Source organism: Triturus cristatus, chromosome 1_1 (assembly GCF_964204655.1).
Source record: "Triturus cristatus chromosome 1_1, aTriCri1.1, whole genome shotgun sequence".
In the NCBI taxonomy this organism is placed as follows: Eukaryota; Metazoa; Chordata; class Amphibia; order Caudata; family Salamandridae; genus Triturus; species Triturus cristatus.
Window position 1 is genome coordinate 20,368,095 of NC_140579.1, and position 288,358 is coordinate 20,656,452.

General features: G+C 47.5%; 2 protein-coding genes across 3 annotated transcripts; both read left to right on the forward strand.

Annotated features, from left to right (window-relative positions):
* Nucleotides 1-22,269: 22,269 nt before the first annotated feature.
* LOC146869175 (dehydrogenase/reductase SDR family member 4-like) lies at nucleotides 22,270-159,271 on the forward strand. 2 transcript variants are annotated; one of them, XM_085641706.1, is made up of 9 exons: nucleotides 22,270-22,318; nucleotides 23,572-23,765; nucleotides 96,591-96,768; nucleotides 103,421-103,522; nucleotides 104,080-104,150; nucleotides 105,738-105,789; nucleotides 129,050-129,184; nucleotides 147,866-147,921; nucleotides 158,578-159,271. In XM_085641706.1, the coding sequence occupies exons 2-9, from the start codon at nucleotides 23,611-23,613 to the stop codon at nucleotides 158,690-158,692; spliced, it is 864 nt and encodes a 287-aa protein (XP_085497832.1). In that variant the 5' UTR covers nucleotides 22,270-22,318; nucleotides 23,572-23,610; the 3' UTR covers nucleotides 158,693-159,271. The 2 variants fall into 2 exon arrangements, with proteins under 2 accessions (XP_085497832.1, XP_085497912.1); XM_085641786.1 differs by lacking the exon at nucleotides 129,050-129,184.
* A 52,473-nt stretch (nucleotides 159,272-211,744) lies between these two features.
* On the forward strand, nucleotides 211,745-281,937 carry LOC146869176 (7-methylguanosine phosphate-specific 5'-nucleotidase A-like). The gene is made up of 9 exons (XM_085641907.1): nucleotides 211,745-211,923; nucleotides 248,373-248,471; nucleotides 250,043-250,112; nucleotides 250,216-250,262; nucleotides 251,321-251,406; nucleotides 255,179-255,268; nucleotides 264,662-264,824; nucleotides 280,445-280,645; nucleotides 281,304-281,937. The coding sequence occupies exons 1-9, from the start codon at nucleotides 211,921-211,923 to the stop codon at nucleotides 281,412-281,414; spliced, it is 870 nt and encodes a 289-aa protein (XP_085498033.1). The 5' UTR covers nucleotides 211,745-211,920; the 3' UTR covers nucleotides 281,415-281,937.
* Nucleotides 281,938-288,358: the final 6,421 nt, after the last annotated feature.

A 288,358-nucleotide genomic window follows, 5' to 3' on the forward strand; every position in this document is an offset into this window, starting at 1 on the left:
ATCATCACAATAGAATTAGAGAAGAACAAGAACATGAACAAAGACGTATGAAAGACACGAAAATGAAAATGCTTGTTGCGCAGTCAGTTCCAGCTGATGGTCATAAAAAGGGTACAACACAGTCCAATGATTCAGTAGGTCCTGTTAGAGGGACATGCAACTATTGTAAACAGCCAGGTCATTATATACACGATTGCGCAGTTCTAAAACATAATATCTCTACGGGTATAACGAAAGAGAGACCACGTCCGCCTAGACAGGATCAGATCCAACAACAAGTACCTCAGAATATACAGCCTATGCCAGTTCCACAACAGACCGCACCACAACCACAACAACAACCACAACAACAGCCACAGCCTATTGCTGCAACACAAAACACGACACAACAGATGTACCAGTATGCACAAAATGACTATCCAGAGTATCAGCGCTACACATGAAATAGCCTAGAGAGGGAAGTTGGCCCACCGCTTATTGAGGTTCCCGTAGATCAAGAAGGTCCTTACGTACAGAGTCAAGTATTAGGGAAAGACAGAAAGTTTCTACTCGATACAGGGGCAAGCAGAACCACTATCCGTCACAGCGAAGTCCCAGGGGTACCCCTCTCAGGCTCACAAAATATTTCCCTTGGTTTTTCAGGAAAGCCCACTATTAATGAAGTATCGCAACCGCTTGCATTATCGGTCGGTCCATTAACACGGACTACAGATCTATTGCTCACCAAATCATACCCAGAAAACTTGTTAGGTATAAAAACATTGAAAGCTCTAGGAGCTGTAATATGTTGTTCTCCGGAAGGAGTACGACTATTTTTGCGTGACTTTAAAGGTCACTATCTGTCTAGAGACATGGATCATCGGTTACAGAATCTACCTGCACATTTATGGGCACAAGGCCCCACTGATGTAGGTTGTATGCACATTACACCATATCGAGTTACACTCAAAACAGGAGTAGTATTACCACGAATACGACAATACAAGTTACCGCCAGATGCTGTTGTGGCTTTACTGCAAATCATTGACGAGCTCATTGCACAAGGAGTGGTTGTAGAAACGGACTCCAATATATGTAATTCCCCGATAATTCCGATTCTTAAACAAACTGATCCAAAAGCACCACCAGTATATCGATTAGTTATTGATCTGCGAGAATTAAATAAATGCATTGTACCACAATACCCCGTGGTCCCAGATATCTCTTCATTGCTAACAGCCATAGATTCAGAAGCAACGTTCTTTACTGTAATTGATCTCAAGAACGCTTTCTTTAGCGTCCCAATTGATCCGGAAAGCCAATATTTGTTCGGATTCAGTTTAAATGGACGAAGTTTTAAATTCGCACGCGCACCTCAAGGATTCACAGAAAGCCCCAGCATCTATAGCCAAGCACTGAAAAGAGAACTTGACAGTATCCACATGCCAGCTAACACTGCCTTGCTTCAATACGTCGATGATCTGCTGATCACCGCCCGAAGCGAACCTGAATGTGAAAAAGCATCACTGACGGTTTTACATTTCCTAGCCGACAAGGGGCACAAGGTGTCCCCTTCAAAGCTGCAATTCTGTGTCCAGCAAGTTGTGTACCTTGGGAACTTGCTGTCCAAGGGGGGGAAGACAGCTTACACCCGACCGTATCCAGTTAATTGTTAACATGCCGATACCCAAGACACAAAAGGAGGTACGGGCATTCATAGGCCTCACTTCGTACTGTAGGCAGTGGATCCCTCAATATGCATTTCTAGCAAAACCACTCATTCAGTTGACAACACAGGAGGCAGCGACATCAACTGTCCTCCCTTGGACTCAGGAACATACGCAAGCTTTTGAAAGCTTAAAGAAAACTTTATGCCAAGCACCTGTTTTAGCAACACCATGTTACAGCAAACGTTTTACACTTTTTGTTACAGAACGAGAAGGTACTGCCTTGTCAGTACTCACGCAGGAACAAGCAGGATCACACAAGCCATGTGCTTATTTTTCTAGTACATTAGATCCCGTAGCTCAGGCTCTTCCTGCGTGCCTGAAATCAGTCGCAGCAACAGCTTTAGCAATCAGACAAAGCGATGCCATAGTGTTAGGACATCAATTGACAGTACAAGTACCACACGCAGTAGAGGTTCTCTTGAACCGGACCCAAACACAACACTTGACCATAGCAAGACTGACGGGTTATGAATTACCATTGTTCCAGCCACACATAGAAATCAGACGTTGTAGTACATTAAATCCTGCCACACTTTTGCCAGTAAGTGGAACAGACCCATTGGCACATGATTGTATTGAAGTCATTACTATTACGACGAAACCCAGACAAGACTTGACAGATATTCCATTATCAGATCCAGACCTGACATTGTATGTAGATGGTTCATGCATGAGAACAAGTACAGGAGAGTTAGTGGCCGCTTATGCAGTCACAACAGACACTGAAGTTATTGAAACAAATTGCATAGATACCTTGTCAAGCAGCAGAGCTCATCGCTCTGACACAAGCCTGTATTCAAGCCAAAAATAAGAAAGTCAACATATACACAGATTCACGTTATGCATTCGGAGTCGTCCATGACTTCGGCGTGCTTTGGCGAGAGAGAGGTTATTTAACTTCTCACGGTGCCCACATCCAGCACGGTCCCCTTATTCAAGCTCTGTTAGATGCAATACATCTGCCGACTGCAATATCGATTATGAAGTGTAAAGCCCATACAAAAGTGACTGACATTATTTCTCAGGGTAACGACCTAGCTGACAGAACAGCTAAACAGACTGCTCAGAATCAGACTCATACAACTGACACGACAAAGACAATAGTTCCGACACCAACACGCTGCATGACAGTTAAGGATCCCGCCCTTGATGTAATTGACATACAGACACATGCTACACCAGAAGAAATAAAGAGATGGACTGAATTAGGAGGGATCCAGACGGATCAAGGATGGATGACAAAGGGAAAATCTATATGGTTTCTCCCCGACTCAATGGTTCAAGTCATCATTAATACAATACATAGTCCAGCGCACCTAGGAGAGAAAGCTATGCTAGACAGTATTCAACACATTTGGTTCAATAAACACTTGCGAGCAGCAGCTAAACAGAAAGTACGTACCTGCATGATTTGTTGTCAGTTCAATCCAGGAAAAGGCGTACCTGTAGACCAGGGTGGATTTCAACCCCCCGATCACCCTTTTGAAGTCCTCCAGATGGATTATATCCAGATGGAACGATGTCGAGGACTCAAATATGTCCTCGTAGTTGTATGCGCTCTTTCCCGGTGGACAGAGGCGTATCCCGTCTCAGATTACACTGCCCCGACTACTGCCAAACAGTTAGTTCGAGAATTCTTCCCACGGTATGGTTTGCCCCGTGTCGTGTACTCAGATAATGGCCAACCGTTCTCATCCGAGCTAATGAAACATGTTTCACTTTTGTTAGGCTATCAATGGAAATTCCACTGTGTCCGACATCCCGAGGCAGCAGGTCTCGTGGAGCGGCATAATCAAACTTTGAAAATTAGACTGTCCAAAGTATGTAGAGAAAAAGGTGTCGACTGGATAGTAGCTTTACCAGTTGCGCTCTTTTACATGAGAATGGTAGCACACTCTCGAACAGGGCTATCCCCGTATGAGGTGATCTTCGGTAGACCACCAAATATGTGGGGGACGCCTATACCCCGTAAAATAACTGATGTTGATTGTAATATGCTGACAGATTACCTGGCTTCCTTGATGTCTGCACTACAATCTTGTCGTTCACAGGTAGCTGCAGCTTTTCCCGATAACACTGAGGTGAAGCCCCATGACGTGGTTCCGGGAGATCTCGTACTGATAAGGAACTTCGACAGAAGGAACCCGCTGGAGCCTCGCTGGCAGTCGCCTAAACTCGTCTTATTGACCACAAGGACAGCTGTGAAGATTGAGGGACGTAAAGGGTGGTTGCACTCGAGCCATATCAAAAAATTTCATGGACTATCATCCGACTTGAATTATCAGCCCTGCATTCCCTCACAGACTGACTCAAAACTCCCCCTGGTTGACAAGACAGAAAAGGAAAACTATAAACTGAAACTAAGGTCTAGCAAGTCAGACAATTTGATTGTTTAAGTCCTCTCCAAGGTGAATCGGTTGAATTTGTCTCTGACATGTATCCTCTAGACCGAAATAGAGAGAGAAATAGACAGAAACAGCTAAAAAAATATGCGTACTGTAAATCACTTCGTAGTCACTGCATAGTGACATTGTTAATTATGTTTTTTCTAAGTCTTCTGATTATCATTACCAGTATATTATTACACATGTATTACCCTATTTCCAAGCGTGCTTTCAATGTTACTGCCGAACATTCTTTTAGCGAATTACCCCCGCATGAGTTGTCCTATAGATTTGCGCTGCGCAACAACACATTCATTAGTATGTTACATCATTCTCATCAGACCAGCAATGCTACAAATTGTTGGATATGTGGCCGACTCCCTCCCTATCAGAAATACAAGGGAGTTCTGCCTCTCTTTCCGTATCCATTCACCCACAATGGCTCCTGTGGAGCATGGTTTAGTTTGATTAATTCCCTAGATTCAAATTCAGTAGTTTATCAAGACAACTGGGTTTGGGGAAACCTGAACCTAGTTTTACTTAAAGTCTGCTACCCTAACAAGGAGGGACTTCCCAAAAGAACAGGAACTGATCTAGAAAATGAAGTATATGGATTAGGTAACTTTACACTTAATCTCATGATCCTGAATGTTGAATCTGAAGCTACACCAATCTTGCCCGCTATGTCAGTATTTCCAGTTAGAGGCGAATTATGTGTAAGAAAGAATGGTTCAATTCACATGGGCCATAGTAAATGTACCACTGTGATAGAATTCAGTGATAAAGGCAAATCTACGTTTAGAGCTTCTCGTCATTCCTACTTCATCTGTGGTCACACCGCATACATACGCCTACCCCTAGATTGGGATGGTACCTGTTACATTGCATTCCTTCTGCCACCTGTTTTCCTAGCCCCGCCTGATTACCATAGGAATACCCATTTAGTACACAATAGACAGCAGAGAGATCTCCCGATTGTCGACTACACCGAAACAGCATGGGAGCAATACACAGATTTCAATAAAGGTTTCTTTCCCTACATAGGTACAGTCACTAATAGTAAGTTGATACGTAGATTAACTAGAACCCTTGAAGCAGTAGTGAATGAAACTGCTTCCGCCTTAGGTAACTTAACAGAGGAGCAGTCTGCGATGCGAAGTGTTGTTCTTCAAAATCGTCTTGTCCTTGACGTCATCCTGGCCGATAGGGGTGGAGCTTGTAGGGTCATCGGATCAAGTTGCTGTGTTTTCATACCAGAAAACGCGCCGTCAGTATATAAAGCCATAACTCGACTTCATAAGATCGTAAGCCAGATACACCAGAATCCAGGCACCTGGACTTGGTCCGGTTGGTTCTGGAGCGTGTTGTCAGCCTGGGGATGGAGGATCCTATCCTTCCTAGGTATTGGCTTTCTCATTCTATTCAGTTGCTGCTTGTGTCTACAATGTGGGCCAGCGATTTGTGGTCTGTGTGCCACATCGTGTATCTCGCCTTCGACTTTTCATTCAAGATCCCGGAAGAAGAAAGAAGAACAAATGATGCTATATGAACAGATTGATGGATTGATGAAGATGGATATTTCATAAGGGTCCGTAGGGGACAAGGAGGGAATGAGGAAATATGAATTTTTATGGTCAATTGTGTCCCCTATCTTAGACCCCAACGGCTCCATGTACATGCTACAAGTACATGTATGTTCCCTCCAGTTCCAGCTAAGAAGACGCAAATACATGTGCGTCCAACATCAACATGTTTTCTTTCTGCTCCGCCATGAATGGGTCGAATATTCCATTCCTAAGTATGATTGGCCACCGACTTTATATGGTTTACTTTTCACGTTTTACAGTTCAGGCGAGCAGGCCCTGAATTCTGCCATCAAGCCTTTTCCTACTTCTGCCTCTAAAATGCTCCAGCTTGGACCTGCATTTGTATCCATGAACTTTGTCCTACTCCCTGCGCGGCTAACGGTGCCTGACGCGGCCTGTTGCCTGCCAAAAAAACTGTATTCAGCCTTCAAGTTATCTGCTCCGCTCCTCATCCAATGCATTCCTGTCTAGTAGTTTAGGTAAACATCCTTCCAGCTACCGAGCAAAGAGCTTGGCCTCGCTGTCTTTATGCAAGTAATTCATAGCCCCTGTTACCATGGAAGATTCCTGCCCCCTCGCATCTCATGTAGACACATAGACGCTTGTACATGCACTAACAGTCAGTATAGAATAGATTCTGTCCGAGAGACCTTTCCTTTTGGATAAAACAGTTCTTTAAACAAAGATATTAGATACGATTTGGGATTAGGTTGACCTGACCCCCCAGACTTTTGTCTCCACATGTAGAGCTAAATGTCAATTCCCCTTCACCCTCTAGTTGCACGTCAATCACACGTCATGCGGCTGCGCGCGCATCTCTGCCAAACATTTCTGCTGACACTGCAGGATTCTCTTATGGATCCACCCACTTGTGACATCATTTTAAATGACGTTTCTAGTATACGCCTGTTATTACGCCCATTTTCATTACGTATGTGTATTCTTATCTGTATTATCAGCTGTTACGCCTCCTGCATCTGTCTTAATGCAATGCTTTTCATATATATATTGTTACTTGTCAATAATGTATTGCCTATCCCTTCCTGAACCTTCGTGGTGATGGAATAAGATTGCCTAGTTCGAACTATGATTCCTTTGTAAGGAATAAAGCCCTTTTCAGAACCTCTAATACCACGGATTCTGCCTCTTATTTTGACTGAGTTATTCTTACTAGACTTTACCGCATAAAAATAGTACAGGTAATTTAAATATTTACCACAGGGTGGAGAGACCTACTCCTCGATATACTCAAATTATGGCACAGGTGTCTGGATACTACTTAGGAAAGGGCTACCATGGCACACCACTCACTCTCTAATTGACAAGGATGGAAGATATGTCATCCTGGTGGGTGCTCTGTACAAACAGCCCATGATCATGGTGGCTATATATGGCGAGCAAAGTAAACACAAGGAGTTGATGGAAGGAGTGCTGTAACTTTTCAGACACTCATCCCCCAGTCAGTCACAGATCTGGGTTGAATCCATCATTGTTCATTAGCACACTACACCACCGCAGTTCATACACAGGTATATACAAATCAGTCTTGACCCTGTGCCTCATGGGAACTGTCCAGCCCGAACTGCCAAGCCATGTCTTCCCTGGACTGGAAACAAGCATCCTTGGATCGGTTTCAGGGTGACACCCCTCATCAGCGAGGCTAGCTTGAATCCAGTGGCAAAGTGAGCAAGGGACCACATCTGGTTATAACCTTTCAGCTTAGGGCGAACAAAGCGCACACAAGGAGATGATGGACAGAGCACTAGGTCGAGATGTCCTGCCATTCCTATCGACATATTGATGTCACTTGTGCTGCATGCAAACGTATTTACTATATTCTGCGCTGCATTTTACTGTGTAGTGGGACACTGTGTCAATGCTCCATTAATTACTCTGTTGGGGGTTTTCTCTAGACTTGTATTTCTTCTTTGAAACCACAAAAAAAAAAGGATTAGGAGGTTGTCTACCATTGTGGATAAGTTATCGGTTAACACAGCTTAGTCACTGTTGTTCATAGATGGAGAAATGGTTTCAATAAGGGCGATGGAAATGCAAAACCGTCTTGTTTTAGATGTGCTACTAGCAAAAGAAGGCAGAGTCTGTCAGATGCTGGAGGTCCAACAGTGTTGTACTTACATCCCTGACAAAGGGAAAAATCTGAGGGGATATATAAGAAACATCACTGAGATACATCATGAGAGTATGGGACAAGATTGGCAAGGGGTTTGGAGCAGTTGGAAGTTGGTTTGCTAACCGAGGAAACATCTTGAAGCCAATCTTAATTGTTATGATCTGTGTGACCATTTTGTTAGGAATGAGAAGGGCATACAATTGGCACAAGGTGAGGCAAATGGAGAATTCCTTTAGGGAGAGAGAGAGAGAGAAGGGTGGAAAGACTTCAGGACAGTCATTCTGAGATTTTGAAGCGGTTAAAGGAGTTCAGACAGAGAAGACTAGCTATGACATCTGTGTAGATTGTTCTACTCTACAGGGATTTAAAAGTGTTGTGATGACTCAACATCATCAGAGGGGGGAAATGATGTAGCAGAAAATGCAGTTTATTCATCGGGGTGCATTATAACCACGTGTAGAGCGCAGAATTGTGAAATTTATTAACTTGAAACGTGATGTCCTTAGATCGTTGAAAAGATAAATGGAGAAATAACATAGAAAGTGAATGTAACTAGCAGAAAAAGTTAACGCGAGGAGCTTGTGTTGTGAAACTGACATCTATTCATTTAGTAAATTTGTTTATTAATTGTGTTGGTTTTCATTTAGGTACATGCATTAATTGGATGTGCCATATTTTCCTATGACAATTTGTAAAGCTCCTATACTGGTATCTTACGTTAGCTGAATCTTATCAGCCTGAAATGCATTTCCCTGGAAACTCTTGCTTTAGAATTAATAGCTGAATTTCATTTGTGCTGTGGAATATGTTCTTTTTTACGCTTTGTGTTGCAGGTGAAAGAAGTGCTTTTGTTAGCTAGAATAATGCCTTTGTTTTACTAGTCAGACAAGGAGAGAAGAAGCTACAATTGCAAAGCCTGGGTTGATAAATGAAGGTTGTTGTGCTACACACAGGAGAAGGCCTGGAAACCAAAGACAAACTGTTGCAAGAAGAGGAACACCATTATTCCTTGGAAAACTACCTTTAGGATTGTACTCAGATCAGATGGCGTGACCCACAAAGACTCTTGGGAAAGATACCTGAAACAATGTGATGGTGGGAGTAGGGAAAGTGCCCACTTCTTCGTCCGTTGCCTTCAGAGAGGGAGCATCTTAAAACAAGCTCTGTCTTGACAGCTTTACGCTATTGGCCAATCGATGGTGGAGAGACTTCTTAGAAAGATTCCACATGCTGCCACTTTTTATTCCTCCTTTCTGAAGATTTTCAAGTAGGGATGTTACTTTAGTGTTAGTGTAGGGATAGATTAATGCTTTTTACTCATCAACCCTCAATGCAGGGAAACTTGGACTCATGCTTTCTGATCCTCTGCATCCTGCTTCTTGAATTAATTGATTTACATATGCTACATCGTCTTAATTGGATATGCAGATTTGGCTTTATGCTGATTCCGATGTATTTTTACACACTCATCTTGAGGTGTCTTTTTTTTAAAAAAATTCTTTAATTAATGTTCCACAACAAACATTCAGTTACAATTGACCAACAAAATAAATATAATGCAATAAACAAGAAGAATAAAAAGAAAATAAAACCATAATAATTACTTATAGCTTGTCATGTATAACAGGGCTAAACATAGTTATTTACTCATCAAAATAATCTTTTAACGGACGCCAGATAGTGAGGCCAAATCGTCTCTTGCGTGGTTTTTTCAGCAGATACATACTACTTTCAAGATATACAGATTAAACAACTTAGTACGCCATATATCAAAGCTCGGCGCCTGTGGCTGCAACCACGCTGTTGCTATTGACAAACGTATCACAGCTGCTATAATAAAAAGAAAAAAACTAAACTCAAAGAGAGGATGCCCTTGGGTAGTTTCCTCCCCAATACCCAATAAAATTAAGTTTGATGACAATGAAACAGGTTTACCGAGAACATGATACAGAAAGCTTGAGATTTGATTAAAAAAAAATGTTAAAGAAGGACAGGTGTAAAACACATGTACTATATCAGCATTACAAGCTTTGCACCGAAAACATTCACCCGATCTAGAGTATTGAGAAGAGCTACCCCATTTCATCATCACCGCCGGAGTACGGTATAAATTAAAAATAGTTTTATAAAGTTGGGCTTTTAGTGACGCAGAATAAAGAACCATATGGGCCATCTTAATAGATTCTTGAATGCTAATGGAAGAAGATAAGAGCCGGCATGACCACTTCTCATTTGTTTTATCAATATCATCTATACGATGTGCTATAAGCTCCTTGTAAATAGTTCCAATACGTGATTGGGATCTAATAGCATCAATAATGCGAATTGATAACAGCGACGTAGTACGTTTGTGAAGAAAGTCACGGATCTGTAAAAAGTAAAAAAATTGGTTATTAGATAAATCAAATTTCTGTCTAAGTGCATCAAAAGGAAGAAAAACACCGTCGGCGGAAACAAAATCACCCAGACATGTGATACCTTTAGAGTGCCAACATTGTATAACTGAATCACCAAAAATAGAGGGTAAAAGATCTGGTGCCCTAAGCGGAGTGTATATTATGAATTTGGGTATATTGCAAATTTTCCTAACAGATTTCCAGACATTGAAAGCAGACATGATAATTTTAAACCGAGTGCGCTTGTAGTAGCTACCATCAATATTAGAAATCAGACATTTTTTTGCAATCGAGCCAAGCGTAATTTGATAGATCGAGGGTGTTTCTGCCGCATTAGACATTTCCTCACCAGTCAGGAGAATACGCATCCTTAAAAGTAAACAAGAAATCTGATAAAGAGCAAAATCCGGAACTCCCCATCCACCGCGAACAGGCGGAAACGTCATAAAACGTGAAGCTCTACGGATTTTTCCTGGAGCCCAAAGATATTTTTCACAGACCAATTGTAACTGGTGTATCTGGCATCTAGGAATCAGAAGGGGAACAGCACGAAAAAAGTCAAGTACTCTAGGTAGTATAATCATTTTTAATAAATTTGCTCTACCAACAAGAGTAAGGTGAAGACTCTGCCATGAATCCAGTGCATGTTTGGTTTTATCCAAGATGTCCATCCAATTAACACTAACCAAATCATCCAAATTAGGTCTGATCTTAATACCCAAGTAAACCACTTCTTCCACAATCCTACTGTCAGAAACTATCGTTTGATCCGTACACAGACATTGTGTCTTAGCTTTATTAAGCTTATACCCGGAGTATCTGCCAAAACATTCCGCTAGTTGTTCTATAGCGGGTAAAGCAATATTTAAATTAGACGTGATGACAGCTATATCATCCGCGTAAGCGAGAACGCTATACTGCGTACCTTGAGCTATAAAGGGAGGGATTTGTAAATTAAGATCAAGCATTTTAATGAAGGGATTAATGTAAAAAGCAAAAAGAATTGGGGAACAGGGGCAACCTTGACGGGCCCCGCTACTAATCTGAACCTCCTCCGATTTAAGGCCCATAGCACATATCCTTGCAGTAGGGGACCGATAAAAAATCCGAAGGGCCCGAAGAAAGCCTGGGTTGAACCCTAAACGTGCCATGACCTCCCATAAGAAACCCCAAGACACACGGTCAAAGGCCTTCTCGGCGTCGAGCAGGACAAGACCCAGAAATCTGGAATCAGCCTGCGCGACGTCGAGAAGTGCAATGACCCTATTAATGTGATCAACCGTCCCCCGCCCTGGCACAAAACCATGCTGCTGCGGCGATACCAAACCAGCAACAAGCGGAGCCATACGATTTGGTAACAATTTAGCGTATAGTTTGCCATCGCAATTAACCAGAGATATCGAGCGGTATGATCCTGGTTGATCAGGAGGTTTCCCCTTCTTTGGGAATATAACTACATGGGCTGCATCCCATGACTGGGGTGGGAATCCCAATCTAGCTGCCTGGAAAGTATTCAGCTGATCCTCTCGGAGTTCTGGAAAAAAGGTCTTATAAATCTCTGATGGAAGAGAGTCAGGTCCAGCCGCCTTACCCGAGGGCAATTTAAACAGTGCACGCTCGATCTCTTCGGCAGAAAATGGCAAATCCAATCTTTCTGCCTCAGCAGGGTCAAGCTTATCCCATTCTAGTGCTGGTAGCCCGAATTCAGGCGGGAGGTCGCCAACATACGGCTGGCTATACAAATCAGAATAAAATTGATGGAAAACTTTCATAATAGCCTGGGGTTCATGAACTAATACCTTTTGGTCATTATAGATAGAGTTAATTTTTGATATTTGATTTTTCGCACGAATTCTTTGAGCTAAGTATCTCCCTGAAGATTCCCCAAACTCATACAGTTGTTTCCTATAAAGATGATATTTAAGCGAAATCTCTTGGGCCCATACAAGATTGATCTTAGCCTTACAACAAGCTAGTCTATCAAGGCTATCCTTAGGATCATCAGCTACCTGTAGTTGAGCTATAAGATCTAACTCAGCATTCCGTAATTGAGTAAATAAGTGTATCATATTCTGTTTGCGCAATCTTTGAGCATGTAAGCCATAACTGAGAACCTCACCTCTAAAACATGCCTTAAAGGAATCCCAGACTACCGCGGGTTCAGCTGTACCACGGTTCAGTTGAAAAAAGTCTGGGATCCACTTTTTCATATGATTCACAAAAAGAGTATCAAGCAGCAATTTCCTATCAAAGGTGAAAGTCTTACTATATCTTATAATAGCCACATTTGAAAAGGAAATAGCCACAGGAGCATGATCGGATAAAAGTCTAGGATAGACTTGAATTTGACTACAGGAGGCCCAAACAGCAGGAATAATAAAATAATCCAACCGAAATAACTTAGTATGAGGTGAAGAAAAAAACGTATAGCCAGGTGCTTGTGGGTATAAGAAGTTCCACCCATCAACCAACCCATGGTCAGCCATCAGGTTCTTTAAAGCCTGGAAAACCTTAGGTTTACGACCCCTATATAACCGAGGAGAAAGGCTTGCCCAATCACTATCCAAATGAATATTAAGATCTCCGCAACACACTACTGGTGAAGGCCATAAAGCAAGCTCACCATTTAAGAAATCAAAAACATTTGCTTCATCAAGGTTAGATCCGTATACAGTGCAAAGGGTAAACCGTATATCTCCCACTAAACAATCAAGAATAGCCCATCGGCCATGTATATCTGCCAAGAAACGCTCAGTTCTAACTAAACCCCCGCGTTGTATCCGATTGTTTAGAAGCCACCAAAGTAACATACCCCAAATCATCTAACTTTTGCCTTAAGGACCACGAAATATGCGTTTCCTGAATACACACAATATCAGGATTAATAAGGTTCAGTTCAATTTGCATCTTCCTTCATTTCTCATAATTATTAAGACCACAAACATTATAAGTTACAATTTTTAAGTTCAAATTAGCCATTAAATTCAAAATTTGAAAGCCCTTTAGTAAACACAATCATAAGTGCATCAAACAAAAAACCACAAAAAAAATCAAACAGTTGTGGAACATAATTTTCCTTTTTTTCCCCCCATACCCCACCAGATCCCACCCTTCCCTCCACCCGAAAAGACCCCCCCACCCCACCATCTACCTTCCCCCCTCCCACCACACCCTCCCAATAATGAGGCAATAGGACCGCGGTCCTTAGTGATGGGGAGCTGGGAGCACTCACCCACGGTACCCCTTACAAGAAAAACATAGCTGTAACTATAGCACAATTTACCACCTTAAGCCACATTATTATCTTCAACTCAACTCACAGGGCCCAACTGTTGCAAATATTCCTTAGCCAACACTTCTGAGAAAAAAATCCTATTTTGGCACTGAACCACAACCTTTAGCTGTGCAGGGTTCATTAAGAACGCCTGGCCACCCTTCGCTTGAAACATAGGTATTAATTGGCGAAGGTGCCATCTACGAGACACTGTTTCATGAGAAAAATCCGGCCTAACAAAAAAATGAATCCCTTTGGCCAATCTCTTACGATTTGGCCTCGCCAGGTCATAAACAGCTTCTCTCGCTAAAAAATTATTGATTGAAATCAAGATGGCACGAGAATATACAGGTTCCTGTCCTAAGCGAGTAGCTTGTTGTTTTTTATGGAGAGGAAATCGATGGGCTTTCTGAATCTCTATCCCCCAATCCCGGGAAAGCCTCTGTAAACAATTGGATAATAAATTGCCTCGCATCATCCCGCTCTGCCCCCTCCGGGATACCCAACACTCGTAAGTTATTCCGCCGCATCTGACTTTCAAGTTCAGATAATTTCCAAGTGGCATCATCTTTTTACTTTTTTAGTGCAGTAACCACTCCTTTCTGAGCTGATAGTTCATCCTCCAAAACTGAGATGCGGTTTTCTGTCTCATTTACTCTAGTGCCAATCTCAGCACTTGTTTTATTTATGCGTCTTATGGCATTTTGTAGTTTACGGCAGGCCCCCTGTGTTCTAGCATTCTCAAGCCTAGTCTCCGCTCTGTGTGACAGCATCGTATCGTAAATCATCTCCAACGTAATGGATTTGGGAGGGTCAGACGAATTAAACGTGGCAGGATTCCCTAGGCCCACTTCATGGCCTGAGGCGGATGGCTTTGTGGTAGAGAATGAATAGTCCCAAGCCAAGTTCTCCCCTTGGGCATTAAGAAGGTTATCAGGTATGGTGGCCCCTAGATCATTCACTTCTCCACTCAAGATCTTGTTTTTCCGAACTGTACCACCCAGAGGGGCCGTATTCATATATCCTCCCGTTATACAGTCATCAATTTCTCCCTGCTCATACTCTGCCCAATCCCTACTGGTCGCATCATCATCAGATGTGGTAGACCCATCTGATAGAGAGAAAAAATTATCTAATGGGTCGTTATCTAGGTTAGACCCGGCCTGGTCAGTACCTAAACCATTTTGTGTTGCAACCACTTTGGGAAAGTCAGTAGGTTTAAGAGGGAGAACTACAGGTCCCAGCATGCATCTTGATAGACCAGCCAATGCAGTTGAGGCCTCGACATCCAGGTCTAAATTCGCCGAGGGATCTGAAGTGCTTCCTATCGCTGATTGATGATCACCATGAATCACCGGTGTTTCACCCGTCATGTCAGCCGATTTATATCCCTCCAGAGGAGAGCCCAGGACAGCGTCTAAAGGCTGCGGTATCCCGCTATCAGCCGATTTATTCACCAGTTGTGTCGGGACTTTGGCTGCCCGTTTAACGAACAGAGGCGCCGTATGTTTAACTGCGGGCGAAATAGCAGCAGAAGAAGATACAAAAGTCTTACCCAGAGGGGTCTTAGAGCGGGACAGCGAACTGGAAGCAGAGCCATCGTTAAACCCAGTATCAGCCGTCGTTGCCTTCACCTGACCCCCGGCTGCGGAGTCTGCATTCATTGATGGTTTACCGCTGCGGGGCTTTGGATTTTTTGTCAAGATCTTGAGAGCTGCTTTCGGCGGCATTCCGGTAGCGGCTCGGAAGGATCTGCCAACCGCTAGAGTAATGAGCAAACACCAATTGCCACACTGCGGAGGGTAAAGACGCCAGACACCTCTACGTGCCCAGATCACAGTGGATGCCGCGGTGAGTATACTCATCACCAATAACTTTTCAGCCGCGCACGCAACCACCACTTCTCTCTTCCCTCGAAGATCGCAGCGTCGTGCCTTGAAGCTTAACCCCTTGGCTGCGGCAGGAATTCCGCCGCAGCGCTGGGGGGGGTTTGGGGGCAGCGCGGTGGGGCTGTGCTCATGACGGAGCCACTCCATCATGAGTCACGGTTGAGCTGTGCTCATGACGGAGTGGTTCCGTCATGACTCCGCCCACGGCGCTAATCGCCCGCACAGGCGGGGAATTAGCGCCGCGTGGGAGGAGCGGCCGCCAACGGCCACGGCATGACGGAACCACTCCGTCATGAGCACACGGCACCTGTGGCTCATGACGGAGTGGTTCCGTCATGAGCGGGGAAGGGGTTAAACCTTTGAGCCCTTTAGAGCTAAATCATATTCGTGGCAATTTCAGAGAAAGGGAGTCGCCGCGGGGAGTGCATAGGTCCAGCTCACTCGGCCGAAGCACCGGCCGCCATCTTGCCTCCTATCCATCTTGAGGTGTCTTGATGTTCAGTTATTTTTGGCATTTTAATAAATTAACTAACCTTACGTAGTTGTTTGTGGTTTCTATGTGTCCGAAGTATTTCTTGTTGATATGATTGACAATAATAAAAAAATAATTCTCCCCTCTGCGCTTCCATGCTGCTAAAAAGAACCATCAGATGGTGATTCTAAAATAGGTCGAGAACTTATGGGCCTAGCCTTTTCAGTACCATGCAGCTGTACAATTGTCCAGGGTTCACGTTCAAATGGCAACCTGAACTTGCTCCTGGCGATCTATCTTTTACTAGCACCAGATCTCCTACTTTGAGATTGGGCCACTTGGCATTCTGGCACCAGATGGCAAGGCATTGGAGGCACGCCTCTTCTCTTGGACTCGCTTGTCATTGGGAGGGTCAGGAGTCCACTCCGGATGATGAGGGATAGAGTCTCGAATGACTCAACCCATGATAAGATGTCTAGGGGCTTGCCCAGTAGTAGAGTGTGGTGTTTAATGATATTCACGGAGAAACATGTAGATGGCTCACTCATGTGGTTGCTAATTGGCATTTGCAATCCTAATCACTTTGTTTAAAGTGCTCATGAAATACTCAATTTCCTCGTCGGCCTGTTGGCAATGAGGAGTGACCTTCTTGTGTGATGTTCGGGGACTTTAGGTATGCAGCCGTCTCTTGGCCTTCATCCGGTGGGCCTTTATCGGTCCTCAGTTCCTTGGGTAGACCATGGGTGGCCATTGTTTTTTCCAACTTGGGTGGCACTTTGTGCACCCCTTGAGTGGTAAGGACTCCCACTTCGGGGTACTTGGAAAAGTACTCTATAATCACCGTGGCATATTGTCTATTGGGGAGCCTCCTGAAATCTAAACTGGCACAATCCACAGCTGTTGCGGGCCTTGCTCAATTAACACTGATGCTTGTGGGGTAGGCCCTCCTGTGGCTTGACATCAAGGACATGACCATACCATTGTCTTGGACAACTCATCCATGAGGGAGAACCATACTGTTGTCTGAAGACGACTCTTGGTATTGACCATCCCTTGATGCCTGGCATGGGCAAGTGGCACCACTTGGCTGGTTAGACTTGTGGGTATGACTAGGTGATGACCTCGTAGGAGACAGCCATCAGAGTTGGTGGCCAATTCATGACAGACATGGTATAGACTTTCGAGAATGCGCTGGGCTTCAGGTGTGCATTGAGTCCAGTGGGCTTTGAACTAATGCCACTGACCACTTCTGACATCGTCTAGTGCTCTTTAGAGGCACTCATTCCGCACGATAGCTTGCGGGAATGGCCACAAACAGGTGTCCATATATGTATAAGTGGAAATTACGGCATCCCCAACTTATAGATATTGCCTCCTTTTCAATCTGTGAGTAACTTTGTTCCATCTGGGTGAGGGATCTACTGACAAATTCTACTGGTGTCTATTCCCCCTCTGCCTGTCGTTGCATCAGCACTGCCCGCAACCCTTTGGAACCAGCATCCACCGGATGGTGGTTTCGCTCCGTGGGTCAAAATACATGAGGGTCGTGTCTACTGATGAGCCTTCTTTTGTCACTTGAAAGGGACTTTCTGGCTCCGCACCCCGGGTCCAAGGGACTGCTAACTTGGTTACGTCACAGAGTGGTTGTGTGAGTGTCACTAAGTCCTTAATTAATCGGCCACAGTAATTTATCAACCATGCCTAAAAACTGGTGAACCTCAGAAGTGGGGATGTTTCTTTAATGTCTTGCACCTTTTTGGGGTCAAACGCCACCCCTTCAGCTGAAAACATGTAGCCGAAAAAGTTAAGTCTCTGCTAGAGGAATACACATTTGCTTCCATGTAGGGTGATCCTAGAGTCCCTGAGTCATTTATGACCTTCCTCAGCCTTACGTTGCGCTCTTGCACGGACTTAGCGTATTTAAGAATGTCTTCATTTTTGGGGGGGGCAGTTTGATATAGTACGAACTCGACCCGAAGGTATGAGAGCACTTTACATGAGCACCAGTTACATTACAGTCGGACACCTTCATTTTGTTAGGCACAAGGAGATTAAGTGATTGGCCCAGAATCACAGGATGTTAAGCGTCCCTGCTGGGACTTGAACCAGGTTCCCCAGCTTCGAGGTAGACCACTCTAGCCATTAGGCCACACCCTCTCCCCCAGTCATTGACATTGACTACTCCATGTAGGCCTGCTAAAAGTTTCTGTACGGTGTTCTACAACCCCTCTGCGAGCTCGAAATTCCAAAGTACAATCTCCTATAGTGCAGTGGGGAAAGTTGCAATATATCTGAACTGTGCCACCAGGGTGAGCTAGTGGTAGCCTGATCTTAGGTCTACCTTTGAGAACCAGCTTGCTGTACTAAGTTCTCCTATCTGGTCAACGACGGTCAGGGTCAGGTGACGATCCCTTTTTATAGCTACATTGGGGAGCCGCATATCAACCATATTCGCACTTCACCAGGTTGTTTTAGCTTCTGGGTCACCATGATGGGGAATACCCAAGGGTTAGGGCCTGATACCTTCTCTATAATCCAATGGCCTCCAGTTTTTCCAATTCCTTCCCTACTTGAGGCCTCAGGTGAAAGACGATTCACCAGTATCATAGGGCTACAGATTTCACTTACGCATCAATGTGCAGCTTTATTGCCTTCCCTTTCAGGCATCCAATGCCATCAAACACATCGGGAATTCCGCAAAGATGTGGGAAACTCCTTCCTGATGGACCACAAATGAAAAAGTGACCCAATGTGCGAAAACCAAGCAGCATGCCTTGGCCGCCCTCTGCGAAGTAAATCTGTGAGTCTGCCAATTGGGATCCCTTGTAATGAGCATTCGGAATTTCCCAAGCATTGGTAGTGGCATATCTTGTCCGTATGCAAAGACCCAGATTGTTGCCTTCTAGAGGTATGGGCTGGTTGTAGGGTTTTATATGCTTCTGCCGACATTATCTTAATGGATGCCCCTGTGTCTACGATTGGCACTTGCAGATGCACCCCACCTGTATTTGACACAAGGGTATGTGGCGTGGTGAGTTTGCTGCAGTTCCAACAGTGAAGACGGAGTGTATCATGTGCTCCGCAGCCTCATCATCGTCCGTGTCGCTGTTATTCTCCTGCCCTTCTTGTATGGTGTTAACTGTTGTGTGGGGTGTCCTCCCTTTGCTTGAGCGACAGACTTTTGCAAAATGGTTGAACTTCCCACACCTGCTTGCCCTTCACGGGATAGTCTGATGGACAATGGGTTGGACCGCCACAGGAACCACATGGATGAGCTCGGGTCGTGACTTTCATGGCTGTGCATGGGCTTTTCTGTGACCGACAGCATTAACTGGTACGGTCTTTACTGCCCTTTGTAAGGCGGCCTCCATGTGAGAAGTGCGGCTTTCAACAATTCTTTGGAGCAGCCAATAGTCAGATTATCTGCTAGCAACTTGCCCGATTTTTGCTGAATAAATCTCATGGAGCTTCGCTGTCGCACAGCCCTGAATTATCTGGCCTCGTATCTCTTCCCTCTCATCTGCGAACCCACATGTGCTCCTCAGTTCTTTCAACCAAGTGTAGGATTTGTCGATTGATTCACCCGAGTGCTGCCTGGCCTGCCAGAAGCTAAATATTTAATAGTTCCTGATCTGCAATGGGTTTGGATTATGCTTTGAAAGCTGCTATGAGTGTCACATGCGTCTTTGGGGCAGCTTCTGTGATTGTCTTTGAGATTTCGGGGATAGTTTTGCCCGCTTGTATGACAGAACCCCAAATGCATTTCCCTGCATGCCTTTCCAACGCAGCCGACTGCAACTTTACCGTGCAAGTCATCACAACAGCTTGCCTTAGGGTTCTCTGGACTTTGGAGTAGTATAAATTACTATTCAAACTCCAGTCTACGCAACAGAAGGGAAGGTGTTGGTCTTAAACATCCAAAACCTGTCCAAGAAGACGCCCCCTAAAGAAAGTGATTGTAACGACTTGCTAGTTAAAGGAACGCGTGGTAACATCACAGTCATGGTAGTGACTGCATTGTAAAGGCAGGTTGTGTTTGTGACTGTGGATTCAAGGATGTATTCCATTCTGGCTCCAAGATGTTGGATCATGGACCTTTTCCTCTCATCTGCAACTTCTGTGGCCTCAAAATAAAAGTCTACCCTTTCCACCCAATCTTTCCACCTGGACGCTTGAGCGGAGGGGGCTCCTTCTACCTCAAAAGGTCTGATGCCAGGAATGTTAGCCATAGCAGCAGTAGCTGACTGGCTGACGGGCTGCTCGGGAAAACCAGGGTATTACTGCACAGAGATGTCTGGGCTAGCTGTGGAGACCCCACTCACAGTAGCTGTGTTCTGGATGTAGGAGAACCAACAGCATGCAAAGTTCCCAATGTTGCCTGGACGTGGCACTAATATTGGTGTGCAACCTATATTCCCCCTTAGGGCCCAGCCTGGACAACTGTGCAGAGGTGGCTCACCTCTTGTGATGTCAGCAGGGGGCGCCCTCTGTGCTCCACATATGGCCAATGAGCAACAAGTATGGTGTGTAGGGCCTTAATGATGTAGCTGTGCTGCGGCGGTGACTACTTGTGGCATGTGTTGGCACGCCTGTGACAGCAGCAGGGGGCCAAACGGGGCCGCGATGGCACAGTGCCGCCAGTCACGGCATGCACAAGAGGGCATGAGCACCGCACTCTCCAGGAGGAAGCCCCCCGCCACACGCACGCTGTCACCACCAGGGTCATGTTGAGCACAGCGGGTGCAGAACATCCTCTGTTGCCAATGTTGTGCTGGCACCTCCGGGTAGTAAGGAGTGCCGGTAACGTGTCAGAAACTAATGCAAACCAAGATGGCGAGACACAGTGCTGGATCCTTCTTGGCTGTGGCCCAGGGGGTATCCCTGGACTCTGCCTGCCCACACCCTTATTTCTTATACCAGCTCACGTGACCGTGGGACCGCATCAAACACACCCGAAACACGGGTGGCAACATGAAGCACCCCTTGGAATACCTTGCCATGTTCCCATAACTCGTGTACCAGTTAATTCACTAGTACTACATTACAGGGAGCACCAAGTAAGTACCTTCTCTGTGGCCCGTCCAAATTGCAGAGCTATGTGATTACCCCCTAGCTAGCAGATGGCACTGCAAAAGGGAAACTATGACATAAAATGTGTTTCAGCTCTAATAAAGTGTGTTAAAGGGCCCTAGCTTGGTCACTAAGATTCGCTGGCACATAATGCTAAAATACATTATACGACAAGCATGGTGCACAAGAGGTTATTAAGGGAAAGTGCAAAAGGGAGATAAATATGGATTGGTAAGGGAGATACCAAGAGAGAGAAAGCACATTATTTTGTGAAATAGCCAACATTTATGAAGGCTTTCTAAACAGAGCGAGGGAGAGAGTGTGTGATAATTTTTAACCCTGGGCAGAGTCGCAAAAAAAACTCCGCCGCGCTACGCGGTGCACCACAAGTGATGGAGTGAGCTAGATAAATGCCGTCTGCTGTGATTTTCAGTGCCAGGTGCTTGTCGGCACTGTGCGATCATCGCGAACGGCAACATGCACAGTGCGAGCAGGCGCTGCTTCCTTTCTCCCGCTCGAGTAGATTTTTACTCGAGTGACAGCTTTCTCAACGCGAATGGGCAGTTTCTCAATGCAAGCATACGCGACCTCTCGCAAACAGAAATCTGCCCGCTGGCGTTGAGAAATCTCACCGGGAGGTTAATTTTCCACACTCGCGCTCGCCGACTTGATGCTGACGATCGCGAACGAGGAAAAATCTCGCAGAGAGGTGGATTTTCCTCACTTGCGCTCGCCAACTTGACGTTGACGAAAGCGAGGGAGACAAAAAACTCTGCTCCGTTACGCAGAGCGGAGTTTTTTGGAACTCTGCGAGCTCCGCATAACACGGAGTGCGGAAAACTCCACAAATTCTGTGAGCGGAGCGGAGTTCACTGCCCAGAATTAATCATTTTTGTCTGTGTGTGTATAATTCCTGGTGAAATCCGACACACACCTCACGATAGCCCACTGAAAGCACCTGTACCCAAATATTTATCACAAAATACATTTATTAGTGGGGTGTCACAACCCAAACAGCTCCCCCCAAGCTGCGCCTCTGGTCTGCTGGAGTTGCTTCTGTCCTGGCTCCTTTCAGACTGGGCACTGCCAGGAGGGGGACTACAAGCTGCCACTTTTCTTTCTCTCGTCAGGGCAGCTGCGTCAAGGCAAAGCTTACAAAGAGCTTGGATTTGTTAATTTCTCTGTCACGCACCAATACACGGAAACCACGAGCTGGCCATCAATGAGTCTGTCTCATCCTTCTGTACCTGGCGGAGTGGGAGGGTGCGGTCTGTGGAGATCAGCCTGTTGGGAGGGCCAAGGCCTGGCGCCGGCTGGGAAGGGGTGTATTTTAGGGCCGGGGAGGAGCCGTGCCTTCTCTCTGCAGCCCTGCACACTCGAGCACACCTGCCTAGTCAAAGGAAGAAGGTAAAGTCATGCATTTTATCCTTGTTTTCACACGGTGAAAGGTCTAAAGACCATTCACAAGTAATATTTAAACTATATTTACAATGTTGATCTCATTTTACTGTAATTCCCGCGCGCAAGTGCATAGTGGCATAGTAAAATATTTATAGTTAGTTCCTAACAGTTGTTTTCAGAACGCAGCCCTGGAACAGGGTTGTATCGTGGCTGTAAACCTCTCTCTGCTCCCATCGAGTGCCGGGGTGTACCAGGACGCTACTTTGTTTTCTCAAGTTACTTTCCTTTTCAGCGACTCCTACCGTTTTCCTAGTTGGGTTTAGTTTTTTTTTCCTGGATATTTATTTGCTGCTAAGGCAAGAACTGATTACAGCAGATCATTAAAGTGGGTTTTCCATGTGTGAGGGGTGCTCCCATTGGTTCTGTCTTCTCTCAAACAAATGTCAATTAAAAAGAGAATGAAACAGCTACAAAAACCTATTGCAATCATGTACAAAATATCTTTATTATCTAAAGAATTAAAACATTTTTCCTTGAAAGGATTTGCGATATATAAGATGTATGTATTTGCTCAGCCTGTTCGCTGGTCGAAAAGCAAAAATGCTAATTGCGTATTTTCTTTTAAATGACACTTTTTTGGGGGGACAGTCGCGTCGCTGCTTTCCCTCCTGTCCGAGGCTGATGCTGTGAGCGCCCTTGCGTTGCATACTCGACACTCAGTTCAGTTTGTGGAACGCACTATGTAGAAATGACCAATATTATCACTTCTGTCCCCGCCTGGGTTGGATCCTGCCCAAGGTTCTGGACCCTCTACCGCCCACAGGTGACCGCCACCGCCCTCTTCATGGAAACTACAAGCTTCCCTCACTTTACTATTCACTGCAGACTCCTATGTACACAGGACCAAGATAAAACTGTTTGTAAGAACTAATTATTTGGCCAGTTATAAAGGTTGAGACCATTCCACACACTGGACCCATCCTCACCATCGACTGCACATCACGCCAACGGAGAAGGGTGGATTGTCCATGGAGACTGAGTCCCTCTTTCACTCACCTGAGATGAGGTTGACACACAGTGGGGGGGGAGATGTGAAACCTCTGACTGATGATGGTGACATTCACCCAAGGCCACCACCTGGATCTAAATTTCCAAGGACACCAAACTCCGCGATGCCTTCTGTTGTACTAACCACATTCATGTACTTCTAAAAATGTTGCACCGCCTCTCACCTGCTACTTTTCTTGCCTCCACTGCAGGGACCAGCCTTACCATCCTCAAGGGAAAAGAAGAGAAAGATGATGCGCTCGTGGGCAAGAGCTAGACACTTCCTACGGGTGACAGTGTGCCATGCTCCAATGCGTGGCACCCTGCCAATGAGCAGCACAGCAACTACGCAGAGAGATGGACCCCACAAGAACAAAGTGGCGATCATCACCGGATCCACTCAAGGGTAGGAGAAATATCCATCAATACAAAATCCCTCTTGCAGGAGGCCAAATGCCATAAGCAGGATATACAGGACACTTATCACAGGATCTCTGTTCTCAAAGGGGAATTCATGTTTTTAGTTTTTACAGATACTTTGGATTTTCTGTGTTTTTGAGAATATGATTCGCATGCCGCCGTAATGACCAGACAGCGGTTAAAGATCTATAAGTATAATAGTGAGTAGAGCAGAAGACGTGCACCCCCGGTACGACAGCAGGGGGTGCTAGAGGTATGGAGGCTATGTACGTGAAGAGTGCAAATTCCCCTTCTCCTGAATGCTATGGTCTGTCTCCAAATTCAGCACTGGGATGGGCAAGGCCCGGAAAAGGGGAGCAGACCAGACTTTACAGAGAGGCTCTGTAGGACTGTGCAGACGGAATAACCTGTTGACAGATTTGAAAGACTGTCCCTTATGGGCATCCAGGAGGGATCCACCCGCCTGATTTGTCTAATTCCTCTTTGCCTCCAGCTTGGGACTTTCCGTGATGTGGGTGCTTGAGGACATCACAGTCTTCAATCTGTCCTTTCCTTAGGGGTGGTGAACCAGCTCTTATTTAAAATTAGCACGATGGAGAAGCATGAGCGACTTGAGCATTAGTGCATAAAGAGACCCTTTAAAGGGACTGGTCTGTGCTACAAAAATATACAGCCAGGCAGCACCACGCCTTACAGCCTTGAACTATGGCCTTACAAGTTGAGATAAGAAAACAGGTCCCCTCCCATCACTCTTAAAATACCTCTGCTTCTGAGTCAAACGGCGCAAACTCCTTTGCCCTATCTAAATACTATCCATTTGACTGTCCGTAAACCACCTACGTCTGACCCATCCTTCCCGCATGTTTTAAGTTTTACAAGTACATTTTATTGAATAGGAAAAGAACAAAACAACAGGTTCACAATATGATATAAGAACGTGATAATGAATACAATTGATAAATAACGAAATAGTACAGTAAAATACTTGTATCTATATGTAGAAAATCCGATAAGATGGAAGGAGAAAGAAGGTGAGAAGAGCGAACAACGGAACGCTTCTCATGTAATTGAAGCTGGCACAATCTCAAACTGTGATATAATTTCAGAGAGCGTAGAATACAGATTATGAAATAAACAAGTAAGTAAACATATTACAACTGGTACAGAAAGTCTACTAAGATAATGATATTCTCAAGGAGGGTTAGATACTTTTATTTAGATAAGGGTTGATGTAGGCAGTCTTTAAAACTGAGGAGTCTAGGAAAATAGTTTTTGGAGAACGAAGTGCACTTTGTTAGATAGCTAGAAACATTGGAACAGTTTAAGCCCCATTGAGTCTATGATTATAACAAACCCCATACCACCATGCTTGAAAGGAAATATGTAAAGCATTTTTCCAATTTTTAGTAATCTGTTGAAATGCGACAGCAATTAATAAACCTACAATTTGTATATTAAAAGTACAACAATGCCACTCTTCAGAGAAACGGCCTAAAGATACAATGGTGAAGTATATGAGGGTGAAAAATTGAGTTAATTTGTCTCCATACTTGTAACCAATATTAGTATGTGTTGGGACATTCAAATGAAATATGTTTAATATTAGAAAAAGATGCAGGGCAAGACCAACAAGACAGCAGAGTCGTACTGTCAAACTTATGCAAAGAGGCAGTAACAATTAGAAGGTGATTGTAAATGAAAAAGAGAGTTTGAGTTGTGTTGGCAGCATTTGAAGTAGTGTGAATTTAACGCCATAATTTGTTCAATAAGGGAACGGTAAAGGAGATGTGAAAATCGGCTTTCAATTGATATTCTAGAGTTGATTTCTGGCTGTCCACAAGGGGAGAAGTGAGGTGTGTATATATACGAGAGGCAGTAGGGCAGTTAGCAGTAGTGTTGGTATAAGAGAGGCGGAAGGAGGGAAAACAGGTAGTGAACGGAGCAAAAAGCATGTTGTACAAATAGAAGAGATCAACGACAGAAATGTGTTTTTGTTTGAATTAACGAAAGAGGGATTGAGCCTGTGAAAAGGAAATAGGTAGGGATTGTGTATCAATTGATGAGTTCATAATAAACCTTTATCTCTCCAGGATTTCCAAAAGGTAGTTTTATTATTTATTTTAATGAGTTTATTATACGAGATGGAATATTGGAGGAGTTGATCTAGGATTGAGAGATAAGAAATATAAAGTGGACTTCATATTATGCAAGTATTTTTAAGAATAGGAAGTGACAAGGAAGAAGGGCGTTGAGTAAATAACTCCAAATTAGTTCATAAGGGAGGTTTAATTGTGGTGGAGCTATCTTGAAAAAGTATGGATTGTTTAAAAAAGAAACCATTTTGGTAATACTGAAAATGAGGAAAATTAACTCCCTCCTTCTTCATTTGTAGTTTGGAAAAAGATATGCAATGTTTTTTATTGTTCCATAACAATGCAGCAAAAAAAAGAAGAAATGTTTTGAAAATTGAAGCAGGAATGTTTATAGGAATTGCCGGAAGATAGAAAAGAATAATGGGTACTAATATCATGTTAATAGAATCTAACCTTCCCCACCAACAGAGAAATAGCAGATTCCATAGTGAATTGTGAGTAGGTAAAGTAGAAAACAGAGTAATAGAATTAAGTGATAGTGTCTTTCATAGAAACCAAAGGCCCAAGTATTTGATTTTCGTTGGGTTCCAAAGTAACCCTGACGGGGAGAAATCATGTTTGATATACAATATGGTTTTTTTTATTGAACAGAAAAAAAGAGGGAAATTCATCAAGTCCCAATAAATGCAGAAATACTTTTTTTGTTTTGCTACATAAATGACAAAGGAATCAATTAATAATGAAGATCAAGTAGTTTCCGGTCTTCTTGAAGAAGTCATGAAGTGCAGTATGCCAGCAGTTGATTTTGAACAAGTTAAAACGTTAGCAAACAACAAGGTGACTACGCTGCTCCCAACATTTCAGGGAAGAAGGGTGCTGTAGTTCATTACATCATAAATAATGATCTAAACATGTTTAAATTCTAAAAGCAAAAAACTTCATAGTAAAATGATAACAGGAAAAAGCAACGAGGGTTGATCACAATACATTTAGGTGGAGGTTAAATTATGACCAAACCCCCAGCTGAAAAGAATTACAGGAGGCAGCTCTACCTGAACAATTCTAGATAACCGGTTCCTCCTCAAGCTGTTCCAATAATTTCCAGACGACTGTGCACCTTTTGATCGCAGCAGCCCTTTTAGCATAGGCCTGTTCCAATATACCTGGACAGATCATTTTCTTATTCTAAATTTGTGGGAACTTTGCTTGTCCTCCAGTTCTGAAGAATCAAGGATTGTGCCACCACAGAGGTTACTGAAATAAAGGCTTGGTTGGTTTTAATATTTGGAGCTATTAACTTCTGTTGTGAGAAACCAAAAAGTGCCACAGCAGGCTCCGGTTGAGTTGGCTCTGTAAATTTGTTCTAAGGGCGATAAATATTTTCCCCAAAATTGACCAAGCAATGGATAAACAAAAAAAGTATGAAGCCAATCTCCACCACCTAATTGCTGGTACCTATAATATCTATCTTACAATTCTGGGAACGTTCTACGGAGGGCTTGGAGAGTGTAATCCATCCATCTCGAGAGAAAAGACATACGCTTGTAATTTGCGGCCCTTAAGGCTTTGCTTGAGACACCATATGTTAAGTGCTAGGATTTCGCATTTGTCAGAATTAAGTTTATAACATGAGAGAGAGTCAAAAGTAGAGACTGCATTTAAAAAGGGGTTAAAGAAGAGTCAGGAGAAGCCGTATATAAAATAAAATCATCAGTGTAAACTGAACACTTCATTTGTTTATCTCCATATTTGAAACCTTGTATGGTATTATTCTGTCAAATTTTAGATAAGAAGGGTTTGAGAACCAGGATAAAAAGAAAAGGTGATGGGGGCACTGTTGTCGTACACCTCTGTGTATACGAAAAGAAGAAGAGATTAGTCCATTGACAAAAATAAAAGCTGTAGGGGAAGTGTATAAAAGAGAAACTAGATTAATGAACTTTTCCCCAAAACCAACCATGAAAGTGTAGAGAATAGAAATTTACATTTTATTCGATCAAATCCTTTCTCAGCATCCAAGGAGATGGCTGCTAAAGAGTGTTTATAAGCTTTAGATTTACTAAAAATGTCAAAGAAAAGTCTTGTTGTATCAGAAAGATGCCTACCTTTAACAAAACCAGACAGTTGGAAGCCAATCAAATTTGAGAGGAGAGGGCCAGGCTGTAATGCCAGAATCTTGGCAAAAAGTTTATAATCAGAATTAACCAGGGAATTGTGTCTATAATTTGTGCATAGCTTATGATCCTTATTATCTTTTGGAATATGACATATAAAGGCCTATTGAAAAGTCCCAGCAGCAGAAATAGAAGAAGGACAAGAAATTCAAAAGTTAATGTAATTTAGGAATTCATTGTTTAGAGAAGGGAAGGTAGACCTCAATAGGAAAGCATCAGGTCCAGGAGCTTTGCCATTTTTAAAGGAAATAATAGCAGTACAAATATTATGGGTTGTGATATCAGAATCAAGGGAAGAAATATGTGTGGTTGAATTGAATTCTTTATGTATAGAAGAGAGATATGAGTTAATATTAGATTGTACAAGATCTAATTCTGGTGTATAGAGAGTTTGATATAATTTAGTAAATTCGATAAGGATATCACTATCTTTAAAATGAGGAATGGAGTCATCTCTTTAAACATGGAAAGGATTAAATAAATAGATATAATGACAGAACAAAATAAGACAAAAAGACATAGCAAGACATACCAAATACCAGGACAAAATAATCAGGAGTGGTGCAACCACAAAAGGGAAGATGACAACAGCAGGGGTCAAGAGATGGCCAGGAGGGAAGACATCCTGACTATGGGATGGGGATAAAAATAGAGATGTCTCTGGTGCACAAAACACAAAAAATTAACTAAGCGATATACACAAAGAAAGAAAAAACACGTTATTATCTCACACAAAATAAAACATAAGACACAAGTAAGTTAACCAAAATATTGAAAATGTAAGAACAACTGCATGAGACATGGAGAGAATGTTATATAATGCTTTCGCTTGAAAGAGCATTCAGATGTGTCCATTGATTCAGTTTTTACAGTTTTTTTTATACATTTCTTCGTACATCATTGTTTTGTTGTTGTATGTTACTTTAAAGCAGCACAGGTGGAAAAGACCAAATCTGGATCCAAGGAAACGTAGTGTGGGACGCTTGTCGAGAAATCTCTTCCTCCTGTCTGCTGTGGCCTTGGCCAGATCTTGAACAAACTATAATGGGTTTTCTGACCAAGTAATACATCCTTTGGCTTTAGCTTTCTTGATCACTGTGAGGAGATCTTAATATTCTAGAAAGAGTATTATGACACCCAAGGCTTTTGTGATGAAGAAGCATGTTGGGATTGACGACCAAGTCTATGAGCACATTGTATGTTGAGCTTTGTGGATTCAGGCATGTCCAACATTTTTGGAAGGAAATTTGGGAAAAATGAAATAGGTTGAGAACCATCTGTCTCCTCTGCAAGGCCATAAATGCGAAGATTCTTACACCTATTGTGATTTTCTAAACCCTCAGTGACTTTCGTAAGATAGGAGACTTCTGCTTTAAGCTGTATAACGTCTTGAGCAGTGTCCTCAATTGAAAGCATCTGATGTTTCTTGTTCGTGACTCAATTTTCCCCCAAAATCAATTGCTATCCAGTCGCTGAAGCTTTGTATTAGTTTCCGCCATATAAGGCACGGATCTCATCCAAACAAGCTCCATAGTGATGGAAGAAATAAGGTTTGACAGGAGACGGAGGGTGTTTCTTAGGTCTTTTGTTTGTTGAGAACGGAACTGACATTGATATCTTGGAAGGTTGCTTGGATGTGACCGTAGAAACACAGGAGGAGGACGATGGACGAGAGCCCTGAGAGTTTTTGGTATCCACTGTATATTGAGAACTGATCATGCCAGGAGTGTGTCACTTTAAATTTCTAGTTTTCCCTATACATAAGAGTAATTATTGAAATAAATGATTTTGTATAGGGAATTATCTCCAAGTGAAGTGTATTTAATACATGAGCAAACAATCTCAGAAGGCAGTTTAATGTAGTGCGTCTGGAAGCACAAAAGCAAACTTGAATAAATAATGTGTTGAAAAAGATACTTCCCACAAAGAGCACTGAGTAGCAGAATGACTTATGAGGGAAGCAGGCTTGACAAGTTATGGCATTAATAACAGAGCGTGATGCATACAAAAGCTAAGAATGCCTCATGAGAGGAGTCAAGATGGCGGTTGCAACTCACGTGTTGGTGCAGTATGCAGTCATCACGGAGAAAGCAATGAATATGCCAGTAAACTGACAGCTGGGAATACGTTTGTGATTTACAGGCATTGCGGTTCATGCACGACTTGAAAATAGCAGTCTGGCACTGATAATAGAGGTATGTGAATGAAAATACCTCATGGCTGCGACGGAGCTACGTCAAGCTGCGGCCATCTTGTTATGTTATGTTATGTTATCTTTAATTTATACAGCGCGCAGCTACTCGCAAGTGTCCCGGCGCTAAACTCGGGAAAAAGAGGAAGAAGAAAGGCAAAACCCATCTAGACAGCGCCCCCCCCCCCCAGCCTTCCTTCCTATCATGCAGTACATACCCTTCAGAACACATCCGCTCCCCAACACTCCCCACACTCCTTCCTGAGCTGGATCATCCATCCAAGAACTAAATCCCTTTACTCTCTTGCAAAACAACCCTCCGCAGACTCATAAGCCCTGCAGTAAAGAAATATCCAACATAAAAAGCTGTGCGCCATCACCCCTTTGTTGCACCTGCTGTTCTCCAGATCAATGTTGCTGGGTTGTGAGAGCGCCTCGGTCCCCCTGCCCTCTATACCCATGTGTCCATGTCCCATCGCTTGTCCTGCCAAAGGTGCCTCTGAGGTCTTCTTTCCACATCAGAGTTATCTTTGCGGTCCTCTTTCGGCAAGGGCCCCATTCCCTGATTGCTTATCCCTCGTCATTGAGGTTCTATCTCCAAGGCTCTCTGGCGGAGATGGATGGATGTGGACAGACAGAAGGTACAGGGAGACGGATAATCATAAGGCATTGACCTCTCAGGGCCTAGCTCAGTGGAGCAAGGCAGCTCTCAGTTATCTCTAACAGAGGTGTATAATTATCCTGCCTACAACCTATAACAAGCATTGGCAAAGCCAATAGGTCTGGCGTGTAGAAATTCTTGTTTTGTCATGGTTTTTACAAACTTTTATTGTTCTGAAAGCTATTGGGTGTTTGTCAATCTAAAATAAAACATTGCCTAAGGTAAAAATACACATTACATTAGCACTCTCTGGTACTGAAGGGGACTACGTTATGTGTTGATGTGCTCATTAAGACGGAAATAAAGAAATAAGAAAGGAAAGAAACAAACAATACGAAAAAAGGAAGGAAAGAAGGAAGGAAAGAGACAAAAAGAAGGAAAGTACAAAGAAAGAGGAATTAAGAAATTAAAGAAGGAAGGAAAGAAGAAAATACATTTTTATGAAAGAACCATTGGTGAGTCCAGAATAACGTGTCCTGCGGATTTGTCCTACTATAAATTCTCATGTGTATTAAGAAAACTTTTGGTTTGCCTACTGCAAGCATAGTAAAACAAGCATTGGCATAGCCAATAGGTCCCGCCTTTGGGACCTTATAAGTGTTGCGCCAGAGCGATTGACTTTCCCAATGCCTGTTAAGCTATGTTGAAAAGTTATAATAAAGTGTTATAAGCATTTTTATTATCTTCTATAAAACCAAGAATACATTATGTACAACTGAACAATCCTTTTAAAAAAGAATTAACATAATAAATGCCTTCTAGTTTTTTTGCCCTTGCTTATGCTTGTTTGTTATAGTTTTTTCTTGTTAATAGGGGGAAATAAACAACGGGAGGGTGGAAGTTGGGAAAGGTGAAGGTGGAGAGAGAAGGCTGAAAGTGATGAGGGATGAGAGGGGCTAAGAAGACACGTGGACGTGAGGATTAAACATATAAGGTGGAGTCTGTAGACTACAGAGAAAGGGGTGAGTGTGAGGGAAAGTAAAATGAAGATAAAGGCGATGAGACAAGGAGAAAGGGGTGGACGATATAGGTGAAAAGAAGAGAAAGCAGAAAGTGAAAGACGTGAATTGAGAGAAGTAGAGAGGCAGGCGAAGTTATGGGAAGAGAAAGAACAGAATAATGAGATAGTCTGAGAGAGGAAGGGCATCGGAAGAGAAAGCGGAGAGACGGTGAGGCAGCAAAAGAGAAAAGAAGGGAACAGGGAGGAATGAAAAATGGTGAATTATATACCCAGATTATTAAAAGGGCGTAGAGGGAAAACAACCACAGAGTCGGCGGGAAAGCGAGAGAGAAAGGGTGTTCGGGCGAGGGAGACAGCGAACAACAAAGGGGCACCAAGGAGGGGGTGAAATGAAGGCGAGGAGAAACGGGGGATGGTTGGGACATTACGATTATTGTTTACTTTATAGTTTTCCATAGATTGAGAAGTTTGCTAGAGCTTTATAGCGCCTCTTACCGCGTGCCAGCACCAATGCATTCAGCGCTACTTTAACAAGCATTTACAATGCAACGGTCTCGGCATTGTTAAAGTTAGAGCTATTGGCATTGCTCATGACAATGCCGTTTCTTTAAATGTTTTAAAAACAAAAACATAAACAAAAATAATGTCATGAGCAATGCCAATAGCTCTAACTTTACCAATGCCGAGACCATTGCATTGTAAATGCTTGTTGCTAATAAGACTGTGTCTTAACAGGGTTGTTCACTTTCTTGTCGCTTGCGTGAGTCAGGGTACATTCTCTGTGAATCTTCCGGTTTGTCCCGGCGATGGACTGTCTGCACAAAGCACCTTGCACTTTATCCTCTTCTGCAAATTTTATTCAACACTGAGGTCTGCTTATATTTTACCACGTTTGAGGCAGGCAGATTTAAGGCAGTGCAGGGTTGTAATTGAGGTTTTGCACAAGTCATCTACTGAGAGGTTATGTTACTCGATTGCAATGTTTATACAACGAGTGATACGTCTACGTTCTACACATGCCCCATGAAAGTGGGCACTTTTGTTCATGACTCTTTTTGTTAATATTGTATGTTGATTTTATATACTGATCTTTTGGACAATGAATCTGAGAGACTTTTTTCAAGGCTAACAGGGAAAACAGCACTTTTTTTATTTTTGTACTCCAATACATTGTTTTATTACCTAAAAAGGGCGACTTCCTAATTCAGATAAGGTAACAGATACGTATCATAGATGTCAAAGGTTATGTGACAATTTTCTGCCATGTCATCAAATGTAATTATTTGTTTGCACTCCTTAGAATTCTCAAAACTTAAAGAGCTCAGGCTGCGGGGTCATTAGCATGAGAGTTAGTTGCCAAGGAGAAAGAAAAGCACTGGCGGGGTTACCTCATCACCCCTGTTTGAAGTGCGCGTGCCCAATAAGCGCGATACAGCGTGCGCGTGCTCTCGGGGAGGGTTGACGGCTGCGCTCGCTCGCGCCTGGCTCCTCCCTCCGGCCTACGACCCAAGGTAAGGGTGTGGCCTGGAGTCAGATTGCGGCTCTGAATCCCACGGGAGAGGCTGATACCCCTGGCTGCAGGTGCGCGAGACCAGGAAGAGACCGGAACCAGCGTCGCACCGAGAGCCAGGTACGGGCTAGGCTGGGAGCTGGGTAAGGAACGTGAGCTGGAGAGCAGCACTGGAATAAAGGAGAGAGCCAGTGACTCCAAAGCCGGAGAGAGTGAAGGGGCCCCTGGGGGGTGGGTGGGAGGGAGAGAGTCGAGAGTTAGAGAGAGCGGATACAGGTGCACAGGGTCAGGGCCGATAGTGAGGGCTACCGGGTCTAAGGCCAGGATATGAACGGAGGACAGAGAACGCACACTTATCGTAGCCAACGTGAGACTACCAGCAGGTGCTGAACGAAGGAACCACAGAGCCAGCGCGAGAGCTGACACAGATATCCTGCCTTAGGGAGGCCCAACCCAGGTGTGGAGGGCAAGGGTGGCTTTAGGTTTCCGGAACTGAGCAGAGAGCAGCTGCTTGTTCTAAGAATCCTGTTGGACCCGGCCTCGCGGCGTGGTCCTTAACCCCCTGGATTGTGGCCGTTCCCCGCCCCGGCCTTCACGGGCCACCCGTCTGAACTGCACCAAGGCCCTTCACCCGGAGCTGCACGTGGTCGCATACTCCTCGTGGCTCCGCCATCTTGTTGGCCTCCACGTCACACCGTGCACCAGCCGGCGCGACCCCGCTCAACCCGGCCTCGACCCCAGCGAAGCCCCGACATCGAGGCACCACGAACTAGCCAGGGGGTGCCGCAGGAACCATTCATCGCCCCCGGCGGAGGACAGTATCGATGGGACCCCCAACTGTCCTCCCCTCTCGAGGTGTGATCGCCCTGCAACTCCCATGGGCCTGGCGCCTCTCCTGCTGGGCGTCTGGCCACCTCCACCCGGCCACTCCGCCCCCTCGGGCGCATAGGTCCGGACATCAAAGGGCTCCAGACCTATATCTGGGGCGACCCCACCACAGCTCGGCAGTTGTATCCCGGAGTCGAGAGCCCTGCTGATTGAATCGCGGCCGACCCTACGGAGAAGAACTATTGCCGGAACCATCACGAGCCCTGCGGACTGCGTCGCGGCTCCTTCTTGTGAACACCTTAAAGCCACCTGGAACATCGGAGCCCTGCTGACGCTGTCGCGGCCCAACCTCGCTGAAACCTTCCTCGGAGCCCTGCTGACGACGTCGTGGCTCGAGCTGAGCAGAAACCATCTTGAGAGCCCTGCTGATTGAATCGCGGCTCTCCACGAACTGTACGCCAGAGCCCTGCTGACGCCGTCGCAGCTCGACCCCTCCGAGATCGGAGGTCCTCCAGCTTGAGGATAAGAACTGGGCCCCAGGTTCCCTCGTACCGCACTCCTGCCAAAGACTGTCCCGCTACCCCTACCCTTCCAAAGAGACATTGAGACTTTTGGTGGATCCCTCGATCCCTCCTTGTAAATATTGAACTCGTAACCTTTTATTGATGATAAAGAATTGCTTGTCTTGAGACAACCTCCCTGAGTCCGGTGTGGTGGTGTTACTGTGCTAGTACGTGATAGGAGAAGGATCTCTCAGGAGACTTCTCGGCAGTGCTCGGCTACTTCGTGCAGTGAGAGGGCCCCCCCCCTTGGTGGTCTCACCGACTCCTCGGGGTCCGCCTTCCAACATTTGGTGGCCAGCGACGGGATCCGAGCCGAACGCAGTACGTACCAGCCAGTACCCACTAGCTACCCATCCAAGCGAATAGCATCATGAGCAGCCAGGAAAACAACGCGACAATGGAGTTCCAGCCCGAACGGCTGGAAGAATATACGCACAAAGAACTAAAACAGTTCTGCAAAGACAAAGGCATTGCAACCACCAACCTAGGTACCAAAGAAGAGATGCAGAAAGCTCTGAGGGCATGGTTGGAGGCCGGGGCAGGCCCCTCCCAGGAAGAAGGGCCCTTGCCCCTGACGGAGACCGCAGCAACCGCACTGACTCCGGCAACCAGAGGAAGAAAGAGCCTAGAAACCGGCCTCTCCGAAGAAGAAATACGAGAGCGGGAAAAGGTCCGGAGCCACGAGCTAGAACTCGCCCGACTGCGGCTGGACGGCGAACTCCAGCTGGCAGAAAAGAAACTGGCCCTCGAGCAGCTACGCCTTCAAGAAGAGATAGAAGAGAAGAGACGACACCGGGAGTTGGAGGAAAAGAAACTAACTCTTGAGCACGAGCGCAGTCTCAAGGAACTCGAGATCAAGGCCAAGAACGGAGGGACCGACACCCCCAGTACTAGAGACACTCTACCGCCTTCCGAGGCCAAGGTACATATCCCGAAAGAGGTCGTCAAGGAGTATTACAAGAATGACGACATCCAACAATGGTTTAAGGCCTACGAGGTGGCCATGACCTCCCATCGGGTGCCCCGAAAAGACTGGGGCGCAGGCCTGTGGGGGCGATTCCTGAGTGAAGGACGGGACACGCTGCTCCAGCTACCGGAGGAGGTGATGACCTCCTACGATCACATGAAGGAGGCCCTGCTCACCCGCTACGGGCTAACAGCGGAAATGTACCGCCAGCGGTTCAGAGACTGCAAGAAAATCCCGGGTACCACATGGGTGGAATATGTGGACTTTTTCAGTCGGGCCCTAGAAGGGTGGATCAAAGGAAGCAAAGTAACCACCTACGGGCAGCTGGTCGACCTCATCGTGTGGGAACATCTTTCCAACAATTGCTTCGTGGAACTGAGACAGCACCTCCTCGACAGCAAAATGACCGACCCGCGAAAACTTGCTGTCGAGGCCGATCGATGGGTCAACTCCCGGGTCCCCCGGAGCTCAATGGGGGAGTACCAGAGGAACCCCAACGGACCCCCACGCCAGCGCGGTGGGGGGGGAGGGCCGAACAGGAACCGAGACCCTCCCGCCGGGGCCCCCAGGAGCCCCCCTCGAGGGCCACCGCAGCCACATCTCTCCCCGAGCCTAGCCCGAAGGGTGGGCCCGGCCCGACCCGGACCACGACCCCCAGTGACCTGCTATGGCTGCCAACAAACCGGACACTTTGCCAGCGATCCGGCCTGCCCTCTGAACCGAAGAAACGGGGCCGGCGGGCCCCCACCCTGGCAGCTGACAGCCGCCGCCTTGGGGGGAGGAGAAGAGGAAGAGGAGGCCCTCGACCGAGAGAACACTGAGTGGGAGCCGGCAGCCATGTCCCTGGTCTGCCTGGGTAGCCGAGATATGGTACCCTGCGCCCCCATCCCAACCAACACCCAGAAGTACCGGCAGCAGGTCACGGTCAACGGACAACGGGCCGAAGCCCTTCGCGACACGGGCGCCAGTATCACCGCTGTCCGCTGCCACCTGGTGACCCCTGAACAGATTCTACCGAATGTGCTGTGCCCCGTACGGACGGCCGACAACAGTGAAAGCCTATGCCAGATGGCCCTGGTCCCCTTCGAGTGGGGAGGGGTGACGGGCCTGCTGAAGGTGACAGTGCGCGACGACGCCCCGGTCGACTGTCTCCTGGGGAACGACTTGGAAAGTTCCCCCTGGGCTCAAGTAGAGCGACGAGAGCACCTCCGAATGTTGGGACTGGCTGATTGGGCCTGCGCCATCACCCGGTCCATGACCACCCAGGCCCCCCGCTCATCCTCGACCTCCGGGACCGCCCAACCCGAGGGGCTCACACCCCCTCCCACCAGCAGCGAGGAGGAGGCGGACACCGACCCTGGGCCCAGCGAATCCTCCCCCGAAGAGATGGCTTCTCCGAGCGTCCTACCAGAGCTGACGCACTGGCCACACGAAGGGGGCCCCACCCGAGAGCAGTTCCAGCAAGAGCAACAGTCCTGTCCCTCTCTCGAAGGGGTCCGACAACAGGCAACCGCGCAAGCCAACGGTGACCAGACCGGCACCCACTGGATCTACTGGGCCGAGGGCCTGTTGTACAGTGAACAGAAAGTAGCAGAACTCGGGGCCAGCCGCGTGTTGGTGGTCCCCCTCCGCTTCCGGGAGTTCCTTCTCAACCTGGCCCATGATGTGCCCCTCGCCGGACACTTGGGGCAAGACAAAACGTACAGTCGTCTGGTGACCCACTTCTACTGGCCCCGGATGCGGAGAGATGTGGACAACCACTGCCGGTCCTGCCAGACCTGCCAAGCCAGCGGAAAGACGGGGGGTCGGGTCAAGGCCCCCCTCCAGCCCTTTCCCGCCGTCAGCACCCCGTTCGAACGGGTCGGAATCGATATTGTGGGACCCCTGGACCCCCAAACCGCCCTGGGCCACCGCTTCATCCTGGTCCTCGTGGACCACGCCACCAGGTACCCGGAGGCGGTCCCGCTAAGAACTATAACGGCCCCTGTGGTAGGCCGGGCCTTGATGGGGATCTTCTCCCGAGTGGGATTCCCCAGCGAAGTGGTGAGCGACCGCGGAACGAACTTTATCTCCAGGTACATGCGGTCCCTGTGGCAACAGTGCGGGGTCACATACAAGTTCACGACCCCCTATCACCCTCAGGGGAACGGACTGGTTGAGCGGTTCAACCGAACATTAAAAGGGATGATCCAGGGCCTGGAAGAACCCCTCAGGCGGAAATGGGATGTCCTGCTGCCCTGCCTCCTGTTTGCCTATCGGGAGGTCCCGCAGAAGTCCTTGGGGTTCAGCCCGTTTGAACTATTGTATGGACACCCGGTCCGCGGACCGCTCAGCCTGGTCAAGGAGGGCTGGGAGATGCAACCCCGAGGCGCCCCTCCTGACGTCTACCGATACCTCCTGACCCTCCGAAACCAGACCCGCAAGTTCCGAGCCATGGCCGAAGCCAACCTCGAGGCCAGCCAGGAGGACATGAAGCGGTGGTACGATCGCAACACCTCTACTGTAGAATTCGAGCCAGGTCAGAAAGTGTGGGTCATGGCCCCGGTCGAACCCGGCGCCCTCCAGGACAAGTGGACCGGGCCCTTCAAGGTGGTGGAGAAGAAAAGTCCCGTCACCTATCTGGTCGATCTGGAGTCCCCCCGGAACCCCCTCCGGGTCCTACATGCTAACAGGCTAAAACCCCACTTCGCCCGGACCGAACTGAGCCTGCTGCTGGCGACCGACGAGGGGGGCGAGGACGACTCCGAGCCCTTGCCCGACCTCTTGCAATCCGACATTCACGATGGATCGATCGAAGGGGTCCAACTTGCCTCGTCCCTGACCCCGGCACAGCGCAACGACTGCCAGCAATTACTGCGGGACTACACAGCCCTCTTCTCTCTCACCCCGGGGGTGACCCACTGGTGCGTCCACGACGTCGACACCGGGGAGAGCCCCCCCATACGACACAGAGCCTACCGGGTGCCTGACCGAGTGCGGGCCTGCATCCAGGCCGAAGTAGCGAAGATGCTGGCCCTGGGGGTCATCGAGCCTTCCGACAGCCCGTGGGCCAGCCCTGTCGTCCTGGTGCCCAAGGCCGCAGCTCCCGGTCACCCCCCGGAGTTGCGATTCTGCGTGGACTACCGAGCCCTGAATACAGTAACCAAGACAGACGCACACCCGATACCCCGGGCCGACGAACTCATCGACCGCCTAGGGGCCGCTCGCTACCTGAGCACGCTGGACCTCACCGCCGGGTACTGGCAAATCCAGCTCACCCCCGGCGCACAAGAAAGATCCGCCTTTTCGACTCCGAATGGGCATTACCACTTTCGGGTGATGCCCTTCGGAATGAAGAACGCCCCGGCCACCTTCCAGAGACTGGTGAACAAGGTTTTGGCCGGGCTTGAGGCCTTCAGCGCGGCCTACTTAGATGATATTGCCGTGTACAGCAACCACTGGGCCGAGCACCTCCGTCACCTGAAGGCCGTCCTGGCCGCCCTCCAGCAGGCCGGGCTCACAATCAAGGCCAGCAAATGTCAAATCGGCCACGGATCCGTGACCTACCTGGGCCATCAAGTGGGGAGCGGGCAGGTGGCCCCCCTCCAAGCGAAGATAGAGGCCATCAAGACCTGGGGACCCCCCACTACCCAGACCGCTGTCCGGGCCTTCCTGGGCCTCACCGGATACTACCGGCGGTTTATCCGGGACTATGGGAGCATTGTTGGCCCCCTCACGGAGTTAACGTCCAAAAAGCAGCCCAAGAAGGTACACTGGACACCCCGTTGCCAAACAGCCTTCGACACCCTAAAAACAGCCATGTGTACTGCTCCGGTGCTGCAGGCCCCGGACTACCAGAAGGAGTTCGTGGTACAGACGGACGCCTCCGAGTATGGTATCGGGGCCGTCCTATCCCAAGCTGACGAAAAGGGGCTCGACCGACCAGTGGCCTTCATCAGCCGACGACTACTGCCCCGAGAGCAACGCTGGAGCACTATTGAGCGCGAGGCCTTCGCTGTGGTGTGGGCCCTCAAGAAGCTCCAGCCCTACCTCTTTGGCGCCCACTTCCGGGTCCAGACCGACCACCGGCCCTTGCAATGGTTAATGCGAATGCGGGGCGAGAACCCCAAGCTGCTGCGATGGTCCATCTCGCTACAAGGGATGGACTTTGACGTCGAACACCGGCCCGGCAATGACCACGCCAACGCCGACGGCCTGTCCCGCTTCTTCCGCCTTGACGAGGAGAATCCCCAAGGAGATGGGTGACTCTCCATGCCTTCGGCTGGGGGGGACGCCTGTTGGACCCCGGCCTCGCGGCGTGGTCCTTAACCCCCTGGATTGTGGCCGTTCCCCGCCCCGGCCTTCACGGGCCACCCGTCTGAACTGCACCAAGGCCCTTCACCCGGAGCTGCACGTGGTCGCATACTCCTCGTGGCTCCGCCATCTTGTTGGCCTCCACGTCACACCGTGCACCAGCCGGCGCGACCCCGCTCAACCCGGCCTCGACCCCAGCGAAGCCCCGACATCGAGGCACCACGAACTAGCCAGGGGGTGCCGCAGGAACCATTCATCGCCCCCGGCGGAGGACAGTATCGATGGGACCCCCAACTGTCCTCCCCTCTCGAGGTGTGATCGCCCTGCAACTCCCATGGGCCTGGCGCCTCTCCTGCTGGGCGTCTGGCCACCTCCACCCGGCCACTCCGCCCCCTCGGGCGCATAGGTCCGGACATCAAAGGGCTCCAGACCTATATCTGGGGCGACCCCACCACAGCTCGGCAGTTGTATCCCGGAGTCGAGAGCCCTGCTGATTGAATCGCGGCCGACCCTACGGAGAAGAACTCTTGCCGGAACCATCACGAGCCCTGCGGACTGCGTCGCGGCTCCTTCTTGTGAACACCTTAAAGCCACCTGGAACATCGGAGCCCTGCTGACGCTGTCGCGGCCCAACCTCGCTGAAACCTTCCTCGGAGCCCTGCTGACGACGTCGCGGCTCGAGCTGAGCAGAAACCATCTTGAGAGCCCTGCTGATTGAATCGCGGCTCTCCACGAACTGTACGCCAGAGCCCTGCTGACGCCGTCGCGGCTCGACCCCTCCGAGATCGGAGGTCCTCCAGCTTGAGGATAAGAACTGGGCCCCAGGTTCCCTCGTACCGCACTCCTGCCAAAGACTGTCCCGCTACCCCTACCCTTCCAAAGAGACATTGAGACTTTTGGTGGATCCCTCGATCCCTCGTAAATATTGAACTCGTAACCTTTTATTGATGATAAAGAATTGCTTGTCTTGAGACAACCTCCCTGAGTCCGGTGTGGTGGTGTTACTGTGCTAGTACGTGATAGGAGAAGGATCTCTCAGGAGACTTCTCGGCAGTGCTCGGCTACTTCGTGCAGTGAGAGGGCCCCCCCCCTTGGTGGTCTCACCGACTCCTCGGGGTCCGCCTTCCAACATCCTGTTTTCCAGAATTTGGTTGGGTTTGTCTGTCTAGAACCCTGGAACTCAGAATTGGGGTACTGGAAGTGTATCGTCGCGCAGAAGGGAGAACCAGAGGTGTGGCCATACGACCAAAATGAGAAATAGTCTTTGATGAGCCGGGAATCTTCTATTCCAAACCAAGGAGAGTGGTTTACATTAAGTTACAACACAATCTCCCACTCGGCGGATTTCATTAGACAAGCCGAGGGCACCAGAAGACACCACCGCCTTTCTCCGAGGCAGAGCAGAAATGCCTCGGAGAAACGCAGCGTCCTTTTCGGATTCGGGGGCGTGTTTTGCTGTTGTCTCCTCCTTGAGACTTCTTGCAAAAAACACGCCCCCCGATCCGAAAAGGACGGGGCCTGATTTGAATGACTGACCTCTTCTCCAATGGCTGTCCAGCATTCAAGAGGCCAGCCAATGGAGAACAGGGGAGAAGAGGGGCGGGTTCAAGCCCCTCTTCTCCAAGTCATTAAATCTCCGACTTCCGGTTCTGCCTTTCGGCAGACCGGACGTCCTCGACCGAAAAAGTACACAGGCGGACAATTATTTACAAAACCAATGGACACGTTCAGTTAGAAGGCAGCAGTGAGCCCATCGCCGCTGCGATTCGAAACATAAATAAACCGGGTAAGACTGGGGTCACCTGTTGTCCGAATACTTCTCACATTCACGTGCAATATTCGAAAGCAATTTGCCGCGGCCACATCTAATTCAATGTTTTTGATTCACCGGGAGGAGCGGGCACAGGAGGATTTGAGGTAACAACACATGCGTGCGGGAAGTTACTTTAGTTTCCGGGGAACTTTCGAGCAGCGCAGAGTTGCAATGTAATATTCCGCGAGCTTCTCAAACTCGTATTTCTTGCAGTTTGTCCGCACAATATCCACCAGGAAACACTCGGTGGCAAAGGGCGCCCGAGCTGGAGTCCTGCTAAACTCGAATGTGGATTTTCCAGTCCTTGGAGTGAGGACAAAGGTGGTGGAGAAACGTTTTCCAACTTGCTTCAAGGGCAAGGGACTGTAAGGGTGAGGGCCACGGGGCAGGTATGGCATCCGGGAGGTTTCAGACTCTCTAAACATACATGGCATAACATGACGACATAGCCACTAGCAGCAGTGGCGGAAAGCACAATCACAGAACATTGTTTGTTTGTGATGTTGACACTGTGGGATAGCGGATGTATGACGTTACAACGCATGCTTTTACACCGCATGCCATTACAACGCATTTTTTACACCGCAAGATCTGTTACAACGCAAGCCTTTACAACGCATGCTTTTACAACGACGTACACTAGATGGAGTGCTGACATTAGAAATGTATAATTTACTATTCTAACTCCAGTCCACGTTGCAGTAGGGAAGGTGTTTGGATAGTAAAACTACACTATTTCTAATGTTAGCACGCCATCTAGTGCATTTCGTTGTAATGGCATGCGTTGTAATGGCATGCGTTGTAACAGATTTCGCGTTGTTACAGTTTCGTTGTAATGGTAGTGCGGTGTAAAAGTTGCGTTGTAAACGTTGTATACCTGGGATAGCACTATAACAAGGCAACAGCATCAATAGACATCAATAATTAATTCAATGCGTCACCTATCATTACAATGTAGAGTAAATATATACTTACTGTTCTTAACGCCGCCTGAATGTACCTAGTCTTCCAATGCGCAGTAGTGATTCGCTCGCTGTGGTAGTTGTGACATTTTGTCTTGGAATACATTGCCTGCATCTAGTGACCCTGTACCCTTGGTACTCGATGCTGGCCATGTACGTTCACCTAACAAAGCAATAGGAAACCCCCTCTTCCAGGAGACGTTGTAGGAGTCACCTTGCAGGGCAATGATGACAGGGACACACAGGTAGGGGATAACAGTGCTCACTATATTTTGTGGATATGTCTAATTATATACGAGAGGGAGAGCGCCGGGGGCCGGTGCACAGACTCGGCGCTAATGCATCCTAAAATGGCCGCTGCACGCCTACGTCATAGCGTAGACGCAACGACTAGACCGCAACTCTACATATCTCTCTTTTTTCCTTATACATAACAAGTAGAAAATTAGTACTTGCGTGCATTCTCTCCCTTCTCTCTTTACACATTAATAACAGAAAATTATTACTTGCGTGTGTTCCCCATCAGTCCTCCATCTCAAAGTCTCTGAACCTCGTAGGTTTCACCACTGTCCTTCCACTCCGGGTACAACTGCTGGGGCCTAATTTTCTTGTTTCCATTAGTCTCCAAGAACCCACTCTGGCCGATTGAACCTTTTTACTTGCCCAATAGCGTGGAGGGAGCAAACACAATTATCAGAGAATACTTTCCGCAATTTGACAAAATTAAGGACTCAAAACTCAATCTCTATTGCTCTCGGGATTGTATTATCAACAGAAACATCTGCAGATAAAGGCACCTTAGCACAAGGCACAACAGGTAAATAGGCACTAACACAAATGCTACTCTACGAAGAATCCGCATTCGACTAAATATAAACAAAAGTACAGCTTCCAAAAGCATGAGGTAGATAACTACCAAGCCAATGTCGATATTATAAATCATTAAACAAAAGCATCTTTTTCCCTACTCTATGCTAGATGACATCCCTACTTAGCATTCCCTTAAGACCCAAGAAATCGTGAAAATGTGTCAGAAGTGAAACTCCCTAAGATGTCTTCACTTAGTGAGAGTTCGATCTAAAGTATTCCTTCTAGCTCCTCGCCCACCTCTTCTCTCTGCTCTGGTCTATTCTATTGTGCTCAAACCACGGGGCGCTGTCCCTAATACAAAACCCCAATTCATAAAACACGCTCTCCGGCACACCTTCTCGACCAGGTCTTCTTCCAGTACTTTTCCATCCTGAGCTGTCCAACCTCCATCGTCCATCAGCTTGGCCTTGAGTCCCAGACACCGTCTGCGCTAGGAGTTGTGATTGGCACATTCCAAAGTACTCCCATGTCTGGCTTCCCCCATAATTCAATTCTTAGACAAAGACCTTTTCTACTAACGAACCAACTGTCCTTGCACCTGCCGTGAGATCATGGGATGGAGAAATACTTCGCATCTTTTAACTTTACAATTTACTGCAGCCCAAAACCTCTAGCAGAATGAATCATTTGCGGCCTACCGCATTCAGCTAACATAAGAAAATAACAGGCCTTTCTTCTCAACGATATATGTGCATTCGGGCCTCTACTCGGTTAAACACGCTATTAAATCACATTCTAAGCATTAGTACTTTTACTTTCACCTACATGAATAAGCGACCTACATAGTAATTTTAATCATGTCACACGTTTAACCTAATACATTGCATTGAACGAAACTAATCATCATGCATTTTACTGAATACATTCACAATATGTTTTCACATCTCTAACACTTCTATGATGCGATATAACTGATACATTTCTTAATACATTTCACACAACACATCTAAAAGATACATTGATTATATGCGGGTGCTTACTAACGGTGAATATGAAGCATCCCTACAATTTTCAAACCTTTAGGCGCTACATCAGTTCCCCCCTTTGATGACAACTGTCATCACACCATCACTTCTCACTTTTCCTGGAATAAGAAGCTGATCTAAACGGCAGTTGTCACCATTCTACTCTGTCGGATCCCTTCCATCCTTTTAATATCCTAATATTGACGGTCCTGAAATCTCGCTATTCTCTGCTCATTCGCTCTGAGGGCTCTTTCGACCCTATTCCCTCTGTACCCTTTCCATGCTCTTACGAATCCCCACAGACAAATCACACAAACCACAGCAATTATTATTGGCTTCAACACAGATCCAAGAAATCCCATTCCCAAGTTCGCAAACCAAGTTCCCACGCGACCAAATCCTTGGCCAATCTTTTCCCACACATTCTCTTTTGTCAAATCTACTATTTCCTTATGGATTGTGGTAATGTTGTCTATGTATTTCTCCAGGTCCTTGCTATTGTCTGGAATATACGTGCAACATTCCTGGACCTTCAGCAATTTACAGACTCCGCCCTCTTTTGCCAATAATACGTCTAACGCAAGTCGATTCTGCAAAACCATATTACGTATCGATAACATTTCTCCATTCACCAACAACAATGACCTCGCCGAATTCATTGAAAATTCATCCACCACAGTCTCCAATCTTCTTATTTTCACATCACTCAGGACCACACCCAAACTAGGTATAGTCGCTCCAAATATATCACCAATCACTGCTCCTGCATTTGCAGCTCTACGCACTCTAGAATGACGTCCCGTCTCTAACAGATTCAAATCCTCAGCATGATAAATCTTTGGGAAAATGATAGCCAAATAACACAAACCATACCAATTCGCAGGCAATCTCACATATGCATTCTTCCACACATACATAATACACAGTCGGAATCACCTGTACCGGACCTTGCAAAAAGTTCTTAGCAGAGTCCTCCATGGTAAAAGTATGATCACACGTACTCTGTCCCACTGGAACTTTCTCCTTAGGAGTTTGAGGACGGGCAACACACAACTTCCCCTTCTGTACTTCATCTAATGCAATCGGTCCATAACTTCCCTTAGATTTGTGCAATCTCTCCTCATCCGTCCAATCCACTGGACTGTCTCCTGTATCTCGTGTCTGGGTCAGTTTTCTATACCTATCCTCTATCTGACCTATGAACTTCTTTTCCGTTTCGGACAACCAGCATGTCAAATTATGTCTATGAGCATAAGCTGTATCTAGCTTCACAGTCGGTATGACATACTTCCGAAGTCTATCTTCTGACTTGTAATAATCATACTTATTCAGATGGTTGTATGCCGGAACTTCAGGAAGTACTGTGACATAATTCGAAAATAGATACTCAAACTATCTCCTGTCATAAAACAAATTAAGCAATAGGCTACAAGAAATCCCATATGTCAATGGGAGATGATGGTATCTAATACCTCCGTCTACTGAAGCAGGCAACTGCATGCACACATAACAATCTTTCGCATCCATCGCATCAACATACTCATACAACAGCTTCGCATAAGCATTAAGTTTAAAATCAGCTCTAGACAAATCTATATGAAACATACGACTCTCCTCAAGCGTCTGAGCTCTCTGACCTCTAATAGTGACCCCTCCCTGTCCTAGAGTGGTAGGTGTGGGCGTTCCCTGAACCTCCCCCTCCTGTCTATGGGCCACCATGTATGAAGTTACTACTACTGCGAATATAACAACTATCACTACCCCTAACAGTGTGCCTATCACTATTTTGGCTCTACGGTGTGTATTTCCAGGTTTCGCCATCTTTGAGATGTTCTCAATGTTCAGTACAGTCTCTGTTGACACAAGTCTCTTTCTCATCCAGCAATTTCAGTTCAGCTGCTCTCTTAAACCGGGGGAACCTCTAACAAAGTTCAATTTCTTATCTTTTTAGATCAGGAAGGCTTCCCTAGCTCTTCTTCGCCCTCCAAAGGAAATCCCTAAATGTATTCTTCTTCCTCTCGGGCCTAGGTTATCTTCTTTTCAAACTTTATATACAGCAAATTTTCAATCAGTCCAGAATAACTGTGGGTCCCCCTGCAAAATTTCAAGTTTGAGGTTTGTCAGTTCTTGGGGAGCCGGTATAACTGCAAAAGTTGTGAAGTCTAGCGTTTCCAAAATCAGACCACGGATGATGCTCAGAAGTGGAGGATTCGGAATATTGATGGTCAATATTCCTTCGATCTCCAATCCTGGGATCTTCAACAACACTTCCACTCTTGGGAACAGAGAACTGCTGACCAGTGTGATCGATCTCAGCCGTCCCGTGGTCAGTAAACCTGTCATCAGTCACTGAGTATGCCCACTCGGGTGATGCGTACTTCTGGCACGGCACTCTTGTTCTTTTCGATCGTCTCAGAGCACCTTGGGTTTGATCTTCGTCACTTTGCTCTGCTTCTGATTCTTTGGAAACTGGGGCAAGATCTGTTCTTGGTGCCGATCTCAAGTTTACCCGTCTCTGACTCACGGGCCAAACCCTTTCTGCTTCTGTGGCACCACTGCTCTCCCTTCTGGTACCCTGTGCACTGCTTTCTTCTTCCGCAGGATTTGACTCGGTACTGCCCACTGCAGCTCTTTCTTCTTCTTCCAAGTCCATTTCGATGTTACTTTCACGTTCCCTTTCGGCTTGGTTTAGTGCACAACCAGCTGCGTCAGCAACCCCTACAGCTTGACTTGCCCTCTCAGATGGCTCTGCCACCTCAGCTGGGTTTTCGTTCTCGAGAGGGGCTGTTTCTTCCAAGGGTGCTGGAACTCTACGGGTATGAGAGGCGTGTATCCAGTTCGGAAGTCCTCCACACTTCACTGCTGTGTTAGTTATTAAAATGATCTGATATGGCCCACGCCAGCGAGCATCCAGGCAACTCTTCCTCACGTGTTTGCGCACCAATACCCAGTCCCCTGGGCACAAGTCATGGCACAGGTCGCTTGCGGCTGGAACCGTTGCTGCCTGCACCTGCTGAGACACAGAACGGACCACGTCAGCCAGGCCTTTACAATAGTCCAGTATCATATCATCAGTGATATTAATCAAAGCAGTGGCAGGTATTGCTGGCAAGCGCATCGCCCTCCCCATGAGGATCTCGTGGGGTGACAATCCAGTCCTCCTATCCGGGACGCTACGGAGACTCATGAGGACCAAAGGTAATGCATCTGGCCATTTCAAGGATGTCGAAGAACACCCTTTCGCCATTCGGGCTTTCAAAGTCCCATTAACTTGCTCCACAATCCCAGAAGCCTCTGGTCGGTAGCTGCAGTGCAACCTCTGGTCTACGTTTAGGGCAGCACAAAGCAGCTTCATGATTTCACTGTGGAAATGCGTTCCTCTATCTGATTCAAAAGAGGTCGGGAAACCGTACCTCGGGATTAGTTCTCTCAATAATAACTTAGCTACAGTGAGTGTGTCACACCTACGTGTCGGGTAAGCCTCCACCCACCTGGAAAAGACACATACTATGACTAATATGTACCTCAACCATTACACTTCGGCATTTCAATAAAATCCAGCTGCATTCTATTAAAAGGTCCACCTGACCTCCCTATGTGACTCAACGTCACAGCGGTCCTCTTTCCTACATTCATCTGTTGACATGTGACACACCTCTGGCACACAGCTTCAGCTACCGTTCGAAACTTCGGATTGTACCACGTTTGACGAAACACTCGCATCATTGCATCTCTGCCAAGATGTACAGCACCATGTATCAATCTCGCCATGGGGTTCAGCAAACATTTCAGTAACACAGCTCGTCCGTCATTCGAAACCCATACATCCACATCTCCCTTCTCACATCCAGCTCGTATCCAGCTGTCCCGCTCCTGATCAGAGACTCCATCCTGCAACTGTTTCAGTTCCTCCCATGAGTCTGCCATAGCTAACATCACATCGTAATCTGTTTTCTCTTCGCTTTCCACAACATGGTTCTCAGTAAAATTACATCCCTGTTCTGCACAAAATCGAGCAACTTCATCTGCGTAATTATTACCCAATGACACAAAATCGTTTCCCTTAGTGTGTGCAGAGCATTTAACAACGGCAATTTCATCAGGACCTTGCAATGCTTCAAGCAATTGTCGCACATGGTCCCCATTTCTGATGGGTGAACCAGAAGATGTCATAAACCCTCTCTGGGACCATAGCTGTCCAAAGTCATGAACCACACCAAACCCATATTGGCTATCTGTGTAAATCGTTACACGGATCTTATCAGCGGCCAAACAGGCACGGGTCAAAGCAATAAGCTCAGCCACCTGCGCGGAGTATACTCCTTCTAGACAAGCGGCTTCAACCACCCCTGTGATGGTGCACACAGCAAACGCTGCTCTCAGTCGACCGACACTGTCTCTTAAACATGAACCGCCCACAAAGAAAATATCATCTGAAACTGGAAGCGGTTCATCGGCAATGTCAGGTCTCAGTGTGGTGCATAGTTCCGTCACATCGAGACAATCATGGTCCTCACAATCTTCATCTACATCTACATCTACATTTGGAATAGGCAACAGTGTAGCAGGATTTAAAACAGAACACCTCTTCAGCGTCACATTATCTGCAGCAAGGATGACTTGCTCATAACGAGTCAACCTATTATTTGTGAGGTGCTGTGTTTTAGTCCTAGTCATCAACAACTCAACAGAAGGTGGCACATGAACAGTAAGCGGATGACCCATCACAATGCTCTCACATCTTTCGATGCTGACACCTGTTGCAGCAACGGATCTGAGACATCCGGGCAAAGCAGAAGCTACTGGATCTAAAGTAGCTGAAAAATAGGCAACTGGTCTACGGACACCTCCGTGACTCTGAGTCAACACTGCTAATGCGCAACCTTCCTTTTCGCAACAGAATAAGGCGAATGCCTTGTTATAGTCTGGCATTCCCAAAGCTGGCGCGCTGCATAAAGCTTCTCTGAGGCTCAAAAATGACCTTAAGCAGTCCTCATCCCACGGTACCGGATCATTCACATCCTTACGCGTCAGCCGCTGTAAAGGCTTCGCTTCAAAGGAAAAGCTTGGGATCCACTGGCGGCAATAGCCCCCCATTCCCAGAAACATTCTGACCTCCCTCTGAGTCGAGGGAACCTGCATTCTCAGAATCGCATCAATGCGATCTGGAGACACCTTCCTCTTGCCTTTCTCAATTCAGTGCCCCAAATACTGTACCTCGCTCAAACAGTATTGCAGCTTGTTTGGAGACACCTTGTGACCATTCTCTCCCAGGTAATTCAACAGAGCAACGGTATCGATTCTGCAGGCGTCTTCCGTCTCCGACGCAACAAGCAGATCATCAATGTATTGCACTAAAACAGAGTTTTGTGGCAACACAAGACCTTCAAGACTTTTCTTCAAGATCTGATTAAAGATAGATGGGCTCTCTGTATACCCCTGTGGGATACGACACCACGTTAACACACGATTTTCCAGCCGAAATGCAAAAATAAATCGGCTTTCTTCATGTAGAGGAATCGAGAAAAAAGCTTGACACAAGTCAATCACTGTGAACCATTCAGCTTCACATGGGATCTGAAATAGGATCACAGATGGATTCGGTACCACAGGACAACATGGAACAACTATTTTGTTTATTTTTCGCAAATCTTGCACAATCCTAAATTTCCCACTTGGTTTCTGTAGTCCCATGATAGGCGAATTACATGGGCTACCCATAATTTCCATTAGTATTCCCTGCTTGATCATAGACTCAATCACAGGTTTAATCCCTGCAATAGTTTCAGGAGATAACTTATACTGGGGTGTCCTCGGGAACTCTACGTTTGGTTTAATCTGGATTTTCACTGGGTCTACTCCCTTGAATAAACCAATCTCCTCACCACTAAGGTCCCATACGTCAAAAGACACTGAGTCCCTCAGATCAAGTGGAAGCTCCTCCACCATCAATGCTGGGTACATTTCCACACACACACGCTGATTCGCAACCTTAAAGGTTGCGTCATCGTCTCTCGTCTGTACCTCCACTCCTTTCGGGGTACAGTAGATCGTGCAGTTGAGCTTGCACAATAGATCTCTCTCTAACAGGCAAACCGGACTAGAATCGCACACCACGAACTGGTGTCGATCACTGGAATTTCCTATCCTGATTGGAATTGGCTCCGTCAGTGAACTAATCAGTTTCTTATTTGCTACACCAACAACCTGGATACTTTGTCCAGAAACAGCTAGACCTGGAACCACTGCCGATCTTATAGTCGATCTGGTAGGCCCCGTATCAACTAAAAAGGTTGTAGGGTGACCGTCAAGGTCTGCTTCCACAAAGGGTCCTTTCTGATCTACTTCTAGGATGGCTCTAAGCATGCAATCCTTATCTCTCTTTGAACATGATCGTGCCAACAGGCTTGTATCATTTTCCTCACTCACTTCAAACATTGGCATTTGCAAATAGGTTCGAGCTCCCTGCTGTACATTCTGTATTCTGGGTGGCTGGGGAACCTGCACCTGCGGAACACCAGTTACCCTTTTATCGTTTTAGGTCTAGTCACTGTTGGCACCGCCTCTGCCCCAGGGACCTGAACTACTTCTCCTTCCGGCTGTATCTGATTCCATGGGTTCAGGGGACACTCGCGTCTCCAGTGTCCAACCTGGTGACACTGATGACATGCTGTAGTCTTTTTCAATGTCGCCACACCCATACCTGTTCTAGGGTCTATTGGTCTTGGCCTTCCCTGCCCCTGAACATTCTGATTTCCCGCCTGATAATTTCCCTGTCTCCTTACCAACGCTCCCCCATTAGGCTGTCCCTGAGCGGTTTGCAGCTGAACAAGCATCAAGTTATCTTTCAACTTCCTGTGTTTTGATTCAATCTCATCTGTGCAATATCGGGCGTACCGCAAAATCTCATCAACAGGCTTGTTTTGCCAACAAATCAAATGCTGCTGTATCATGAGACTAACCTCTGGCCTCAATCCCATCACAAACTTTGAAACAAACTGTCCCATATCTTTCGTGTCCAACGCATCTAGGCCACTGTACTGCTTAAAAGCCTGCAAGAGTCTCTCATAGAATTCATGTACCGTCTCCTTAGGTTCCTGCACTGTCCTGTCTATCTTCACCCGATCAATGTCTTGTGGTGAGACCTTCGACTTCAACCACGCAATCACTTGCTCGTACTTCCTCATCACTATCATTGCCGGACCATTCGTGATCGCATTCCTATCAGGCTCGTAAGTCGGCCAATCAACGGCAATCTTGCATGCTGCCCACAAATCTCCCGGAACTACAATATCAAATAAGGTATTCAGATCAATCCACAATACCTTTGAGATCTTTACAAAACGGTCGACCTGCTTATACCACTCTGCGGGCGGGGAAAATCATTCGTAAATGCCGCCAAATCACCCCTGCTCCAGGTTACATGCACATATCCTCCATTCTGCACTTCCCATAAAGGGAAATTCCTTATCTCCAACATCCCTCCACCCGGAGGTGGTGTCTCCCCTATCGTTCTCCTAGAGCTTTTCTTCTTGGACAATTTTTCTTCCCATTTATCAAGCATCATCCATGCACGCATGGCTGTGATTAAATCTCTGCTGTGGGCCCTCAATCCAGCAACCCTTTTCTCCTCCAGTTCCTGGTCACTGTACTGCAACCTATGACTTCCTTGCAATGTTTTAGTCTTGGACAGATCCACCTCATATCGCCTATTCAATTCTGACAATTTCTCATGTGCAGCTCGTGGTTTCCGAGTCACATCCTTCGCTACGCAGAGTAATTCATCTGGTCCATATATTAATATTCTCTCAAGGGGTAAGTTTCCACCTATTATCTCATCCACTTCCGTCTTTAACCTTACTACATCTATCATCCCCCCTTTCAGGGCTCCTCTCAGCATGTCTCGGCAGACTGCCCCTTCCCTATCGCTATCCTCGCATTCTTTCTCCTGCGACCTACTCTCTTCTGGTATGCACATTGGAGCAGACCGATTCATGAAAATAACCCGCTCTCTTTCTGCTGTCATCACTGTTGGGTTTTGATTTCTCACAGGTGGTACCCATGATCGTAAATCTGATCTCGACTCCATCAGAGACCTCGGCCTCTCTGGTCTCTGTTCTCCTTGTCCCCTAGATGAGTCTGACATGGCTGGCAATGGTGTACTCCATTCTATAGGGTTCGGAGCCCAGGCCATTCCACCCACTAAGCCATTTCCTGCGACCTCTCTCCTTACCCCTTCGGCTGTCTGCTCTGGGTTCGCAACCTCCTCTGAATCTGGGTGATAAATCGAAACAATAGGTCCAATAGTGACCGGTACCTTTAGAGCATCCGGTAACCTCACATCTCTCTCGACCTTTACGCTAGCCACAGATTGGCTCCTTGTACTCTCTGTTCCTATCGAGATCCTTCCTTCTACTCTCGTCTCTGGTTGGACTGTTACTCCTCTAGTCTCTTCTATCCGAACCAACGTCTCTTCTGGGACCTCTGGGTTATACGGAGGTGGTCTCTGTGATAACAACCTCTCCAATAGGCTATCCTCAAAATCACTATCATCCTCATCATCTAACTTTATGTTATTTGTCCCCTCCGAAGTGATCAATAAAGGATACAGTCTATCTCCCTCTATTGCCTGTACCCTCCATCTTTTCTCCGCTGCATCCCATCTGGCATCCTGAAAAGCCCTGACCGACATTTTAATCCTTTCCTGATTTCTTCCTCTTTCTCCATCATGCGCTGCTCTAATCCACGCATGTAGTGCTTCGAATTGTGTTGGCCTTGGCAAAGGTCGTAAAGCCGCCATCACAGACTTCAGCTGGTACAACACTGCTAATCTGAATGAGCCATACCTCGGGAATGCTAATTCTCCTTCACTTTGAGTCATTTTATGCGAATTCTCAAGCCAAATTATCGTATGCAATCCCACATTCTTTGCCATGTAATGTGCTGGAGTATCCTCAGGAGGGGCTTCTTCTCCCTCCCGAGTAACCACATGTTTGTCACCTCTACACAGTTCTCGAAAAACCTTAAAACACTTCATGATTAACAAAATTCGATCTCACACACTGTTTACCTCTTGATGTCGAACCCTCCAATAACAGCGCGACTAACACCAACCAGCCTATCACAGCGCGACACTCTCTGACGTCACCTTCCTTCGTTCGCAGCAGTTCCCTTTCCTTACGCTTACGTCTCACACCTGCATTCGTCCCATTCATACACTGAAATAACCATTTGTCCCAAACAAGTTACTTCTTTGGCTGTCCGTCCACAGCCTCTGACTGTTCGTCCACAGTCTCTCGAAATTGTTGACCTCGGTTGGCAACTGTCTGTCCCCGTCCGGCCAGACAGTTCGCCTCTGATAGGTTACAAATACTCAAATCCACATACAGCAACCCACGACCAGCGTCGAGTTGTCATGCACTCACACATTCGCTCCCCCTATCTCGGTCCAGCTGATCGATGGTACCTCACGATCTCCTTTGGGTGGTCAACAAAATCTACCACGGGTGTCTTCTACACCACAACACTGCTACTCGCCGTCAATGTTCATCATCCGCCGTTGTCTGCTGCTCACCGTCTGATGATTCACCCTTACTTATCGTCTATGGGTCTCAAGGATCACTTATCTTAATCTAATCGTCCCTCGCTATCGGAAGTAACCATCCGTCTCTGCTACCAACTGCTGGGGCCCAATTTTCTTGTTTCCATTAGTCTCCAAGAACCCACTCTGGCCGATTTAACCTTTTTACTTGCCCAATAGAGTAGCGGGAGCAAACACAATTATCAGAGAATACTTTCCGCAATTTGACATAATTAAGGACTCGAAACTCAATCTCTATTGCTCTCGGGATTTTATTATCAACAGAAACATCTGCAGATAAAGGCACCTTAGCACAAGGCACAACAGGTAAATAGGCACTAACACAAATGCCACTCTACGAAGAATCCGCATTCGACTAAATATAAACAAAAGTACAAATTCTAAGAGCATGAGGTAGATAACTACCAAGCCAATGTCGATATTAGGAATCATTAAACAAAAGCATCTTTTTCCCTACTCTATGCTAGATGACATCCCTACTTAGCATTCCCTTAAGACCCAAGAAATCGTGAAAATGTGTCAGAATTGAAACTCCCTAAGAATTCTTCACTTAATGAGAGTTCGATCTAAAGTATTCCTTCTAGCTCCTCGCCCACCTCTTCTCTCTGCTCTGGTCTATTCTATTCTGCTCAACCCACGGGGCGCTGTACCTAATACAAAACCCCAAATCATAAAACACGCCCTCCGGCACACCTCCTCGACCAGGTCTTCTTCCAGCACTTTTCCATCCTGAGCTGTCCATCCTCCATCGTCCATCAGCTTGGCCTTGAGTCCCAGACACCGTCCGCGCTAGGAGTTGCACATTCCAAAGTACTCCCATGTCTGGCTTCCCCCATAATTAAATTCTTTGACAAAGACCTTTTCTACTAACGAACCAACTGTCCTTGCACCTGCGGTGAGATCATGGGATGGAGAAATACTTCGCATCTTTTAACTTTACAATTTACTGCAGCCCAAAACCTCTAGCAGAATAAATCATTTGCCGCCTACCGCATTCAGCTAACATAAGAAAATAACAGGCCTTTCTTCTCAACGATATATGTGCATTTGGGCCTCTGCTCGGTTAAACACGCTATTAAATCACATTCTAAGCATTAGTACTTTTACTTTCACCTACATGAATAAGCGACCCACATAAGTAATTTTAATCATGTCACACGTTTAACCTAATACATTGCATTGAACGAAACTAATCATCATGCATTTTACTGAATACATTCACAATATGTTTTCACATCTCTAACACTTCTATGTTGTGATATAACTGATACATTTCTTAATACATTTCACACGACACATCTAAAAGATACATTGATTATATGCGGGTGCTTACTAACGGTGAATATGATGCACCCCTACAATTTTCAAACCTTTAGGCGCTACATCACACCTCACCGGAGTGCCTGAGGAGGGGACAGCGTTCTCCCGGGAGGTTCTTTGATCTTCCTTCCCGATGTTCGGGATCACTCCTTCCCCTGGAGATCTGCTACCACTTCCCCAAGGTTCTGAGGTACCCCGACCCTCATCATCATTTCCGTCCGCTTCACCTCCGCTTTCTCTCGGGCTGCTTGATATGTGGTCTGTCAGCCTTGACTCAGTCCCTTGGGCCCGGGACGGTATCCCTTGTCCATTGTCCCGTCCGTCCCACTGCATGATCTTGTTGCACTTGGACATGCGGTCCTGTGACCACACCTTCCCGTTGCTGAGTAGGGCAGAACGGTTGTACACTTCTTCCACTTGCATCGGTGCGCTGAATTTGCTGTCCCCCTTCCTTCACAATTGGGCCAGCTTAACCCGCACCCACTCTCCCTTCTCGAGTTCCGTCTCTTTGACGCTTCTCCTTTTGTTGTAGTGTTCCGCATATATCCTTTGGGCTCTCTCTAGGTTGTGACGTACGACAGCAGGCGACCACTTGCTCGTGATGGTCCACTCCTTCCAAGCCACATTGTCCTTCGTAAAGGGGTCTCTACCCCTCAAGATCTGGAAGGGGCTGTACCCCGTGCTGGTAGGTGTGATCCTATACGCCCACACCATACTCTTTAGTTCCTTTTCCCAGTCTTTTCCGCTCGCAATCGCCGCTTGCACCGACCCCATGATGACACGGTCGAATCTTTCGGCTTGACCATTCCCCGCGGGTTGGTATATCGACGTGTGTTTTATCCTAATGCCGTTCCTCGCCATGTACGTGTTCCATTTGTCGGACACAAATTGAGGCCCATTGTCGCTTAGGATGGAGCGAGGGATGCCTTCCCTGAGAAATACTGCCGTCAGGAACCTCAGAATCTTGTCCGTGTCCGTATCCTCTTGTACGTCCACTTCCGGCCACTTGGAGTACTTGTCCACAAGAACCAACGCATATTTTTGGATGCCCTGCTTGTCCAGTATCGGCCCAAGTATGTCTATGGCTAGGTCTTCCCAAGGATTCACCGGGTTATCAAACTTCCCCAGGGGTGGGCGCAGTAGGCTCAGGGATTTGTCAGCCCCTTGGCACTGGCTACACACCCGCACATGCCTCTCTATCTGGTTGTCCATCGCCGGCCACCAATACACTTGTTTCGCTCTCAATTTTGTCTTGACGATACCCAGGTGGCCTTCGTGGATGAGAGTCAGCAGGTGTGGTATCAACTTGTTTGGGGGGACTACTTTTTCCCCTCTCCTCAGGAAAATCCCTTGGTCGCAGACAGACAACTCCTCTCTCACTTCGAAGAACTTCCTAAGCATTGCTCCCAAATGTTTTTTCTCTGGCCAACCCCTTTGGACGCATTGCTTGACTGCTTCCAAGTCTGCGTCTGTCTCGTACGCTTCCCTCCATTCGTGCTTGCTTATCACTTGCTCGTGATCGTCCATGAAGGCTACTTTACAGTCCTCCTCTTCAGATGTCTTGGGGGCTTCCTCCATGGCCGCCGCTCGACTATGGTAGTCGGCTACTTTGTTCTTTTGCCCTGGGATGTGCTCCACATCATATCTGTAGTCCAACAGCTTCAGCGTCATCTTCGCGATGCGGGGAGTCGCAGTGGCATGCCCTGACGATGTTAGTACTTTGATCAAGGGCTTGTGGTCTGTCCTCAATCGGAATCTCGTGCCCCATAAGAACTGGCGGAACTTGCCCATGGCCCAAACTACTGCCAGCATTTCCTTTTCTATGACACTGTACTTTTGTTCCGTGGGAGACAGCGATCGGGACGCGAAGCTGAGGGTGGCTACATCTCCGCCTTCCAATTCCTGCATAAGGACCACTCCCAGACCCCGGTCAATGGCATCCGTCGTCAGGATTGTCCCGGCTCGGGGATCATACCCACTCAGCGGGACGGCCGTGCTGGTGTCCGCTTTTATCCTGCCGAACTCCTCTTGTGTCTCCTCAGTCCACTCAAATTTGGTTTTGTTCCTTATTAGCTGTCTCAAGTGGTGCGTCTTGGTGGCGAAGTGGGGAACAAATTTGCTATAGAACTCCGCCATGCCTAGGAACGATCTTACGTCCTCCTTCGACTTGGGTGGTGGAGCATCATATATCGCCTTGGCATTGGACTGCTTGGGGGTGATCCCCTGGTCGCTGATCACATGCCCCAGGTACGTAACTGACGTCATCCTAAACCGGCACTTCTCCCACTCCGCCGTGAGTCCATTGCGTTCCAACACATGGAGGACGGTGGCCAACTTGTTGTCGTGGTCCGCCTTGTCCTTCCCCATGATCAGGATGTCGTCTTGGAAGTATTGCACCCCCTTGATCTTGCGAAATAGATTGTGCATTAGTTTCTGGAATACGGCTGCTGCCGACGCTAGCCCAAACGGCATACGGCGGAATTGGTAACACCCAAAGGGAGTTTATTTATTATTTATTTATTATGCAACTTATAACGCGCAGACTAAACCCGAAGGTATCAAGGCGCCTGTTATAAAGGACGTCAGCTTCTTACTGGAGTGGTGCAGCGCAATCTGGTGGTAGGCTGACGTGAGATCGATTGTCGAAAACCACTTTATTCCTTTGGTGTTGGCCAGCATCTCATCTATCCGTGGCAAGGGGAACCTTTCAACGATGATGTTTTTGTTCAGCTCCCTCAAGTCCACACACAACTTTATTTTCCAGTTCGGCTTCATGGCGACCACCAACAGGGCCAACCACTCTGCACTCGTGATCGGTTCTATGATGCCGTTTTCTTCCAGTCTGTGGAGCTCCTGTTGCACTTGGTCTTGGACTGCCAGGGGGATGTTCCTCACTTTATGACATACTGGTCGGGCGTCCCCTCTGAGCTCGATCCTGTGTGTGAATTTTGTCAATCTTCCTACTTTGCCGCCAAATACGTTGGGAAATTCTGCTTTGCGCCTCCCCACTTCAGGTCGTTGTTCGTCGCTGGTCATTAAGACTTGGGTGGTGCCGCTTGGGTTCAACTGTATTCCAAGGTCGCCTTGGTCTACCCAACCTAGGACCGATGGACCTTTCTCCGCGACGTACAGCTTGCAATTGGCGTGCCGTTCCTTAAATTTAAACTCCAGGAGCCGGTATCCCACCATTGGGATGGGTTCTCCAGTAAAGGTGACAGGGCGATTGTCTGGGGGTTCCAGGTGGTCTCCAATATGGTCCTTAAACTGTTCTTCCCAGACGCTGCGTTGTATGATGGTAAAGGGGGAACCGGAGTCAGCTACCATCTGAATTTGTACCCCTCCAATCACAGGTCATACTGCGGTTTCTTCGATCGGCTGCAGTTAAGCCCCATCACGTGTTCGTCTATGCATAGCACGCTGTCATCATCATCTTCATTCCCGTCGTCTTCCTCCACCTCTTGTGCGACGTATTTGACTGCTCTCGTCTTCAGCTTGCGGCGACACACTTTCTCGTAGTGTCCAATTAGTCCACAGAACAAGCATTTAGCCTTAAACGCCGGACAGCGCTTGTCGTGTGCTGGGTGCGACCTGCTGCCGCATCTGTAGCACATGCCCTTGCTTTCCGTGATTGGTTTCTTCCCCTGAGGCGGCCTGGGTGACCACTTGGCTTGTGTCCTCGTGTCTCCTGTTGCTCCTTTGCCTCTCTCTGGCGGTTCAGCCTCTGTGACTTTGTTCACCATGGGTTTCGGGGTGGCTTCCTTCTTTGCCGCTTCCGCGCATCTCTTCGATAGCTCCGCCTTCTTCACCATGGCTATCACTTCTTTTAACGTCGCATCGCCATTGACCCACAATTTATCTTGTATCGCCGAGTTGGTGGTGTGCATAACAATTTGGTCTTTTATAAATTCGTCGTGCAACGTGCCGAACTTGCAGGTGATGGCTAACTTCCTCAATGCCGCCGCTCATTCATCTATTGGCTCTCCTTCCGCTTGTTTCCTTTGCTGGAAGTTGTATCTATCAATAGAGGTGCATACCGCTGGTCTGTAGTGCTTGTTTAAGTCGTCAATCGCGTGTTGGAAGACATCATCGTCCGCTGCTTGCCGCGGTGTGTTGGCAATGTTCTGAAACACCCTGATTCCTTCCGGGCCCAGGTTGTGCAACAGGATCCTTCTTTTCCTTTTTCTGGGGAATGCTTCCCCCGCTTTGTCCTCCAGGGCTTCTATGTAATTCATGAAGTATTCCCTCCAATCCTCCCATTTCATCGATGGTTCTCCTGGTCTGGGCAGGAATGGAATTGGCGTCGTGAGTGAGGACGGTTGGGCACACATTGCCGCTCTTCTCTACGGCGACTCGTCTTCTTCTCTTGGGCTGCCTGGTGCACTCCGCCTCTGCTGGCGTGGTGGGCTTTGGTGTGCGGCTGCTCCAGCACCGCTGCCGCGCTCTGCCTGATCCGCCAGGGCCTCCCCCAGTGCTGCTCGTGTTGTCCCAGTACGTGCTTGGGGTCGTCGCGTGTCGGGCGCCTCCTGCACGTGATTTGTAAGGGTCTGTGCCTCCCGCGGCGGCTTGAGGGGTTCACGGTCCTCCCTTCCCCTGCTTGTCCCACGGGTGGCACTCCATGTGATTCCGGCACTCACGCCACCTTCCTCTTCTGCGCCTTCCCCTTGGACTTTGGGTTCTTGGTGGCTCTGGGGTTCCCCTGCGCAGTTCGACTTGTGTGCTGCCCCGAGCGGTGCTCGAACCCCCTTCGGTTTCCCCTCTGCCGCGCTCTCCCTCCGGCATACCTGTTTGTCTCCTGGTGCTGCCACGTGTGCTCCTTTGCAGGCTTATGGGCTCTCCTCGCGTCGTTCGTCAATCCCATCCCTCGTCGCCATTTGTAGGAGTTACCTTGCAGGTGCAATGATGGCAGGGACACACAGGTAGGTGATAACAGTGCTCACATTATTTCGTGGATATGTCTAATTATATACGTGAGGGAGAGCGGCGGGGGCCGTCTTGCCGGTGCACAGACTCAGTGCTACTGCATCCTAAAATGGCCGCTGCGCGCCTACGTCATAGCGTAGACGCAACGACTAGACCGCAACTCAACACACGTGAAGGAGGGCTTTTGTTTCCTGCAGTCTCCACAGGAAATAAGCAGCCCTACTCACTTCTGCCCCCCACGCCTTCTCTCCCGAGTGACGCCTACTACAATGTTTAGTCGCAGGTACAATAACTTACAGGCTCGCTTGAGTTCAATATATAAAACGTGCCGGCGGATATTACACTTTCTTAATCAATACAGAGACAGCCCTCTGAACAAAATGTACTTTCACTTCCGTATTGTTTATCCAATGAAAAGCATGGTGCAGCAAGCTGGGCGCGTGCTGTTAGAGGTACACACAACTACAATTCGACTATTAATTCAAATATTGTGCCACCTATCGCTAAATATTCTTTAGAAAAGTCATTGTTTCGTAATTCGCATACCCAGCTGTACCAAGGACAGAGCTAGTACATCCTCAGGAATAGTCCCCCTGACTCTGCAAAAGCTTTGCATCTCCCAAAATATGTTTTTAGGAGAAGATTGTGGTCTTCGCCACTTTCCCCTCGTGGCTTTTAACCATTTGTCAGCACATTTAATCAATTCACTGAACTGCCACAAGATGGCAGCAGTGGCCCTTTTTTCTTTACCTGCATATTTATTTTAGTGTTCCAGCAATCTAGGTTATGTGAGACCCGCTCTGTTCTAGTTATGGAATTTAGTTTTTCATGGAAATAAAACGTTATCATTTGGTTACTAGTTTAATTAAAATGCTGTATGTTGCTGAGTGGTTAAAGCACGCTTCCTTTTATGTTCCAGTGTTAAGGATGTTAAGCAAATTCTCGAAAGGTGAATAATTAAGTAGGGGGTGGGGGGAGTGCGGCCGAGAGCAGGGACACGCAGCATTTACCTTGCGGGAGCGAGCACGATATTTGCTACCATATGGCGCCGCTCGCTCCCGCAAGGGAATCGCCAAACGTGCACACGTTGTCATTGAAAGCAATGGAACGCGTGCACGTGTTTGGCCTCAAAAGCGAATCAATTGCAAAAGGTCTTTTTCCTAAGCAGCACATGCGCGCTGTGTAGGCGAGACCTAAAGAGGACAAGTGGATGCACTCTGTTATGCTGTGAAAAACTAGCAGTCAACAAAGGACACTTCAAAAAGAATTTACATATGCAGTGGCAGGAGATAGGAACTGATAAAACTGGAATATGGCTTGTGTTCGCATCTGGTAGAAAGAGCCTGCTTTCACCTCAGGCTCTAAACACAGAGGCAACATTAACCCCTTAGCTGCTAGGCCTTTTTACCCCCTGAGCTAAGCCTTTTTTTAACCATTTGGGGCAGTTCGCGCTTAGGGCCCTGTAACTGTTTGACCACTTAAGGTATCCACGCCAAATTTGCGTCCTTTTCTTCCAACATCCTGGGGATTTTTAAAGGTACCCAGATCGTGTTGATTCCCCTGGAGGGGACCCAAAAATTAGCTAAAATACAGCAATATTTTTTTTTAATGGGAAAAAATTGCTGCAGAAGAAAGCATCTGTTTTGTCCCCTGCAAATGGTATCAACAAAGGTGCTGAAATCAACATTTTCCCATATTTCAGGGACTGACAGACATTTGTCAGAAAACCAACATTTGTTACACAGTTTTGGCATTTTACTGGGACATAGCCTATTTTTGCTAGTTTTTGTGCTTTCAACCTCCTTCCAGTTAATGGTAGAAATAGGTATGAAAGCAATAATGGATTCTGGAAAGCTATACATTTCAATAAAGTAGACATAATTCTGAATTCAGCAAGGGGCCATATGTGTAGATCCTGCAAGGTTTTTTCATAGAAATTAACAGTTGAAAATAAGATTTTTTTTTAATGAGTTGAAAAAAGCAGCTATTTGTGCAGACGTTTTCACCTGTTACAACATTTAAGTATGACAGATTTTTTAAAGCAATATACAGTTACATCCGCTGTACCGTTCTGGTTGTGGGGATATTTAGGACATGTAGGTTCAATCAATCAATCAATCAGGGGGTTTATATAGTGCTCTACTCACCCGTGAGGGTTTCAAGGTGCTGAGGGGGGGAAGCGGCGCCGGATCAGTCGAAAAGCCAGGTCTTGAGGTCCTTCCTGAACGTGTGCAGGGTCGGGAAGCGTCTGATGTTCACAGGGAGCTCGTTCCAGGTCTTGGCAGCAATGCAGGAGAAGGTTCTCCCTCCAGTTTTGTTTCTGCGGATGCGAGGGACCTCTGCCAGGACCAGGTCGGCGGAGCAGAGGTTCCTCTTGGGTATGTGGATGGATACTCTCTCGTTGAGGTATTTGGGTCCGATGATGTTGAGGTCTTTGTAGGTGTGGGTGAGGAGTTTGAAGGTGACCCTCTTCTCGACGGGGAGCCAGTGGAGGTCGCGTACGTGTTGGGTCATGTGGGGAGCGGGCTAAATCGGGAGGACGGGGCCGCAGGGGCAGCAGCAGCGGGTAAAGAATGCCCAAAAGACGCGGGGGGAAAAAGAAACACAGTAAATACAGTAACAGAGGAAAACAATAAGCAACAGTCAGGAAAACAATTAAGGACAAAACAAGGGGAAATACCACAGAAATGTTACGGACTGCCGACTCGATCCCTGCTGGGACAGGGCTCTGTGCTGGAGCGCTTCGGCTGTAAGGCGAAGCTGCTGGGGAGAGTGCTAGGCTTGGACCAAGAGGTCAAGGAATCAAGCGCACTCCCCCGCAGCGGTCGCTATTTAGTAGGGGAGTGGGGGAGCAGAGATGGGGAGGCGGGAACAGGGCTGAATCAGGGGGCGGGGCCACAGGGGCAGCAGTGGCGGGAAACACAGTAAATACAGTAGCAAAGGAAAACAATACGCAACAGTCAGGAAAACAATTAAGGACAAAACATGGGGAAATACCACAGAAACGTTACGGACTGCAGGCAAAGGTGAACCTGTGGCGCAGGGACGGGCTGCCGGCTCGATCCCGGCTGGGAGAGGGCTCTGTGCTGGAGGGCTCTGGCTGTAAAGCGGAGCTGCTGGGGAGAGTGCTAGTCTTGGACCAAGCGGTCAAGGAATCACCAAGAACCTGAGGAACCCGGAGCCAATAACTGAGCAGCGTCTTGCAATGTTTTTTCATTGTGTACTGGGTATATAGCAATTCATTTGGTAAAATATAAAGAGTGAAAAATAGGTATGAAAGACACCTATGTATTTCCGAAATGGGAACAAAATATAGAACAAAATAAAGAATTTAGAACAGTAGCTTTTTGCTCCTCTCCGAAATTGTGGGTACCCATACTAGCATGTGAATTATTGGAAAATTTTTGAAGTGACTTCTTTTTTACGCATTGTCTTACATTTGGAAGACAGAAATGCATCGAAAGTCAATAAGTAATAACAGTTGCTCTACAATTCTGTGTTCCCTTAAGTCTCCCAATAAAAATGGTACCTCACTTGTGTGGGTAGACCTAGTGCCCGCGACAGGAAACGGCCCAAAACACAACATGGACACTCCACATTTTTACAGTCAAAACAGACCCTTTGTTTTGCAAAGTGCCTAGCTCAGCCGGCACCTAGGGGAACCTAGCAAACCTATACATTTATAAAAAAATAGACTCCCAGAGGAATCCAGGAAGGGGTGACTTGAGTGGCTTTCACCAGGTTCTGTTACCCAGAATCCCTTGCAAACCTCAAACTTTGTAAAAAAAAAAAAAAATCCTCAAATTTATGTGATGGAAAGTTCTGGAATCTGCGTGAATCCTCAATATTCCACCCACCCTGCATTCCCCAAAATCTTCAGATAAAAATGGTACCTCAGTTGTGTGGGTGGGTCAAGTACTAGTGACAGGGAACAGCCCAAAATGCAACGTGGACACACTACATTTTGGTATGAAATTTGTGTCAGCCCTGTGATCCCACAACTTTCCCACACGGAAAAGTGAGGAAAATGTGATTTCTTTCAGCTAAATTTGAGGTTTGTAGAGGATTCCGGTTAGGAAACTTTGGGGGATCCATGCAAGCCATACATCCCTACACTCCCCTGGGTATTTAGTTTTCAAAGATGCCTGGATTTGCTTGGTTTCCCTAGATGGCCTCCGAGCGCGGGCCAAAAACCCCGGTGAGCCCCATTGCAAAACCAGGTTGTTTTGTGATAGGTAATTTTGATGTCTCCACGATAGATTTTGGGCCCTTCGTGCCACAGGCACTTGGCCCACCCACACAAGTGAGGTACCATTTATAACGGAAGACCAGGGGGAACGCTGGGTGATAGGAAATTTGTGTCAGCCCAGTGATTCCACAGCTCTCCCACACAGAAATGTGAGAACATTTTGATTTCATCAGCTAAATTTGAGGTTTGTAGGGGGTTCCGGGTAGGAAAATGTTGGGGGATCAACGTTAGCCACACTTCCCTGGACTCTCCTGGGTGTCTAGTTTTTAGAAATCTCTGTGTTTTTTAGGTTCTCCTAGAAGTCTGCAGACCCAGGACCAAAAATACAGGTTATGTTATGTTATGTTAAAATGGTACTTGTAGAGCGCACGGCTACTCAAAAAGAGTGTCCCGGCGCTTTTATTTAAGGTGAACTACAAAATGGGGACACAGCATATTAAAAAAGAAAAAGAATAAGTAATACATTCAAAAGGAGGAGCAACCATCAAAGCAGGACCTACTGAGTAAACAGCCAGGATTTAAGATCCTTTCTAAAGGCAAGTAAGCTAGTGGCTCCCCGCAATGTGAGAGGCAAAGAGTTCCACAACTGTGGCGCCAATAGACCAAAGGAACGACCTCCCAAGCGCACTCTCCTAACTCGCGGGACGGAGGCTAAAAACAGATGTTCTGATCTCAGAGAACGCGCCGGTCGATAGAAAGCAATTCTCTTTTGGAGATACTTCGCTCCCGTCGCATGGAGAGCCTTAAATGTCAAAGTCAGAGCCTTAAAGGCAATCCGCTTGCGGATTGGAAGCCAGTGCAGGGTCTGGAGTAAGCCCGCAGCACTGACACGTCTGTTCAGGCCAAAAATCGCTCTCGCCGCAGCATTCTGCACAATTTGAAGCCGCTGTAGCAGGTAATCTGGCAGGCCCAGGTACAGAACGTTGGAATAATCTAACCTGGAACCTATCAGAGCCTGCACAGTCAGCCTCCTGTGCTCCTCCGATAAAAGGGGAAGAAACCTCCGTAGCATCTTCAGGAGGCCGAAGCAGATGCCCGACACCCCCAAGATCTGCGACTTCTTAGTCAGCCCATTGTCCATCTTAACCCCCAAGTTCTTAGCCAATTGGGATGAGCATATAGGGGGGAACATATTGGCAGGCCACCAAGCCTGCCAGTCTGGCTCCGTATCGCACCCAAAGAAAAGTACCTCGGACTTATCGGAATTGCACTTGAGGCTGTTCAGTTGGAACCATTGAAACACAGTCCCAAGGCAATCCCGGATACTCTTCCCATCAAAGTCTCCTCCTCTCTTACACGAGAAGAGGAGCTGGGTGTCGTCTGCATAGGATACGATCCGGGCCCCAAACGACTCCGCCAACGCCGCCAGAGGGGTCATGAAGATATTAAAAAGGGTCGGGCTCAAGATAGAGCCCTGAGGGACCCCGACTCCCAGAGGCGGCATCTCGGCGGAATCAGGCGAGGCCCAGACCGTTTGCCGGCGGCCCGTTAGGAAGGAAGAAAACCAACTAAGCACCGTCCCCCGCAGTCCAATCTCATAGAGTCTTAAGAGAAGACCATCATGGGGGACGGTGTCAAAGGCCGCCGACAGATCCAGCATCACCAGCATGACTTTGCCCCCAGTGTCCAGAACCCCTTTAATGGTTTCTGAGACCTCGAGGAGCGCAGTCTCCGTGCTAAGATTTGGACGAAAACCCGACTGAGTGGCGTGCAAGATCTCATTCGACTCTAGAAAGTTGGACAGCACCGTCTGCACGTGCTTTTCGACAACTTTCGTAAGAGCCGGCAGCAGGGAGATAGGCCTATAGTTGACTGGGGCATTTGGATCCAGACCAGGCTTTTTGAGCAGCGGGATGACCATTGCTTGCTTCCAAGCCTGCGGAACCACTCCCTGACTCAGCGAGAGATTCAGTAACGGGTTAGCCAATGGGTTGACCACCTCGGCCATTTTTGCCAGGATCTTAGCAGGGCATGGATCCAGGGGCGAGCCCGATTTCAGACTACCCAGAAGTGCTAAAGAGGCGGGCGCAGGTAAGGGTGGAAATATGTCCAGCGTCAAACCTGGCAGAGCAGAGGACGCTCGAATAGCCCCAGAATTAATTCGCTCCACGGGAACAGCTAATTGGAAAGAATCCTGTATGTGTTGGATCTTGCTAGTAAAGAAACCAGCGAGATCAGAGGCCCAAGAATCAGAGGGTCTCTCTTCAGAGATGTTAGTCCGTGGGGAAATAAATTCTTTAACTATGGAAAAGATCTCCTTACAGGAGTTTGAGGCAGCCTCTACCCTCTCTGCCAGGTAGGCTTTCTTGCTCAGGCGGATATCTCGATGGTACTCCTTAACCAAGCTCTTATAGGTCAGCTTAGCATCCGAGTCATATTTTACTCGGCAGGCTCTTTCTGCTACCTTGCATTGCTGCCGCCTAGCCGACAATGCTACGGAAAACCAAGGGGCGGAGACTCGTTTAGGAGTAAGACGAGGAGCCAGTTCCGGGGCCAAATCATTAAGCCTGTCAGAAAGCCAAGCCTGTAAGGACTCCAGATCCTTCGACAGGTCACCAGAGAGAGGGCAAGGGTGATCCAGGGCCGCCTGAGCCAGCATCTCGGGGGTCACTCGATGGTACGCCCTATGGGTACGACCATGCTGCTGTAGAGCGGCACCAGCCAATCTACCTGTGCCTTTGATCAAAAATTTAGCCAGCAGATGGTCAGACCACAGTACCGGGATAATTTCTAAGACTTCCAAAGAGGAAGTCGAGAAAACCTGGTCCAGAGTGTGCCCCTTAACGTGCGTCGGCCCCTGCAAATAAGGGAGTAAACCCAGCGGTGCCATAGCCTCAGAGAATGTAATAGCAACCGCATCAGAAGGGTCATCCATCCGGAAATTGAAATCTCCGGCCACGATGCAATGTTCTGCTTTCAAGGCCAGTCCCAAGAGGACGGAGTCAAGATCTTCAAAAAAAGTCGCAGGTGGGCCAGGTGGTCTGTAGACCAATAGTCCCTTGACTGATTGATGCGGAGCCAGAGCGATGGAAAAGGCAAGGGACTCCGAGCCTCGAATATCCTCCACTGGCAAGATAGTGCAAGCCAAGCCTTTCTTCACCACCAGTGCCACTCCACCACCCCTACCCATCGCTCTGTCCTTCCTGAAAACGTTATAATCAGGTGGAATTGCCATGACGACGTCTGGGTTCGAGAATTCTCCCCACCATGTCTCGGTCAACATAAGACACAGTGGTTTAGCCGTGTCAAGGAGCTCGTAAATATCTTGTGCGTGTCTGCAAGCCGATCTGGTGTTTAGTAGCATGCAGAGAAAATCCACATTGGCGATATTATTGCCAGGGAGACACGCCAGAGCGCGGGAGGGACGCCATCCGCAACCAGGGCAGATGGACTTACCCCGATGACGTCCAGGGAAAACAGTGCAGCAGCCGCTGGAGACATTGCGGAGAGCACGAAGCTCCCCCGCCGTATAACACAGCATACGAGGACCTGTATGATACATGCTGGAAGGCCGAGCCTGTCCCGCCGCCCCGAGCGTTTCCGAGACGCTGACGAGCGCAGACCTGCTCACCTATCTATCACAAAACAACCTGGTTTTTCAAGGGGGTCACCTGGGTTTTTGGCCCGTGCTTGGAGTCCATCTAGGGAAACCTACCAAACCCACACATTTCTGAAAACTAGAAACCCGGGGCGGGTGGGGGGTTCCAGGGAGGTATGGCTTACTTGGATCCCCCACCGTTTTCCTACCCAGAATCCTGTGCAAACCTCAAATGTTGATTAAAAAAAACATTTTCCTCACTTTTCTGTGTGGGAAAGTTGTGGGATCACTGGGCTGACTCAAATTTCCTACCACCCAGCGTTCCCCCAGGTCTCCCAATAAAATGGTACCTCACTTGTGTGGCTAGGCATAGTGGCCGCAACAGGAAATGGGCCAAATCATACTGTGGAGACTTCAAAATAACCTATCATAAAAGGACCTGGTTTTGCAAGGGGGGGGGGCACCTTTTTTTTAGGACATTGGTGCCTGTCTGCCCGCTCTTCTTCTGTGCCACCCTGCCCCCCGCTCGCCACCTGCTTCCATGCCCCCCTCTGATTCCGTACCCCTCGCCAGTGTGCCCTCTTTTATTCTGTACCACTAACTTCTGTGCCCCTCTGATTTTGTGCTTATTTCGTATTTCTGTGCCCCTCTGATTTTTTGCTTATTTCGTATTTCTGTGCCCCTCTGATTTTGTGCTTTTTCGTATTCTGTGCCCCCTCCTCGAGTCCGTGCCCTGCGCCGGTCTCCTTTCCCCCGCCGCTGCCTCCCCTGCAGCCCCGCCCCCTCTGTGCCCATTAGCTCGACCCGTCCCTCGCCTCCCGCCTCCAAGCTGCTCCTCCCTCCCCACAGCCCCATATATGGCGGCCGCTGTGCGGCCGCGCGCAATAGGCACGCCGCTGGCACGCCAAAGGCGTGCCTAAGGCAAGCCCATCTGCGCCCGTCCGTGCCTGGACCACGCTCAGCGCCAGAACCCCTGGCCCACGGAGCAGCCACGAGGACCGCTGCCGTTACGACGCCAACACCCTCGTCGCTCTCAACCCAGGAAGGACCCACACCTGCTGCAAGGCCACCCCGAGATGCACCCACGGCCCCTTCACCTGCCGGAACTGCAACTTCTCCTACTGCAAAAGCACCAAGACGCCTGACACGACGGAACCCAACCGGCTTAGATGCATCCTGATCAACACCTGCTCCGCACACAAACACGCTGTCGAACTCTGGGACCTACTCGACGCCACATCACTGGACGTCGCCTTCCTGACTGAGACCTGGATGAACGAAACCTCCTCGCCAGACATCGCCATAGCCATCCCAGACGGGAACAAAATCACCCGCAGAGACCGCACCAACAGGGCCGGAGGAGGAATCGCCATCGTCCACAAAAACACCATCAGGGTCTCAACAAACACCAACGACACCCTCAACACCGCCGAACACATGCACTTCCAGATCCACACGGACCCCAAGCCCACCCTAAGAGGTACCCTCGTCTACAGACTGCCAGGACCCCGGCCTCAATTCTGCGACTCCATCGCCGACCTCATCAGCACGCACGCGCTGACCTCCACCGACTACATCCTCTTTGGAGACCTGAACTAGCACCTGGAGAACAACAACGACAGCAACTCCTCCACCCTGATCGACAACCTCACCAACCTCGGACTGAAACAGCTCGTCACGACGCCGACCCACATCGCCGGACAAACGCTAGATGCCATCTTCTCCTCAAACCCCCACGCCAGTTTCAGCCACGCCTCCGAACTCACCTGGACAGACCACCACTGCATCCACTTCTCCTTCCAAAAACCCCTCACATACCACCGTACACTACAGACCCCCTGCCGCCGCTGGGGCAAAGTCAATGAAGAACAACTACAGACAAGCCTCGCACTCAACCCTCTGACGAAACCCACCAACCCCGATGAGGGTACACTCACCCTCGAATGCCGGATGAACGACTGCGCCAACACCGTAGCCCCGCTGAAAAATCCCACAAGCAGAGACACCAGCAGAAGAGTCACCCCGGAACTCCTTGTCTCCAAACGCACCTGCTGGAAACTGGAAAACATATGGCACAGCAACAAGACGCCAGACAGCCGCACTGCCCACAAAGACGCCATCCGCAACCACCACCACCTCATCAAGACCGCCAAAAGGACCTCCTTCACAGACCGCCTTGACAACAATGCACACAACAGCAAGGAGCTCTTCACCATCGTGAAGGAACTCTCCAACCCCAGGTCCAGTGCCAACGACATCCCACCATCGCAAGCCCTGTGCAACTCCCTCGCCACCTTCTTTCACCGGAAAATCACCGACATCCATGACAGTTTCAAACCCCAGACGACCCTTGCCGACCGCGCCACACCGAACCCACCGCACCCCACCGCCCACGACACCCTGACAACCTGGGCCAACGTGAGCATCGAGGGCACAATCAAGACCATGGGAACAATCCATTCCGGATCCCCGTCCGACCCTCTCCCGCACCACATCTTCAACAAAGCCAGCAATTCCATCGCACCCCACCTGCACAAAATCATCAAACTCTCCTTCAAGACCGCTACCTTCCCTGAGAACTGGAAGCACGCAGAGATAAACGCCCTATTGAAGAAACCCAAGGCGGATCCGAGCGACCTCAAGAACTTCCGACCCATCTCCCTGCTCCCGTTCCCAGCAAAGGTCATCGGGAAGATAGTTAACACCGAGCTCACCCGTCACCTCGAAGACAACAACATCTTGGACCCGTCCCAATCAGGATTCCACAGTAACCACAGCACCGAGACTGCCCTCATTGCCGCCACAGACAACATCAGGATCCTGCTAGACAAAGGCGAGACGGTGGCCCTCATCGTCCTGGACCTCTCCGCCGCCTTCGACACCGTCTGCCACCGCACACTACACACGCGCCTCCACGACGCAGGGATCCGAGACAAGGCCCTGGACTGGACCACCTCCTTCCTCTCCGGCAGAACTCAGAGAGTCTGCCTCCCTCCGTTCCGATCCGATGCCTCCGAGATCATCTGCGGCGTCCCTCAAGGATCTTCCCTCAGCCCGACGCTGTTCAACGTCTACATGGCACCACTAGCACGCATCGCCCGACAGCACGACCTCAACATAATCTCCTACACCGATGACACTCAGCTGATCCTCTCCCTCACCAAGGACCCCCTCACCGCCAAATCCAACCTCCACCAGGGAATGAAGGCCGTCGCAGACTGGATGGAGGATAGCCGCCTCAAACTGAACACAGACAAGCCGGAAATCCTCATTCTCTCGTCCAACCCCGCCGCATGGGACGACTCCTTGTGGCCCACGTCACTGGGGTCCCCCCCGGCCCCCACCGACCACGCACGCAACCTGGGAGTCATCCTCGACTCAAAACTCTCCATGACCAAACAAGTCAACGCAGTCTCCTCCACCTGTTTCAACACCCTCCGCATGCTCCGCAAGATCTACAGATGGATACTGACAAACACTAGGAAAACAGTCACCCAGGCCCTAGTCAGCAGACTCGACTACGGAAACGCCCTCTACGCCGGAGTCCCGCTCAAACTCATCAACAGACTACAGAGAATCCAGAACGCCTCTGCACGCTGGATCTTCGACGTCCCACGCCGCGACCACATCACCCCCCCACCTGAGGAACCTGCACTGGCTCCCCGTCGACAAAAGAATCTCCTTCAAGCTCCTGGGCCACGCACACAAGGCACTCCACAAAAACGGCCCAGCCTATCTAGACAGTCGACTCTCCTTCTACGTACCCAACAGGAAACTCTGCTCCGCTGACCATGCCCTGGCCACGGTCCCGCGCATCCGTAGAACAATTTCCGGAGGCAGATCCTTCTCCCACGCGCCGCCAGGACCTGGAACACCCTCCACCTCTACCTGCGACAAACCGAAGACCTGCTGACCTTCAGGAGACAACTCAAGACCTGACCTGGCTCTTCGACCAATAGCAGCAGTTTCCCCCCCAGCGCCTTGAAACCCTCACGGGTATGTAGTGCGCTTTACAAATTATTGATTGATTGATTGATTGATCCCACACAAAAATATGTGGAAAAATTATTTTTTTCAGCTAAATTTGAGGTTTGGAGGGGATTCTGGGTAGGCAACCGTTGGGAGATCCATGCAAACCATACCTCCCTGGACTCCCCACGGTGTCTAGTTTTCAGAAATGTGTCAGTTTGGTAGGCTTCCCTAGATGGCTGCAAGCCCGGGGCCAAAAACCCAGATACCCCTCACCCTGCAAAACCAGGTTGTTTTATGATAGGTAGGCTTTCCTGTTTTCAGTTTCTATTTTTGGTAAATTCTGGTGGTGTTTTTTCAGTGTTTTCCAGTGATTTCAATACTTCAAAAAAACAGTGCTTTTCAGTGGTTACTAATTTTCGCGCCATAAAAAACAACTGAAACAGTATTTTACCGGTGTTTATGGAACGCTTTGTTTTTATTATTGCTTTTTCCATTTTTCTTCAGAAATTGTATACTGCTCTACATTTCAGAAGTTTAATACAGTCATGAAATACTTTCCATTGTCCTTTGATTCTGCAGCTCAGGTTTAACAAGCATTTGCAATGCAAATGGTCTCACATTTATGCGAGTTTAAGCTATTGACATTGTAAATGACAAAGCCTTTTATTTATGTTTTAAAAACAAAAACAAAAATAAAAGGCATTTTTATTTGCAATGTCAATAGCTCAAACTCGCGTAAATGCGAGACCTATTGCATTGCAAATGCTTATTTTTAGAAGCAGGCACGTCTTGTTACTGCATGTTTTTTTGTCGCTGTGTTTCTTCGCCCCATAATTTTTTTTGTTTATGTGGACTTTTGTTGCAAGGATATGGTATAGAGATTCCAACTTTGAAAATGGGAAAGCATGTACTTCGGGTCTGTTGATTTCAAATGCAGTTTGTGCCGATTCGTTTGTGTGTGTGTTTATTTTGTAATTAACTGTTTCATATCTTACAGCGAGTTAATTATACCAGTATGTTTTTTTAATTCTTAAAATGCAGTCCGTGTGACTATTGTGGGGCACAGTTCCAGCTCAATAAATACAAAAGTCCAATGAATCAATAATTGCCATAACATTTTTTTAAAATTTTTGGTTGATTCTTACAACGGATCTATTCAATTTAGAATTTTTATTGTCTTCATGGTAACTTATATTCCGCTGTTGATTTTGATTCTCAACATCCTGGAGTGCCACAAATAATCATATTCTTGCTGCAATACCTTCAACTAAATTTGACTGTATATAAAATTAATAATCAACATTGGAGCGCTTACCATCTAAGTTTTATTCCTACACAAGCGGACCTCTGTGACAAAAGCAGTACCCACTGAGCATTGCAAATAAAATACTGCTCTGTGATCCGCCTAGTACATAGTCTTTGCAACAGACATAGTAACCCTCCGCGCTACCTTAGATGACTCCACACTGCCACCAGACAAAACTCCAATCTCTCTCCAGCAGGTATGTTAATTACCAGAGTTATCTTGGCACTTTTATTGTTGCCTGAAAACTGTTGAATACAAGGACCTCTGCAGTGCTTTTAAAACAGCTGCACTGCTACAAAACGGGCCCCCAACCCTTCTAGCCCACCTGGAAACGTCTGATGCACAGTACAGCCAGGAAACCGGCCCCCAACCCTTCTAGCCCCTCTGGAAATGTCTGATGCACAGTACAGCCAAGAAACCGGCCCTCAACCTTTCTAGCCCACATGGAAACTCCTGATGCCCAGTACAGCCAGGAAACCGGCCCCCAACCCTTTTAGCCCCCCTGGAAACTCCTGATGCCCAGTACAGCCAGGAAACCGGCCCCCAACCCTTCTAGCCCCCCTGGAAACTCCTGATGCACAGTACAGCCAGGAAACTGGCCCCCAACCCTTCTAGCCCCCCTGGAAACTCCTGATGCACAGTACAGCCAGGAAACCGGCCCCCAACCCTTTTAGCCCCCCTGGAAACTCCTGATGCACAGTACAGCCAGGAAACCGGCCCGACCCTTCTAGCCCCCCTGGAAACTCCTGATGCACAGTACAGCCAGGAAACCGGCCCCCAACCCTGTTAGCTCCCCTGGAAACTCCTGATGCACAGTACAGCCAGGAAACCGACCCCCAACCCTTCTAGCCCCCCTGGAAACTCCTGATGCACAGTACAGCCAGGAAACCGACCCCCAACCCTTCTAGCCCCCCTGGAAACTCCTGATGCACAGTACAGCCAGCCCGCTCTTGATGCAGTGGCTAATGCAGCGAGCATTATGATTCAAGTATAATTTAAAAATATGCTCAATCTCTTACGCTGGCCTAGCTCAATTCATGCAAAATGGAATGACCATTAACTGACAATGACCGATTTATTTATGCTTTTAAACAAAAGTGCCCTCTGCCGGTGCGCACCTCCTTTCTGCGCTGTCCTGTCTCATTACTTTCAATTAATGGCCTGACTCGGCGCACGCTCGTCTTGGGTTACAAATAACACCATTTTTTAATCATGTTTATTTCAAGTTGGAGTAGCTATCAATAAAAAATAATGTTGCAACCGAATCTGTTTTTGGTAACCAACGCCAGATGTGGAGAGGAAATACACCAGAGCACGAGTGAGTGACATCATTATCTATCGAAACATTGTCATGTAATACCGAGGGGAGGGAGTCACTGTTACTTGGCCTCTTTAATGTGGGCTTTATTCGCAGATGTCAGGAGCCCTTTGGTGCGTGAGGGGGTGTGAGCAGTAGGGGTCCGTGAGATTACCCTCCTCATGTGCCTGACAACACTCCCTGGCAGGAGTTCGTTAATTTTACTAGCAGGCTTTTTCATTCTTAAAATGCAGTGCGTGTAACTGCATTGTGGGGCACAGTTTCGATTCAATGGATACGAAACATCGAACAGTGTGTGGCATTACAGACAGAGCTGATACATTTGCAAATAGAGAAACACATTTGACACTCAGCGTCACCCTAACATTTTGTGATCTTCCGCAATTCGCAGTCTTAAAACCCATTCAGTGTGGCAACTCCAACAACATTACAGCACTTGATAAAATCTCTTCTCACTAAAGAACCAGCCAGCCACTGCTTACTTTCCGCATTTGGCCTTTGATGTGCAAACAGCAGGCGCGCAACATCCATTGGACTCAAAGGGCTTCAGCCCCAGACCCCTCATACCCCCCCCGTGTCGTGTGTGGCAGCCCGGAATGGGACAGCTTCCTGGGCACCCACACAGCCACACCCAAGCACTTCACAGGTCTTTAAAAGACCATTTGCATGCTGATGAGGCCTCGCTGTTGTTTCACCCCTTCTAAGAGCCCCTGCAGCTCCACTCTGCCTATTGCTTAAAGATTCAGCACCCCCCCCACCCCCGCTCTGGAAATTTGGCTCTAGTTGCGCCTCTTGCAAACAGCATGCTTCAAGCTTAAACCATATGTGCCATGTACTATCCTCGGTTCAGTTGTTTTTAAAGCTTGAGGTTAGCCACTAGGTCTATTACTTCGAAGCTTGCCTACAATGCGACTTTAAATTTGAAACATATTTAATTGCCGCATTTCTTTCTCAATGCCAACATTTTCCTATTAATCGTGTATTACATGCCTTTTTAAAGCAAGATTTACCCTAAAACAGCAGTTTTTTCCTCGTTAAGTAAATGGTCTTTTTAAAGACCTGTGAAGTACTGGGTGGGCCTCAGTAAGACAGCCGGCAGTCCACAACAGCTCCTCTCCCCTGGCCCCCACGTGAGCCAAGCAGGGGGCCTGGTGTTGCTCTGGCCCTTGAGCCATTCACACCTCCCCATGTGCAAAAGCAATGATTTCCACTGACACCTTCGCACCAGGCCACCACAGGCAGGCCGATGATTCGTAATGCTTTGGCTCCATCAAGTGGCCAAAATGCGCAATAACTACAACTATGAAATTCAGTGACACTCGGTTTAAACCAGGTCAGCTGATTTTCATCCGGTAGGGTACTGTCGGGCACAGTCGGTTTAAACCGAATTCTGGACAGCCTAATGATAGGTAATTTTGAAGTCTCCATAATACCTTTTGGGCCCTTGCCTGTCGCAGGTACTATTTATCAGGAGACCTGGGGAGCACTGGGTGGTAGGAAAGTTGTGCCTGTGCAGTAATCCTACAACTTACTCACACAGACATGTAAGGAAAATTTGACTCTGTGAGTAAATTTGAGGTTTGTGGGGGATTCTGGGTATGAAAACACTGGGGGATCCATGCAAGCCACACCGCCAGACAAGAGTCAGTACAGGCACACCACCATCCATGCACACGGTCAACCCAGCACCATCCATGCGCACAGCCAGCCAAGTGTCATCCATGCACACCGTCAGCCAAATGCTATCAATGCACACAGTCAGGTCAGCCAAGCTATATCCACACACACTGCCAGCCAAGCGCCACCCATGTGCTCCTCCATCCAAGCGCCATCCCCGCACACCGCCTGCCAAGCGGGGCCAGACTGGGAACAATAACCAGCCCTGGCAGATTGCTGCTCAACCGGCCCGGGGGGGGGGGGGGGGGGGGGGGGGAGGAGGGGCATGCTAGTAAAAAGCACTGTTCCCGCTTTTGTTACTGGAGCCCGATATTACTGCACTGCTGCAAAACCAGCCTCCAGTGCCCAAACTACCCCCTATGGCCAGAAAACCAGCCCACCGGGGAAATGCCTGGTGCCCGCTACGGCCAGTCCGGCCCTGCAGCCAAGCACCATCCATTCACACAGCCAGCCAAGCACCAGTCCACGTACACCACCAACCAAGAGCCACTCCACGCACACCACCAGGCAAGCGCCAATCTACACACACCATCATCAAGCGCGAGTCCACCCACACCGTTAGCCAAGTGCAGGTCAACACACACCACCAGCAAAATGCCAGCCAAATGTCAGTACACGCAGACTGTCACCCAATCTCCAGTTCACACACACATAAACCCTCCCTGGTTTCTAGTGGTTTTCTGCCCCCCCTTGGGTGCAGATGAGAATAAAAACATCACTGAAACAACCAAAATGTGTGCCTAAAAAAGGGAGCAACCCTTGCCTATGGGGCTTCCCACTGGCATGCCCATAAACATATCCCTGGTGCCTAGTTGGCTTTCTGCCCCCCCACGGGGACAGATAAGTGGCTATTGCTCCAATCTGCCTTCGGGGGAAGGCAAACAGCCTTTTTTGGTGGTGGGGGCATTAGCATGCCTATTCACGGCAGCCCCCACCCCTATGTATAAAAAAAAGAAATTCCTGGTGCCTAGTTGGCTTTCTGCCCCCGTGGGGTAGATTAGGGACTATTTTCCCCCATCTGCCTCCCAGGGGTGACAAAAAGGCTGTGGAATTTTTTTTTTTTGGGGGGGGGGGGGGCATTGGCATGCCCATTTTAGGCAGCCCTACCCCTAAAAACAATGAAAAAAATAATCCCTGGCATCTAGTGGGCTTTCTACCCCCCGGGGAGTCAGATCAGGGGCTACTGCCCCCATCTGCCTCCCAGGGGGGCAGAAAGACTGTGGAATGTTGCAGGGGTGGGGTCATTGGCATGCCCTTCTTGGGCAGCCCCCACTCCTAAATTCAATGGAAAAAAATCCCTGGCAGCTATTGGGCTTTCAGGCCCCACGGGGAGGCATATTGGGGCCTACTTTTGGGGGGGTGCATTGGCATGCCCATCTTGGGCAGCCCTCACCCCGAATTTCCATGAAAAAAGTTCCCTAGCATCTAGTGGGCTACTGCCCCCATCTGCCTCCCAGGGCAGGCAGAAAGACTGATTTTCCCAAATAATATGAGTGGGAGCAAAGGCCCTTGCCCAATGGGCCGCTCCCCCCCCCCCCCCCCAACTGGTAGCTAGTGGGTGGATCCCTGCTTGGGGATCGCCCTCCTGGGGCAATTCCTAAGCAGGGATCCACTAGGGAGGGTACCATTTGAAAGGGGAGATCCAACAATACCTCTCCTGACTTTCTACGTGCTTAGGGGCTGAGATAGCCCCCTGAGCACATAGAAAGTGAAACTGAAATGAACCTATTGGCTCATTTCAGTTTTGGTTTCAATGAAATGACATCAATGCAATGTGAGCACTGACCGCCGTTTGGGAAACCAACTCCACAGCCTCGGGAGCTGGGGAAGCTCTTCCCCAACTGCTCAGGCTGTTGGGGGGGGGGGAAAGAAATCCCTCTGGTGCCTGCACCAGAGGGATTTCAGGTGCCATGTGCAAGGACGGCAGGGAGCCATCCTGAGTCCAGCAGGGAGCCGTCCTGTGCACACGCCCACCGTGGCTCAGGACGGCTCCTGGCTGTCCTAAGCACGGAAAGGGTTAAAGTAATTATGAACTAAAAACAAAAACACTAGCACTGAAGGGCACTACCTTGCCTGTGGATGTGCTCACTGAGAAAGAGCAAAGTGCAGTCACAGTGAAGTTGACCAGTGGCTGAAGTAGGCTGACCCGTTGCCCCAGCTGTATGCTGCATTGGGTGGAAGCAAAATGTGAGTGGCACAAGAACACAGTATGGATGAAGACGGGTGGTTGACAGCCCCTTTAATTATGCATATTATTCACTTATACATATAATCTTAGCAAAATCAAATGGTCGTAGATACTGCCAGACCTAACAAAGTAGCTTTGCAGGTATAAGGAACTTTGCTTTCTGCACTGAGAGACATCAGCCAGTGGAGCGAAGGATTGATCTGCCAAAAATGAGGCATATTTGCTGTCTGGAGCGAGAGTGCGGGTACTTGTGCTTTCTGTGACAGTTGAATGATAGCTATTCTGTGTGCACTGAGCATGCTAACAGAGAGCAGAGCCAGGAATTCCAGAGGAGAGGGCTAGCTCTCCTGTCTGTGTTCAATGAGACATAGCTGTGCGGGCTCTGCAAAAAAGTGAGAGTTGTGCTTTCTGTGCAAAGTCATGAATAAATACACTAACACGGGATCACTCTAATGTGCCAGCCTATTGCAGCTGGCACCAGACTGGTAACAGTCTATTCCGTGTTCTGGTTCTGATATGTGAACTCTGCTCCAGGGGACTGCATGAACAGATGACCCCTGCCGCTCCCTTTCTCTACTTGATGCATTTACCTGGCATACAAGGAGGCCTCCCCTTTCCCTTTTTCCCAATAATTACATTTATCTGTACGGTCCGTACAGTCCAAAGTTGATAAGATCTGAAAATATGGGGAGAAGTCACTGAAGACCGTAAATAATTAAGAGGAAATCCAGACTAAAAAGGTAACTCAAATGTGGGCAGGCGAAGAGAGACCCAAATACAGAAGACACTGTACACACAGGGATATATTTAGATCACCCCTTTCAGAATAACCTTCCTTGTAGAAGGCAGAAACCTCAGGGGCACAGAGAAGTATGCTGCTTTCTGTTTTTGCAGGTTGGTGAGAACTCCAGAGGATAATATTTAATGGATGACAAGAATATATGAAAGCTGTAGAGCCCTAGTCCCTCCTTTTTTTAATGCCTCTAATGCTGATTGTTGTAGGAAAAGATTTACATATAAAGGGAGAGAATGAAAATGGATGTATTACATAGTATGTGACTTTAGAATATGATACTGATGAGAAAACCTTACCATATGCCAGGCCCCAACCTCCTGTCTAAATGTGAACAAGACGATGAACTAGCTCCTTGTGTAATAGACCCTCCCTAAGTCCTCAAAGAAATTACTGACCATAAGACAAGGTTGAGAACAAAGACATTGGTCAGCCAGAATACAGAACCTCATCTCCAGTGGAAAGGATCACCAAATAACCTCATGGAGCGCCAAGCATATTGATGCCTCTTTACCGCCGCGCCACCGCCGCCGCTCCTTGGCGAAGTCGGCGGTCCTAATGTGGCACAACCACTAGGGTTGTAATGTGGCGGTCGCAAGACTTCCACTGCCGAACCACCACAAGTCTGGTGGTACAAGAACCACCAGACTCATTATCGGCCCGTTACGCAGATCACTTTTGTCTCCCCCACTTCTTACTCGTCTTTTACCCACCCCATGAATTTTCTTCACTTCCACCCATCAGATAAAACAAGGCAACAGCTCAATATGGTTATGGGGCATTCTTTCTTCACACTCTACTGCGAGGAAATTCCCTAGCGCGGTACTGATATTCGAAGATCCAGCACTGCTTAATATATACAACAGCCCCCCTGTTTTACAAGGACCAAGGAGATTACTCACAAATGTGAACTTACACATATGTAAATCAACACATGTAACTTTACAACAGTTTGTAGTAAATTTACTACTTTAGGCAATTCACCATTTACAAGTGTAAATTGACTTCACATTGCAGGTGTACAATTCTCCACCCACCGAAACCAGCTGGTGGAGCCCAATTGATAAGTGTAAAGTTACTTTTCACATCTAGGCAGAGATCTCTGCCTCTGGGGCAGAGAACGTCCTGTAGTAAAGTATACAGAAAGTGTATTAAAGTTAAAAAAAATTGCAAAATTTTGTTAAGATAAATAATAATGTAAATTAATGTTATGTATTTAACTGAAATGTTGAACAAAGTACAAAAAAGGCTACATAACTATTAAATTAATTTTGAGTTTGTGAACAGGCTCCCAAGTCTAGTAAAACCCTCACAATCGAGTGACTGGTCTGAGGCATAATATTATCTGAACGTTAGTACTCTCATTCTTACGGTCCAGAGGGTCCTGACAGAACTCTGCTCCAAGGAAACCACCTAACTAAAACGCTGTGAGAAACTGAAGCAGGAAGGGGTCAAGAAAATAATATTTGCATGTAAATCAAACTTTATTATAGCGTATGTTGCACAGTTATCCTGTGTGCCCTGTTCACCCCCATTTTTTTTGCTGACTGGTACTGGTGGTAACTGACTGTGCTCTAGAACCAGGCCCAGGGCCAGAATTATGTTGAAAACACAAGTTAAAAACACATACATGAGCGTACACTATATATTAGGGTACACTTATATTTGGCAAAACCTACCCTTTAAATCCCTAGTTGATAATAGGGCAGGGGATTAAAACTACCTATAAGGCCCTATTATATAATAGGTCATGACAGTTTAGAGGTCAGCAGCCCTTTCTGCACTTGTATGTGTGCACTGCTGAGAGTCTGAGGTAATGTTAAAAGCAGCCCTGAGACGCAGAACTGCTTTTAAAATGTTAACTGTACCCAAACTCGACTTTGGTGGTAGGGGCACTTAAAAGGTGATAAACTACAATAGTTTGGCATTTTAGGTACCCCTAGAGTCCCCCCTAGGTGCCCCAGGAGTCAGAGTCATGTCATTATAAGGAGGGCCCTTATAAAGATGCTTTATATGCTCTGGGGATAGAGAAATTGCACATTTCACTTTTCCCACTGTAGTAAAGTGCCTCCCAAAATCGATGTTGGTGCTAGGAGCACTGTAGAGTGGGGTCTACACTATCTTTGCATATTCAGGACTCCTAAAGCCTCCCCCAGGTGTCTCAGGGGTAGGGGGCATGTAACTATAAGCAGGGCATTTATAAAATCTTTTATTTGCCCTGGTGATAGAGAAATTGCACATTTCATTTTCTCCATTGTAGATACCTAGCCCTATATGATAACATTGCAATAGTCTATGAACGCATAACTATCGCTAGGAATTGAATTAAGATATCATTCAAGGATTTAGGGGAATGGTTGTGATACATCTAGCAATAGGCTACTGCTGAATTTACCCTAAATTGTACAGAAAAGCGGTTTTAAGACTTTCTTGCCAGTAAGCCAAAATTCAGACTTCCTGTCCTCTTTCTTGATTGGTCGGAGTTCACGGGATTTGCCACGCTGCTGTGATGCAGTGATGAGCGGCTCACCCAGGGAGAGGCTATCTAGTGGAGAGAGCTTTGCTACACAGGAATGCCAGAGCAGGGGGGAGGGGTCATAAAGTATGAAGCTTCAAAGGGGGAGAGGACAGGCAGAGAATGCTAGTTCCTTCTACCCACCAGCCCCTCTGACCCAGCCAGATGGCAGGCTCAAGGCAGGAATTTGTAGATGATAAGCGGAGGAGAGCTATGGAAAGGAGCCATACTGGAGGTTCCTCTGCTGACATTTCAGCCATACTGAATCTTGGAGGAATAGTGCTTTCTGGGAGAAGATTATGCCACACTTTAGAGGATGTGATCACACTCTGGGGTGTTACCTTGCACCTCATTGGACAGGAGTGCCCTCCTGCTTGACCCTAGAGGACACTGAATTAATAAGTGAGAGGAACAGAGCCTCTCAGATCTGCTGCTGAAACTAAGAGAAGGCGGCTTGCCAAGCTGAGAACTTGACTTGCACCATCAGGCCCTGCATTCTGACTGACTGCACCTGTTGCATTATCTGGAACTACAGCCCTTTGGATGTACCTTGCTTCAAGAGGAATAAAGAGTTGACTCCCTGAAAGCTACAAGTTAGCAGAGCTCACCTGGACCATCACTACCAAGAATCGCCTGCCTGGAGTGCTTCCAGCTGATTTGTAAGGGTTTTGTCCAGGTGCATTGTGGGAATTGTGGTCCTAACCTTTCAAGGACTATCTTGGAGATTCCAGACCCTTGGATTTTGTTTAGGACACTTTCGACCCTCAAGAGGAACTTCAGGAAAAAGTTCCAGAAGTTTGGAGCAACTTTGGAAAAAAGCTCCATGAGGGGACCGACTCAACCGTGAGAGCCAAGTTGGCCACCTTCAACCGCAAGCCACCCTGACCTGCTGGTTTGTCCCACTAAAAAGCTCTGGAGACCCTACTTCCAGAGTTTGACTGGGAGCTCCCCGTGAAGCAAGCCGGCGAACCGTCACCAAATCCGGACTGGTGAAGAGCTTCGAGGGACCCGGCAGATCAAGCTCCAGAAAAGTTTCTAAGTACGAAGATAAGATCTCGATGAAGGCCTACCACGAGTGGTATCTAGTACAGTCGGCCTGAAACTTTGACTTTGTCCTCGTCAAGCGCGACCAGATGTCCCGTGATGGTGCTATAGGTTTCTAAGTTCTATATAGTGCTAAATCTTTAAAAGTTCATATGTATGATTCCGTACATTGGATGTTTGGCATTTTGGTGTAATTTTATTTTAAAGATAAAAATATTTCCTATTCTTATAAATTGCTGTTGGATTTTTATTGTGTGTTGTGTCTTAATTATTCACTGTATTGGTGTTTTTAACTGCTTTACATACCTGTCTCCTAAGTTAAGTCTGCCTGTTTGCAGCCACGCTACCCAGGGTTGAGCATGGGCATAATTTATTTTACTGAGCGCTAGACTGTGTTACTGGCTTTATTGCCGGTGGTAGATGCATATTTACCATTACTAATAACCCCCTTTCCAACATTTGGTGTTCAGCGTTGTGGATACGGCCTTCTGTTTAAAAGCACACATTTCAGCGAAGTCAATTAAGATTGTAAAAATGCTCTAAATTGTCTTAGGACAAAGCTTCTGAATTTTGAAATGTTAGAGTTTGGACTAAGCTGATTTTTAGTCCATTGTTTTGATTTTTCGAAAATTGTCCTAAGTCTGATTGCTAGGTGTTGTGACCCAAAACTAGGGGTACCGTGGAGCTGGACCTAGCTAACCCAGCTAAACTCTAGATGGTTGAGCTTGGGGTAAAGTGTAGAGTTGGGGGCCTGCCTGCCTCCAATAACGTTAGGAAGGCAGGTTTGCGTAAGTCCCTGAAGGCCTGGGCTGGGGCAGCTGATGAGATTCAAGGGTGGGGAGAAGCTGCCCCCCCCCCCCTGTCACCCACGAAGAGGGTGAGGATGATGCCTTCTTCGTTGTTTCCAGTATTAGCTATGTCATTCCAAATGGTGGGAGGAGGACAGGGTCCCCTTCTCAGGAACCACCACTGTCCCTTGCAGAGAGGCAGCTTGAGGCCCAATTGGCTTTAATAGCTTTGGAGCAAAGAAAACTGGAACTAACTAAGGAAATGGAAAGAGTGATAATGATAAAGAGATTGAGATGTCCAGGGGTGGTGGATTTGATCACAAGCTTTCCAAGGGTATAGCACTCAGGGACACAGAGAGGGATGGCATTGACAAATGGTTGACTGCATGTGATAGAGCCCTAGAGATGTGGGGGGTCACCCCAAGCACTGCGATTTACATTTGTGGGAACGGATTCCCGTAGCTGTGAGGGATAGGCTCCTGACCCTGAAGGGGATGAGGCAAAATCCTACTACTAATCAAGTTGTTTGGTCTGACTCCATAGCTGTACAGGGTGAAGGTCAGAGACAGCCAGAAAGTGGGCACATGGTCTGGGTGGATTTTGTGGACATTACAGTGAAAGCACGAGAAGGCTGGATTGTTGGTAACATTGTTGACATATATGAGGTGTTGTATAATTAGTTGTTGAAAGAACACATTTTGATTGTGCTCTAAGCTGACAGACCCCAGAGAGCTGGGCGGAGCAGCTGATGAGCAGGTAGAACCCAGGTTTCCAATCAGCACCAGGGCGGTTATCAGAAAAAAGGACAGGTCTTCCCCCCCAGGGGAAAGCCCAGGGGAAAAAAAGTCAAATACAGAAGGAGTTCGCAATAGACACACAAAAATCTGACCAGGGGGTGGGGGCAAGCTAAACCAAATTTCAGGGAGGGGGTAACTCAATGACCACCTGTGCAGTGGAGGCAACTGAAGCATCCCTTCATAAGTCCAAATGAATGATCAATGGTGTTTCGGGTCCTAAGGAATGCTTGATGCTATAGAGTCAATGGTTTTCGAATCGGTGTTATGAGCCAATGTTTGAGAAGACATAAAGACATGAGACGCACAGAGGTGGGATGTGAGCAGAAATGCTGCAGACACACATTGACACGCGCATGTACATTTCCTTTTCAAATATGGCCACATCTAATACTGGTGCTCATGCGCTCCTGATGTGCGATATATTTTTTGGGTTATCTCAGCCGTCACATGACAACATTATGGTGGACATTTTAAGGAGAGGGGCTTGATATGGACACATAGTAGCCATGGCCTGTGCAGGTGCTGTCTTTCAAGGTGTAAGGTGTATAGTTCAAAAGTAAGTTTATTAAAGGAATATAAGTGTCCCTAGTCAATGCATAATACAATAAGACAAAATAAATAGTTGCATAAAACAAAATAAATCTTAGGACCAAAATAGTTGGATATGAAAACCAAATAACATAGCTTAAAGGAAAGAGAAAAAAAGGTAATTAAATTAAGTTGGTGTATACAGAGAGAAAATGCATTTCATACAGAAAATACAGAAAATGTTTGAAAAAATCAGATTAATAGGTCAATAACGTTAGGAAAGTCTTGGAGGTTGAAGAACTTCTTGCTGGACAGAGCTTAGGGAAAAGGATCGTTTATCACTAGCATCAATAAACAATGTGATAGGTAACCATAGGTTTAAGCGTTTTGTAGCCATGTGAATGGGGTAGACAAGGCTTGTATCTAATCTGTGGTTATGACAAACGGCATACCACCATGCTTGATATGATAGTTTGGTAAAATCTTTCCAATTTTTGGTTATTTGTTGGAAGGCAACCACCAACAATAAATCAATGATCTTATTGGAGGTGCAATTCGTCCAACTGCGGGATAAACTTCCCAGGAACACATGATGAGTAGTAGAAAAAGGGAAACTGGAACCAAAGATTAAGTTAATTGGGGACCATACATTTTTCCAAAAATTGCGAACAGGCGAACACAAAAACAGCAAGTGATTTAAATCAGCAAGTGGGGATGAACATGTCCAACAAGTATCAGATGTAACAGTGTGTCTTTTGTTTCGAGTGACCGGACATAGCAAAAGTCTGTTGTATACGAAGAAGAGAGTCTGCATGGTATTTGCTGCTCTAGAGTACTTTCTGATTTTAGTCCAAATTTTATTCCATAAGGACGTCCACCAACGGAACTTTAAATCTTCTTCCCATGCAAGTTCCACTTTAGTTTTTTCTCTTATGGTACATGAAGAGCGTAAATAATTATAGATAACAGAAGCCTTAGTATTGGTACAAAGCAAAGTGTGTAGCCTATTAACTGGGGAAGAAGTGGAGGTAATAGGAGGCATGAATTGAGCACATGTGATTGAAGGGCTTGTTTCAAAAGGTTGTACTTGGATTGAAAGGACAAGGGCAAGTGAAAGAGTCTACTAACTTGGGAGAAGGACAAAATTTCATTATGTGAAAACAATTGATAAACCCAAATTAGGCCTTTCTGTCTCCAGGATTTCCAGTAAAAAGGCCTACCGCGTTTCAATAACAATTTATTATGCCATATTGTGGATTTGAAAAAAGAATCTAAGTCTGCAGGGATTGATGGTGAATTGGGTCAAAATTTTAGAAGTGTATTTAAGTATAGGAGTGAATAGGAATTGTGGCTTGCGAGAGAAGGAAACATACTCTTGAAATGAGAAAGGGGATAGAAAGAAACGTTCAAGAGTAACCCATAAAGGACAATCCGCCGAGGAGTCAGCGAGCCAGTTCGAGGATTGACGGAGTAGGAAAGACTTCTGATATGTAGACAAATCAGGGAAATTGACCCCCCCCTTCTGATTTAGGAAGCATTAGGTTCGACAGTGACATGCATAATTTTGTATTATTCCATAAGAAAGAGGAAATTATAGAATTTATCGTCTTAAACAATTTTAAGGGACTGGGAATTGGAATGTTGGAAATTGTGTAAAGTTTTATAGGAGTTATCATCATCTTTATGGTGTCTAGTTGATCCCACCAAGATAAGTATAAAGGGTGCCACTTGGCAATCATATGTAGAGACTCTTTGTATACACGTGTTCATACAGAGAGAGAGTGTATCAGAAATGGATGGAGTAAAGTATAAACCTAAGTATTTGATGTGACTAGGACTCCAAGCGAAGTTTGAAGTTACAGAATCATCTTTAAAAGTATATTTAGTTAAAGGTAATAGCTCACATTTATCCTTGTTCAGTTTGTAGCCAGATATAGAGGAAAAGGATTCGACTTCCTTTAAAAAAGGACTGAGGTTTCGAGATAAATAACAATGTCATCTGCATATGCTGCAAGTTTGATTTGGGAGTTTTTCAAATCAAATCCATGTATGTCTTGGTGTTGGCGTATTCTAGATAAAAAAGGTTTGAGGGCTAGGTTGAAGAGAAAGGGGAGTTGGGGGAAACCCTGGAGAACACTTCTACCTAGATCATAATATGGAGATGTAGCAACATTAGCACATATGGCTGCTCGCGGGTTTGAGTAAAAGAGAGATATTAAAGATATGACTCGGGGCCAAAACCAAACCATTTAAGAGTGTGAAAAAAGTAGGGCCATTCAACTCTATTGAACGCTTTTTCTGCGTCTAGTGCTATTGCTGCCAAGGGTTGAGATAGATGGGAGGATTTAGAAAAAATGTCGAAAAATAAATGGGTATTATCAGTAATAAGGCGGCCCTTATCAAATCCAGATTGTTCCATTCCCAAGAATTTGGGTAAATGAGATTCTAGATGTATGGCCAAAGACTTTGAAAATGTTTATAGTCAATATTAACTAATGAAATAGGTCAATAATTTTTGCAATATTTTAAGTCCTTGCCATCCTTGGGAATGAGGCAAATTATTGCTTCTGAGAAATGTAGAAAAGAGTCTAAGAGGTTGTGTAGTTTAGGGAGTAGCAGCTGTGCGAAATGTAGAAAAAACTCAATGGTGAAACCATCTGGACCTGGGGCTTTATCTTTTTTAAGAGCTTGTAAGGCAATAAAGAGTTCATTTTGTGATAGATTAGATTCCAGAAGTGTAAGATCCGGTTGGGTATCTGAAGAATGTTGGATGGTAGAAAAAAACTGAGAAATATGATGTTCTGAAGGGGGAATCTGAGGTGTAAAGTGATTTATAAAAAAGGAAAAATTTGTTTAAGATTTCTTGTGTCCTTAAATTTCAATATCGAATACTCATCCATGATAGATTCTATATTAAGTTTGTTATGTTTTACATTCAGATAATTTGCTAATATTTTCCCTGCTTTGTTTTGGCCACCATAACATTTTGCGCTGGACTTTAATAGATATAGTGAGGCATTGTCTGTCACTTAGCATTTATAAGTGCAGATAAACAGTCTTTTGATTTAGAATAATAATAAGAATGCTCCAATTTCTTTATCTTGTTCAAGAGGTTATTGGTTAGTTTACGTGCAATTTTACATTTTTTGAGACATAACCAATAATAAAATCTCTAGCTGGTGCTTTAAAAGCGTCCCAGACAACAGAAAAAGTCAGAGTGTCAGTTTGATTAAATAAAAAATATTTGTTAAAAATGGAAACAAAGGCGGATATAAACGACGGGTCTAAGAGAAGAGCATTATTAAAACGCCATCTTCTAGCAGTGTTAGGTTTTTGTAAAATATCGAGCTGAATGGATATAGGAGCATGATCGGATAGTAGAATAGAACCGATATCCGCAGCTATTAAGCATTGAGATATATTATGGGAAATAAAGAAGTAATCAATTCATGATTGAGTTTGATGGGCTGGAGCATAATAATTGCATTCTCTTGTGGTGGGATTACAAAGTCTCCAAGTATCAAAAAATGTGTACAGTTTGATGGTTTGAGCAAAAAGTTTGTGAACCTTATTTGGGACAAAAGAGACCGTTGAATTTCGATCTATAAAGGGATCTGCAACTTGATTACAGCCACCTGTCAAAATAAAATTATCATCAATACAATGTGTAATTTGTTGAGCTAAGGAGGTCCAAAAAGAGTAATCTCCAGCAGTGGGGTTATATACGTTAAGTAAAGAAACCGGAGCATTCCCAATCAACAATTTGGTGCATAACCAATGTCCATCCTTATCAGAACATTGAGAAAGTAGTTTAACAGAAAGTGATTTACGGCAAAGGGTCAAAACTCCCTTTCGTTTATCATCTCCTGGGAGAAGAAGATCTCCCCTACCCATCCCTACTTTAATTTTAAAGATTCCTCTGCCATTAGATGAGATTCTTGTATACAAGCTATATCAGCTTCCAATTTAGCCAAATGAGTCAAAACCCTTTGCCTTTTTATAGGAGAATTCAGACCTCTGACGTCCCATTAAATTAATTTGAAAGACTTAAGATAATTACAGAAAGAAGCAAAAGACACCAATCCAGACTATCCATCAAAGAACAAGAGACATACCAAAGAAAAATCCAACTAAGTGAAGAAACAACCATGTAGTACCGGAAAAGAGAGAAAAATAGATTTAATTCCACAAGTAAAAGATTAGTTAGATGAAAAAATGAGAAATTGAGTGGAAGAATAATAGAAGAACCTGAGAAAGATATAGAGAAAGGGGTAGAAAAGACAAGGGAAAAAAGAAGTAGAAATAAGGGAAAAAGACATACCTAAAAATATCAAACAGGAAGGGGGGGGGTGAAATCACATAGAACAAATGGCACACCCATTGTGATGAGACAAAGGCAGGATACAAACATCAATAAGTCTTCCTATAGATTAGGATTCTGGAGCCAAGGAAGTTATCGCTGGAGACATTATCTGGGTCAGGATATCCCCCGCAGCAAAAAGCGATGCGTTGGCTGTGTTCAGAGGGCAGGTTAGCGCGGACCAACCGCGCCGTTCCGAGGAGTCTAAGTCGGGCACCGCCATGTTCCTCGGGCATCAAGCCACACCCCCCAAGGTGTAAGGTATATAGCTGTTCCTTCATGGCACTATGGGTTGAACAATGCATTCTACACAACAGTGTATGGAGCAAAGGTCTATGTTTGGAAAATTTGGTCACTGGGTCTGAGAGCAGCCAGTAGTATGAGGCAGCAATTGATAGACCAATCTCATTTGGTAATCTATCAGTAGTGTACAACTTTGCCTTTACAGCAATGACTCCCTGTGTGTCTGCAGGGTAATCAATGTGCTGTTAACATGGGTGTTTATGACTGTGTATCTTGGTAAAGTTTAACTGTGCCCTCCCATGCACCTGGACAACTCTTTCTAAGTGGACACCATTGGTAATTACTCGGGCCGCATCCTAATCCATCGTTGTTTTGCATGTTGCTTGTGTTCCGGTTCAGTTTAGACTGGACTGCTCCGGTTGGAGCAAGGCCAGGACTGATTTGCATATAGCTGGATCCAAACCAAGGTGGCACGGAGGGCAAAAGAATGTTGGGTTGAAATCCTACCCCGAGTAATTGCAAGTGGTTGGATTTATTGCAACCATCCTCCCATCACCTTTTGTGTGTAAAATGTTTCAGGAGATATACAACAAGTACATTTGACAGGCAGAGTGTCAGTTCTTAGACAGCAGCCCCTACACATCAACACACACAAGGCACGATAGAGGGTCCCAGTGTGCAGATGTAATGGTGAAAAAGCCAGTCCTGTTCCAAATAAGTAAGGTGTGCTCGGACTATAATGACTGCTACGCAGTGATCACGGGTAATTGGGGTCTTAGAAATACACTCTTGAATTTGCATGTCACCTTCCCCAATTTCATAAGACTACAAGACTGCGTGCTAGGTTAGGTAGGCCCACTGTTATCTGAAACTCAGGACTCCATGAATGTTATTGGAGGAGAGTTTAATGAGGTTATCGACACATAGAGGGTAGAATCTCAAGGGAGGGAATGAGAGGACATAGACTAGATTCAGTAGCAATGTAGGCCTCATTGATGTCAACTGCCACAAACATAACAGAGTACTCAAACTTTTTAGGAGCACATAATACATTTTCGTGATTAGACTGTACATTTATCCCAGTTGTGGAATTACCTTGAATAGTGGGAATTGAATGTTTGTCTTGGGGATCTCCATTCACTCACTTCTCATAATCGCAGTAGGGAACGGGGAATGAGGGGCAAGGAACATGGGCATTAGATGTGTTGGACCACAGAGATGAGGAAACAATAGAAACTCTGAGACAACTCAGGAAGCTGCACTTTGAAGGCAATGTAGGATTAGTAAGCCTGGCAAGCACCATATGGGAGGCATAAAAGCTTTCATTAGGGGTCAGGCCTGTTTCCATAAACTCTACAAGTATAAGAAAAGAGGATGAAAACAGAAGAACCTAGAAGAGGTTTCAATGCGCAGTGGAGCGGCAAGGGTGTGTGTGTCCGAACCGGGCAGCATGAGTTTTGGGGGCGGCGGAATTTTTACACACGTCATCCTCTGTGTCTCCCCGGTACCCCCCACTCCCCACTTCTTCGCTCCTACCTGCGGCCGCCGAGGGGCAGCAAATGCAGGGACTGCCACAGGCGGCAAAAGGTCTAGCTACGCTACTGATGAAGCAAGAAAGCACATGGGGAAAAGTTCAAAGAAAAAGCCATCTGCTGGCTGGAGTGAGACCTGGTGGAGCACAAGCTGCTGCCAACAGAGAAGATAAAGTCCAATATTGAGCGATATAAAGGAAGCCCTATGAGTACAAAACAAGGAAAGAAGACTCCTAGCTTGGTTGTTCAGGAAAGAAGAGGGATTTAGATCAGTGGAGAAGGTGAAGGAAATTGAACTCTAGCCATGGGCAATGCAGGCAAAGCCCATACATTCACCCAGAAAACAGTGAAGAGCAGTCTGCTGCAGAAAATGGATACTAAAAGCCCTTTCTGAGGAAATGGGGTGTATTATATGGTGCGGTTGTGCGACCTCAGGAACAAGTGTAAAGCATTTAAACAGCACCAGAAAGAAATCGACAAGATGCCATAGAAATCTGACGCCAATTTATGAAAATAGACTGTATTTGAATTTATTTTTTAGCCACCACAATGAAAAAGATCTACCAGCGGGTCCTGGAGATATAGAATTTACAATATATAATAAATCAAAGCATTTCACTCAACCACGAACAAGCCTTGGCAAAATCAACAAATCTGACACTTAGAAACTTCCTCACTAAAGAGCTTGGGCTAGGTGTAATGCAGGCACTTGGAGTCACTTTAGGCAACCAACTCCAGTGAGGAGCCAGTCAGGGGGACCAGCAAGGTCCCCAGAAGCAGTCACCTCAGCAGGGGAAGTAGTCTTCAGTCAGTTCCAGGCACTTTTATCCTTTGCAGGGCTTTCCTATGTGAATGATCATGATGCAAGGGATGAAGGATGCTGAAGATGCTCGAAGGGTGCTGTGGATGCTGAGCCGGTGTCAGAGGAATCATGGAAGTGGTCCTGATGCAAGGGATGAAGTATGCTGAAGATGCTCGAAGGGTGCTGTGGATGCAATGCGGTCAAGGGGGTCTAGCTGTGACTACTCCTCAGTCCACGAAGGGGGTTAGGCAGTCCAGGTCACTGCGTAGATGTCCCTGAAATTCCGCTTGGTGTTTGCAGAAGTGCAGTTGCCACTGGACTACTAATCTTCCACTGTTGCAGTCATGTGCCAATCTTTCCTGATTTGATAACTCGTCCCCTAGAGGTCCAAGCTGAGCTCTAACGACAGTCCCGGGTTCAGCAATCTTGGGTGTAACTTTACGCATTAGTTCCACTGGTGCTGCACGGCGGTGCACTCAAGATGTTGAGCTATCAACTTGCCCCAGCAGGCTTCTTCCGCTGTTGTGTCCCTGTGCTGCGAACTGGAGGCCAATCAGGTTGGAGTCTTTTGGCTTTGCCTGGGCTCTGGAGATGTCTTCTCCTTGAGCAGGACATGGTAGGCACAGTCCCTCTCCTTTGCTAGCCACCAGGTGCAGCAGGTGAAGTCCACAATAGTGCAGCCTCTCTTTGCCTGTTCCACGGTGCATTAGGGCAGTCCTTCTTACAGTCCATTCGAGATCTGAGTTTTGGGTGCCAGGGATGCCCTACTTATGCTCAGAAAATACCTTAAGGGTAGGATGCGGCCAATGGGCCACCAGGTTTCCTCTCACCTAATGACCACTTCCTGTGAAGTGTGGCATCCGGGATCCCAGGAGGCACCATTTTGCCCAATTGCAATATGACAGGACTCCTCTTCCAGCATGTGGAGCTGGTGTGGCTACCGTGGGGGCTACATGCCTCTGGATAACTGGTTTGGCAACTGCTTTCCCCTCTCCTGTCCCTAGTGTCAACCTGTCAACCTGAACAACGGAGCAGCCCCTCTCCCAAATGTTAACCATTTGCCCTTCAAAGGTGGCTTCTCCTTTGAAGCTCACCTTTTGGGCCAACACCCTTGTGGGTTCCTGCAGGAGGGAGATGACACCTCCTTCCAGAGCAATCCCCTATTGTATCCTTTCCTGGGAGTTGTTAGCACATCTCCCCAGGAGGGCAGAAAGCTGTCTCTGTAACAGGACCTTTGTGCAACAAGTATGGAAACAAAGTGGAAAATGTATTTGCTGCTAAAGTTGCACACTGCATCTTGGTACAATCATTTCTACTTAAGAATCAAGTCAGGCTTAATGTTATGAGTTGTTTGCTACCTTGGATGAACCACTTTGGTCGCACTGTTCCAGAGTTAGCACAGCTGAGGCGTCAGCGTGTAACTCTGTATTGGGTGACCAAGTTTTCCACAGTGAAAACAACAGTTTTGCATTTTTACTATCAGAACATGTAAAAATACATGGTCTGCTTGTGCGATACGTTGCACCCTGCCTTAGGCTTGCCACAGGGATGACTTGCAAATGTATCAGGGGGAAGTCTGGCTTTGCCATTACTTTAAATAGCAAAGTTGGGCTAGCAGATCAACGGTATGTGAGGTGATGGGCCAGATGAAGTCAGGTAAAATCAGATATAGACTGTCTGCTGAATTCTTTAAGGATCGTTATGAAATTTGGGGAGCACATGTGAAACGTGTCCGGAAGCAAAAATTGCAGACATGAACTGGAAAACTTTAGACTGGGTGTGGAATTCCTATTGGCTGATAATATTGTGTGGGGTCAAGGACATCATATCATGTTTATTTTGCCCATTGGACAAGTAGGCCCAACCCCCTGCAGCACAAACCATTTGGCTGTCTTTTCACAGTACAACATTATAGATATGTTGAAAAGCCCTGTCTGCAGTAAATTCTAGATATACATCCATATATTCATTAATGCAACGTCTTTATTATAAGGATACGTGTTTGGAGAGAATGCTGTGAGCTCAGCTTAAATTACTGACAGTGGTTCCAGTATAAAAAAACTGCCCATGTGTTTGCAAAGTTTAACAATGTGACACTACTTATAAAACTCCCAGAATGCTCTTTGATTAGATGCAAATAATAACAGATGCTTGAAAGCAAGACTATTTGCTATCAAAATAAAATGTACATGTGTGCCTCAGACCTTCTCAGGCTCATGGTGAATGGATTCATAAGAAACGAAAATAACCTAAGTCATTTACCTGCAATTTCACTTGAATGTGATGGTTCCTGGATCCTGGTTCTCCATAAGCTGCCATTGACAGAGACTATAAATCTCTGCAGCTGAGAGGATGGAAACATCATTAGTCATCAATTTTTCTGCCGCATGATAACATCGTTTGATTCTGCTGCAGGATGAAACCTGAACTCTTGGGGCGTTTTGATGTGTTTGCTTGTGTGTCGGAGCGATGCTTTATGTTTCTGATAGTTCACGCTGCTAAAAGTCAACTCTCTCTTCCTCCTTCCCCGCAAAGGGTTTCCGCAGCTGTCGCAGGTCTGAAATATTGGATATCATATCCAATGGGATGTTGTAGGTCCATCTGGATGTTCAAGTCTGCCTGGAATTGCAATTAGGTCTGCAATTCTGGTCAATGCAGTTATATGGCAGAAGTCATAGACTTTCGAATATCAATGAAAATTGTTTGAATGAACATATCTCAGCTTCTGAAATATCATATCACAGAATATGAATATCCCCCGACAGTTCTGGACAACAGGGGAATTTACAGATATAATAAAGGCTTCTCAACAATGTTTTATAAAGTCACTATTCATAAAATGTATGACATACTCTAAAGATTTGTATATGTCAAATGCATTATCAGGAGTTTTAACTCAACAGAATGTCAGGTGAGCTACATGAGCTTTCTGGGGTAGGAAGGCGGAAGGTCTAGTGGGGGTGGATAAAGTTTGGGCCATGAGTCTTTCCTAGACACACAAACGCTTGCCCTTGGCTGAATTGATCACTCTGCTTGCAACGTGAGGTTGTGAGAGAGGATGGGAAGTTTCAAAGCAAGGCCCTTTGGGAGGGGTTCAGCTTTAAAGCTCTGATGCACGACTTAGAATCAAGGGAAGCGGGCATGCTAAAGCCGTCCCAAATATACCTGTGCAACCCTAGCTCTGTGACCTCGGTCACATTACCCTACCACACAAAGAGAAGATTGATAGCTTGAAAGGAGGGATTCTGGGCGTCAGGTTGTAACAGGGATGTGAGTGTTTCTCTGAGTGGAATCTCCTCTAAAATGAGGAGAAAGAAAGAGACAATGGAGGTGGAAAGCCTCCTAATCTCCTCCAGAAATCCTACCTGCAATATGGGCAGGAGACCTCACCTTCTCAGACCAGGGTGAGCTGGACTAGGAGGACACCAGATGAGAAGAGGTCTTCTGTTTGTGTGTACTCTGCTGAAACAACTCATTGTTATTATTATTATGTAATAAGAAGGCCCCTTAGCAGTGATGGTTCAAACTCAGAACAGACTGACATCATCTCCACTCAACAGAGCAGCTCGACAGGCGCGTTACACCCCGCGTCCTGTTTATGAGCCATTCCTCATGACTCTTTAATAATTGTTCCGACACAAATAGTCTTTACTGTTTTGCTGTTTATTTGCCTTATTGTCATTATTTACTCCTGGAAGTCCAGTTAAATGAGATCAGCTTCCTGCGACTCCGTTTTAGATAAATGGATCGGAATAAAATAGAATTGGGAGTGCGGACAGCTCAAAGACAAGAGAAAGGCAACTGCAACCCGCAACGCAGAGACACTAACGACAAAGACCAGCGTACTGCCCCCGATTCCTTCTTAGTTAGGCATGTCGTTTATTCATTTATTCTGTGTATTCTGTAGCACGAACAAGACTCGGCTGGGTATCAGAGCGCTTTACAAGTTATATAGTATCAACAGTTGTGACAACAGTGTAAAGAGGCATCGAAAACATAAAGAAAGCGAGCAACCAGACAAACAAGAGACAAAAGAGTTCCATCTCTTTATAGCAAATTGTCCGACTGAATATAAGAATGATCATGCTAAGTTCACTCAAAATAGTTGTAAAGGTCTGTTGCTATACATATCAGCTTCGTATTGTGTCATAAGCATCTGTCAGATCACTAGTAAACTAACTCCCTGCTAGGCCATGAGGTCTATTAGGATACATCTTGTGATCACTCCGGGAGATCTGAGTTCACACCAGGCTGTCTAGTCGACATATTAGCTCTCAGACCACAATGTAGTTACCATGCCGTTGATTATGGTAGGAATTTGCTCATTAAAAAGATCTTTGCTTCTCTCTTGAAGATTGCAGGGATGCTTCTAATGTTTGGAGGAAGCAAGTTCCAGACTCTAGGAGCGGCTCTGGAGAAAGATCTGTTGTAGGTTTTTTTCTTTACGGTACCTATTTGGCTTCCTCCAGGATCGGCTTGGAAATTGCCCGGCGGCTAGCTCAGGATGGTGCACATGTGGTGGTGAGCAGCCGTAACAAGGTGAACGTGAACCGGGCTGTGGAGGAGCTGAAGGCTGAGAACCTGAGCGTGTCTGGTGTCGTATGCCATGTGGAGAAAGAGGAAGACCAACAGAGGCTGGTAGACACAGTAAGTGATACCCACACAGCCCTTGCATATCTGAGCCCTTTCTACATATCTGGAGGCCATTCAGAAGCATAGTGTTTCGATTTAGATGCCCGTACATAGGATTCCCTGGATCATGTCCTTATATAGGCACAATTCGCATTGCCCTTCTTTAGACATAGAATCCCAGTCCTTATTTAGGCATTAGGCATGCTATCCAAATACAGGCATGGTCACCTACATCCGTCCATCCCACGTCACAACGAGTTCTTAGAAACCAGACCCTTAAGCCATCGGGACTTTCCCTAGATAGGATTATTGATTTCTCCAAGAACTCATCTATTATGCATGAACTACTATTCCTTAGGGGTTCATTCATGCCGTCTTCCTCTGCCCGACTTTACGTCAATGCTTGCATTCCTAAGCACCTTCCAGGTATAAATATATCTTCCCTTACCATGGCAAGCACGGCTCAGCTCGATACAGCTCACCACGGCAAGTTCAGAAGGAATTCGAGTTCCCACCTGACGCACTGACCAGACGCTGTCATCCCTGCTCGCATAGAATCCAGCTTCCAGTGTTCTGACTCCCTTAGCAGGGTGTTGGAGTTTGAGATTCGGAAAGAGATTCCCACCGCTCTAATTCTAAGGTATGGAGCTGACTAGACCCTAGAGGGACTCTTGGCATATACAACTTAGTATATACCATACTATAGAAAACAGCACCTACTTCTTTCCTTGTACTACACTTAGGTTAGGTACACTGGGGTAGAACTACTTAGAAGCATCAGACGAGTATTCACTTTTTAGCCTGTGTTATTTATGTATGTATATATGAATATATGTCATAGCTAGAAGACAATGCTAGTGCAGTATTATTTCTTCTTACTGCTTACGCTGTGCGTATTATATCTTGCTTACTGTCTAATGATTGCACCAGCTCATATCACTTACAAGAGAAACAAGACTGTTCAATAAATCCTTTTATTGAAACGCCCGTCTATCTATTTCTGTGTAACTCTGAAGAAACTAAGCATGCACGATTGACTGAGTGAAATTGTTATCTATTGTTTCCACAATTCTGAGACATGTTCTGATTCTAAGGGAAACAAAGTTGTCATGTTTATGCGGTTGTCAGAAACTACTCCCTTCTTGTTCTTATTCGCGAAGTTTCTAGTGACCTCTGAGTTAGCTGGCACATAAAGTAATTAAGTTTAATGTACTCGATAGAGGCATACTGACCGTAGTTCTATGCAAAAACTATAGTGTATATTATTCCAATGCACAGAGCCTATACGGTAAATAGGAGCTACACTACACTCCGAAGGGACCTGATAGGAAAGATTCCATAGTTATATCCTCTTATTATTCTCCTAGCTGTTAAGTTTCTCTGGAAGGATCGAAGCCCAATCCTGTAACACGAGCTCTCGTGAGATTCCCATGTGTGAAGCATCTACCACGAGCATGGAGGCATAGGAGTCATGGTCACAAAACTCTCTGTAGGTCCCATTATTTAGAATAGGTCCATCAAAGCCTACGCTTAGTATTCTCAGTTGGACTACAGCGGACCACACATCTGATGCCTTAATGGAATGACAGGACACCCTAGATTAATGAACCCCACAGCAACTAACCACACTTTTATTCCTTTCAGTGAATCTCTTGGCCATTGGGAGTTTGAGCACTTCCCATCCAGTGAAAAAGGCAATTTCTCAGGCCCTTAAAAGTAATTCGACTCACCTCTATCCCACTGCTGGCCAACATTTTTCTCTGGGCAGGAGGAGGGCACAGTAGGGGGAAGCCGGCTTTATAAATATGCCTGCAGCATGGATGTGCTAGAAACAACTAGACTGATTGTTATACTGATGGGGCCGGGAGGGACATTTTACTTTTTTAATTTGTGATAAAAACCTTTTTTTTAAAGATTTTAGCTCACTACTCTTTACCCTACCTCTATCCCACCGCTGGCTGCTATATTTCTGCCGGCAGCATGCGAGTCGTTGAGAGGATAGAGGGCCCTGAAGCAGCAAGTCAGCCTCATAAGTATGCGGATGCTCAACAGACGCATGCAGCGAATGCGCCGCTGGAGCGTCAAAGGCAAGCCCAGTAGAGAGCTTTGCCTACTAGATGAGCCGGCGGTGTATGGAAACCTTCAATAATTGCATAAGAACTTCCTCTAGGTTACTTATTGCTGTGACATCACTACTCAACCATAGTTAAAATTACATAGCTACTTTCTTTGTTCACAAAATATGACTTTTCAATCTCTTTCTTCTGGTGCCCATTCTAGCTTATCTCTTCCTTTTTTACTTCTCATAAGTATTATCCTTGCTTCCCTCTCTTGCTCTGCCATTTACTTTTTAGGTCCAGTCCATCTCACTCTAGGACTGTTTATCCAGCTCCTGCGTTTCTTCTCTATTTTATTCTTTCTTTAACCTCAGATTTTTAAAGCTTGGAAAACACTGGAAACACCTCTGGGGTGAGGTATTTGGGTGCAATACATACCTCCTATCCTGAGCTTTGGGTCTGGAAATGAGACATAACTTTCAGATTCTGTATTTATCATACCAGAATGTGCATGTTTTGCCACTCGCCACTCTTTTTCCCCCTGAATGATTTTCAGCAGGTTTGGCCTGCTGAAAATCACTCCGTGAAAAAACAATGGGTGCGATAATAAAACATTTCCTAGCTAGTGTGAAGGAAAGTTTCAATTCTATTAAGGATACGGAGGTGAGGATTATGCCATCACCTTAATCCCCAACAACAACTCGCATTAGATGCCAACACTAACCTATAATGATCAAATATAGTTTAGAAGTAACCAATCACATTCCAACACCAGCTCTGTAACATCCATATGGATACCCTTCCCATTCTGCCTTCTTGGGACTTTTACCATCCTGCTGTACCATGTGTCCTTCTGCGTCTACTCCATGCCTGTAGGTACAAAATGAACTGTGTAATGTATAGTCTCCTAGGTTGACTAAGCACAAATGCAAAAAACATATCAAAGATGCCTAGTGTAAGGGGACAGCAATACAGAATACCATGATTGTTTTTTCACATCAATTTCAACTCCAATACTCCTTCAATGGGAGGGTCACTCCTCTAGAGACCTATATATTTCCAAAGAGCTACCCTATATGCTGTAAAACATGAATATTTCCTGCAGTTGTGAGATTTCAACTATTATTTTGAAGCTGCAAATGCTCCCAGCAAGTAAGTATAAACTAGAGAAGGATCTGGAAATCACAGATCATAAGCAAGAGGTTAAGGGCCCTACTCATGTGGCAGGACATACCATTGATCTTCTATTCAGAAACAGACCGTTCATGGATGAGTTGGTGCATGACCCACTGGGATGGTCGGACCACTTTTAATGCAGTTTAAGATAGCTCACCTTGTGAGTCCTGCAGCAAATAAAGGTGAGGAATATAAGATAGTTAGGACCTGGAAAAGCATTCAAGAAGGGTTTTAATTTAAGAGAGATCACAGACACTTCATCTCCGAATGAGGAAGCCAGTAATGTCTCCTAAGACGTGAGGTTGGTGCTGGACCTCATTGTCCCTGTTTCTACAAACAAATCTCAAAGAAATCGTCCTCCAGCACCCTGGCACACAGTTTAAAAGAAGAAAAGCTGAGATGCAAGAGGCTTGGAAGAGAGTGGCGACTTTCAAAAGCATTAATAAAAAAGCTTTTAGAACTGCTTTGGGCAGTTATCATAAGTCTCTGAAGCTTGCATGAAGGAACCATTTTACCCTAAAGACTGATAAGAGCAAGCGTTCCTACAGGAAACCTTTTCACATTTTGAAGGAGTTATCCCATCCTGGGGTCATTAATCGGTCCATCCTTGCATCCTTGGGCCTATCAATTTAGCACATTTGTTTGTGATAAGATCAAATCAATTTACAGAAGCTTCACCCTCAGCCCGATACAGTTCAGGTGTTGAGGGAAGGTGGTGCTCCGATGGACGATGGGCCAAGTTGAGGGCTTTTGTGCCAGTTTTTTTTTATTGGAAGTCCTGAGTATCATGGGCAAGAATAAGTTAGGCTTCCCCCTGGATCCTTGTTGACACTTTGTCTTTAATCAACTTGAAACTACTCTTGACCGACATCATGAATTGCTCCTTGAGCAAGACACAGGTCCCTGGGCAATGGAAAAAATCTCTACTTCGTCCATTACAGAAGAAACCTGGGGCCAATCTCACAAACCTAACCAGCTTTAGGCCAATGTTGTTGCTTCCCTTCCCAGCGAAGATTCTGTAGAAACGGTTAAATTTGAGACACACCAAGTATTTGGAAAGCAATCAGTTTTTAACTTGCTGTGTCTGCATCAAAGTGGATACAACGATACCCGCTTCTTGCATAACCCAACTACCCCATCTAGTGATGGTAGGTTAGGAAACCAACAGAAAGGATCTTTTTCACAGCAATCAACCATGTTTGACTCCCTGCAGGTCTCATTTTCTCAGTCATGGCTTCATAAGCCTTAACGCACTGTACCCCGCACAGTTTTGGTGAATCGCTGAATACTGGATAAGAAATCAGCCCTATGTTACCCGTGGTATGTCTAGACACTGTAAAGGTAATCTCATGCTTAATACCCATCTGCAGTACACCAAGCAAAGTAACATGGCTAGCTTACCTGTTAATGTTGTGCTTTTCAGGTATTCATTGCTCTGCCATGATAGCAACTGGTAGTTTAGAACCCTATTCAGATCCCACAAGCAAGAATCTTTCCCAAATAGGGGAATCTAGAGTGTGACTCCTTGCAACACACTGCAAACCACAAGATGTTCTCCGAACCAACATACCATGCTCCAAAGTGTGACCCACTGATATAGCGGATCTAAAAGAGTTTACTGACTTATAAGCTTTCCCTATCTCTACAAATTCAGAGAGAAATTTAAGACATGGATAATTTTGGACCCCACGGGATCCAGACCTCATTACGTACACCAAGCATACCATAGTCGCTGACCTGTAGTGCATAACTGTGCTCTCTGCCCAGGTTTTCACAATGAGTTCCTTAGCAAGTCCTGAAATGACTGGAATGATTCAACAGAGTGGCCTGTAATCTGCTACAATGAGGTCGAGTATTCACTCCAGTAAGACCGTCCTAGAGGATCTCTCAGAAGTGTTCAACAGATGGGGAGAGGGATCGGTAAATCCTAAAAATGTTCCACCAGATCCTGCAACCAGATCTCCAAATCAGTGTGATGAGAAACAGATTCGCTCACTGCCTCACCCGAACTGCTACCCTAACTATCTTGGTGAACGGCGGAGAGGCGTAGTTGCTCTCCTTGTCCCACTCCTGTAGGGAAACGTACATTGCCAGACATTCCGGGTTCACTCTCCAGTTGAAATACCGTGGGAGTTAGTAAACCAATCTCAAAGCAAAAAGGTTCATCTGGCATGGGCCCCATCTGTCCATGAGAGTCCGGAAGATCTCCAGGTGCAGCATCCAGACACTGGAATCTTGAAAGTGTCTGGATTGCCCATCTGCCAAATCATTCTGGTAACCCGGAAGGTGCTGCACACTCACCACAACCTGATTCACCAGGAGTGTTTCGCTAGCTCTGCAAAGGCCTTCCATTGTTTTCTTCCCAGATGCGTGGTATAACAGACTTTTGATACCTTGTCCATTTTTAGGGGAAAAAACAAACCACTTCACCTTGTTCTTTGTTCAGCTTTTGACAGCGAGTGAGCCTGCCAACTGTTGCAGGCTCGTAGCAGGCTCCGGCTGACTAGTTTCCTTCAGTGGGCTTGCCAGCCTATTCTGTTGACATCCAACTCGACCTTTTTGGGCTGATCTGAAGTTCAGTGCCTCCACGTGTTGTATCCAGCAATGGATCTCCTCCCTGGCACTCTTGTTCTGAGTTTGTCAGGGCTTTTCTCAAGTGAGAGACTTTCAGACATTGAAACGCTTTGTAGTTGAGAAGCCAAGGAAAAATAGTCTGTATTGAGGTAATGAGAAGTGCCACTAACCGAGCTCGTTGCCATAAATTCTTGGTCTTGCCAAATTATTCTTGAGTTTTTTCCTGACGTTTCAGATATTAATGATGGGAAGCTTTAGGGAGGCCACCTCTAACTCTACGAAAAAACTCACGTCCCTTTTTGTGTTGGCACAATTCCTATTTGGCCACGTTGATAATGAACAGCAGGTTCTGAAGGAGGGATATCACCATTTTCAATAGACAAGTGAGCCGAAAGAGACACTGATCCATTATCAATATATTGTTGAGGGAGACAATTAATCTTTCCCCCCCTCGCCCTGAGAAATTCCATCATCAGTCTCAATACATTGGTGACAAAGGGAAGGTGAAATTATCTGCTGCTGGAGCAGCAAAGAAAGGGGCAAGGGTAGTAATCTGGATTTTTCTTAGTTGGTGCTGGTTACTTATTTCTACATTATATTTCCACCCTGTGTGTTAAGGGATATGTGTTATGTTACTTCTGGCATCTAACGGGAACTGCTGTTGGCAAGTAAAGTGAAGTTGAAAGGAAACATCATCTACGGGCCTGACATAAAATTAGAGTACGACTTAGAAAATCATCCCTAATTTATTCATACCTGACATTATTGACCAGCAGATACTGCCCTAACAAAAACGTTAACACATGATTTGAATGTCTTTATTGCATGTCTTACTGTTTGAACGCTCTATTTGCATGCAGGCTCTGCAGTGGCAAGGTGGAATAGACTACATGATTTCCAATGCCTCAGTCAGTCCATTCTTTGGAAATGTCTTGGATTCAACAGCTGAAATATGGGACAAGGTAAGGCTGTGCTCTTAGGGAAGATGATAAAGGTCATGTGATGGAGGGCAGACACGGTCTCCATCCATTCCACACCAGTCAGCGGTGGACAGTGTAAGAGCAATGCTTGGCTGGCCGTTCAACTGGTACTATGTTAATTCATCAGCACTTCTAGCCCTGGTCAACAGGACCAGCAGTACCTGACTGTTCTTCTCAAGAAGGAAGGCCCTCTAGCCTTAAATATTCTTTAGCTTACCTTACACAATCGCCCAAATTCAGACAGAAGCAAAATCCCTCAATAGGTCTGCCCCATTTGAGTTTTTGACACTGTGTTCCTTCAATAGCATCAAAAGACTCCATAACTATATTGGTTCAACAACATTCGCAACGCAAAGAAACAGGAGTAACATGAAGAACTATACTGGCTTTGCCTACATCGCGATCGTTTTGCTTTTTCAAAATTCGCCTCCACGACCATGAAATGTTACTTTATGACCATATCTCAAACCCGGGAGTTTTTACACTTTCTGGTCCTCTGTTTTCCCATATTAATCTTGCTATTCTTTGGACTATTGCAGGTTTTTGAGGTGAACGTGAAGTCGATGTTCTTGATGGCGAAGCAATCGGTTCCTCACATGCAGAAGCGAGGGTGAAAAGAGCTCACATTGCTTATGTTTATTTATTTGACAATTTAATTGCCGCTAGACGTGTGAGGGGAGGTAGAGAAGTTACAAATATAAGACCAGAAAGAAGGTAAACAATAATCTAATAATATCTAGTAGATGCATGTGTGAAGTACAACACATTTCTAGATGCGGAGAGAACTGCATATTGAAAAGAAAGTTACAGTACATTAGTGAAACGTACATTGTTCCATTTATCGTGAGAACCCCATTAAACAAAGAACTGGAAAGGTGTGTTTTGAGTTTATGCCTGAATATTATGAGGGAGGTAGAAACGAATATCTCTAAAGGAAGATTTGTACAGCGGCTTGTATCTTGATACAACGTTTTCTTTTGTGAAGTGTGGCTGGCGAGCGGGTTGGTGTATTTTTATTATCTTGGCTTGGATTTATGTGAGAGCGAATCCTTCAATGTAGGTAACACAGAAATATTGAAGTTGTTTCTTTCCTGTATTGGGAGCTTGTGAGGTCTTTTTAGTTGGGCTGTCATTGGCATTTCACATCGAAATATGAGGCCCCCGTCACAGTTTGCAGGTTTTGTAGTCTTTTGAACTGAATTGCTGGAATTACTAATTACTATTAGAAAAGGCAGCAGATTTTTCTAAATCAGACAACATATATACAGTTTCATAATCCCAATTATTGAAATATGTACTGGAGGTAATGCTATCATTCAATGATATTTTAAACAAATGCTGAATTTTTAAAAGTTCAGTCGGACCAAATATATCGTAATCAACCTTGTCCCACACTAAACCATCAGGTATAGGAACTGCTGTAATGTTGAGATAATAAGTAACTTTACATTCTGTGTCAACTCCTCCATGGGGGGCACCACAGCGACAGTGGAATGTTGTCTACTCTATTAGATATGACACAGCCACTCAATACCATTTATATGCTTTTTATGTGTTATGTATATTGACAACAGAAAATATCAATCAAGAGAAATTTAAATAATGTATATCATGGGCATGCTTCATAGCAGATTTAGCATTTTATTAGGCAACAGTGTACTGCCTTGCCTTTCTTGAGGATTGCTGGGTTGCAGCATGTGCAAATTACTCAGGGCTGAGATATAATTCGAGTAGCGATGGCTGCATTTTGGTTTTACACGACGCTCAGGACCTGGAGAGTTCTCTGTACATCAGATAATTACTGCTTATAAGACCCCCTTCTCTTTACAAACCCCCTCTAACATTTCCCAGTTGGTGTGATGGGGAGAGTTAATGAGGGTTGAGGGATATCATTTGCCATAGTTCTCCATTAGCCCATGACAGTATGCACTATGCTACAGAAATAGGGCAATTGCATGTAGGATGGAGCACAAGAGTTCGAGGCTGACCTTAGTTCAGCAGGTCTACACCGCCTCTGAGACAGGGAAGTGGGCAAAAGATCACCTGCAGAAGTGAGAGCAGTCCCCAGTTTCAGTGCAAGACATGGCACAGTGTGACAATAAGGCGGGACGATGCCAAAATGAAATCTTTCCTTGCCTAATCTTTGTTGATCTTCTCACACTCCTTAATGAAACCTGTTGGGCTTTTCTTGTTGCAGGGGAGGGTCCATCGTGTTCACCTCATCCGTAGTGGGCTTCAATCCATTGCTGGTGAGTAGTTTTTCATTAAGCTTGTTATTGTGAGGGTGATGTTGGCTCTCTGAAGCTTGTATCACCTGTGGAACCACACACCCTCACTAGCTTCATGTTCTATAAACAAAAGCACGTCAAAATGCTATATTGCTAGGCCTTTGTTCACACTTACCATGAATGTTGGAATGTTGGAATGTGGATAGGATGGGTTTACTTATAGTAGGCTGGGTTTACAGCTTTTTGGGTAATTAGTGATCTCAGAATCCTTTCCCTGTCATGTGAGAGACTTTAAAACAAAATGGATTTACTGCTGTAGGAGCCCCTTCTTTCCTGGAAAAAACATGTGAATCTTGCGGTATAGTATAGCTGCAGGAGAGCACCTTTCTTTCAAGTCCTCCAAAGTTGTCCGTCTCAGGATTCCCAGAAGGCGGGACCGTTCAATTGCCTCTCTAACGGACGGTTGCGAAGGGATTCTGCAATAGGCAGTGACTAAGTCTGGTGAGGCTGTCTCAGGCTGCAGGAACCTCATATGCTCAGTGTCTGCATGCTGTGGTGAGTCACTAAAACACAACCTGTGCCACGAAGATTGTGCAGCTGCTGTTCAGGGCCTGACTCAAGAGTCATGATTCCCTCGGGAGACCACAGCTTGGGATGTGTTTTCCAGAAAAATGGAAACAGACCCTTTTAAGAAAAAAAAGATTTTTTTAATTTGGGCTTAAAAAAAACCTGTACACATATGTTTTCATTCATATGTTGCAATGCCTGTAAGCGTCTCATGTAGATTCAAATTAACTAGTCAAATCTCGTCAAATACGATTTCCGGTAACCATTGTCATCAAAATTATATGCGTTACAACAAACAAATGATGGACGGAATGCTGACAATGCAGACATTCTCCCCCAGTCAAGAGATCTGGGTTAAATCCATCGTTCTTTTGCCCACTACACCACCCCAGTTTAGACATGGCCATATGCAAATCAGTCTTGACCCTGTGCCTCATGGGAACAGTCCAGCCCGAACTGCCAAGCCATGTCTTCCCTGGACCGGAATCAAGCATCCTAGGACCGGTTTCTGGCTATCAGCCGTCATCAGCCAGGATAGCTTGACTCCAGTGGCGTAGTGAGCACGGGTCCCACGTCTGGGAATACCCATCGCACTTAGGGCGAAAAGCGTTACAACAAACAAATGATGGACGGAATGCTGACAATGCAGACATTCTCCCCCAGTCAAGAGATCTGGGTTAAATCCATCGTTCTTTTGCCCACTACACCACCCCAGTTTAGACATGGCCATATGCAAATCAGTCTTGACCCTGTGCCTCATGGGAACAGTCCAGCCCGAACTGCCAAGCCATGTCTTCCCTGGACCGGAATCAAGCATCCTAGGACCGGTTTCTGGCTATCAGCCGTCATCAGCCAGGATAGCTTGACTCCAGTGGCGTAGTGAGCACGGGTCCCACGTCTGGGAATACCCATCCCACTTAGGGCGAAAAGCGTTACAACAAACAAATGATGGACGGAATGCTGACAATGCAGACATTCTCCCCCAGTCAAGAGATCTGGGTTAAATCCATCGTTCTTTTGCCCACTACACCACCCCAGTTTAGACATGGCCATATGCAAATCAGTCTTGACCCTGTGCCTCATGGGAACAGTCCAGCCCGAACTGCCAAGCCATGTCTTCCCTGGACCGGAATCAAGCATCCTAGGACCGGTTTCTGGCTATCAGCCGTCATCAGCCAGGATAGCTTGACTCCAGTGGCGTAGTGAGCACGGGTCCCACGTCTGGGAATACCCATCCCACTTAGGGCGAAAAGCGTTACAACAAACAAATGATGGACGGAATGCTGACAATGCAGACATTCTCCCCCAGTCAAGAGATCTGGGTTAAATCCATCGTTCTTTTGCCCACTACACCACCCCAGTTTAGACATGGCCATATGCAAATCAGTCTTGACCCTGTGCCTCATGGGAACAGTCCAGCCCGAACTGCCAAGCCATGTCTTCCCTGGACCGGAATCAAGCATCCTAGGACCGGTTTCTGGCTATCAGCCGTCATCAGCCAGGATAGCTTGACTCCAGTGGCGTAGTGAGCACGGGTCCCACGTCTGGGAATACCCATCCCACTTAGGGCGAAAAGCGTTACAACAAACAAATGATGGACGGAATGCTGACAATGCAGACATTCTCCCCCAGTCAAGAGATCTGGGTTAAATCCATCGTTCTTTTGCCCACTACACCACCCCAGTTTAGACATGGCCATATGCAAATCAGTCTTGACCCTGTGCCTCATGGGAACAGTCCAGCCCGAACTGCCAAGCCATGTCTTCCCTGGACCGGAATCAAGCATCCTAGGACCGGTTTCTGGCGATCAGCCGTCATCAGCCAGGATAGCTTGACTCCAGTGGCGTAGTGAGCACGGGTCCCACGTCTGGGAATACCCATCCCACTTAGGGCGAAAAGCGTTACAACAAACAAATGATGGACGGAATGCTGACAATGCAGACATTCTCCCCCAGTCAAGAGATCTGGGTTAAATCCATCGTTCTTTTGCCCACTACACCACCCCAGTTTAGACATGGCCATATGCAAATCAGTCTTGACCCTGTGCCTCATGGGAACAGTCCAGCCCGAACTGCCAAGCCATGTCTTCCCTGGACCGGAATCAAGCATCCTAGGACCGGTTTCTGGCTATCAGCCGTCATCAGCCAGGATAGCTTGACTCCAGTGGCGTAGTGAGCACGGGTCCCACGTCTGGGAATACCCATCCCACTTAGGGCGAAAAGCGTTACAACAAACAAATGATGGACGGAATGCTGACAATGCAGACATTCTCCCCCAGTCAAGAGATCTGGGTTAAATCCATCGTTCTTTTGCCCACTACACCACCCCAGTTTAGACATGGCCATATGCAAATCAGTCTTGACCCTGTGCCTCATGGGAACAGTCCAGCCCGAACTGCCAAGCCATGTCTTCCCTGGACCGGAATCAAGCATCCTAGGACCGGTTTCTGGCTATCAGCCGTCATCAGCCAGGATAGCTTGACTCCAGTGGCGTAGTGAGCACGGGTCCCACGTCTGGGAATACCCATCCCACTTAGGGCGAAAAGCGTTACAACAAACAAATGATGGACGGAATGCTGACAATGCAGACATTCTCCCCCAGTCAAGAGATCTGGGTTAAATCCATCGTTCTTTTGCCCACTACACCACCCCAGTTTAGACATGGCCATATGCAAATCAGTCTTGACCCTGTGCCTCATGGGAACAGTCCAGCCCGAACTGCCAAGCCATGTCTTCCCTGGACCGGAATCAAGCATCCTAGGACCGGTTTCTGGCTATCAGCCGTCATCAGCCAGGATAGCTTGACTCCAGTGGCGTAGTGAGCATGGGTCCCACGTCTGGGAATACCCATCCCACTTAGGGCGAAAAGCGTTACAACAAACAAATGATGGACGGAATGCTGACAATGCAGACATTCTCCCCCAGTCAAGAGATCTGGGTTAAATCCATCGTTCTTTTGCCCACTACACCACCCCAGTTCAGACATGGCCATATGCAAATCAGTCTTGACCCTGTGCCTCATGGGAACAGTCCAGCCCGAACTGCCAAGCCATGTCTTCCCTGGACCGGAATCAAGCATCCTAGGACCGGTTTCTGGCTATCAGCCGTCATCAGCCAGGATAGCTTGACTCCAGTGGCGTAGTGAGCACGGGTCCCACGTCTGGGAATACCCATCCCACTTAGGGCGAAAAGCGTTACAACAAACAAATGTTACCTGCAGTTAATCAATTGTAATCTTTTTAGTAGACTACAGAGAGCTATGAAGGGTATTTGACACCTACACTGTGTAACCCTGACTGCCTCCTGTGACACATCTTGGACATTGATTTACACACTTCGGTCCGATTCACATAACTAACTTAAGACAAAATCCTAAACTTTCTACTTTTGGTATTCATAGAAGGCATTTAGTAGTAGTAAAGTTAGGATTTTGTCCTAAGTCTGTCCTAAGTCTGTCTTAAGACAAAATCCTAACTTTACTACTAGTAAATGCCTTCTGTGAATACCAAAAATAGTAAGTTAAGGATTTTGTCTTAAGTTAGTTCTGTGAACCGGGCCCTTCATGATTTATTTGGAATGGATAATGTATATGTTATGTAAAGTGCTTTAACACTCTGCGTTGGGACTAGTAGCGCTATAAAAGAAATAAAATAGTGCTATTTAAATTGTTATTTGTGTAAAGACTGGGACAGACCAACCCATCTGACTTTCTTACAGTGCATGCATCTCTTATAAATAGGGAGTGAACAAAGTCAAAAGATTGCCTCTGAAGTAGTGTGAAGAGATAACAAGCTGTTTGTTTCCTCTCTGTTGCATTTGCGCGGTTCCAGGCCGCCTCCAGTCCAAGACTTGATCAAAAGGAGGCCTGATGGTGCCTTAACTTCAGCCCAGGTGGAGGTGAAAAAAAGCTCCCTCGCTGCCTCCACGTTGCTGCTAGGAATGGAAAGCAGACAAGTACAGGAGCTGTTAAATGTGTCCCGGTGTCTCAATATTACACTGAGACACGTTCAACATATTTGTGTGGGGCCCAACTTCTAAGCAGGGTGGACAGCGTCCCCCCTGTGTAAATAGTGGGTGGAAGCTGTGCACATGCGTGTACCCCTGACTCGTACCCTGGTTTCCGCGTATCCTCTGCGCGGGTGTCAGGATGTGTCAGCAGCGCCAAAACAAGTAATGCCACTAACCTTTAGTACCACCAGCGGGGACGGCGGAGTGTAGAGAAGTCCCCCTACTTCCCTGAGCACAACCACACACAGAGTAGATATACACTGCTATGCAAGGAGGCACCCCGGGGAATAGGGAAAAGGGATAAAATAATAAACTCTGCTGCTGTGCTGGAGTCTTCTTACACCTTAAGTCTGGTCTATGGCTCGGTCTAACTTCAGAAGTCACCCCACAAACATAAGCTGCAGATGAAAGAATAGAGAGGGATATGAGAAATAACTCGGGGATTCATTCATCTCACACAACAGGATGCTCCTATAGTCAGATACTCACAATATAACAAGCAGCAATACTCTTAGAGAAGGTTCTGAGACTATCCAATCCCAGTGAGACCAAACCCTGAGAGACGATGAACTGGAATACCAGGGAGTTTATGTGCTCACTGAACCCAAGGATGATTTCAATCAACAAAGTCACGGTAAATGGTGCCTTAGGAGGACTATGAATAGCACCATAAACGAGCATAAAAACGCTGTTAATAGCACAGCATAAGAGCGAAGGAATAAAGTTGTGCACGCAGGAGTCACAAGCTCAAGTTCAATACCACTGAGCAATTGCGCGCCAAACCACTGTTTGCAAGCACAGTGTAGATTGTAAGCACAGGCTCCAAAAGAGAAGACCAGCGTGGAAATAATTACGAAATTAAACTGTTTCAAAAAAGCAGAAGGAGCACTCCAGCACTTCCTTTCCGAGTGAGGTTAAATACCTTGTGTTACTAGCCTTGGTAAAAAACAGAATCCTCTGACCTTGAAAGCAACCCTTCAAACACTTCAGAATGAAGAAATGTCAGCAATGGTGATTAATGTGAACCAGCTGGAACACTCCTCATAGAAAGCCCGGCCTCGGAAAGCAATTGCCTTGCTTGACTAAAAGAGTTTCATGTGAACCAACTGGAAAACTCCTCAGAGAAAGCCCGGGCCTCGGAAAGCAATTGCCTTGCTTGACGAAAAGAGTTTCATGTGAACCAACTAGAAAACTCCTCATAGAAAGCCTGGGCCTCGGAAAGCAATTGCCTTGCTTGTCGAAAGAACTTCAGCAGGAAACAACAAATCCAAACCAGAAATCCAGTGCGGAATACCATCCACTTACTCGAACTCAAAAACAGGTGAGATTGTCAAGCCCCGACCCCAGGAAAGGGAGGGGCTTTATAGGAGCAGAAATCCAGGCGTCTCCTTATCCATCTAAAAGCATTCCGTCCCAAGGGATTCTGGGACATGTTGTCCGCTGTGCGCCATTTGCCAATAGACCTGGTAACATGCATACAAGGGAAAAGAGCCTTAACTGTAGGTGTAGGGAAACCCATCTTTCCTGATCTACGCTGAAGAATCGCGTCAGCGGTTGTACCATGCCAGCACCTAACACGCATGTCCCCACCCCCCTGCATGCGCGGTGGGCATGCACTACCGCTGTCTTAAGGAAGTGGAGGGTTCCCCACACCTTGGCATCTTCCTCCCGTTCCTCGCACAGGGATGGAACAACCTCAGGTTGACTCTGGCCTCGGTTTCCAATGCCCAATGGAGCCCACCTGCCGGGACACTCTAGACCCACAGACTGACTGAGGCAGTGTCCCCGCACCACCACCTTAAAGGCATTGCATTCTAAATCCTTAAAAGAAGCCGTCCATGTGTATTTTCTGATTTGGTGTCCTAGAGGCTCTCTAAATGTTGGTTCATGTAGATAGCTCGGAGATAGTTGCCAGGTAGGGATGGATAAGGTGCGCCCCCCATAGGAGTTTCCTCAAGAAGGGATTCTGTTCAGAGTGCTTATGCCCCAAGTGTTCTGTGCTTGCGTGCCGCTAGCTGATGTCTACTGATCCCAATAGTTTATCCATGCGGACATGTAAGTGGTATATTGGAGAGTAGAAGGAACGTCTTCGGTCTCGAATTTCTCTCACACCACACATTCCGGGGGCCCAATATCCCAGCCAGCCCCTGTGATCCTGCGTGAGTCTCACCACTGGCGAGCCCTCCAGAGGGGTAACAGATCTATAGAGCCCAGTATCGCCAGCACAGTTAATGTCACCCCCTAGCCCTAACAGTATATCGGGGTCACTGGAGAGAACCCCAGAAAGAACAGACAAAAAGGGTGTCTGGCCCATGTTTAGGGCACATACGCTTCCTGTTTGTATGTTGAATTAGTTAAATCTCCCCAACATGGCGACCTTCATCATCTATTTACGTCTTTGTGACTTCTAGGGGGGGTCCCTGGCTTGACTCAAATCAGCACCCTCTGGAGAAGTCAGAATCCGCAGTCACATAGATCCACCCTCTCGAGCTCCTCTGTCATTTCGGCACTTCTGACCCCTCAAGTGCATGTCTTTGATGAGCGCCACATCCAGTCCCCTGCGCTTTAGGAAAGAAAGAGTTTTAAAGCGCTTGCCACAGCCCCATCTCTTGTGCATTTCAGGTAACGAGAGAGTAATGCATCAGCTTCCCCATCCTCATGGTTTCGGGTGACCCCCTCAGCCTACGTCCCCCCTCAAGGAGCACGCAGCTATGCAGTCATTCTTAAAGGCTGGCCAAACATGAACAGAACAGTTCCCCATTCCCTCGCCCCAGGTCAGAGTAATACCAGTTCTCTGGCTACAACACAGAACTAAGACTAGCTGTAGAAACCCAACCCTCAACACCATCATGTCATAGGAGGGTTTTTTCGGGAGATGTGGCTGCCAGAACGACCATCACAAAGGCTTGTCCGCCTCTGACTCCCTTGTGACAGAATTTTAGACAAATGTACCCTGTGAAGGAGCCAGTGCACCCCGGCAAAGTAGTTCTGAGTTCATCAGCCGGTACTTGATCTGGAGAGTTGACATGGAGCAGCATGGAACAGCAAGCAGACTACACTTTGTAACGAGTCTCGGGAACCCCACGCACCCGAAGAGGAGGACACCCAGGGTGGAAGGGTATATAAAGGTCAGCAACATCAGATGTCCGCAGCCATCCTGGGTGTTATCTGGGGCCCATCTGTAAGGTCCTCCGATAAGATTCCAGAATCCAAGCTTTCGGAGGACAAGGAGGATTGCGGCCACTCTGGAAAGTACCGCAAAGACATCCCCAAGGAGGATGGTGCATGAAGTGCAGCCACTCTTTCTTTCTCCGACTGTCCCTTTGCCAGGCATGCTCTGATGGTGCCCTCTCTGTCAGGGACTGTCTGGGACTATCTCAGGAACACAGTCAGGGACTGGAGCAAGGACTGGGAACTGTGTAGAAAACGTACACAGAAAGAGGAGTACAGCGCCGCCCAGGATCATACAGGGAATCAGAGGAAAAAAAGGGATCCAACGGGGAAGCCTGTACAAGTGAACAAGATGGGTAAGACTCAGAAAGGAAGGGCACTCACGAGGCAATTTAGCATCCAGAATAACTACACCCAGGACGAATGTGCAAGACATATATATGAAACAACATTAACAATAAAGGGGAGTGTGGGGTAAAGCACTCAGGAGCTCCACACGGTAAGACTGAAGCGCAGTAAGTTTCTCACCCACAATTGCTGGTACAGATACTGACTACAAATACCCACATGTAGGATATGCATGCAAAGGCAGGGTCTGTGGAGCGTATTCCTATGGTGATGTTATAAATGCAACTCAAAGACAATACTCACAGTGAACAAGAAACACCACCTAGGTAGTCAGCTGTGCCCACGGATCCTGGCGATCACACAGGAACACGCAGGCAGTAACAGCAAAGGGGTAGAACTAAACACAAGCACAATAGACAAGGAGCTAGCAAGGGGGAGAGCTTAACAGGAAAGGAAGGAAATCACTGGGCACACTTGGCAAAAAAACAAGTAACAAACATACAAGACAACAGAAGCAAGACAGCAGAATAGAAAGACAGCAGTTGGGGATGATGGGGGGATGGCATGACCGAAGTCCACGTCCGCGCCCATCCCCAACCTTGTTTGGAGACATCATCACCAAAGGCAGAGCGAGCACCTTGTGGAGCCAGTCGTGGATCCCCGCGCTCATTGGTGAGCGGACCCCACGCCCGCCATGAGTCTGCTGCTGGGGAGAGCGCTCATTTCGCCTAGAGCTATTGCAAGCTCCCCCATAGGTGGCAAAAAAACAACAATTGGGCGGCACAGGGGGCAAGAAGCTGCTCCAAGTGTTCCTTGGAGTGAGGGCCGCAGCGTGGGGTTGTGGTCTCTCAGAGGAGGGGGGAGTCACGCCACACTAAGCATGGATTCCAGTCATCTGTATAGCTGAGTCGTTAAGTGTCTATCCTATTATTAAACCACCACAGCAGAATAAAAAGTCTCGGCTAGGAGGGACTGTCAGGTATGAGGGTCTCCGCAGTGGTCAAGAGCTGGGAACATGTGAAGAAGGACAGCGCCTTAGGCAGGATTCCACTGAACAGAAGTGGCGCTGTGTGAGGTGGGCAGCGGATCAAGTACCCATGCATTATTTGTGACCACCCTTAGTAGAAGTCCAGTGTAGCGGCTTGGTACTCCTTCCCCCAGGGCTGCTAGGTTGGCTGCTAGACATACCGGGAGCGTCCATGGGAAGACCCAGGAGTTCCAGGCCCTCTTTTAGATCCGAGACATGGCGCCGCTTGTTTTTGTACTCGAAGCTAAGGCCAAACGGATAGGTCCAGCGATACCTGATGCTGTCATCACGAAGTTTCGATGTGATGGGGCGGAACTGTTGACGCCTGGCCAAAGTGGCAGGAGCTATGTCCTGAAAGATAGTGCAGGAGTGGTTCTGAAAGGAGACCGTACCCAATTTCCGTGCTGCCGCCAAAACTGCTTCCTTGACTTTATAGGAATGAAATTTTGCCAGAATGTCTCTGGTGCACTTTCGGTCTCCCGGTGCTCTAGTTCCGACTCGATGAGCCCGGTCCAGTTTGATCTTGTGCGATTGGAACCCCAGGATTTCCGAGAACAAGCCCACCAGGAAAGTCTCAAGATCTGGCCCCTCTGCCCCTTCTTCAAGATCACGAATGCGGGGGAGGAGCCTAGCGCGCAACCAAGATGGCCGCGTAGGTGCGAGGCTCCCGAGGACCTCCGCGACCTCCTGAATTAATCCTGGCGATATCCTGTCCTTGTTGAGGGGACTGTGTCGGGGAACCCGAGCTGAGGCGCCGCCCGTTTTTTGGGCTCGAATCGGACCCCGAACACCGGTGGGAGCATCGATCGACGGTTGCGGCCTTCTCCTCGCCGGCCCCCCGGATTGGAGTAGTGGGGCGATCCGGGGACAAAGTGAATAACAGCGGCGTGCGGGGCTGGGCGGCTCGCGTACCCCGCACTTTCACTTTCGCTTTTGCGCCCTCCTTGCTTCAAGCGGGGTCGGGCTGCGGAGCGGGGTGCGGTGGTGTGGCCTTGTCCAGGTGCCCGGTTGACCCGCCGGCGGTGGGTTGACCCGCGGCCCGGTGGTCGCCCCCGCCCCCCCCCTGACACCCGTGATTTGGTGTGGCGGCCCGTTTGGAGATCTTGGCACGACGGTGGAAGAGCCAGCATGTCCACCAAACAAGATGGCGACCGGGCGAAGATGAAGACAACTCGCCGTGGCACGGCGCACCAGGCCAATAGTATGGATCGCTACACGCTCCAGAAGGGTTCTCCGGAGACATCGCGGACATCCCCGGTGGGCCCGACGGAGGCACCTGCCCATCCGGCAGATCTGACCCTCCGAGAAGTCATGGGCGCCATCGCGGAGATGAAGGCCTCAGTGGACCAGCGTTTCGATACCTTGGCGCAAAAAATTGACTCGGTCCTGGTGGATGTGGGCCTTGTGAGGGCAGACTTGTCAAAAACAAACGACCGAGTCGACTCCCTGGCCCACACCACAACGAGCCTCACGACGGACGTGGTGGCCCTCCAGAGGGAGGTGCGCCGGCTTGGCCAGGTGAGCGCCCTGATGGACCGGCGACTAGAGGATTCCGAGGGTCGGGCCCGGAGGAATAATGTCCGTATTATTGGTGTGCCGGAGGGCCGAGAGGCGGAGGCGGCGGATCTCTTCGTGGAAGAATTGATCCTGACCCATCTCCAGCCCCGGGGGCTGAGTAAGCTTTTTGCGGTGGAGCGTGCCCACCGGGTCCCCGGGGGCCGCCCTAAGACCGGTGCCCCGCCGCGGCCTCTTATTGCCCGGATTTTTAATTTTCGGGACAGAGATGCCATCCTCCAGACCTCCAGGCAACAGGGACCGGTCAGGCTGGACAACATGGACGTACACTTCTACCCAGACTTTACTCCGGCGGTCCAGAAGCAGCGACAGAGCTTTCTTGGTGTTAAACGTCGCCTAAGGGACCTAAACCTCAAGTACTCCATGCTCTTTCCGGCTAAGCTGAGGGTGGAGGTGGATGGCCGTACGCACTTCTTCGACCGGCCCGAGGCGGCTGGGGACTGGTTAGACACTTTGCCTGGGGATCGGGGCGGGGGGGGCGCGGCTGGCGAGGAGGGCCCGCCGGATCAGAATTGAGGGGTGACTGTATAGGCCTTGCTCTGGATGTTGTTCCTTTACCATATATTGCTTTCGTATGTTCCCCTCCCATGGAGGTCGGGTGGGGTCTGCTGGGGGCTTCCCTCCTCCTCTGGGGGACTAGTTAGTATTTAGCTATGGGGCGACAGGCACACTGCACTTTGGGGGGGCTGTCTGGGCTCATGCAGGGGTGCAGGGAGGGGGGAGTTCTGTTGGGACCGGGGGGTGGGGGGGGTGTGTTGTTTGTTAGCACCGCAAGGCAAACCCGCAACTGTTTTGTCGTTTTTAAGATGCTCGGTGGGGGACGACCGATTGTTTCGACGTATGATGGGGGGTAGGGATTTGACTGTGTTGTCATGGAATGTTAACGGCCTGGGGGATAGGATTAAGCGTGGTGTGGTCCTGCAGTATTTAAAACGTATTTCACCAGATGTTGTCTTCCTGCAGGAGACGCACCTTATAGGTAACACCTTTCATGCAATGAATCGGCGGGGATATCGTTTGGCGGCCCACTCCGGCTTCACTTCGGGCTCGCGGGGGGTGGGTATTATGGTCAAGAACTCGCTCCCGTTGGAGATTGACGAGGTGCGTCATGATGAGAGGGGACGCTACACTGTTCTGGTGGGACGAATGGAGGGTAGAGTGTTTATCTTTATATCAGTGTACGTCCCGCCTGGGTTACAAGCCACTACATTTGCAGACCTGGGGCGCCTCCTTCTGGACCTTCCGAGTGGCCTGTTGGTGGTTGGAGGGGACTTTAATGCGGTTGCCTCCGGGTCTATGGATCGCCATCCCCCTAGGGACCTCCCCCGGGCACAGGCATGGCTGCCCGGCCTTTTAGACACGCTGGGCCTGGTGGACTGCTGGCGCTTAAAGCATCCTGGATTGCTACAGTACACCTTCCACTCGGGGGCCCATGGTAGCCTCTCGCGGCTTGATTACATCCTTGTCCCGGCGGCCCATGCAGGGAGGGTGGGGGAGGTGCGCCATTTGGCACGGGGTATCTCAGACCACTCCCCATTGTTGTTGCATTTCGATGTCTTCCCGAGGGGGGATGGCAGGGTGGCCCCGATTAATGCATGGTATTTGCGCGACCCCACCATTCGTGCCGACTTGATCAAATCCTTACAGCGCTATTTTGATGAGAATGTGGGGTCGGTTCCGTCTGCCATCTCCCTGTGGGAGGCTTTCAAGGTGGTTCTTAGAGGGGAGGCCCTCTCCGTTATTTCCAATGCCCGGCGGCGCGAGCGGGAGGAGGTGACCCGGGTTGAGGCCGAAATTGCAGAACTGGAGGGTGACCTGGGGAGCGGGGTAACAGACGCCAAGTTGCATGTGTTGCATTTAAAGCAGGCGGCCTATCGGGCCCTCGTCACGGAGGCGGCCAGGGGCCTCAGTAGAGAGCAGCAGGGGCGATTGTATGATGTGGGTGACAAGGCTGGCAAATTGATTGCGTGGTTGGATAAGAGGGAGAGAGCGAGCCGCGTGGTGCCCTTGATTGAGAGCGTGGATGGAGTGTGTGTCACCGAGCCGGAAGCCATTGTCTCCTGCTTCGCGTACTATTTCCGCGAAGTTTACTCCCCGGTTTCTCCCTGCTCGGAGGAAGATTACCATGCCTTGCTTCGGGACATCGCACTGCCCTCCCTGACGGTGGAGGACAGGGATTCGCTGGATGCCCCGCCCACCTCGGACGAAATTGCCTCGGCTATTCGCTCGGTTGCATCCGGCAAGGCCATGGGCCCCAATGGTATTCCCATTGAGCTATACAAGCTACGCCCGAATGTGTTGGCGCCCCACCTGCGCGCGATGTTCCTTGCGGCCCACTCGCAGGGCTCCCTCCCGCCGGACCAGCGTCTGGCTACAATTGTGGTGATCCATAAGGAGGGGAAGCCCCGTGAACGGGTCACATCCTATAGGCCGATTTCGCTTTTGAACGCGGAGCCCAAAATCCTCGCCAAGGTGTTGGCCAACCGGTTGGTTGGCGTGGTGGGCGACTTGGTCCACCAAGACCAATCGGGCTTTATACCACACCGCAACACGGCGCTTAATCTGCGGCGCTTACATGGGGTGCTCGCGCGTGTTCCATTTGTGCGGGAGCCGGCCATCTTGGCGTCCTTGGACGCCACCATGGCGTTTGATACGCTCGAATGGCCATATATCTGGGCGATGCTGGCGAAGTTTGGGTTCGGCCCGGGTTTCGTCAGCTGGGTCAAATTGCTATATTCGGGCCCGTTGGCGCAGGTGGTGGTGAATGGGCGAGTATCGGCCCCATTCGCGCTGGGGCGGGGCACGCGACAGGGTTGTCCCCTGTCGCCTCTCCTGTTCGCCCTGGCCATGGAGCCCCTGGCGGAGTGGCTGCGGTGGCACCCTTCTATCCGTGGTCTCCGCTGGACCCCCGAGCATGAGGACCGCGTGTCCCTCTATGCTGACGATATCCTTTTGTATCTCGCCTCCCCGCGCAAATCACTGATCGTCCTGGTTGATGTTTTGCGCTCCTTCGGTCGCAACTCAGGCCTGGTCATCAACTGGGCGAAATCCTGTGTCTATGTGCTTTCCGGGGAGGCTCCGGTCCTGCCACGGGACTGTCCGATCCAGATTGCCTCCCAGGGTTTCCGGTACCTGGGTATATATATCACTCTTGACCCGGAGGCCCGCTATGAGCGGAACTTGCTGCCCCCCCTCCAGCGTTTGAGGGAGGACGTGGTGCGCTGGCGGCGTTTGCCGCTCTCGCCGCTCGGCCGAGCGGCCTTATTTAAAATGATGTCCCTGCCGCGCTTCCTCTACGCCCTCCAGAATACCATGGACTTGGTCCCGGCACGCTACTTTCGCGAGGTGGAGGGCCTCCAGCGGCGCCTGTTCTGGGACGGGAGGCCGCGTATTGCTCTGGCTAAATTGACGCTCCCGTGGTACGATGGAGGGGTCGCCCTCCCGGACATCAAACGGTATTACTGGGCCTCCCAACTAGCTGCAATTAATCATGGCCTTTACGGGCCCGCCTTGAACCCGGCATTTGAGATGGACAGGATGCTTCTGCCCGGTGGCGATTATAATCGAGCGCTTTACTCTGGCGCGCCCGACTCCCGTTTGACGGGACCGACGCGTGTCATGGTGCGTGTCTGGCACGCGGCTAATGCAGCTATGGGGTGGAAGGACCGTTTGACCCGAGCGTCTCCGCTGTATGCATCTGAGAGGTTGGGCTCCCTGTGGATGTCGAAGGGCTTCGAGAAGTGGGACACGATCGGAATCAGCACGGTGGGAGATCTCTGGACGAGGGGGGGATTCAAAACTTTTGAGACGCTGCAGGCGGAGTTTCAGCTGCAGGGCAGTGAGTACTTTCGGTACCTACAGGTCCGCCATGCGCTGGGCTCCGTCTTCCCGGATGTCGCATCCATTCCGGAGTCTTCCCCCCTGGAGGACAGAGTGCTAGATGGCCATGTCCCGGACAGCACGATCTCCCTCATATACAAAAAATTGATCAACGATAGATCGTGCCTGCTGACTAGTCTCCGCGCGGCTTGGGTTGCCGACGGGCTGGAGCTGGACGACGAGGATTGGATTTCTGCGGTGGCCTCTCCGAAAGAGGTGGCCATCCCGGCTCGCCTTCGTTTCGTCCAGCTCAAGATCCTTCACCGGGTCTACGTGACGGGGCCAAGGCTTCTACGTATGGGTTTTGCCGGTGATGGAATGTGTAAGCGTGGCTGTGGAGCGTTGGCGACTTTCATGCATATACTGTGGGAGTGCCCGAAGGTGGAGCGATTCTGGCGTGGTGTGCATGAGGTTCTACGAGTGGTTACGCGTGTCGCGCTGCTGCCTGAAGCGAGGAGATGCTTGCTGAATGTCTGGGAACCTAATGATTATTCGGTCCCCCAGACGCGGTGGGTGACTCTGGGATACATGATAGCCAAGCGTGATATTGCTCAATTGTGGGGATCCCAGAGGCCCCCTGCGGTGTCAGCCTGGAAAGAGCATATGGATTGGTGTATGTTTCGTGAAAAAGTGGTGTATGTGGCGAGGGGTAAGCCTGGGGCGTGGATGAAACTCTGGGGCCCCTGGAACGTCTACCGCGGGGGTATTTGTGAGCCGCCACTGCTACCGGCTGCCTCGCCTGCTCCGTCTCCCTAGATGGCCCCCCTCCCTCGGCCGCGGGCGCGCGGTCCCCCAGTCCCTGATCTACTCCCGTCCCCCTCTTCAGAGTTTTGCTGCTGTTTGGATCCCCCACTTATGGAGCACGTGTTGTCACTTTGGATCGCGGGTTGCCTTGCGGTTGTGGTTTGTTGATGTTGTTTTGTTTTAAGAAAATGGAACCGTATTGTGGGCATGGAGCTATGTGGCCTACACCATTGATTACCCCTGTTTTCCTACTGTGCACCGCTGAGAGACTTTTTGCTGTATGTATGTAAAATGCTTCTGATGCTCTAGCGGCCGGCCGTGTGGTTGTAGGCCCATACCTGTAACTTTTATAAACTGTAATAAACGGTTTAAAAAAAAAACAAAAAAAAAACAAAAAAAAAAACAAAAAAAAAAAGATCACGAATGCGGAGATTCTCCCTCCGGGCCCTGTTTCCTAAATCTTCAGCCTTGAGTTGGGTTTGACGGAGCTCGTCATGTGAGGCCTGTAGGTCGTCCTGGGTTTTGTAGGAGCATGAGTCCAAATCTTTGGTGTGCGTCTCTAGGTCCAGCAGCCTAGTGCCCGCCGAGTCCACATCCCGTTGTATGGTGGCAATGCGCTCATTGAGATCGGATTTCAGCTGGGCTATCGAAGCATTGATTAAAATCACACAGCGAGTCCAGTAATTCCTCTTTGGTGAGGGCCATGTCGTCAGATTTGGGTCCCCGAGAAGAGCTTTTGTCAGAAGGGTTAAAGAAACTGGAGACGGTAGTCTTCACTTTGGGCTGAGACCTCTTAGGCGGCATAGAGTCTCACAGTGGAGGTGCCAGAGTTCACAGGCAGCATGGACAAGTCTCCAATGAGGTATGCCCTCTTGTAAGGCAATGAGAATGTGGACAAACAGAATAGTCTGCTGTCCTCTGGGTCAGCGGTGTATACGTCAGGCCAGCCCCCGCTCACTAAAATAGGTGTCCGAGCCGTTCATAAAGCACTCCCCATCCCAACCTGCCCAGGCACCGTGCTGTAGGTAGGGTGCCACACCAGGCCCTCCCCGGTTGCAGTATGTGGTGCTGATGTCCCACATGGTCACCGGACTCCGTGAGCCAGTTGAGTCGAGGAGAGTTCACTTCGAGGGGCCAGCAGGTATAAGACTCCTGAGCGCGGAAGGGAGGAGAGCTGGGGACAGTTGGGATCACAGCGCCGGGGCCCCAGCGCGGCCAAACTGCGGCAGTCACCGCGCAGGAAGTCACACTTGAGGGCGCGCGATGGCAGTGAGCTTCTCGGGGCTGGGGTGTGCCACAGTGGCAGCACCAAGTCCCTCAGTATTCTCCATGGCTAGCCCCAAGGAGCAGCAGCACAGCCTGAGCACAGGGACCGATCGTCCCTCCCACTATCACATTCAGGCCGCCATGCTGAGGTCAGGCAAGGCGGGAAGTTTGTCGGCAGTTAATATCCCACTGCGCGCTTCAGGAGGGCTCTGGTTAAGAGTGTCAGCATATGATGTGGAGCATTGCGCTGCACAGCGCCCTCGACATTTACCCCCCACGCACGTGACAGGTCTGGTGGTGACAGTACTGAGTGAAGGTTCCAGGCCGCAACGTCAGACCCAGCCCAGCGGCCCGCCGCCTCCACAATGGTCCAGGAGCCGAGGGGGATCCAGGTGCCACCAGTTACTGCCAGGGCTTCAGCTGCAGGGTCCAGGAGCAGGGTCCCCGCAGCGCCCGGTCTATAGCATTCGTCTGGCGGGCTCCGCCATTTTGCGACCTGCAGGGTTCCCCTCTCATCCAGGCTGGTGAGGCTCGTTCTTCGGGGTAATTGTCCCAATTATCGCATCACGGCCTGATGTTTAGATTGCAGAGGAGCCGCCCCGCTGGATTCTCCGTGTTGCTCTGCCGCTATAGTAGGCTAGGGATTGCAGCGCGGACCGGGAGCCGAGAGGAGTTATGCCCGCTCGGCCATCTTGCCACCTGGTCAGATTTTTGACCAGTATTTTTACAACCAGTATTTTTACAATACTTGGGGAGAGGATGTTGCCTTATGGCTAGAACGGTCGATCTCGAAGCTGGGGAACCGGTTTCGAGTCTCAGCCACGACGCTCAACATCCTGTGATTCTGGGCAAATCACTTAATCTACCAGTGCCTAACAAAAATTAATGTATCCTCATGTAACGAAATTGGTGCTCATGTAAAGCGCTCTGATACCTGATGTCTCGGGTCTAGTTCGCACTATATAAAACTCTAAAAAAAATTTTTTTTAAACAGTAAAGATTTTTAAGAACCAATCTATGTACTAGTAGATCAGAATCCGACCTACCTCATGCATATAATAAGGTAGGTCCCAAATTGTGACCCACTATGATTTGTTGCCATCACCGGGGCGGTGGTCTCCTGGGGTCAGAAGGTCACTATGTCTGTAATTGGTTGAAATAAAGCAATTGTTTTCTGCTACCGACCATCAGAGCATACAGCATGGGACAATGGGTCAGCCCACAGACCCATTTTTCCACAAAGCAGCTAATTTTCCTTCAAGAAAAACAGTCTGTGTTCACAAAAACATAATATTAAAGTTTTTAAAGCTTTTTTTAAGAGGAGGTTGTAGCCCTATAGACCACAGAACAGAAAATAAAAAATATTTATTTGATGCCTAACAATGGGGAAGTGGGCACTGTTTGCAAATGGGTCACAACTATTTTGCAGTCGTTTTAATTGATAATAATGTTTTGCAACTGGATTTCGGCCGCATAAATCAATACCTACAATAAGGAATCACTATTCGGAAGGGATGCCCTGAACACCCCCCTTTCAAAAATCGATTTTGTATGGCTCCCTGAACCCACTTTAACCTATTACTGAATCCCTAAATGTGTTTAGTACATTCAAAAAGCACATTTCTGTCCCAAACACTACCATTTACCGAATCGCATTGTTTGCAGCCAGTAAATGCCTTCCTACATCTGCCCCATGGATGGTGCACATACCTTGTCCAGTTTACTTCTTCTTGTTTAGTTCTCTGTTTCTGTGTGTATTGGTGTTTTTAAAGTGTAATCGAGCTGGTTAGCAGGGGAGCACTCTAAGGGTGGCAAGCCCCAGTGAGGATACATGGAGAGAGGGGGAAGAAGAGACGAGGTAGAGCGGAAAGGGTAAGTCAGTTTTTCTGAGGCAGTGTTCCTTGAAGGTGTGAGTTTTCAGTTTCTTCATGAACTGTAGGAGAGTCTGTGCTGTTCTCATATCGAAGGGAATGTTGCACCAGATCAGGCGATTGTAGGCGGAGACGGTTAGTTTTCTTGTTTTCTCCCTCCTGTAGTGTTTAGTCTCTAGACTAGCACCATCAATGCTGCTTGTCGAACACTAACGCCCAGATAAAGTTAGTTTAATAATTAAGTAAACACGGGAATTGATGCAGGGGGCCTCATAAGCAGCCTTGGTCCGTGCAGGTAACAGATAATGTTAGTTTAATAATGAAGTAAACACGGGAATTGATGCAGAGGGCCTCATAAGCAGCCTTGGTCCGTGCAGGTAACAGCGGTGGGGCGGTGGGGCCAGGGAAGGGGGGACGATGCTCCTGAGGGAAAATGAATTATTTATTTAATTTTCCCTCAGCATCGTCCCTCGAAATCCCCCCTTTCCTGGCCCCACCGCCCCACCGTTGTTACCTGCACGGACCGCGGCTGCTCATAAGTGATGCAGCTGATCTTGAAGGTGATCTGGGCTTGCACAGGGACCCAGTGTACATTGTTTAAGTGATATGGTCAGATTTCATCAGACCCTACTGGTATGAGCTGCTGTCTAAAAGTTGCTTTTTTGAAGAAGTGAGGGTGGTCTCTGGGATGCTGGTGAGCAGGGCGTGGCCTCCATCTAGGTGGAAGAGGACTAGGGCTTGAATTGTCATTCTGAAGACTTCTCCTCGGACAAAAGGTTTTAATTTTTTCAGGAGCAAGAGTTGGACCCTTTCTGTTTCGGCCTTTTGGAAATGTGCTCTTTGAGTGAGAGGTTTGAGTTGAGGGTGAATTCTAGGGATCGGGCTTATTCTGTCAAATGAGGTATGGAGCCTGTTCGGTTTAAGTTGGGGAGCCAGAACTGAATTAGATGGTTTTGGCAAACAGGAAGAATTTGTTCTTCTTGTGGTTTAGCATGAGGTAGTTTGTTGACATTTGTTCTGACATCTATGTTTGGATGCGTTCGAGGCAGGCTTTGAGACTATGTTGTTGATTGAGGGGATTTTGAGATAGAGTTGGGCGTCATCCGCACACTGGCGTTGCCGTCTGTATGTACAGCTCTTCAAAGCTCCCTATAAACGTTGAAACGGGCAGGTGAGAGGATGGAGCTCTCGGGGATTCCACAAGTGACGTGGAGAGCCTGGGATCTGGCAGTCCCGATGTGAAGGTACAATGTGAACCATTGTAGGATTGACCCAGTGAAGCCCTCGTGAGTTTTCAGGGTGTGGATCAATACTGGTTTGTCGATGGTCTAGACAGGGGAAACAGAAAATACCACGACCGCCGAAGAACACGCTGCCTTTGCGACTCGGGCAGAACGACAAATGTGTCCGAAGCAAGCATTCCAATAACAAAGCAAGTAGTTACAAGAGCATGCGTTAGGTGAAGAGGCGTTGGACTTTAAAATCCAACGTTTGTCCTACTGTTGCGGGGACTGGAGTGGGAATAGTAAATTATACTATAAGTCCAGCACCCCGAAGGCAAGCCGTTGTAACGACGTGCATTGTAAATGGAACCGGCGGGACAGCCGCAGAGACGTGGAGCAGGACCAGGAGGCAAGGGTCGCTTTTGTCATGAAGGAAAAGGGCACTGTTGACTCCATGGCTCTTTCAATACTGCAACATCTTCTGAACAGTGATTTATGAAAGCTGTGACAAACGATACAACTCGCAAGAGTGCCCTCTTACTCATGTCATGTGGAGAAGTGTGGCTCAATGGTTAGAGCGGCAGACCCTGATGCAGAGATCTGGCCCGGGACCAGGGTTCAATTCCCGCCTCGGCAGGTCTTGGGCTCAATTTCCTCGGACCTGACAATTCTCGCCTCGGTGCCTACTCTAACCTGGGTCCCACTCTGCAACTCTGGGCAATAGCTTGCTTAATCTCCACAATGGCCCCAACAGCACTGGGGATGCCTGGCTTCACCTTGGGGGTGCCCAGGAGTGGACATTTCACAGGGAAAGCCAGGAAGGGTTCCACAGCGGTATGAGTTCAAGCGCCAGGACGCCCCGTCGCTGGGGCAGCAGTGCGCTATACAAGTACAAAATTTCAATTTCATTTCATTTCATGTTATGCCACAGAGTTCTCACTGGCAATCGTGGCACCTGTTAAATATACGTGCAAGTTAAAACTCTCCTTGCCCGTGAAAAAGACGAGATTTATCAATATCAATATTGATCATTAATTATATTGAGCAAATAAGTTGCAGAAAAAGACTCAAACAATCTCTGCCAGTCATTGAGAAAAAAAAATCCAGCAGGTTTACCCAAGATGAATTTTTAGTTAGTTGCGCAATATTTTTGTTTACTTTTTTTTTTAATGCTGTACCAAACTGACTAACGCATTTTCTGCAGGGCCTGTGTTTATTCCTTTAGTTACAAATTAAAATCCTGGAGTAGCAACTCAACATTTCATCCTTCAGATATCAATGAATGGGCACCACCAAGTTGAGTTATAATAGCGCCAAGAAACAACTTCGACTGTGAATGAGTGTTTTCCAGATGACAGGATTTCATTGTTGATTAGAAAATGTATCTGCCTGGATGGGTGAATGCAAGAATGAGTCAATGTATGGATAGATCAGGTGGCTGAATGAATGGAGCCTGAACGGATCAGCCACACACATGGAGGTATGGATGACGAAGTGGATCAAATAAATCTATAAAGTAGCTAATGAATGCGCTTCCATCAAGAAATAGCCAGACCTCTTGGCTTTGCCAATGTTTCTTACAATTACTGTTAAAAAGAGGTTCATGTGTTTATCCAGTATCTGCTGTAGGATTTCAATGGGAATACTGGATCAAGCGCACATGCTGCTATAATGTTTTTTTAGTTTTCCTTGTTTAACTTCTATATTAATGATTATTTACTTGAACCGCACATGTTTATAACATATAGGATTAGAGGCGACATAAAGTGTTTGACTATATCTGCACCTTCACATACCTATTATATAAATGTGATGACTGACATAGAGCGGAATATATGAGAGGTCAGTAGTTGCGAATGGTGGTCTGTACCTGCAATGTCTGAGTGTCTGGAGAAGCGAGCCTTTGGATGAAGCTAGTTAGTTAGTTGGGAAGCCGCTATGAGTTGTCAATGACCCAACTTGAGGCCCCCATGGGACACAGCAAGATGGTTAAAGGACCACCTTGCAGAGCCCAATGAATGGTTCATGTTGTCCAGTGCATGTGACCTTCAAGGTATGGGAAGGAGTCCACTTGAGGCGTGAGGGCGCTCAGGACAGATGGCTGTCACATGACTTTCCAGGCACATCTCATAGGGCTTGCATGTTGGCCAAAATGTTACCCTCACTCTGAGCCTTGGTGAGCTTCAGTGAGCCTTTGGTCATGGAGGAAAAATTCAAAAAAGCTGCAACATGAAACTAAATGTGATTCATAGTGTGTAAATTGTTTAGGAATCCAGTAAAGAGAGTGGCCAGTGAAAGACTATTGAATGTATGGGCCAGCTACAGGGCATACAGAAATCCATAAGAAAGCCTGGGTGAATACAGGCAGACTCCAGGAATGCTGACGGATGTCTGCTTATCTTGGTCCAAACACACCAGGTGGGGCCACGGCGGTGGCACAGTCCGTGTGCTTGATATGATCATGGGGCATTGTTGGCTCTCTGCATGTCAGGGCCATCCAAGGATGGCATGTTCTGAGTCCGACACGACTGGCAGGGCCTGGATGAGACAGCAGTGGAGTCAAGGACGCGAGCTTGATGTGCAAATGCTTTAGACCAATCCGGTCAGTAAAAAACGAAGAGTGCCAGGAAAAGAGAAGACGACTTGATGGCCCAAAAGAATGGGGACTCACGAGTCATGTCTCTTAGGACGAGATTCTTACAGAGCCAAGGGCTGGCTGGGACAACATTAGGCTGAAGCGAAGTGCTGGTGGGAAGGGTTCTTCAGGTGGTTGGGGCTGCAACGCCAATCAGAGTTTCAGAAGAAGAGCCAAGTGGGGCCCGCATCCAAGGAACTGCAACGCCGTAAAAAGGGGCACAGCATGGCACTCACAACCACATGGCATCCCTTGGTGAGAGAGGGGGCAAATGGGCGTCCACTTCATGCTGAAAGGGAGTGGAGTGTTACAAGCAGTGAGTTCCAAGTGAGGCAATGAGATGGTAGGAATTCTGACCGCATCGCGAAGCGACAGACGAGGACTGGGTATGGTTGGATATTCCATTTTAAGTATGGTTCTGCTGCCAACCAGACAGCTCTGGTCCTTTAATGTTTCCCTGACACTCATGAGACAGCCCAGGCGTCCACGTATATGAGAATCTGCTCTATAATAAAGATCCTAGTGCGGCTCATGGTTTGTCAGGCAATGTTGGGTTTGCGAAGGCAGAGATCCATTTGGAGGCACCAGGGCATGTACGAGTGTAGTAGACACAGAGTAGGACAGCCTAGAGACCCTGGCATGCATACTGGCACCATCTCGCTGCACATGGACTCAGGCATGGCTTTCTGCAGTTGTCAGGAGGCACATGTCACAGCAACAGAGGCGTAGACAAGACACTAATCAGGGATGGCGGAGTGCCTGCGTTCGGGGAAAATACACTCCCCTTTCAGTGGGGTCTTAAATGGCTGCATTTGTGAGCATTGGGGTTCTAGCAGCCAGGTTTGAATGAGTGGCACTCTAGAGCGGTGATGGGCATCTCAGTGCATAGACCCTTCATGCTTTACCTGCCTCCCCTTTTCCTTCTCCCCCCTCAAAAGTGAGTATTTCTCTCTTGCTTCCTTCTGCAGAGCATCGGTCCCTACTGTGTTAGTAAGACTGCCCTCTTTGGCCTGACCAAAGTGCTGGCACCGACACTGGCGCCCATGAACATCCGAGTGAACTGCTTGGCACCAGGGCTCTCGCGGACTAACTTCGGCAACATGGTGAGTATCTGGGCACAGCAGCAGTGGATGGTCATTGGAATAGTTTGAGTGGGACATTGGGCTGGCACCAGGCTTGGCTCCCAAGACTATCAGAGTGAATTCTCTGGCACCATGCTCCCCCGAGCCAAGGTTGGCAGGGAGATGAGTGTCGGAGTGGAGAGTGGGACATAGAGAGTCAGTACGGTGAAGCATTGTTGGTGGACAGAGGACATGATTTAGGGTTGACTAAAGAGTGATCGGTAACCAGATGCTGGAGATCCTATGAAAGCTAATAAACAAGTGTGTGCAGGGGCTGTCTACAGACTTGCTCCTGCCAGTGGGGCTGGGGCTGATAACCGGATCTCAGTCCTTTGATAGTGGCTTCAGATGCTTGGAGTCCTGCAAATGAGAACAGCCCTGGAAGACATACACATCTATGGTTGGGTGGAGAGCTCTGTGCAGGGCTGTCTACAGACTTGATGCCGCCAGTGGGGCTGGGGCTGATAACGGGATCTCAGTCCTTTGATAGTGGCTTCAGATGCTTGGAGTCCTGCAAATGAGAACAGCCCTGAGAGACATACACATCTCTTGTTGAGTGGAGAGCTCTGTGCAGGGCTGTCTACAGACTTGCTGCTGCCAGTGGGGCTGGGGCTGATAACGGGATCTCAGTCATTTGATAGTGGCTTCAGATGCTTGGAGTCCTGCAAATGAGAACAGCCCTGAGAGACATTCACACCTCTTGTTGAGTGGAGAGCTCTGTGCAGGGCTGTCTACAGACTTGCTGCTGCCAGTGGGGCTGGGGCTGATAACGGGATCTCAGTCCTTTGATAGTGGCTTCAGATGCTTGGAGTCCTGCAAATGAGAACAGCCCTGAGAGACATTCACACCTCTTGTTGAGTGGAGAGCTCTGTGCAGGGCTGTCTACAGACTTGCTGCTGCCAGTGGGGCTGGGGCTGATAACGGGATCTCAGTCCTTTGATAGTGGCTTCAGATGCTTGGAGTCCTGCAAATGAGAACAGCCCTGAGAGACATTCACACCTCTTGTTGAGTGGAGAGCTCTGTGCAGGGCTGTCTACAGACTTGCTGCTGCCAGTGGGGCTGGGGCTGATAACGGGATCTCAGTCCTTTGATAGTGGCTTCAGATGCTTGGAGTCCTGCAAATGAGAACAGCCCTGAGAGACATACACACCTCTTGTTGGGTGGAGAGCACTGTGCAGGGCTGTCTACAGACTTGCTGCTGCCAGTGGGGCTGGGGCTGATAACGGGATCTCAGTCATTTGATAGTGGCTTCAGATGCTTGGAGTCCTGCAAATGAGAACAGCCCTGAGAGACATTCACACCTCTTGTTGAGTGGAGAGCTCTGTGCAGGGCTGTCTACAGACTTGCTGCTGCCAGTGGGGCTGGGGCTGATAACGGGATCTCAGTCCTTTGATAGTGGCTTCAGATGCTTGGAGTCCTGCAAATGAGAACAGCCCTGAGAGACATACACACCTCTTGTTGGGTGGAGAGCACTGTGCAGGGCTGTCTACAGACTTGCTCCTGCCAGTGGGGCTGGGGCTGATAACGGGATCTCAGTCATTTGATAGTGGCTTCAGATGCTTGGAGTCCTGCAAATGAGAACAGCCCTGGAAGGCATACACATCTCTTGTTGGGTGGAGAGCTCTGCCCTTTAAGTTTAGAGTAAAGTCCCTTGTGGCTCCGCCACGCAGAGCGTTGACGCGGAGGTGCAGAGAGACCCTTCCAGGACCATTGGAACAGGGATGGGTTTTTTGTCGCTGCGATTGCTCGTGAGTAGAGTTGGGGGCCTGGGCAGATAGATAAACGTGTGTTCCCCTAATGGAAGGGTATACAGATACAACCGTGGCTGCTAGGAGTATATTCACTGATTCACAAATAACCTAATATCAGTTGAGCCACACAGGTCAGGTGGCAAGAGAAAATAATAACGGTCACCATCAAAGACAAAAAATAACGAGACATGCAACATTTTCTTCCAAAGAATATATCACCTTTCAGTAGCATAAATGCAGTTATAATGTATTTGTTTCATAACATTATTTTGTAAAAGAATGCGCTTGGTGCTTCAGCGATCACACAGCGACATGTTCATGTACTGGTATATACAAGGCAGAAAAGAATCATTAAAATACTGACACCAGCATACAGCATCCACCATTTGAAACCCATCAGACGACACTGGACAGCGCTTGACTGGTTTCCATGGTGATTCACCCACCCTTCATCACCAAGAGAAAGGTTTGAAGCAACCAATCAAGCTATAAAGAATAGAAGATCAAACCTCTCATTAGATGCATGAAGAGGCTCCATTTCAAAGCCCAGAAAACAGGAGTGTGTGAGATAGAAAACTATTTACAGACAGGACGGTGACAAGAGTCCACCCCTAAAAACCAGGGTATGAGTGACTCTGAAAGCAGTAAAAGAAGGGAGGCGGAATGGGTTTGGGGAGAAAAGCAAAAGAAGCCATGGAGGATGAGGTTGGAGCAAGGTTTATGTTGGGAAGATCTACCTTAAAATATCATCATAAAGTTAAATGTGGAGGAACATGCTTTGATTAGAGGGGGATGGGCTGATGGCTGAGAGGCTACGAGTTTGTACGTTTAATGTGAACGATAGGGTTAAGAGGCAGAGGGTGGCAGTGGAGTTGAGAGGTATCCGTCCCTACGTGGTGTGTCTACAGGAAACACGCATTCCCTGGGAGAAGCGTGGGGTGATGGCTGAATTAGGGTACACGGTATAAGTGTGTATACAACAATCGGGGTGGCTATATTGGCTAAAACCTATGTACGCTTGAAAGGCAGGGCTGTTGAGGACAAATATGGGCTCTGAGCTCTTGCTGAGTGTGCGGTCGGGGATTGTAAATTGGTTATATGCTCGGTGTACGGGTCAAATACGGATGAGGTGCAAATTTGAGATCTTCTTACTACAGAGCTGGCTTCCAGGTCAACTCCCTTGATATTGTGCGGGGATTTCAATGTACACTTAGATGGCGCAGAGCTACAATCTAGCGACGGACTGTAAATTGGGAGGAAACCCAAAGTTTTCATGGCACTGCAGCCGCTTGCGTCTGAGCATGGTTTAATAGATCTGAGGTTTTACATCGATCCCCCGATGTTGGATTCACTTACTTTTATTGTCCGCACAATATATGGGTTAGGCTGGACTATTTATTTCCCAGACTTACGTCCGATCATAGCCCAGTAGTCATGGATGTTTCAGTTCAAGGTCTTCCCTGGCCACAGAGAGGGTTTTCTTTTGATAGGAAGTTATGAGCAGATGACATATGTGTTACACGTATAAAAAGCTGGATTACTCAGTTTTTGGAAATGAATAGAAATACTGCTTCTCCCTCTGTAGTTTGGGATACCGTGATGGCAGGGCTAAGGGGAGAAATTGTGAGCTTTGGTGTCCATAAGCAAAGACAGCATAATGTCTCGGTTTAGGGTCTGTATGATGATCTCAGAAGGGCCGAATGCAGCTTGATACAATGCATGGTTGATAAGGTGTCGTGTACTTTAGCACAGGCTGAAGGTGCTCGCCGCAGGACCGGGATTAACGTATTGTGGTCTAGAGATATTGCTAGTAGATATCAAACATTTAGGAAAGAATGCCCTGAATTTGGGGAAGCGTTTGGAATAAGGAGAGCAGGGTATAGCGCTTATAGAAGACTCGTCCGGGAATCTAGTCAGCAAATCTCTTGAAATCTTAGGGGTATTTAGATCTTTTTATCAGGATTTGGATTCAGTGGATGTTAGAACAGGGGAATCCACATTTGGTTCCTGACCGCAAGATCCGTTTGCTCAAACTCTGAGCTGCACAGATGCTGCACACTTAGATTTGCCAATAACCCTGGAAGAGGCTGAGAAGGCCATTAATTCATTGGCAATAGGTGAAGCATCGGGTCCTGACAAATGACCTCTGGAATTTTATAAAACCTTTTTTCATGAATAAAATACAGATATACTGTTAGCCTAACAGGCAGCTCAGCGCGGGCAGGCACCATCATCATGGGATGCTGCTAAAATTATCATTTTTCTAAAAAGGGATAAATCGCCAAATCTCTCCGGATCGTATAGACCTATCTCTCTTTTAAACGCAATGATAAAATGTATGCTAAATCCTGGCATCGCGCCTATCCAGGGTAATAACTCACTTGGTTTCAATTCACCAGCACAACTTTATCCCGGGAGCAGGCACGGTCAATCATATTAATGAGGTGGTGACCTCATTTGACATGGCTAGGGTTCAACAGACTCAACTCGGGCTGATACTTCTTCACGCTGAAAAGGCATTTGACCGTGTCTCCTGGGAGTTGTTATGGATGGTGATGCGTCGTATAGGCTTTGGGTGGGGTTTTATCAATGCAGTTAAAACGATGTACAGGTCTCCTATTGCTCGAATCTGTGTGATGAGTTTAGAGACTGAACCTGTTATTATTACCCGAGGGACGAGACAGAGATGCCCATGCTCTCCTCTATTGTTTGCACTATACATCAATCCTTTTCTGGTTCGGTTAGAGCAAAACACGATCATCCAATCTGTACGAATCCAGCGGGATGCTTATAAAGTGCCGGCTTACGCCAATGACGTGGCCGTCGCCACAACAACACCAGCTATAGCAATGCCTGAAATAGAACGATTGGCTGCCTCGTTTGGTCAAACGTCAGGGTGTAAATTAAATATCGCTAAAACACAGATCATCTGTACAACCCAGGCTATCTTCGATGACCGGAGAGTTGTGCAGGAGGCAGTGTATCTAGGTATTAAAATTAGAGCCTGATTGGATGATGTAGTAGCTGCCAACTGGGACCCTATGTTAGCCAGAATTGAAAAAGAATTGGGTAGGTTAGAGGGCTTACATCTCTCATTGGTAGGTCCCTGTAATGTTCTGAAAATGAATATATTGCCCAAAGTGTTGAATTTTTGTAGGCCAGTTCCTTTAGAGCTTAGCAGAGCCCAGCTACAAAATCTGCAAGCAATTTGTGGTGGATTTATCTGGGGTCAGAAACAACCCCGTATAGCAATGAAGTATATGACATTACCTTGAATCCGGGGAGGTTGGGCGGTCCCTAATTTTGAGTTCATTACTATGCTTGACTCCTGCAGAATATGAGGATTTTATTAAGAGGAGAGGCTAGTAGCAATGTAACAGACGCCCCTTCTATCGATCAAATGATGCTAGGTGCAGAAGCAGAGAGATGTTTGTTTAGGGTAATCGAACCGAGTTATTATAAAAAAGACCCGGTTTAAGGTTCTTTGGGAAGCTTTTAAATTGGGAAACAGATCATTAGAAGCCTGAAAATTGGGAGAATAGATTATTACACACCTATTTATGCAAAACAGCTACTACCTCCTATCCTTTGGGACACAATTATGGGCAGGTGGACTTTAAAGGGGATCTCGGTTATCGGGGACTTTTATGAGAAGGATAACGCATACATTTGCTGCACTTATGGAAAAATATGAATTGCCAAATGCAAAGTTTTTTAAAGTATCTACAGATATGGCACTGTCTTAGGAAAAACAAATTGCAATCGGGGGACACTGGGAACAAGGGTCTTATTGAAGCAATTAAACGTAGGGAGGAAATTGGAAGTCTTTAAATGGGTCTTCTGGAAATGCAGGAGGATGATGAGGAAGATCAGGATAAGAAATGGACCAATAATTGGGGCAGGGAGATGGGCTTTTACCGAAGTCTGTTGAGATAGCTGAGAAAATCTTGATCTCCTCAAGTCTGAGGAGCCAGCATTATAGAACTATCATCAATCTAGAGCTTTTGTTCCTTGTGCAACTGCACCTGCTGCACCATTCAAATCATAAGCCTATTGCTTTTTAGATAAATGCACTTGTGACGGTCTTGTTTAGTAGTAAAATGTAGCAATAATCTGGGTCTAGTGGGGTCCCTAGAGCTTTTGGCCCCAGATCCACTGCACCTGCTGCACCATTCATATCAAGTCCCCTTTAACTGCAAGGTAACTGCAATTGTAACTGTCTGTTTAAAATTAAAATATAGCAATAGTATGTGTTTCGAGAAGTTCTGACAACTTTTGGGCCCCGTACTACTGCACCTCTTGCACCATTCCAATCATTACCCTGTCATCTGCAAGGTAACTACGCCTGTGGCTGCCTGTTGTAGTAAAATAGAGCATATTAACTTTATCTTTTAATGTGCAATGTGTATTACAACATTTAGAATTCGATCATAATGACCCAATAGATGGTTTAGAAAATCAATCTGATAATGTCTACAAAGTGCAAAGAAAGGTACTTAGGCATAAATAGAAAATGCCACAAACGTTCTAAGGCTAAATCTAAGGCTAAGGCATCTGCTTTAAAAAGCAAGCATTCCAACATACTGTTAGAAACTGCCTGCCTTTTCCGTGGGAAGAGATTTTATCTTGACAGTGAATGGGGCTTAAACAGTGTAATGAGCTTTAGTAGAAGTATCGTCAATGTGTGCAGCCAGGGGAAGTTAACAAATAGAAAGTTCCACACAAATGCGAATGAACACAGTAATTCGGCCAAGGGAACTGATAACAGCCCCCTTTTAATATATATTAAATACGAGAGATTTCTAATAAAGGGCCAACTGGTAATTAGAATGAAAAAGACACCCTACCAAAGATGAATATGTCTCCTATCTGTTTTTATGATGTGGGGGGTTGTAATTTAAAGTCTTCTTTAATGGTAAAGTCAGTATTATTTTTGAAATATTTTTAATATTTTCCCAATACAGCAAACAATTAGTGCACGTGACCCCAGTTATAGCAGAGTCCTTGCCCCCAGCCTTCCCTGTATGAAATGTTAATCGCCAGGGGGTCACATCCTATAAATCAGAACTCAATATTAGAACATGGAAACATGGTCAGCGGCAGTCTTGGTTGAAGCAGAATCTTTTGCGATCAGTCTCCACTTATTGGCTCAGGAAAATGTTTGGTTTTTACTACTTTATAGAGCGCCGGGCACGCTCACCCCATTTCTAAACTCTATGGCGGAGCCTGTGGCAACGACATTCAAAGAGTCCAGTAAACTAATCATTTTACGTGATTTTAACCCCTCAAATGTATGATCTCCTTGATGATATTGCCACAGAATTAAATGATACTCTAGCAGCATGTGGTCTTCACAAGCGAGTATTTTAACCGACCCATCAGGCGGGACATACCTTGGACCACATTTACATCAACAATGACACGTGCAAGTATTGCAGTGTTCAACAACGAACATAGTTAGACCATCGAGCAGTATTTTTTTGCTATTCCAATTAAATCGCGTTTGTTCAAAGAGACCTTAAGTGTCAAAAAGAACTTTCATAAGTGGGAAAACATGGATGCTACCAAACACACTAATTAATACTGACCTACTACTATCAGTAGATATCAATGCCAACGTGCCGGATTTTTTTAAATGAATAAAAGCAGCCCTGGACAAGGTTCTTCCAAAATAACCCAGCGTCTCCCATCGGGTACACCTGCTCGCTCCCAAGAGCGGGCATTCTAGAAGCAGGTACCAGGAAGAGGCTAAACACCATGCACAACTGTTGACCATGGCCCACAATGATTTGTTTTCAAATTGCATCCGTCAGGAAAAGACCCCACCAAGGAGGCCTTTGCGATCTGCAAGGGCTTGGCCACAGGAGTGCCTAATATTCCAAACATCCCCCTTCTCGGAGCGCATATGGGGAAAATGGAACTCTTATAGAGGAAATATATGTGCCCCACCCCCAAGTGAGTAAACAATAGACTCTAGCTGATCGAAGACGGAGCGAGAGAATTCTAGGCAGTGCCCTGTGTTAATAATTGCAGTAACAAAGAAACTAAGTTTGATCTATCAATGGTATGGGGAAGTGTAAATAGAACAATGTCATGTTATGTAATCATGTTGTGGAAAGATGAACCTATATTCAATAAAAAGAATTAAAAAAAAAATAACAAATCCCCCTTCTCAGGAGTTCCGCCCAAAAATGGCATCCCGTTTTACCAAAAAATGTTGGCTTCCTGTTAACTTTCTCTCTTCCTGACCCTGTGATTGGTGCATTTGCAGAAGATAGTGCCATATCCTTGACCACAATAAGTCCGCGAGCTGGACATCCTTCCCACTGATTACAGCCAAAACAGTTATGGATAGGCTCTGCCCTATTAAATCGGGCTCACCATGGGACCCAATGCCGGCCAAACAATGCCTCCATGATGACTATAATATGTAATCTCTAGAGATGGGCCGGGTGTCTTAACTCTCTAAGGAGACAGAGGTCCTACCTCTATTAAAGAAGCCATAATTGGATAAAACCAGCTGTGCAAACTACAAACCAATCTCCTTGCTGCTGTTGATGATGAAAATCCTGGAGAACTGGCATTATATACAGTTTTCTCAGTACATGGAGGATAACAATCTTCTTCACAGGGTCTAGTCTGGCTTCAGACCAACAATGAGCATGTAGACAGTGTTGATCGCTGCGTTTATTGATATAAGATTGGCCCTAGACGCAGGTGGACTAGATGCCCGGATCCCCTTGGATCAGCAGCATTCAACACTGTCTCCCATAACATCCTGCTTAATTGCCTCCACAATTCAGGAGTGAAGGGACAAGTGATCAGATGGTTTACATCTTTTCTTATGGACAGGAACTAAGTACTTGTCCTAGGTCATTCCAATGCCCCAACCATGTGAGTTCCCAAAGGATTGAAGCCCTACTCTTTCCAACCTCTATGTGGCACCTTTTGCTAAATTAATTAAGTCATTCGGTCTGAATTATTATACCCATGCAGACGACACTCCACTAATTATAAGATTGAATGAGACAAGGAACTCAAAAGAAAGTTTTAAGTCAGGGCTCACTAGTGTGGCCTTCTGGATGAATGTCAACTGCTTGCGATTGAACTCTGCTGAAACTGAGGTGGTAGTTTTTGGTAACCCCCTCAGCTTGGGAGGACTCACAGTGGCCACAATCCTGAGGAGCGCCCCCTACACCGGTTGAAAAAGCCAACAGTCTGGGCTTTATCTTTGACAGCAAAATAACTTCCAGGCTGCAAGTATCCAAACACTTTACCACTTGCTGTTACACCATAAAGATGCTAAGAAAGAGTCTTCCCCTCGTTTAAGAGGAGCATTGACAACTTGTTCAAGGCCTGGTCAAGAGTCAGCTTGACTACTCCACAGCTCTGTATCTGGAACTTCCAAAACACGAGATATCGACCTCGTCCAAGCAAGAACCACAATCCTAGTCAGGCTAAGTCATAGACACACCATAAATTAACCTGTGCTCGCCCTCTTGTAGCTTGGCACCGAGCAGTCAGGCTTAATTTAAGAGGCAATGTGTTTGTAGAACACTTCAGACAGTAACACAGTGAAAACGCCACGAAAAGACTCCACATCAGTTTAGTAAAATAGCTTATATTTGTATTAACAAAACAAGACTAAAACAACAAAAATCTAATAAGTACAACTGGAGTTATGAATTTTTAAAGAACCGGGGGAAAACTGGTCGCGTTTGACCAGGGTAAATCCAAAAGTTCAGGCTGACCACAATGGAGAGCCGGTTGGATACAGGGACCAGCCTTTGCCCGCAGAAAAGTTCCTGGGATGCTTCGTCGACGGAGCAGAGATGCGAGAAGTAAAGGGTGATGCGCCGTCATCAAAATGCTGGATCGCAGGTGATGCGTCCGTGTTGAACCGCTGAAGCGAAAGTGATGTGTCAGCACCAAGCTGCGCAAAGTCGGGTCCGTGATCAGTGCAGCAGCGGTGATGCGTCGGTATCGAGGGAGATGTGTCAGTTTTGATCAGTTCAATGTTGTTGATGCATGGACTTTAGCAGTTGCAGCACTTTATACCCACATCCAAGGTACCAGGACTGGATTGGCACCTCTTGGCAGGGCAAGACTTGCAGCAAGCAACGTCCAGGTGCTGTTGCAGAGTGATGAAAAGTCTTTGCTGTCCCTGAGACTTAGAAAAGGAGACAAGTCAGCATGCCCATGGAGTCACTCTGGGATCAAGTGAGATGGGTCCAGTCCTTCTTCAGCAGTCATCAGGACAGCACAGCAGAAAAGCAGTTCTTCCAGAGCAGCAGTCCAGCAGACTGGCAGTCCTTGTAGCAGCTCAGCAATCCTTCCTCCTGGCAGAGTTCTTCACAACTCCAGTAGTGTCTGATTTGGTTGGGTCAGAGACCCAGTACTTATACCCAGTTGTGCCTTTGAAGTGTAGGTGACTACAAAGAAGGGCCTCGAAAGGCACAGAGGTCCTCCCTCCCAGCTCTGGCTCCAGACTCACTCCAGGTTGGTATGCAGCCCTGTGAGTCGGGACGGGATGCAGCCTATTCAGGTGTAAGTGTCAGCTCTTCCCTTCCATCCTGTCCAGAATGACCTATCAGGATGTCGATGGCCACCTAAGTTCCCTTTATGGGTGTCTGTCAAGAGGGAATGCACACAGTCCAAATGTCACCCACCCCTGACGTGTATTGGAGACAGGCTGCAGGCACACAGGGCAAAGAGCTGAAAATGCCATCTTTCTAAAAGTGACATTTTTAAAAGGGTAGTGATAAATTCGACTTTACCATTAAAGAGGTTTTATCACTACAATTTCATAGGTACTAAACATGACAGCTCTACCTCCTTCCAACTGGGAATTACACTTATTAGATTCATATTTAATATGATACATCATCTCCTGGCCTCACCGAGGGGCTGGGGCTGGGCTCCCTGGGTCCCCATGGCTGCGTCCATCAGTCTCCACAGGACACTCTCTACTTGACTTGTCAGTATTTTACAGGCCCGGAGACAACCATGACCAGCTGTGCTGTCTCTTCAACTTTTATCAGACACCCATACTATTATTAAGGTCTGTTGCTTTTGACTGCAATGATAATAAGAGATTCCATGCTTAATTAATTATGCTGCTAGCCTTTGCCTTTTATAGTATACCAGCTGTTTTAGAATATTTTATGCAAGCATTATTTTTATCCTGTAACATGTATCTTACCTGTTTTATGTATTGTATTCATTAAATGTTTTTTATTGCTTTGCATGTGGTTTTATGATTATAACCTAACATAACCAAATAAAGAATATTTGGTTGAAAAGGGTAAGGATAAATGTATCTTTACCAGTAAGGAGGATTTATTTTTACCATTTCAGTGATAAGAAACATGACAGATCTACTTCTCAATCAGGAATTACAGATGATAAGTGTATTAAGGAATTCCCAATGTAAACCTATGAGAGGGATAGGCCTCACAGAAGTGAAAAATTAATTTGGGTGTTTTTCACTACCAGGACATGCAAAACATAAACGTACATGTCCTACCTTTTGAATACACAGCACCCTGCCCTGTGGGCTACCTGGGACCTACCTTAGTGGTGACGTATATTCAATGAAAGGAGAGTTTAAGGCTTGGAAAGGGGTTTTAAATGCCAAGCAAATGTGGCAGTCTAAACTGCACATACAGGCTGTGCAATGGTAGGTGTGAGACATTTTAAAGTGCTACTTGTGTATGAGTGGCACAATTAGTGCTGCAGGCCTACTAGTAGCATTTTGTTTTAAAGGCCCTGGGCACAGGCAGTGCACTCTACTAGAGACTTATAGATAAATTAAATATGCCAATTGTGGATAAGTCAATCAAACCATGCTTTAGGGGAGAAGCACATGCACTTTACCGCTGGTGAGCAGAGGTGAGGTGCTCATATTTCTAAGGCCAAAAAAAGAATTCAGCAAAATTGAAAGCAAACAAGCAACATGTTTTGGAGAAGACCACTCTGAGGTGGCCAGGTCTAACAAGCAGCTACTCTAATCTTCAATATCCAAAAAAGAGAGCACATATCTCAACATCTGAGATCACTTCATTGGCTCTCAATTGAGAAAACATGCACTTTAAGGCTCTTTGCTACTGTCACGAAGCTGTATATTATGCTAAGTATTATATCTCGGCTCTCTTTCAGAGATATGCCCCAATCAGAGCACAATGCTCCACCTTTTCTTTTCTAGTTAATGTGCCTAAACTCAGGAAAGCCAGGATGGAAGGTAGAGCGTTAGCAGTTGTGTCAACAAAAGATGTAGCATCTTCATCCTCAGCAGGGTTCTCCAAGGAACTTAGATCACAGAGCCCTGAATGAGTTTTGGGAGGTGGCCAGGACCCAAACCCATTTTCCCCTGGTTTTTCAAAAATGTATGAAATGGGGCCCATTTTTTTCAAACTTGAAAACTCTGTCCCTCACCATTAATTTGTCCACAGTATACAGGGACCCCACTGTGGGCACCCACATCTGGATCATTGGGGCCACTTAGAGCTTGCCACTGACAAGTCACCTCTAAGGGTCATTCATTGGTAGTCCGAGTGTTTTTCTCTATCCCCCAGGTCCATATGTAAGGTGACAATTGTTATGTCTTTTATCTGTAGCAGCACGGCCCTCCAGAACGTTTGGAGTCGGTCACAGGACCAGCACTAATGCGGCATCAACCATCAGTTCATCCTGCAATGCCAGCAGTCTGGGAAAGAGGCATTAACAGCTGCCAAGCAGGCTGGAGTTAGGTACCATCTCAGGAGTACATACCTATTTTCCTTTTTTTGTTTTTTTAAACAGAATTTTATTAGTATTTGAATAGTACAAACAAGTCCCAAATGTGTTTGCCAGTATATACATGTAAGAACAAGTCATCACATAGACATTCAGGAACAATGCAATGCAATGTTGTATATCAAAGAAAACAGCCCTACAAAGAATATACAGTAACTTCCTTTCCACCCATCCCCTATATAATAAGGGGATATACACTAATATAACAAAAATCACAGGACACCATTAAGCCTGGGGGCACAGAAAATAACAATATGATTGCGGTCAGTGCACCTTCCACCCCGAGCCACACGTGTTCAAAAATTGCTTCTCTGTGCTTCCCTCAGCAGATATATAATTAATGCTGTTATACACTTCCCTCACCAAATATATCAGACCTCCACGGACTCCGCCCAGGCCTAATCTCTGGGACACCTCCTTAACACAAGTTACTACTTTCCCTCCAGAAATCCTCCAATAGGGGGCAGGACCACACCATATGAAGCATCCCCACTCCATGTCCTCTGCATGGAGTGCAGGCTGCGTCAGCAGCATGGAAGATCCGATAAATTTTACCTTGGGTTAGATACGCCCTGTGTCGATAATAAAAGTTAATCAACTTAAATCTAGCATTTCTAGATACTGCATAGGTGCAAGCAAGTATCTTATCCCAGTCTGCTTCTGAAATTGGAAGTGCCAAGTCTTCTTCCCTTTGTTCACCCCTCATCAGATTATCTGCGGCGTAGGGCACAAGAACATGGGTGCATTGGAGGGCACAGCGCCAGCAGAGGAATTCTCCTGCAAGAGTCTCCTCGGAGTCGGGAGAATCTGGTACAATCCAGGAGGATTTGGCATCTGTTAGACTTGGCATCCTTGGCGTGGTTTCCCCCGGATTTTTGCTTCTACCTCCTGCATTTTTGACTATGTGCTGGATTTCATTTTTGCCGGCTTAGATGCTTTGGGTATTTTGCCACTGCTGTTCAGTGTCAAAGTGCAAGTGCAAGTGCTCCCTGTATAAATTGTTATTATGATTGGCATATTTGATTCACTGGGAAGTCCCTAGTAAAGCGCACTGTGTGTTCCCAGGGTCTGTAAATTAAATGCTACTAGTGGGCTTGCAAAATCAGGTAAGTATGCCTACAAGGGAATTTAATTTTCACTCAATCTTAATCATTCTTATATTCGCGTAGTCCTGAATAGTGAATTTAAAGAAACAAATCTTTAGAATCAAGCATATTTTTTCAACATGAATGTATCTCGAAAGAAAACAAGGCGGGTGTATACTTTTTTAGAAAAATATAAATGTATATAGAAAAATTCCTTCAGGGAAGAAAAAAAACAATCACAAGTATACAAAAGTGAATGAGATAAATTCTTTACACAATAGTTTGTTTCTCATTAACACTTTGGTTGACACCAATTCCAGATCTTTAACAGAATGGAAGAAGACATTGTTTGAGATACCATGAACATTGTTTAGCAATTCATTTGTATATGGAATGGGGTGTGCTTGTCGACGTTTCGGTCTATTTGTTCTCATCTCTCAGACCATCTTCAGGATGGGATGTTCATGTTGTGAACTGAAGACCCTGGATTTATAGCATGAATATAATCTGATGGTGTTTAAAGTTGTAAAGCAATCAATTTTATCGCTGCACTCGTAATGATTTACGATGAATGATTTGGGAGCGAGACCCGATCCGTGACGGTTTCTCCATTTGGCAAAATTACTCTAAATGACAAAAGTAGTTCATTAACCGGCCCAGACACCACACCTAAAGACTCTTTAGTGTGGGTATCACATGACTCGTTAAATGTAAATCATTATGAGTGCAGCGTATACGAAATTGACTCAATAAAATTGACCAATTTACAATTATTATTTTTTTTTAAAACATATTTTATTTATCAAGAACACATATCACGCAGGTCCCTGTAACCCAGAGAGCACTGCCCAATCATTATCACATCACAATGTCTTGAAATTTTCTTTGTATATTGAAAATAATGCAGGGCATTTCAAACCAACTATAGCCCCGCAAAATCTGAACTTCCCCCCCAACCCCCGGATCCCACCCCCCGACCGCTAACCTACCCATGGCTGGCAATGAAAGATAATGCTCTCCCTCCATTCGCCCAGCCGACCCACCGTCTGCATTACTTCGCACGGGGGACCTTCCACCACGGACCACTCACACCCGCTGTTCGTCCCGCCCAGCCGCCGCCGGCTCCAGAAATATCCCCCTGTAGTCAGCCCAGCGCTTCCAGATTTTATAGTGCTTGCGGGGGCACCCCCTAGCCGCAACCACTTTACAATTTTAAACACCATCAGATTATATTCGTGCTATAAATCAAGGGTCTTCAGTTCACAACATGAACATCTTGTCCTGAAGATAAAAGTGTCTGCATGAGTCTGTGAGTACATATATGAGCCTTTAAATGGATCGCTCAGTAGGTGCATAACTGTTTTACAAGCTCTGTGAGTGGCTGCGTAACAGTTTAAGAACATATTTGAGAGCGTGTGTAACCATCTAAGTGACTCTGTGAGTGTGTATGAGTCTCTGAGTGAATCTGTGACTGGGTGCATGAGTGTATGTGTGGGTCTGTGAGTGGCTACGTCAGTGTCTAAATGGGTCTTTGAGTGGGTGCATGAGTATTTCAGTCGGTCTGAGAGTGGGTGTGGTAATGTGTGAGTGCATCTGTTTCTGGTTTCATGAGTATTTCAGTGGGTCTGTGAGTGGGTGTATGAGCATCTAAGTGGGTCTGTGAGTGGGTGAATGTGTGTCTGAGTGGGTCTTTCTGTGGGTGTGTGAGTATATGAGTGGGTCTGTGAGTGGGTGCATGAGTCTATGGGTCTATGAGCGGGCGTGTGACTGTCAGAGTGGGTCTGTGAATAGGTGTGTGATTCTCTCACTGGTTCTATGAGTGGGTGCATGAATGTCTGTGTGGGTCTGTGAGTGGGTGCATGACTGAGTGGGTCTGTGAGTGGGTGCCTGAGAGTCTGACTGGGTCTGTGCGTGGATGTGTGAGTCTCTAAGTGAGTCTGTGAGTGGGTGCATGAGAGTCTGACTGGACCTGTCATTGGGTGTGTGAGTGTATGAGTGGGTCTGTGAGTGTGTCCATGAGCATCTGAGTAGGTCTGTTAGTGGGTGCATGAGTATTTAGATTGGTCTGTGAGTAGGTGCATGAGTGTCTGGGTGGATCTGTCCGTGGGTGTGTGGGTGTAAGAGTGGGTCTGTGAGTGGGTGCATGAGTGTCTGAGTGGGTCTGTGAATGGTTGCATGAAGGCGGGTCAGGGAGGGTCTGTAGGTAAGGGTGCCTATGGAAGTGGTTTTGCCATCTGTGGTGGCTGTGCAGTTGGTGCACTCTTTACGGATGATGGATATTCCACCACCTTGCTTGTTGTCACAGTGGATTATCTTGTATCCGTGAGGTATGGCGGTGGCAATGACGAGTGCTGATGATGGGTTGAGCCATGTCTCAGTGAGAAAGACGATGTGCGACGTGAAAGAGGAGATAATGTCCCAGATTTTGCTGGTGTTTGTGGAGTGGGCAGGTGTTGATTAGCAGGCAGTGGAGATGATTAGTAATGGTGTTGGTCGGAGGGTGTTTGGGGGCGGAGGGTTCGGTGTTGTAGACTGCTGCTGGTACATCCTCCTCTGTATCCCAAATGCCACCTCATCATTTCCTTCACCAAGATGACCTCTAAAAGTGTCCTCAGATGCCTTTTCTCCTTGTTCCTTTCTATGTGCTCCCATTAAGTGTCACCATTTCACCTGTGTCTCACATGCCCCCTCTCTTTTTGTTGACACAAATTCCCCCGTTAATGTCCAAGGCACCAACTCTCTAATGTCTAGTTGTCCTCTCCATTCCATTTAGCCACAAACACTCCATCGCATTTTCCTCAATATAACACCTCTCTGCAGCCTCCAAATACCATCTCTAAGTACTCCAAGTGAAGCCTTACTCAGAGCCAAAAATGCCCCCTTTAATTGCCACCAGTCCTCTCCTAGCCCATGCTTCACATGTTCCCTCCCCACCCCTCAATTGATCCCAGGTTTGTGAATGCTGCTAGACACCCCTCAAGGGCTCCACACTCCCAGTTCACTTCACTCTCTGCATCAGTGAATTCTTCAGTTGTTTACCATACCTGTCCCCTAGGTTTCCCTCCATTTGCACCACAGAAGCTCCCTCTCTCTACCCCACCCAATATACCATCTACAAGTGGTCTCAAAGCCTTTTGCCCCCTACCTCTGAGGCACTGATACCTTGTCTTTTTATGCTTCCTGTTTACTGCTGGTTACCTACTGCTTCTGTTTCCTGGTATGGAATCCAAATCATGTTTAAGCTCCCTTAAAAAAAAGACTAAGACAAGCCCCACCCCTTCCTTATGAAGACCAAAATGACCCCTATCTCTCGAACACCCTACAACAAAATTTAAAAAGCATATTGTAAACAGTAAAAAGTAATGAACTATCATGAATTATGAAAACAAACATTTACCATGCACTAAAAATGTCCTCAGTATCTTTGCGTGTACACCTTTAGTGAGTGACATACTAATAGCCAAAACCCCCAGACTGCAGATCAGTGACACCATAAACAGAGGCTCCCGCAGCATCCGTTTGCGGTCACTGAACTTCCGCATTTCTTATTTAAAATGTCTGCTGCCATTATCTTTAAATTCCACACATTGTAATATGTGTCTATGAACAAACTAGTTTTATTCATGCGCTTTTGTGTATACTTTTGGAAATGATAGTCATTTTCCCACTTCCCCAAACCCCTATTCTAAGATGGCCGCTACTATTGCCAGGAGAGCCGATGCTGTTTGTTGTTGTAGTTTGAAAGCGATTCTTATTAAAAATGCCCTCCTTCGCGTGGTTTATTCGGTTCCACTCAAATAGAAAATAACCTTTATTTAGGCAGAAGCAGATAAATGGGGAGATTTTAAGCCAGAGAATATGTATTATTTGTCCATTCGCCAGATAAACAGCCACTTTCATGCTGACCAACATTTTTGTGGAAAAGTTTTTTTTTTAAAAGAAACCCTTAATAAAGTGTAGATATTTTTCCTCTGCATTGTCGAAGCAGCCCGTCCTAGTACATGCAAGGGTGTTCCAGCCACTGTCAGTGAGACATGTTCTCATTGAGAAGACACAACATTCACTCTATGGCTGACAGACATCCAGGGGAGTGCATTTGTGAAGATATGATTAAAGGGCCATATTGGTAGCAAGCATGTCACTCAGAGACCTCAAGTCTCACTCACAAGGATTTAAAGCGCACTCAATCTCACACCCGGCGAGGAATGCTCAAATGAACTCTAGGTGGGATTAAAGTCAGACTTGTACTGAGTAAAGAGTAGCTCCTGGCACCCTAAGGGGCTGCAGAATGTCTCCCCTACTCTCTTAAACTGCTCATGTGTCTAAGGGTGGAGCCACCCTGCAGACACCACAACAATGCTGTACATTTTAACAATAATACATGTTCCATATTTTAAGCAAATGCATTTATAACACATTCAGTGAGATTATTGTTGTGACTATGTTAGTGAGACTTTGCTGTTACTTTAATCATGATCCCTTTATTTTCACCCTGCCTATCATCTCACCGGCCCCACTAGGTAATTGGTACAAATGTTGCATGACAACACTTCCTGTGATGTCATCAATCTGGTAATCAGTTCTCAGTCATTGATTATTGGAGCCCTCTGCTTGGTATGGCACATGTAGGCATAGCATGATAAATGCACAGCTGGAGAGGTGATTGGTTTGGAAGTTGGAAATGTCATGTCCCCGTTGACTTGTGTTTGGGGGGGGGGTGTTCGGGTAGACGAGAGCTCCAGCTCTCACACTTCAAGCTTTAAAAGTCGCGAGTCAGCTGCCGACACAGCCAGAACAGGCATGTATGGTTTGGGTAACAGGAATGTTGGGGGTGCAGCGAAGATATGGGGACTCCTGGACCATATGGTACATGGATATTTGGATAAAGGCAGTTATGGTAAAAGACTGGCCATTAAATCTTCTTCTTCTAGGATTGCTTCTTCTGTCTCAGCTGTGAGAGGAGATCAGGGCACGGATGGTGGCACTGCATGCACTGGTTGGCCCTTTAACACGTGCCCTTTGTTTTTAAACAGATATTGAAAGATGAGGCCATGGCAGAGTTTCTAATGAAGGCCAACAACATTGTCAGGTAAATATTTCTGAATTCTCACGTGCCCAGTCCGATGGATGTGTCAGAAATGCCTTGGAAGCCAGTCAGCCACAGAAGCCTTTCATGCCTGCTAAGTCATAGTAGCAGCATTTATTGTCTATGGTAATTCCAGCACTCTCCACTCATAGATCTCTTTGAAAACCAACTGGTGGGTACTCGCACCACCCTGTGGATAACCTGGAAACTGCAGTCAGAAGTTTAAACAAGCATTGAAAATGCAATCGGTTATAGCTATTGGCAGAGCACCCAGTCCTTCTAGCATTGAAGTCTCCGCTAATGCGTGCACTGTGGGTTTAATTGCTGAGTTGAAAATGCAGTAATGTGTAGAGGGTGTTCATTATGCAGTAAAAAAGGAGATTCTGAAATCTTCCAAAGGGTTGATTGTGGCTAACAATAAATAAATAAACTAAAATGTTGAACGTTTAACTGAAGCAATCAACAAATCATCCTAAAATTATCATGAACCAGTCTTTTTAATTGGAAGACTGTGGTGCTAGTCAAGTAATTTGACAGTCATTTTCAAACAATCCTAAAACCACCAGTAGCAATGCATCTTGTGAAGTAATCAGGGAATCAGTTTCAAGTCGGCCTCAAATCATAAGGAACAGTCACACCTTGTGAAGTCATTGGATAATCATTTTCAAGTCATCCTGAAATCATCAGGGTTAATGACATCTTGTGAAGTCATCAGATACTCATTTTCAAGTCATCCTGAAATCATCAGGGTTAATCACACCTTGTGAAGTCATCAGATACTCATTTTCAAGTCATCCTGAAATCATCAGGGTTAATCACATCTTGTGAAGTCATCACATACTCATTTTCAAGTCATCCTCAAATCATCAGGGTTAATCACATCTTGTGAAGTCATCAGATACTCATTTTCAAGTCATCCTGAAATCATCAGGGTTAATGACATCTTGTGAAGTCATCAGATACTCATTTTCAAGTCATCCTGAAATCATCAGGGTTAATCACACCTTGTGAAGTCATCAGATACTCATTTTCAAGTCATCCTGAAATCATCAGGGTTAATCACATCTTGTGAAGTCATCAGATACTCATTTTCAAGTCATCCTGAAATCATCAGGGTTAATCACACCTTGTGAAGTCATCAGATACTCATTTTCAAGTCATCTTCAAATCATCAGGCTCAAGTTTCTAAACTCTGCTGATGGCTTTAAGAGCTTGATGATGTCTGATGATGTGAAAATTACTTTTAGAGTAGTTGGATGATTATCCGATGACTCTGGGATGGCTTCTAAAGTAATCCTGTTTGACCTGGGGAGTCTCCACTGACGTGCGTGAGGGTGGTAAAGTGGAGTGAATGAGACGTCATTGAGGTATATGAGACTAGTGAAGGGGGATGAGCCAGGTCCAGTTGAGGTTACAGCCAGGGAGTGCGCGAAACGGCACTGAAGAGAACAAGAAATAACCGCGCAGATTTTTACACTCACTCACTCCCTGAAATGAATACGTTAGAGGGTGCGGAAGTGAGAGCTCATTCCACTCCACTAGTGCCTCCTCTCCCCCACAGCCACCTGACCTTACATTACATTAAAAACCACACTGTGGAGCAAAGAAAACACATTTGGAATTGGGGAAGACAGGCTCAAAGGAAATGTCTGCCAGAGCCTGACAGCAGATGCCCTGAGGGCCCCAACCCAGCAAATCGTGCAGTAAACATGGTCTACAGCTTGATGCTCCTGTTTTGGGGGCAGACCCAACATTAGAGGAGAAGGCCTGCTCGTCAGGAAAATGGCAAAAATATCAGGGACTGAGATACTGACTCTGCCCTAGCAACCCTCCAGACGGGACATGTGACTGACAACTGTACGTCACTTGAGTGACAGGCCCGATACTGACCCACTACTCAAAGGCAAACATGTGACACTGCCCGTACCCTTCAAGTTCACCTGACGGGTCATTGATGCAGCCCCAACAACTGACAGAGCATCCCCTTGGAGCATAGCCTGACTGCTGCAGGTGCGGGCCTGAGTGACATACGCGACTGTTAGGGGCACCCTTAGGACAGGTGACTGCCCCAGTGGCTGGCCCGACACTGCCCCACTATCCTGACACTGTCCATGCCCTACCATTTCACTTGATGAATCCCTCATACTGCCCAGCCACTGCCAGGCACCCTTGCAGCATAGACTGGCACAGGGACTGGCCTGACACTAACCCAACCAGGATCGTAGATATCGATAGTGCAGCAGATGTAGGGGTGCCGAAACCCCCATTTTTCTTTTGCTCACTTTGACACCCTAGTTTGGACCCAGCCATATCCAAATCAGTCTTGACATTGTTCCTTATGGGAACAGTCCAGTCTGGGCCCAGGGCTATGAGGGGCACTAGTACATATGGACCCCTTGCTAGGCCGGTGGTCCCAGGGACTGGGATAGGCAGCCTATCACACGTGGGACCACCAGGGCATCCTCCAGAGATGTTTAATTGACTCTGCTCCAGTGACTGGTCTGACACTGTTCCAGTTAGCCGTTAAAGGCACTCATCCGACAGGCAACTGCCTCAGCAACTGGGCCACAACTACTGGTGGCGCACCTTCCAGGCATGTGCGGGACTCCACCAGGGCAGATGGTCTCACGCGGTCGGCTTGTACAGAGGCACGCACCCTGACTCTGCCACAGCTCTACAGCTTCACCCGACATGTGACTGATACAGCCCTAGTGACTGGTCAAAGGCCTTCTCTGACATGTGGCTGCCCCTGCCGCAGTGCCTGGACTGCCCGATGGCTCAGGGGAACCTTCCACGGTGTTACTCACTAATTCTGAGCGACTTGCTCACACTGCCTGGGTGACTGCCTAGAGGCTCTGATTGGACATGACTGGCTGTTCACTCTATGTCCCTGGCACTGCCCCAACCACTGCCAAGGAGGCACCCACTGACACAAGACTGACTCGTCTCCAAGGACTGCCCTAACACTGACCCATCGTTTGGGGGCTCAAACCCTCCCTCTAGACTGACTGCTCAGCCCTACAGGTTCACCTGACAGGTCCGTGACGCGGCCCCAGCGACTGCTTGGCCCAAACTGCTGAACTGTATTCAGAAGCACCCGCCAGGTCCGTACTAGAAGCAAAAGTAGCTCTTGCACAAATATTCAACCCAGGCCCATGCCAGAGAAGTCCACAACCAGACTGGACAAATGAAGGCTTTGGTGTTTGGGTCATGGAAGCCCAACCAGCTCTGAAAGAAGCCCCCAGTCTGCAGCCGTCCCGGAAAAGAGCCCAGCGCCTGCACATGCTGAGTTGTGACTAACTTTGACTCAGCACCAACAGGATGTTGCATAAATGATCTACAATTGGCGCTGGCAACAAACCTTTTGTCCAGGACATCAGGCTAGACACATTCCACATCCTTGCAAGCTTTTCTTGAAGGTAATGTGCTGTTGGTTCTTCATGACACTGCATACACATATTTACATTTTATATTCAAGTGTACAATTCAAAAAAATATATCTACTACAGAATATAACAAATAATAAAATTCCTCCATTGTGCTGGTAAAGTAATTGGAGTTTCATTGATAGAACCCATTATTTTATGTTCGGCCCTCGTCGCTCCTCACGATAGTCTTTGAAAGCCACTACCACAACAGTGACATCAGTCCTTTCCAGTGGAGCAACCCATGCCCAAGCACCTTGATTTGTGAGATTAGAAAGATTATTGGATTTAAAATCCACACAAAAAGGTCTTACCTCAAGGTTCATCAAATAAACGTATTAGCATTGGGGGAGGGGGGGCAGATCCGATGGACATAACCATTTTATATGAAGAATTTAAACAAAACATACAAGTGGGGACATGTATAACCAAGAAAGGAGAAACTCAGGCATTACATGGAGCATGGCCAAGAAACACATCAATTGGGCCAGCAAACAATATAAATTGATATGCTCTGGCACGTACAGATACAGTTATAAGGTTGTGCTAATAGCGCTAAAAATCGACGACGTTTCGATCCCTTCAACAGATTAATGGGATCATCTTCAGGACTAGACAATAGGTGCCTGAGCTCAATGCCTGTTGCAGTCTAGGCTAATAGCCAATTCAGGGCATCGTCCCCAGAATTAGGGAGAGTGGTACCCCTGCAATCGATACTCAGAGGAACCTGACTGTGTGGGTCGCCGTCCTTCCTGCAAATCGTGGACAATCAGGGAAAGGACCGGTCAGGCATTGTGTCCGGGAGGGAGCCAATTTCACAGAGTAACCGCGTGCTATGCGATGGTGAAGAACCTTCTGGGGGAGTGATAGCGTTCGAGTGCTGGGCGCCATGTAGGACCACCCTCCTTAGCGGTCCAGTGTCTGGATGGGCATGGACAGCAACAGGAAGTGTTGGAACATGAAGCTCCGGACGCGGACAGGTAAGTGGCGCTGGAGCCAGGTTTGGGGTGTGGGGAGATTTTTTAGGGGTGGGGTTCAGTCTTAGGGCTCAGAGCGAGGGGTGGGTCGTTTTTTTTAAAAGGGGGCAGGGTTTTAGTCCTCAGGGCGGGGTCAGGGATAGGGGTAATTTTAAGGGCTGGGTACGTTTTAGGGCTCACGTGGGGGGCTGAGGTTGGGGTAATTTTTGGTAGATGACAGGGTTTTAGGCCTCAGGTAGTTTTAAGGGCAGACTGGGTTTGGTTTTAGGGCTCAGGGTGGGGGGGCGGGGCTGAGGTAGGGTGATAGGATTTTAGGTTGGAGAGGAGGGGTCGGGCAGTGATAAATGACCTCACATATCCCTTTAGCAAACATGCCTGACAATGACATTTATTGTCAAGGCATGCATGGTAAGGACTGCATGGTTAAGACACATTCACTGTTGGGAGCGCGTTGTAGAGGCACGCATGGTTCAGCCAAGCATGCTTCAGTTCTTTCATACAACCTGCTTTCAGAGATGGCGTGGGGTTGGAGGGCACAACAGGGGAACGTGTGAGGGCTGCGGTGCCATTTGATTGCTGCTGCATTACTGAGCTGCGGATTGTAGCGCCCAACCCCTGCCAGACTAGGAGGCTGCGAGACAGAACTGAAGGCGGGATGTTAACGACAGGTGGCAGTGGGATTTGGACTCGGATCTGTGCAGGGTCAGTCGATGCCCTGCTCCATTGAATCCAATGCTTTCTGCAGTGCCGGAGGGAAGATGGAACTGGGGCAAATCCGTCAAGTGAAAAGAAGAGCAGATCATATCGCTAGACGATGCAATGTTGCAGAAGCGAAAAAGTGTGATCCAGGTATAGACTTTTAGACCCCATCTGCAAGGAGAATCCAAAGAGCCCATAACCTGAGGACTCCTCTGATGAGCAGCAACTGACCACAGCAGTGCAGCTGTTGATGCGGTCCATCAGCTCACCGCCTTCAGACCTCATTTCTAAACTGGTGTACCCGAGTCAGCGATCAAAGCAATGGAGTCAAAAATGGAGGCGCTGCTGGTAGAGTGCTGTTTGTGGTGCAGAAGGTGGCGGGAGCGAGTGGAGGCTTCGGAACTCTTCCAGTGGGGGAATATCTGCAGTCCCTGAATGCAAGGGAGTGTAGATTGGGGCAGTGGGTTCACCCCATGAGGAGGACCTTCATTACTTTGAGTACATGGTTTCTACCCTTCTTGATGGCCTTCTGAGGGGCCAGGGTGATTCAGGAGTGGCAGTGACTGGCGGAGCTTGCAGCCTACCTTCAAAGACTGTTAGCTAAGTAGAAGGGTGGAGCCAGGGACAAACTGGTTTTGAAACCCCATGGGGCAGGGACAGAGTTCACAGACTGCTGGCAAAATGGATAGACTCAACGTTACGTGGATTTCAGATATACTTGCTTTTGGATCGGTGCCACATAGCGCTACCAGAAAGCAGGTGCTGTTGGGATTCACAAAGAGTAACATAACTTATAGGTACCAGCTACTGCCGCCCTGCACGACTCAAGGTGCCATAAGAAGAAAAAATCAAGAGGTCCTTGCTAGCCCCTTCCTACAAGATGTTAAAAAAAAAAACCTAAAGGCTGATTAAAGCTTCTCTGCATGATTGAGAAACGTATGTGTATGCTGCTGATGAGTGAATATGGGGTGGAAACCCAAACCTTTCAACATATTTACATCACAGTTTCAGTGCTCCATCTATCATCTCCTTCTGTTTGGTTTGTTTGCCCAAAGTTGGCAGGGTATTCCCAGACGAGGGTCCCTTGCTCACTTAGCCACTGGATTCAAGCTAGCCTGGCTAAAGAGGGTTGTTACCCCGAAACTGGTCCCAGGATGCTTATATCCGGTCCAAGGAAGACATGGCTTGGCAGTTCGGGCTGGACTGTTCAAATGCGGCATATGGCTGGGTCTGAAATGGGGTGGTGAAGTGAGCTAAAGAACGATGATGGATTCAACCCAGATCTCTGACTGGGGGTGAGTATCTGAAAAGTGTCAACGCTCTGTCTATCATCTCCTTGTGTTTGCACCAGCTACTGCCGCCCTGCACGACTCAAGGTGCCATAGTAAGCAAACCCAAGAGGTCTGACGATTCTCCTCAACCCCGGAGACTGTGACATAAACTCATGGCAGCTCTGCCGATGCTCCTCTACCCCGGTGACCGTGACGTGCACTTGAGGCAGCTCTGCCGATTCTCCTCTACCCCGGGAACCGTGACATGCACTCGAGGCAGCTCTGACGATGCTCCTCAACCCGGGGGACCGTGACATGCACTAGAGGCAGCTCTGACGATGCTCCTCTACACCAGGGACCGTGACGTGCACTCGAGGCAGCTCTGCCGATGCTCTTGTACCCCGGTGACAGTGACGTGCACTTGAGGCAGCTCTGACGATGCTCCTCTACCCCGGGGACCGTGACGTGCACTCGAGGCAGCGCTGACGATGATCCTCAACCCCGGGGACTGTGACGTGCACTCGAGGCAGCTCTAACGATGCTCCTCAACCCCGGGGACCGTGACGTGCACTCGAGGCAGCTCTAACGATGCTCCTCAACCCCGGGGACCGTGACGTGCACTCGAGGCAGCTCTACCGACGCTCCTCAACCCCGGGAGACCATGACATGCACTAGAGGCAGCTCTGATGATTCTCCTCAACCCCGGTGACCGTGACGTGCACTTGAGAGAGCTCTGATGATGCTCCTCAACCCCGGGGACCGTGACGTGCACTTGCGGCAGCTCTAACGATGCTCCTCAACCCCGGGGACCGTGACAGGCACTTGAGGCAGCTCTAACGATGCTCCTCAACCCCGGGGACCGTGACAGGCACTTGAGGCAGCTCTGACGATTCTCCTCAACCCCAGTGACCGTGATGTGCACTTGAGAGAGCTCTGACGATGCTCCTCGACCCCGGGGACCGTGATGTGCACTAGAGGCAGCTCTGCAGTTGCTCCTCAACCCCGATGACCATGACTTGCACTCGAGGAAGCTCGGCCGATGCTCCTCATCCCTGGCGTCCACGAAGAGCACTCGAGGGTGGGCTTGGGTTCGTGCCCTGGCATTTCTTCCACACATGCCAACTCCCAGCCTTTGGTGCACTATTTCCATTTGCCAGTTTTCTCAAAATAATGTGCCCTGTCTTTGTGCCTTGGATGTTCCGCCAACACAGGGCTGCCCTGCCCACTCTGCTCTTCCCACCCAACTCTGTCCCCAGAGCCAGAAAACCTTGTTTGTTTCATATGCGTGTACAGCCCTCCAGCAAGCATTCCGTCACTCTCACCCCTCCCCCGAGTGAGGGGCTGGCTGTTCGTGACGGTACAAGATGTGGAATGAGCCCCCAAATCGAAGGGCATAGTCTTCAAAACGTTCAGGTGGTTAAATTCGGAAAATTACTTCTGTAAATCCCTAAGTTGGTAACGGGAAGGCACCTATCCCCCTTTCCAAACAAGCAATTCCAATGCAATTGGACTCGCATTTATGCGAGACCTAATGCATTGCAGACGTGAGTGTGGGTGGGAGGGGGCAGGAGGCAAATAGACACGAACAACGGGAGTGCGGGTGTGGGGCAAGAATGCATAGACTACGAGAGAGGGGGGAGAAGGCACAGGAAGAAAATAGTGCTCACAATCTAAATAACACATTCCGTGCAACACTCGAAGTAAAGGGGCTAGTAGCCATGGAAGGATACAAATGATGACATGGCCATCATAAGGAGGGACCAACAAGCCTATAAACCAATCGGAAGGCAGCATTTAGGAAGGACAAAGACACAAGCCAATGAAAAATATGCGCAAGGGAGTGGGTGGGGCTTTCCTCACATATACAACTACCACAGATCAACCCCAGAGCAGCGCTTGCGCGCTGGCTCAGGGATCAGGGCTCCACCTAAAAATAGTGTCACCAAAACAGAGAACACGGCAAATCCCTTTTTATGCCTGTTCTTGCCTCCTTTAAGGTCCTTGTGTATCTCCACCAAAAGCCCATAAATGTAAAGTGAGCCAAAGGTGCATCTGTTTGAAGTGGCTGATTTGCGTTGGGTTGAGTGTGAGCGCAGGAAGGGGGCATATAGGCTAAAGGTATGGTGGCACTACCCATCTGGAACATTTCCTTTTTCCTTACTTAACCTGGTTCAGCCCTTGCCTCGGCCTGTGGAAGGACATTATAAAGCAGGGTACGCTGCCATAAAGTGGCAGCTTTGACCACTGCAGGCATAAGGCTATCAAGAGGATACCTAGAAAAGAGTGCTTTGAGAAGAAGTCTGGAGCAGTACCACCTGCCTCAGAGATCTCAGAAATTGGAAGTCTTTACTTGCATTCGTTTTAGGACAGAGCTCTTTGGATTATGTAGTAAGGAGAGATGTGGAAAACTCCATGATGTGAAATGAGGCCATGAATATATGTCTGCAGGTGCCTCTTGACCCACACAATCAGTTCTGAAAAGCCAAGAAAAGATGCTGAAGAAATGCTTCCCTAGCAGTGGTGTTAAAGCTTTTTGTGAGGTTGTTTTTGGAATTTCAAAATACATCTCTGATCCAAATTGGGTGGTACAACAACTGGGTCTAGAGAAAGAATCAGGCAGAGCTTTCTCCTGGTTTATTTGGAAATATATAGAAATCACAACCAAGTTATAGATCGAGTCACGGATCTGGGTTGAATCCATCATCATTCTTTAGCTCACTTCGCCACCCTAATTTGGACCCAGCCATATGCAAATCAGTCTTGACCCCGTGCCTCATGGGAACAGTGCAACCCAAACTGCCAGGCTGGGTCCTCCCTGTACCGGAAACAAGCCTCCTGGGACCGGTTTCGGGGTTTCACCCCTCTTCAGCCAGGATAGCTTCATTCCAGTGGCAAAGTGAGCCCAGGACTCACGTCTGGGCATACCCTGCCAATATAGGGCAAACAAAGCAAACACAATGATATGATGGACGGAGCGCTGAAACTTTTCAGACACTCACCCCCAGTCACAGATTTGGGTTGAATCTATCATCATTCTTTAGCTCACTTCGCCACCCCAGTTTGGACATAGCCATATGCAAATCAGTCTTGACCCTGTGCCTCATGGGAACAGTCCAGCCCGAACTGCCAAGCCATGTCTATCCTGGACTGGAAACAAGCATCCTGGGATCAGTTTCGGGGTAACACCCCTCATCAGCCAGGCTAGCTTGAATCCAGTGGCTAAGTGAGCAAGCGACCCTCGTCTGGGAATACCCTGCCAACTTAGGGCGAACAAAGCAAACAGAAGGAGATGATAGATGGAGCACTGAAATTGAGTAAGGGACCCACGTCTGGGCATACTCTGCCAAGAGCTACTTGCTACTGTAATCCCTTATATGAAACGGTTAGAGTTTTTGTTCAATCTATAAGGGGTAAAGGTCACAAAGTAATTTTCCAAATCTATAACTTCAGATCAAATAAAGCCAAGGCCTCACACAAAGGTTTGATTGGTACCGCAAAATTCAGGAATCACCGAAAATGCCATTCTCTGATTGTATAAAAATATTGTCCATTGAGGCGTTTCGGCTGATTAGACTTTTTGAGTCGGATTTGGTTGAGTGCTCCTCCATAGCTTGATAAAAGCTGAGCTGGCAAGGTGAACAGGTGCACGGATACAGAAACTGTCACTTACTTCAATGGCAATCATTTGGAGATGCAGAGAATTAAGGTCTGGAGATACTTAGACCCAACATCATGAACTAAAGTTGCTGGAATGGGGAACAATATGCAGACCCAGAAACATTGGATTCTGTACTGCATGATTTCCAATTCCAGGTACTTTACTGCGGTGAACAAGTGTGGGAACGTGTGGTTTTATCGGGTTTTGGAATGCACCTGGCCCTGATTCTCTCGCGGTACTTTCATATGCAGGTACACTGGACCACTCACATTTAGTTGGGGCTCGACCGAATGACTTGGAATGAGAATCTGTGGCTTAACGGGGTTATAGAATTGGCACAAGGAAACACAATCATATGCCTTTAAGACTGGGGTTCATGGATTATGGGCTTGTCTTGTGTAGACTTTGATAAACACTATTTGCTTCCGCGTTGTGAGGCTTTCCCCACTGGACTGGGATGAGCCCTTGATTGACAAACAAAGGTCCATTATTACATTTCTATGGTGGGAGGGCTCGGGTCTGAAAAGGGGAAGAGCGTGTGCATGCCTCATCTCAAATGGATGCCAGTACATCTGAAATTGTGACCTGTGTACCCCGCTCATTCTTGTTTTTTCCTGTTGTCCATCCAGATTGGGAGAGCCAAAGGACTATGGTGGCATTGTGTCCTTCCTCTGCTCATCTGATGCCTCCTACATCACTGGAGAGACTATTGTAGCTGCCGGGGGTGCCATTTCCAGACTCTAAATGAGTTGATATGCATTTCTGGACTGCTGAATTCAGTGTTTGCAGATTCTGAGATATCTTGTCCTAGCAGTGACTGACAAAAATGTGCTGCTTATCTGGCAGGCATCCCTTAAATATGAGCAGGACTAAGGCAGAATCATCCAACTCCAGTATCTATGCTTCTGAGAGGCTGGCGGTAGGGTGAGACAGATCAGAGGCTAAAGGCCAATTTGCGATTGACTGTGTTTTAAGCCCCATCAGCCTATCTAAGGCATTATCCAGGATGGACTCTCTTGCAAGAAACTCATTTTTGCAAAGGCTGCAGTCGTCGACACCATTATCAAATGTGCCAGTTTAGTCATCGATTCAGAGAAAATCTTTAGTAACAAGACACCAGCGGAAAGTTTGGCGTGATTTTCATACAATGTACCTAAACTGTTTTGGCAGTGGAAGGAAGACTGTGTGTGACGTATATTGAACTTAAGTTAACTAAGCTAGAATTCCCTTTACTGTCAATGTAACAAACTGGAAAATGTTGCAACGTTGACAATTTAACTATTTCTGTCTCTGATAAAATAAAATAAAGGACGTCTTGCTTTACAGGGGATACACCTAGTCTTTAATGCAATAAACTGGAGAGCAACTTTTCACTTGTGTAATAAACTGGAGAATGTCTTCTGGTCACAATATAAAAGTCCAAATGTGTAGCAGTTGCTCTAATATTTGTAGGATATCCCTAAATGTGCTAAAGGCAGACTGGAATTTGCTGTGAGTGATAGTACAAAGAATGTTTCACTTCATTTTAAAGTCTTTTTTCATTTGATTATACAATTAAGTGGTATTTCATTGAAGGGTTGGAGGGCCACATAGCTTCTCGCCACCAAACAGTTGACCTCCCACTGCTCTCCTCAGTTTTTTTTTGCCAAATGCTCACACTGGCATGAAACAGAAAACAAGCATTGGCAAAACCAATAGATTTCACCTATGCAAATTCTTTTGACTTTGACAATGTTTTTTTCATATTGCAGAGCAGTTGAGCTGCTGTGCAATATAACCATGAGCAAAAAAATAAAAATAAATAGGAAACGCTATGACTGACAATAGGCAAATTATATTGGCTTTGCCAATGCTTGGTTTTACTCTCCGTGGCATGAAGGTGTTTTACTATTTCCATCCATCCTTCCTCTCGAGCTACTCTCAACAAATAACAATCACATCCCAAAGACATGAAATTAATAGGGTGAAATGTGTCAGTCATTAGTAAAAATCAGAGATGTATAATTTTGTTAGCAAAGTTACATTCAAAGTGGCTCTGCCTTTAAAATTATTTACGTAACACGAAGATTTTGTTAGAGGATCCTGACTTGTTTTAATGACCAGCATTTGGAAAGCCAATAGGTCTCGGCAATGCAAGAGCTATTGGCCTTGTCAATGTGAAAGTCTTTTAGCCATGCTGTCTAGCGGCCCATCTGCCGTTCACCATGGCTGAAAGTCACTGGATCCCCAGAACCACAGAAAGTTTGCCGCCCATGTTGAGTTTATTGTCCTGCACCTCCACAAACAATGATGTGGCCTGCGCTGGCTGCCTTATATCACTTTTTTCAGTGACTTTCAGCCATACTAAACAGTAAATGTACTGCTAGACGACATGGCTGAAAACACTCACATTGACAGGGCCAATAGCTCAGGCGTTGCACAAATGTATTTTGGCTTTGCCCGTGCATGCTCGGTGTTGATGAAGTTTTGCCGAACAAATATGCAATAGTGAGAAACAGTTGAGAAGCTTTGAAGTGAAGTGAAGATGTGGCGTAAAGGCCAGAGCTGCCAACAGGGGAACTGAGGAACCAGGTTCGAATCTTGGGGTCGGTGGAACAGTTTGTGATTCTGGGGAAATCACTTAGATTTCCTTCTGTTTACGACAATGAATGTGTAATTGTGTAATGTAACTTGTGAGCACTTAAAGCGCTCCAATACCATCGGCTGGTGTTAGCACTATGGCAAGATGGAGGATGGAGCAAGCTCTACAAATCCATCAGGTCGTGCAAACAAAAATAAAATCAGGAGTAATGAGGGAGGTAGTGGAGGGACAAGTTAAGGAGGTAAGCTGGAGGGGATGTGGAGATGGGCAGGCAACAACGGGAGAGTGCGTGAGGAAGCAGCAATGAAGGGGGAAAAAATACCTTAATTGAAGCAGGATCAGCAACAAAAATGAATGTGTCATTGTGGAATGTAACTGGTGAGTGGTTAAAGCGCTCTAATACCATCAGCTTGTTTTTGAGCGATGGCAAGGCGGAGGACAGAGCAAGCGGTCCGATACCATCGGATCATGCTAAAAAAATAAACAAGTGCTGTTCATGTTAACAACTTTTTAAGAAATGCATTTGTTTATGTACATGTGTATGTATTTAGTGGAATGTGTGTATGTGTACGAGGGAGACTATGGCTATGACGGAGGACGGGACAAGCGCTCCAATACCATCACATCATGCAAAAAAAAAGCAGCTATCATGAGGCAGGTAGTGGGGTGGACGGGTCGGCAGGGAAGCAGGATGGGGAGATGGGCAACTAAAGAAGGGGCAAAAAAATACCTTAATTCAAGCAGGATCAGCAACAAAAATGAATGTGTCATTGTGGAATGTAAATGATGAGCACTTAAAGTGCTCCAATACCATCAGCTTGTGTCCGTGCTATGGCAAGACGGAGGGCGGAACAAGCGTTCCAATTACCATCGGATCATGCAAAAAAAAAAAAAAACGTGCTGTTCGTGTTTTCACAACTTTTTATCCCCTTCAGTGCCCGCCCCTTTCCCCGCCCTGTGCCGGTCGTTGCATTAGCGGGCGGGGTTTATGACGAGCTGGTCTCGTCATGGGCACAGCGCAACCGCGGCCCATGACGAGACCAGCTCGTCACGGGCATTGAAGAGGTTAAAGAAATGTATTTGTTTATGTGCACATGCATGCCTTTTAGTGGGATGTGTGTTTATGTACAAGGGAGACGACCTGAAAACATAGGTACTCCTTTGAAGTGTACGAAAATAAAGACAAAGTATCTGTGCAAACTGGGAGCAGTGCAAGGAGACATATAATTGGTCCATGCGCTATGAGAGGGCCAAACACAAGAGAGGGCATGATGAACGGTATCAAGGGAAATGAGAGCAAGGCTGAAGTTACCAATGGTAGGAGATGGGTGGCGTGTCAGCCCACCGACAGCACACAATACATCTCTTCGAGACAGCGCATGCGCTGTCTAGCCGAGCAGGGAATGCGCTGTGTAGACAAGACCTAAAAAAATAGATATCGCACAGGCAAAGCCTTCTGGCTTTGCCAATGCTTGTTGTGTTTAGAAATGTGAAGATAAAGTGATCTATCTGTAATCACAAAATGTGGAACTGAGGCAGAGGCAGTGCTTAATTTAAAAGAAAAAAAGGTGCTTGGGTCCTCGTCAGGCGGAAACTGCAGCTTGCACCATCCAGCGACAGCACCAACACAACCACTAATCATCCCGCTATTACTATTGTGACAATTCATACTTTTCCAGGCCCCCAAAGATATAAGAACAGTTTCAGTGGAAAGTATTAGTCATTGTTAATGCATATTGAATGATTGCACAGCTTTTGTTGTGCTCATAACTAAATTAGGCAGACAGAACTAAATTAGGTAGACAGCGCTATCATGTGGCAGACTGTCATAAGCACCGGTGCCGACAATTAAGTGCCAGTGTCAAGCACCGGAAACCACTGGCCCAAATTAAGCACTGGACCGAGGCTAGGGAGATGATATGGCATCCTTTCAGAAGAGGATGTGGTGTAAGGGCTAGAGCTGCCATCTATGGAGCTGGTAAACCGGGTTTGAGTTTCGGCTTAAAATCCTTGATTGTGGCCAGGTCACATAATCTCGCCGTGCCTACAAAAATTAATTTGCTCTTGTGTAAAGTAACTGGTGCTAATGTAAAGCGCTTCAATACCTTCGGTGGTGTGAGTGTTATATAAAACTGCACAAAAAGAAAGGAACTGGTGCTAATGTAAAGAGCTCCACTACCTTCGGGTGATGTTGGCACTATATAAAACTGTATAAAAAAAGTAACTGGTGCTTTTGTAAAGAGCTCCAATACCTTCAAGTGGAGTTGGTGGTCATAAAAGTGCACAAAATGTTTTGAAAAACTGAAGTCGGTATAGGAGGAGATTTGTGCAACAGAGTCCAGCGGGGTCAAGCAGCGACGGGCGGGAGGTGGACGGGCAACCAACAGCAAAGGCAGGTTGTCACAAAGAGATTAAGGGCTTGGTTGAGATCTTGGTGGACTGGTTACTTCGTCACAACAGTGACGGATATCCCATCTGCCGAAATATAAATCCCATTATGTCCTATGGTATTTATATATATCAGTGGACGTGATATCTGTCACCATTGTGAAGGAATAACCCGTCTGCCATGATCTAAAGCAGGCTCTAAGGGATTTGGCATTAATCACAAAGTGTGGAACTGACGCAGAGGCTAGGGAGACGATGTGGCATCCTCTTGGGTGAGCATGTGGTTTAAGGGCCAGAGCTGCTGACTGTGGAGCTGGTAAACCAGGTTTGAGTTTCGGCTTAACATTCTTTATTGTGGAAAAATCACTTAGGGCTTGATTATGTACTTGGCGGACAGGGTTACTCTGTCGCTAACGTGCTAGATATCCTGTCCGCCGTATTACAATTCAATTATATGCTATGGAACTTGTAATACAGTGGACAGGATATCCGTCATGTTTGTGTAGGAGTATCCCATCCGCCAAGATCGTATTCAGGCCCTAAATCTCCACGTGGCTACAAAAATGAATGTGTCTTTGTGTAAAGGAACTGGTGCTAATGTAAAACACTCTAATACCTTCGGGTGCTGCAGCCACCAAACACAATTAATCACAAAGAAAACAGTACTGCCTTAAAAGGAGGAGGAAAAGTTTAGAGGGAGTACTTGGTCCAAGCTCCACTGATTAGAAGACACATAAAGAGAAGGACTAACACAACAGGAAATAGCATGCTGCAACCAACAGCAAGCAAGGAGAACAGAGTGACAAAGCATACAAACAAATGTAAAATAAGGGAGGGCTGTTAGACCGGTTTAGGATTTTCTTTAAAATACATAAGACTTCCCAAGTTTACCACAAGCGCTGTGCAGGCAAAACCTAAAAACACGAAATGCCCCTGATGTGCAGGGAGTTTTTTGCTATTTTCTGGTCAGGTGAAAAAACAGAATAATGGAAGCATACCCAAAATCGAGTCGTGATGCTCACACAATGGGGCAGATGGGCCACTGGGGGAAGATTTCTAAAAGGAAAGGCCCTGTCGTCAGAATGTCGATGGGTCGGGTATGGCAGAGTGGGAGCTTTGCCAAATTTAGCCAAAACAGTCCTATGTATGCTGGATTCCTCTACTGCGAAGCCATTCTCGAATGCAGACTACATGACTCCTAACTAGCGTTACCTGAAACCATGACAATTTTATTTCTAGGCTTGGGTATTTACATACAGGGACACAAAAGTAGCAGTATGTTACATAAATGGCTGGACATATAAATAAACATTGATCATAATGAAGGCTCCCTGTTTTCCGTTTTTACAGATAAATACAGACAGAAAATCAATGATGCACACAGAATGAGGGTAGAGGCTATAGATACCGCACTTGACAAATGAAAAGTGTTTTCTTTATATATGATTCTTACAGTGCAGAGAACCAAGGAACACTCCCCTCTATGTTCCTTACCAGGAAAAGGCCCTGTCACAAAAATGCATTCAAAAAGGTTCAGCACCGTTCAAAGGTAGTCAATGAATATCTAAAGAAGTGTCCAAGACGTCAGTGGGTTTTTCTTGAAAAAATCTTTTTCTTTATTGTACGATCACATGGATACGAAGAGTCATGATCACATAGACATGAAGGATCTTAGCCGACGCGTTTTGTCTCTACAAAGAGACTGCTTCAGGGCTAATAGAAAAACATACGCAACATACAATTAACACCGTGAAAAATTATATCAACGTATACACAAATACAAATAACAAAGTGTACATACATGAAATGCCAAGACTAATGAAACAGTTTTAATATATAAAAAAAAAATATATATATGTACCAGTGCTATTTTAAAATAACCAGGCCTTCACAATGAGGATCCCAGGTTTAAAATACGTATTACTTAAACACAGAAAATTAATTAAGCTTGCCTATGAGTAGTATATTGAGAGATGTTTACACATTGGGCACAAAACATTCCACAATTCGTCATGTAAATATTGAATTTCATACCTTTCTTGAGAAAATATAAGTGATTCAGACTGATAGTTTTGAGAATTGAGCCAGCAACTAAAATTTCCAAACTGGCAAAAGGATTTCAGTAGTGATGATTATTAGTCTATAAAAGCCAGTATTAAACAAAACAGGTGACATACATAAATGTCTATAAAATGTGAATATGTATACATCATATACCATATGGTGTAAAGTACACTCTAAGTAAAAACATTACAGTAAGCTCCAAAATCAAATTAGAAAATATTGAAACTGTGGGCAATCTGGATAAACATCTAGTCAAGGAAAAAAATTTAGTCATTGCTAACTAAACAAATATTTTTTTGAAAATTGTCAACAAATGAGAGCAAGAGCTGAGTACATCATACACACTGTTAAATATTCAGAACGCCTCATTGGCATAACAACTGTAACCTCATGCTACCAATGAAGCAACAGTTGTCGCCATCCTATCAAAATGAGTAAGTATCAATCATTAAAACATTCAGTTTTTTGGAGCAATGTTGCATACAAATATCATATAAAGAAGCACCTCCATATCCTAAGCACTCAATATCCCAATCAATTATTATATAAACATAATAATAATACAAATCATACATACCAAAATCATAAGATCCAACAAGTAAGTATCTGTATAAGAATCAATAATAGCAAAAATTATTCATTCTAAATCAAAGTGTTTAAATAAGTTCAAGTGAAATTAACAAACATCAAACGAAAACCAGAGCTATCGATGTGTCAAAATATGTATTTATGACATGAAATCTCTTCTATACAAAGGCAGCCACCTAGATTAAAGACGCTGACAAGAATTGAAGCATCCCACTCAATCAATGAGCGAGAATGTTTCTTCACTTTTAAAGGTAAATCTTCGACCAAACAGTATTGCAAGAAATATACCAGGTTATAGTGAACTTAAAGGAAGATATTTATATATTATGTCACGTTACTGCAGGTCGCTTTGAATTTGTAGGTCATAGAAATTGGTTGAGAATTACTTGGGTTATGCTCTCATAAACGTACTGCACTGTGTTTAAAAAGTTCATACTTGTTAAAAAGAGTTAACTAATGCTCCAGTATTCCGTTACTCTTAATAAAGAGAGCATGCCGATGCAACAAGTGAATAGCATATTATCATTTCCATGAACTCACCTATAGGGGTATGGTAACTCGTGTCTTCTGGTCTCGTTGTTTTCAGTGAGGAAACAGAATGACCAGAAGCGAGCGTTTTTAAATCATCCGCTCCGTGGCATTTTAACATGGTCAATGCCACAGTAGGTGATATTATTATCACCTGAATGTTCCTGGTGTATATGCTGAGCCATAGGGTACTTAGTATCACAGTTCCTAATTGCTCGCACATGCTCTTGAATCCGCAGTTTCAAACTGCGAATACTGCTACCGATATAAATCTTATTGCAAGAGCATGTGATCATATAAACAGTAAAGGTAGTATTGCAATTGATAAAGCAGTTTATAGTGAATTCCCTTGAGCTTATTCTGCCCTAATTTGCATACACAGCAATCATTACATGTATAGAAGCCTGAGGGTTTTTCAGGCAACCATGTTCTGATGGGGGTTTGAATGCCAGTGACATAGCTTGGACTAAGTATGTCTTTAAAAGTTCTACTTTTACAATAAACCACTCTGGGCTTATTTGAGATGATATTAGGCAAGAGATTTTCCGTCTCAAGCAAATGCCAATTTTTTCTCAAGATGTTATATATATGGTTGCTGAAGACGTTATATTCAGTAATGAATAAGACTTCAGAGTTATGTTTTGTGGCAAGTCGTTTATTATTTGTTCTAGGGATCAGTATCTCCTTCCTATTTAGCGACAAAGCTCTTTTATCTGCATTGTCTAGATATGTCTGATTGTAGCCTCTCTTAGAAAAATTAGATTTGATTTGATGTATGTTCTTTATAAAGTCTTTGTCCATGCTGCAATTTCTTCTAGCTCGCACCATTTCACTATACGGTATGGCTTTAATGGTGGATTGAGGATGTGCACTGGTGGCATGTAAATAACTGTTGCATGATGTTTTCTTTTTATACATATCACTCTGTATGCTCGTCCCATTTACAAACAGTCTTAGGTCAAGAAACTCCATGTTGGTATTGGAGTATTGGATGGTTAATTTGACATTGAAGATGTTAAGATTCAAATAGGTATAATACATGTTTAAACTCTCCACTGTGCCATGCCAGATCATAATGATATCGTCTATGTATCGTCCATAGAAGATAATGTTGTCACTCCAACTTTGGGCACCAGGGCCCCAGACATGCTCCACCTCATACAGCCCCATGAAGAGATTAGCATAAGAAGGAGCAAATCTGGAGCCCATGGCCGTCCCTTGAACCTGAAGAAACCAATTGTCATCATGCAAAAAGGCATTTTTCGTCAAGATCATCTCTTTCATGTCAAGCAACATGTTGGCATGCTCAAGATGTTGAGCACCACGCTTGAACAAAAAGTATTTGAGAGCTCTCATTCCCTCACGCATTTGAATGCAGGTATAAAGGCTTTCTACATCCATAGACACAAAGAATAGATCATTCAAATCCCATTGAAAGTCCTCCAATTTACATAGAAGATCAGAACTGTCTTTTAGATATGATGGTAGATTTTTCACAATAGGTTGCAGAAAGTGGTCAACATATTGAGCAATGCGCTCAGTTGGCCCACCATTCCCAGAGATTATAGGTCTTCCTGGGGGGAAGGGACCCCCCTTGTGAATTTTAGGTAACATATATATACACGGTAATCTGGAATGATGAGCCTGTAAAAATTTGTATTCTTGATCTAATAGCAGACAGGATTCATGCCAATCCCAAAGTTTAGAATTGATGTCCTTTTCTATTTGACCGATGGGATTGGTAGCCAATTTCTCATAACATGAGGTATCATTGAGCTGTCTACAGACAGAAAATCATTTACTTTCTTGTCTGTATTTATTTTAAAATGTGGATAAAAACGGAAATTAGGTGCATTTTGAGCGATTCTAAATACACTTTGCTATGACTGTCAGGCCAATAACTGTGTGGATTGATAGGTAAGTGGGTTAAAAAAGAAAGGACTTTTAGTACAGAGGCTTAAACAGTAGATATGCACAAAGCTGATACTGAAATGCGCATATTTTCATATAAGTGCATTGATATCTTCTGGGGGTATTCATAGCACTGAAACCTGCCAGGCATTTAAGCATGATGGCATATTTATTGGTTAAATAAATATGGAAATATACCAGTTGCAGCTTTATTGTTCTCACAGAACCCATAATAAGTATGGATAAATACAGATAAAGTTGACAAAATATAAATATGGATAAATACAGAAAATGTCAAAAACAAAAAATACCATAAAACCGGGAGCCCTAATCATAACATAGAATTTCTCTGTATAGCACATACTTTAAACTACATTTTTCTCCATTTAATAGAATATATTCTCCTTTCTATAAATGCTCCTATCTATCACCATCCAAACCCAGCTCAGAATCCTTTACATACAAACTAGGAGAGGGAAACACATCCTCCTGCAGAACAAACCAGTCGACCTGGCTCTGTAAAGAGCTGTTTCCACCCTCTCTCTCCCAATGTATACAACTAGAGCTCAAGCCAACCCCCCCCCCCATCACCATCCACCATGAAAATACCAACTAGTGAGATTCTCAACAACCCAGCTGTATTCACTGAAAACTTTGGAAACATTCTTTTAACAGACAATTCAGAAATATTAGTCTTATTAGAAAATTCATTTGGACCGTAATAATGTAGCATTTTGAGAGAAGACTTGCATAATATTTTTGGGGGGTGAATCCACACATGGCATGGCGGGGGGGGGCATGGTATTGAAAGCATAAACTCACACTGGCAAAACAAGTAGGTCTGGCCTTGACAGGCTGGTGTGATTATTTTTAATTATTTATTGCAGGAATATGCCTCAAAAATAAAAACAAACTTATTTCTTCCTAAATATGGTGGCCATATGCTTGCAACAAACATTTTATACTAAGAGAACAGTTTCATATGATTTTACTAAAACAGTATGGGCGCTACCTAGCAGGCAGGTGTACTTAGAACTTTTATAGAGACCCTTTTCCTTCTAAATTTGAATGCATTTGCCTTGAAACTTTTATTCTTATTTGCACAAAATAAATATTATATTGGCTTTGAATTACTGTAGCCTATAGTGATAGTTTAAACAAATATGGGTGACAAAAGGTATTAAAAAGAAGGATAAAGTATGGCAAGAAAAACAGATTTGGCAACATCAGGTACTGGCCCAACAACCCTAGTACTGAAGGGTTCTTCTTTTAACACTGGTATGCAGATAAGGAGATAAAATGTGGCCCTTGCAGGGTGATTTATAATACACTAACTGTTGAACATGACCTAGTCTGCGTGGTCACCTCCAAACCTTTTGCCTTCTTACCTACTGTTTTTCTGAGTTCCTTTTTTGTTGGCCTTAGGACTCTGAGTATTTTACTACTGCTAACCAGGGCTTAAGTGCTTGTGCTTACTCCCTAAAACATGGTAAAATTGGCTAACATCCAATCAGTACATTTAATTTACATATAAGTCCCTATTAAAGCTGTACTACATGTACCCAGGGTCTGCAAATTAAATGCTACTAGTGGGCCTGCAACACTTATTGTGCCACCCATTTAAGTAGCCTTTATAGTATTAAATCTGTTTTATCGACAGTATATAAACAGAGAACAAATCAAGACGTCTATAACCTAGCGGCCCGGCAAGTTAAATTTCAGCTGTGCAAGTATATCAATGCGAATAGTAGGGCTTACAGATATTACACACAGCAAGCCGCCTACAACCCAACTGGGCCGGCTACGTCTTAAGAAAGATGGGAACTGATAGACAATGCTGTGGGTAATTGAAAAGCAGGAGGTCACGGGGCCGTGTGGCGACCCGTGAGGCAGTAGTCTCTGTGTGGGATGTCGAGGTTCAACATTGAATGGAACCAAAAACTGTACAGAAATCAAAACAAAACCATCCCCCTCCCCCCACCCCTTCTCCTCAGTGAGCCATCCAAACAGGGAAAGGGCAAATATTAGCCCAGGTACCCTGTACGCTGCGGCAAAGCCACTGTGTCGGGAAATGTAAGGGGGCCATTTGTCATACACACTTATGGGATAATAGAGGTGTCGTCAGAAACCATTTTGAGAATGCGGAGGTATTGTGGGCAAGTCAGTTCCCGAAATTCTGTGGAGAGAATAGTCAAGAAAGGAGCCCAGGTTTTGGCATAGTCTTCCCCGCAGCCGCCATGGAGAGCTTCTCCGTCGCTAAAAGGTTCCATAGCTGATGTATCCAGTGTACGTGCTCCGGAGTTCTGTCCGCTTCCACCGTGCACTCTGAGTGCTGCGTTCAATGCAAGCGCCATTTGCCTCCACCTAAGCGAGCGCAGAGGAAAGGATATTGCATTAGGAAGGCATAGAGGAGCGTACGCAGGGAGCCGGGGTACGAAGGTGATAAAGGCCCTATCAATGTCGTCAAGTATCTGGTCCCAGTAACGGGTTAGTTTGGGGCAGTGCCAAAGTAGATGGAGAAGAGTCCCTGGACTACCACATCCCCTCCAGCAGAGGCCGTCGCACTGAGGTTGCCATTTGGAGACCCTGTCAGGAGTATAGTACCAATATGTCACGATCTTGAAGGCCGTTTCCGTGTGTCTTGAGGAGTAAGTAGTGTGGTGTACCCAATAGAAAACATCCTCCCACTCTTTGTCAGATAACGTGCAGCCTAATTCTGTCTCCCGCATTTCTGTCCAGCAGTGCGCACCTTAGGAAGGGCCGTGGTAAGGAAGGCATAGATTTCCGATATAAGGCGTTTGTCGTCTTTTTTGCTAATGACCCATTTCTCAAACGGCAACATCGGGCGGAGTGCAAGGGATCGCGTCTCAGGCCCAGATATCCAATGTATCATCTGGGAGTGCAGATAAGAGTCGGTCGCAGGCAGATTATACTCCGAGCGGAGTTCCTTAAAAGGGATCAGGCCCGAAGATCAAATAGATGGCCTAGGCGTTTACAACCTCCTTCGATCCAGCGTGTGGCCGCCCCTTATTCATACCCGGCTGAAAGGCTGGGTTCATAAACAGCGAGGTCAAAGGAGAGGGGAAGGTGGAAAGATTGGCTCTCCGGGAAACCCTATCCCAGCAAGCATCGTGGGACATGTGACAGGAGAGGAATATAGACCCCATGCTCGAGCCGGCCGAGGCATCCAGGCATCACGCCAAATGTGATGGCCCGCTACAGTCTGATCCATGAATACCCAGTATTTATCAGTCATAGGGCGATTCCACTCTACCAAATAATGCAGATGGGAAGCGTAGAAATATCGAGTGACATTAAGGAAAGCCAGGCCCCCAGATTTCTTAGGTCGTTGAAGCTGTGTTTTCCGTAACCGAGGCGCAATCTTACCTTGGACGAACCCTTCAATTGCTGATTGTATCTGCCGAAGGGCGTGTGGTGGGGGGTGTAGCGTTAGGGTTTGGAATAAATAAAGAGCACGTGGTAGTACGTTCATCTTAACCACGGACAATCTCCCAAACCATGTCAGATGAAGGCGGTGCCACCGGTGCATATCTGCGCGGATCTGTTTTAGCAAGGTCGAGTAATTTATCTCTGCGGCGTGCACTAGACAGTTGTGGAGGTCCAGCCCAAGGTATGTAATGCCGCCTGATACCCAGTCAAAGGCAAACCGGTTTCGGAGAGTCTCCACTGTCCGAGGGGTGGCAGTGAGATTGAGCACCTGTGACTTCTGCAAGATAATTTTGAATCCTGAAAACTGGCTAAATACATGGAGGTCGTCCACAATAGCCGGCAGAGAGGATAGAGGTTGTGCCACCGAAAAATAAGGTTGTCCGCATACAAGCTAATAAGGTGCCGATCTAAGCCAAATGGGATACCATGCGCAAGAGGGTTATCTCGGAGTCGCTGGGCCAATGGTTCCATATATAGCGCGAAAAGCAGGGGGGAAAGGGGGCAACCCTGCCGTGTTCCCCACCCCACTGCAAAGTGATCAGAGTGGACGCCATTGATCCGAACGGCCACCTGAGGCACGCTGTAAATACTCGCAATCCAGCGTCAGAAGCGCGGCCCCAGCCCAAAGCGTTCGAGAGCTGCAAAGAGGTACGGCCAGTGTACACGGTCAAATGCCTTCTCCGCGTCGATCGCTAGGAGAAGAGCTTCCTCCTTTGACCGGTGCACCTTGTCAATGAGGTGACAAATGCGTTTGGTATTGTCCCCACATTGTCTACCCGGAATGAAGACGGACTGATCCGGGTCAACGAGACCCGGCATGTGAGGATTTAGTCTGTGGCAAGTATACGAGAGAATAGCTTGGAGTCTATATTCAGTAAAGACATCGGCCGGTAGGAACTACAAAGTTTCGGATCCTTACCCGGCTTGGGGATAACCGATATAGAGGCCTGCAGCATAGAGGGGGTGAGGGGCCCAGTGTCTGCAAAGGAATTAAATAAACGGGTTAGCAAGGGGGCAAGTTCCGCGTAATATATTTAATAAAAAATGGCACGGAAGCCATCGGGTCCCGGAGCCTTCTGTAACTTCAGCCGTGCAATCGCAGATATCACTTCTTCCGTGCGGATAGGTGCCTCTATGGCATCTGCTTCGCCTGCAGGCAAGGGTATCACCGCTGTCTCTTTGAGATAATCCGAGGGATCTGGGTTCAGGGAGGGATCCGCCGCATAAAGTGAGCTATAAAAGGAGCGAAAGGCCCACACTATGTGGGCGTCGCCAGAGAGGGATTGACCAGATTCATCACGGAGCGTTGAGACCGAGTGTGCTTCACGCTGGCTGCGTAGGCAGTGTGCCAACATACGACCCCCTTTGTTGGAGCCCACAAAGTATTTATGTTTCAAACGAACCGCCGCGTGTTCAGCACGGTCAAAGTCGAGGCGGCGAGTCGGAGGCGTTCTTTCTCTAGTTGTCGCCATATGCGGGGAGCGCCTGTACGCTTATGTATGGCCTCCAACTCTCTAACCTTAGCCTCCAGGTCCGCTCGCTTCGTTTGCCTGATCTTGTTGTCATAGGCAGCTTTAACTATGAGAGCACCGCGTCTAACTAATTTAAGCACCTCCCATACCGAGGAGAGTGGTGTGTGTCCCCCGTCGTTAGCTGCTATATAGTCAGTAATGCAACGCCTAATGTCCGTCACTACATCTGGGGACCTTAGTAAGAAGTCTCGCAGGTGCCATCGCAAAGCCGAAGAAAAACGCTCATAGGGGAAGCGCAAGGACAAGGTAATGTGCGCATGATCAGAGAGGGCCCTCGCCTCAATAGTAGACCCCGTGACCAAGGTCCAAGCAGCGGAGGTGACTAGAAAGTGGTCAAGCCGAGCGTATGTCTTGTGTGCGGCAGAATAGTATGAATAGTCCCTTTTGTCCAGGAGCAGACAGCGCCAGCTATCCCTAATCCCACCTGTTGCTGAGAGGGCGCCCGCACCCCCAGAGCGTGAACCACAACGATCCAGTTCCCCATTCATCACTAGATTGAGGGCACCACCCACCACCACCACAGGGTCAGGAGAATGCAACACCTCAGTGCAGACGTCCGTTAAGAATTTTTCTGGACGTTCATTAGGGGAGTAGATGGAAGCGATAGTGCAGGAAGAGGAACCTAGTTGGAGGCGCAGGGCTAGAAGGCGTCCTTTAATCTCCGCGACGGGCCGATTACTGAACCCCTGAAGTGTTTGGCCACTAGAATGGCCACTCCTCCCCGTTTGCTGGTCATAGAGGACCAGTACTGATGAGGGAAGTGTCTGTGCTGCATGTGGTGGGTGTCTGTTAGTAGGAGCTGGGTTTCTTGGATGAGGCATCGAGTTTTCCAGTAATGACAACACAGCTCTCCGCTTGACCGGGTTGTTAAGGCCCCAAGCGTTTAAGGCCACACCTTAAGGCCATTGTCACTGGGGTGCACGATCACCACTGTAGAAGGAGCTCAGAGCTCCACAGTATGGATCTGGAATCTTACAGCGGTCTGGGAGAGGATTTAGCTCAAGCTCATCGTGTCCCAAGAAAGCCACTCTGCTGGGGCCAAGTGTGGAGCTGAGGGTAGGAGAGCTCCTGGAGAGGCTGAGGGTAGGAGAGCTCCTGGAGAGGCTGTGGGTGGGAGATCTCCAGGAGAGGCTGAGGGTAGGAGAGCTCCTGGAGAGGCTGTGGGTAGGAGAGCTCCTGGAGAGGCTGTGGGTGGGAGATCTCCAGGAGAGGCTGAGGGTAGGAGAGCTCCTGGAGAGGCTGAGGGTAGGAGAGCTCCTGGAGAGGCTGTGGGTGGGAGATCTCCAGGAGAGGCTGAGGGTAGGAGAGCTCCTGGAGAGGCTGTGGGTAGGAGATCTCCAGGAGAGGCTGAGGGTAGGAGAGCTCCTGGAGAGGCTGAGGGTAGGAGAGCTCCTGGAGAGGCTGTGGGTGGGAGATCTCCAGGAGAGGCTGAGGGTAGGAGATCTCCAGGAGAGGCTGTGGGTAGGAGAGCTCCAGGAGAGGCTGAGAGTAGGAGAGCTCCTGGAGAGGCTGAGGGTAGGAGAGCTCCTGGAGAGGCTGAGGGTAGGAGAGCTCCTGGAGAGGCTGAGGGTAGGAGAGCTCCTGGAGAGGCTGTGGGTAGGAGATCTCCAGGAGAGGCTGAGGGTAGGAGAGCTCCTGGAGAGGCTGAGGGTAGGAGAGCTCCTGGAGAGGCTGTGGGTGGGAGATCTCCAGGAGAGGCTGAGGGTAGGAGAGCTCCTGGAGAGGCTGTGGGTAGGAGATCTCCAGGAGAGGCTGAGAGTAGGAGAGCTCCTGGAGAGGCTGAGGGTAGGAGATCTCCAGGAGAGGCTGAGGGTAGGAGAGCTCCTGGAGAGGCTGTGGGTAGGAGAGCTCCTGGAGAGGCTGTGGGTGGGAGATCTCCAGGAGAGGCTGAGGGTAGGAGAGCTCCTGGAGAGGCTGAGGGTAGGAGAGCTCCTGGAGAGGCTGTGGGTGGGAGATCTCCAGGAGAGGCTGAGGGTAGGAGAGCTCCTGGAGAGGCTGTGGGTAGGAGATCTCCAGGAGAGGCTGAGGGTAGGAGAGCTCCTGGAGAGGCTGAGGGTAGGAGAGCTCCTGGAGAGGCTGTGGGTGGGAGATCTCCAGGAGAGGCTGAGGGTAGGAGATCTCCAGGAGAGGCTGTGGGTAGGAGAGCTCCAGGAGAGGCTGAGAGTAGGAGAGCTCCTGGAGAGGCTGAGGGTAGGAGAGCTCCTGGAGAGGCTGTGGGTGGGAGATCTCCAGGAGAGGCTGAGGGTAGGAGATCTCCAGGAGAGGCTGTGGGTAGGAGATCTCCAGGAGAGGCTGAGAGTAGGAGAGCTCCTGGAGAGGCTGAGGGTAGGAGATCTCCAGGAGAGGCTGAGGGTAGGAGATCTCCAGGAGAGGCTGAGGGTAGGAGAGCTCCTGGAGAGGCTGAGGGTAGGAGAGCTCCTGGAGAGGCTGAGGGTAGGAGATCTCCAGGAGAGGCTGTGGGTAGGAGATCTCCAGGAGAGGCTGAGGGTAGGAGATCTCCAGGAGAGGCTGAGGGTAGGAGATCTCCAGGAGAGGCTGAGGGTAGGAGGTCTCCGGAGAGGCGGAGGGTAGGAGATCTCCAGGAGAGGCGGAGGGTAGGAGATCTCCAGGAGAGGCTGAGGGTAGGAGATCTCCAGGAGAGGCTGTGCCTCAATGTATCGGAGGGTTGGCTGCAGGGCAGGGCCTCCAGAAAGGTCCTTCACCCAACATCTTTGATGCCCAACCTTGAGCGTGGTCCTGAGCCTAATCACTGCGGGCAGGCACCCCTCCGCCGGTGACTAACCTCCAGCCAGGCCCAGTCCCTTTTACCCGCGGGTGCCCAACCCCTACCAATGTGAGACAGTGAGTTATCATGTGTGTCTTTCCTAAGTAACACGTCTGCAACCTTCCATCTACTGGGAACCAAGGGCCATATGTACAAGGACTGGCGAAAACTATCGCTAACATTAGTTAGCGGCAGTTTTCTTACCGCCATGTACTACTGAAAACCATCGCCATGTTAGCAACGTACTTACAAGCCATCGCTACATGGCGATAGCTACAGAGATTGGCGTCCAAAACTACCGCTAACGTTAGCGTGATGGCGAAAGGAATTTTGGCGTTACCGGGTGAAAACCAAAGAAAGGCCCATTAGCGGCAAATAAACGCACGTTAGTCAGCCCAACATGAGTGTTTTTTTGCCTCTAATGGAAAAAATAGCCTATCAGTCAACCACCAATAGAAAAAAGGCAAACAGAATACAATTAAATGCAGAATGGAGCATCCAGGACCATGTGCAGCACACATCAACAACCCCCCAAGCCACCCAACATCCAGGATGACCAGGATGAGATCCTTGATGCCCCGCTGGACCTGTGTCTGGAGCCTGGATGCCTCTCTGGACCTATGTCTGGAGCCTGGAGTGGGATGCGGAGCAGCTGTGGAGTTGATGAGCCGTGGCGGTAGGCATTGAGGTGCGGAAATCGCCTGTACCTGGTGGTGAAGTCTGGCAGGCCACATGGAGACACGTTGCTGACCTGGGTGAGAAGACCGCCTTGCGCACCTTGTAGCTGTTAATAGTAGAGGTTCTCCTGCGCACCAACGTAGGGAGGTCTGCATCGTATATTACGATCCACCACTACACGGGGTGCACGGAGGGGATTACCAATGGTGGGGGGTGTCTCTCAGCACCACAGGCCAGCTGATGTTGCGCTGGCCGGATGCTGTGGAGGGTTAGGCTCCTGACCTGCTCTGAAATTGTGTGGCGGGAGCGCTGCAACTTCATGCCCAAGGGGGCCCTGCTGTATCAACTGCATCAGGAGTTTCAGCGGCGGACTTGTCGGCGACTGCTGTACCCAGGCTTGTGAAATCCCACCTGGCTGAGGCTCCTGCTGGCTGAGTCACAGATTTGGGGAGAGTGCTGCGGATTGAGCCATGGAGTTAATGTCCAGGTAAGGAGAAAGTGGGACGTGTAGCGGAGGAGGCCCGGGGGTCGAGTCGCCCAGGCCTAGCACCTTTATATAACGCACCCCCAGTGGCGGCTCATCCACTCTAGAGGAAGAGCGTCGCCCCACTGCTTTCAAGCAGTGCAGGAAGGGGAAAAATATCACATGATGATAACTTCCTGATGTAATCGTGCTATGTTTCCTTTGCGGGCGGGTGGATAGGGCTGCTCCACTCACGGAGCAGGGCAGGGGTGGAGTGGCATGCCCGCTCAAGTGCGCAATGACTGTTTGGTCGGCCCACTCAAGCCACCCAAAGCAGTCATGCGCACTGTCCTGTTCGCAATGCAGACTGCATTACTGCCTGCATGGAGAACATTCTCACCCCTCCAGCCCCTGGTTGAACGCCTTGTCCCGGCACAAATGACCAATCGAGGTAAGATATCTCTCTCATTTAAATATTTACAACACCCGCTCACACACACCCCCGCGTCCACGCCCCATCCAGTGTCCTTTCCCGTGTTTCCCACCTCCCAGCTGTCCATTCCCCCTGCAGCACTTCTCAATGGCAGCTGCTGTGCAGCCATGCCAGCGGGCGAACCACTGGTGTGCCAAAGGTATTTATGAAGTTAGGACGCATACCATTACATCGCATTCCATAACAATGCATACTAATAATATACATACTAATACTATGCATACTAATACTAATACTATGCATACTAATACTATGCATACTAATACTATACATACTAATACTATGCATACTAACACTATACATACTAATACTATACATACTAATACTATGCATTTTACAACAGTAGGGAAGGTGTTGGGTAGCGGAGATATAAATATTACTATTCCCACTTCAGTGAGTGCAACCCTAACACTAACCCTAGCACCCCAAAGCAATCCCTGAAACCTAAAATTCATCTCTGAGCCCCAGAATCACACCCTAAAATTCATAATCGACCCAAATGCACACCCCAATTTTCATAATTGACCCCAAAACACACCCCAAATTTCAAATTTTACCCCATAATACACTCCAAATTTCATCTCCGACACCCAAAACCCATACCCACCCTAAAACGTAAAAATATCCCATTACTGACCTCACAATGCGTTGTAATGGAATGCGATATAAAGGCACCTGCATTGTAGGGGTTGCATTGTAAAGGCATTACAATGTAATGCCTACATTGTAATGGACGTCTCCCTTGCCAAAGCCAAGCCATAGGCAAGCCCATCTGCATCCGTCTGCCGTCCGCACCAAGCACCCTTCCTCTCGGACACTCCACCACTATGTCGCCAGCACCCTCCTCGTCATCAACCCTGGACGCCACATCGCCTGCCAGAAGCAACCTCTGTTCCGGACATTGCCATCACCATTACTGACGGCTGCAGTATCACCGCAAGGACCACCCCGACCGTCCAGGAGGAGGCATTGCTATCACCTACAGAAGCACACTCCAACTGACCACGCACTCTAATGACCCAACGGTGACCATGGAACACCTCAACTTCCAGATCCGGACCAACCCCAAGCCCATCCTCTGCGGCACACTCACCTGCAGGCCCCTCGGGCCATGGACCCCCATTCTCCGATACCATTGCAGACCTCATTGAACCCCAGTCTCTCCCATCCACCAACAACATCCTACTCGGTGAACTCAAGTTCAACATGGACAATCCCAGTGACCAGAACACCACCCCCTCCTGGGGAAGCTCCCCAACATCAGAATCAAGCAGCTATTCACTGCAAGAAGCCACATAGCAGGACACACGGTCGCAGTGGCGTAACAAAACTTGAGGAGGCCCCCCTGCAAGGTACGTGGAGGGGCCCCCTCCAGACTCTATCAGGAGCTCTTCGGACGAACTGCCTTGGTGAGGGGGCCCCCTGGAGCTTGAGGGCCCCCTGCACAGTGGGGGCTGTGGGGGGCCTGTGTTACACCCCTACACAGTCGAGCACGTCTCCTCCGTCAGCGGGAACTTCAACTACAGCCACACCACCGGACTCTCCTGGACCGGCCAGCAGTGTCTACATTACGTCTTCACCATGCCCACCATACACCACCGCCATCATCGCCCCCACTCGCAGCTGGATCAAGGCCACCGATGAATGTCTCGTCAACTCCCTCAGCACCACCACTCCGCCAACGCTTACAGACACCGCAGCGCGTAACTGCCAACGATGGATCTCCAACTGCGCCGACACCCTGTCATCCCTCAAGTACGGCACTGTGTCAGTGTGAGACCGGCCTCGTGGCGTGGGCCCTCCCGACCAACAAGTTACCCTCCCGTGGGCCAACATCCCGAGGGCCGACCAGATCCCCCACACGCATGCCCGGCCGAGGGAGAGCGAAACCCCCCCAAACCAGACCGAGAGGCGCCGACCCTGTCATACCTCTGGTCTCTCCCCCGAGGGAGGTTTCGATCGACCACCAGGCCCCCGGGGAGCAGGCGCCTCGGCCGCTGGGTGTCTGGAGTCCCCGCCGGACCCACCTGAACAGATCAAAGGGCCGAGCGACAGGAAACCCCGACACACCGCCCCCCAGGCACCAGACCCCTCTCCGCGAGGACTCCGGACTTCAAAGAGGAGGGGGAGTATAACAAGGGGTGCTGAAGGGACGAGAGCAGAGAAGACCTGGACTGACGAGAGCCTGCTGACCTGGTCGCGGCTCGATCGCTCCCCGAACTGAAGAACGCTACCCGAACTCTGAACCGTCTGAGCCCTGCTGACGCTGTCGCGGCTCCCCGAACTCTGAGCCCTGCTGACGCTGTCGCGGCTCCCCGAACTCTGAACCATCTGAGCCCTGCTGACGCTGTCGCGGCTCCCCGAACTCTGAACCATCTGAGACCTGCTGACGCCGTCGCGGCTCCCCGAACTACGAACCTCCGGTGCCTGCTGAGTGACTCGCGGCCCGCTCCTCCAAGAGAATCGGCAGAGATTGCCGAGAGAAGCAACATCCCCTCAGCTCGAGGATTGAGAGCTGTGCGCCGGATACCTCGCAGAGACACTGATTCAAAGACTGTCCCGCTACCCCTTTTCACGCTAAAGGTTGAGATCGCAACGAACCACGAAGCACCCCGGGGAGGAACGGCGCCCCCGAGGGGGGCCTATCCCTAGAGGAACTAGCGGACCGAGAAAGAGGTCGCAACCACGAACTAGAACTAGCAAAATTAAAAATCGAAGGAGAGCTAAAACTGGCTGAAAAAAAGCTGGCGGTGGAACAGTTACGCCTACAAGGAGAACTCGAGGAAAAGAAACGACAAAGAGAACACGAAGAAAGAAAACTCCAACTAGAGCACGAACGTAGCCTAAAAGAGATCGAGCTCAAGGCTAAGAATGCGGAGGCCAGACCCTCGGAAACCTAACCCCTCTCCTCCACCGTGGAACCAAAGGTCCACATCCCCAAAGATGTGGTGAAAGAATACTATAAGAACGACGACATCCAGCAATGGTTCAAAGCCTACGAAGTCGCCATGACCTCCCACCGAGTCCCGCAGAAAGACTGGGGGGCTGGGCTGTGGGGCCGGTTCCTGAGCGAGGGGAGAGATACCCTGCTGGACCTGCCCTCCACGGTGATGAACTCCTACAGTCACATGAAAGAGGCCAGATATGGGCTCACCCCTGAAATGTACCGGCAACGGTTTAGAGACTGCAAGAAGATACCCAGTACCACCTGGGTGGAGTACGTGAACTTTTACAGCCGGGCCTTGGACGGATGGATCAAGGGCAGCAAGGTCTCCACCTTTGAGGAGCTGTTCGACCTAATCGCATGGGAACACTTGTCCGCTAATTGCTTTGTAGAGCTGCGCCAGCACCTCCTGGACAGCAAACTCACAGACCCTCGAAAACTGGCCGTCGAGGCTGACCGGTGGGTAAACACCCGGGCCTCCCGGGGCCCCGTGGGAGACTACAGTCGCCACAGTCAGGGACCCCCCCGCCAGAGGGGCGGAGGGAATCAAGGCCGGCCAAGGGAACTCCCGGGGGATCCCCGCTCAGCCCCCCCAGAGGACAACCTCCGCCCTTTCCAGCTCCACCTCCGGCCAGCACCGGGCCACCAGGGAGGCCGGGGCCCCGAGTGAGGATCACCTGTTTCCGCTGCCAACAGACCGGACACTATGCCAGCGACCCTCAATGTCCCCTGTACCAGCGAACCGCCACAACAACCCCGCCGGTTCGACAAATGGCCTCCGTAGCCCTGGGGGAAGAGATGGAAGACTCCGAAGAATGGGAACCAGCCGCCATGGCCTTGGTCTCCCTAGGGGACCGGGAGATGGTCCCCGGAACGTCCCTGCCCGCCAACACGAAGAAGTACCGACAGCAGGTAACGGTCAACGGTCACCGCGTCGAGGGCCTCCGGGACACGGGGGCGAGTGTCACGGCGGTTCATTGTCACCTGGTCTCCGAAGATCAGATCCTGCCTGGCGCCTTTTGTCCCGTCATATCATCAGACAATTCCGAGAGCCTCTGCCGGATGGCCCTAGTCCCCTTCGAATGGGGGGGAGTCACCGGCAAGTTAAAGGTGGCGGTCCGAACCTCCCAGCCCATGGACTGCCTCCTGGGCAACGACCTTGAGAACTCCCCGTGGGGACAAGTGGAACGAAGAGCCCATCTCGAGATGATTGGCCTACCCGAATGGGTATGCGCCACCACGCGCTCGATGACTCTCAGAGTGCCTTCCTCCGAGGGGGGAGAAGCCCTGCCGCTAAGCACCGCCACCATCCCCGAGGTCCAGAATACGCCACCAGGGGCCAACGACCCCCTTCTGGACGAAACGACCGCTCCCGACGAAGGGTCCGTGCCTTCCGACCCCGAATCCCTGACCGAACTCGGGGACTTGCCAGAACTGGCCCAGTGGCACTGCGAAGGGGGCCCCTCCCGTGAAGAATTCTGCCAAGAACAATCCACCTGCCCGTCCCTCATTGGACCCCGACAACAGGCCGAGTCCCAAGCAGCAGGCGACCGGACTGGCACCCACTGGGTATACTGGGAAAACGGCCTCCTGTACAACGAACAGAAGTCGGCCGAGTTGGGATCGGCCCGAGTACTAGTGGTACCCCTGCGCTTCCGAAGTCTCCTCCTGGGCCTGGCCCATGATGTACCCCTGGCCGGACACTTAGGCCAAGATAAGACCTACCAACGTCTCGTCACCCTCTTCTATTGGCCCAAGATGCGAGCAAATGTGGAGGCCCACTGCAAGTCCTGCCCCACGTGCCAGGCCAGCGGAAAGAGTGGGGGCAAGCGCAAGGCTCCGCTACAACCCTTCCCAGTCGTCAGTACCCCTTTTGAGCGGGTAGGAATCGACATTGTGGGACCACTGGACCCCAAGACCGCCCAGGGCCACCGGTTCATCCTCGTCCTGGTGGATCATGCCACCTGTTACCGTGAAGCCATCCCTCTCCGCACCGTGACGGCCCCCGTGGTAGGCCGGGCCTTGATGGGGATCTTCTCCCGCGTGGGGTTTCCCCGCGAAGTCGTGAGTGACCGGGGTACGAACTTTATCTCCCGATATATGAGGTCCCTCTGGCAGCAGTACGGAGTATCGTACAAGTTCACCACCCCGTACCACCCCCAAGGAAACGGCCTAGTCGAGCGCTTTAACAAAACACTGAAAGGAATGATCATGGGCCTCGAGGAACCCCTACGCCGGAGGTGGGACGTCCTCCTCCCATGCCTCCTGTTCGCCTACCGGGAGGTTCCACAAAAATCCCTGGGATTCAGCCCGTTCGAACTACTATATGGACACCCCGTCCGGGGACCCCTGAGCCTGGTCAAGGAGGGTTTGGGAAACAACCCCCCGGGGGACCCCTCCGGATGTGTTCCGATACATCTTGGCGCTCCGCAACCAGACCCGGAAATTCCGAGAACTCGCAGAAGCGAACCTCGAGGCTAGCCAGGAAGAGATGAAGCGCTGGTATGACCAGAATGCTACGCTGGTCGAGTTTCAGCCGGGCCAACAAGTCTGGGTCATGGCCCCGGTGAAACCCTGTGCCCTCCAAGATAAATGGACTGGACCCTTCAAGGTGGTCGAGCGGAAGAGCCAAGTCACCTATCTCGTCGATGTGCAGTCCCCGCGGAACCCCCTCCGGGTTCTCCACGTGAACCGCCTCAAACCCCACTTTGTACGGACAGAATTGAGTTTACTCCTGGCCACCGACGATGGGGCCGAAGAAGACACCGAGCCCCTTCCAGACCCCCTGGGGGCGAAAGAGACCGATGGTTCCGTGGAGGGGGTGAGACTATCAACCACCCTCACAGCCCAACAGTCTGACGACTGCCGCCAGCTACTAAGGCAGTTCGCGGACCTCTTCTCCCTAACCCCTGGGGTCACCAACTGGTGTGTCCACGACGTGAACACCGGCGACAGCCCGCCAGTGAAACACCGGGCCTACCGGGTCCCTGATCGGGTCCGAACCTGCATCCAGACCGAGGTGGCGAAGATGCTGGACCTCGGGGTGATTGAACCCTCCGACAGCCCCTGGGCCAGCCCGGTAGTCCTGGTTCCGAAAGCGGCTACCCCGGGTGTCGCCCCCGAGCTGAGGTTTTGCGTGGACTACCGAGGACTCAATGCGGTCACCCGAGCGGACGCTCACCCTATCCCGCGTGCCGACGAGCTCATTGACCGCCTCAGGCCGCTCGCTACCTCAGCACCTTCTACCTGACTAGTGGATACTGGCAGATTGCCCTCACCGAGGGAGCCAAGGAGCGCTCCGCCTTCTCCACCCCGGATGGGCACTACCGCTTTAGGGTGATGCCGTTTGGAATGAAGAATGCCCCGGCCACCTTCCAGCGGCTGGTGAACAGGGTCCTGTCCGGACTAGAGGGGTTCAGCGCAGCATACCTCGACGATATAGCGGTATTCAGCTCCCAATGGACCGAGCACCTCCAGCACCTCCGACAAGTCCTGCTGGCTCTGCGCCGGGTCGGCCTCACCATCAAAGCCAGCAAATGTCAAATTGGGCACGGCTCCGTAACCTATCTGGGGCACCAGGTGGGAAGTGGGCAGGTCGCCCCCCTCCAGCCGAAGATCGACGCCATCTTGTCCTGGGAACCCCCCACGACCCAAACGGAAGTCCGGGCCTTCCTGGGCCTCACCGGTTATCACCGGAGGTTTATTAAGAACTATGGCAGCATCGCAGGCCCCCTCACAGAACTAACCTCCAAAAAACACCCCAAGAAAGTACACTGGACTCCCTCCTGCCAGAAGGCGTTCGACACCCTAAACGCCGCCATGTGCGCGGCTCCGGTGCTCAAAGCACCCGACTACGCCCAGGAGTTTGTGGTCCAGACGGACGCCTCGGAACACGGCATCGGGGCAGTCCTCTCCCAGTTCGACGACAAGGGCATAGATCGGCCCATAGCCTTCATCAGCCGAAGGTTGCTGCCCCGAGAACAGCGGTGGAGCACCATTGAGAGAGAGACCTTCGCAGTTGTCTGGGCCCTCAAAAAGCTACGGCCCTACCTGTTCGGAACACACTTCCGAGTACAAACGGATCACCGCCCCTTACGGTGGTTGATGCAGATGCGAGGAGAAAACCCCAAGTTGCTACGCTGGTCCATCTCCCTCCAAGGGATGGATTTCACGGTGGAACATCGCCCCGGGACGGACCACGCCAACGCAGACGGCCTGTCCCGATTCTTCCGCTTCAGCGAGGAGAACCCCCAAGTGGATGGGTAGTTCTCCCCGCCTTTCAGCTGGGGGGGCACGTGTGAGACCGGCCTCGTGGCGTGGGCCCTCCCGACCAACAAGTTACCCTGCAACCACGCCGAACCTCGTTGATACAGCCTTCCGGCTCCCGTGGGCCAACATCCCGAGGGCCGACCAGATCCCCCACACGCATGCCCGGCCGAGGGAGAGCGAAACCCCCCCAAACCAGACCGAGAGGCGCCGACCCTGTCACACCTCTGGTCTCTCCCCCGAGGGAGGTTTCGATCGACCACCAGGCCCCCGGGGAGCAGGTGCCTCGGCCGCTGGGTGTCTGGAGTCCCCCCCGGACCCACCTGAACAGATCAAAGGGCCGAGCGACAGGAAACCCCGACACACCGCCCCCCAGGCACCAGACCCCTCTCCGCGAGGACTCCGGACTTCAAAGAGGAGGGGGAGTATAACAAGGGGTGCTGAAGGGACGAGAGCAGAGAAGACCTGGACTGACGAGAGCCTGCTGACCTGGTCGCGGCTCGATCGCTCCCCGAACCGAAGAACGCTACCCGAACTCTGAACCGTCTGAGCCCTGCTGACGCTGTCGCGGCTCCCCGAACTCTGAACCATCTGAGCCCTGCTGACGCTGTCGCGGCTCCCCGAACTCTGAACCATCTGAGCCCTGCTGACGCTGTCGTGGCTCCCCGAACTCTGAACCATCTGAGCCCTGCTGACGCCGTCGCGGCTCCCCGAACTACGAACCTCCGGTGCCTGCTGAGTGACTCGCGGCCCGCTCCTCCAAGAGAATCGGCAGAGATTGCCGAGAGAAGCAACATCCCCTCAGCTCGAGGATTGAGAGCTGTGTGCCGGATACCTCGCAGAGACACTGATTCAAAGACTGTCCCGCTACCCCTTTTCCCTCATCACGAGATCACTGCCGCTTGTGGCATTAATTCTGCACCTGCCTGCCGGATCATAAAGATCCCTGACAACTACCGATAAAAGCATATTGTCTTACAACGAATTACTGTGTGGTGTCCCTCTATCCGAAGAGAGAGTAAGCGCAGCGTGTGCGATCCTAGGTACGAGACCCTTCCAGGAAAGGCCTCCCCGCTCTTGCTCAGCCTAACTATGGGAAAGGTGGGCCTCCGGGTGGTCGGGAACGCATTCCGTAGCCTCCCCGGGGAACGCCTTCCAACAGTCAGTACCTTGCGCCTGCCATCAGGCAGGCGTAAGGGTGACGCAGTGCCACAGGGATAGGCTGGCCACATGCATTGCTGGAGTTGCTTCATGCTTGTGACACAACTGCAGCAATTCGTGACTTTAGCGCAGACAGATACGTCAGGATTCCAGATGCATCTGTCATTACATGCGTCATGGAGCGCTGTCCAGTGAATACAGCGCAGCCATGGTGTCGCAAGAAGGGCATAGTGAAAAGAGTTGCAACGCTGTCTTGTCTCAGCGCTGCAACACTTTTCATGACTGAGGCCCATTAATGCGCACTATCTTATTGATGGTGCGCATTCCTGCCCTGTAGTTTGATCGCAGTACAGCGCAGCAACATTGCTTGCAGCGCTGTCCAGCACCTAAACTTACTGGAATGAGGCCCCACATGTTACCTCCATTTTTAAAACCAGCTATTTCCTGGTCTTAATAAACTGGCTCTAACTGAAGTTAGATGGAGTTTTTTTGGGCTTCCTACCTTCAAGAATTCCCTTGTAAATATCCCAAAGTGGGGTTAGCAGCCGTTTTTGCACGGGAACGCCTCCCTTGCATGTCATTATCGCTAACAGAAGTGGTGATCTTTTCTATGGACGTTTTTGCCGGAAAACTGCCGCTAACAGAGGTTAGAGACAGCTTGTTCATAAGGTGATAAAAATATTGCCGCAAAACCATTGGAAAAGGCTGCTAAGGCGGCGTTGACTCCTTGTACATATGCCCCCAAGTGCTCTGTTGTACTCTCTCAGGGTAGTGAGACAGAGGAACCCAAGGTCTACTCAGGGGATGTAGTGAGGGATAGTACCCGGTCTGCAGGAACACACCAAACACACGATAAATGACAGCCGAGCCAGTGCTTTACTTATAAAAAAGGTAAAGTAATTAATTATGTACACACATATTAACTTTAAAATATTTACAAGAGTGAAAGTGGAAATACCTATGGTGGCACTCTCCTAAAAGTCCACACCCCTAGGAATCCCTGAACCCCAAGACCATGGTAGCCCCCACATATACTAGACACAATATAAAGAGGGTTTAGTTATCAAATTGCAGACCTACTTATTTGGTCAGGTGTCACCACATTCATAAAAGCAGAAGAAAATCATAACAGACCAATGCAAAACCTCAAGATCAAGTCACTGCGATCACATTCATGAGAACTTGTAATGACTCAGTGATAACCTGGTGATAATGAATAAAACATTCTGCAGCGCACATAGATGGAGGGATATACCTCTGAGGATTGTGCAGGAAGGTGACCCTTTCTGCACAAAAACAATCCTCCTTACAACTCAGGCACCCTTGCACCATGGTGCAAGGGTGCCTGCGTTGGCACTAGGCAGCCAAGAGGGCGCCAGCGCAGGGGAAGGGCAGGAACACACACTCCATGACTAACTCCAGGCCAAAGTTTCTATTTGTAGGAACCAAGTTGAACTCAGTTACAGGTAAGTAGACTTTTCAATTGCAATACTTTCAAGTCGTTATTGGCACAATGTTTGAATAGCATCAAACTATACTTTACATGTACATGAAATACTTTTCAATGTCAGAAAGATATTTTGTATTGAGGATCAACACAGTACAATACAGCGAGAAACCAATGCAATCCTACGGTAGGAAAGTCAGGTGAGTAACTTACAGGTAAGTAAACGGCTTTGAGATTCAGTCTGAGGTTTTGGTCAACACTGAGCAAGGGTCGGGCCAAGGTAAGTTCTGCACCACCAGCGGCACCGGGGGGGTCGGGTGCAGAGGTCACTGGGCCCAATGTTATCCCATGGATGCTGGGGGCACCTCGAAGAGGCACCGGTTGTTAGTAAGTACCTGGGGTTCAGGGACACGGGCCCTGGGGGTTGAGGTCAGCACTGGAGGGGCCACCAAGTAACACCAAGGCTGCATCACCAGTGGCACAGGGGCGGCCGGGTGCAGAGTGCTAAGGAGGAGTCGGGGATCCATAGAAATCAATAAAGATCCTTAGTCGGAGACAATGGTTGCAGGCTCGGTCCAGAAGACAGGCAGAAAGAATCCAACGACTGGAGAGGTAAGTTGGATAGTTGGGGGATGCCGGGACACCATCAGTTGGGCACTCCTAGGCCTGTGGGCTGAGGGTGCAGGGGTGTCTTTTGGCACCGGGTTTCTCTCATTGGATCCTATTGTGGTTTGGGGGGGCTCTTCAAGTTGAGGCTGCAGGCGCCGTGAGGAAATTTGGGAGAGGTCGTTCAACACTAGATCCAAGGTCAGGATTTCCTGGGGGACCTTGCTGGATAGTTGGCTCATTGGAACTGGGCGACGGGTGCAGAGTGGTGAGGACTGCGCGGTTCCAAGAGGCACTGGAGTTCTAGGGCTTGTGTTAGACTAGAATAGTGTTTGATCAAACTGAACCCCCAGGTAAGCGTGGCTGGTACACTTGTGATTTCACTGTCAGAAATGTGCTGCCGGCAACATTTTGTAGATTTGGGACTCACTATCATAATATGGGATTTACTTGAATTTATAAAGAGATCCGGAGAGGTCATAAATTCTTCAAAGGAAAGCAGTAAACATTTTAAAACGAAAAGGTATCTAACCCCTCTCTCTACCTCCAAAGCTGGCAGTGCATTGAACATTCAAGCCATATCTGGAGGACATGTCCATACGCAGTTCCCTTAAAAAAAGGACAATGTCCACATTCACCCCAGTCAACATCAGGAAGTCCCAAAATGTGTCCCGCTTGACAAATTCAAATGCGGATGTAAGAGCCATGAAAGCCATGTGCAAACTTCCTCGCTTAGTTACTACATATTTATTAATGATATAAAAATGGAGGTCAGACATTAATCCAGAGTGCTTTGACCAGGTGTAAAGCCATATTGCTGGTCTGAAAGAATCTATACTCATCCGCCCAGGATGAAAGCCTGGCTAGGACCACCCCCCCAATCACGTTGACAACGGAGTCAATGAGTGATATGGGTCTGTACCATCGAGTATCATCCCGTCCCCCTTTTTATAAATAGGAATCAGGATAGACTGAGCCTAGGCGCTTGGGAGGTCCTATCTAACTGCAGTGTTACGAGCTTGAGTGAGTAAAGAGCCCAAACCAAGTCCATCCGTGCCGGGCACCTTGTACTTCACTAGACAAACAAGGGCATCAGAAACTTCCTCAAGTGAGAAAACAATATGTGAGACCCCCCGTCCGATAACCCTGGGACCAGCTCAGAGGCGGAAGTACAACCGCAGCTATAAGCCCCTTTACAATGATTAACCCACATATCAGGCGAGGCGTTGGAGCATACAGTGTGGCCGGCATCATATGCAAACAAAAGACGATTAACAATTTCTCAGAAGAGAGTACTCTGGGAGAATGTACAGGCTGAGAAGAGTTGGTCACATGCCTCCTCTTTCAGGGTTCTTTTCCTCTCCTTGATGGCTCTTCGACAAGCTTGTCGGCAGGTTGCAACCTGGCTTCTGTTACTGGGATGTGATCTTAAAGGCTTCTCTATAGCTCTATGGCCTTAGAGCACCTGCCATCAAACCACCCAGGGTTAAGGGGGGAGGCTTGAAGCTTTACTAGTTAGAGTGGAATTCACTTTACAAGGTTGGTAACTTTAGAGGTGGTCCTTAGAGGACTGCTGCACCTGGCAGCCCCACAAACATGCAGGAATATACCTGTGGTGCCCTGACCTCTCTGGGGCACCAGAAACAGAATATTCAAATTACAATAAATATTTCTATAAGTGGTTAGGATGTCATTGCTCTCCCGTGGTCACAAATTGAGCCCTCTAAGAGACCTAGGGCGACATGAAAAAAAAACTTTAGTGGGGCTCCTTTGGGAACTGCAGCATTCCTGGCAGCCCCATAAACATTTAGGATAAAATGTGGTGCCGTACCGTCTTTGGGGTAAGCAAATGGTAAAACTCCTTTGCTGGGGTTTATGTGCTATACTTTCTAATACTATGTGTTAGTTTACCAATATGTACACGTTGGCAGGTGGACATACCTATGGTGACACACTTCCAACAGTCCACATCCCTAGTGATCCCTGAACCTTGAAACCATGAAACTTCCCACATATGGAGGACACAATATAAGGGGGTGCAGCCTACTGGCTTTGTTAGGGTGTCACCACATTCATAAAAACAAGAATCTACTGTAACTGACCAATGCAATGAGATTAAAAGTGCTACAGAAGGATGCAAAGTGGCAAAGGCTCACTTTTAACCTGTTGATATTTGATCAAACATTTTTATGACCTTATCAAGTCATTGTCAATAAAGCATGATAGTTTTAATAAAATATGAGCATAATTCTTCCTTTTACTTTCAACAGTCTACGAGCACAGCCTTAAGACCCAACAACAGGGTTCCCAACACACCTAAACCACTGAACAAAAACCCACATTCTAGATGTGCTTGACACTGTGAACACTCTCCTGGGATCACTAACTTAACCCTCTGGGAGACATATGGGAACTTTTTACAAAAATATAGAGGTGATCTTTAGGGGCCTGCTGCACTCCTGGTAGCCTCACAAACATTTAGGAATATGCTTGTGGTGCCGTGACCTCTCTAGGGTACCACAACCAGAATATACAAATTGGAACTAGCCCGCTCTATGGCTTATCGGGCTCTCCAGCCTGGCCCCCAGCTGACCAGGTCTGTCAGTGGTTATAGAGGATTCCCTGGACCACACACAGCTTTGGAGGTGGGGGAGAGCCCCGAGGCCCCTGTATTCCCGGTTGGCTCCCCACGTGCTGAGTGGAAGTTGGCATCCTTCTCTGGTGCCCTACAAGTTTTTCCCAGGATGTGGAGATCATTGTTTTTTTTCAGTCTTCTATCACCAGGTTTTTTAGCAACGGCAGATAGGAAAACATTTATTACCCTGTCCACCCCAAATAAGGCAGACATGCGAATGTCCTTCCTCTAGTGGCCCTACTTTGTTGATCTCTTGGAGTAGGAATACCTGCGGTCTGTCCATCTCTAAATGAGGTGAGAGGACTGAGGGTTTTGTCAACAAGAGACTCCACTTTTGCAATGGAATATCCTGCCCACCAAACTCTAAATAAGGTCATAAGTGTTAGAAGGCTGCACACACAAACGACCCCTAACCTGATATGTCCTGGCCCAGCAGGATCAATGGTGTGAAGACAGTCTGACCATGCCAGTGAGAGTTCTACATGGGCGTCAGAAGACACTGTTCATCTATGAGCTCACCCAAGGGAATGGTTTTGCGGATAAAATAATAAGAAACAGCCTACTGGTACTTTGCAGTCTGAATGGATCTCCTCTCGATGTGCCTCCTGAATACGTCTCTAGGAGAGTCTTAGGGAAGAAGTCAGTCAAGCGGTACTTGTGGTTGTCTGTAAGAAAATAGTGGACAAGGTGTGAACAACACAATTATGTGCCTGCTGCCACTCACACACTGTCATTCGCAACACTGATATTCCACACTCTCATATAGCCAATCACTCCCATTTATTGTATGACTGTTTAAATGGATCGCAGAGCTATAAACGAAGATTTGGATTCACTCCAAATTACGCCCAATGTTTCGCATTCTTCGCACTTCGTGATTGGTTCTCAGACGCCTTTGACTTGGACACTTCTCTTAAAATTCACATTGCGCTCTTCATCATTCTCAGACCAAAGTTTTGAGTCATAGCTCACGGGAGTGCTAAAGCTGTTAATGTGCACTTAACTATTTAAGTTCACTCGAGCTCAAAGTCTTTATGTCATTCGCTATGATTAGTTTGCATGAGTCAGATTTGCATGATTGAAACTAGTAATCGCAGTCCCGAGGTCACGTGATTCAAATTCTGGGTGCCAAATCACAAACGATGCACTCACTCAAGCGCAGATCCGCTATTCGGTTTAGTGATTAGTAATTATGTCCTGTTGTCATACGCGTGTTCATGCATATGCTGCATTTGCCACTTAGCTGACTGTTGTTTCTGTTTCTTTTGTTATGCAGGTCCAGGTGGGGTCCGACACAATGGTCATGCCAGATGGGGAAGATGCAGCAATCAAGAAAGGAGCACAGGAATACGAGGTAAGTTACAATCTACACGCTCTTTGGAATCCGCAAGGGGTGCTCTGGAGAATGACCGTCTTCTGTTGAAGCAAAATTGCCTAGCAGTGTGTGGTCGTGAAGGCATCTCTTGTAAGCACTTATATCCAAGATGGCCGCTTAGACTTGGACGTCTTGCACAGTCTCGCAGTAAGCCCCAAAAAACATAGGGCCTCATGTACAAGGCCATTGTGCCGCCAGTGCGTCACTTTTCATGGGCTTGTAAGTATGGGCCCCTTTAATGCATTACTCTGCTTGAAAGGGGCATTCCATGGTTGCCGCTGTGAGTGTTCCCCAACAACCATGGAACCCAACACATTCCCAGATTTATAAAGTTTTGTAAAGCTGGGAAGGTGTCAGAATACTACACCTCCCCGGGGGGGGGGGGGGTGTAAGAGTGGTGCAACAAGGAGATATACTTTTATTTCTCTTCGTTTTTTCCTTATTCCATGTGTTCTGCAGCACACGTAGAAAGAGGAAAATGCCATCAATTATTGTTTTTGTACAGAAAGGTGTCCCGTCCTGCACAAAAACAATCATCCCCGCAAAGCAGGCACCCTTGACACATGACACCACCCAGGAGCCGGGAGACCACAGTAGGTGCCTAGCGGGTGCTGCTCTCTGACCAAAATCTGTGTTACGAGGAGCGCACTCCTCCCCTTCCTGATCAGCGATCAATATTCAGCCATAGTGTCTTTTTTCCCTGCGGTGTCTGCCAACGAGCTGATACCGTTTCCACACACCTTAGAGAGTGTGTAGGTAAATTACCCTTTTTATTTTTCACTATTCACGTGGCCCTATTTTGCCACTCACTGCACTTCCTGGTCCTGAAGAAAGCCCCACACATCCTGAGGTGGGCTGAAACATGTAGACCAACCACATAGCCAACTATTAGAATTTGAATCCTTTTCGTAGTTGCTTCACATAATTTTTTATTGTAATATATCCTGAGCCGCCATTAATAAATTTCCCTCGGCAAGGATTCTCAGAGGTATTTTTAATCTTTCACCACTTCACACTCTCACACCACACCAGCTCCGCTGTAGTCAGGCGTTGCAGCACAACCGGGAGGCGCTCGGCCACCCGGTTGGGGCCCCTATGATGAAGCATGACACCAACCAGGTTGGTGTGTGAGGGGCCTTTTACTCACCTAGTGGGTTCCCAAGCACTGCTTGCCAGTGATCGTACCAACACCACTGGGTTCGTCCATTTTTGATTAAACTCATATATATTACAGGGGATACGGACGCACCCTTGCCTCCCTAGCTCTCTCATTGTTCTCTTCACATGATATAAGGGTGCCTGCGCTGGTGCATGGCAGCCAATTGTGCGTCAATGCATGGGAAAGCACACGGATGCATCGTATTTTTGTTAATATGACACGTCCCTGTGCTTTCAAAATGACTTGCGGCGCTGCGTCATTTTTATGTAAATGAGGCCCATAGGCTCCCTTGTAAATGGAGTTCCCTACATGCGTGCTCACGCTTCCCCATATATACAGCCTTGCATTGCCTCTGAAATGTTACATGCAACTGGCCTTACTTCTGGACTCACACATAGGGGGAGCACCTTAGTGTGGTGCAGTCTATGTTGTTGTAGGCAAATTCTGCCAGCCATAGGACTGTATTCTAGTCTTCCCCCTGTTGTAGTACTAAACACCTAAGTTATTGCTCTAGTGTTTAGTTTAGTCACTCAGTTTTTCCGTCAGTCTGAGGGTGGTAACTAATAGACAACCTAGCCACAATATGCATGGATTCACAAAGTCTTTGCCAAAAATGTGATGTAAATTGTGATCGCCATTTAATCTTATTATGTGTTGTAGGAACATGTTGGCTAACCCTGCCACACTTAGTAGTTTTGGTACAGCAATAAAGTGTCCCATCGTGGTCAGATGATCTACCACCACAATGATACCTGTGTCTCCTTTACTAGGCATCTGTATGATGAAGTCCATTGAGACTGTGTGCCAGGGGTTCGGGGCACCGGAATTGGTTGTAGTAGACCAACTGGTTTTCTGTGGTCTGCCTTCTCTTGGGCACAGATGCGGCACGTCTCCACATACTGTTTTACATTGTGACACAAAGTAGGCCATGAAAAATAACACTCTGTGGTTGTGATTGTTTTACGTGTGCCCATGTCATGTCCCAAGGTTGAGTAATGAATCCATTTCAACACCTGTTGTTGTACAGTATTGCTGGGTATATACAAGGCCTTGCGCTGATACAACAATTCTCCTTCTTGGGTTCTGTTTTCAGGATCTTCTTGCACCCATGCTTGGGTGTCTATGGCTTGTAGATGAGCTTAAAGGGTTTCGAAGAAATTGTCAGAAAGTGTCACAAGAACCGCGGTGTATGCTTCGGACTTTGTCTCTGTTAGTATTAACAGAGGCTCATTTTCTGTGTTTTTGACCTCACCACGTGGTGGTTCAGATCTGGAGAGAGCATCTGCTTTCCCATTTTAAGGACAAGGTCCATATTTAATCAGGAAACAGATGTCTGAGAAAAATAACAAACAACATAACTTTGGTGGTGTAAATGCTCTGGTGGACTTTAAAAACTGTAGGATGCGGTAATTCAAGTAGATCTCTATTGCATGGCAAGCTCCTGTTGGAAATAGCCCTTTTTTCAGGGTTATCCCCAAACATTTTACTTCTTCCTCCTATTTTTTCCTGACCTGCTGTTGTTGGTTTTAGGACTTAAGGCACTTTACCACTGCTATTCAGTGCTGAAGTGCATATTCTCTCTGTAACATTTGTATTATAGATTGGTGTTTCCATGATTGGCATAATTGATTTACTGGTAAGCCCCTAGTAAAGTGCACTGAGTGTGCCAGGGCCTGTAAATCAAATGCTACTAGTGGGGCTGCGGCACTAATTGTGCCACCCACATGAGTAGCCCTGAAAAGGTAATTCAGACATGCCACTGCAGGGTCTACGCGCAGTTTGTAACTGCCATGTCGACTTGGCAAGTGCACCCACTTGCCAGGCCGTACCCTTCCCTTTTCTTACATATTAGTCACCCCTAAGGTAGGCCCAAGGTAACCCTGTGGGCAGGGTGCAGTGTATGTGAAAGGTAGGACATGCCCTGGTGTGTGTGGCATGTCCTGATAGTGAAATACTGCCAAATTAGTTTTTCACTATTGCAAAGCTACCTGTTCCCATAGGATAGAATGAGGAGTTTGCTTATAACATCTTATACACATAACTACCCCTGGGAACAAGGTACGAAAATAACGTTTAGTGTGCCTGAACTCAGAATGTTAAAATGCATCTTTTAGTGGAGGTGGTTTTTACATTCTGTGTTTGAAAATCCCACTTTTAGAAAGTAGGTATTTTCTTGCTTAGCCATCCAGTGTGCCTCTGCTAGGATGTGTATTGCATGTCTGGCTTTGGAGAGACAGGGGCTGGGGATGAGTAGTGGCCCCAGAGAGTCAGATGAGTCATGGCTGGGCTGATTAGACCTGGGCTGCATTTAGAGGAGTGGGAGGAGATTTCCTTGCACCTGAATGGGCCTGGTCTGCCTTCCACAATGCTGTCTCCACCCCTGCCAGGAAGCTGGGTCAGAGAGGACAGAACTGGTTTGGACTAAGCACAGACACTCTCTGTCTGAGAGGACAAAGGAATTTAGAGTATAAATCTTGGGGTCCAGACCCCAGAATTTCAGAACTCTTTTGGACCAAGAAGACTGCCAAGAAGAAGAGCTGGAGAAGCTGTGAGGAGGAACTTTCACTCTGCTGAGTGCTTTGCTGTGTTGGCTTGCAGTGCCTGTTTTCTGTCTTGGGCAGTGAAAGGACTGGACTGAACTTTCTGCAACTTCTTTATTGAGTTTCTCCAAGGGATTGAGGTAGAGCTTGCCCCCTGTTCAAGAAGCCGCACGAACAGCAAAGACTTCAAGTTCTTCTGCCATCAGCACTGGGGACTGTGTGTTTTGTGCTGATATAGAAGAAAAAACAACCAGACGCCGTCTACGACGCCGCTGTGAACTCTGTGTCCTGAAGGCACTGCAGAGGGCACCTCCACATGCTGCACCGCAACCCTGGTCTCACCACCACCAGATGCCACCACTGAGCTGCTGCTTGCACTGTGATCTGTGGGCACTGCACTCCGCACCGCCTCATGCCGTTGCCTTGGTATACTTGGCAATGTCGCTCCACGCCGACATCAACGCCACTGCTTGCACCGTGGTGTGAGGGCACTGCTCGTAAGTTACACGACGCACCGTCCTCATCCCACACCACAGCCTTGGCCTACCGGCGCCATCGACTCCAGTTTGTCAGCCAACGACAGCGCTTCAGCAACGATGACGGCGCTGCTTACACCGTGACCTGCCAGCACCGCGACGAGGACCACATCACTTCGCACCACAGTGCTGGTGTCACTGATGCCACTGGACCAGTGGCGTAACGGACATCCCCGCAGCCCCTGCAGTATGCGGGGCCCCCACTCTTCTATATATGAAGGGGGCCTCCTCAGCTTGTTTTTCCAGGGTGTGTGTCTCATCTCCTGTAAAGCAGACTGTCGGTTATTATGCTGTTCGGCATGTTTGTCCTTTACAAATCGGGATTATAACTACAAAGAACTGTTTCTGTCATTGGCACCATTCTTCATGTTCTCATGGTCCATCTTAATATGGAAGTGACCTTTATATAATTATTTGATTCGTACTTTGATGTTCCATCTATATACATCTGTGCTGAATATTTTCCAGTAAATCAATCTTGATTCTTGTGGATATTGTGTGAATCGCCTTTCCAATATTATTCGTGTCAATTGATTCATAGCCCTGAAGAAGTTCCTTGGCAAAAGGGACGAAACGCGTTGGCTGTTTGCCTTTTTCTGTACAACGTTTTGGAATGAAAGCAAGATAAATGGACACTACCTGTGGTTTTGAATGACTCTTGTTGAGTACACCTTCCTTATTTGTCAAATCCTTGAACTTTGTAGCATCAATCAAAGACGGATGCTGGAAGTGGATGCACCAAATTTTGATAATATGAATTTGGGAATTTAAGTGCTTAACCTTTGTCTGTCGTTGGTGGCTTCTTGTGTTTATGTAAATCGCTGTTTGCAGCCTGCTTTGAACTGCTCTGCGCTGACACCGGCTGACTCAGAAGTGAAGAGAAACAAAATAATTCTCTTTCACTCCGAGCCTGCCAGGCCCCTTACAAGAGCAGATACCCCCCTCCCCCCTCCCACTCCTCCTCACAGAAAGCGTCTTCCTTAGAGCACTGTTTGTCTGAGGGGAAGAGGCTGCACAGAACTTACTGGGGCAGAGATAAGGGTGCTACCTTTAATTGCAACAGTCAAATATACCCATTTGTTCACAATTTAACATTCTGCAAAGGCCCCAGTAAGGTTCTGAAATAGAACTTTATAGGAAATCATTGTTATTCATTTGAATATATGCTTTCTGTCTTTGTCAGTCAGGGGACACCAGGGCAGCTGTACAGCACACTTAAAGTGTTTACTTCTTACATTGCCTGTTATGAAAACCTGAAACACACTGGAAGTGTTAGCAAATCAACTGCAATTGTCCATTTTACATAAAATGACCGTGTATCAGCTATGAGTAAAGTGTAGTGGAACCTAGCTGGGCGTATCAGCGTGAAAACCTGAAACGCACTGGAAGCGTGAATTCAGGTGAAACAGGCCTAAGCCAAAATGGCTGCCATAAAGGTAACTCAGTGCGTGTGACGTAAAGGGTCACGGGCGCACACAGGGGACTGGATGCCATTACAGGAAGCGCGAGATAGGTTGGGTGGAGCCCTCAGAAGCTCAGACTTATGCCACCGCCTCAGCAGGATCTTAGCACTGCCCTTGTGCACAGCCAACAATAAGTCTTAAAAACAGCAAAAATACAAAACTTCACGGTTCCGTAAACCCAGCACCGCTTCGAGGCTCCTCCAAACTTTGGCCCCAAACAACAACTCAAAACTTCCTCAGTCCGACACCCGGAACAAGTGCTGCACGCTACTAGATTCTGTGGCAGGACCGGAGGCTTCAGATTATGCTGTCTCAATTTCTTTACTGACTCACAGCAGCCAATGAAAACACACTAACAGTAATGAAAAACTTCATTTCCCATGAGGCTTTGAACCACGCCTCCTGTAACAACCAATAATCACACACTACATTCAATAAAATAATGAGGCACCATCTTGGCTTCCTCTTTCTTTGCTGCTCCGCAGTCAAGATAAGTGCCTCATTATTTTATCTCTGATTGGAATTGACTTTGTTGGTATTTAGCTTATATCGGGTTTTAATCTGTTTCTGCTATGAGAATAGTTTCACGTTGTTTTGATTGCTTTGCTGTGGCGCCGCGCGCGCGCCCTCTTGCTGTGTTAATTAATCGCTTTCCAAAGTGTGTGTTGCGCTGTTAGGCTCTCGCTTTGAAAGAATTGCCCCCTGCCGCTTCCGACTCTCACTCTGAGTCAGGCGGCCTTATTTTCATGAGCGCTATCCGGGACTGGCAACCCCGCGAATGAGTGAGGCGCACTCTTAGACCCAACGGGGATCTGTGCGTGCGTCTCAGGAGCCTGCACGCGCCTGTGCACGCGTGAGGCCCTGGTCTTTCAAGCTGATATGACGCCTCTCTCCCGGGCTGAATTGGGATTTCACACATCTGCAGACGGCAGAGCCGGTACCAGGGCACATTTTTGGTAGCGCTTTTCACCGCTTGTAAAAGCACAGATAAATGTAACTCTTTCAAGCCCAGGAGTGGCAAATTGAATTTTTGCGGGCCTGAGCCCGATTAGGCAATCTGGGGTCATACCCTCCATTAGTCATATCGGCCAGGAGCCCTAGTGGTAACTTTTGGCCCCCTCTGCTCCAGCTTCTGCTCCTACCCGACGCCCTTGGGTTGTGCACTGCTTTGGGCTGTATAATTAAGCTTCCCTCTGGGGACCTGGGAACTTTTACCATAAAGTGCTGATATGTTGGACTGTGAAGTCTACGAGGAGGAAATTGCAGCGTGTGATGACCTTGATGGGGCAGGGTATTACGATGAAGAATCCATGGAAGACATTATTGATAGGAAATTGGACACTAAGTTAGACAAGGTCCTGTCCTCCGCCCTACTACCACTAAGTCAACGTATAGGGCAGTTAGTTACTGGTAAGCCTATTCTCTCTGATAGCCCTACTCCTGCTCCCCCCCAACCCCAGAACCAGTTGGCCTTCCCTGGCCTCACGTTAAAGTTTACTCCTCCCTTTGTAAATCCAAAGAGCAGGCCACGACGGATGCCCCGGTCCTGGTTCCCGCTCCACCGAGCACGATCCCAGACACGACCACTGACGCAGGCACTGACACCGACTCCTCCCAAGATTCCAAACCGCGTAAACGCGGTTTGGCAGCGCAAACACTCCTCCTCTCCGACTCTGCCCTCTCCTTTTTCCTTTGATCCGTCAGACATCATTCATCCCCGCGCCACAGATTGGGTTCCTCCCCCGGCGGTAGCGGAGTATATGCAAACTCACCTCAGGAAGAGTTTTGACAAAGACTTTAGACCCGATTAAAATCAGAATGTCCCCGACCGGATTTGGCTCATAAAGTAGCGATTACCCCTGACATAGACTCGTCAATGACCACCTTTCCGAAAAAGTACAAAAAAGATCCCAAGAAAGGCATAGACCGTGCCCTTCGGGCGTGCCAGGACAAGGTATTGGAAATCGCAGGCCCTCTGGCAAAGATCCTGGAATTAGCATTGCAGGCTCAGGAAGCTGGCGCTGCCATTCATCCGGAGGTCCTGGCTGGGTGGACTCAGAGAGCTATTTGCCTCCTTGGTAATGCAAATTGCACCAGCGCTTCTGAGCGACGTAAGTCCGTCTTGCTGCACATTGATCCTCAGCTAGCGGAGTTGGCGATGACCGAACCAGGTCCTCTGGCGGAAGGGCAACTGGTGAACGGTTCGTCAAGGACATTGCCAAGTTTGTCAGCACCTTTGCCTCTTCGGATAAATCCCAATCTTCTCTTAAGAGAGTTTTTCATCAGGTCTCTGGTAGGGCTGGGCGTGGCAGAGGACGCTCGACCGGCCGCTACGTTAACCCCAGTCCTCAATGAGGTTTCGCCCCTCGGAGCAGAGGGTACACCCAAGAGCCCGACCAGGCGGGCTTCTACCCTTCGAGATCCCGTGGGTTCCAAGGCCGTTTCCAAACAGGTGTCAACAGAGGCTACAAACATTTCGATGCCCAGTCATCTGGTAAGTCCCCAGTTGTTCCCAATGATCCCCCTGAAGGGCAGATTGATTCATTTTCTGACGAATCGGACATGCCTGACCACAGATGCGTGGATTCTCCACACTGTTCAGGGTCATCGGATAGAACTCCTAGATTCTCCTGTTCAGTGCGCCCCTCCCCGTTCTCTCCTTTTTTCCCTACAAGAGCAAGCTTTTATAGAATCCGAGCTGCAAGAACGTTTGGCCAAGCAAGCCATTGCTGCAGGACCCTTCCTTCCCGGAGGTTTCTGCAGCAACGTTTTCCTGGTACAAAAGAAGGGAGGAGGCCAGGGATTGGTGCTGAATCTCAGAGAGTTCAACCCTTATGTGGTGTACAGACATTTCAAGATGGAGGGGATCCATCTGTTGAGAGATCTTCTGTTGGAACCGGATTGGATGGTCAGACTAGACCTGAAGGACGCCTACCTCACGGTTCCCATTTGCCCTTCCCATCGGAAATGTCTTCAATTCTCCTGGAAAGGGCAATGGTACCGCTATCGCTCTGTTCCCTTCGGCCTGTCCTCAGCACCGTGGGTGTTTACCAAACTGCTAAAACCAGTGGTAACACGCTTGCGAGAGATGGGAGTAAGATTGATAGTTTATCTTGACGATATGCTGATTCTGGCTCAGAATCTAAACCTTCTTCTCACCCACTTAGAATGGACGATGTCCTTACTGCAGGAGTTGGGGTTTGTAATAAATATCAAAAAGTCCACGATTGTCCCAAATCAACAGATAGAGTTTCTGGGTTTTCAGATAAATTCAGTCTCTGCTCAGCTTCTTCTGCCCCTGATTAAGATCAGATCTATCAAGAGGGAAATAACTTTGACTCTGTCCATACAGATGAACTCGTTAAGAGTGCTGGCACGGATTGTGGGCCTCTTGGCGTCATCCATCCAAGCCATATTTCCAGGTCCCCTCCATTACAGAGCCTTGCAGCGCTTAAAGAGTCACTATCTGCAAAAAAGCATACGACCACCTGATTCCACTCTCACCAGACGCTCGAGAAGAGCTTCAATGGTGGTTGGAACACATGACGGCATGGAACGGAAGAGCTATCTTTGGAGCCTCCCCGGACGTCATAATAGAGTCCGACCCCAGCCGATGGGGTTGGGGCGCTCGATGTGGGGACTTTGCCACCGGCGGACGTTGGTCTGCCGAAGAGTTAAAGTTGCATATCAACTGCCTAGAATTGCTGGCGGGCTCATACGCCATAAAGTCGATTTCCCCGGTGAAGAGCAATTGCTGTATCCTTCTTCTGATGGACAATGTGTCCGCGGTGCAATACATCAATTGCCTCGGCGGGACAATAACCCGGATGTTAGCCAACATAGTGAAGGAATTATGACATTTTTGCCTGGACCACAAGATCCAGTGTGTGGTGGCGGAGTATCTGCCGGGCAAACTCAATCAGGTAGCGGATTGGAACTCCAGGATCCTGAGAGATTACAGCGATTGGAGGCTTCACCCCTCCTTGTTGCAGAGATCATGGGTATGCGAGGCCGTGTCTGATAGATCTCTTTGCCTCTCGCCTCAACGCGCACCTTCCCCTCTTCTTCAGTTGGTGACCAGATCCGATGACGAAGGGAATAGATGCGTTTCTTCAACATTGGGGACCACAACGGAATTATGCCTTTCCACCCTTTGCTCTGATCCCCAGGGTGGCGGCGCACATTCGCCGGCAAGTAGCATCAGTAGTGTTGGTCACACCCTTGTGGAAGTCTTGGTTACCGACACTTTTGGAGCTATCAGTAGATTTACCGTTACAGCTCCCGATCTTCACGATGCTTCTCCAGGACCCAGTGGGAGCTCCGCATCCACTGGTCCTTCAGAACCAACTGGCCCTCATGGTCTGGACGCTCTCAGGCGACATGAGAGAATTGAGGGCCTTTCATCTGCGGCTGCCGAGTTTATACAACAAGCCTGGGCTCCATCCACCCGCAAGCGGTATTCAGCTTCATGGAAACGATGGCTGGGTCGGTGCCTTCAACGGCAGGTGGATCCCATGGGATCAGATGTAAAGGAAGTATTAATTTTTTTGTCGAATGTGCGGAAGCTGGTTTGTCCTATAGGTCTGTGAATCATTTTAGGTCTGCCCTTTCTGCTGGACATAATCCTATTGATGGTAAACCGATGGGGGTGCATCCCCTAGTGTGTAAGTTACTGAAGGGCATTAGAGTTGCTAAACCATCTTGGCCTCATTACACCACGTTATGGGATGTTTCTAAGGTTTTGACGTTGTTGGAATCTTGGCCTGATAATAAAGATTTATCACTGAAACAGTTGTCGGCCAAACTCACAATGCTTTTGTGTCTGATCTCCTGTCATAGGGTATCAGATGTTCGGGCATTAGATTTAGCTGGAAGAATTTATTCTCCACAGGGGGTCTCTTTCATCATCTCGAGACGGATGAAGACCATGTCACGTTCGGTTGAGCATTCTGCTTTTCCGCACAATGCTAAATTATGTGTTTTACAATGTTTTTTTTTTTTTTTTCTTTTTTTTTTTTTTGTTTTACAATGTTTAAAGACTTATGAAGAACGTACTCTAACACATAGAACTGATGCTTTGGTCAATTGTTATTAGCTATCCAAAAACCTTTTAGACCTGTTTCCGCAGCCACCTTAGCGGCTGGGTTAGATGGGTCATGTCAGAAGCTGGCATTGATGTTTCAGTGTATGGTGCTCATTCAGCCAGAGGCGCTATGGCCTCTAAAGCATATATTTTGGGTTCCAGGTTGGAAGACATCCTTAAGGCAGTGGATTGGTCTTCAGATTCAATGTTTAAAATGTTTTACTACAAGCCTATCTCACATGTTTCTTCAGTTGTTGTTGGTGAGCTTTGAACCAGCATAATCTGAAACCTCCGGTCCTGCCATAGAATACAACATTTTCCTGCTATCGCGACAAGAATTTTTGATTCTATTAAGGACAGGGAGTCGAGGATTATCGCACCCGATGGGACATGTATGATGTAAACTGTCATAGTGCATGACGTATACTTGAACATGTTTTCCCACCCTACAATGTTGAATCTTGGTGGGTTCCACATTTTTATGACTGTTTCTGTTTTCAAGAACCGACTCTAAACCAGCGTAAGGTCCTGTGGTTTCCGGACATGGATTATCCGGTGGTTGGACGATGTCTGCTGTTTCCAGGATTTTGGAACAAACTTTGGTGTTAGTACTCTCCGTTGAGAGTCAGGACTGTTATTGGTTTTCCGGACTTTCCAAGACTGGATTGTAAAGAAAGAGGAAGCCAAGATGGTGCCTCATTATTTTATTGAATGTAGTGTGTGATTATTGGTTGTTACAGGAGGCGTGGTTCAAAGCCTCATGGGAAATGAACTTTTTCATTACTGTTACTGTGTTTTCATTGGCTGATGTGAGTCAGTAAAGAAATTGAGACAGCATAATCCTCGCCTCCGTGTCCTTAATAGAATCAAAAATTCTTGTTGCGATAGCTGGAAAATGTTGTACTCCTCCACACCTCGGTCCCAACCAGCAGCAGCTTGAAACTCACAGCTTCGGCACACGGAATTCCAGCACCGCACGCTTCGTGTCTCCTCCACATCTTGACCTGCAGAAAAGTCAACATGCCATGAAGCTCCTCCGCACCTGGACCACACTTAAGAAGGTCCAAATAAGCTGCATCAAATGCTGGTGCCGCTCCAACCGTCACTGGTCGCCATTGTTGGAAAGTACTACTCCACACGTCCGGTAAGGATAATGATTTATTTGGAGTACAGGTTCCAAATGAGGAGTGGCACAGCGTGCACTTGAACAGCAAACATCAAATGTCCCTGCCTACCTTCAACCTAGAGCCACCCAGGCTAACCTCATTCTATGTTCTACTCCCCCAACATTCCATCCCCATTCCACTGCGTTGCCATACCACTTGCCGCACTAACACCGGCCTCTGTTGCAGTCAGACATCCGTTGAAAGGAGTGCTTGGCACATGACCCGCCCATTGGACGAGACCGCTCACCTAAAAAACTGCATCACACCAGTGTATGTGGAACAGGCCGCTTTAATGAGGCAGGTGTACATCGCAGTGATGACATAATACCCTTCGGGCCGTTTATCACGACAACAATAGATTGAGATAATTCAAACTGGGGAATAACCAATCTAAAGAAAGTTGATTACATTAATTAAATTATTATATAAGATCATGATCAAAAGATTTTGTATACATAGATTAGATTTTTTTTTTTAAACAGCGCTTTATCAGACCCAGAGGAGAGCCGCGGTCCTTTTTTCGGGACCAGTGCTTTATCATAGCATTGCAAAAAGCACGTTGCTTGGCTTAGGTCTGGAATTTTGCCTTTTTCCCCATAAAACATTGGCAAAATTGCTAGCATGAAAATTGAATTGATGTTAAATATAACTCTATGAGTATTTTAAGGGGAAAAAGCCTTTACATCGTCTGCGCTACAACTCATGTGATTACAACGTGGTTGTTACAACTACCACGTTGTTACAACGCAAGCAATTACATCGTAATCGTTTTTACGACTTGCTGTAGGGGGCACGCTAAACTAAGGAATAGTATAATTTACTATTCCAACACCTTCTCTACTGTTGCACATGCTGGAGTTGGAATAGTAAATTATAGTATTCCTAAGTCCAGCGCGCCCCCTACAGCAAGTCGTAGAAACGACTTGTGATGTAAGGGTTTGCGTTGTAACAACGCGGTGGTTGTAACGACCACGTTGTAATCACATGTGTTGTAGCGCATGCAATATTCCATTTTAAGGTACCACTGATGACATGGGCGGCTGGCACTCTTCTTTGAATTGTTGTCGTCAGGTTAGTTGCAGTAAACGTTTTAATAGGCCACTGTGCAAACAAGGAGATTAGACTAACTTATTAATAGCTGTGTTAAAAAGTCATACTTGGGGAGCAGTGTGCGTCTCAAAGAACTGGACCTCCCTGTCACTGCATCTGCAGTGTACTTGTCCGATGTTTACTACCTGAATATCATACATTTCAGTAAGTGTGCCAGAACTTGTGCTGCACAGAGGAAAGACACACAAAGGTATTTTATGCTTTGGCTGCTTCAATTTGTTCATTTGTCAGTGTTATGTTTCTCCGAGTCCATACATGCCGATTAACCCAACCCATGACTTTATTTGAGGTGTTTCCCGCCTAGAATTACTTTGCTTCCAGTGCTTAATTTATAAAAGAAAGAGTGCTGGTGCCCAAAGCTCTGTTCAGAGGCTCTTGGCGCACCGAATACCGTAGCCTGAAACCCACCTCGAGCCTCTTTAATTCACTACCACACACTCCCTGACCCTTGATCTCACTCCTGCAGGCTCCTGATTTCTCCCTCTGTGCCGGCTTTGGTGTCTTTCTCTTCCTCCGTCTTTCCAATCTGTGAGTTTTGCCACTCGTCACTCTGTAAATAAATGATGCAGGGAAATACATGCTGTTCGCCAAAAATAAGTACCGTGCCCCCCACCGGAAACCATTGGCTCAAATTAAGCACTACTTGTTTCCGTATAAGCGTGTAGGGGAATGTATTTCCCTGATTTGTTTCCAAATGTCCCACATCTCAGCTTGAAAATGTTTGCGTGAGTGTTTCTCTAACAAGTGTGGAAGGTTCAGCATTTCTTCCTCAGACAATGACAATGCGTGAAGAGGGCTTACAGCCTTTACAAATGGATGCAAGAATGTAAATTTAGGCGAAGTAGTGGTATCACAAGTATTGGCAAAGCCAATAGGTCTCACCCATGCAAGAGCTGTTGGCATTTTCAATGTCTTTTAACCATGTTGTATAGTAGCACGGCTGCTATGCAGCATGGCTGAGCAACCTTACCCGGTACCACGCATCAGAGGTCAGACTAACATATTTTAGTGTTGATGTCCACATCACCGCACTAAAATGCACAAGTCACTCATAATGGCCCCCCTTGAACCACCCGAGTATATGCACTCAAGGCTGCATTCAACACAAGCAGCCAGTGCACTTTATGAATGTGCTTGTTCGGGCAGTTCCTGCGCTGCTGCTTCCCAGAGTCTCACATTCACAGCCTGGCTCGGAGGTGGTGTGAGTGCTTGTGCCAGTACTGGTTTCTACAAGTTACAAGGGTGGGGCTTCGTGGGTGAGAGAGGCCCAGCACAGACCACTAACCGAGGTTTGTGTGGAAGAGGCCGCTTTTATTGAAACAGGTGCACATCACACATTTTCCTAGGCATTCCACCTTAAATGAATGCCTCACTATGCAAAAACGTAACCTATACATTTCCCTACTCCCACCCCTAAATGTCTTTCCCCCACATAACCTAGCCCAGTAATGTTCCACATCCTGCCGTAACTGAATCTCTGCAATTGTGACCTTTAACTTCCCCTACCGCTTATCGCTGCATCTGTTAACATATAACTCAACAAACATGCCATAGTGTAATCTTTCCTTCCTACCCTATACAGATATGAGCTTGTTCACAGCCTCCCTTTCAGCCTGGTTCGCCGATGGCAACAACAATAAACTTAGCTAAAGCCATGCAAACTTCTCGGCCAACCACCAACCACACCTGACTCGTAGCGACAACAATACATCAACAAACCCTGCACACATGTTCTAATTAAACCCTTTTGCTCAAACAAAAAACATCTCCCAAGGAACCCCGGGAAATCCAGGTAAGCTTTGGGTGGGGTCGGTATCTTTTTTCCCACCTTTATGTACCTGTCAGCCACCAGGTCACCCCTAACAAAATGGTGGCATATAGTCCAGGATGAAAAGGGGTATATCTAACACTCCACCCAGATAGCCCAAATTAGCCTAAACCTAGCACAGTCGCCCGTCCTGTACCACTTTCGCCAATTCTCCCATAGGGCACGTTCCCCAAACCCCTATTCAGATCAAGTAAGCCCGTCTTCAATTTCTCTGGGTGGGCAATACGGTCAACAAAGCATGGTGGGTCAGGTGGAAATAAACAACAGCCTTACAGGATCATGGTGGTCAAGACTGCAAAGTCTACAGCCCTCACGCGGACCAGGAGGCGTCTCGTCTTCTCTTGTTGTCCGGCAAAACAGCCCTGTCACTGGTGGCCACAGTTCAGATGCATGGCCCGAAGTGAGGGGGCGGCAGCTTTCCATTCTTCCGTGCATGCATAGGGTCCATGCGTGATGCCATACTCCAGTCCAGGTTTTTTTTCTTTGAATTCTGGAATGTTTAGTTATGTTTTATAATGGAATAAACATGACTACAAATCTAAAATAAAATAAAACCTGTGCTGGAGCAACACATCCGACGTGAGTTGGGAAACTTGTCAGGGCTGCGTTCGAGACTCGCGGTGCTTTGTGCTGTAGAGCAGGTCATGCTGCATGCATCTTGCATCGTGCTGTTCCCCTCAGCAGCCCCCCCAGACATCATTTCAAGTCGCCTGGCCGGGCGACAACCATATACGGTTCTTCACTAAAATCTAAATGCAACAACTACTGCCCTCTGGTCATGAGTTGGGGGGAGGGGCGGTCACAGTGTGCCCAGTCCTGCAGTGCACACTTTAAAAGCAGCAAGCACTCAGCCTCTCTGACAGACTCGAGTCAGCTGTCAGGAGGACTCCTGTCGCCCTGAGATAAGAAGCACGCCTGAGAGAGACACATACAAAACCTGCCTGCCTACAAGACCAAGTCTGCAGCAGCAAATCTGTAGCCAGGCACAGAGCACAGCTGATCTCACCCATCAGGACTGTAAGACCATTCCTGGGTAAAGTCCAGGAGCAGCGCTGCACGCCCGATTTGAAGATTGCTTAGGCAGCCTGGCATTATCTGGGGCCGGATGTAGGAAGTCAAATTGCGATTGCAAACTATGAAATTCGCTATTTGGCTGTGCAATGTAGGTAGGCAAATGCCCAAATCGCAATTCCTTATTTTGCGCAAGCATTTAGAGAATCACAATTTGTGATTCAGTAAATGCTATGCCAGTACGCATCGCAAATTGCGATATTGCCTTAAGGAATCGCAAATTATCACCAACTTCAAGTTGGTGGTATTTTGCGATTTCATTTAAAAAAGAACTTTTTTGCTTTTTTCAAAGTGCCATGTGGCACACATACATGCCTATAGGGCATGTATGTGCACCACATGTGCACACATGCACATTTCAGAGGTGCAACAGGGTGTCCTTTTGGAACCCTTGCACCCTTGAAATTGCTCACGCTGTTTGCGAGTACCACTTGGTTACTCGCAAATTGAGTGCGCAAATCCCGTTCATTCCTATGGGCCTCTTGACCCATAGGAATGAATAGGAAGGTATTCCTTGATTGCGAATCTCAATTTGCGATTCGCAATTAAGGAATCGCAATTATTTTAGTGATCCCTACATACATTCCATTTTGCAAGTCCTTAATAGCGATTCAGTAAAAATCGCTATTACGGGACTCACAAAATTGACTTTCCCTCAAACTGGACCCTGGTTACTACACTGGAGTCCAGCAGAGTTGCACAGGGAGGGAGAGCGGGGGCTAGATCTCAAGTGAGGGTGTCACTCACTTTGTGGATCACCACCTAGTGTTTCAGCAGAAACGGTGAAAGGCAACGTGAGCCGCTTCACCGAGGTTGGAGGGAGGGGACGTTGTTACCTGCAGGCAGATTAAGGAAAGTAGCCGGACTCCACAGGCTGGTGCAGTGGGGACGGGGTGTCTGCGATGGAGACATGCATTCAATGTGCAGCAGAAGCAGTGAATGGGCTGTTTGCAGTGCACATGTACAGACGCAATCATCACATTGTGCTCTGAAGTAACAAGAGCTTAAAATGTCGCAGTGCGCAGTTGTGAGAGGTGCGAGGCACTGCTGCAGTATCTGAAACGCTAGCCCTGTCTGGCGAGGTCAGCCTTCTTGCTTCTTATTATTGTAGTGTTATTGTACCCATCTTAGAAAGGGTAAGTAGGTCCGTGATCCGCATTGTAGGCGTTTTGAGCAAGTTTCAAGTACTTTTAAGGGATTCTCATTGCTCAAAAGGCTGTGCTATCTGATATTCATCCCTTTCCATTTACTCACATCAAAGTGTCACTGTACGTTCACACATTTGACTGTCGAATGTGACTCATAAGTACACTGAAGCCATTTCAACATAAAGGTGGCGAACCACTGAAAGGTTGAGCCAGGCTCTGGTTCAGCTCGAGGCCCTGTTGGAACCTCAAGCCATAACGAGCCGAACTTTCATGTGGCGTCTGCCTGCGACTCTCACTCTGCCAAGGATGTGGCATTGTGGCCAGAGCTGCTGACTTTGGAATTAGGGAATCAGGTTGAGTCTCTGCATTGGCCCACCATCCTGTGATTCTTGCCAAATCACTTCATTTACCCATGCCTTAAAAAAGAAATTAATGTGACGTTGTATAATATAACCAGTGCACAGGTAAGACACTCCAATAGTTTTGGGGCAAGATCACGCTATTTAAAAAGTGCAGGAAAATGCACAAAGAGGTAAAAGCAAAATATTAACATTAAAAGGGAGACACAAATAAATATTCCCATTTAGTGGCAGAGTTGTACAAAGCGATACCAGAAAACCTGGATAAATCGCAGCTTACCTGCTTGCATTGTGTGATCTTAGGGAAATATTTTAATATAGCCTTGTAGCCTGCCTATGGCCATTAAGGGCCCGAGCCAAATGCAGGCCCTTTAACAAGGGATCCAGCCTTTAATGCCGTATATGTAGCCCATATATGGAGGGCTAAAAGGCATTGAACATTCCGTCAGTAGAGGGCAGAATGTTCTAACAAATAAAACAAAGGCCTCAGGGGCCGAGTGGATGAAATCCCCTCGGGCTTCTTGAGGCCTTTGTTCACAGTAACAGCTGTGAACTCTGATTTTCTACTTGCCTGGAGCGCTCCATTGTTTTCGATGGAGCTCCCAACATTCCAGTGTTCTAATTGCCATTAGAAGCCTGGAGCACTCCACTGTTTTCGATGGAGCGCCCACCATTCCAATGTTCTACTTGTCCATTGTTTTCGATGGAGCGCCCAACATTCCAATGTTCTACTTGTCCATTGTTTTCAATGGAGCTCCCAACATTCCAATGTTGCCATTAGAAGCCCGGAGCGCTCCATTGTTTCCAAGGGAGCTCCCAACATTCCAATGTTCTACTTGCCATTAGAAGCCCGGAGCGCTCCATTGTTTTCGATGGACCTCCCAACATTCCAATGTTCTACTTGCCATTAGAAGCCCGGAGCATTCCATTGTTTTCAATGGAGCTCCCAACATTCCAATGTTCTACTTGCCATTAGAAGCCCGGAGCATTCCATTGTTTTCAATGGAGCTCCCAACATTCCAATGTTCTACTTGCCATTAGAAGCCCGGAGCGCTCCATTGTTTTCGATGGACCTCCCAATATTCCAATGTTCTACTTGCCATTATAAGCCCGGAGCATTCCATTGTTTTCAATAGAGCTCCCAACATTCCAATGTTCTACTTGCCATTAGAAGCCCGGAGCGCTCCATTGTTTTCGATGGAGCTCCCAACATTCCAATGTTGCCATTATAAGCCCGGAGCGCTCCATTGTTTTCAATGGAGCTCCCAACATTCTAATGTTCTACTTGCCATTAGAAGCCCGGAGCGCTCCATTGTTTTCGATGGAGTGCCCAACATTCCAATGTTCTACTTGCCATTAGAAGCCCGGAGCGCTCCATTGTTTTCAATGGAGCTCCCAACATTCCAATGTTCTACTTGCCATTAGAAGCCGGGAGCGCTCCATTGTTTTCGATGGAGTGCCCAACATTCCAATGTTCTACTTGCCATTAGAAGCCCGGAGCGCTCCATTGTTTTCAATGGAGCTCCCAACATTCTAATGTTCTACTTCCCATTAGAAGCCCGGAGCGCTCCATTGTTTTCGATGGACCTCCCAACATTCCAATGTTCTAATTCACCAAAACTGGTGTATGAGTGTGTGAGTTCAAAATCCCAGCTTGACCTACTGTTTTGGTTTTACAGACTATAAAAAAGACTATAGAATTTCTGTAAAATAATCCAGGGCTAGGGATCCCATGACGACCGTCTTGCCTCTTGGTTCAATAATGACACTGTCGCCAGCGTTGGATATGTACTTCTCAGTACAGTGCCTAAAAGTGACAGAGCAATGCAATGTTAAAGCTTCCACGTGCTAAAGAAATACACATTGTTGAACTTTGAACAGACTATGATATTTTACGCCATGTTTAGGAATCGGCAGATAACCGGCCTAGAAGAGCCAAGCAAGACCCTTGGCTCGCCTCTGGCTTGGCTCGCTCATCTCTATGTGACGTCATCGGCAATCGAGAAACTTGCCCTTGCCAATGCTTGTTACCTGCGCTCCGGAACCACTCGCGGATCCTTCGAGGCCCCTCCTCCAGCTGTCATAGCACAGCCCGGTCACTGGCAGTGGGCATCCGAGCCGTTCCTGGTGCATCCCCCAGCTCACCAACAGCGAGACAAGTTTGAGACATCTCGCAAAGATGCCGCACGAGAAACACACCTGGGTACATTGGAGCTCGGTAGAAAAACAACAGCACAAAAAACAACATTTAAAATACCAGCTTCAGTTCTGCGTCGTCTAAGGTTTGCTTCTTAGCACTCACATATTTTCCAGGTATTCAACAGGTATAAATAGATAAACGTATCCAATTCTATAAAACAGCTTCGAGGAAAAGAGGGGGACAGGAACCATTCTAAGATGGAGTGAAAGGAACCGTGCTAAGATGGAGTGTGTGATCCTCGCCTGAACACCTCCTCCTCACTCGCCTTTATTCCGGCTCCGCTGTCTCCGTGAGCAGCAGACTGCAGCAGCTCACCCGGCCGCCCTTGTTTGTGTTTCTCTCTGGCTGCTTCTCACTTCGTGTGTCTGTTTCTCGTGCTCGGCCGTCATTGCTCTCCGTTTCTTCAGACTGCTCTTCCCCTCCCCCAGCAGCAGCATGGTGAGTGTGGGCCTCTTCGCCACGACCTGTTTCTGCTTCATTTTACACCAGACGTCGCTATGCTTTAGATTGTTATCAAATAAGTTGTAATTTGCTATGTGCGCCTCTTCTGCCGTCTCTATTGTTGCCAAGTGGTGCAATGTGTGTCACTTGGAACTCGTCTTGGCTTGTTAGCATGCTGGCGTTTGAACTACGCGTGGAATAGTGAATACATATGAACTTCAGGTTCCACAATGCAAAGCGCTTTGGCGACAGAGCCAGCGGCCATGTTTTCAGACGGTTTATGTGGACAGCGTCAGTGATTTCAGCGTGAGTAAGGGGGACATCCTGCTGCGAAATGTGACACTTGAGTGATACTTCCTAGAGAGTGAAACCAAGCAAAGGACATAGTTAAATAATGGATATTACTGACCTTTGAAACAATGCGAAGCTCTAAAGTGTCATTGAAAGTACCACAGCACCCGTGGAATGCCACTGCACAGCACCCGTGGAATGCCACTGCACAGCACCCGTGGAATGCCACTGCACAGCACCCGTGGAATGCCACTGCACAGCACCCGTGCAATGCCACTGCACGGCACCCGTGGAATGGCAATGCACAGCACCCGTGGACTGGCAATGCACAGCACCCGTGGACTGGCAATGCACAGCACCCGTGGAATGCCACTGCACAGCACCCGTGGAATGCCACTGCACAGCACCCGTGCAATGCCACTGCACGGCACCCGTGGAATGGCAATGCACAGCACCCGTGGACTGGCAATGCACAGCACCCGTGGACTGGCAATGCACAGCACCCGTGGAATGCCACTGCACAGCACCCGTGGAATGCCACTGCACAGCACCCGTGGAATGACACTGCACAGCACCCGTGGAATGACAATGCACAGCACCCGCGGAATGACAATGCACAGCACCCCTGGAATGCCACTGCACAGCACCCGTGGACTGGCAATGCACAGCACCCGTGGAATGACAATGCACAGCACCCTAGTTTCAACATTTCATGATATCTTTTGGGAGAAATTTTCTGAAGGTAGAGGTGGTTGAAGGCGGTGTGGGTGAAGGCAGTGCTGGGTGAAAGGCGGCGTGAGGTGAAGGTAGAGCAGGATGAAGGTGGTGTGGGTGAAGGCAGCGCTGGGTGAAAGGCGGCGTGAGGTGAAGGTAGAGCAGGATGAAGGCGGTGTGGGTGAAGGCAGTGCTGGGTGAAAGGCGGCGTGAGGTGACGGTAGAGCAGGATGAAGGTGGTGTGGCTGAAGGCAGTGCTGGGTGAAAGGCGGCGTGAGGTGAAGGTAGAGCTGGATGAAGGCGGTGTGGGTGAAGGCAGTGCAGGGTGAAAGGCGGCGTGAGGTGAAGGTAGAGCAGGATGAAGGCGGTGTGGGTGAAGGCAGCGCTGGGTGAAAGGCGGCGTGAGGTGAAGGTAGAGGTGGTTGAAGGCGGGGTGGGTGAAGGCAGTGCTGCGTGAAAGGCGGCGTGAGGTGAAGGTAGAGCAGGTTGAAGGCGGTGTGGGTGAAGGCAGTGCTGCGTGAAAGGCGGCGTGAGGTGAAGGTAGAGCAGGATGAAGGCGGTGTGGGTGAAGACAGTGCTGGGTGAAAGGCGGCGTGAGGTGACGGTAGTGCAGGATGAAGGCGGTGTGGGTGAAGGCAGTGCTGGGTGAAAGGCGGTGTGAGGTGACGGTAGAGCAGGATGAAGGCGGTGTGGGTGAAGGCAGTGCAGGGTGAAAGGCGGTGTGAGGTGAAGGTAGAGCAGGATGAAGGCGGTGTGGGTGAAGACAGTGCTGCGTGAAAGGCGGCGTGAGGTGACGGTAGAGCAGGATGAAGGCGGTGTGGGTGAAGGCAGTGCAGGGTGAAAGGCGGTGTGAGGTGAAGGTAGAGGTGGATGAAGATGGGGTGGGTGAAGGCAGTGCTGGGTGAAAGGCGGCGTGAGGTGAAGGTAGAGCAGGTTGAAGGCGGGGTGGGTGAAGGCAGTGCTGGGTGAAAGGCGACGTGAGGTGAAGGTAGAGCAGGTTGAAGGCGGGGTGGGTGAAGGCAGTGCTGGGTGAAAGGCGGTGTGAGGTGAAGGTAGAGCAGGATGAAGGCGGTGTGGGTGAAGGCAGTGCTGGGTGAAAGGCGGCGTGAGGTGAAGGTAGAGCTGGATGAAGGCGGTGTGGGTGAAGGCGGTGTGGGTGAAAGGCGGCGTGAGGTGACGGTAGAGCAGGATGAAGGCGGTGTGGGTGAAGGCAGTGCAGGGTGAAAGGCGGTGTGAGGTGAAGGTAGAGGTGGATGAAGGTGGTGTGGGTGAAGGCAGCGCTGGGTGAAAGGCGGCGTGAGGTGAAGGTAGAGGTGGTTGAAGGCGGGGTGGGTGAAGGCAGTGCTGCGTGAAAGGCGGCGTGAGGTGAAGGTAGAGCAGGTTGAAGGCGGTGTGGGTGAAGGCAGTGCTGGGTGAAAGGCGGCGTGAGGTGACGGTAGAGCAGGATGAAGGCGGTGTGGGTGAAGGCAGTGCTGGGTGAAAGGCGGCGTGAGGTGAAGGTAGAGGTGGATGAAGGTGGTGTGGGTGAAGGCAGTGCTGGGTGAAAGGCGGCGTGAGGTGAAGGTAGTGCTGGATGAAGGCGGTGTGGGTGAAGGCAGTGCTGGGTGAAAGGCGGCGTGAGGTGAAGGTAGAGCAGGTTGAAGGCGGGGTGGGTGAAGGCAGTGCTGGGTGAAAGGCGGTGTGAGGTGAAGGTAGAGCAGGATGAAGGCGGTGTGGGTGAAGGCAGTGCTGGGTGAAAGGCGGTGTGAGGTGAAGGTAGAGCAGGATGAAGGCGGTGTGGGTGAAGGCAGTGCTGGGTGAAAGGCGGTGTGAGGTGAAGGTAGAGCAGGATGAAGGCGGTGTGGGTGAAGGCAGCGCTGGGTGAAAGGCGGCGTGAGGTGAAGGTAGAGGTGGTTGAAGGCGGGGTGGGTGAAGGCAGTGCTGCGTGAAAGGCGGCGTGAGGTGAAGGTAGAGCAGGTTGAAGGCGGTGTGGGTGAAGGCAGTGCTGGGTGAAAGGCGGCATGAGGTGAAGGTAGAGCAGGATGAAGGCGGGGTGGGTGAAGGCAGTGCTGGGTGAAAGGCGGCGTGAGGTGACAGTAGAGCAGGATGAAGGCGGTGTGGGTGAAGGCAGCGCTGGGTGAAAGGCGGCGTGAGGTGAAGGTAGAGGTGGTTGAAGGCGGGGTGGGTGAAGGCAGTGCTGCGTGAAAGGCGGCGTGAGGTGAAGGTAGAGCAGGTTGAAGGCGGTGTGGGTGAAGGCAGTGCTGGGTGAAAGGCGGCGTGAGGTGAAGGTAGAGCAGGATGAAGGCGGGGTGGGTGAAGGCAGTGCTGCGTGAAAGGCGGCGTGAGGTGAAGGTAGAGCAGGATGAAGGCGGGGTGGGTGAAGGCAGTGCTGGGTGAAAGGCGGCGTGAGGTGAAGGTAGAGCTGGATGAAGGTGGTGTGGGTGAAGGCAGTGCTGGGTGAAAGGCGGTGTGAGGTGAAGGTAGAGCAGGATGAAGGCGGGGTGGATGAAGGCAGTGCCAGGTGAAAGGCGGTGTGAGGTGAAGGTAGAGCAGGATGAAGGCGGTGTGGGTGAAGGCAGTGCTGGGTGAAAGGCGGCGTGAGGTGAAGGTAGAGCTGGATGAAGGCGGTGTGGGTGAAGGCAGTGCTGGGTGAAAGGCGGCGTGAGGTGAAGGTAGAGCGGGTTGAAGGCGGGGTGGGTGAAGGCAGTGCTGGGTGAAAGGCGGCGTGAGGTGACGGTAGAGCAGGATGAAGGCGGTGTGGGTGAAGGCAGTGCTGGGTGAAAGGCGGCGTGAGGTGACGGTAGAGCAGGATGAAGGCGGTGTGGGTGAAGGCAGTGCAGGGTGAAAGGCAGTGTGAGGTGAAGGTAGAGGTGGATGAAGATGGTGTGGGTGAAGGCAGCGCTGGGTGAAAGGCGGCGTGAGGTGAAGGTGGTGTGGGTGAAGGCAGTGCTGGGTGAAAGGCGACGTGAGGTGAAGGTAGAGCAGGTTGAAGGCGGGGTGGGTGAAGGCAGTGCTGGGTGAAAGGCGGTGTGAGGTGAAGGTACAGCAGGATGAAGGCGGGGTGGGTGAAGGCAGTGCTGGGTGAAAGGCGGCGTGAGGTGACGGTAGAGCAGGATGAAGGCGGTGTGGGTGAAGGCAGTGCTGGGTGAAAGGCGGTGTGAGGTGAAGGTAGAGCAGGATGAAGGCGGTGTGGGTGAAGGCAGTGCTGGGTGAAAGGCGGCGTGAGGTGAAGGTAGAGCTGGATGAAGGCGGTGTGGGTGAAGGCGGTGTGGGTGAAAGGCGGCGTGAGGTGACGGTAGAGCAGGATGAAGGCGGTGTGGGTGAAGGCAGTGCAGGGTGAAAGGCGGTGTGAGGTGAAGGTAGAGGTGGATGAAGGTGGTGTGGGTGAAGGCAGCGCTGGGTGAAAGGCGGCGTGAGGTGAAGGTAGAGGTGGTTGAAGGCGGTGTGGGTGAAGGCAGTGCTGCGTGAAAGGCGGCGTGAGGTGAAGGTAGAGCAGGTTGAAGGCGGGGTGGGTGAAGGCAGTGCTGCGTGAAAGGCGGCGTGAGGTGAAGGTAGAGCAGGTTGAAGGCGGTGTGGGTGAAGGCAGTGCTGGGTGAAAGGCGGCGTGAGGTGACGGTAGAGCAGGATGAAGGCGGTGTGGGTGAAGGCAGTGCTGGGTGAAAGGCGGTGTGAGGTGAAGGTAGAGGTGGATGAAGGTGGTGTGGGTGAAGGCAGCGCTGGGTGAAAGGCGGCGTGAGGTGAAGGTAGAGGTGGATGAAGGTGGTGTGGGTGAAGGCAGTGCTGGGTGAAAGGCGGCGTGAGGTGAAGGTAGTGCTGGATGAAGGCGGTGTGGGTGAAGGCAGTGCTGGGTGAAAGGCGGCGTGAGGTGAAGGTAGAGCAGGTTGAAGGCGGGGTGGGTGAAGGCAGTGCTGGGTGAAAGGCGGTGTGAGGTGAAGGTAGAGCAGGATGAAGGCGGGGTGGGTGAAGGCAGTGCTGGGTGAAAGGCGGTGTGAGGTGAAGGTAGAGCAGGATGAAGGTGGTGTGGGTGAAGGCAGTGCCAGGTGAAAGGCGGCGTGAGGTGACAGTAGAGCAGGATGAAGGCGGTGTGGGTGAAGGCAGTGCTGGGTGAAAGGCGGCGTGAGGTGAAGGTAGAGCTGGATGAAGGCGGTGTGGGTGAAGGCAGTGCTGGGTGAAAGGCGGCGTGAGGTGAAGGTAGAGCGGGTTGAAGGCGGGGTGGGTGAAGGCAGTGCTGGGTGAAAGGCGGCGTGAGGTGACGGTAGAGCAGGATGAAGGCGGTCTGGGTGAAGGCAGTGCTGGGTGAAAGGCGGCGTGAGGTGACGGTAGAGCAGGATGAAGGCGGTGTGGGTGAAGGCAGCGCTGGGTGAAAGGCGGCGTGAGGTGAAGGTGGTGTGGGTGAAGGCAGTGCTGGGTGAAAGGCGACGTGAGGTGAAGGTAGAGCAGGTTGAAGGCGGGGTGGGTGAAGGCAGTGCTGGGTGAAAGGCGGTGTGAGGTGAAGGTAGAGCAGGATGAAGGCGGGGTGGGTGAAGGCAGTGCTGGGTGAAAGGCGGCGTGAGGTGACGGTAGAGCAGGATGAAGGCGGTGTGGGTGAAGGCAGTGCTGGGTGAAAGGCGGCGTGAGGTGAAGGTAGAGCTGGATGAAGGCGGTGTGGGTGAAGGCGGTGTGGGTGAAAGGCGGCGTGAGGTGACGGTAGAGCAGGATGAAGGCGGTGTGGGTGAAGGCAGTGCAGGGTGAAAGGCGGTGTGAGGTGAAGGTAGAGGTGGATGAAGGTGGTGTGGGTGAAGGCAGCGCTGGGTGAAAGGCGGCGTGAGGTGAAGGTAGAGGTGGATGAAGGTGGTGTGGGTGAAGGCAGTGCTGGGTGAAAGGCGGCGTGAGGTGAAGGTAGAGCAGGTTGAAGGCAGGGTGGGTGAAGGCAGTGCTGGGTGAAAGGCGGTGTGAGGTGAAGGTAGAGCAGGATGAAGGCGGTGTGGGTGAAGGCAGTGCTGGGTGAAAGGTGGCGTGAGGTGAAGGTAGAGCAGGTTGAAGGCGGTGTGGGTGAAGACAGTGCTGGGTGAAAGGCGGCGTGAGGTGACGGTAGTGCAGGATGAAGGCGGTGTGGGTGAAGGCAGTGCTGGGTGAAAGGCGGTGTGAGGTGACGGTAGAGCAGGATGAAGGCGGTGTGGGTGAAGGCAGTGCTGGGTGAAAGGCGGCGTGAGGTGAAGGTAGAGGTGGATGAAGGCGGTGTGGGTGAAGGCAGTGCTGGGTGAAAGGCGGCGTGAGGTGAAGGTAGAGCAGGATGAAGGCGGTGTGGGTGAAGGCACTGCTGGGTGAAAGGCGGCGTGAGGTGTCGGTAGAGCAGGATGAAGGCGGTGTGGGTGAAGGCAGTGCTGGGTGAAAGGCGGTGTGAGGTGAAGGTAGAGGTGGATGAAGGTGGTGTGGGTGAAGGCAGTGCTGGGTGAAAGGCGGCGTGAGGTGAAGGTAGAGCAGGATGAAGGCGGTGTGGGTGAAGGCAGTGCTGGGTGAAAGGCGGTGTGTGGTGAAGGTAGAGCAGGATGAAGGCGGTTTGGGTGAAGGCAGTGCTGGGTGAAAGGCGGTGTGAGGTGAAGGTAGAGCAGGATGAAGGCGGTGTGGGTGAAGGCAGTGCTTGGTGAAAGGAGGTGTAAGGTGAAGGTAGAGCTGGATGAAGGCGGTGTGGGTGAAAGCAGTGCTGGGTGAAAGGCGGTGTGAGGTGAAGGTAGAGCAGGATGAAGGCGGTGTGGGTGAAGCCAGTGCTTGGTGAAAGGAGGTGTAAGGTGAAGGTAGAGGTGGATGAAGGCGGTGTGGGTGAAAGCAGTGCTGGGTGAAAAGCAGTGTGAGGTGAAGGCGGTGCAGGATGATGTTGGTGCTCGATGAAACAGTGCGGGTCAAGGCGGTGCGGGATGAAAAGCGGCGTGAGGTGAAGGCAGTGCGGGTGAAGGCAGTGCGGGATGAAGGTGGCGTGGGTTGAAGGAGATGCGGGATGAAAAGTGGTGTGAAGTGAAGGCAGTGCAGGATGAAAGTAGTGCGGGTGAAGCCGGTGTGGGGTGAAAGGCACATTTATACATACCCCGGTATAGAGAATTTCTGAGCACAGCATCCAATAAAACGGAGGCTACAATGGGGGATCCACTGTAAAGTGAGGTACAGCTTGTACTACTGAGGATATGGGACACACAGGAAGTCACGGGGTACCAGAAAGCATTTCTAAATCGAGGCCTTACTGTAGCGAAGATAAACAAGCCAAGCCGTGAAAGTGATCGGACGGAAGGGGAAATAAAAACAAGCATTTGCCGCGTGACGCGGGAAGCTTGTAATAAGAGAAGCTGACGAGGAGGGAATGGGAGAAGGGAGGGGTTTCACACACAGATGGCAGCTGTGCATGTCGCTTGTGCGCGTAACAGCAAGCTGGTGGCCGGCAAAAGCCTGTGGGTAGCACTTTTAAAACCCAATTACTAAATGTCTCGCCAGTGCAGCGCATTCGCTGGCTCAGGCAAGACCAAAAAAAAGGCTCATACACCTGCCAGCGGACCAGGATTTTATGGGCCTGTGTTGTAGTAAGGAAGACAGCAGTTAAGGAGACTAGTGTGAGGTAAGAGGAACGCGTTTCTTCACTGTAAAAGGAGCCCCTACAACTGCCAGCTCCGACCCTCACAGAACGTTGACAACATTCCAGAAGTGCATTTGGAAGAATACAACAGGGAAGAGGGACTGGGGTAAGGGATAACAACAAATAACACATACGATCTGCATGTAAATAATCGCAATACAAAATAAAGCATACTACATCTTTTCCCATATTTAAAGATCTTGTTCAATCCATCACAAAGTCTTTGAACCTGGAAGGAAATGCAACATTTCTCTTACTTAACTCCTCATGGAACGGTGTACCTCTAGCCTTGCTTTCCCTCACACTTGGGGAATAACCAATCCTGGGAACATTCCCTGCTGAAAAACTACTGTTGACTTCCACCTTTGGCCGTTGTCAATGAGGGTGGTAGTGCATGTTTTCTTGATCATTCAACACTACTCAACCACCTCTTTTATACCAATGACCAATAAGGTTGCAATCTGGTAATCGCTAGCCTGCCGACGGAGCAATTCAAAAGGAGTTTTCCAGTGCTATCGAGAGTCGTGCGGCAAGACCGAGCTCGGTCCTAAAAGTGTAGCTTCTACACGGATATGGAAATTAAGAGCCATTTGAATGGTCTCCTTGATTAGATGATTGACCCTTTCAATCTGTCTGTTGCTCTGGGGGCGATTTAATGGGGATCTTACATCGTCCATACCATTCCTCTTGAAATTTACCATGAGAGATCAACTTTACCCTATTATCGCTGACTAGATGTCTAGGGAAACCTTTGCTACAAAAGCCACATTTGAAAAAATTGATTACTTTCATAGTGTTGGGCTGAGAGACAAATTTGATTTCAATCCATCCAACGTAATCCATCAAGATGTGGTATATCACATGTCGGATGGACGAATGAAGCCAATGCCAAACTTAATCCAAGGTCCATCTGGCAGTTCAATAGACATCATGGGGCAGCTGCATATTTTGGTAGTTTCATCAGTACCTGCACATTACACACCTACCAACATAAATATCCACATCACGATACATAGAATTCCGCCAGTACACCTGGTATAATTTTGTTTTGGTGCCAGTCATGCCCACATGACCCTCAGGAGTCAGAGTATCCGGCAATCCTTTTAAAGAACAAGAATGAACAGGCACATCACCACGTGGAACAATCCCATCTTCAGTTATGAGTTTATCCTTCTCTTTCCGAAAGCGTCGGATGCTCACATCCAGCACTATCTCACGTGGCCACCCCCTGCCTCACACACAGTTACCTTACTCTACTCCCCACTACATCGGTTTTCAAGACTCTAATGATTCACACCTGGCTCCTGACGCAATGGCATCACTATCCTCTGACAACCATGCCACTGTCATACCTTTGTAATCCTCCCATCTGTCCCTTTTTTTCTTCATCGTCACGTGGGGCACAAGACAGATAATCGGCAGACTCATTAAACCTTCCCAATACATGTTGTAAATTGAATTGGTACTGTAGCTTGCAAGCCAGTTTTGCAAAACGTGGATAATTCTGCCTGAACCACCACCTTCAAGAATACGAACAAATTACTTATGGTTAGTGTAGATAGTAAATTCCTTTCCCCGCAAGAAGCTTTTGAACTTGCCAACAGCCCAGACCAAAGCCAGCAACTCTTGTTCAGTCAGAGGACTTTGCTTCTGCCCCTCTAAGTTTGAGTGATAGTTTGAGGGAGGCTCTCAAACCTTTGACTTTTGTCTGAGCACAGCTCCAGGATCAGCCTGACTGGCATCAGTGGTAATGATGCATCTTAAATTTTCATTGAAAGATTTTATATAAATGCAATCCACTCTCCTCACATTATGCATTTCATGAACACTCAACATGTTTCTTAAGTAATGTATGCACAGGCTGAACATTTCTTTGTAAGTTTTGATGAGCTTGAAATTAAATTCACACATTCCAATGAAGGATGTAAACGATTCCTTGTTACCAAGTGCTGGTGGTTTTGAGATGTCGGTGATAGGTAAGGGTTTGTATTGTACACCACATTCCACAATAATCTGCCCTAAATATTAAACGTTAGCTTTGAAAAATGTGCACTTCAACTAACTCTCTTACTCTGCATAAAACCCCTTTTTAGTACTGCACGTGCCTCAGTGAAAATCAATGCATTGTCCATGAACGCATTCCTCAAAAAGTCTATTCCTCAAAAAAATGGGGGGAATCATCAGAATTCTGTATTTTTTTACCCATTAAAATATAAACATACAGCAACAAGTACCTGATAGAAACACATTACAAATCTTTTGAGTTGTCTACACTTTTTCTAAATGAGTTTTAGAGCAAACCAACTTGGCAAGAGAGGTATATTAAACAAGCATTGGCATAGCCAATAGGTCTCGCCTTTGGGACCTTATAAGTGTTTAGCCATGCAACAGTTGCATAACTAAATACTTATAAGGTCCCAAAAGCGAGATCTATTGGCTATGCAAGGTGGCTGCAAAAGTGAAAGTAATCGCAGTAAAGCGCAGCGCGCAGCGCGCCCGCGCACATGCACTGTAGCTCCAGGCTGGCCTGGTAGCACTTTTTGGAGCGGGGTCAGGCGAGACCTAAAAACAAATACGAGGCAGCTTTAGAGTGGATAGGGTCAGTTACCAGGTGCCAAGAGGCAACTGGCCGCCAAAGTGAACAGGTTGGGCCCAGGCTGAGAGAACTGTGTATCCATGACAGCCACATACACCTCTCTTTGCTGATACACCTTACATTCCTTCAAAAACTCTGTTCATCAACTGGCCGGCCAGTATTTTCATGTCAATAATGAGGAAACGAGCATTTGCAATGCAATAGGGCAGGCGCTGCCGAGGCGAGACCTAAAAAGGAGAAAACCTACAAAATTCAGTATGTTTTACCCTCTCAAAAATAAAAAAAAAAAGCAACAAATACAAAATAGATACATATTAAAAGTGTTTTGAGTTGTAAACCTTTCCTCAATTAGTTTCAAAGCTAACCAGTTTGTCAGAAGAGCTATAATAAAAAACATATTTGAGGCAGAATTATAACGAATAGGATTGGTTGCCAGATATCAAGGGTAAACAATGAGCCAGAATAAACCAGCTGTGCCCAGACCGAGATAAATGTGCATCCATGACCTATGACAGCTACAGACACCTCTCTTCAACCATGTGTCTGGCTGTCACTCTGGGTGCCTGAGGCGCACTCAGCAGAGGTAATCCAGGGCCAGGCTCTACCACTGCAGCGAGACAAGAGCTGCAGCGCCTCTAGCGATCAAGGGGCTAATGATGCGTGGCCATGCCTTTCAGTGCAGAGATTCGGGACAGGCGCTATAATAAGTTCCCCTGCATTTCTTCCTACAGAAAGGAATGTGACCGTCTACCTCTTGTTGAAGCAGGGTGAAAGTTCCTTTCAGGACAGTAGGAGGAGGCTGAGGGTCTAACTTCCCCCAGGTTTCTCGCGAGAAGCCACCCTCTGGCGAAGTTCAATGAGGGGTTTCCATCAGTTGTAAAAGTAGACCCCTTAATGGCAGCCTGTACACCTAGGGAACTATTATTTTGAGGATGCTTCTGTAGGAAACATTATTGATAAAGACGATTGATGTTGCTTTTAAGAGAGTTGACGGTGCTTCCAATTTTGCTGTCTGAGCTAGCACATATGTCATACACATTCCCAGAGGCGCAACTAGAGCCACATTTCTGGGGGGGAGGGGCTACTAAAAATTTCGGGGGGGGGGGGCTAATACTTCCAGCGATAGTCAGAGTGGAGATGCAGGGGTTCTAAGAAGGGGTGAACAAACAACAAAGCTTTGTTAGCAAGTAAATGGTCTTTTAAAGACCTGTGAAGTACTCCGGGAAGCTGTCGCAGCCCAGGCCTCCACACACCTTGGGCGTGGGGAGGCTGCTTCCCTTTCAGCCCAATGGGCGTTGCGTGCCTGCACACTCTCTAGCGACGTCCTAGCACTGTCAGATGCTGCGAGTTATGGTATTGAACAGCTGCATTGACTTTGATGGAGTCACAGGTGTGGGTTCTTCTTTCTCTGCCACCTCTATTGATCACTCGCATGCAGCAGTCGCTGTTGGAGCTTCGGTGGTAGCATGTTGGAATAAATGGATAAGATTGTGGTGAACTGATCAATTCCAGAAGAATCTACTTATGCATCTCTCATTGCCAGGAGGAAAATGATATGGATCTCAACTGGAACAGATGTTCAACAAATCGGTCAAGATTATGAAGCGTATGATATCAGTCTGTCTTTTCAGCAGAGGCCGTGATTGTGGTGCCAAGAGGGTTTCTGGTCCTCGTCTGACCCTGAGAGGCACCAATCGTCCCATTTGGGGTAGGGTCATGGTCGGGGGAACCGTTCGTTAGAAAAATCCCAGTATCAGCCTTCAAACAGCTCTGTTTGACCGCCCTCCTTCAAAAACCTGACTATGCTGTAATATGGTTAGGTACTGCCTAGACCCGCTCTTCCTATGACTACAACCCCTACGAAATCGTCCCTTTTCCTGGTGCTAAAATTGCCCGCCTTCCGTTTACCCCAAAGGCGGCAAAACATTTTTAGATTTTTGGGATTAGGGGTCGTTAAACCCCAGCCGTATTTATTACATTGACATGGGGGGATGAAGCCTCCGGCCCAGACTTCAGAGCTGCCACCCCTATCAACTACAATGTAGGCAGACTAGACAGGACTAAAAATAAAAAGGGTGGAGGTATAGCAATAATCTATAAAAACGAGTTTAAGCTCACAACGACGCAATCTAACTGCCCTGAATACGAGGCTTTCTTTTTCACACTAGGCCTCTCGGCCAAGTCATCGTTTAAGGGCATGCTAATCTACCGCCCTCCTGGGTCAAGATCCAAGTTTCTAGCCAACTTAGGCAATATGATTGAAGCAGCTGTAGGCTCCACTCACTTCACCATACTAGGTGATTTTAACTTTCACTTAGAAGCCTTCAACGACCACGATACCACGCAGCTAACTACAGACTTAGCAGCTGCCGGCCTGCTGCAATTGATAAAATCTCCCACGCACCAAGCAGGCCACACACTAGATGGTCTATTCACCAACAGTCCCTTTATAACTGTTACCCAAGTAATCCCCCTGATCTGGACAGACCATGCAGCGATCTGTTTCTCTGTTGAAATTAATCCCACCAAACCTCCTACTACAACCTCCTCTCAATTTTCCTACAGAGATTGGAAAAACATCAATCTAGCTCACTTAACAGAGATGATGCAGGAAGGTCATATCCCCAACGAACAGGATCCTACTATAGCGTCTTTTAATTACTTGACAAACCTAAACACGGCTTGCAACAAACTAGCCCCGATTAAAATTTCCCACCGCAACAGGAAAATACCATCAGCTCAGTGGTTTACAGAGCCCCTTAGGATTCAGAGACAGTATTGCAGGAACCTGGAAAGGCAGTGGCGCCGCCACTATAGCCCTGCAGACAAAATGACCTATAAAAACGCCCTTTCCATCTACAAAAGACTTATAGTTTCTGAAAAGAGTCGCTACTATACGTCACAAATCAACCAGGCGAAAAACTCGGTAGGAGAACTATTTCAGGTGGTTACGACCTTGTCCAACCCCCCCGCTGCGCGCCTAGAAGGCTCTCAGTCTCTATCGGACGCTCTGGCCAGCTTCTTTGAGGAGAAGGTTAGTTCCATTTTCCTTACCTTCTCTCATTCCTCCCCTTCCCCCTCCCCTGTGGCATTTCCCAGCAATACTCCTCCCATCTTTTCATCTTTTGACACCATCAATCAGGAACACATTCAACATCTGGTAGCCACCACCAAATCTGGATCCCCCCTCGACCCATGCCCCCCTGCTATCCTGAATCTTATCCCAGCAGCAATTTCTCCCGTGTTGTCTACTATCTGTAATGCCATGTTCTTAACAGGCATCTACCCATCGGTTTGGAAGGAGGCTATTATTAAGCCTCTCTTAAAAAAGCCAACTCTGGACCCTCCTCTCCCCGCCAGTTATAGACCTATTGCCTGTCTCCCCTTCCCAGCCAAGATCTTCGAAAAAACAATGAACATCCAGCTTTCGAAATTCATCAATGACAACGATCTACTTGACGACACCCAGTTTGGTTTCAGACAGGGGCACGGAACGGAGACAGCACTGCTTAAGGCTGCAGACGAAATCAGAGCAACGATGGACAAGGGTGGAGCCGCGGTCCTAATACTTCTGGACCTCTCCGCTGCATTTGACACGGTCGATCATGTCACTCTGATCGACCGTGTCTCGGCTTTAGGAATAAGAGGCAAGGCCAAAGATCTCATTGCTTCATTCTTGGCCAACCGCCCTCAGACAGTCAAGATGGGTAATTTCACCTCCCAGACCTTTTCCCTCCCATGCGGAGTCCCACAGGGCTCCTCGCTAAGTCCGACGCTTTTTAATATCTATGTATCGGACTTGGCGAGGGTGATAAAATCGTATGGAATTGCCCTTACAACGTACGCCGATGATACTCAACTAGTATTATCGGTGCACAATAATGGAACATCGGTCGCAGCCAACTTCCAAGAGGGAATGAAGGCGATAAGCTCCTGGATGTCATCAAATTGCCTCAAATTAAACTCTGACAAAACTGAGGTGATGACATTCGGGAGCTTGCAGCCGGCATGGTCCCCGCAGTGGTGGCCAACTCAGCTGGGTCCCCCCCCCCAACCGGTAGTCAAGGTCCGCAATTTGGGAGTCATTTTTGACAATAAGTTGACTTTCCTCCATCACGCCAACGCTGTGGTATCGGCTGCCTTTTATACCCTAAAAATAATTAAAAAACTACTTCCTTACTTACCACAGTCCGCGGCCAAAACACTTATCAGCACCTTAGTGTTCTCAAGAACAGATTATTGTAACTCCCTTTTTCTGAACGCTCAGGAAAGGGTACTCAATAAACTCCAGACGGTGCAAAACGCCGCGGCCAGAACCCTACTACATATCCCTAAATTCACCTCCACGTCTCCTTACATCAAAGAGCTACACTGGCTCCCTATTAGGAGCCGAATTAAATTTAAGGCTTTGTGTATAGCCTACAAAACTCTGAACAACCCCGGACCACAGTTCCTAAAAAAAGCCCTCTGCCCAGCGGAACAACCCCGGACCTTACAATCGTCCTCAGCCTACTTGTTGAAAGTCCCACGGGCAAGAAAGGCCTGCTGGGGAGATAAATGTTTTACTACCGCTACTGCCAAGCTGTGGAATACACTACCACTCCACATCAAAATGGCCCCTACGCTGCTCAAGTTCAGAAAGAGCCTTAAAACATGGCTGTTCTCTGCCTAATTCCCTCCTCATCGCAAGAAGTGTGTTCTGTAATCGATAGCGCCGAGACACCCTTACGGGTAGTTGCGCGCTTTAAAAATTGCATAAAATAAAATAAATAAATAAATAAATTACAAATTAATAATCAAAACATTTTTATATACATTATATACACAATACGCAGAAAGTCCAGTGTATTACATTGATCGGTACATATGTCATGATACATAGACATTCCTATCCGAATCTATGCATTCAATAATCAAATAACGTTTATCTTTCTGCGTATCCCTATTTGAGCCTACTGCAAGGTCAATGACTAGCACCAGATCCTGATCAAACTATGCCCGCACTCCAACTGGAGTGCGCATGCGCAGTAGGGGCCTGTTCACTGGGAGGGAACCCCCCCCGGGCACCCCCTACGCCCTGCAGATTATCTCCATAAGGGACCCTTGCAGTTATGTGCAGTTTACTTGCACCCTTGTGCGCGTGCGGGGTGGCCAACCAGCCTACTGGAAAGTGTAGCTCCCCTCCCCCGCACCCTTCCAGCCAACCGGCTGTAACTGCCCCTGGAGTTCCATGAGAGACCACTTGTCCCTCCCCCTTGGGCGACCCCATTCAACAATGGCGCCTTCTTCTAAGGACCTTAAATTTAAAGTGCACCAATCATGACCTTACCGCCACAGGCCTGCATAGTTGCCTGACTATCAGCCCCCCCCCCCCCATAGCTCAATGAAAGGTCATGGCCTGTCTCTAGACCCAACTAACCAAGCCAGAAGGTTCTCCATGCAGATTTCATTACCCAATTTGGACAAATGGACGCCGTCTTTTAAGAAGCACGGCTCGCCCCTGATGCACCCATGGGCGATCGTCTTTAAATGTTGAGCCCTAAATAACCTCTCCATTTTGTTATTAATCCTTTTCACCGAGTGGTTCAATGCCCTTACAGACTCCTCTCCCCCCCTCCCCACTTCCCCCCCACCATTGGAATCTCGGGACCAAACCAGGATGGACTCCGGACATAGCCATGCCAACCAACCCTCTTCAGTGATCAGTGTTTCAACCAGCCCCCTTCTACCCAGATGTACCAGATCGTTCCCTCCCGAGTGTAGGATAATAACCCTGGGGCGAGCCCTTTCCCTCTCTAGCAGATCTAACACTAGGCCCCTGAAATGGTCAAAGCTCAGTCCACCCTGCCCATGGAATGATAGCCTAAAACCTGCCTGCCTCGTCTCATAATTGCCTGAAAGAAAAAATTTAATTAAACGTCTCACATATGAATGACCAATGACCCACACGACGTGTGTTCCCTGGTCCCGGGCGTGCACCCGTTCTTGTGCAGATCCAGACTGTTGCTGCGCCGCCACCAGTTTCCCTCCTGCGTGACAGGCTTGAGAAACTGTAAGATGAACAGAACCCAGCATCAGCAAAACCGTCTATGCAGTCTTATAGCATAAGCAGCCGCACATAGCGCTTATAGCAATTAGAGGACCACCTGCCAATCCTCTGCACTTCGCTCTTGGTGAAACCCCTTGCTGCTGCTTCGGTGGCAGCCCCTATCCTGAATGAATGTGTTCCAAAGCTGCTGGGGTCCAGCCCTGCCTTCTGCACTGCCATATCCATGTCCCTTTTAAATTGAAACCTCGCGAGTGGCCCCCCTGTCCGCCTGGGCCTGTGCCCCAGAAAGTCCTCTAGGTTGGTGATAGGGCAGCAAAGGTTCCCCTGTGCCCGGCGCAGCACCACCCCTTCCCCGCGGGCCTCCTGATCGGTCTTAGATCTCCGGATTGATATGAACAAGAAGTCACCTTGGATCCTGACATGGCTAAACTGCAGTCCACCCTGCTCATCTTGTTTGTGTTTTTGACACCAGCTCCCCAATCCTAAAGGCGCCGTAAAATGCCAGTAAAAAAGCAGCGCTGAACAAGAAAACTTCCGCCTCAGTGTTTCAAACCTGGGTAAGCGTCCCAAGTATTGATGCCAGGATATTAACCCCTATAGGCCGCCTTGGGTCCGGTTGTGACGCTTGGAGGTGCTGCCACCCCTTCAGAGCTTTCTTGCCTTTGAAACTATTAGTGGGGTCCCCCCTGCCCCTTGCTTGTGCGAAGAAAGAGATAGCTGCTATATATCGCCTTACTGCTGCCACTGAGCGCCCTTCATCTTTCAATGCCCCCAGGTAAGAGAGAACAGCCCCTGTGTCATGCCACCTCTTCCCCCACTCCTTGCCCAAGAAGTTAGAGTACGCCCAAAATGCCCCTTCGTATGCCCTCCTGGTCGCTAGGCTAGCTGCCACAAGGTCCAGTAGTTGGGGGCACCAATCTGCCAAAGTCGTCTGGGAAGGGTGTCTGGTTCTCTGCCGCTGCTGGGAGATGTGCCCTGAATACCTGCATCTTGAAGCGAGAGAGTGCATCAGCGGCATGATTTAACACCCCTGGGAAATGCTTAGCCCTAAATTGCATATTCAGTTTCATGCATAACAAAATTATTTCTTTCAATAGATGAAGGATCATCTTACACCTTGCTGCTTGCCGATTGATGCATTCTACTACTGTCATGTTGTCTGACCAGAAAACCACTGATTGATTCCTTAATTGCTCCGGCCACACTGTCAATGCCACAAAGATGGGGAACAGCTCTAAAAACCCAATGTTGCCTGTCAAACCGTTTTGCACCCACCATGCCGGCCACCGCTGTGCCACCCTCTCAGTACCCAGTATAGCTCCAAATCCTTCACTACCTGCAGAGTCAGTCATTAAACCTAACTCTGCGGAAGGAGTGAGCGGACCGGGCCATATTACCGTTCCGCTGAAGTCACGCAGGAATGCCATCCAAATCCGCTTATCCTGCTTAACCTCGCCAGACAGCCTGGTGTGGTGGTGTTTCTCTTTGAGACCTGACATGGCTTGTGAGATTGATCGGAGAATGGCCGTCCATAGGGATGACCCGCAAAGCAAAGTTTAGCTGACCTACGGTCTGCTGCAGCTGATGCAGCGTAACCTTCTCTTTTGCCAAGCACCGCTGCAAAGCTGACCTGAACTTTGTGATCTTCTCTTTGGGCAGCCAAGAGCAACCCTGGGCCGAGTCCAACTCTATCCCCAAGAACTCAATCATTGTGGATGGCCCGACCGTCTTACCTTGTGCTAATGGGACCCCAAAACTCTGCATGAGCGTTCAAAATTCCCACAGTGCCCCCCACACACTCCTAAAATGAACTGAAGTAAGCGCAGGAGACCGAGCAACCCATAGGCATGCACTTATCCATGTAGAACTTCCCCTGGAATTGGAAACCCAGAAGATGAAAATCTAAAGGATGGACTGGCAACAAGCGGAAAGCTGACTTTGCCAGCATCGCGCCAGGGCCCAAACCCCTGAGCATCTCAACAGCCTGATCAAAGGATGAGTACTTGACGGTGCACAGCTCATCATTAATAGCATCATTCAAGGATTGCCCACTAGGTGCAGACAGGTTATGAATCAACCTAAACTCCCCAGATTCTTTTTTAGGGACCACCCCCAGAGGAGAACAGACAAAATGTTCTACTGGGACGCTGTCAGATGGGCCTGCAACTCTGCCCAGGCGCAGCTCTTCCTCTATTTTTGCTGCAGCCACCCCTGGGTTGGCCCTCACCGAGAGCTGGTTGTTGCCCTCGGGTGTCCCTACATAATCTGGAGCGGGAATCCTAAAACCATATCTGAAACCTTCTAGTAACAACCTTGCGGATGAAGGACAGTTATATCTATTTAACCATGGGATCAAAGCATTTTTTATTATGGCAGAACGTGCTTTAGTCCGTGAAATACCATCAATCCTGCTTCTTTCTTCCTCTATCCTTTGATTTCTTAAAACACTTGGATTCGGGGTGGGATGTGTTGCCACAGAGAGAGCAGGAGTGCTTGAACTTACACCGCCTGCAGCCCTAGTGCATGTGCGCCTGTTGCAATCCCAACACTCCCCTATTTTCCCTCCCCCACTTCCTGTCGTCTTGTGGTAAATATTCTTTTTTACCTAATACTGAATTTCATACGGAATCTTTAAAATAAAATAAAAATAGCTCAGAATAACAAGAGGCAGAATCCGTGGTATAAGAGGTTTTCTAAATGGGCTTTATTCCATCAAAAATGGCCGACTCGAGTCGCGGCCTTCAGGTTCCGTCACCACGAGGGTTCAGGAAGTGAAGTACAATACTTTATTGACAAGAAGTAACTTTTATAGGTCATACCCTTACAATGAAACAAATGCAAAAAAGGCGTAACGATTGATAAGATAAATTAACATAGTGATACGTAATTGAAACTAGGCGTAATAAGGAGCAAAAAGAAACATGATTGGCTCTGGTTATCTTACATAGGTGGATCTATACGATAATACTTAACATAGATGCGTGCGCAGCAGTATGACGTGTGATTGACGTGTAACTAGGGGGTGAAGGGGACTTGACATTTTAGCTCTACATGTGGAGACGAGAAGTCTGGGGGGTCAAGTCAACCTAATCCCAAATCATATCTAACATCCTATGTTTAGAGAACTATGTTATCCACAAGGAAGGACTCTCGGACAGAATCTATTCTATACTAACTGTGTGCGCGTGTACAAGCGTCTAAGTGTCTATATGAGATGCGAGGGGCAGAAAACTTTCCATGGCAACAGGGCTATGAATCACTTGCAGGAGGACGGAAAGGCTGAGTCCTTTGCTTGTGAGCTAAAGGAAATGTTTACCTAAATCACTAGACAGGAATGCATCGGCTGGAGAGCAAAATAGATAATTTGAAGGTGAAATACAGCTTCTTGGCAGGCAGGCGAAGACTGGCCGAGGCAGGCACCGTTAGCTGCACAGGGAGTAGGACAAAGTTCATGGATACAGATGCGAGCTCAAGCTGAAGCTGTCAGAGATAGAGAGCAGGGAAAGGCTTTGAGGACAGAATCGGGCCTACTTGCCTGAACTGTAAAAATGTAGTAATTTAGCCATATAAAGTCGGTGGCCTTTCATACTTAGGAATCGAATATCCAGCCCATCGATGGCGAATCTGACAGAGAACATGTCGACGGTAGACACACGTATGTTTGCGTCTTAGAAACTGGAACTGGAGGGAACATACATGTACTTGTAACATGCATATAGAACCGTTGGGGTCCAAGATAGGGGACATAACTGATTAGGAAAATCCACATTTCCACATTCCCTCCTTGTCCCCTACTTGCCCTTCAAGAGATATCAATCTTCATCATTCCATCGATTTGCTCATGGAGCATCATTTCTTCTTCCTTCTTCTTCCGGCATTTTGAACGAGAACTGTGATATGGAATGCATGATGTGGCACACAGACCACAAATCGCTGGTCCACATTGCAGGCATAAACAACAACTGAAGAGCATAAGAAGGCCAATACCTAGGAAGGATAGAACTCTCCATCCCCAGGCTGATACCACACTCCAAAACCACCCGGACCACGTCCAAGTGCCTGGATTTTCGTGTATCTGGCTTACAATCTTATGAAGGCGTGTTATAGCTTTATATACAGATGGCGAATTTTCTGGTATGAATATGCAGCAGCTGGATCCGATGACCCTGCAAGCTCCGCCCCTATCGGCCAGGATGACGTCAAGGACAAGACGATTCTGGAGAACAACAATTCTCATCACTGATTGTTCCTCTGTCAGATTGCCTAGGGCGGCTATAGTCTCGTTTACTACAGCTTCAAGAGTCTTGGTGAGTCTGCGTATCAGCTTACTATTTGATACGGTACCTATATAGGGAAAGATACCTTTATTGAAATCTACATACTTGTCCCATGCCGTCTCAGTATAATCGACAACTGGGAGATCTCTACGCTCTCTTTTGTGTACTAAATGAACATTTCGATAATAATCAGGGGGAGCTAGGAAAACAGGTGGCAGAAGGAATGCTATGTAACAGGTACCATCCCAATCTAGAGGCAGACGCATATATGCCGTCTGACCACATATAAAGTAAGAATGGCGAGAAGCTCTAAATGAGGATTTACCTTGATCACTATATTCCACTGTAGTAACGCATTGGCTATGGCCCATATGTATGGAACCAACTTTTCTCACACATAATTCACCCTTAACTGGAAATACAGACATAGTGGGCAGAATTAGTTCAACTTCGGATTTGACATTCAAAATCATAAGATTAGGCGTAAAATTACCTAATTTATACACTTCATTTTCTAAATCAGTTCCTGTTCTACTGGGGTGACCCTCCTTATTGGGGTGACAGACTTTGAATAAAACTAGATTCAGATTTCCCCATATCCAATGTTGTTGATAAACTGCTGTGTCTGGGTCTATGGAATTTAATAAACTAAACCATGCTCCACAGGAGCCATTGTGTGTGAACGGATGTGGAAAGAAAGGCAGAACTCCTTTGTTATTCTGATAGGGAGGGAGTCGGCCACACACCCAACAATTGGTGGCATTACTAGTCTGATGGGAATGATGTAACATACTAATGAATGTGTTATTGCGCAGCGCAAGTCTATAGGACAACTCATGTGGGGGTAGATCACTAAAAGAATGCTCATCAGTTATATTGAAAGCACGTTTAGAAACAGGATAATACATATGCAACAATATGCTTGCAGTAACTATTAAAAAACTCAAGGAAAACAAAATTAATAAAGTCACAATACAGTGGCTACGCAGTAATTTACAATAAGCATGTCGTTTCATTATGATTCTGGACTCTACATCATTCAGACCTAAGGGATACATGTCGGGACAGATTCAACCGCTTCACCTTGGAGAGGACTTAAACAATCAAATCGTCCGACAGTTTGGATCTGGACCTGAGTTTCTGCTTATAGATTTCGGTGCTACTGGCCTCAGCCAAGGGTAGCTTTGAGTCAATGGGGGAAGACACACGGGGAGTACTGTTTGTGTCAGGAGGAAGTCCATGAAATTTCTTGATATGGCTGGAATGCACCCAGCCTTTTCTTCCTTCGATCTTCACAGCTGTTCTGGTCGTCAGCAGGACCAACTTAGGAAGCCTCCACCTTGGCTCCAGTTGGGTTTTCCGATCGAAATTCCTGACGAGAACATAATCGCCGGGAATTACATCATGAGGTTTCACCTCGGTGTTGTCGGGAAAAGCTGCGACTACCTGTGAACGACAAGATTGTAGTGCAGACATCAAGGAAGCCAGGTAATCTGTCAGCATATTACAGTCAACATCAGTTATTTTACGGGGTATAGGCGTCCCCCACATATTCGGTGGTCTACCAAAGATCACTTCATAAGGGGATAGCCCTGCTCGAGAGTGTGCTACCATTCTCATGTAAAATAGTGCAACTGGTAAGGCTACTATCCAGTCAACACCTTTCTCCTTACATATTTTAGACAATCTGATTTTCAAAGTTTGATTATGTCGTTCCACGAGACCTGCTGCCTCGGGGTGTCGGACACAGTGGAATTTCCACTGATATCCCAACAAAAGTGAGACATGTTTCATTAATTCGGATGAGAAAGGCTGGCCGTTATCTGAATATACAACACGTGGTAGCCCGTACCGTGGGAAGAATTCTCGAACTAACTGTTTGGCAGTAGTCGGGGCCGTGTAATCTGATACGGGGTACGCCTCTGTCCAACGGGAGAGAGCGCAGACAACTACGAGAACATATTTGAATCCTCGACAACGTTCCATCTGAATATAATCCATCTGGAGGACTTCAAAAGGATGGTCAGGAGGCTGAAATCCACCCTGCTCTACGGGAACACCCTTTCCTGGATTGAACTGACAACATATCATACAGGTACGAACTTTTTGTTTAGCTGCTGCTCGTAAATGTTTGTTGAACCAAATGTGCTGAATGCTGTCTAGCATAGCCTTCTCTCCTAAATGTGCTGGACTGTGAACTGTAGCTATAATGGCTTGAACCATGGAATCAGGGAGAAACCATACAGATTTCTCCTTCGTCATCCATCCTTGATCTGTCTGGATCCCTCCTAGTTCAGTCCACTTCTTTATTTCTTCTGCTGTGGCATGTGTCTGTATGTCAATTACGTCAAGTGCGGGATCCTTAATTGTCATACATTGTGTTGGTGCCTGAACTATTGGCTTTGTCATGTCTAATGTGCGATTCTGAGCAGTCTGTTTAGCTGTTCTGTCAGCTAAATCATTGCCTTGAGAAATGATATCAGTAACCTTCGTGTGTGCTTTACATTTCATAATCGATATAGCAGTGGGTAGATGTATTGCGTCTAACAAGGCATGAATGAGGGGTCCGTGCTGAATGTGGGCACCATGGGAGGTTAAATAACCTCTCTCTCGCCACAGCACGCCGAAGTCGTGTACAACTCCGAATGCATAACGTGAGTCAGTGTATACATTAACTTTCTTATTTGTGGCTTGAATACAGGCTTGCGTTAGAGCAATAAGTTCTGCTGCTTGGGCTGACAAAGTATCTATACAATTTGTCTCAATAACTTCAGTGTCTGTTGTGACTGCATACGCGGCCACTAAATCTCCTGTACTTGTTCTCATGCACGATCCGTCTACATACAACGTCAGGTCTGGATCTAACAATGGAACGTCTGTCAAGTCTTGTCTAGGTTTCGTCTTTATTTCAATGATTTCAACACAATCATGAGCTAGTGGGTCTGTTCCAATTACAGGTAATAGTGTAGCAGGATTCAATGTATTACACCGTCGGATCTCTATGTGTGGTTGAAACAATGTCAGTTCATAACCGGTAAGTCTTGCTATGGTCAAGTGTTGTGTTTGTGTTCGGTTCACAAGAACCTCTACTGCATGTGGTACTTGTACTGTCAATGGATGTCCTAACACTATGGCATCGCTTTGTCTGATTGCTAAAGCTGTCGCTGCCACTGATTTCAGGCATGCAGGCAAAGCCTGAGCTACGGGATCTAATGTACTGGAAAAATAAGCACATGGCTTGCGTGATCCTGCTTGATCCTGAGTGAGTACTGACAAGGCAGTACCTTCGCGTTCTGTGACAAAGAGTGTAAAATGTTTGCTATAACATGGTGTTGCTAAAACAGGTGCTTGACATAAAGCTTCCTTTAGGCTTTCAAAAGCTTGTGTATGTTCCTGAGTCCAAGGGAGAACAGTCGATGTGGCTGCCTCCTGTGTGGTTAACTGAATGAGTGGTTTTGCTAGAAATGCGTACTGAGGGATCCACTGCCTACAATATGAAGTGAGGCCTATGAAAGCCCGCAACTCTTTTTGTGTCTGGGGTATTGACATGTTAGCAATTAACTGGATGCGATCTGGTGTAAGCTGCCTTCCCTCCTTGGACAGCGAGTGACCAAGATAAATAACTCGCTGGACACAGAATTGCAGCTTAGAAGGAGACACCTTGTGCCCCTTGTCGGCTAGAAAATGTAAAACTGTCAGAGAAGCCTTTTCACATTCAGGTCCGCTTCTCGCGGTGATCAGCAGATCATCGACATATTGAAGCAGTGCAGTATTGACTGGCATGTGGATACTGTCAAGTTCTCGTTTCAGTGCTTGGCTGTAAATGCTGGGGCTTTCTGTGAATCCTTGGGGAGCGCGTGAGAATTTAAAACTGCGCCCATTTAAACTGAATCCGAACAAATATTGGCTTTCCGGATCTATTGGGACGCTGAAGAAGGCATTCTTGAGATCAATTACAGTAAAGAATGTTGCTTCGGAATCAATTGCTGTCAACAATGATGATATATCAGGGACCACAGGGAATTGTGGTACAATACACTTGTTTAGTTCACGCAAATCAATAACCAATCGGTATACTGGTGGGGCAGTAGGATCAGTTCGTTTAAGAATCGGAATTATCGGTGAATTACATACATTGGAGTCTGTTTCTACAACTACTCCCTGGGCAATCAGCTCATCAATGATTTTCAGCAAAGCCACTACAGCATCATGCGGTAACTTGTATTGTCGCATTCGTGGTAGTACCACTCCTGCTTTCAGTGTGACTCGATAGGGTGTAATGTTCATGCAGCCAACATCCGTAGGGCCTTGTGCCCATAGATGTACTGGTAAAGTCTGTAGTCGGGGATCCATGTCCCTAGACACATAGTGACCTTTAAAATCACGTAAAAACAACCTTACTCCTTCCGGAGAACAACATATTATGGCTCCTAGTGCTTTCAGAGTCTTAATTCCTAACAGATTTTCTGGGCATGATTTAGTAAGCAGTAAATCTGTAGTTCGTGTCAAAGGTCCTATCGTAAGTGGTAGAGGCTGTGATACTTCATTAACAATAGGTTTTCCTGAAAAACCAAGGGAAACATTTTGAGAGCCTGAGAGGGGTGCCCCTGGAACTTCACTACGTTTTATAGTTGTTCGACTTGCCCCTGTATCGAGTAAGAATTTTCTATCTTGACCTAATAATTCACTATGTACATAAGGTCCTTCTTGATCTACAGGAATCTCGATAAGCGGTAAGTCAACTTCCCTCTCTAGGCTTGTTCATGCGTAACGCTGATACTCAGGATATTCATACTGTGCAGTCTGATACATTTGTCGTGTTGTGGTTTGTGTGGCAGTAGCAGGCAACGGTGGTGCAGCTGGCACAAACTGTATGGGTTGCTGTGAGGCTGGCATGGACTGTTGCTGAACTGGCATGGACTGTCCATGCTGCATAGCTCCTTGTTCATTCTGATCTTGTCTAACTAATCGTGGTCTCTCCTTTGCAATGCCTGTAGCTATATTACGTTTCAGGACTGGACAATCGTGTACATAATGGCCTAGTTGTTTACAGTAATTGCAGGTTCCTTTTACAGGAACTGCAGAATCACCAGAATGTGTCACACCCTTTTTGTGACCATCTGCTGGTACTGTCTGAGAAACTAGCATTTTCATTTTTGTATCCTTCATGCGTCTATGCTCGTGTTCTTGTTCATCCCTAATTCTATTGTGATGATACTGTAACATTTGTAGCATTTGCGACGGAGTGTTACTTTGCCAGGTACTCTCGAATTTCAATATTCTATTCTTCACTGGGGGCAATGCATTTTCCACTAATTTTGTCACAAATAGATGTGGATATGAGTCACTACTTGCTTTTATACCACTATTTATACCAAAACATTTTTCAAATCGAGCATAATAATCGCTTGTGTCTTCATCTTGCTTTTGTTTGCAGGCTGTGATTGCACCCCAATCTTCCTTTTTTGTAGTTAATAAACGTGGCAGTACCTGTACTAGTAAACCTGGTAACAGTTTAACTTTATCCCCGAGCCCTGAACCTGCAGTTCGGGCCCTTTCTTCTTCTGCTAATGCTGTCCAGTCTATCTTTTGGTCTCCCACTTCCCACTCTTTTTCTTTCAGTTTTTCATAAATGCCAGCAGGCAAAAGCACCTTTAATATCGTCATAATATCAGGAAAGGTGTACTCTCCCATTAGTAACATGTCTTTAATTTCTCGGTGGAAACCCGCTGGGTCTTTATCATGACTAGGTACTACTTTCTTCATTTCTAATAATTCCATTTTTGATATGGGTGTGTAAACAAATACACGGTGAAACTCATTGTCTTCGCCTTTTATTGGGTGCACTTCTCGTAAGGGATTTTGTCTATCCATATAGTACGGCGCTCTTTCTCTGCGGGGCAGCGAGAGAGAATCCGGACTTACAAAAAGGACATACTGCTTACGTGACACTAATATCTCTTTAATTAGCTTGTTACTAGAACCTCTCCATCTGTTTGTGAGTAGTTCCGTTAATATATCAGGTAAAGGACCAGGGTCAGCATGTTGGCTCTTATATAATATGAGGAGTTGCTGAATCATATAGATTCCAGCTAAACGTTGTTCATCTGTACTGAGATTAAAAAACGTGTGTGCTACGGTCTCATCACCGTATTTTTCAGGACTGTCAATCCAGTGAACAGCTGATCTGGCTAATTCTTGCTCATCCATGGAATCGAGGAGGTGGTAACCCCTTCGTTCTCGTAGTATTTTATCTGCGGCTTGAAACGAATGTTCAGGAGACTTCAGATTTATTACAGGCGTCGGATACGTTCTGCTATTATTTGGACATACAGAGTGTATGGGATCAGAAAAACATCTAGTATTTTCACAGGATCTTCCTCTGCCTACATAGGCTATGGTCTCTGACTGTCTTGCGGAATTCCCTGATTCGGACACTTCATCTTGCTCGAACTCGTCTGTTCCCAATCTCTCTTCATGAATACGCTCTATTTCTTTACGGATTTTTCGGCACATGGCTATTATACAATTTTGCTTATCGTGTCTCCCTTCTGATATATTCTGACTCCATCTTGTAAGAATAAGCATTGCATTCGGGTCTACCCCCGAACGGTCTTGATTTCTGATCACACAGTTTATGAGGAAACGTAACAGTTCCCCCTGTATCTCTACTTTCTGGAATTCCATAGCTCTGTTAATACATCCTGGATCTCGTCCTGTTTGAACAAAATGATATATGTTATCTAGATGCGTAATCATCCCTGGTAACCTCGCTAAATACTCTGCGGCTCGCCTGATACGTAATGATGCCAGGACCATTTCATCCTCTTTACCAACCACCGGGTCATATCTACAATTTACAAGGAGTTCTTTAAGCGTACGTTCACTTACGAATTTAGGTGTACGTGAATGCGCTGACTCTTGAAAAACAAGTTTATTTATTCTGGGTGGTGTAAAGGTACTGCTAGCACCTCCCGAGGCCCCATCTGGGGCGTCGGGTGTGAATGGGTTCGTCGAACGTGACACAGCAACTATGGGCGTCGACGCCCCTGTAGAATCGACTGCGGAGACAGATGCGGAAACAGATGTGCTTGCCGAAGCTTGCGTCGGGACTTGCTGTTGCACGGGTACAGATACCTGATCCTGACGTTGAACCCCTCCGCCAGACGGTCTATGTGGTGTGGCGCTAGCATACTCGGGAGCTGCATCATCTAGATATGAGGAAAGAAAAACGTCTTCTGCGGTTCTGGGATGCCCTTTTTGATGTACCTTAATTGGAAATAATGGGGGTGGCAAGTCTTTTGGCATCTCTGTAACAGCCTTAGGCAGTCCTTCGGCTAGAAGGGGATACATACCATTCATAAGAGCATTCCTTTGTCTATTTACTTGTTCTGATTTCACTCGGATACCTTCCTCAATTAATAGATTTTCTTGAACTTTATTTGAACTTTCTTTACTCCTCTCTTCTTGTCTACGTGCTTTTTCTGTACGTCTATGAGATTCTTTACGCCATAACTCAACAGCGTCTTTCTGTGACTGTCTGACCTTTCTTTTCCATAACTCTTCCTCCACTTTCATGATGCACTCTGCATCCCAGGTTCCCGCTGCGGGCCACCTTTGACTTTCCGGCAATCCCTTGGTATAATCTACCCATAGATCAAGAAACAATATGGCATCTAAGCCATGCTTATGGTACATAAAATGCCCTGGAGTGTCCCTAGGAGGAATAGGAACTGCTTCTTCAAGCACCCCTTTTCTGGTGGTAATCTGTCTTAACTTCGAGAAAAGCGGCATATTGACAACTGATCTGATACTTACTCTTGAATTCACTTAATACGAAAAAAACACAATAATGAACAGTGAACAATGAACAATCATTCATACCACAATATTTGAACACTTTAAACATTAAACATTAAACATTTTAACAACGACCAACAATGATGACAGTCTGCCTAACTAATCACCACGCTGAATTCTTGACAGTAACTGAATACTTCGGAATACTTGATATACTGCTAAACAGTACATATACACTGCTAAACAGTGCAGACCGGATTTGTGTACCCAAATCCGTCTTGACCGGCACAACCTATGTGCGCGTCAACACGCCTCCCCGGCGATGGTACTCACCGAGTAGCTCCTTGAAACGGAAGGCCTCAGAGAAAGGACAGGACTCGATGACTGCGGACAGCGGACCCTCTGGACATCGGGATTTCGAGAAACCTGGTGGGCCTCTGTATACCTCGGATCTTGCTCTCTCAGCTAGGCTCTGGTCGGGATACTTCGCACTTCTCACCGCCTCGTCTGGGTTGATCGCAGCCTCAGTCGCCCCCGCTTGACCGGAGGGAGCTTACAGGAAATCCTGCTGGTACGCGTTTATGGTCCGTCCAGTTTTGGCAGGAGACCGGGCCTGCAACGCACCGCCGGCGCGTGAGATGAGAAAGTGTCCCTGTTCGGGCGCCATTATGTGGTAAATATTCTTTTTTACCTAATACTGAATTTCATACGGAATCTTTAAAATAAAATAAAAATAGCTCAGAATAACAAGAGGCAGAATCCGTGGTATAAGAGGTTTTCTAAATGGGCTTTATTCCATCAAAAATGGCCGACTCGAGTCGCGGCCTTCAGGTTCCGTCACCACGAGGGTTCAGGAAGTGAAGTACAATACTTTATTGACAAGAAGTAACTTTTATAGGTCATACCCTTACAATGAAACAAATGCAAAAAAGGCGTAACGATTGATAAGATAAATTAACATAGTGATACGTAATTGAAACTAGGCGTAATAAGGAGCAAAAAGAAACATGATTGGCTCTGGTTATCTTACATAGGTGGATCTATACGATAATACTTAACATAGATGCGTGCGCAGCAGTATGACGTGTGATTGACGTGTAACTAGGGGGTGAAGGGGACTTGACATTTTAGCTCTACATGTGGAGACGAGAAGTCTGGGGGGTCAAGTCAACCTAATCCCAAATCATATCTAACATCCTATGTTTAGAGAACTATGTTATCCACAAGGAAGGACTCTCGGACAGAATCTATTCTATACTAACTGTGTGCGCGTGTACAAGCGTCTAAGTGTCTATATGAGATGCGAGGGGCAGAAAACTTTCCATGGCAACAGGGCTATGAATCACTTGCAGGAGGACGGAAAGGCTGAGTCCTTTGCTTGTGAGCTAAAGGAAATGTTTACCTAAATCACTAGACAGGAATGCATCGGCTGGAGAGCAAAATAGATAATTTGAAGGTGAAATACAGCTTCTTGGCAGGCAGGCGAAGACTGGCCGAGGCAGGCACCGTTAGCTGCACAGGGAGTAGGACAAAGTTCATGGATACAGATGCGAGCTCAAGCTGAAGCTGTCAGAGATAGAGAGCAGGGAAAGGCTTTGAGGACAGAATCGGGCCTACTTGCCTGAACTGTAAAAATGTAGTAATTTAGCCATATAAAGTCGGTGGCCTTTCATACTTAGGAATCGAATATCCAGCCCATCGATGGCGAATCTGACAGAGAACATGTCGACGGTAGACACACGTATGTTTGCGTCTTAGAAACTGGAACTGGAGGGAACATACATGTACTTGTAACATGCATATAGAACCGTTGGGGTCCAAGATAGGGGACATAACTGATTAGGAAAATCCACATTTCCACAGTCTCATCCTCCCAAGGTGTTAAATACCAATGCCAGGAGCATAGGTTGGGGGCAGCCTTCGAAGGGGACCCCAGTTCAAGCACTGGTCCCTGGAGAAGGAAGACCATTCCTTCAATTGGAAGGAGTTGGAAGTCGTTCATAGAGCTCTAAAGTACTCATCTCCCCTCATTTAGGGTCGGTCCATCTGCGTGAGAGCGATAGGCTGCAAAAGCATACATTAACCATCAAGGATGCAGGACTCGAATTTTAACATAAGCGGAGGTGCTCCGAGTATAGGTCTTTGGGCAGAGGCCAAACTCCACTTCCTGAAACCTGTCCACCTTCTTGGTAGGGAGAATGGACCCACAGACCATCTTTTCCTTCATCTTCAATCAATAACTCTCTGCGTCTGTACATCCAATTTTGAGAGATTCTGTCCAGGTATGGACCTATTTTCAATGACGAAGAATGCTCTACTTCACAACCTTTGTTCCCTTCATTCATGCAGGAAGCCTGGGGAGTGGCTGCACTCGTTCTACAATGGCCCGGAGGTCTAGTTTATGGCTTTCCTCCAATTTTCTTGATCCAGAGAGTTCTTCAGAAAATACGGGAGGACATTTTTCCAGTGCTGCTAGGGGTTCCTTTTTGGGCATGACCTCCATGGTTCTGCTTCAGCTCTTTGTTAGCCCAAATTGGATATTTCCAGTGGTTGCATCTCTCTTGCAAGCCCCCCTCATTCCATTATCCTTCGGAGCTTGAGAGTTTCGGGCGGCCCTAGCGGTGTTGTATTGTGTATTCAGCAGTGTAGACATCCTGGAGCCCTTAAGGTCGATGAGCACCTTTGGAAAATCTTAATGAGTGGGTTTCTTCCAGGGGATTGCATGGCCCACATATGATCCTGTGAACATTCTTGATTTTCTCGGATGGCTTCCTTTTTAGGTCGAGCCTAGAAGCAGCGCTTGCGCTGCTCTAGGAAACCGGCATCTTGGAATCACTTCAGCTATAGTAGAAGCTCGCGCATGTGGTGCTCACACCTATTGGCCTTTGCGTCTGGCTTCAGCACGCAATTGGCCAAAGGCGTGTGGATGTCCCAGCTTCTCTGGAAATGTTTACTCCCAGAGTGTTTTGCTCTCTGGAGCCAGCAGTGCCATCTGTTTTGTGTCAGGTTTCCTTGCCGCTTGCTGCTTTAATTAGAAGGCGCCTGTAATTTCTTGAGGGGCTCGCGCATTCCATAGCTGAATAACTCCTTCATGTCACAGGAAAGCCTTTGTCCAGACAGCCGCCCGCCTTTCAGTGCCTTCTTTTTTTATATATATAATCTAAACCAGCCCACAAATTCACTGCTCTCCGTGACATGTTCTGTCCTAGAAGTGATTTGTTGGTGAAGGCAAGCAAGGTATGCTCAAAATGCATGCAGTCTTCCCTAAAACTCAGCCACCCGTGCGCTCGTACCAATAAATGCATGGTGAGGAAAAGTCGTCACGCGGCCACTGAAAATTGCTAATATAGTGGATTTTCGGCACTAGAGCAAATGTGAGCAGATTATCTACCCCTGACAGAAAATATGCGGCTTCCTGCCTGCACAGACCCAGGCGACCGATTTGGACATATTACGAGCAGTCTGGGCAATTCCATCACTTGTAAAAGGCGCGCGAGCTTTCTGTTAACCTTGGTGTCAAATGCCACGTGCCCGGTTTATGGTAACCCACGATTTATTTCCTCAGACTGGATTGCGCGTTTGCAGTAGTTTTGGTTTAAGGTTTTTGTGTGCCTCGACCTGTGTTCCAGCTCGAGCTCACCCTGGGGGTGCTTGACGTGTGCTGTGACAAGCCTGCGAATGTGTCAAGTGACGAAGAAGACACCGTGGAATAGTTGTCTCTCACTCGGGTGTGACTCGCACCTGACCGCTGTACATGACAGACGCCCCGCCGTCTCCCAGGTGACTGTCAGCTGTCACTGCCTGCTGGGTTTATCTCGGGCTGAACACACGGGCTCTGCCCTCCTCTCGCTCTCGACGTGAGCAAACAGCAGTCCAACGTGCATTTAATGAAGCGAGCCTGTATACAAGAGTGCATTGTTTCATAATTGGCAATCTAACGCTGTTCTTTTCTTGGCAACATTATTTCAGTTCTTACTATGTATCCAGTTCAGTTGGTTGAAGTAAACTGTCATTTCCTTCATAAAACTAACACTGAGATTCTATTTTAGAAGACTACATCGTTTGCTTCGAAGGTGGTTAATGTTCATTGCTTGGAAATAGGACTTTTAAACATAGAATAACTAAGTTACAAACAACAAGGGCACCTTTTCACAGGAAAATTGACATTTAGTTTATTGAGATAGATTGTTAAAGCTTTTGGAGGCTAAAAAAAACCCCTGAAGATGCTAGCGATTTAACCTCTGCGTTCTATAAATGTATTCATTCATTCATTCGTCCACTCACCAGCTTTCTATGAGGTGAACTTTCGGCTCAATTAAGTTCTTTCAGTAACAGATAAGACAGTAAAAGGCTAGAAAATTAGATACATGTAAATAACGACACCACTTAGCATAGCGCCATTAAATGTATTAAAATAGTCCGGTTTTTGATCGCAGGTCAGGTGACTCCACAGCGTACTCGCTCTACTCTGATCGCACACCTACCAAGTGCACTCCTGTGTGGTACTCACCACGTCTTGAGTTGACGTCCGTCTTCTATAGATACTCAGCTGGGACGGAAGTACAACCGGTGGAGAGATTACTCCTTTCAGTCCGTCAGTCCAATAGCCCTGAAGAAGTCGTGGGTTCATACCCTGACGAAACACGTGTTGGCTGGGCATCTGATCTACATTAAATCAAGAAAAAACGCCTCATTGGACTACTGTTGTTGTTGCGAATTTGTATGTCTATACTATAGACTTGCAGCATTTATGCTGTAGACACAGATTACATGTGGACAGGCCACCCGTATCAGTATTAAAATAGTGGTTTCTTCTCCACACGCGTGTAGCACGAGGTGCAAGTGTTAAAATGGGAGGCATCAACTTTTGGGTTTTACTGGATTTTTTTATGAAGCACTTCACATCAAGCGCCTCACATTAAAGATTCCTTATCTTAAATTCTATACAAAAAGGAATCTGTACACAGTCAATATGTGAGATACCGTGTGAGGGTTTAAGGACAGCTGCATTCTGGTCACAGGATGTACAATCGTAGCCATAAACTACAGAAAGGTCAGCTAGATTTGCACCGACTGGATTTTGAAGAGAGGAAATTGGTGTTCAATATCAGAGAAAGAAGTATTTCAAGTATTAAAGTGCTTCTTGAGAAAGTGCGGTTTTAAGGCTGAGAGAGATGAGCAGTCTCTGTACTGGTAGGGAGTTCCTTCTCTTAGGTACGTGCCCAGAGAAGGAATGGGCAGGGGAGGACCTTTCCACAAAGTGTGTGATCTGTAGACTTTTCTCTTAGAGAGAGCCTCTAGAGATGTTCAGTTTCTGAGAGAAGTATGAGGGGTATGTAAGTGCAGCGCCTTGTAGATTAAACAAGCAGTTGTATAAGTGCAGTTTGCCTCTATTTGGAGCCATTTTTAGGAGGCGGGGACTGGTGTAATATATGCGTGTGTGTGAGCCAATCCTGGCATGCAGCACAGCCTCTAATGGAGCACCCCAATGAAAAGTGCTTTCTCACAGTCAATGCCGGAAAGTACAAAAGATTGCACACTTGCACAGCATTTTTCAGGCTATTTGGTGGTTAAGAAGCAATTGCATGTCTGCAAGATTTGAGTTGGAAAAATGCTAGGTTGATTCTTGGTGTGAGTTTCAGGTTTAAGTTCCCTGCCCAGTTTAATTGCAAAGGATTTTGCAGAAACATCAGTTAGGGTCACCTTTAGCCTGCCCCCATAAACCTGCAGACCTGCCCCTAGGTTCCTTTGACCCACTTATGCTTAGATGCATACCTCACTGCTTGGGCGTGCCAGCACTTGTAAAACCCCGACCTAAACCTTTTTGCCTTTTATTGTTTCAAGCTCACCCCCTACTTCCATCTTTCTACCTGCCTGCAACTTCTACAACCACCAATTAACAAAGGAGGCCTCCCACTGCCTGACGCCACGTGTGCTCTTATGTTTCCCCCAGTAGTCCGCTGTTCGTCGCTAACCCAGCCCTCTCGCATTCACAGACATTTGCTTGCCTCGGGCCCTGGAGCTCTGCCCACCCCCAGCTAATTCAAAGGTAGTTAAGTTAAAGGGAGAGTGCCTTTCTGGTGTTTAACTTTCAGCACCAAGGCAGCAGCGGCAGTGTGTGGAACAGGAGCTGCTAAAAGGTGCGAGAGCTACAACTCCGCCTAGTAACGCTCAATAAGATTTCTGCTATTCCGCATGGTAATGCATGCACGTGTCTGCAAAATAATGTGGCCAGTCTTCTTTACAATTTGGTTAACCGGCTACACAGCGGCCACACTGCTCCACAACATAGCTTAACAAGCATTGGCATCGCCAAAACCTCTGGCTAACCACTAATAAGGTCCCAAAGGCGAGAGCTATTGGCTATGCCAATGCTTGTTTAGCTTGTCAGTTTCCTCTATCAGGAGACAATGGGCAGCAATTAAAGCTTTTAGGGCTTCAGAGGTGAAGCCAGTAGTTGAGTTAGCTTCCCATCTCCTCAAGAGTTGTTCTGTATCCATTGTTCACAGCCCAGTTCCCCTTTAGGAACTCCCATTAGTCCTTTGAGCTCATCAGAAGGATACTGGTCTGTCTATTTGGAGAGAGGACTCCTTTTGCGCTGTTTCCTTGGTTTACTAATCTTTAGGAATAGAGAGTCCTATTTCAGTTCATGAACGACCTACCAGAAGCGATTACTCTGAGTCAAGGTACTCACAGTCCTAGCTTCCCATTGGCCTCATCCTTTATTTGCAACCACAAGCTCCATTCATAAGCTTGGTATTGAAGGAAAAGTATAGGGCCAGCCCCTCTTTAAGTTATGAGAAGAGGTGGCGCTTAAGGGAAGGAGGCAGTATAAAGGCTATTTTTGAAGTGTGTTAAGTATCCAGGCCTTGAACCACTTATAATGTTAATATCAGATGCACAAATAATATTTGCTCTGGGAATTGATTGTATTTTCCTGACCAGATGAACGTTTTTGTTGGGAAAACATTTTGAGTTACCTCCTGGGTTTAAAGATGAAGTTAGGGTTTCATATTATTTAACATTTGTATGTAGCACGCGGTACCCAACGCTGCACAAACAACATGCTGGGAAGGACTGCCAATCAGAAGAGTTTATCAACACATGGAGAGGCAGGGAGAAGAAAGAGATTAACCATGTTTGAAAGTGGAAATGGGCTGGCGGGCTCAGGACAATTCATGAAGATCTTGAATAGACACGTCTGAAGGTGACGATGCAGCTCTGGTGTTTGAGTTACGCGCTGATGTTAGTATTAATGGAGTAAAACGATGACCGTTTGGAAAATGACTATTTATTTCTTTGTGTTTTGCTTGTACTATTGTTACCTTTTGTTAAAGTCCTGTGTGAACAATTCCATGTTTTTGGTCTTAATGGAAGAATGACACACTAAGGCCCTCATTGTGAGTCTTAGTGAGTAATTGTGAGTGGCCTGTATTTCCCAGTGTGGCTGGTACCCTGTTATCAACCCCATCGGTAATTATGAGATCCTGGGAGCACAACTCACTTCTAATATCTCCACCAGAAAGTTTAGCAGCTGAAAGAAGATACATTCTCTAGAGCAAACATGACCGGGGACAATGAGGAACCTACCGAAGGATCATGCCTGAAATTACCAATTATTTTGTAATCACTTGTTGCTCAGGAAATTCTCATGGTTCAGCTCAAAACCCTTGTTAAATTTGCATCCTCATAGCTAACCGGCCCACTGGTATTGTTTACTCGAGCGTATATTATTAAAACTTAAAAAGTTTAAGAGGCAAGCTTAAACATGTGCACCGTTCTCACAAAATGTGTTTTGATCAAGTGTGATATGCTTGGCATATGGTTTCAAAGTGATGCAGTCAACATGTCATCTGAAGAGGGCGCGTTCAGACTCCAAAATGACGTTTTCTGTACTTTAGTAACTCGGGTATATTAAAGATTTTAAGGTGAGCTCAGCTTTTAGTGCTTGGCGACGTGTCTAAGTTCACAATTAAGAAACACAGAAATTTCTCTCTCAGTTGACATAGGTCATTTTCACTTTGGTTGACGCTTAGGGGAGCATAATTTAGAGGGACGTTATTACTGTGTTATATTGTGAGATATGTAATATTGTACTGTCCTGTTGGGAGACTGAACATTTTTTCAACTGTGTTTTAGATTGCAGAATTGGAAAAGAGAACTGTTGTGATCAAAGATGCAGACCGGGTGAAAGAAAAAATCATGTCCCTACGAAAAGGAGGCGAGCAGAAACTACAGGTTGGAGGATTTACCTTGCTTTTGTTTCCTACATGACTGGTGTTGTGTCCCTTCTCAGCTTTGCTATTATTCGGTTACTGGAATGTAAGTATATCACCAGTATTACTAAACTGGCGTTTACATGAGCTGGACAGAGAGACGCGGCAGGCCAGGTGGACTTATGTACGTATTTCTACTGCTGACCTTCACGCTTAGTCCTGATCCTATATAAAGAGCCTTCTTTTTTTCTACTACTCAGACCCATCTTAGTCCCTAGTAGACTGAGCTTCTTTGTGTCATAACATTGAGTTTCAGTGCTTCTGCCTGCTTCCACCTTGTGCTAGTTTCTTGAAATCCCTCCACATAATAGGGTTTTTAGTTTCATTTTTAATATCTCACTAAATGTCTTTGAACAAGTCTGCAATTTCCATTTATCAGAAGGCAGGATCAGAGAGGGTGTGGGAAGCTCGTTTTTTTTGCAGTACCCTCCACATTGTGTCTGGTTTTTGATGCAACTTTGACTGAGGTATGCTTGGTCGCTGCATACCATGTTCCCAGTACCAGTGCTCTTTCCCTAAAAGCTGTACCACAATTGGCACAACTTCAGCAACCCCTGTAAGTCCTTACTTACTTAAGTTCCCCTGCTACCAAGGGCCCTGGGACTGAAGCGGGTGCATCCTTGGTACCCCTTTACCAAGCTCATGCACACCGACTTTGAGACATTTCCTATCGGAAGCAATAGACCAGTTGGGTCCACCTTTTTACGCTGGATGGACCAGGATTGTTTCGCCAATTGGTGGGTGGTTTGAATTCTGATGAGTGGGCACTTTGTCCATCTTGGGTGCATGGAAACACATTGTTTGTTGGGTGTTTATTTTTTGAGACATGGGTATACTTTTCTTCTTTTTTCTACATATATTGAACTTTTTAATGATACCTCTGTTATTCTTTGGCTCTATTCTTACTTTTTCTTTTTTCTGATTTTTGTTTCTGATCAGAATTTGTTTATCTTCTGCTAGTATTTTCTGATCCACCTGATTGCAGATCTTAGACAGATTGCCCCTTTGTCGTACAAATTGGGACATTATTGTGTTGTGTGCTTTGTTGTCATGTACACGGGCACTTTTATCTGATCTAAATAATTAATGTCTAATTTCATGGGGATTGAGTTTAGCTGTATTGTTAGCTTAGATTGTATTAATTTGGATTTATATCCAAATTAAATTCCACTGGTCTAGTTATGAACAAGAGGCCAATTTTGTTTGTAAATTTTTTTTGTTCCAGCCTTGATAAAGTCTAAGGGGAGACGAAACACGTGTTGGCATAGTCACAGTCTTTCATGCTGGATGTTGCATCAACGAGAATAAAGAAAACACTTTTCAAGAATTTGAATTGTTTGGACATTGTATATTGTAATATGGCCAAAACCATTGAATTGAATATGGTTAGCAGCAAATCCTTAACCAAGCACATTTTATATGGTACTTGTGAGTTAGAACGATTCCACCTTTCCAATACTTGAGGATATTCTAATTGTTTTAGGGTGTGCCTAATGATGCTCTTTTTTATAATCTCCTCTTCATTTGTTTAAGGTTATTTCCGACTTTGATATGACTTTGACCAGGTTTGGGTACAATGGGAAACGGTGCCCGACTTGCCACAGTAAGTACTTATGCTATAAAATTAGTATAAAAAGATGACAGTATAAAATCAGAATATGTCAATGCACCAACTCTAAATAACAAGAGTTTGAATTGATTTCTAGATATTGTGGACAACAGCCAACTAGTGAGCGCAGACTGCAAAAAGAAGGTACAGTATTACTGCTTCCCCCTGCAGCATTTTTCTGACTTACTTGTGTATAGCAAGTTAGGCGAGAGCTGTACTTTGTAATAAAAATATAGCTCCTGACAGCATAGAGGGTCTGGGATATTGAATTCCCAAATCGTGCTTGTAAGCGGTGTGGTTTCCAATGGCAGTGCAACCAATCTAGGCTTCGTTGACTACAACCTCTGGGTGGTGTCATCAGGAAGCAGAACTTGTTTTTCCAAACCTATGCAGATGCAGGCGGTGAGGTAAGGGGGAGAGGATTCCACCCAGAAGTGTCCTCTACATATTCACGCTTGGGTGTCGCGAAGCACGCTGTTATTAAGGCATGTCCGAACGGAGCTCCTGGTGCATCCTGTCGCTCCGCCTTCGCTTTGGGCACTCCTACAGTCCATAATTTCTGTAGTTAATAACTTAGGATTCCAGTTGGGTCAGAGGTTTCATTCAAAGCACCTTCCAGATGCGACCAATACATTTAGTTTTCACCCAAGCTCCATGATTAAAGCCAACATCCTGCCATAGCTGGACTATGACCATTAATTGTGTTGTGATACTACAGCGCATTATACACAGGACTTGGCGCCGCGCGTATACATGAGATTGGGCACAGATTCAGTGTCTTGCAGTCTGCGGTAAGGATTGATGCAAATCTGGAAGGTACTACAGAGGTATCTAGGAATGCATGCGAGCTGCACTCAGGAGCGTCGCCGCTCTTCCAAGACTCCAGGTTCAGAGTAGATACAACAGCAGGCGACGGAGAGACTGGCAATGGAGGGAGGGGAGACGAGTGCGGAACCCCGACTGTGTCTCGCTCAGACAAGACCTGAACCACCTCAGCTAAACCTTAGAGATTAACGTTTTCTGAAGATAACGCTTTCTCCCTGAAGCAATACAGGTTGATGCAATTAGCAGGGAATCTACAGAAAGCACTAAAAGCAGGTCATGGTTCTAATGATATATCAACAGAGTAGTTTGATTTATGTAAATAAATAAACATGAAAGGGTAATGTGTTTCTAACATTTTTTTTGTCTATTTTTCACAGTTAAAGGATTTGTGTAATTTCTACTATCCTTTGGAAATTGACCACAATCGCTCCATTGAGGAAAAGTATCCACTAATGATTGAGTGGTAAGATATGTCCTGTTTTTATTTTAGGTTGTAAATTCCTGGGATTTTGTTCAGTTCTTAGGTGGGGTAACTAGTGTTGAGATCGTGTGCCCTTGTGTTCCGCAAATGAAAGTAGTGTAGCCAACAACGATATTTTGTTTTTAGAGCAATTCTGCGTCCATGGGATTACGAGCATTGTAGTGGCTGTGTGCTGTCAGGATATTCTGGACCTTGCTGCACGAGATCAGATCTGTGATTGTTGCATGAACTTCATGCATGAGATTAGAGCTGTGATTGTTGCACGAACCTGATGCATGCGATCAGAGCTGTGATCAGAGCTGTGATTGTGGCATGACCCTGATGCATGAGATCAGAGCTGTGATTGTTGCATGACCCTGATGCATGAGATCAGAGCTGTGATTGTTGCATGAACTTCATGCATGAGATCAGAGCTGTGATTGTTGCATGAACTTCATGCATGAGATCAGAGCTGTGATTGTTGCATGACCTTGATGCATGAGATCAGAGCTGTGATCAGAGCTGTGATTGTGGCATGACCCTGATGCATGAGATCAGAGCTGTGATTGTTGCATGAACTTGATGCACGAGATCAGAGCTGTGATTGTTGCATGAACCTGATGCATGAGATCAGAGCTGTGATTGTTGTGGGACCCTGACGCACGAGATCAGAGCTGTGATTGTTGCATGACATTGATGCATGAGATCAGAGCTGTGATTGTTGCATGACGTTGATGCACAAGATCAGAGCTGTGATTGTGGCATGAACCTGATGCACGAGATCAGAGCTGTGATTGTTGTGGGACCCTGACGCACGAGATCAGAGCTGTGATTGTTGCATGACCTTGATGCATGAGATCAGAGCTGCGATTGTGGCATGAACCTGATGCACGAGATCAGAGCTGTGATTGTTGCATGACGTTGATGCATGAGATCAGAGCTGTGATTGTTGCATGACCCTGACGCACGAGATCAGAGCTGTCATTGTTGCGTGACCCTGACGCACGAGATCAGAGCTGTGATTGTTGTGGGGCCCTGACGCACGAGATCAGAGCTGTGATTGTTGCATGAAGTTGATGCATGAGATCAGAGCTGTGATTGTTGCATGACGTTGATGCACGAGATCAGAGCTGTGATTGTGGCATGAACCTGATGCACGAGATCAGAGCTGTGATTGTTGTGGGACCCTGACGCACGAGATCAGAGCTGTGATTGTTGCATGAACCTGATGCATGAGATCAGAGCTGTGATTGTTGCATGACCCTGACGCACAAGATCAGAGCTGTGATTGTTGCGTGACCCTGACGCACGAGATCAGAGCTGTGATTGTTGTGGGACCCTGACGCACGAGGTCAGAGCTGTGATTGTTGCATGACGTTGATGCATGAGATCAGAGCTGTGATTGTTGCATGACGTTGATGCACGAGATCAGAGCTGTGATTGTTGCATGACCTTGATGCATGAGATCAGAGCTGTGATCAGAGCTGTGATTGTTGCATGAACTTCATGCATGAGATTAGAGCTGTGATTGTTGCACGAACCTGATGCATGAGATCAGAGCTGTGATTGTTGCATGAACTTCATGCATGAGATCAGAGCTGTGATTGTTGCATGAACTTCATGCATGAGATCAGAGCTGTGATCAGAGCTGTGATTGTGGCATGACCCTGATGCATGAGATCAGAGCTGTGATTGTTGCATGAACCTGATGCACGAGATCAGAGCTGTGATTGTTGCATGACCTTGATGCATGAGATCAGAGCTGTGATTGTTGCATGACCTTGATGCATGAGATCAGAGCTGTGATTGTTGCATGAACCTGATGCACGAGATCAGAGCTGTGATTGTTGCATGACCCTGATGCATGAGATCAGAGCTGTGATTGTTGCATGAACTTGATGCACGAGATCAGAGCTGTGATTGTTGCATGAACCTGATGCATGAGATCAGATCTGTGATTGTTGCATGACCTTGATGCACAAGATCAGAGCTGTGATTGTTGCGTGACCCTGACGCACGAGATCAGAGCTGTGATTGTTGTGGGACCCTGACGCACGAGATCAGAGCTGTGATTGTTGCATGACATTGATGCATGAGATCAGAGCTGTGATTGTTGCATGACGTTGATGCACGAGATCAGAGCTGTGATTGTGGCATGAACCTGATGCACGAGATCAGAGCTGTGATTGTTGTGGGACCCTGACACACGAGATCAGAGCTGTGATTGTTGCATGACATTGATGCACGAGATCAGAGCTGTGATTGTGGCATGAACCTGATGCACGAGATCAGAGCTGTGATTGTTGTGGGACCCTGACGCACGAGATCAGAGCTGTGATTTTTGCATGACCTTGATGCATGAGATCAGAGCTGTGATTGTGGCATGAACCTAATGCACGAGATCAGAGCTGTGAATGTTGCATGACGTTGATGCATGAGATCAGAGCTGTGATTGTTGCATGACCCTGACGCACGAGATCAGAGCTGTGATTGTTGCGTGACCCTGACGCACGAGATCAGAGCTGTGATTGTTGTGGGACCCTGACGCACGAGATCAGAGCTGTGATTGTTGCATGACGTTGATGCATGAGATCAGAGCTGCGATTGTTGCATGACGTTGATGCACGAGATCAGAGCTGTGATTGTGGCATGAACCTGATGCACGAGATCAGAGCTGTGATTGTTGTGGGACCCTGACGCAAGAGATCAGAGCTGTGATTGTTGCATGACCTTGATGCATGAGATCAGAGCTGTGATTGTTACGTGACCCCGACGCACGTGATCAGAGCTGTGATTGTTGTGGGACCCTGACGCACGAGATCAGAGCTGTGATTGTTGCATGACGTTGATGCATGAGATCAGAGCTGTGATTGTTGCATGACGTTGATGCATGAGATCAGAGCTGTGATTGTTGCATGACGTTGATGCACGAGATCAGAGCTGTGATTGTGGCATGAACCTGATGCACGAGATCAGAGCTGTGATTGTTGTGGGACCCTGACGCACGAGATCAGAGCTGTGATTGTTGCATGACCTTGATGCATGAGATCAGAGCTTTGATTGTTGCGTGACCTTGATGCATGAGATCAGAGCTGTGATTGTTGCGTGACCCTGACGCACGAGATCAGAGCTGTGATTGTTGTGGGACCCTGATGCACGAGATCAGATCTGCGATTGTTGCATGACGTTGATGCACGAGATCAAAGGTGTGATTGTGGCATGACCCTGATGCACGAGATCAGAGCTGTGATTGTGGCATGACCCTGACGCATGAGATCAGAGCTGTGATTGTTGCATGACCTTGACGCACGAGATCAGAGCTGTGATTGTGGCATGAACCTGATGCATGAGATCAGAGCTGTGATTGTTGCATGACCTTGATGCATGAGATCAGAGCTGTGACTGTGGCCGGCTGGAGACCCTGTAAGGTGGTTTTACAATGTTGGTGTCTGAGGTGTCGCTGCCCCCGCAGCAGCTTGGTGTAACTTGCAGCATGTTTGATAAAAACAAGAATCCTTAAACCCACCTCGTTAAATTAGCGGCTTTTGGATTACCTAAGGTGCAGTGCGACAACCATGCAAAGCCCTTCCATCCCTAAAACCATTCCTTGTCTTGGGAGTAAACTGAATATTATCTTTACAAATCATAATGAGGTAGCCGGGAGCTTCTTTCAGAAACTCCCGCACTGTGTCCGGCTTTCAGTTTTGCACAAGATCTGTTTTTGTCCTTAACAGTAAATTGTGATTTTGTTTTTGTTGTTGTTGCTGCTGCGCAGGTGGACAAAGGCACATGAGATACTGGTTGAGCAGAAGATTCGGAAGGACTTGCTTGCCCCAGTTGTAAAAGAATCCGGTGCCATGCTCCGGTAAGAGACCCTTCATTTGTTACGGCTTTTCCCTTTCTAATCTATTTGCAGGTCTACCCACCACTATGGGGTGTTTCCCTCTTTTTTGATTTTGGGCATACTCTGTTACTTAAATACCATCAGTGTTCTCTGCAGGTACTCTGACAACTTTGTTTTACTTTCCCCACGTCTCGATTTCCACACGCATTCTCACTTGCGCTTTAGTTCCTGGTCGTAGACCATGTTCAGAAATGGATCCAGTGGGATCAGTTTGGAGGGTTCTTGGTCACCGAACAGACAAACCAACGCACCCAAAAGCAGTTCGCAGCTCATGGGGGATTTGCTTTACTTTCCATTTTCCCCGAGGATAGTTTTAAAGAGGACAAGATAGCTCTTTGGGTTCGTAAATCTGTTGTGGCTCCCTGTGGTCAGCGTGTTTGAACCAATGTAGGAGCGACGCAACCTTTCATTATAACCCGTGACTTTGGTGATAGTAACACATGTTATTGGTAGTCGCACGTCTGTGGTATCAAGCGTTCTGAAATGAGAGTAATGAATAATTTTCCAGGTCTGGACAAATCCATGGACGCCAGACTGCGTGTGTGTGGTGTGTCTGTGCGCCCCTCATGCCTGCCCTGTGGGTTGGTTCGTGGAAACTCCATGATAGGTTCTCATTCTTTTGATATCTCACCCTCCTTTCCTCTGCGGATCGATAAGATAGTGATCTCTTCAACTAAAACGTCTCCAGGAGCATGTCACTGCCAATCACTAATTGACCAATAATTGCACCTCCTGCACCCCTGCCCGTGAGTTCCCGATCCTCACAGGATGCAGCTACGGGCAACATCCCGCGTTCTCCGGTCTCTCCCGCACATCGAGCTGAACTCTGGGGCTGTCCTGTTCATTAACTTCTAGACAAGACATACATTTTGGTACTAGCCACCGTATATTTGAGATTAAATCAGTAATCTATTCCATACTCAAGATTTAAATATTCATAATTATTCCTAGGCGATATACACGTTCTTCATGAATCTGTTTAAGCTCTGTGAGATTTCAGATGTGTTTTCGAAGCCCTCGGGGGGCTCTTCATGAGAGATCTGATCGCCCTCCCCTATGACCAAGGTGGCATTTTGGACTTCCCACCAAGACTTCCGCGCCATCATTTTCAGGAAATGTGGTGGTGGCCACAGTTTCCGCACTGTGGTACTTTCAGAGGTACATTTTAACGCGCACTAAGGGTAACAAAAAGTACATTCCTAGCCCGGGTGTGTTCACTACAGCAGGGACTTGCCATTTAAAAACTATTATATTGGAGTTTTCTTAGGAATTGTCAGTTTATAAGTCAAAGCATATATCAAATATACAAAGTGTACACGCCATGCTACGTATCACCTTTTTCTATAGCAGGCATATTTTAATTTGTGCCACCTCTATAGTCAGTAGCCACATTTGTGAGTTTGTAGCCCTGTTATGTTGTACAAGGCAATAGATTTCCCTTTTGTTTGAGAGTCTCCCTCTGTGTCTTCAAGCTCTGCGATTCCTCTGATCTTGTATTTCAGAGAGACTCGTACACAGTTAGTCCCCGCGACACTGACTGGTGAGTGGCGGCGCTTGCAGGTTCTGTGGCATAGGCCTCTGGTCTCTGTACAGAGACCCTCTGAATACTGTTTATCCGCGGATGGTATAGCCTGGTGGTTCCATCGCGCTCGGCTGTATTGCTGAGACAACAAACAGCTATCAATTCTCTGCATAGGTAATGTAAAAACACCCTCAATGAGCGGATCCTCAGACGCATCTCTGCCATATTTGCAGTCCTATTGATGTCTGTCCATCTCATTATTTATATCAGGAGACCGAGCACTCGCCAGGACTGCTCCTCCAGGCTGGAGAATCTACAAGTGTCCTCGAGACTTCCTATGTTTGAAAGGCCTCCTGAATGTGTACATTTCACATCCACTTTCCCCAGGTTCACCAGCATTTTCTGTGGTGTGATTGCCCCACCAGGCAGTATTGAGTGAAATTGTCTCTGTTGTCTTTGCCAATGCCTAAGCTGCCCAGGCAGAAACCCCTCATGTAAAGGGCATCGCTCTACGTGTCGTTCGCATCGGGGATGATGACAGTGAGTAATCGCCTTCAGTTATGTAAATGCTACTGTACCATTAAAAGGGGACAAGATTGGCTTATTCCTTTACTTTTCTGGTGTACTTAATGTTGTTGATTGTGTAGACAGACATAACGCCCTCACTGTGCCCATTCCCGAATGGCATGCAAATCTTATATATGTCTAACCAAAGACGGCCAACACGCGTTGTAGTTTTGTGTTCGTTGTTGGCAGCAGTTTATTCGCTTTACACATTCGGTACTTACCCTGACATATTTATATGGCCAGGTTCATAAATCGTCACCATGAACCATCATAGCATAGGGTGTCATACATTATCTGTTTGCTCATAAGTCCTGTGTCATAAATCATTGTTGTATTGTAATTCCTTGCGTTACAAGCAGTCATAAGTTTTCTGCCATAAATCATTTGTTGATCATAAATCACTGGTTTGTCAAAGCTTATTTGCATATCCTAGAGTTGTAGATCATCCTGACAGTGCGTACATTGTTCTGTTGATTTCCACGCCCCTTTGCGTGTGGGGGTAGCGTCTCCCCGGAGTTAGGCCCCAACTCGCTGCCTTGCTAGTCTCTTGTTGTGTCCTGCCATCTGGCAGGCGTCTGGGCTGTGAGTGCCGTCTCCCTTTGCTACCCCCTTTTGTCAAGCCTACTCAACCTGCCGCGAGGCATCCCAAAGTGAGCAGCCTTCCTTCTACACACCGCCCTGTCGGTGCGCTTCCATCACCAGCAAATGTACCCTTTGTATCCGCAGCACCACCATGGAGGCTCTCGTCTTCCTGTGGCTACCCCTGTGTGGGCAGTTTTCTTCCTCGTCTTTTGCTAAACACATCGCCACCTCACAGGTTGCTACAGAATATGCGCATCCCTTCCTCCAATAGGTGACACCCGTCCCGCCCATAAAACTCCGGGCGACCTGGATGTATGAGGCCATGCCTAATGCTGTCCAGGCTATTGGTTTCGCAAAGTTTGCCTCCTGCGATATTCAACTTCCTTTTAGAGTTTTCAACTGCCCTGTGTGACTCGGCCCCATGCCGAGCCAGCCAGTACGACAGGTTGGAGCGTGGCAGCTATGGCCGCAGTGCAGTTTTCAGAGTAGCAGACGCTAACACAGAGGGTCCTCAAACTCTGGGCTCTATCCCCTGGGCCACCGCAGTTGTATACCCAGGTAGGTATGAATGAATAAGCAACACAGTAACTAAAGATGGTGTAGAAGCGCAGGTTTGTTTATGTGGCGCATTCCCAGTTCATCTTCATTCGCGCACAGACTTACTTGAGTTGAGTTGAGGGAAAGGTGGTCGAGAGGTGGAGACCAAAGGGCTTTTGTTTTAGATGCAGAAGGGCACCCTGGGGCCCCTTACAATGGACAAGAAAACAAGGGCAGGTGGGTGATACCCATGGGCTCATTTTCGTTTTCACAAAGGAGAGCAGGTAGCGTGATGCCAACAATGGGGGCCTAGTGCAGAAACACCCTGCTTCCCAGTGCCATAACTATGATTGGAGTACTAGGTGCAGTGGCACCGGGTTCAGTGTTGCGTGAAACGCAATTCACCCAAATTATGACTGTCTGGTTACCCAAAAGGGGAGTGGGGTTCGTCCTCCTTGCTAACATGAGGGCCTTTGGCACAGCTGCTGCACTGGCACAGCTGCTCCACTGGCACAGCTGCTGCACTGGCACAGCTGCTGCACTGGCACAGCTGCTGCACTGGCACAGCTGCCGCACTGGCACAGCTGCCGCGCTGGCACAGCTGCCGCACTGGCACAGCTGCTGCACTGGCACAGCTGCCGCACTGGTAGTTTTGCTTCAGAACGGTAACCCGGATGACTGCCAAGATGTGGGGGCGCACACACAGTGCACGCAGTAGCCTGCTTTGAAGCCCTGGTCTAGGAGCGATGGTGCAGTGAAGCAGAGGAGGGCAGGCTGATTTACGTGCTGGTATTTTTGTATCGGGTGCACTGGCATTGCTGTTGTGTGGGGCCACTTCAGCCCCTTTGTGGCTCTTCCCTCACAGAGGAGGCGCAAGAGCCCACCCTTGCTAGTATTCGAGTACAAGAGCGGGAGGTGAGATGTGAGGGGTTCTTTACTAAAAGGGCCAGAGGCAGCCTGCTTTGGGATTAGGCAATGGCCAGTGGGCATAGGAGTGAAAGAGTCAGAGGAGACGGACGGCCTCGCAGATCCTTCATTCTCACTTGTGCACCAGACACACCTGCATCGGGGCCCAAGTTGTGACGAGCTCACTGCACCCCTGTTATGGAGAAAAGTGTTATTTCATCACTTTCTTTTTCCGTTCGGTGCATTTGCTCTTTTCTACTCTTACAGTTAGTATAGTTTATGGGCTGTGTAAAAAGTACTGCTGACATGAGTGAATGAGTTTAGTTCCCTCCATCCAGATAGGTTCCGCCTCCACTTCCTTACCATAAACCCCTGGAGGGGATCCAACGTAAACATTTTGCTTGGGGTCAGCAGTCCTTCACGGGTCATTAGTCCGGCAGCCCCGTTCCCTTGGAACCGTGAGCTCAAAGCGGCCGCGTCACACCTCCCTCCTTACCCCGAAGCAGAGCGATACAGAACTCATCACGTCTTCTGCTGTGACATCCTTCACAGGATGCCCCTTTAACTATGCATTACTTTAGAGCTGGACGCATCCGCAGGAAAGGCTGCCTGCTCAAAGCGAGCTGCAGGCAGTGAAGCGGCAGGTTCTCTAGCATGCTAATGCCTGTTTCTTCCAGCCCAGCCATCACATACGGCTCTAAACAAACTATTTCTACGACAAGGGGAGCGTAATTACACTCACAAAGGCACCTCTGTGCTGGGCTGGGCGCGAGGAGCCAGCAGGTCTGGGCGACTCAGGCTTAACCTCGTCTCCTGCCCTCAATGCACAGTGTCTCGTGCAGGGGGGAGAATGCCAGACTGGGAGACCCGCAGGAATTCAAGACAGAGGTGCACCTTGTCTGGCGGGGTTCACCTGCGCCAGCACCAGCCGCCTTCTTTTTTTTTTTGCTACCTTACAGGTTTAGAATTTATTTGGCATCCGTAATTATTATTTTGATCCTATGGCTGTTTAGAATAGGCTCGTAAAGGGTGCTGGACTTTCTTCAGGGCGGAAAAAGTGCCCCCTGGATCAGATCTAGGCAGCTACCACCTATAACAGATCGTCCAACGAGATTAAGAAGATTATCAACAAAAAGTGGACAGTTCTTACATCCAATCAACTGAAATATGAGAAGCCAATGTTCTCTTTTAAACGGAACAAAAGTCTGAGGGATTCTCTCGTTCATACAGATTTCAAGAAACCTAAAACACAATCCAGAAAACAGACAACACTATGGAATCTACCGATGGTCACTGGACATTACCCATGCGGTACTTGCGTGGTTTGCCCAGTTACAGCACAGACTAAAGAAATAGATCTGGGAATGTCATACCCGTGGGAACAACGATCACACACGAATTGCAATACACATAATGTCATCGATCTGATAAAATGCCCCAGCCAACTTATGTATGTGGGAATGACAGGAAGAAAAATCAAAGTGCGTATATGTGAGCATAGGAGCACGATCAGAAGGGCTATTACGTCTACCAAATTGACTGCACATTACATAGAACAAAAACACACAGATTCAGATTTGTGGTGGACAATCATTGAGAAAGTTAATGGGGACGGCGACATGTCCAAAATCCTACTAGAACGTGAACAATGATGGGTATATAGACTCAAAACCCATATTATTGGATTAAACGACTCAATACCTTGGAACCAACTAACTCAGAGATAATATTCAGTATGAATAGCACAACTGAACATAACCCCACATTCAAATCTCATAGATCTGGTCATACCCTGAATTTAAACCAAAAATTATGGATACTAGAGACTGAATGTTTTTGCCCTGCAGCAACCAATGGCTAGATCACCCGTTTATCTATCTTTATTTTAATACCAATAGCTTTTGCGCCTCCAACGACGCGAACAAGTTGGGTTGTGCGGTGTGTCTAAAAGATATTAAAATGTTGATCCAACAACTAGTCTCTCGAGCAGATCGTCTGAGAACTAGGTGGCGGTCCCCTATGGATATCGGATATCCCACAACTCCGATTTTTTAACCAGACTCCCAAATCCGAGTAGCCCAAGACATATTGAGATTACAATCTCTCGTCAGACAGTTCAGGCATATGGGTTTACACTGATCATTTGTAGTTGTAACCGGTAATTACGCCGGCTATTGTGCCGGCTATATCGCCTCTGATATATGAAGGTAAAACAGACATGAGAATACGTAGTCACATTAAAAATCGGCAAACACACATCAGTATATTGATAAAGTTCTGTTTTAAAAAAATTCTCAAAGAAAATATCACCAGACACGCACCAAGCCCGCAACTACATTTCCCATGAGTCTCGGTGACAGTCGACAGATCCAGAGACAGGATACGGAAGTAGGCGGGGCAACAGTCAGTAGCAAAGTGGTTATTAAAAGCGTCCAAAAGAAACAAAACATCACCCCAAGCAGTGGAACCACCACCGAATAGGTTGTGACGAGGGGCAGGACCCTTGATGGCGTGAGTAAAGTGCTGATGAATGACCACTACGCTAAGGTATGAGAATGGAGCTGGTCCCCTCGAACATTACTCTAAACGAACTTTGTTTTTTGTCTATGTTTTTGTGTGTGTCTCTATTTGTACGCTCACTGGATGACCATCCCTTCATGACTAACGGGGATATTCACATCTCATTGGGGCAATGATACTTACGCTTACGATCACGAAGTGTTTGACTACAGGGCTACCCCAGTTACGGTAGTCTTCCACTTGGAGTTGATACCCCTCGAAAAACGGGGTAAGAATACATGTATGAGAGAGAGAGAAAGTATATACGTATGTAAGAGCGCGAATGGTGAGCATGTCATCACGCGATCATGTTATATGTACAGAGATATATATATAAATGTATATAAATAACCACGGCGATTTTCGTGCACAATATATAGTTTTTTCACTAGAGGACGACACGGGTGTTAGTACATTATATAGACTTACACCTTTGAATAAGAGGAGTTAGGATGCGGCATACAGCCGCCACAAAAAAAACGGGTAACACACAAATAGGAACGTGTGAGAAAATCGAGTGTTTTTTCACCCACCACCCGGAAGTGTCTGTTGTTTTCACCTTGATTGAGTTGAAACGCACGTCTACAGACATGAACTTTCCTGGAACTCCATATGTAATTATATGTGGTATCTTTTTCTTTCCCCCCCCCCCCTTTTTTCTTTTGTCTCCTTGTTTCTCTACCTAGAGGGAGTGAAATACAAGACTAATTAGTCTATGACAATTGATGAGGAGCGTTAGTCGCCCTTATCCCGAATAGTGCAGGGAATTCTTCTGCCTAGATCTGATCCAGGGGGCACTTTTTCTGCCCTGAAGAAAGTCCAGCACCCTTTATGGGGCCCAGCAGGACTGAAACATGTTGGCTATAGGGTCTTAGGACCATAATATCCCATTTTGACCCTAACATTGTATTTTATTTTCACCACTGACAGTTCCAAGAATAAAAGGGATACTGGGAACTGCTGTGGCTTTTAATCTTTATCCCCCTGGCCAAAAACATCTTCATAAGAGCTCCCTGAGATATGGTCGAGCCCACCTCGACTTATAGGGGTCGAGGTGTCCCGATGATGAAGCATGACATCACTAGGGTGTGTGAGGGAATATAAAACAAAAGGAGTTGCCTCCTTCCCCACTGAGTAGTGGTGTTTATTTCCAATCTTCATTGAGGGGTCGTAACATCTGAAATTCTAGGTCTGTTCACATTTAACTCATAATTTCACCTCTGAGTTAGTGGTGGGGAGTACTTGTTGGTAGAACAGTATATAACCTGGGAGGGTGTACTCCTCTTCTTCCTTTTTTCCTCTCAGCCCCCCCCTGTAAGTTTGGAACCCCTTCCTGCTTACGTCAGTATTTTACGTGTTTAGAATAGGCGACACGTCATCTCTTGATCCGTTCACGTTCTTTATGGCATTTCTTTGTAACTAGCCATTTAATCCCTGCGTTTCCTTATTAGTGACTGTGCCACGGAGCCAGGAAGCACAACACGGAGAGAAGGCTGTGCGTGCGTGCTCGTGGAAGAGACGGACGTGGGGGGCACAGCAAACACACGCTTAAACCCTCCTGCCCATAAATGTTGCCGTCCTCCTTTCAAATCAGGCCCGACCGGCTGAACACCTCGGAAAATACACGGTCAAAGGACATTTCTAATAGCAGAACAACTCGGATCATACATTGTAAATCCTATTCTTTTGAGAAAAGAAACGGTAGAATACCCTCCGGGATGTCACTGCACCTGATGGAATATCACAGAAACCACCATCCCACAAGTAGCGGATGCAATTATATTATTTCCAGCATACAGAATATATGCAGATGCACAGAGTGTAAGATGCCATTACTAGCAGAGTAGCTACTGTGTTGTGGGTCCTTTATTGCAAGGAAGGAACTGGCCCCCAGATGTTTGAATTCGAAAACACAGCACTAAAACTACACCCTCGACTGTGACCACCGTTGTGCGTGGGAGGGGGCAAATCCTCGAGTGGGGCATGTCGCCCTTCTGCTCTCTCACACCAGTGGTTCTAAATAGCTGATTTAACTCTGCACGGGGGCCTTTTTTTCTGCCATTTCTGTTTTTGTTCTTTCACGTGCACTAGCTATAACATGCAGGCATTGGCATAGCCAATAGGTCTCGACTTTGGGACCTTACAAGTGTTTAGTTATGCAGCACAATATCCTTGGTGCAACAACTTCAACTGTTGCCTGGCTAAGCACTTAAAAGGTCCCAAAGGCGAGACCTATTGGCTATGCCAATGCTTGTTTCCTTTTTTGTAATGCCCTACTTTATATTTCTCCTCTTCTCGCTCTATTGCTGCCTGCCCCTAGCTTTCTTTTTATCTTTTTTTGTAATGCCCTACTTTTATATTTTTTCTTTTCTCGCTCTTTTAACGTTAACAAAGCTAATAGCTCTGTCTAAACAGTTATAAGGCCCCAAAGGTGAGACCTATTGGCTATGCCAATGCTTGTTATTAATGAACTTAGCTTGATTTTTCACCCTGGGTTTGAGGCATCCAGAGAATGACTTTGTCTCACCCAGTTCCTGGTCTGCTCATGATTTCCTAATGCAGGTGTTTCAAATTGCTGAATGTTTTACAACTGAATGTAAATCTCCATATGAAGATAAAGAAGTAAATGTTGTAAGAGTCTCTGCTAATCTCAACATATGTTTCTCATTTTGTATTCTTAGAGAAGGTTATGATGTTTTCTTCGATGGACTCTATCGCAGTAATATCCCCTTGTTTATTTTCTCGGCTGGGATTGGTGACATCCTAGAGGAAGTCATCCGGCAAGCCGGGGTCTTCCACGACAATGTTAAAGTGGTTTCTAACTACATGGACTTCAACGAGAAGGTAAGTGAGCAGTGGGGCTGTTTGAACTGTTTCTAGCGCCATGAAGTCCAGTCCTGGATCCAGTATTCTTTGAAAATGCTTTAGCGTCATTGCGCGTAAACTTACCAGACACAACGCCAAATGAAGACGGATCTAGATTTTGGACACATAGGTACACGTGACGTAACAAGCACACATGCACAAAGACATTCCTGCATATTGTTGCTGCGTACAAGCCACAGATGTACCGGGACGCTATAAAAAACAAGCTTGAGATCTTAATGCCTTTTTAGAAGCAATAAGGACCAATCCTATGAGTCTCATTTCAGAACGCCAGGGATGAACTTTCATTTTTTGTTATGTGGATATTACTGTGTGTGTGTGTGTGTGTGTGTATATGTATGTATGTATATATGTATGTGCATATATATATATTCACTGAAGAAACAATGGTTAGAGTAATGACATACGTAGGTGTTAAAATGCGTTAAAAAATGAGCGCTTAAAAACCAACGCCACTGACATTCGCCTCCTATAATCCAGCGAGCTAACTCGAACTTCTTCCCCCACCATGCACTGCTTAGGATCTCACATATTACATCACTAATGACATGTTAAATTACATCATTGATGATACAACTGATGAGATCTCTCCCCTGTGTGGTCAGAAAGGAACAAAATGAGGGGGTTAATTTTGTCACGGAAATGATGTTTAGTTTCTGTAGAAAACAAAATGAAGACACATTTTAAATGAGTTTCCAAATATCTTCCTCTTCTATTTCATTAAAACATTCTGACGCGCGGACTGCGCATGCACTTTCAACACCAGCAGCAGGCGACCGCCCAACCCCCCGGCGGGCTGCAGCTTTACCACAGTGTTCTAATGAGCAACTAAAGAGCTATCATTCTGAATTGTTGCCAAAAGTGTGGCACGTCTGAACGCCTAATTGATGGAATCGAAGTGGGAAACCGATAGCATTTTCTGCTGAGGATACTGCAGTAAATGAGCAAATGAGGTCGCTTCATAACAAAAAAGTTTCCATAATGGCCACCGGAGAAAATTACACAGGTGTGCAAAATGCTGATGTTTTTTTTTTCTTCTTGTTTTGTATAAAGCGGACTTGACACGAAGTGAATGGAGTTCTTTACATGAGCATGAGTTATATTCAACAAGGGCACATCCGATTTGGTTTTAGGCACGGGGAGATGAAGTGATTTGCCCAGAATCACACGATGTTGAGCCGATGCCAAAACTCAAACCTGGTTCCCCAGTTGCAAACTCGGCAGCTCCGGCCACAACACCACATCTTCTCCCCTGCAACAATCAAGTGATCAACTAGATAAAAAACATAAATATAGCAAATAATTTAAAAGCGCTTTGTCGCTATTTGAGAACTCAGAAATTGTGTTCTCATTTTAGCTTTTTAGAACACTTACCATGATTTCTGTGGGAAAAAAGACCCCCGCCCCCACCATTTTTATAATTTCTAAGGGAAATACCTTGGGTATTGCTGTTTTGATAACACCAACATGACTTCAGGCGTGCCACAGTTTTGTAATAAATATGGAATGTTAGCAATCCAGTTGTTCATTAGAACACTGTGGGGAGACAGAGGTCAGGGGCATGGACTCAGACAATTGAGGGCAGGGAGAAGGGGGGCAGAGGCAGCGAGTTTACCACGGTGGGCAGGCGGGCAGGGCTGTGACCGCACAACGGGCCATGGAGGGCAGGGGAAGTGGTCCAGGGGCAGCAAACCAACCATGCAGGACAGGCAAGAGTGGCTGTGACAATACAACACACGATTTAGGGCAGAAGCAAGAGGCTTTGGCAATACAATTTTATGTGTTAAAAGAAAGGGTTCCCTTTTGGTCAAGATCTATATAAAATCAATCATGCCTCAAATATAACCACACTCATATCTACCAGCAGGCACTGTTTAACAATCCACTCAGAATGTATCAAAGCACTTGTATAACAACAAATTATATCAAAAAATATATATTTTAATCATTAAAAAAACTGTCCACATATTCAGTTTACACCATAACAATTAATAAAAACAGTTTAAAAAACACATAAGTCCCAAACACAATTCTTAGTAGACACAATATCCGAAAAAGGAGAATAAACACAGACCTTAAGATCACGGCGGACTATAACAACAGTTCAGTTCACTTTCTGGACATTACAGTCAAAGATGCCGAGGGATCACTGGAAGTCGAACTTTTTACCAAGCCTACAGACAAAAATTCCCTCCTTCATTATAGGAGTTATCGCCCTCAATCCCAACGTGATAATATCCCCTTTGGACAGTTCTTCCAGCTGAGGAGGAACTGTTCAAATATTGATGATTTTTATAAACATTCTGAATTCCTGAGTAACAAACTAAAGCATAGGGGATATCCGAAAAAACGTATTAAACACGCCTTCAAACGTGCTCGCTTCTATAATCGTGACAGCGTGTTGAACCCTGATCCCAACAACAGGAAGAAAAATGTGAATACCGAGAATAAACTAGTGTTTGTTAGTCAATTTTCTAACATCAGTAATCGACTAAAAAGTGTGACAAACTCCAATTGGAACATTTTGAATGAGGGCAATGAAGTCAAATTACCGAAACCCATATTTGCATTTAAACGCACGACAACATACGGAAAAACCTATTCCATACATATCGGGAAGTAGGTGTGAATAGTCAAAGTACTATCGAAGGAGGAAAAGCAATCGGCAACTACAAATGTGGAATTGCTCCATATGTGACAATTGCCTGGTCAGTAAGACATTCACTTACAATGATTACAGCATTACACCCAGGAGTCTAAACAACTGTATGCGTAGTACTTTAGTATATCTCCTACGGTGCCCATGCTTTTTAGCATATGTTGGTGAGACCGGAAGGGAACTCAGACTAAGATTATTAGAAAATAGGTCAGCCCTGAAAACTACCAAGCATAATGCTTTATGGTCATTGGGAGCGCTATCCCTTTGGTTTATAGAGCCCCCTCTCCTTGACTTCAAAGTACAATTATGTGTGCCAACAAACCCGATTCCGGCAGGAGACTCCTGATGTGTTTAAGTCCAAAAGGCTTTATTTTAGCCATCCCTGCCTAAAATCTCTTTTTCAATGCAAGTCAATGGGGAAAATCAATTCCTCTGATTTTGTTTTCTCTCAAAATCTCCTTATTATCAAGTACAAAATGTGGCATGTATGGTACATTGAACCACAGAGGGCAGGAGGAATGGGGTAGGGACATGGACTCGGACTAGGGCAGGAGGGAGGTGGGCAGGGGCACCAAACTGATTTTACAGGGCAGGCATCATTGGTTGATGCAGCACAATACACCACACAGGGCAAGCGGGGGTGGGGGGGGGGGGGCAGTGCAGCACAGCAGATCATGGAAAGCAATAGGGAGACAGCAGGGCCGTGCACATGGACACCAGAGGGCAGGGGGAAAGAGGCAAGGGAAGCAAGCTGACCATATCGGACAGACAGAAGGGGCAGTTGCAGCACAAAGGAGCATGAAGGTCAAGAAGGACACGCCAACAGACCATGCAAGGTAGAAGGAAGGGGATAGGGGCCCGCACATGGAAACAGAGGGCAGGCAGCAAGAGGGCAAGAGCAGCATGCAGGGCAGGCAGGATGGCCACTGGAAGTACAACACATCATGGAGGGCAACAGAGAGACTATATTGGCACACACACAGACAACAGAGGGAAGGTGAGAGGTGCTCGGGAACATGAAGAGCAGGAAGGAGGGAGCAGGGGCACGCCAACGGACTCTAGAAGGCAGAAGGGAGGACATGGGGGCTCCCACATGGAAAACAGAGGACAGGCGGCAAGGGGGCAAGAGCAGTAAGCTGACCATGCAGGGCAGGCGGGATGGGCACTGGAAGCACGAGCCATCATGGAGGGCAACAGGGAGACTATAATGGCACACACACAGACAGCAGAGGGAAGGTGAGAGGGGTTCCGTCGGGGCAGCAAGCTGACCCCGCAGGGCAGGTGGGAGGGGCAGTGGTACCACAAAAGACCATGCATGGCAAGCGGGAGGGTTAGTAGCAGCACACAGGCCATGGTGAGTAAGGAGGAGGGGGCAGGGGCATGTACAAAGGCCCATGGAGTGCAGAAGGGAGCTGGACACAGAGGTGGGGGGAAAAGGGGGCAGGAGCTTCACAACAGACCGTGCAGGGCGGGCAGGAGGAGCAGTTTCAGCACAAAAGAGCATGGAGGGCAGAGTGGCACCAAAATGGACCATGGAGGACAGGAGAGAGGGGATAGGGGCACAGAATGCAGACAATGGAATGCAGGATCAGGGACAGGTGGCAGCCATCTGAACATGCTGGGCAGGCGGAAGGGGCAGTGGTAGCGCAACGCAACACTCCTAGTAGATAGGAGGGACAGTGGAAGGTCCGTGGAACATGGCAGGCAAAAGGGAGGGAGTAGGGGCATGCACACAATCACTCCACAAATGCAGGTCTTTTGACCTCACAATATTCATGATAATACATTTAAGGACTCTTCACCATATATTTGAATAACAATATACACACAAACAAAGAGGTCATACGTATCAACAGTTGTGCCATTTGTAATGTTGAAGGTACGGTAAGATGTTATTCCACTCATGTGGTAATTATTTGTGGAGTCATCCGTTACATCAAGGGTAAGTTCCAAAGCATTCCATTTGGTGTGTGACATGGTTTGCTTGGCAGGTGTGTGAGCTTTGGATTGCGGAGATAATACCTGAAGAATTTCAGGGATTTTTTAGTTTTTTTATTTTGTAATCATAACAGTACTTTGTGTTTTTCAGGTGACTATATATACCTATGATATAACTAACAAAAGTTAAGGGGCCATATGTAGGTAAAACGTGTTTTGCGATTCTCTAATTGCAATTTTTAGGGAATCGCAATTAGAGAATTGCAAAACGGAATGTAGGTAGGATTAGCAAAATATTTTGCGATTCCCACCTATTCCTTATTTGCGAATCCCAAATTGAGATGCGCAAATAAGGAATACCTTGCCATTCATTCCTTTTGGGCTAGAAGGCCCTTAGGAATGAATAGGAAGACATTCTCAATTTGCGATTCTCAATTAGAGAATCGCAAATTGAGAATGCAATTTCAAGGTTGCAAGGGTGTCAATAGGACACCGTTTTGCGCCCCTGAAATAAACATGTGTGCACATGTGGCGAACATACATGCGCTAAGGGCATGTATGTGCGCCACATGGCACTTTGAAAAATGCAAAAAAGTGCATTTTTCAAAGAAATCGCAAATTACCACCAACCTGAGGTTGGTGGTAATATGCGATTCCTTAAGCCAAAATCGCACAACTTGGGTGCTTCCTACATTGCATTTAAGGAATTGCAATTTGGGATTCCTTAAATGCATTAGCAAAATAAGGAATCGCAAATTTTGCGATTCCTTATTTTGCCTGTGGGTTTTTGTGTGCTACATAGCACACTGCCCAAATTGCGATCGCAAACGCCGAAATTCGGCGAATTTCAGCATTTGCGATCGCAATTTGGCTTCCTACTTATGGCCCAAGGTTACAACCAAAATTCATTTAGAAGAAAAATGTCAGGAAATTAACCAGCCAATTTACTTCTCCCACTCTTAATTAGTTTGTTTTTTATTTTGATGTTCAGTGATGTCATAATGTTGAGTAAACTTTGAATGTAGTTCATGTGTTTCCAGTATGTTGGCTCTCAGTCTTAATTGTATGTCTTCAAACCTTATGTTTATAGTATTGCTGATGTTTATAGTATGTTTTATTGTATTGTTCTGTACCGTATGTGTGCTTTTGTCATGTTTCAGTTGCTCTAGTACCTACATTTTCAATGTAACCTTTTTTATCTTTTGTTTACTTCTAAAGAATGTATAACGTGTTTTAAAACTTGCAATTTTTCATTACACTTCATATTTTAATGCAAAATATTCATGTATATTTAGCGGTGCATCATACAGTTGCTAAGCAGGATATTCAATACTGTGTGTACATCGTGAAGTTCTTACCTTGTTCTAACTTGTCTCTGAAATGTAGATCCTCATTTTATGAATCCCACAAATGTACCCCACGCTTTATTTCTTTTTCAACATTGCTTGAAATAGAAGAGATGTTGGGTCCACAATACGTGGAGTATTTATTGGGTCTCCTAACAGATGAAACTTTTTCTTTGCATTTATATAGCACCTACTATTCCGGAGAAGGTGGCAAAGCGATTTATGGGGGGTAGAGCCCTACTCTGGAAACTCAGTAGTGGTTAACCGAGTTGTTATTGTTGGTTATTGGGATCCGTCTTATGCTCCTAAGGAAAATATTCCATGCACTTACTCTGGTTCCTAGATTTAGGTGTGATCGTTGGTGAGATTTCGTACAATTGGTTGGTGAGTAGATGGGTGTGGTTACTGCTGCTGAGCCAGTGTGAGTGTGCCGTGTGGAATGTCGGTGCATGGTGATGTACAGGGATGTTGGGCGCCTGTGAGTGTCAGTTGGAGTTCAGGGAGGCTGCTCCCGGTGGGGCTCTTCATTGAAGCTACTTAATAAACCATCTTATCTTAATGTACACTTCGGTACTTGACCTCTTTTAATTAAAAAAATTTTGAGATGATTTTAAAGAAAAACCTACGTGGGTGAACTGAATGAAAGAAGACATTTCAGAAACAAGATTACAGAAATGAAAGCCTGAAGACCATAGAAGAGCAAAAGAAAAAACTTCACAGGAACCTAAGGTGACTAAAAGTCAAGTACAGAGAAATACAGCAAGCTCTGCAGCTCCACCAGTGACCGCTACATCAGTCGGCCCTAGCCATGGCGTGCTTCATTTATGCTAATGCATTTTTTGATACAGTAAGTGTTTGGTACAAAGAAAGCAGCAGCTGACATGTCAGAGTAACCTTGCGGCGTTTCCTTGGAGGTGCCATCTACATTGCGTGTGCAAGATTTAAGTCGCGGCGGTGTGAGTGAGCTATCTGAAGCGGTTCATTATTCCAGCGCGAGGCTAGCTGCAGGGAGCCCGTGAGTCCAGCATGTGAAACTCCAGTGAGACATCCGTGACTCTTCTCCTCACAAATTTGTGCTGCGTGTCCAATGTGTGGTGCGCACACACACACATAGAGCCACCCGGCGCTGCCTCAATTACGTGCCACCATCTTTGCTTAGTACAGAGGAAAAAGGTGAGGCTTGGTATTCGTGGATTCTTGAGTGTGCTGGAGAATGCATGTGCTCATGAAAGGAGGTGCTGCAGGCGCACGGGAACCAATTTGCAGCGTAGCGTTGCAAGTGTCTGTGCTAGAACGTGGAGAGTCAACAGGATTGATGGTGACTTTGGGGTTTGTACAGGATCATTCTCCGATGGATGCACAGGCTTACAGTGTGCTGTCACAGGTGCTTTGGGTTGCACGTGGTAATCCGCGATGCGATGGAGGAAGGTTCTTTAAGGGTTTCCCAGCGACGGATTTGCACCTTGGAGCTCATTCAGGGGGAGTCGAGTCTCATTGGGTTCGAGGCATGTGGGCTGCTGAATTCATATCTGTGCATAGATCGCCGCCTAGTGTTGGGTCCGGATGTTTGCACATTGTTGTCCTGGAAGAGTCTTCGAAGTATCCTGGGATAGGTGACTCCTCCCCTGGACTACAGTGCGCATGGGCATCCTCTCCATCCTCAGATTGTTTTTTTCCGCCATTGGGTTCGGATGTGCTTATTTTGACTCAAGTTAGGAAAAACTTTTTACAGGCCAAAAGGCCTTTAGTTCGCGTCGGTACTGTTCCCGATCGGTATCGATAGTATATTGTTAGTTTACTAACTTCCAGAACCAACTTTTTCGCATTTTCCCCGACCATCGACGATGGAATCGAGGACACCATTCAAGCGGTGTCCTGTATGCAATGCGAAATATCCCCATATCGACGTCCATCCGGTGTGCAACAAATGCCTTTCACCGGATCACGACGAATCTACATGTATGGCCTGTGCCGGATTCCGATCCAAGAAGACTCTTCGGAATCGACGAGCAGCAAGACTCGAAGCGCAGCAAGCGGCACCGGCCCCAGCCAACATCTTCAGCGCCGAAGACGAAGATGTCGAAGACGTGGAGAACCTACCCCCCAGCCCCGCTTCCGAACACGACTCCGTATCGGAAGACGTCGAAGAACAACTCTTTACTAGAGATGAAGCCGACACCGAGGTAGGAGACTACAATGAGGCCTTAGGGGCCGAAGAGAGTAGCTCCGGTGACGAGCAAGGCCTACCCGTACAGACTGAGGATATCCCAGTGAGCCAGTCTATGGATCCGGTCGAGGGATCGCCTTCGGGCCTTACCCAAGACCTATCCCGCAGTTCTTCGGCCCCGCCTTCTGGCCCGGCCTCGGACATTCAGCGGCATCCATTACTACCCAAAAAGGCTGGTTTCCCTTCTTCGAAACCGAAACCGAAAGCTGCATTGGTTCACCAGAAACCGAAACCGAAAGTAACGCTGGTCGGATCGAGGCCCACCACACCTTCGACGCCAGCAAAACCCGTCGGCGCCGACCGCACCAAACGAGATTTCGGTGCCGAGCTTGCAGCAGCCGACGTCGGCGCCGACACACGGAAAAAGAGCTTCGGTGCCACCAAACCTCCTCGGCTACCGGCACCGACACAATCGGCTCCGACCCCAAAGGTCAAACTGCCTGCTGCGTCGCACCCCGTTTCGACAGCACCACCAAAGGCACACTCTTCAAAGACGTCGACGGCCATTGCCGCCCCTCGACTCGATGACTCGCCGGCACCGAAGAAGTCCACGCCCGCCTCTACAGAAACGGCCGGCACGAAGGACTCGATGGCACTCCAGGGGCGGACCGTTGCTGCGCAACGCACCAAACACAAAGCAGTCCTCCAGGACACGTCAGGCTCCGAACCGATAAAAGCTCCAACGGCCTCTTCGGCACCGGCCAATATCACTTTTGGACTGCCGCCATCCACGGCCCCAAAACTGTTCCAGATCAGAACACGGGTCACCCACACCACGTTCACGCCTGCCGAACGCTCTCCTGCGGAATCGTCTCCGTCGCATGTCATCGACGCCGACACCGGCAGGATGGTGCTCCACAAAAGGAGAATAACTTCAGAGTCAGCTTTGGACTAATACCGGATCCCGCTTAAGAAAAAGCTGCCGGTGACTTCGGAACCAGTTCTTTCCGAACCTCTCCACTCCTTTTACCAGGATCCACAGTCCTTCTCTCCCACACACTCCGACACTGACGTTTTGGAGGACTACATTGGTGACCACGTCCCCTACCCCGGAGAGATGGACCCTGAAGGCCAACAGGACCCTGACCAAGCTTGGGATGACCCTGTAGACTCCGGTGCACCTATGGATACACAGGACCCGCAACTCTATGGGGCAAAAACATCTCCCACAGAGGACACTGCCGCATTCAACGCCCTAATTGAACGTGCTGCGGCCAATCATGGGGTGCAACTCCACTCTGACACCGTGGAGGACGACTTTCTCATGGATACTTTCGCATCCTCAGAAAGGAATATAAAAACTCTACCCATGTTAAAGGGTGTCCTCAAACCAGCAAAGGACATCTTCAAAGAACCCACCAGGGCAAGAGTAATAAACCCCAGAATCGACAAGAAATACAGGTCGGCGCCTGGGGACCCTACCTACATTAGAGGCCAGTTACCTCTAGATTCCATTGTAGTTGCGAATGCTCGCAAACGGGCACACTCTCAAACAACAGGTGATGCTCCTCCCCCGGACAAAGAGTCCAAGGTGCTAGAGACCTCCGGCAAACGGGTTGCGGCCCAGGCAGCTAATATATGGCGCATTGCCAATACTCAGGCGCTCCTCGCCCGCTACGATCGAGCACACTACGACACACTAGAACAATTACTCCAACATCTCCCTGACCAATTCAAAGAAGGTGCAGAGATCCTCATCAGGGAGGGACAACTCCTCACAAACGCATCCATCAAGTGTGCACTGGATGCCGCAGATACAGCTGCCAGAGCCATAAACACTAGCGTCATGTTGCGACGACACGCCTGGTTGCGAATCTCCGGATTCAAACCTGAGGTACAAAATAACATCCTCAACCAGCCTGTCAACCCCGACTACTTATTCGGGCCGGAGGTTGACACCACCCTAGAGAAAATAAAAAAGGACACTGACACTGCAAAGTCCATGGGGGCTCTTCAAACGCAGTCCTTTCGGAGCGGCTCCTTTCGTCGCCCCGGAAATAGAGGAGCAGGTAGAGGACAGGGGTCACAGCAAACCTACAACAAAGGCAACACACAAAGCACCTACGATAAAAACACCCGGGGTGGTTATCGTGGCTCAAGCACAAAGGGCAGAGGACGCGGTTACGGCAACACCAGGTCCTCCCCCAAGAACAAACAGTGACGCCCTCTCCCTTCCTCCCGACCACCTAACACCTGTCGGGGGAAGGCTACAAAGGTTCCTGTCCACGTGGAACTCCATCACCACGGACAGGTGGGTCAAAGACATTGTCAAATACGGTTACTGCCTAGAATTAACCTCCACTCCACCCACAATACCTCCAAAACACCGTCCTATGTCCTCAGAGCACTTAACGCTCTTACAGCAGGAGGTGCTAAGCATGCTACTAAAAGGCGCAATAGAGGTCGTACCCGTCCACGAGTAAGGTACGGGGGTGTACTCCCTGTACTTTTTAATACCAAAAAAGGACGGGTCACTCAGACCTATATTAGACCTGAGACCCCTGAACCGCTACATTCTCTCCGAGCATTTTCACATGCTCACTTTACAGCAAGTCCTCCCGCTGCTCAAACAGGGAGACTTCCTGGCCACACTGGACCTCAAGGATGCGTATTTCCACATACCCATTCACCCCTCACACAAAAAATACCTCCGGTTCACTGTTCAGGGGCAGCACTACCAATTCAAAGTCCTTCCCTTCGGCGTGACAACAGCACCCAGGGTTTTCACAAAGTGCCTAGCTACTGTGGCGGCACATCTACGGAGGCAGCACATACACGTCTACCCTTACCTGGACGACTGGCTCGTTCAAGCAAAGTCAGCCCAGCAATGTGTCAGCCACATGTCCCGCACCATTCACCTCCTTCACAGTCTGGGATTCTCACTAAATTACCCAAAATCCCATCTCCAGCCCGCACACGTACAACAGTACCTAGGTGCGACTATAGACACTCTGGCGGCCACAGCTCAGCCAAATTTAGTGAGGATCAACAGCATGCAAATGCTGATTTACAAGTTCAAACCCCAACACTCCCTTCCTGCGCGAGTGTTCATGCAGTTGATAGGCATGATGGCCTCCTGCATTTTCATAGTCCCACACGCGAGACTACATATGCGCCCGCTTCAGGAGTGCTTAGCACGTCAGTGGAATCAGGCTCAAGGACAGCTGAAAGACCTAGTGTTGGTGAGCGGTCGGGCATACAACTCTCTGCATTGGTGGAATCCACAAAACCTTTGCAAGGGCTGACCGTTCCAAGAGCCTGTTCCACAAATAATACTGACAGCGGACGCGTCTCTCCAGGGATGGGGAGCTCATGTACTCCACTACACAGTGCAGGGACTATGGACAACACAACAGAAGAAGATGCACATCAACCTTCTGGAACTGATGGCAATCTTCCTGGCAATGAAAGCATTCAAAGTACACTTGTGCAACAAAGTCGTGTTGATCCGGACGGACAACATGACCGCCATGTACTACATACAGAAGCAGGGAGGAACACACTCTCCACAGTTGTCTCATCTGGCTCAGAGCATGTGGAAGTGGGCCATTCAGAGGAACATGTTCCTCATGGCAGAACACCTCCCCGGCAAGGACAACCAGATGGCGGATCTGCTCAGCAGACACAGCCACCAGATGCACGAGTGGGAGTTACACCCATCAGTACTCCAACCGTACTTCCAGCAGTGGGGTCATCCAGAGATAGACCTATTCGCCACAAGCGAAAACGCAAAATGCCAAAGCTTTGCCGCCAGGTTCCCACATCCGCAGTCGCAGGGCAATGCGATATGGATGAACTGGTCCGGCAGATTTGCGTACGCTTTTCCCCCAGCACCACTGATACCGCTGGTGGCACGCAAACTCAGACAACACTCACTGACACTCGTCCTGGTTGCTCCAACGTGGGCACGCCAGCCGTGGTACACCACCTTTCTCGAACTTTCCGTGGTGCCGCATCAAAGGCTGCGGATCAAACCCGCGCATTTAACACAGAACCATGGAGAGATTCAGCACCCAGATCCGCAACAGCTGAACCTGGCAATCTGGCTCCTGAAGTCCTAGAGTTTGGCTACCTAAACCTGCCACCTGACTGTATGGACATCATTAAGGAGGCCAGGAGACCCACTACCAGAGCTTGCTATGCAGCCAAATGGAAAAGGTTCGTCATTTATTGTACTAATAATGACATTAACCCGCTAGACGCATCCATACAAAACATAATTTGTTACCTCTTACACCTATACCGATGCAATCTGGCGTACACCTCTATACGTGTCCATTTGACCGCAATATCAGCCTATCTGCAGACTAGGCAGCACCTCTCTCTATTCAGAGTGCCGGCCATAAAAGCATTCTTGGAAGGACTCAAACGAGTAATTCCTCCAACTCACCCACCGGCACCAATGTGGAACCTCAACTTGGTCCTCACACGCCTGATGGGTCCACCCTTTGAACCTCTACACTCATGCGAGCTTCAATTTCTTACCTGGAAAGTAGCTTTCCTAGTAGCGATCACTTCTTTAAGAAGAGTTAGTGAACTCCAGGCACTAACCGTTCAAGAGCCATTTATACAGGTTCACACCAACAGGGTCGTACTACGTACCAACCCCAAATTCATGCCCAAGGTGGTATCGCAGTTCCACATGAATCAAACTATTGAACTGCCTGTTTTCTTTCAAAACCCACAAACTGTCGCAGAAAGAGCACTCCATACACTAGACGTGAAGAGAGCCCTCATGTATTATATCGACAGGACTAAGATCTTTAGGAAGACAAAACAACTTTTCGTTGCCTTCGCCCCACACCACAAAGGTAACGCTATCTCCAAAGCAGGTATAGCCACATGGATCGTTAAATGTATTCAAATTTGCTATCAAAAGGCTAAACGCACATTAACGATTCCCCCACGAGCCCACTCAACACGTAAGTTAGGGGCCTCCATGGCTTTCCTAGGAAACATTCCTTTGCATGATATATGTAGAGCAGCCACCTGGTCCACTACACATACATTTACCAAACACTATTGTGTAGATGTGCAATCAAAACAGCAGGCAGCTGTAGGACAGGCTGTTCTCAAAACTCTTTTTCAGACTGCTGCAGCTGGCACTGGTAGCCGCCGCTAATAGAGGGCACTGCTATATATTCTATGCACAGATATGAATTCAGCAGCCCACATGCCTCGAACTGAATATGCTACTTACCAGTATGCATCTGTTCTTGGCATGTAGGGCTGCTGACATTCATATCGCCCACCCTCCTCCCCGGCGCCTGTAGCGGCTGCAGCTCTCAGAATTACTGTAAGCATGGTCATCACTTTCTGTATCTACTCCATCACTGCCACAATGGCGAAAAACAATCTGAGGATGGAGAGGATGCCCATGCGCACTGTAGTCCTGTGGAGGAGTCACCTATCCCAGGATACTTCGAAGACTCTTCCTGGACAACAACGTGCAAACATCCGGACCCAACACTAGGCGGCGATCTATGCACAGATATGAATGTCAGCAGCCCTACATGCCAAGAACAGATGCATACTGGTAAGTAGCATATTCATTCTGCTGACTACGCAAGATTAAAATGGAAGGTAGACTGATGACTGTGTTCAAGTTGAGGAACTATTGGAAAATGACTGTAGTGGCCTGAAGCATCCTCTGATCAATGGATATATTGAACATCCTGGTCTTTGATAAGGCGTTAGCTGGCCTCGGAGACAGATCTGACTTTGGCATGGGTTGGGCTTTCGATTTTATTGCGAGGCATTGTATTGAAAATGAGGTTCAGTTTGTTTCTCCTGCCTGCTGAGGAATGTTGTGTGGTAGGTGTAATTTTTGAGCGCTGCGTAATGTTTGGTGGGTTAGTGTTGGGTGAGTGGCTTGCTGTTGTTGGTATTTGGTTGAGTGAGAAAGTCACTAATTTCTTGCTGTTTGTTTTAGATACCCTTGGGTAAGGGTGACGCATGAGTTGTAGGGTTGTGAGTACCCTAGCACAGAGTTGCAGTGTTGTGAGTACCCTAGTACTATTAATGTTTGCTTTATAGGTGATATTATTTGGGATGACTGTGCGTGGATAAGTCGCCTATCTTTGGGAGTTGTTGGGATGACTGTGTGGGTAAGTCACTCGTTCCTTGTTGTTGTATGGGATGACTGTGCGTGGGTAAGTCACTCGTTCCTTGTTGTTGTATGGGATGACTGTGCGTGGGTAAGTCACCCGTTCCTTGTTGTTGTATGGGATGACTGTGTGTGGGTAAGTCACCCGTTCCTTGTTGTTGTATGGGATGACTGTGCGTGGGTAAGTCACTCGTTCCTTGTTGTTGTATGGGATGACTGTGCGTGGGTAAGTCACTCGTTCCTTGTTGTTGTATGGGATGACTGTGCGTGGGTAAGTCACCCGTTCCTTGTTGTTGTATGGGATGACTGTGTATGGGTAAGTCATCCGTTCCTTCTTGTTGTATGGGATGACTGTGCGTGGGTAAGTCACCTGTTCCTTGTTGTTGTATGGGATGACTGTGCGTGGGTAAGTCACCCGTTCCTTGTTGTTGTATGGGATGACTGTGCGTGGGTAAGTCACCCGTTCCTTGTTGTTGTATGGGATGACTGTGTGTGGGTAAGTCACCCGTTTCTTCTTGTTGTATGGGATGACTGTGCGTGGGTAAGTCACCCGTTCCTTGTTGTTGTATGGGATGACTGTGTGTGGGTAAGTCACCCGTTCCTTGTTGTTGTATGGGATGACTGTGCGTGGATTAATCACCCGTGCCTTGTTGTTGACCGGGATGACTGTGCATGGGTAAGTCACCCGTTCCTTCTTGTTGTATGGGATGACTGTGCGTGGGTAAGTCACCTGTTCCTTGTTGTTGTATGGGATGACTGTGCGTGGGTAAGTCACCCGTTCCTTGTTGTTGTTTGGGATGACTGTGCTGTATTAATTCACTAATTTCTTGCTTTGTGTGTGCAATGACTGCGCATGGTTAAGTGGCAACTTTTTTGATTCGGATGTTTAGTATAGGATGACTGCGCCTGGTTAAGTCACCCATTTTTTTATTGAGATGTTTTGGGTGGGATGACAGCGTGAGGTTAAGTCATCCGTTTTTGATTCAGAAGTTTTGTATTGGATGACTGCGCAAGGTTAAGTCACAATTTGCTTACCGGATACTTGCTTACGGTATACTAGTATTTCCGTTCCTTTAGGGATGAAGCGTGGGGTGGAATTTACCCATTTTTGCTGTTGTACACCTTGTGTTTTGGGGTGAGAGTTATATGTTGGGTGAACCAGCGTGGTATTGCTTTGATGGTGTGTGAGTAGTCAACGGGCCAACCTCCATCTATGAAAAGCTCCTGCAACTTAAGTAGCTCACATGAGTTAATAACTTGGGGTCACAGTCTTTGCGCCTGTGTTTTATTTTCATTGTCCAGGGTGTGCTGATTGGATTCAAAGGGGAGCTGATTCACACGTTCAACAAGAACAACTCTGTCTTGAAGGACACTGAACACTTCAATCAGCTGACCAACAGGACCAACATCATTCTGCTGGGAGATACGATGGGAGACCTGACCATGGCAGATGGAGTGACCAATGCAGAGATCATCCTGAAAATAGGATACCTGAATGACAAGGTAGGCGGTGTGCTGTCTCTGGTGGTGGTTCTGGATTTGGAGTCTTGAGCCTTGGTGCAGGCAAGCGGCACACAATTTCTGTGTTATCCTATTTGTTGCTATAGCATACTTTTAGTTGTGCTAGAGTGACCTTAGGGAATCTGGCCATTTATGCTTATAATGTGTCTATGGTTCCTTGAGGCATAGGCCATCCAGTCCATCAGACCGAACAGCGTAGCAATGTGCTTCTGTCTGCTGTGGAGTTGTCTAAGAATTAAGGCGAGAGGGCTTTGCAGTTCTCTTGGGTCCCACTCCAACAAACAGCCAAACGTCTGCTACTTATATCTTTGAAAACTGGTTTGGCTCAAAAGGCAAATAATCAGTCCTTCTTACAATTGTAAGTAGGCAGTACAATCAATGGACTGATATGACCAACATTCTGTGGAAGGTGCAATGTAAGGGGAGGATGGAGTGAACAATGGAATAACATTACTGACTAGATCGGCAGGTCCATCAGTTCCCCGCACCCTCTGACCAGCTGTTTAGAAGACAACCGATCGCATCGGCTTGAAAAGGTTCAAGAATTGGATCAACTGAAATGAAGCAATGATACTTGTGATGGTTCCCTTGCCGTTACTTACATTTAACATTGCATTTGTGTCCTGTTTTGTTACTACAGGTTGAGGAGCAGCGCCAGATGTTTTTAGACGCCTTTGACATCGTGCTAGAGAAAGATGAGACTCTAGATGTGGTCAACGGAATCCTGCGCTATATAGGGGCCAAGAACTAGAGAGCAGAGCACTTACTGACTCCCACTGTCTGACGTGCATGCGGAGTCCCTGGACTGTACCACTTGGAAGGGTACGTGCAGGGATTTCATCATTTATGCTTCAAATGCTGCCTCTGAAATCTTGATAGACCGTGGTCTTAAAAATAATATCTACAGGGAGCGATTATCACATCAGCCTGAGGTTTGCGTGGAGAGGCAAAGCTGGTCCAGCGGATGGATCTCCTCTTGTGCATCTGCGTCCCAGCTCATTCTGGAAGAGCAGCAAATTTAATTTACTTTTATATATTTGGATAAGAATATCTCTTGGTTTTCTTGTTTGCAACTAAGGACGAAAGAATAATTTCTTCCTCTCAGGAAATCTTTCCAGACACTCCGTTACCTCTTAAATGTAATTTGTCTGTACAGTAGCCAAATTCATTGCTGGTTTTAAAACATTAAAAATAACTACCTGCCTTGTTCATTTTTAGATTTTCATGTACAAATGCCCATAGCAGGATTTATTAAACCAAAAGGTTCGGATTTCAATCTGCCGAGAGCTGTTCAAGGTCATCTGTTGGCTGTGGTAGTAGCTGTCTTCAAGTGATGAGTGTTGTATTGCCTCTAACTTCCTTGTACTCAATAACCTGTATTTGTGGGTGGGGTTTTATATAGCGCAAACTAGACTTGACGGTATCAGAGCGTTTTACATGAGTACCGTTTGCTTTAGACTGACACATTCATTTACGATTAGGCATGGGGAGATTAAGTGATTTGCCCCGAATCACATAATGTTGAGCATCCTGTCGAGACTCGAACCCGGTTTCCCAGCTTTGAGGCTGATTGCTCTAGCCATTAGGCCACATCCTCCTTTTAATCAACAAAGCAGTCGTAGTCCTCTGGTTCTCCTACTTTTCAAACCAACACCGTTTGTTCACATGGGCACCTCCAGATTCCTTTCACCTGCAGAGTCCCTGAGGGTTCCATACTGTCTCTTGTCATCTTCTCACCTTTACATGGAGCCACTTTGTGCTCAACTCACAGATCACAATCAAGACTCTCCATGTGTCGATGATACACAACTCGGCTTGAAAGTCTACCTTACGTCAGACATCCAGTGTCGTGAAACTGACACCCTCTGAGGCGGAAGCCGGAGGTTTTGTTGCTCTTTTTAAAAACACTTATCTGTTTTGTTTTCTGTTTTTAAACGACCTCTACCTGATTAAAAAGGACAGGCTTCCACTCCACTTACAGCGGACATAGCGCTGTCTGGTGCCAGAGTCGGAGCACGAACGCCTCACCCTCGCGACACGAGGCCACGCCCCCAGCCAGGCCACGCCCACTTTTCCCGCCCATAAGACTGCGCAGACCAACAGCGCGTCTTAGTGAAACTGACACCCTCTGAGGCGGAAGCCGGAGGTTTTGTTGCTCTTTTTAAAAACACTTATCTGTTTTGTTTTCTGTTTTTAAACGACCTCTACCTGATTAAAAAGGACAGGCTTCCACTCCACTTACAGCGGACATAGCGCTGTCTGGTGCCAGAGTCGGAGCACGAACGCCTCACCCTCGCGACACGAGGCCACGCCCCCAGCCAGGCCACGCCCACTTTTCCCGCCCATAAGACTGCGCAGACCAACAGCGCGTCTTAGTGAAACTGACACCCTCTGAGGCGGAAGCCGGAGGTTTTGTTGCTCTTTTTAAAAACACTTATCTGTTTTGTTTTCTGTTTTTAAACGACCTCTACCTGATTAAAAAGGACAGGCTTCCACTCCACTTACAGCGGACATAGCGCTGTCTGGTGCCAGAGTCGGAGCACGAACGCCTCACCCTCGCGACACGAGGCCACGCCCCCAGCCAGGCCACGCCCACTTTTCCCGCCCATAAGACTGCGCAGACCAACAGCGCGTCTTAGTGAAACTGACACCCTCTGAGGCGGAAGCCGGAGGTTTTGTTGCTCTTTTTAAAAACACTTATCTGTTTTGTTTTCTGTTTTTAAACGACCTCTACCTGATTAAAAAGGACAGGCTTCCACTCCACTTACAGCGGACATAGCGCTGTCTGGTGCCAGAGTCGGAGCACGAACGCCTCACCCTCGCGACACGAGGCCACGCCCCTTAGCCAGGCCCCGCCCTCAACCTTCTCCCTAAATGTGCCCTCAGCACAAGCGCAGCGGACGAGCGCAGCGGGAGCGCCGTTTGCGCGCCAAAGGCGCGCTTAAGGCAAGCCCGTCTGCGCCCGTCCGCGATCGCACGCGGTCTAGGGCTAGACCCCATGTCCCTCGTGCGAATCATACACGGTGGAGTAAGCTAGAACTACTAGCGCTTCGCCCTAGTACTACTGAGCAGTGCAAGCACAAACTAAAAGTAGAGGACAACATAGGTTGTGAACACTGTCACTTCTCCTACGATCCAGGTAGAAGCATGGCCACTACGGACAATACCCTAGAATGCGGACTGGTTAATGTCCGCTCTTTACGCAAACACAAGCTAGATCTATATGATCTACTTACTGAAACACAATGGGACCTGGCATTTTTAACCGAAACCTGGCTGGATGAGGAATCCACGCCTGACGCCTTGGAGGCACTTCCAGAGGGATATACAATATACAGACAAGACAGACCTACAGGCAGAGGAGGGGGCATTGCAATAATTGCACAGGAAAGTCTCCGCTGCCAACTTAACTATGTGCCTATCTTGGACAGTGAGGCAGGGAGCTTCACGATAAAAGTGAATAACAACCACACACTGGAAGGTATGTTAATTTACAGACCCCCCGGCCCCTCAACTAGGTTCGAGGAGAGTCTAGTTGAATACATTATAGAGTCCTCGATACGTAAAAATAAATTCATGGTACTTGGTGACCTCAACCTTCATTTCAACAATCCATCTGATAACGCCAACAAAAACCTCTGCCAAGTATTAGAAGCTTTACAACTTAATCAAATTGTAAGCGGGCCCACCCACCAGTTAGGGAACTTACTAGATCCCATATTTGTTAACTGGGGGGAAGTAGAAGCGAAGACTCCCATTCCCATCCCCTGGTCAGATCATCACCTGGTACCTTTCACCATTCATATTCCTGAAGGTAGAGCCCGACAACCCACAGCATTATACCACCTAAGGCGAAAATGGGCCTCTTTCTCCCAGTCCAAGTTCTGCGAGGAACTAACAAAAGGAGGCGACCCAGGGGGAGATGATGCAGATACAGCTAACTCCAACCTATGCAAACGCATCTACGATGCATTAGATCTCACAGCCCCGCTATCTGAAATTAATCCCAGTGACCGTGCTCAAAAAACCGCACCCTGGTTTACTACTGAACTGCGGAATGCTAAAACCTTACTGAAGAGAGCTGAAAGGCAATGGCGTCGGGCTTTCTCCAAAGATACTAGAGAGGTCTACCTGTCAGAGAGGCGAGTCTACCATGGACTGATTAGAAAGGCAAAAACTACACACTATGAGACTAAGATCAACGAAGCAGGTAACTCGACAAAGGAGTTATTTCTACTATACAAAACTCTCTCTAGTGGAAAATCCGCCACTGTCCCTGATGACTGCTCGCCTGAATCTTGCGACAGAATCGCAGACTTTTTTGCTGAGAAAATATCCAAAATTTACTCGGCTTTTCCAACTCAACCCACGAATGGGATTGAGTTTGTAGAACACTCTAGGGATAGGGGAAACTCACTCACCCTTACCAACTTTGTTACCCCACCCACAGAAACTCTCCTAAAAATATGCAGATCTGTAAAGTCAGGTTCCCCACGGGACCCTACTACTCCCAAACGACTAAAAGACAGCCTGGGGGCCTTGGAGCCTTACATCAGGCATCTACTGGATGTGTCTTTTATGACAAAGACGGTGCCTAAAGAATGGAAAAAAGCGGTGGTCCTTCCGCTCAGGAAAAAACCTACCATCAGCTTTGATAAATTGGATAATCTGCGGCCCATTTCTCTCTTACCTTATCTTGCCAAGGTGGCAGAGAAAACGGTCAATATCCAACTTATGGATTTCATAGACAAAGCTGCCTTACTGCACGACACCCAATTTGGCTTCCGCCCCCGCCATTCTACGGAATCGGCACTACTGACGGCAGTGGAATCCCTAAGACAGGGGGTGGATGAAGGTCATACTATGGCCCTTATCCTACTGGACCTGAGTGCTGCATTCGACACTGTAGCTCACTCCACCTTGCTACAGTGTCTGAATGATGGAGGTATAACTGGAGCCGCACTCCAATGGTTCCTATCCTTCCTGACGGGAAGAAGTTTCCAGGTCCGTCAAGGGGACCACTATTCCCGAGACATAGAATTGGGTCAGGGCGTTCCTCAGGGTTCGTCCTTGAGCCCAACTCTTTTTAATCTCTATGTCTCCCCAGTGGCTCCAATTGTAGTGGGACACGGACTACAAATTGTTACCTATGCCGACGACACACAGTTGGTTGTTTCCCTCTCGCGTGCACCCGGCCTTGCTATGGACAGCTTCAGGGCTTGCATGCAAGATCTTGCAACCTGGATGTCCACTAATTGCCTTAAATTAAATGGCAACAAGACCGAGGTGCTCGTGGTGGGAGGCAGCCCATCTGTCTGGACGTCGGCATGGTGGCCACCTTGTCTAGGTGAGGCCCCCACACCTCGGAAAGAAGTCAGAAATCTCGGGGTCTGGCTAGATATCGATCTGTCTTTCGGACCACAGATCAACAGGGTGACGGGCATTTGCTTCAGTATTCTAAAAACTCTGCGGAAGGTCTTAACTTTTCTTCCTACGACCGCCCGCAGAACACTGGTGCATGCCCTTGTCACCTCACGCCTAGACTTTGGCAACCTACTGTATCTAGGAGCTACCTGTAAAGCGATAAATCGACTTCAGGTGCTACAGAATGCTGCAGCCCGCCTTATCTTAAACCTCCCAAAAAGATCTAACTCCAAGGACGCCCTCCAGACACTCCACTGGTTGCCGGTGAGGAGCAGAGTTGAATTTAAGTCCCTCTGCACCTGCCATCGTATCCTCGCTAAGAAGGCGCCAGCACCACTCCTGAACCTCATCTCAAGGTATGCACCAACCCGTGCATTGCGCTCCTCGCAAGGAGGCTTGCTTAAGGTTCCTAAGGTGAAAAAGGCCCGTATGGGAGGTAGATCCTTCCGATACCTGGCGGCAAAAAGCTGGAACAACTTACCTCTTAACCTCCGACTGGACCCCTCCGAATCCAGTTTCCGGAGAAAATTAAAAACCTACCTCTTCTCAAAATAGTGGGCTCCTCCCCTACTTCTCTCTCGGAGTGTTTCAGTTCAGCGCGGGGACACGCAGTTTGCGTAACCAGGCGCTCTATAAATGCCCCTTAATAATAATAATAATAAAACACTTCTTGCACATCCGCCAAATCTTGAGGTCCAGTGCCTACCTGAAACTCAACTCAACGAAGACACAATTCCTGTTATTTGCCAAGATCAGTAGCAACCTAACTCAATGACATAAACCTTGATCGCTTCAAACCTAACTTCCACCAAAGGCCAAATCGCTTGGATTCACCCTGGACACCATTCTCGCCCTTAAGGAACACGGTTCCAAAAAAAGAGACGCTCTGGAACCAGCTCTCTCTTCTATGGAAAGGCAAAAGTTTCTTCCAGATAGCGACTTTAGAAATGCTGTTCAATCAATCATGCTATTGTATCTGGATGGTGGTAATGCCCTAGTCCATAACTGATTGGACTCCACTCCTAGGACCCCATGGGGGCATCCTACATGCTATGGCATGTCTCTTGCATGCCCTGAAGAAATGTCATTACATCACCCTCGTACTGATGGGACTCCATTGGCTCCCTTTGCCGGCCCTCGCCATCTTCAAAACCAGCTGCTTCATTTACAAAGCTGTCAGGACCCACACCCCTGCTTATCTTGCAGACAAGCTCGCCATCTCTGGCGGTTCCTGGTACACCCACACTGAATACAGACTGCACACTAAGAAGAATAAAAAAGAAAAAAACAATACTGCAGTCCTTTTCGTAGTGTAAACCCAGGATCTGCAACAACCCCCCCATATCCAGCAGGACCACCCCCGAGCTTGCCCCTATTTAGGAAAGTGTTGAAAACTCCCTACTTTTAAGAACACTGAATCACAAGGCATTTACCGCCCTCAACCCGGCTGCCTCTCCTGTTACTTGTTGACTCTACTTTGTCTATAGTGCTACTCTGCTTTTTGGCTAGGTTCATGCTATAGAAATACCACATATATATATATATATATACATCATTTGTCATAAGAGTTTCCTTCGCTCCCCTCCAATCTGGTAGGTCAAGCCCAGAGATCTGCTGACTTGCCTGCCTACTGTAGAAACCCTTGAGAACCCGCCGGCAGCAGCACACACCCTCTGCACCGTCCCAAACTCCGAAATGTGGTTTGGGGATAAGCAGCCAGAGCCCACACCGCCTGAGTTGCCCAAACCCCACTGTGATTCTGGGGCAAATGGTGACTGCTTACGCGGCTTTGTCTTGTGTCGCATAGACTTTCTGCATCTTTTGTTAATGCTACGGGTATCACAGGCTTCGATGTGTTAATATAGTTTATGTACTGAATGGTGTTGAGTACATGACAGAAATGCGAGACCTTGAATTCAGGGTTTCATTAACATGGGTTTCTTAGCTTCTCTCTCGCTGTCAGAAATTGTATGTTCTCAGTTGTCACTATTCCGTTACTCGGGTTGCCAAGACCAATGTATCCTATTATCTGCAGTATTTCATGGTAGCTAGAAAGGTGTTTGCAGATTGACCTTTCACAAATTGTGTGTCAGCAGAATTATATGCTAAAATGTAGGTTCTTCTATATGTTTTCTAATAAAGTAATAGGAGAAATGTTTTCCATCCTACGTTACAAATTCATGACCCAGCCAGGAGGGATCCACCGCTTGCTCTATTAAACTTAATGCATGAAAAAAGTGTAAAGGGCCCTAGAATTAGGGCAGGACAAAC

Excerpts from the sequence above, each read along its gene's own strand:
- LOC146869175 (XM_085641706.1), top strand. The coding sequence starts at position 23,611 with ATGATGCGCTCGTGGGCAAGAGCTAGACACTTCCTACGGGTGACAGTG. Across the intron at positions 96,769-103,420 it reads AACAGAGGCTGGTAGACACA|GCTCTGCAGTGGCAAGGTGG; the intron begins GTAAGTGATACC and ends ATTTGCATGCAG. Across the intron at positions 104,151-105,737 it reads CCTCACATGCAGAAGCGAGG|GGGAGGGTCCATCGTGTTCA; the intron begins GTGAAAAGAGCT and ends TTCTTGTTGCAG.
- LOC146869176 (XM_085641907.1), top strand. Across the intron at positions 248,472-250,042 it reads GAGGCGAGCAGAAACTACAG|GTTATTTCCGACTTTGATAT; the intron begins GTTGGAGGATTT and ends CATTTGTTTAAG. Across the intron at positions 250,113-250,215 it reads ACGGTGCCCGACTTGCCACA|ATATTGTGGACAACAGCCAA; the intron begins GTAAGTACTTAT and ends ATTGATTTCTAG.